This window comes from Sapajus apella, unplaced genomic scaffold (assembly GCF_009761245.1).
Source record: "Sapajus apella isolate SASKATOON/1434 unplaced genomic scaffold, GSC_monkey_1.0 scaffold133, whole genome shotgun sequence".
Classification (NCBI taxonomy): Eukaryota; Metazoa; Chordata; class Mammalia; order Primates; family Cebidae; genus Sapajus; species Sapajus apella.
This window is the reverse complement of record NW_022437073.1, coordinates 1,285,667-1,565,356: the sequence shown is the minus strand read 5'-3', so window position 1 is coordinate 1,565,356 and position 279,690 is coordinate 1,285,667. Positions and strand designations below refer to the sequence as shown.

Genomic DNA, 279,690 nt, shown 5'->3' with positions numbered 1-279,690 from the left:
AAATACTTGGGAGGCTGAGGCAGGAGAGTCACTTGAACCCGGGAGGCAGAGGTTGCAATGAGCCAAGATTGTGCCACTGCACTCCAGCCTTGGGAACACAGCAAGCCTCCATCTCAAAAAAAAAAAAATTCTCTTTTTCCTTGTATCTCCAGTTGTGTTTGTATTTATCCAATTCCCATTCTCCAGTGAGGGCTTGCCTGGGATTAGTCCAGCCTGCAAGAGGCCAAGAAAGAAGATTGGAGTGTCTCTTGCCCACTACTATGTAGTGTGTAGAGCAGGAGGGAAAGCATCAAAGGTTACCTGAAAGAGAGGTAAGAACCTCTCAGAGTCCAAATGCTCATCTAAACAAGGGGAACCTAGGTGGTTAATGAGATCCTTGCTGGGAAACCCAGTGGCCAGAGAATAAAACGCAGGTCCAAATGGCTGGGCCGAATTTTTGCATGTGTCTTAGCATATGTTCTATGAGCAGACCCAATTTATCTAATGAAATCAACAAGGTTGGGACAGATAAAGTTCAAACATCCTCAACATGGGGCTACTAACATTTGCATAACATTTAAAAATTTTACATACAGAATCTCAATGGAACATTGAGTTAACCGTATGACATTGCTATTAATCGTATCTATACTTAACAGATGACAATAGGGCAGAGAAATGTGACACCACTGCAGGAACAGCATCTGGGGCTTGGCTTCCTCTCATCCAGTTACTGAGAAGCACCCATGGCTGTCTTGGGGCAGGGTCCCCTCTCCAGCTGGAGGAGCCAGTTTGTGAATGTGTTGCTTATGGACCACCTGGCGACTGGCTAGTCAGAGAAGCAGCAGTGAAACAAGCTGCATTCAGGCTCAGAGGAGCATGAGGCCTGGGAGTCATGGTGAAACTTTTGAGATCTGTTTCTCACTTAAGAGGTTCTAGAAGAAAGGTAGTAGGAAGCAGTAGCCAAGTGTTTTACCTCATGAAGTTATGCACTGATAGATCTCCAAATTATTTTTTAATAAAAGATTACTGAGTGACTTTGGATATATAACTCGGAAGCAATTCAGGGTTTAAGTAAATTTTCATCCCCAAAATAAACACACAAAAAAGCCTATTTTCAGTGCCATCTACGTAAGTATGTGGGTAAGACTTCTCAGGACATGCATCTATAAAAATAAAAAGTAGGGACTATATCAATGCTGAAACTATCTCATTCCAGCAATAAGTAAGTAATAACTCTTCCTGAATAGACACACACTGTGTGTATCTATTGATTGTCAAGCAAAACAGAAGCCCTAAAACAACAGAAAATAAAAGAAGCAGAATTTAAAAAAACATTTAAAAGCCCAGTCTGGGCGTGGTGGCTCACTCCTGTAATCCCAGCACTCTGGGAGGCCAAGGTGGGTGGATCACAAGGTCAGGAGTTTGAGACCAGCCTGACCAACACGGTGAAACCCCATCTCTACTAAAAATACAAAAATTAGCCAGGTTGTGGTGATGGATGCCTGTAATCCCAGCTACTCAGGAGGCAGAGGGAGGAGAATTGCTTGAACCCAAGAAGTGGAGGTTGTAGTCAGCTGATACCGCCCCACTGCATTCCAGCCTAGGTGACAGAGCAAGACTCCTCAAAAAGACTCCTCAAAAAAAAAAAAAAAAAAAAAATTAAAAAGCCCAATTTCCTTCACATTTATCTCTTTAGCAGATGTATTTCTAGTAAAATTACATTTACTTCTTAAATCTAGTAGTTGTCAAATATTATAACTGTCGATTTTTAAAATCATTTGGATCAATTATATACTGCTAATAATTGTAATATGAGTCCTCTAGAAGTTTGAGTGTCATTACATTAAAGTTTTAAAAAAATTATGTTATATAATTTTTAAAATTACATAAAGTTTTATTTATATAAATGTTTTTGTTGAAATGAAACACAGGGTCATGAATTTGTTCAAGCATAAAATTCCTTGGCAAAGTGGATGGAAACGTGAGTTTAAGGGGGAAAATGATGTAAATATCTATAAAAGAAAGCTTAATAATGTGTTTTCAAATGGATAGTAGGAGTATTGAATTGCCATAATATTTAGATTACATTAGTTATTACTTAAAAAGTGATGCAAGTTATATTTTTAAGTAGAATATTTACAACACCAGGGAAATCACATCCTCTGCGACTGTTTGAACTTATAATAAAAGTTTTCCGCTGTTAACAATGTGCAAGGGGACACACCAAATTTTTCAAATTCTATTAGGCTGTATGTGAGCAGGAAAATTGAAAACCTGCATGCTACAGGAACACATCACTGTCTCTAGTATTTTCATAAGAAATGCAGACATTTCTAAAACTGTCTTCAAAATCTATTGAAGAAAGCAGAAAACAATATCTTAAGAGCACAAAATCACAGCAATTCATCCCCAAAGCCAACATGCCCAATTTAAATATTCCATGCCCAATTTAAATATTCCTATCTCAGCTAAAATCTCCATAGTTGTCTGTCAGATTCTTCTGCTACAACATTTTAAAACCCACTGGTCAGCTCACCATACATATCATTCAAGAGATAAGAATGTGAGAAGTTGATGTAAAGTAATCACACTGTGATAGGCCACAGTATACATGACAAAGGAACGTACAAACATATGATCACATAATCTTTGATCCCAACATAACTCACTGGCTGATACGTGGGACTGTGTCACAATTTCCCAGGAGTTGCTCATAATGACTAGTTAGAAAGTTACTTGCCCTGATGGAATGGCATAGGCCTAAATAAAAAAGACTGCCATTGTACGCAGGAATGAGACGTCAAACAGGAAATGATAATCTCTCTGGGTGTCTTAATTTATCTTTGGGTTAAACTGACAAAGTTGAAATGGAATTAAACCTTAATGAAAATTCGTGGAGAAGTATTAAAAACAACTTTGCTGAGGACATTAGAACATGGAGTTCTGCTACAAAATTGCTCGGAAAAAGTTTTACAATTTAAGCACATTGGAACTCCCCAGTGTAAAACATTCTAAGCTAAATTATGGGAAAAGTCAATGTTGTATCAGCATCAAACAATCACCCTGCATCAGAATGAAAAGAAAGAAATGCTGTTCTGAATAGTTTGCCAAGGCTAAAGAAAAGTAGAACAGTTGTTGCAGACGAAATGGTTGTGAGTAATAGCCCAAAAGGATGTATTCTAATTTGTGTTTGCCACTTAAATTATGAAACATGTCATTATCTTCAAACTTAAGGTAAATAGCACTGAATTATAGCAAAATAGAGACAGGGAAAAAGGGGGAGGAAGGGAAAAGGGTGTAACAGGTAATTGCAAGAAATGCATTTTAATTTTTAAGCCTTTCTCAGTCAGTATATCTTATGACCCATTATGGGTACACAAATGCTATGTTTTTCCTTTTCAATATTTGGTGTGAGATAAAAATTAGATTAAGTGTAAAAACTAGATCTGGGTACCCCTATAGTAAGTATATTGACATTGTATCTCTTATGTAGCATTTAGTAAGCCATTTTAATCTTTGCTTTAACAACTTGATTACTTTCATATTTGTCATCAATTGGGTACCCAGTGCAAGAATTTTTTTTTTTTTTTTTTTTTTTTTTTGAGATGGAGTTTCACTCTTGTTGCCCAGGCTGGAGTGCAATGGTGCATTCTTGGCTCACGGCAACCTCCACCTCCTGGGTTCAAGCTATTTTCCTGTCTCAGCCTCCCAAGTAGCTGGGATTACAGGCATGTGACACCACGCCCGGCTAATTTTTTGTATTTTTAGTAGAGACAGGGTTTCACCATGTTGGCCAGGATGGTCTCTATCTCTTGACCCGTGATCCACCCGGCTCGGCCCCCCAAAGTGCTGGGATTACAGGTGTGAGCCACCGTGCCTGACCCAGTGCAAGAATTTTTAGGCAAAATTACTTAATAGTTAAGTAAAAAAAGCAGTGGTCTCCAATCTTTCTAAGCATAATAATTTTTAAGCTTGTTATTTGGGAAATTTTTTTAAAAAAACTAAGAGACTCTAACAAACCTCCATGTATCCATCACCCAGCTTTAATAATTATCATCTCATGATCCACCTTATTTTATCTGTGCTTCACTTATTCATCCCACTTCAGATTATTCTGAAGCAAATCAAAGATATCATTTATTTTTGTTCTTAATAGAAAATATTTGAGGGTCCTTCCGTATCCCATTACAATGGTTGCATTTTTAATAATACTCTGTTAAAAATCCACATGAACATGAGGATTATTGCCCCTCCTCCCTTCTTAGCTATGATGCTATGACTCTGTGCAGCCTTCCGCATCCCAGAGGTATGTAGCCCATGGTGGGGAATCCCTGGCATAATGAAAAGAGCTGCTAGCATCACTTAGATTTGTGCTTGTTGAATAGCACGTAAACAAGCTCACAACACAAACACTGCTTCTACTGCTTTATTTCTCAGGAATACATTTGTCATTATAGGGTTAGAAGCAGAGTAGAAAACATAGCATTAGAATTCTCAACATAACTTTTCTCTTTAACAGCCAAACTGATGTTTCTCTGCTAAAAATAAGTAACCAACACAGGCTACTGCTTTATAAAAGTTGTTACTCTCCAGTATGTGTTTAGAGAGCTTTATGACATTGACTTTTTTACCTGTGGAAAAAAAATCCAACTCCTGTGGGCTAGAAATCTTTGCACAATACAGCTTGAGAGCTGGCCTGCTTGTTGGCAGTCTCCTGTGAGCTAAGAACAAATGAGCAAAGACTGTGTTCACACACTTGGAAATGACACAGGCCTGAGAAAACTCCTTGTCTTGCTAAAACCCTGTGCATTTCCTTCAGATGAAAGACTAATATTCAATATTATTAAACCAGGACTTCGCTTACATACAGAATTGACTTTTGTATGAAAAAAGGAAAAAAAAAATCCTCTTTTTTTCCATATGAAACTGATAGTTTCTTTAGGTTTTTTTGGTGGGGGCACGAAAAAGAATTCTTTCCTGATTTCTGCTCAGGGCATACGTACAGCACTGATTAATGCTAATGGGATTCAGACATTTTAAAAAGCATGTACTCAATCTCAGGATTATAAATAGCATCCAGAAAGTTGTGATTGGAATTTACTGGTAGGCATTTAATCTGGGTCAATTTTAAACCCTTAAGCTTTTATGTTTAAATGAACAGAGTTATCTCCATTAAATCATATTTGGACTGCTTATGGCTATAGAAAGACAAAAATTATAGTAGTGCTATGTTTGCACTTTATTAAGGAAAAAGCATTTATCCCTAAATGAAATTAGTATTTTTCTAGTTTCATGGAATGTCTTATTTTGTAATTTTAAATTTCTGAAACAAGGTGGTATCATTTCACGATTCCAGGTCTGGATTTATTTTTCTAAACATGTCCATTATGGGTCTGAGTAAAGAGAATATATTTAATGTAATGAAATCTTTCTTACATAATACAATGTTTTGCTAAACCGAATTTCAAACATGAAATTAGACAATCTAGTTTTCCACCAGGGAAATTATTATCTGCTTCATATGTATCGTATTAATTAGATTAGGCCCAAATCCTAGTAGTTTGCATAATTGTATTTAATTTGCCAGAAGGGGTCAAATTGTAGCATTGGGCCTTAACTAAGAAGTAATGCTGTATGGTCAGAAAAAGTATATCACATTCTAAAGATACTCAAAAGCATTTGTAATTTTGGAACAATAAAATGTAGTGTTCTCTTCGGAGGTCCAAATTTTTATATTTGAATAGTAAAAACCCCAGAAACGCACCTGGTTTAGTCTATATAAGCATGAAATGTGGTTAAAAATTAGTTAGGAGCTCATTTTTTTCATCTTCTTTCAATTTACTGTCATTTCCTTAAGTCTGTTTTCTAATCATTTAGCCAGCCTGTCATTAAAATATAAAATTTCAGACACTAAACTTTTGTCATTACTTCTTTCTCAGTATAATTCCTTCTCCTGGAGTTGACATGCTTTCTCTCTCTAATTTTTTTTTTTTTTTTTTTTCTTTTTTGGGCAGGGAGATGGAGTTTTGCTTTCACCCAGGCTGGAGTCTAGTGGTGTGATCTCAGCTCACCTCAACCTCCGCCTTCCAGTTTCAAGCCATTCTCCTGCCTCAGTCTCCCGAGTAGCCAGGATTACAGGCATTTGCCACCACGCCCGGCTAATTTTTGTAGTTTTAGTAGAGACAGCGTTTCAGCATGATGCCTAGGCTGGTCTCGGACTCCTGACCTTGTGATCCGCCCATCTTGGCCTCCCAAAGTGCTGGGATTAGGGATGTGAGCTATCGCTGCTTGCCAGCTTTCTCTCTATTAATCTTTTCACTCCTTATCTCCAACTCTCAGAAATAAGGTACTCTATTAACTTGCCATATAAAAAAATCAACTGAGGAAGAACTTTGGGAACTCACTTACAATGGAGCAAAAGGATCACCAACATTATGCAAAAAGGAAAAAGCTTGCTGTATGGGAATCTCAAGATGTTCTGGTAAAACAATATTCTTCCAGATTTTATTGGACACTGCTTTACTCCAGGGGCGGTGAAAAAAGTGCCCAAGCCAACTCTGCGACGTTTGGTATTCAGTGACTTTGGCCTACTATGAGTCACTCAAGTACTCCATCAGCCACCCTAAAAATCATGCCAGTTATAAAGAGCCAGGTCCATCCAGAAATTCTGGGTTTCAACATGTTTGGTCTAGTCCTGGGTTAATTCCTGGCCAGTCCAACCCATTTCTGGACCAGTAACAGCCAAACATGCATTATCACAAGAATGACTGTGGGCACTTGGTAAAATACAAATTTTCAGAGAATCAGCCCAATTTATTGAATTGGAATCTCAGAAGTAGGAGTTGGGATGGAGGTGTGGGTGGGGTGAGGCAAAGCCAGGAATCGGCATTTTTTAAAAGTTTCCAGATAATTTCTTAAAAAAAATTGTGTTGAGATATAATTCATATCCCATATAACTCACCCATTTAAAGTATATCATTCAATGGTTTTTAGTATATTCCACGTGCCACCATCAGCACTGTCAATTTTAGAACATTTTTATCACCTCAGAAAAAATCCCATTCTCTTTAGCTATTCCTGTATTGTCCCCTGACTTCTAAGCAACCATCTTCCTCTCTATAGGTTTCCCTGTTCTTGACTTTTATATGAATGGAATCATACATTACATGGTATAATGTTTCTTTCATTTGGCATAGTGTTTTCAAGGTCCATCCAAGTTGTAGCATGAATTAGTACTTTATTCCTTTTTATGGCCAAAAATATTCCATTGTGTGGATATGCCACATTCTATTTATTCTCCCATCTGCTGAAGGACATTTGGGTATCCTGAGAATCTAGATCATTAGCCATATTTGGAAACTACTGATAGAACAGGACCAAGTGTTGATCTCCAGGCAGCTCCTGGCTCTCCTCAGAAAGCACCTTGGGTCCTGTACTGCAGGTGAGAAAGCCAAATGTGACTGTCCCAAGGCAGGACTTGGGACAGAATTCTGGCTCTGCAATTCTTAGTCACATGACCTGGGCAGAATCTTTAATCCTCTCTGCCTCCATTTGCTTATTTGTAAAATGGGAATAAGAAGCTTTATTTCATAGAATTGTTGTGAGGATACATGAGATAATCTGAGTAAAGTGTCTAAAATTGCCTGACACATATGTATTTTAAACATGAGAGCTACTATCATTATTTTTTATTGTTGAATTAAACCGAAACAGACCTTTAAATATGGAGTTTTAGAAGTTGAGTAGATTATTTCTATCTATAAAATAAATTCTAATAAAGAAAATAAGTCTTTTTAAGTTATAAGAGAGCAAAGGACAGATAAGAAGATGCAATTCCTTCACTTTTTTGGCCTAAAGTGAAAGCAATAAGTAAAAGTCCATTTTTTCAAGTAAAAGGTAGGGCAGGGGATACTAGAGTCTGGGAAGGTAGGAGAAAGGGAAGAACAGGGAGAGATTTGTTAAAGGATACAAAATTACAGCTAGATAGGAAGAATAAGTCCTAGTTTTCTATATCACTGCAGGATGACTATAATTAACAAGAACGTATAGTTTCAAATAGCTAGAAGGAGGATATTGAATGTTCTCAACGCAAAGAAATGATAAATGTTTAAGATGATGCATATGCTAATTACCCTCATGTGATCACTATTTATTATATGGATCTGAATATCACTATGTATTCCTTGAATACATACAATCATTACTTGTCAATTAAAAAATATTATATTTTCAACAAAAGTCCAGTTTTTCATGTTGGAAACAATTGCTTCTAGTTCAGATTACAAAGAGACATTCCTTGTTTTATTGCGTTTTTGAAGTCTACATATTCTGTGAATCTTTTAAAAATTCTGCCCATGTAGATGTACATAGGTATTATGTGAGCACACACGTAACTATAGTTAGCACTCATTAAGCCCTTGACATATACCAGGAAATGTACTTTATGTGCGTTAACATACTTTTTCCAACAACCTTATATAGTTAACTAGGGTAATTCAAGCATACTGTAGTTAAGAACCTTACTCTGAATCATGGAAAAAGTGAGTAGCAGAACCCAAGCTCTTAATCATGACACTTGTAATAGTTTTTCTTCTACATTTGCAGTTAAGATAGCAGAAAAGATATTGTGATCTACACGATCTACAGAATGATGTTTCTATGGCTTGAGGGAGCTTTTACTGGTCCCTAGTGAAATCCTCTTAATTCATACATGAAAAGATGAGGAACAAGGCACTGAAGTTGCTAGTCCAGTATGTCTCGTTCCAGTCCCCTGTCTTCCAACCTCCTCTCTTTTCACCACACTCCACTGTCCAGGTACCAAGTTTCCATTTTGGTTTTTAAAGGCAATGTGATATGAGAATTCCAGACGTGGTCAGAGTATTTATGCTGCTGTGACTGCCTTGAGTTCACACTTCATTCTCCTGTTGGAAAACCCCTACCCATTCTTAAGACGCAGGTCAAATGTAACCTTCTCTGTGGAAATTACTTTTCTTTTATAAAATTTAGTTCTGGTTCCCCCTTTTGTTTTTAGTTCCCAAAATGCTCTGGCACTGCACACCCTACACTATTTACACTATTGCACTTTGTACGTTGTTCAAAGACAAAATCAAAGAAAGCAGCATTGTGAAGTGCATGGTTTCCAAATTGAGCTCTGTGGTGTCCTGTCAGAGACCCAGGGATGGAGGTAGGCAAGGGTTCTGGGCTTCATATCTGATTAATCAGAGAAGTTCTGCTTTTATCTATTTGGCTTATTTCCATTTCAATAATAAGTTTCTTGACAGGAAAGAAAAATTTTGAAAACCTCTGGTATCATGGAAAAACCAGGAGCTCGGAAGACAGGCCAGGATCTGAATCCCAGTTGTACCAGTGCTATCCCAGCCGTAAGGGGTAAATACATACAACAGCACAGTGCCTGACACATAAAGCTTCAATAAATTAATTCCTTTCTCTATTTGTGATTATTATTTGTTTCTCTGCTGTACTTTGTAGGGTCTTTACCTAGATCAAAATATCCAATCCATGTTTAATGAATGAAAGCAAATGTGATAGGATACTAGAATGAAATCATTAGGGTCAGTTTTGAGGTCAGATGTGGATAATAAAAGAATCTTGAGGCATGAGCAGTGGCTTTGGGAGGCCGAGGCAGGCAGAGCACCTGAGGTCAGCTTGGCCAACATGTCGAAATGCTGTCTTTACTAAAACTAAAAAAATTGGCCAGGCGTGATGGCGCATGCCTGTAATCCCAGCTACTCAGGAGGTTGAGTCAAGAGAATAGCTAGAATTCAGGGCGTAGAGGTTGCAGTGAGGTGAGATTGCGATACTGCACTCCAGGCTGGGCAACAGAGTGAGACTTCATCTCAAAATAAATAAAATAAAAATAAATTAATAAAATCTTTAACAGAAAGGTTTGAAAGTAGAGGTATGCTAATATTTATGTTTTAGCAACTAGATACTTCTGGATTCTTAACAGAAGATGCTGGGTTATAGTTTGGCTTAGTGGTTAAGAGTAAAGCATCTGAGTTTATGTCACAGGTCCCTCACTTATCAACTATACGACTATGGGCAAGTCACTTAACCTCATTTCTCTCATCTGTAACATTGCTTAATAAGAGCACTTACACAGAAGAAAGGAATTAACATAAATAAAGCACCTGGAACAATATCTGGCACATGGTAAGAAGCATGTAAGCGTTATTGTAATGACAATAGAAAGGTTTACTATTATTTTTGTTACCTTGTAAGAGACAGGGTCTTACTCTGTTGTCCAGGCTGGAATGCAGTGGCGTGATTATGGCTCACTGCAGCCTCAAACTCCTGGGCTCAAGTGACCCTCCCGCCTGCCTCCCAAGTCACTGGGATTAAAGACAAAAAGGTTTATTATGATGATGATCCCATGCCCCCTTAAAGCATATGAAAAGGAGGTTACAGAATTATTTGGGGGTGAGTAATGGGGGGGCTCAGAATCATCTGGGATTTTTAAAATAAACTTAACAGACTTTGTGTTGAGAAGTCAAACCATTATGAGGCACTGTTTCTAATGGAAGTGTGGTGGATTCCTCAGGGATATTAAACACTAAAACACTGAGAATTTCCACTGTCCTGATAATATACAGCTAGTACTTGACTTACGACCACGATTGGTTCCGACAGACCGGTGGTAACACGATTTGGTCGTAAGTTGAGTAGGCTATATGTACAGTACTGTGAAATGATGTTATAAAAATCTTTAAGTCATATTTTATCATAATTTTCTTTCATTATTGTTATATATCATAATTTTCTTTGTTCATTTTATGCCATTTGTATCATCTCTACACCATTTTGTTTCTTATTTTTACATTTGTCAGGTTTAAGTTAAACACTGCATTACCAGTACAACTGGTTTAATATTTGCAAAACATACAAAATTACAAAATACAGGTGCATACAAAAATATAAAATACAGGCGTAAAAAATACCATAGGAAACATTTTCCCAATTGCAAAACATATCAAAATATATAAACATGTACGAAACATTTTATTGGCCGCTGGTGCTTGGCTGCGGATCGTTGATGTCGTCATCTGAGGCAGCAGTTGGGGTTACCGGAGTTGGTTTTTTCATAAACATGGTGAGCTTTGTCTGAATTGTATGTTTCTTTTTTTCTTCATAAATTTCACGATACGGACGAAACACATCATGCGCCATCCGTTCAATCCTTGCAATTCGTTCGATGTTTGGGTCCATTGCTTTGAAATGTATAAGAAGTTTATTGGGAGGGGTTTGATGAAAGATATCCAAGACACAAGACACAAATTGCTGTACCGAGTCTGGGATAACAGTTGAAATGGTGCACGTGGAGATGGGAGAGCTGCCAGAAGCTGGTCCGCACTGTCATACGCCCAGCTGGGCAACATTTGCACTGCCAGACGCGGAGCAGTCGTGGCTAGCGATTGTGGTCGTAAAGTCGAATGGTCATAAGTTGCATAGGTCTTAAGTCGATCAATACCTGTAGAGGATAAGATATTGTGGGGAGAGACTGGAAACAGGGAGGTGAGTTAGAAGGTTACTGCAATAGTCTAGTAACTGAAATCGATGGTCTGGTCCACATTAAAAAAATGACCACCAGAAAAGTCTGGTGATCAGACTATAAGAAACAACTGGATTAAATCATATTCTTATTGGAGTCCATCTAAAAGTAACTTTGATCCCCTAGAGAGACCCACAATTAGCCCGTCCTATTGTTTGGAGTAGATTCTCCAAAAAGGCTATATACTTCTGGAGAACTACTGTAGGCCAACTTGAACATTTAGAGCAGTTTGTTAGATCCCGGTATCAGACTATGAGGTCCAAAAGCCAGGTGGCTCTTGATGCTGGTTGGTGTAATACCTAAATAGGGGAGGCCAAAAGACCTTCTAACAAAAGAGAACACTGCCAGTGTGGCATGCTTCATGACGGATGTCTTCTTCAACTGCACTGTAAACCGTTAAGTTACGCGTTGTAAATCAGGAAGTGTGCCATTTCAGGAGTTATAAGCCACTTACTCGGACAATGTTTGGAAGACATGTTGCAGGAAAAAAAAAAAATGCATAAAACATAGTTCTTTCCTGTAGAATTTTTCTTCCCTCCACCACCATGTGCTTCCTCATTTGTGGTACATAGAATAATGGCCCCGAAAGATGTCCATGTCCTAATCTCTGGAATTTGTGAATATGTCCTCTTACATGGCAAAAGGGAATTTGTAGATGCGATTAAGGTTATGGACCTTCAGACTGTGAGATTATCTGTCCTGAATATCCTGGGCAATGCAGGTGAGTCCAATTGAACCACATGCATTTTTAAAAGCAGAAAACTTTTTCTTGTTGTGGTCAGAAAGAGATGCAACAAAGACTCAACCCAACATGGCTGGCTTTTAAGACAGAGAGAGGAAGGGGCCATGAACCAGCAACTACAGTGGCCTCTAAATGGCCACTGTAATGGCCCTCAGTGTACTGTTAGGAAGAAAATGGGCACCTCAGTCCTTCAACCACATGGAACTATATTCTGTTAACACCTGAATGAGTGAGGAAGTGATTTTCTCCTAGAGCCATCAGGAAGCAACCCATACTGGACTTCTGGCCTGTAGAACTGTGAGCTAACAAATTTACATTATTTTAAGACACTAAATTTGTGATAATTTTTATTTATTTATTTTAATGACAGAGTCTGGCTCTGTTGCCCAGGCTGGAGTGCAGCAGCACAATCATAGCTTACTGCAGCTTCTAACTCCTGGGGTCAAATGAAGTTTCTGCCTCAGCCTCCTGAGAAGCTAGGACTACAAGTATGCACCTCCGTATCTGGCTAATTTTTAAATTTTTTATAGAAACGGGGTCTCACTATTGTTAGGCTGCACTCGAATTCTTGGCCTCAAGAAATCCTCTCTTTTTTATCTCCTGAAGCACTGAGATTACAGCTGTGAGCCACTGCACTCAGCCTGAGATACATTTTTTTTTTTTTTTTTTTTTTTTTTTTGAGACAGAGGCTCACTCCACCATCCAGGCTGAAGTGCAGTGGTGCAATCTCAGCTCACTGCGACTTCTACCTCCCAAGTTCAAGCAATTCTCATGCCTCAGCCTCCCGAGTAGCTGGGATTACAGGTGTACACCACCACGCCTCATGAATTTTTGTACTTTTAGTAGAGAAAGGGTTTTGCCATGTTGACCAGGCTGGTCTTGAACTCCTGACCTCAAGTGATCCACCCACCTCAGCCTCCCCAAGGCTAGGATTATAGGCATGAGACTCTGCCCCTGACCCAACTCGTGATAGTTATTTTATAGCAAATTAGAAAAGCTAACATTTTATGTTACTCAAATTTGATATAAAAACGATTTTAATGAACTGTGGAAAACATACAAAAATGTAATTTAAAACTAGTTATTTTAAATTAAGTATTAATCTCCTATTGTTATTAAGCATGACTCTAATTTATTTTAATTAGCTTGTGGGACCATGGGGAGCTTTTAACCATCATGAAATAGGTTTCTCTTGTCTCATGGAAGACAGTCATACAATGCAGCCATGTGATCTTCCCCTGACTGTTTGGTTAACTAAATTTAGCCAAACAAATATCTAAATGTTTGCAAAATAGGATGTAATTAAAAGCATTCATTAGCATGGGGATCCTTATGGTATTGAACAACTACAAGATGCACAGGCTTAGGGAACAGCACTAATAAGTTGCTGACCTTGTTCAAAATGGTGATATGACTAGAAACATCAAACACATAGGGATATGAAACAAAGTGGAAAAAAAATTTTTTTAAATTAATGTATATGATGCTATGGTCTGAATGTTTGTATTCCTCCAAAATTCATATGTTGAAACCTAACCATCAAGGTGATGGCATTAAGAGGCGGGGCCTTGGAGGAGAGGCCTCACGAATTCACCCTCATGAATGGGATTAGCACCCCTATAAAGCACTTGAGGGAGCCTGTTTACTCCTTCTGTCTCCTCTGCCATGTGAGGACACAGCAATAAGGTGTCATCTGCAAAGCCCTCACCAGACACTGAATCTGCTGGTGCCTTGACTTTGAACTTCGCAGTTTCCAGAATTATAAGCAACAAACTTCTGTTGTTTATAAATTACCCCATCCATGGCATTTTGTCATAGTCGTGTAAATAGACTAAGATACATGGGAAATTTTATTTTAAAAGCTATGCTTTGGCATTTCAGAGGGGTGTAATTTTTTACTTCAAATATTGACATTTCCTATTTAACTTCCTCACTAGTATCTCACACACGTATAGGGCATGCCTTATAAAATGAACTCTATAATAGTATCCATTATTGACTGATAAAATATAACAAATATCTTTTTAACTAAATTGACTATCATTCCAAGATTAAGCTTAGAAATGATGTCTTTCTATATTTTCTTGTAATAACATTTGTTGAAACTCAATTTGAACTATAATAGTCATTAAGTTTTGTAATACCCAGCGTCTGATTACAATTCCCCTTGTTTAAAACAGTTGACATTCCAAATAGAATTCTATTTTTTATCAGTGTCCTATCATGGATTACATCTCTGCTTATGTTTATTATCTGATCACTGTTTCCATGATGATTTGTCAAAGCATGGCCCCACAGGACTGCCATGCCCAGCTCTGTCTTGCTTGGTCTCAGATGAAGATGAACTACGAAGAACCATAAATAAATCATATAATTAGCGAGGTCATTTTTCCTGCCTCCAGAATGCTCTGTCCCTTTCAGGACCCAGGGCTTTCTTGCCTTCTAACTTTCCTCCTCCATCAAAACAGGAAAGAGTTTGATAACATCATTTATAGCTAAAACGAAGTCTAATATTTGCTTTTAGAAGCTCCTTATCTCTAATGTGGAATGAGAGGATTTATCTGCAAACTCTATGTTTTTCTTTTTTCCTTTTAGGCAAACAAAGTTAGTGGGAGGGAAATGCTGGGTTACATGCGAACCCTGAAGACAAAACTGTTCAGTTATGTTAGTGTGCAGTGTGTGCTGGAGAAGGGGAATCTTGTGGTGAGAGGTCTGTGTGAGGAGGAATGATCATAAAGAACACCAGGTTACATCAGGATCCCTCCATCTTCCATCTCTTCTCTTCTCTTAAGCCTAATGACTCTCCTTTCATTCTTTGGCTCAACAGTCTCAAATTTTGAAGCTCCAAAGTCTATTCAATTTGGTTATCTTCCTTCACTGCATTTTTAAAAACATCGTCAATAGAGACGGGGTTTCACCATGTTGCCCAGAGGTTGGTCTCGAACTCCTAGACACAAGGGACCAGTCCACTTCAACCTCCCAAAGTGCTAGGATGACAGGCGTGAGCCACCAAGCCCAGTCCCTCATTTCATTTTGCATAACATTTTCAAAGACTAGTAATTATGAGCATTGGCTTTATGGTAAAATTTGAATTCAAACTCTTCTACTAGTAGGCTGTATGACCTGGAGTAAGTTATTTAACTTTGCTATGCTTTGGCTTACTCATATGCAAAATGAGGAAAATCATAATATGTGTGAAGCTCACTAGACAGTGACTGACATTTAGCAAGTAGTAAATATTAACCATTCTTGGTATTAAGGTCCAGCTAAATTAATCTTCTCTTCCTCCTCCAGGTCCCCAAAGTGCTTCTAGTAACTCTATTAGGGAGGTTATCAGAATGTGCCTAATGGTTCTACCCATGTTTTTCTTAGCCTGAGTTCCCTAGGAAACAGACCCTGAGGCATGGGTTAAATGATTAAACTTTGTATGGAAGGTACAATCCCAGGGCAGTGAGAGTGAGGGAAAAGGAAGTGAGCTTGGGAAGGATGAGAAGTAACAGAAGGTTATCATGCTAGCCACAGCTTCAAAATAAGCCATAGAGAGACTGAATCTCTTGCTATGTTTATTGCTCAGCTACACTCGAAACCTAAGGTCTGAAGGGAGAGAGGAGAGAGAGTTACTGCTTGCTTCCTTACTTTGGCTCAAATTGATCCCACAGGGAGTTAATTTTCCTGTACTTCCAGATGTAATATCTGGCTGATCAGGAAGCCAAAAATCATGCCCTGTGGTGAAGTGTTTCATCTGAATACATAAATGGCAGAAGCAGCCAGAGACTCTGAGCATATGGCTGGTTATCTGGTTGCCCAGTGGCAACCAAGGCAGAGGGCTAATATTCTTGGAGAAGCAATTAGTTGTCTCCATTCAGCAGAACTACATGAGTAATAGAGTTAAGTGTACCACAGAGGCTTCCAAGGAGAGGCTAATGGCCTGGGGGGCAGTGAAGGCAAGGCCACTGGGATCTAGGCAGATGTGTAAGTTATGTTTGATATGATAGTTCTGATTTTATAAAGATTTTAAGTTGTTTTAGGACACGACTATTTCTTTTCACCTTTGAATCCTCTGTAACTATAATGATGCATGCCCTGACTTAGGTGAGATCTTAGGCAAAAGTGGGTGATATGCAGCGGCTCACCTAGAAACTGACCAGCAGTTATGGACAAGATCCAGTCCCCTGTAATAAAACAGAGTGCTAAGAATCCAGACAATTGGACTAGAGATCAAAATAGGGCTTCAGATAGGGAACTGAAATTAAAAAAAAATAGTTATAAAAAATAAACCAACATGAAATTCTTCATAGCTGGGCAGTATGAACATGACAGGGAGTTTACCAATGGCTGAAACTATTAATAGTATTTTTATTAATAGTTAATTTATTAATTAACTTATAGCCAATATTTATCAGGTGTGCTAGCCATTTCTTTAAATTACATTATTTAATTTCCCCCAGACTTCTCTTAGATATTTTTATTATTTCCATTTTTACAGATGCAGAAATCAAGAGTCCAGAAAGTTAAACAACTTGCCCATGGTCACACAGCTAATGAATAAATAGGCTAGCACCTAACCCCAGAAAAGTCTATTTCCAGTGCATGCACCTCCAACTACCATTGAAAGTGTTACATGAAATAAGGCTTACAAAATCTCTAGCAATCTTGGCCTTTTGGCTAAGATCAAGTGCAAAATTCTTACCAGAGTTCCATCCATATAGTAAGTACTCAATGCATTTTATCAATTCTCATTGTTAGTAACTGTAACATTATAATAGAACTAGTGCTGTTAACTGTAGCAATAGTAGTTGTAGTAGCAGCAGCATGGAACTTGTAATGAGCATCAATGAGCAAGACCTCTTAACTGTCTTGATTCATAGGAGAGGACTGAGGAAAGGGAAATTGTGTTGGGGAGCACTCTGATCCAGGGGTATGAGGGAAGTCCAGATACAGGAATACATAACGCAGAATCTTGCCCTTTTAACAAATTGAGCGGTAACGTAGGATAGAGGTTAAAAGCTTGGACTTTAGAATTACAACGGCCTATGTTCTGTTATTTATTAGCAATGAGACCTTGGGGGAAATTACTCAACATTTGTGAGCTTTAAGTAACTCACAAATGTACCTAACAGAGTGTCCCACATATAGTAGTCATTCTGTAAATGCTTGTAAAATTGACATACTGCTTCATTTCCATACTTTTCCACCCCTGCTACAAAACAAAATAAACAAACAAAAAAATCTCCAGTACCCAGTTGCCAAGTAAAGTAAATACCAAGGCAAATTCATCCCACTGAGTGTAGCTCCTTTTTCAACCAATATAATTTGTTATACTTATCTACCTACCATTTCAGCAGCTTCCTGAGCTGTACTAAAAAGCTGTGTTGCACAACTAAAGAAAAATATGTGATCTGCTATTTCTGGCATCTTGAATCTATGTGGCTACAGTGAGTATTCTTGTGGTCTTTACTTATCTGAAGCAATTTTGATTTGACAAGAAGGAGGAAATTTTGAAGGGATTGCCTGTATTTTCCCCAAAGCAGGTCAATTTAAAAGGAAAAAGTTCTCATTTTAACCATGGTGCAATATGCATTACAGTAAATAGATATTTAAAAGAACAGGACATCTCTTTCATTGGTAACTTTCACTGTAATATTGAATTCTATTTGCTGGGACTCAAAGAAAATAATGCTTTAATTTACAATTGAGAAAGAAAGAGAGAGAGAGGCAGAGAGAGAGAGAGAGAGAAAGACCATTACTGCCACCTCTCGCTCACTTCTTCAGAACTGAGACTATGACGAAGAAACTTGGCACTTGCTTGCCAAAGGTTCACACAGACAGTCTGACTTTTGTTTTTACTTCCATGACCTTTAATGGCTTTCAGTGCAGCCAGACCAACTTTGCATATATATTGACACTATGAAAACCACACAGATAAGCAGTTTTGGGTTTGCATGCTGTATTTACTTTGGCATTTAACAATGAAACACATATTTCCCTGTTAGAGCTCCCAAAGACTTTGTTCTGATCTTGAATTGCTTTTGTCTGTTACTCAGCATTTGGATTGCTTTGTAATTAGTCTACAAATGCATGTGTTTTAAACATGGTTTTTTTTGGGGGGGGGAGGGGCCTGGGAATAGTTCTATTTTCTTCTTGGGTGCACTGGGTTAATGTTTCCTTTAACAGAAGTAGAAGAGTCCAGTTCAAGCTGAGAAACTCACACTCCACTGCCGAGCATCTGGAGAGATGCAAGCAGACAAGGCAGGTTTTGCTGCAGATCACTCTCACATCTACAGATCCTCTCCATTTCTTTTCACCCAGAGATTTCAAATTGCCCATTGACATCGCTGATTCTGCCAAGAGATCACTCGCTTCAGTTAGTTCCTATCCCCATGTATTATTTAGGACAGAGTAAATTCTCCCCGAACGTTAAAGAAATGAAAGTTTTGAAAAATTTGATAAATACAGTCTAATATTTTTTAATTGTAGGAAAAGGTACGTAACATAAAATTTACCATATTAACAATTTTTATGTGTACAATTCAGCGGTGTTACATACATTCATGTTGTTGTACAAATATCACCACTATTCATCTCCAAGACATTTGTTATAATCCCACATAGCACTCTACTCAGTAAAAAACAGCTCCTTGTTAGCCTTCCCCACTGCTCCTGGAAGCCACTATTATACTTTCTGTTTCTATAAATTTGAGTATTCTAGGTACCTCAGATAAGTGGAACCACATTTGCCCATTTGTGTCTGGCTTATTTCACTTAGCATAATGTCCTCAAGGTTCATCCATGTTATAGTATGTGTCAGAATTTTAATTTTTTGAAAGCCAAAAAATATTGCATTGTATGTGTGTATATATCATGTTTTGCTGATCCATTTATCCACTGATTGTTATTTGGGTCATTTCTACTTTTGGCTATTGTGAATGATACTCTTACAAACAATGGTGTACAAATATCTGTTCTAGTCTTCGCTTTTAATTCTCTTGTGCATAGACATAAAAGTGGAATCACTGAATCATGATAATTGCATGTTAAATTTTTTGAGGAATCACCATTCTGTGTTCCACAATGGCGGCATCATTTTACATTTCCATTGGCAGTGCACAAGAGTTTCTATTTCTCCACATCCTTGCCAACACTGTTATTTTCTTATTTTGTTAAAAAATAATAGCCACCCGAATGGATGTGAAGTGCTATTTCACTGCTATATTCTAACTTTTAATAAAATCAAGTTCTGGCCTAAATTTCCAGATGTTCTTAAAAAGATCTGAAAGTTACTACAAACAGTGTTATGGTAAATAAAGAATATTTTATATGATTCTTAACATGGTGCCATCTTATTTGAGGAAGTGAATAGTTAAAGAACCATTAGCTAAATAGTTAAAGAGCCAGGCAGGACAGACAAGGGAAAGAGTCTTAAAGAGATACTTCAGTGAAATGCACACAACACAATCCTAACTGCATTAGGTATTTAGAAAAGAAGTAGAATCTTTTCCATGTTTCTTCATGGGCACTTGATAGCTGGCAGTGCCAGGTACCAAGCTATGGAAAGCAGGAGTTAGGAGGTAGCTCAGGGGAAAGGGAATTATGCTGCACATCCAGGTGGATATGTTCAGTTTGCAACTAAGTTTAGAAAATGGGAGAATGCTGAGGCTGAGGGAGAGACTTGGGAGTCATTAGCATATGGTGATGTCATTGGACTGGAATTGTCACCTCTGCGCAGGCTGAGAAGGGACTTCAAAGGGGAAAATAGAACGCACAATAGTTGAGGGTAGACAGAGGAAAGGGAGAAGGAACAATTATAGAATTAAGAGAAGTGGTTCCCTGGAAGCCAGGGCAAGAAAGATTTTAAAAGCCAAGATGGCCAAATAGGAACAGCTCTGGAGTGCAGTTCCCAGCGAGAACAATGCAGAGGGTGAGTGATCACCATATTTCCAAATGAGTTATTACTGCCCACAGATCAGGAGATTCTGGAGCTGAAAAGCACCACGAGTTTCCAGCATGGGTGTTTCAGCTGGCGCAGCGGGTCTCCACACAAAAAGTCACACAAATCTGGGCAGCCATTTCAACTGGCGCCTGGAATGCCTGTGAGACAGAGCCACCCATTCAACTGAAAAAAAGGGGGCTGAGACAGGGAGCCAGGTGATCTAGCTTGGTGGGTTACATCCCCACAAAGACCAGCAATCTGAAATGCTCTGGATTAAAAGTTTTGCAGCAAGTGCAACTGGACCCAGGATAGTCCAGTTTGGTGGGGAGAAGGTCGTCAGCCATTACCGAGGCAGTCCACCATTACCGAGGCAGTCCACCATTACTGAGGCAATCCACTTTTACTGAGGCAGTCTGCCATTACCTAGGCAGTCTGCCATTACCAAGGCAGTCCGCCATTACTGAGGCAGACCGCCATTACCAAGGCAATTCTAACTGTACCTCTGTAAACAAAACTGCAAGGAAGTTCAAACAACAGCTAGGCAGAGTTCATGGCAGCTCAGCAATGCCTCTGCTGGCCGACTGACTAGACTACCTCCTTGCTGGGCAGGGAATCTCTGAAAAAAGGCAGCAGCACATCAGGAACTTATAAATAAAGCCCCACCTTCCCAGAACAGAGCACCTGGGAAAAAAGGTGGTCATGAGTTCTGCTGCAGCAGACTTAAACGTACCTGCCCAGCAGCTCTGAATGGAACAATGGAGCTCACAGCTCAGCACTTGTGCTCCTATAAGGGACAAACTGTCTCTGCAAGTAGCTCCATGACCCCTGTACATCCAAAGAGATGCCTCATAAAGGAGAGCTCAGGCTGACATCTGGTGGGTACCATTCTGGGACAAAGATAACAGAAGAAGAAACTGGCAGCAACCATTAATGTTCTGCAGCCACTGCAGATGATCCCGAAGCAAGCAGGGTCTGGAGTGGACCCCCAGCAGTCCAGCAGCAGAGGGGCCTGTTAGAAGGAAAACTAAAAAAACAGAAAGAAATAACTTCAACATCAACAAAAAGGACATCCACCCAGAGATCCCATCTGAAAGTCACCAACTAAAAAGACCACAGGCAGATAAATTCAGGAAGATCGGAAGAAACCAGTGCAAAAAGGATGAAAACATCAAAAATCAGAATGCTTCTCCTCCTCCAAGGGATCACAACTCCTCATCTCACAAGCAAGGGAACAAAGCTGGATGGAGAATGAGTCTGATGAATTGACTGAAACAGGCTTCAGAAGGTTGGTAATAACAAACTTCTTTGAGCTACAAGAACATGTTCTAACTCAATGCAAAGAAACTGAGAAGCTTGAACAAAGGTTAGATGAAATGCTAATGAGAATAAACAGCTTAGAGAACATTAATGACTTGATGGTGCTGAAAAACACAACATGAGAACTTTGCAAAGCATACACAAGTTTCAATAGACAAACTGACGAAACAGAAGAAAGGATGTCAGAGACTGAAGATCAACTCAATTAAATAAAATAAGAAGGCAAGATTAGAGAAAAAACAGTGAAAAGAAATGAACAAAGCCCACAAGAAATACAGGATCATGTGAAAGGACCTAATCTACGTTTGATAGGTGTACCTGAATGTGACGTAGAGAATGAATCCATGCTGGAAAACACTCTTCAGGATATTATCAAGGAGAACTTCCCCAATCTAGCAAGGCAGGCCAACATTCAAGTCCAGGAAATACAGAGAACACCACAAAGATATTCCTCAAGAAGGGCAACCACAGGCACATAATCGTCAGATTTACATGGTTGAAATGAAGGAAAAAAATGCTAAGGGAAGGCAGAGAGAAAGGTTGGGTTACCCACAAAGGGAAGCCCATCAGACTCACAGTGGATTTCTCAGCAGAAACCCTACAAGCCAGAAGAGAGTGGGGGCCAATATTCAACATTCTTAAAGAAAAGTACTTTCAACCTAGAATTTCATATCCAGCCAAACTAAGCTTCATAAGTGAAGGAGAAATAAAATCCTTTACGAACAAGCAGTTGCTGAGAGATTTCATCACCACCGGGTCTGCCTTACAAGAAGGCAGAAGCACTAAACATGGAAAGGAACAACTAGTACCAGCCACTAGTACCAGCCACTCCAAAAATGTACCAAATGGGAAAGACCATCAACACAGTGAAGAAACTACATCAACTAACGGGCAAAACACACAGCTGGCATCAAAATGGCAGGATCAAATTCACACATAACAATATTAACCTTAAATGTAAATGGACTAAATGCCCCAATAAAAGACATAGACTGGCAAATTGGATAAAAAGTCAAAACCCATCAGTGTGCTGTATTCAAGAAACCCATCTCATGTGCAAGGACACACATGGGCTCAAAATAAAGGGCTGGAGGAAGATTTACCAAGCAAATGAAGAGCAAAAAAAAAAAAAAAAAACAAAAAAAAGAAGCAGGAGTTTCAATCCTAGTCTCTGATAAAATAGACTTTAAACCAACAAAGAAAATGTGGCACATATACACCATGGAATACTATGCTGCCATAAAAAACGATGAGTTCATGTCCTTTGTAGGGACATGGCTGAATCTGGAAACTGTCATTCTCAGCAAACTGACACAAGAACAGAAAATAAAACACTGCATATTCTCTCTCATAGGTGGGTGCTGAACAATGAGAACACATGGATAAGGGGAAGGGAGCATCACACACTGGGATCTGTTGTGGGGGACTAGGGGAGGGACAGCAGAGGGTAGGGAGGTTGGGGAGGGATAACATGGAGAGAAATTCCAGATATAGGTGACGGGGGGATGGAGGCAGCAAACCACATTGCCATGTGTGTACCTATGCAACAATCCTGCATGATTTGCACATGTACCCCAGAACCTAAAGTGCAATAAAAAAACACATATATATATATATGAAATAATAAACTTTCCTCCAGGAAAAAAAAAAGGCAACATTGTCAAAACTGCAGACAAATTGGATAAATAAATAATGAAAACTACTTATTGGATTTGGCACCTAAGCAGCCATGGGTAACATTCATAGAGCAGTTTCAATTGAGGGAGGGCAGGAGCCTGTAGGAGTGGAAAGAAAGTGGAGAAAGTGAACAGGCCTCAGTCTTTCAAGAAGTTTAAGAATGATTAGAAGAAGGAGGAATTCAGGATGGTGAGAAAAGTACTGTTTGTTTTGCAAACTGTGAATGACTGGAGCTTGTTTCTAGGTGAGAGGGAAGGAGCTGAAAGAGAGGAAGAAGCTAAAGACACAGGAAAGAAAAGACAGCTGATAGCTGTAGATCTTGGAGAAGGTGGGAGGGAATGAAAGCCAGAGCACAGGTGACTGGATTAGCCTTAGCTAGGAAGTAGGAGTGTAAAACTCTCCTTCTCCTTCTGGAACAGGGAAAGCAGGCAAGGTCACAGCATGCAGAGATGTTTATAGAAGTAGGGGAAGAGTAGGAAGTTAAGAGCACCCATGCTAGATATGACCTTTGTGAAATAGGAAATAATTAGGAAAAGGTTATATTTTGGAAAATCACTATGATTAAATAGTGCAGTATGCATTGAATGAGAAAAGAGTTAAAAGTAGAACACTAATGTAATTGTCTAGGCGTGAGGTTATATGGGACTTAAGTGGAGTGATTAGAAATGAGGATGGAGAAAGAGAGGTGGACATCATGCATTCCTCTCATATTCTTCTGAAAGTCAGAAGCATACTTCTGATAAACAAACCCCAATAGAAAATAACCATGCCATGGGCCTTGCCACATTACATCAATGTTTAAAGCTATCTAAAACTAGGCCAGCCTCAGTGGCTCATGCCTGTAATCCCAGCAATTTATGATCCTTTGGAATATATATACAGTAATGGGATTGCTGGGTCAAATGGAATTTCTATTTCTAGGTCCTTGAGGAATCGCCACACTGTCTCCCACAATGGTTGCACTAATTTACACTCCCACCAACAGTGTAAAAGTGTTCCTATTTCTCCACATCCTCTCCAGCATCTGTTGTCTCCAGATTTTTTAATGATCGCCATTCTAACTGGCCTGAGATGATATCTCAATGTGGTTTTGATTTGCATTTTTCTAACGACCAGTGATGATGAGCATATTTTATATGTTTCTTGGCCTCATAAATGTCTTCTTTTGAAAAATGTTCATATCCTTTGCCTACTTTTGAATGGGGCTGTTATTTTTCTTGTAAATCTGTTTTAGTTCTTTGTAGATTCTGGATATTAGCCCATTGTCAGATGGGCAGATTGCAAAAATTTTTCACATCTGTTGGTTGCCAGTTCACTCTAATGATTGTTTGTTTTGCTGCACAAAAGCTCTGGAGTTTAATTAGGTCCCATTTGTCTATTTTGGCTTTTGTTGCCAGTGCTTTTGGTGTTTTAGTCATGAAGTCCTTGCCTATGCCTATGTCCTGAATGGTTTTGCCTAGGTTTTCTTCTAGGGTTTTTATGATATTAGGTGTTATGTTTAAGTCTTTAATCCATCTGGAGTTAATTTTAGTGTAATGTGTCAGGAAGGGGTCCAGTTTCTGTTTTCTGCACATGGCTAGCCAGTTTTCCCAACACCATTTATTAAACAGTGAATCCTTTCCCCATTGCTTGTTTTTGTCAGGTTTGTCAAAGATCAGATGGTTGTAGATATGTGGCCTTGCCTCTGAGGCCTCTTTTCTGTTCCTTTGGTCTATATCTCTGTTTTGGTACCAGTATCATGCTGTTTTGATTACTGTAGCCTGTAGTATCATTTGAAATCAGGTAGCGTGATATCTCTGGCTTTGTTCTTTTTGCTTAGGATTGTCTTGGCTATGTGGGCTCTCTTTTAGTTCCATATGAAGTTTAAGGTGGTTTTTTCCAATTCTGATAATACACTTCTTTATTGTGGTAAAATATACAGTTTACCATTTTAACCAATTTATTTATTGTTTGTTTGTTTTTGTCCTATTTGCAGTTTCATACATGATCATCAAACTGCTGCTAGGATGTGCACACCTGTTACTGCAAATTCACAGCCTAGGAAAGACTTCTTCTAGGAATTTACTTTAGGTCTTGTACCAGGATTGGGCTGCCTGGTACAAGGCTGCACCCACAACTGAGCAGCTTCAACAACACAGGAGCCTTTCCCAACACAATTTTTTAACCACCTTTAAGTGAACAATTCAGTAGGATTAAGTATATTCACACTTTTGTGCATATAACACTACTATCCATCACTAGACCATTCTCAATGTCCCAAACTGAAACTCTACCCATTAAACAACTCTCCATTACTGACACTCCCACTACCTGGTAATTGCCATTCTATTTCTGTTTCTATAAATATGGTTATTCTAGGTACTTTATGTAAGTGAAATCATACAATATTTGTACTTTTGTGCTTGACTTATTTCACTTAACATAATGTCTTCACTTTATCTGGTAAGGCCCTTGATTATGGAGAATTTTCTCAGAAAAAAAATACTGAACCTTATCTAAAAATTTCTATAAATATAGAACAATATTCATTCATGCATTTAACAAATATTTATTAATCCCATATTGTGCCAGGCTCTTCCTCTAATAAGCCATTGGCAGGAAATAATAAAGGAATTATCCTAATCTTCTTATCAGACCACAGTTATTCTTCAATCAGCATCACTCAAATTATCTGTCTCAGATTACTGACGCCACCAGGCACTCACTTCCTGGATTTTCTTATTTTGGCAGTGACATATCACAGGCTGAAGAGAACAGTGGCAGAGAAACAAAAGAATCAAGCTGGTTTCTTTCATGATCACTCTTGTACATGAAATTTTTGCCATTGTCCCTTCTTTCCGGAAATAGTGACGCTCAGCTAGCACTAAAAATCAGAGACAACTGTCCTATATGTTTTACCCTTGTTAATATCTGACTTAACTACCTGTTAATCTGTTTTATCCCACAGGTGCACTGGGCATGAACCATGGTTCTTCCCACCAAAATATCAAAAGATTCACAGAAAAATCTGAGTGTTCAGTTTTTCTTGAAAAGGTAGTAAATCTGGTATTCCTGGACCCATGTTCTCATGTGTCAAGAAATGACTAGGGCCAAGGGATAGCTGTCTCCTGTAGACAAGGTTTTCACCACAGTTCCCATTACTTCATATATATATATATATATATATATATATAGTTTATATTTGTATACACATATATATAAGTGCACATATACGTCATATATACACACACACATATATATGTATATATTTTAAACATCCATTTCTACGTATATAAAACTGGATACTCATTTGTCCATTCACTCATGTAAAGCATCTATTATGGGAAGTCATTGTGTTAAGCATTATGGATTATTAAACATTGTTACTGTACAATTAGCTCCAGGCTCTTTGGGGAAGAACAAAGCAGAAAACAGACATAGCTGTCCCTGGTCAGAAAAAATATCCTGGCTGTGAGGTCATTCTTCCTTAACATAGCGGAAAACAATTCAGTCTGCAATATTAGGCTCTATCTGGTTGAGTACTGATTTCTCAGGTGGGGTAGGAATACTAAGAGCAGAAAGACAGAATGTTATGATTCCTGCAAAATCCTCTGATTTGGAATAGGCTTCCCAGATGAAGGCTATACAGGTTCAGTTTCTAGAGAGAGAGGGCTGGCAGATAAAGATATGAGAGTTCTGAAAAAAAAAAAAGTTGTTGTTACTGGTGGTTTTGAGAGGGGTGTGGTAAGACACTCACTGGTGGGTCTGAAATCACTCCTGCAATAGCTTCCTTTGTCAGGATTTAGCCAAGGAACTGAGCAGGGCTGAGCCTACAAACTGAAGGCCCTCAGCTCTACACCTGAACAAGGTAAGGGACTGGTATAACTGACACAGTAGATTTGTTTGTGAACTACTGTGTTACAGAGAGTAGCCCCTGACCTTGGGGAGTCGAGAGGTTTTTCAGAAGTGGCATTTTACCTAGATCTTCAAAGAAAGTCTATCTTTCACATATGAAAGTGGGATAGACGAACAACCATCTAACAAATGTGTATTAAGCGTCAACTAAAAACCATATGCTGGGCATAAAAAGATGAATAAATGAGACCTTGTTTTCAAGAAGCATAAAGTCTAGTAAGGAGAAATATACTAAGTTCATTAGAATGAGTAGAAATTAGTGAAACTAATGCTGAATAAAGTGGCAACATGAAAACAAAAGCAATGAATTCTAGGAGGAGTAAGAGGAGTTTTTTTTTAAATATAATATGTTATTTATTATTATTTTTTATTGTACTTTAGGTTCTGGGGTACATATGCAAATCATGCAGGATTGTTACATAGGTACATACATGGCAAGGTGGTTTGCTGTCTCCATCCTCCCATCACCTATATCTGGCATTTCTCCCCATGTTATCACTCCCCAACCTCCCCACCCCCTGCTGTCCCTCCCCTAGCACCCCCAACAGACCCCAGTGTGTGATGCTTCCCTCCCTGTGTCCACGTGTTCTCATTGTTCAACACCCGCCTGTGAGTGCAAACATGCAGTGTTTGATTTTCTGTTCTTGTGTCAGTTTGCTGAGAATGATGGCTTCCAGATTCATCCATGTCCCTACAAAGCAATAGGGAAGTGGGGTTTAAGCTGGGTCTTGGCAGATGTGGAGGAGTTTGCCAGGCAGATTGTAAGAGCATTCCAAGCTGATGATAGCAATGTGACAGAGCATTGAACCTTGAAAATGATTTCAGAGAACTATAAACAACTCATCACTACTGAAGCCTAAGGTAAGAAATAGGAAGTTATGGAGATAATGCTGCAGAAGAATAGGGACCGGAGAACCTCTGGAAGTTGAAAAGAATGCCAAGTAGTCTGCTGTGGCTGGAATGTAAGATGCATGAGAAAAAGTGGTTGTTGCTGAAGTTGTGCAGATAGTATAGAACCAGTTAAAACCAACACGTACTGTGGATCTGTTTTTAACTTTTTAACAGGTATGATCCCCTCAAGAACAGATAATTTCTATAGATCCACTCCCCAGAAACTTACGGAGCATCTCAAATATCTCAATTTCCATACATTGCTCTCCTGGGGGTTCTCAGGTCTCAGTTAAGAACTGTTGCTTTACAGTAGTGCTTTTGGAGCTTTTGCGTAGTGACCTAAATGAAAATGGTAATATTTGGATAATATGCCAGGTTACCGGTAGAAGCTGCTTCAGTTCAGAGGCAATTAACTAGGGTTCTAGCTACTTTCTCCCATCCAGGTCCTTCCGAGGGTAAAGTGATTAAATATCATGTCACTCTTTTAACCTATTCTGTTTTCACTCTTCTGAAGATTCTTAAGAAGAAGAGTGAAACCATCAGTGCTACATTTAAAAGGACAATTCCATCATCAATGTAAAAAGTAGACAGGAGGCCATTAGGTCAATTAGAAGCTTTCCTAGAAGATGATAGGAAAGTGACTACAAAGGCTTGTTATATGTCATTGGTGGTGAGGATAAAAAAGAGGGTATTCTAGAGCTTTTTAAGGTTAGAATCAAAAGACCTGATGCCAGTGGTAGCTTCAGAATTTTTATATACTAGGAGTTTAAGGGTTTCAGTTGGGTTAGAAAAAGGACTTCGGTTTATAGCAGCACAATTCACAATTGTGAATATATGGAATCAGTCTAAAAGCCCATCCAATGAATAGATAAAGAAAGTGTGGTATATATATATACCATGGAATGCTACTCAGCCATAAAAAGGATTGAAATAATGGCATTCACAGCAACCTGCATGGAATTGGAGACCATTATTCTAAGTGAAGTAACTCAGGATTGGAAAACCTAATACCCAACATTGCATGTTCTCACTTATAAGTGGGAGCTAAACTATGAGGATGCAAAGACATAAGAATAATTTAATGGACTTTGGGGGAATGAGGAGGAAGGGCAGGAGAGGGCTGAGGGATAAAAGACTACACATTGGGTACAATGTACACAGCTCAAGTGACGGGTGCACCAAAATCTCAGAAGTCACCACTAAAGAACTTTTCCATGCAACCAAACACCACCACCTGTTCCCCAAAAACTATGGAAATTAAAAAATATATATTAAAAGAAAAGGACTTTGGGCATTTGGAGGACTATTTGGGTATGTTAATGTAGACTGTTCACTGCACAAGTAAAGTCTTATTGGTGTATGCAAAATAATTGTCAAAGTAATTTACCTGAAGAGGCGATGTTTTAAAAACTCAAATGTAAGCATGAATCAATGAAGTCTTTTTTAGCTTAGGTGCTGCAGAAGGTTTTAACCCAATAAAAGGTGACTTGAGAAGCAATATTATTATTTAAAATGTTGCCACAAACTTAATGAAAAATCTAATAAAAAGATTTTCATCTCAAATATCTGATGTCTTATATATTTTTATAAGCACTGGCTAATGAACGTAAGGGTTTTTTTTCCCCTCTCATCATCATATTTTAGTTTTATCTGATCAAAAAGGCGTGGTTCATGATCCACAATAACCACTAAGCCACCTGAGAATGAGGAGCATAGTGTGTGAAATTCTTTTAAGTGTGCAGTAATGAGTCTAAATCAAGTAGATTATGTCCAATGTTCTTGTACTTGATGCTGTGAACATCAATGATCTAATTAAAAACATGTTCACCAAGTTCTTCTCCTGCATTATTTTTGTCAACACGGAGGTGGCATCGATACAATTTTATTATTTTCTAAATAAAACTGTTGAGGGGATTTCCTTCCTGCTTCTATTTTTCTTTAAACTTTCTGAGACAGACATTTAGAGGTTTCTTTTTTTCTGTAAATGATTACACTGATACTTTGAATTTTAAACTGACTTTTTTTTTTTCTCTCTCCTAGAATCAAACCATGATCAGATTTTCTTGAACTCTGGCAGTTGAGAACTGAGGCAACCCTCAAAGAAGCAGACTGCAGCTTAGAAAGGGGCAGCTGATCAACTGGTCTATGACCTGGTGCTTTGCTGCTATCTGTTACAGGCAGCTGCTCTGTTTCATACAAAATTCATTTGAAGACTGTGAAAAACATTGAAGTCAGATGCATGAGAAGGCAAAGCTGAGCGTGTCAAAAAAAGAGAATGAGCTTGATCTATTGCATAGCTCACAGGGCGTTTAAAAACAAGGCAGGGAAATAGAGTGGTTTCAGAGAGATTCCCACCCCACTTTACAGCAGGAAGGAAGCCCAGCCCTCAGAGGCTCAGGGAGGAAAGCAACGCTAGATGGATTCTCCTGCACGAAGTGCCCCCACGCACAGTCATGTGAATTTGCATAGATGCACAATGCATGCAGCACTTCCTCCTCTTTTAAAACCTGTTGTGAAGATGTGCTTCTATGCGAAGCTTATTGTGGCTGTTCTTCATGTGATTCAAGAATCAGAGAAGGTTCCTCAAACAAAAAGTAGTGTGACACTGTGCTTCCCCAACCAAGGTAGATAGGCAAATAGTAATCGCATTCCCCAGAATCCCAAGTCTTGTCAACAAGGGGTTCTGAAAAATCTATCACTTAATATTAACCTAGTTGTCAACCCCACCCCAGGATTTTTCTAGTTTTTCAATATTATGCCCTGGTTGACAACACATTTTTATTAAGTGTATCAAAACTTTTTAGTACTAAAATAATCTCATCCATGTCTCAGGGTGGGATTCATTTCCATCACGAACCCTTCAGATTGCTGATACACATAAATTTCCCATACAGATTCCTTTAGAAGCAGTAAGATATTAGACCTACATTCATAAACTGCGAGGATGTAACTAAAGATGATACATGCTGTCAGTGTATCATAACGAAATCATAATTAGATTACAGTGGAAACTCAGGCTTGATTTCCGCACCATTTTCTGGCTCTATTTGCAGCATGACCTAAAAGCAGATCAGATGATATAACCAGTAGTACAGATAATGATTTGATTTTTTTAAAAGGAGAGGTAAGATTTAATTTTCCTCAGTTGTGTATCTTTAAATTCTTCATATTAGAGCTTCATTTATTAAAATGTTAAAAATGATATCAGAAATGTAATTTTTATTATGAAAATGAAGACCCAGAAGTAGTGTGTGATGTATGCAATTCCAGTGGTAGCTTTTCCCTCAGTAAAAATTATCTATTGTACATTTCACTCAGAAAATGAGTATTCTACTTTTGTTATGATGTAACAAATATGATAATGAGTTAACCTTGAATAAAATTATGATATGTTAGGTAACTCCACAGTATATTACTGTGAGAAGGGTTAAGAAAAAGATGACCCAGAAGGAATCTGAAACCTTAATGCAGACTGGAATAATTCTAATATTTATAATTTACAAATAAACTCAAAACTTCCATTTCAACCAACTTTGACAATCTTCTTTCTCAATATGGCTAAATCCATAGTTAAATATAAATGCAAGTAATGCTAAACTTCAATAGAAACTTTAAAACCTAGGCTAATATGCATACTTTACCATTATATTTGGGAAATAAGGTGTTTTGATTAAATGAATTTTCTAGTTTAGCAAGGATAACAAAACTCTTTTTTTGTTTTGTTTTGACCTACATAGTGAAAAACCTAGCTAAAATATATTCATTTACTATCTTCCCTTCAAAGGAATAATATGACCACCATAAATAAGCAAATGATCCTGGATCTCATTCCTTAATTTATTCATTTATTCACATATTTACTGAACATCTACTATGTGACAGACACTGTTCTGATATAAGCTCTATTTAATGACTATTATACATGCCATAGAAGACAATATATACCATGGAGCTTCATGTGTAGAAATTCCAGGTTATACTTTGGAAACATATCTTAAAAATCCTGTGTGGGCTGGGGGCATGGTTGCTCATGCCTGTAATGCCAGCATTTTTGGGAGGCTGAGGCAGGAAGATGGCTTGAGTCCAGGAGTTTGAGACCAGCCTGGGCAACCAGGCGAGACCCCATATCTACAAAAAATTAAAAAATTAGCCAGGTGTGGTGGTGCATGCCTATAGTCCCAGCTACTCAGGAGACTGAGGCTGCTACTACTCAGGAGGATTGCTTGAGCTTGGAAAGTTGAGCAGTGAGCTGTGTTTGTACCACTGTACTCCAGCCTGTGCAACAGAATGAGACCCTGCCTCAAAAAAAAAGAAAAAAAAATCCTATAAGCTTGTTTTTGGTAATATGGCTATTTTGCCTTAAAGTTTGCAATATCTTTCCTCTGAATGCTCTTAAAACAAACTCTGCTTAATTGAATATTTTAATTACAGTTTTACTGCAGTGCAAGATAATTTTGTAAAGCAATTGCTACAACATTATTGGAATCAGAGATTATTTACTTGTGCATGACTGACAGAAATCCACTATGCAATCAGCAGTCTTTCTTCACTGTCTGCATGGAAAGGCCATCTTTGAATAGAAAAAACAGGCAGTGTGACACAGAAAGGGCACAGCTTCATCAGTCAGACAAATGTTCTTAAAACTCTTTTAGACTGAAAAATGGAATACTGTCCAAACTAAAGTTATTCTGATGATTTGAAAAGATGAAATTTGATAATTCACTCAACAAATATTCGCTAACTGCTCCAACTGCTTTATCCTGAGGGTAATAGGCAATCACTGCAGGTCTTAAGCAGGAGTAGTAACACAATTCAACTTTGGAAATATCATCCTGGCTGCAGTGTGGCAAATGAATGAAGGTGAGGTAAGACTGGAGGGAAACCAGTTAGGACCTGTTATTGCTCAGAGACCAGTGTAGCCTTCACATAAATGTAGAGGCAGTGAGGATAAAGAGAAGTAAATGGATTTGAGCATTATTGAGAAATTGTAAAAGTCACATCAAGAGGAGAGGGTAAAAGGTTGGATGTGGATGGTAAGAACGTAAGGTATAATAAACATCTAGGTTTCTTGCTTGTTGTCTGAGGGGACAGTGGTGCCATAAATAGGCGAGGGAAAAGGTCTTGTGGCAAAGATGACAAATTCTGTTCTAGACAGGTTGTTTTTGAGGTGCCTGTGAGATCCCCCGCAAATAGTACTATACAACACATGACTGGAAATACAGGTCTGGAGATTATGCAGGGAAGCATGACAGAGTAGAAGCTAAGCATCGGGGGCTATTACCGTGCAGACTTCCCAGTTGGTTGAGAATAGCTCTGCTCCTCTAACTGGTCTGCAAACCTCCCCAGCTCAGAGACCAAGCAATTATAGCGTAGTATAAGCAACTCATTATTTGAAATTGTTTTGCAACCACTAGCACTACCTGAAAAACCTGTCTACATTCTGTCTCAGCCCCTTAGTTTCCTCAATGCTACTGAAAAAAGAGTCTCTGTATTGTCTCGTATTGTCTCATCTGTTTACTAGTTCTCCATTACAATTTCTTAGAAGTCTGAATTTTTGAATCTGTTTTCAGGATATGCTTAAAGTATATGTTCTTCCTCATTTCAGTTTTTCCATACAGCTGTTGAGAGTCACATGTTGGGGTCTCATAGATATACTTCATAACTGGGTGGGGGCAGCGGACATTTGAGTCAGAGAAGACACAATTAGCCCTGAGACAGAACACATTTAATGCATTCAGGACCCAGGTGGAGTGATGCTCCAGTAAGGGGACAATGCTATGAGATGACGCTGGGGAGGCAAGAGAGAAATGTCCAAAAACCCAGCGGTAAGAACATCACTTATTCAAGGAATTGCAGTTTTAGTAATTAAGAGGGTAAAGGAGTGAGTCTGGTGAGGTATTTGTTAAGGGAGGTTAAGATCATGGAGGATCTTATAAGCCACATAAGGAAGAATGGACTTTATGACAGACAGCAACTGCAAATTATTGAAGAGTTTTACATGAGGGGGATTTGCAGTTTAGAAAAATTACTTTGCCACAAGGAGAACGGACTGGATGAGGTGAGAGTGGCTGTGGTCAGGAGGCTGTTACAAAATTTCAGGTGAGATGCAAGATGGCCTAATTTATATTTGAGAGGCAGGGGAGACAGAAAAGTAGATACACTTAAGAGATACGGAACAGGCATCATTTGCAGACTGGTGAATATCTGAATGTGGGGAATGAGGGAGAAGAAAAAGGTAAAGGATCACTGTTGTCCATGTTTCAGGTGCAGGTAACAGATGGTGTCAGGGTTCTACTCTGTCCCTTCCTTGATAATGATGGTCCCTGTGTCATCTCATTTTTAGGGAAATAACCCTAAGGGATGAAAACCTTGCTCAATATAAGTTCCCTATTGCTTCTGTCAAAGTATAATGCATAGATTCATACTTTCATTAAAGTTATCAGAAAGTATATTCCTTTCATCACAAACTATAAAATTATATAAATTGAGTTACCATGCATAGAAAAATACCTGTAATCACCAATTCTGAGATTTGATTTCTTGAAACCCTAAGCATTTCAAATTTCTCACACACTGACCGCGGGCATAAGCCACTCTTTCTGTTTAACAGGTATTTTAAAAATGACTGTGGCTTACCACAGCCCTCAAAGGGTTTTTTTTCTATTATTATACTGAAGGCTGTCCTCTGGTATGTTAAGACCTACCATTTAAAATGTAATATATTTCTAATCCAGTTACCCTGAAGTGCTTACTTTAAGTTTGCTAGTAATTCTGTTTCAGACAGGATGTATTTCAAGTGAAAAGAAAAAGACAGTAAACGAACTTTCAAGAGTTTCTCTGAAACCATTTTAAGAAGCAATAAAGCTTTATTACATTTTTCCTAAAGACAAAGAATCATTTTTTAGTAAATGCTACAAAGAAAATGTGCATAATTTAAAGAAAACAGTATTTTAGGATATATTTGCTAATAATTGATTGTATTCAGAATTTTTTGGAAAGGAAGCAAAACACCATAAGGAAATTTTATGGGAGTCCTTAGTTTGCCGATTTAGTTGTGGGAGAGAGACAATGAAAATTCATTCCAGTTCAATGTGCTGTTTATTTATTGTAGGAGGAATGATGTTAAGGATGTTGAAACCAGAAAGTTTTTCTACAGCTTTACCTATGTATGCCATGCTTTTCAGTTTTTACTCAATTGTTTTTATAATGAAAATAGTGTATGTTCCATGCTCTCAGTTAACTGATAGAAGTGGTTGATATATAATAGATTAGCTTGGCCATTATTAATGTTTTGTTACTTTAAGCACTTTAACACATTTTATTTACACTGATAGCAATTATTTTGCTTCCAGAATCTTACTACATTTGATATTTACTGAGTTACAATGGAGTATAAAATGTTACATTTGTTAACTATAACCCATGATTACCCCAAATTTTAAATACCAATATAATCAAAGTTATTTCTTTTTGTGGAAATGAAACTTTCCAAGCATACAGTGGCTAGAAGCAGGTTTACATCTATTATGCTGTTCATATTTTCTATATCACTTGGTATTGCCTCCAGACGGTCTTACATGAGAAAATTCCATGCGCCCTTAGAATATTTTTTATACAGAAATCACTGATAGTCAAGATGATTTTCCTCATTTGAGTCCTTGCCATTAAAGGATATGTTAAAGTGCATATTAATAACCATCATTTTTAAATAGAAGACTTCATGACCCTTGATTTCTGTAATACACAGGAGAGCCCTGCTGTCTATCTACTTGTTAGGAAGACAACAGATGGGATTCTTTGCACTGAAAAGAAGGCTTAACTAGGTGACCTTTCCTAGGATTCATCAACAACAAGGAGATCATAAGGTCTTCATATATTATTTTATTTATTCTTCTTCCTCGGAAGTAGAGGAGCAAGCACTTACTGTACACTTAATCTCCTCTCATAGCTAAAGAAAAGAGTTATAACTTCTTCCAAATCACCTAATAATTCCCTGTAGAATCTGGATCCTAAATCTTGGTTTCTGCACTTTCTCTTCTTACAGAATAACCATAGTAGCTTATAATCAGCTTTCTAAACACTTAGAGTTTCTTTTCCTTAGTAATAGTACTAGTTATATAATATTCTGACAGAGGGATGAAGCTGAGCTAATCTGACTTTAGATGAATCATCAAAGCAAGCCAATGGAAAAATATAAAAACTAAATTTTAATCTTCAACTTAAAATCTGCTTGGTTAACCATGCAAGTAAAGGATTTAACACATTTATTTAGGATCACTGGTGTAAATCCTCATGACAGTTAACACCATATATTCTTTTGGTAAGACAACATTACATTTTGAAGTTCCTTGCCACAAATGTAAAATTGAAATATGTAAAAATAGGTTTCTTAGATCAAAGGAGTGATGGGGCATCAAAACACATTGCAAGATAATGGCTCAATGTCATTTTGGCATCATTTTATAAACTATTTGAAACCTATAAGTTCTCTGTAATTTAATGCTTTATCTTTCAAAACTTAACCATCTTAACAACAAAGGAGCAGGGCTATTTTCTTATAAGTAGAACTTTACTTGTTAGGAATTAGTTGTTTTTCTCTCCCAAGAGATATGCCTAGAACAGGGTTTAGTACACAGTCAGGACCCAATAAATATTTGCTAGAGGGATAATAAAAGATACATGAGTCTCAAGTTCTGGAGAGAAGTCTGGAATGCAAAGTAGATTTGAGGGTCACAGCTAAAAAGAAGAATTCATGACAAATGGAAGAAGAGTGTGTTGGCTGAGAAGTACTCAAGAATGCATATAGATAAGAGATATGAACTTGGAAGGAGGATATATCATGTCATCTATAAGTAGAGTTCAACAAGGCAATTAGTACAAAAGAAATATATAAAAATCAATGACTCTCAGACATAAAATTACTTTGAAAATGTGAAATAAGAGATGTCATTGATAATAGCATACATATATACATAAGTAGAAATAAATTTCATAAAAATATTCAAGATTTACTGGAAAAAACTACAAATCTCCACAATAAGATACAAAGAAGATCTGAGTAATGGAGAACTAACCTCAAATTAGATGATAAACTTTGAAGTCAAGATTTCAATTGCCCATTACACATCTATTAGAACAGCCAAAATCCAAAACATTGACACCACCAATGCTGGCAAGAATGTGGAGTAACAGGAAGTCTCATTCATTGCTGGTAGGAATGCAAAATGGCACAGCTACTTTGGAAGACAGCTTGGCAGTTTCTTACAAAGTTAAACATACTCAACCATTCAATACAGCAATTGTCCTCAAATGAATGAATTGAAAACTTATATCCACACAAAAACCCACACACAGATGTTTATAACAGCTTTATTAATAATTGCAAAGGCTAGCAAGCAACCGAGATGTCCTTTATTAGGTTAATAGATAAATAAATGGTGGTACACCCAGACGATGGAGGAAATTTAAATGCATATTACCAAGTGAAAGAAGTCAGTTTGAAAAGATTTCACAATGTCTGATTCCAACTATATGATATTCTGGAAAAGGCAAAACTGTGGAGACAGGAAAAAGATCAGCAGTTGTCAGGGGTTAGAGGGCAGGGAGAAATGAATAGGCAGAGCACAGAGAATTTTTAGGGCCATGAAACTGTTTCATGTGACAATACAATGCCAGATACATGTCATTATACATTTGTCCAAATCCACAGAATGTACAGCATCAAGAGTGAGCCCTAACATAACATAAACAATGAACACCTGGTGATAATGATGTGTCAGTGTAGGTTAGTAGATTGTAAGAAATGTACCACTATGGTGCTGGCTGTTGATAATGGAGGAAGCTGCACATGTATAGGGCAGGGGATATATGGGAAATCTCTGTACCTTCTGTTCAGTTTTGCTGTGAACCTAAAACTACTCTAAAAAATGAGCTCTATGTAAAAAAAAAAAAGAGCCTTAACAAGGAACTTGAATAAGAGATTATAATATTTATCTTCTATAATAAACATAGAGGAATTTCCAGGAAAATTCTGAAATGGAAAAGTTCTGGGAGTGAAGAATTGAGCAGGGAAACGGGCCCTACAAAATATCAAAGTATGATATAAACCTACATTGCATAAAACCATATGGCGTTGGAATAGGGAGAGGTAGCTGGAACTCTGGGCTAGAACAGAATGTCTAGAGAAAGATTCAAGTGTATATAAGAATGTATCATATGATTAAAAGAGACATTTCAAATAACTGGGTCAAAACAGTTTATCATTTAGACACTGGGGTGATGGGATAGTCAGCTGGTAAAAAAAAAAAAAACAACCAAACAACTGAAAGCTCATTCCTACTGATTAAACCAATTGTAAATGGAGCAAAGATTTTTTATACAGTGTGACTAAATAGACATAACCTATACTTAGCATTTTAAGATATACAATTCACTGTGTTGTATAATCACAGCCAGAACCTTTTCATCACCCCGAAGAGAAACTCCGTTACCATTAAGCAGTCCCTCCCCTCCCAGCAGCCCCTGGTAATCACTTAATCTGCTTTCTGTCTGTATGGATTTACCTACTCTATATATGCCATATAAATGGAATCACATAATATATGCCCTATATATATTTGTATATACACTATACAAATATATAAATGTATGTGTATATACATAAGGGAAGAGGAAAAGATAGCTGTTTTTTTACTGAATAGTGCACAGTACTCTTTGTATTGTTATAACAGACACTCATTACTTTTATGTTTTGTATACCCTTCTTTCATTTAGCATAACATTTTTAATGTTCATCCATGTTACAGTATGTGTCGGTACCTCATTCCTTTTTGTGACTGAATAATATTATTTTGTATGAAGAGACCACATTTATCTTGTTGATCATCAGTTAATGAATCAAAGATTTTCCAAAATGGACTATTACAAGAACTAGAAAAAAACATACCTGAATATTTTTATAATCTAGGAGTAGATAAGGTCTTTGAGGCATGAAATTTACATCTGTGAAATATAACATTTAAATAAGGCACATTCTATGAAAAGGGGGAAGGAAGTTATATTCTTCAAAAATATTAATGTCATAAAAACAAAAGCTGTAGAGAAGCTCTAGATTACAAAAGTCTAAAGAAACATGACAATTAAATATGATTTTGTGACCTTGGGCTGGAATCTGTGCTGGAGAGGAAAAAGTGCTATAAAGAACATTATTGGACCAATTGACAATATTGGAATACAGACCAGGTACAGTGGCTCATGCCTGTAATCCCAGCCCTTTGGGAGGCCAAGGCTGGAGGATCTCTTGAGTCCAGGAGTTCAAGACTAGCTAGGCAACATAGCGAGACCTAGTCTTTACAAAATTAAAAAAAAAAAAATTGGAATACAAATGGTAAAGTATTGCACGAAGATAAAATTTACTGAAGCATGTAACCATTGTGTTCATATAAGAGAACATCCCTATTCCTAAGAAAATATGCATTCAAGAATCTAAGGGCTAGAGGCAACTTACCCTCAAGTAAAATTTATATGTATATTATATAACATACAGAAAGAGAAAAGGAGTGCTGCTAAGAGTTGTGCTGGATGCTTTACGAATTTTATCAGATTTGATCCTCGCAACAATCCTCTAAAGATTTATAAATGAAGAAGCTGAAATAAAGTGACTATAAGTACCTTCCCCAAAGTCACAGTTGATTATCTGACTCTATATTCCATGCTGCTTTTCCTATAATGCCACATTGCATCTCAATAAAATATAGAAATAAAATATTTTAATAAAATACATATCTTATAAGAAAATTTAATTCTAACACTAAGAAATATAGTATATTCAGATAAATACTATTTAATTTTAACCGTAATATACATGGAAAACTAATCTTTATTATGCACTTCTTCCATGGCTGCCCATGTTTCTGATTGAATTTCACCACAACTCTTTCCAGTAATCTGCCCTGCAGGCCAATGTATCAAATAAAGATCTAAAAGCAACATAAAATCACTTTTGCATCAGGAAACGGCTCTCAATTGGGGAGAAAAAAAGAATTATCCTGCGTTGCATGCATATGCAAAGATTACATATTTGCACTCCTCATTCTTCCATAAGAGCTAATTCAAGTTTCATTACTTTATTGTCAAGCTTCTGAACATTTACATAAATGATAGGTTTGTTATCACTTATTGCTGGATTCAGCAGATTATATGCAAAATGTGCAATGACATGATTAAAAAATCTTTGATCTTTTAATCAAAGGAGTAAGCAGTACTAATTTATTTGGCAAGTATAATATATATACCTATTGTAACACTACTGTGCATTTGAGATTACCATAGTACAATAATTACTCTTCATTAAGGAAGGCTCCTTGCTATGTAATTCCACTGTGGCTGTGGGCAATAAAATCCTTTCTAGAGAATTGAATTAAATTTGGTGTGAAGTTATTTTGTAAAATAATCATATTCTTTATAAATAAAATAAAATTTACCATCATGGTGTTTGATTCTATAAAGGTTATAGACAGAAGTATCATTGAGAACTATATAATATAAAAAAAGAATAACCTTTACATGAAATAACATGTAAGCTTCAAATTCAAAGCCCACCATATTTCTGTTAGTACTGATTTTGTGATGTCAAAAAAAACCCTCTCAAACCATTTTCTTGTCCCAATCTATAATGAAGACAGATACATATATAAATAATTATAACACAATGCAGGATGCATATTAATGTTGTAACACAAGAGGTGACATGCGTATCATTCCTAGAAGGATCCTGAAGACTTTATGGAAAAGGTATCATCTTAATTAACCTTTGACAAATGGGCAAGAAATCAGGAAGTAGAGGAGGAATGGAGAGGGCACAATAGGATATAAAAAGCATAGAGTCCCGACTGCCAGTCTAAATGGTGAATTTTTATTCTGCAATAAATAGGTAGCTATAGGATTCTGAGCAAAAAAACCAATTTGACCACATGAAGAATACTCTGAGGGAAGCTAGGCATAGATGCACATGCCTGTAATCCCAGCTACTCAAAAGACTGAGGCAAGAAGATCATGCAAGCCCAGGAGTTTAGGACCAGATTGGCCAACATGGTAAGACCCTTGTCTAAGGGTGTTGTGAAGGAGACATAAGATTAGAAGAAAACTATGGGATGGAAAATCAGTGAAGTTATTTCAATGATAATTGTCTATCTGTCCCCTCAGTGAATTATCATGGGCTTCTTCAGGCCAGGCAACATGTTTCCACAACTTTGCCTCCCCCAAACCACACATATTTGACAAATACCACTGGATGCACGAATAAAAGAGAACAAACTCTTGTGTTATGCTAATAGTGATGGAGATGAAAACAAATAAAAAAGAAATATATAACATAAACTATTGAGGATGTAGCGTTGTAAAGAGATGTTAACTGGCTGGTTATAGCTGCTGAGGAAAATGAAGGAATAAAAACGCTATGCAATTTATCACAATAAAAATTTAAGGAGCACTTACTTTGTGCCAGAAGTGTGGTAGGTGCTAAATATACAAAGGTGAATTAATATCTGATCCTCACTATCAAAGAGCTAGAGGCGACACTTAAGATATATAATAACACAGATATGTAAAATGATATGCAATAATACTGCATATATAGGCAATAGCATGCATACAATGTTCACAAAAAGTAAAGAGATAAGTATTTTATTTTCTCTGGGAAGAGTGAGGGAAGACTTCATTGAAGAAGGAATGGTTGTGTAGGACTTTGAAAAATAAAGAGGAATTTTCCAGATAAGGAGGTACAGGGGCCATCTCACACAGAGAAATTAATATTTGTAAGTATGTAGAGATCTCAAAAAATTTTGTGTGTGTGCCTGTGTGTGTAAGCATTTTGATATTGCAAAAGCATAAAATGCAAGAGAGAACTGGAAACTAATGGGAAATGAAATTGGAGAGCTGAGTAGGGGATAAAAAGTCCTTGTGTTGCAAGCTAAAGAGCATGAATTTTCTTCTGTGGGTGAATGGGAGTCAGTGAAGGTTTTAAAACTGCCTGGCAGCTGGCAAATTTGCCCTTCAGGGCAGATGAGAAACACATTGATGAAAGCTTGGTGAATGGATCGGGGGTCGGGAATGAAAGGAGAATGGTAAAGAGACTACTGCAACAGGTCAGATGAATAATAACGAAATCCCAATTTAAGGCAGTAATAATAGAGTAGATAGAACAAAATCAAGAGATATTAAGGTGACAAAATTGGACACACTTGGGGACATGGAATGTGAAACAGCTGATTCCCAGATTTTTGGCCTGAACTACTAGGATGAGAATGGTGCTACCAAACGAAGGCTTGCTTTGGGAAATGCAGAGCCTGAAGCATCTGTGGCACATCCAAGGGACATTGCTAATACAGAAATTCATGCTCATGACTTAGGGGAAATTTTAGTGCTCATTTTCAAGTTACATACATCAAAGGATAGTGTTATTATTAACTAAAATATGTAATACAGCTGAGAGATGTGCAACAGTTTATTATGAAAATTATAACCTGCAGTTTTGTTTGTTGAGCTTGATTAGCTAGTGGAATAAACATGTGGAGATGTTCATAAAGAATTTAGAAGTATGGTATCATGCAGTCTTTCAAAGAATTAGATGGTTTCATATGCATTGATTAGGAAAGATAGTCATGATTTTCTCTAAAGGAAAAATATAAGCTGTAGAACAGTATTTAGTATGATCCAACTTTTGTATCAAATATACATGGAAACATATGTATGAATACATGATATACATATATGTAAATATAAATATATAAATGTATGTGTGTATACATATGGGAGGAAGGAAAGATAGCTAATTTTTTACTGGATAGTTTACTGTACTCTTTGTATTGTTACAACAGACATTCATTACATTGGAGTTTTTAAGTTCATTTTAGCATTTGAAAAAAAAAAAAGCTGTGCAAGAAAATAAGATTATCAAGTGAGAGAGGAAAGAAAAGGGCCAAAGACACTCAGCACAAATCTAAGAGTTGGAGTGGAAATACAGGACTGAAAGGTATTTGTGAGTTAACAACAGTCAGATGGTGTTGAATACTTTAAAAAGACTGATAAAATGATGACCTGAAAGTGGCTGATGAGACGGGAAGATGGGCAAGATGTGATTAAGCAGTTTGTTGAGAGCAGGGCCAGATTGCATTTGCTAAAGCACGAGATTAAAATGAGGGCATAGAAGCAGCAGTGCAGTTAGTTACCAAGGAAAATGTCTGAGGCAAAGGGAAACAGAGCACACTTGTAATCTAAGTCTGGAGAGCCGGTGTTCTGATAAGGGTTGAAAATACAGAAGGAAAAGGGTGTAACTGTGCTGCTTCATCAGGTATATTTAAATTGCTTTTAAAAAGGAATCAAGACTGTATGCACATTTATATTTGATTTCAAAGACAAATGTGCTTTTGCTTACACTTACATTTGATTACAAAGAATTACATTTGGGGGCTCTTACAACCAATTTTTAATTCCCAACTTTGCCATTTTCAGACAAAAACAGGAACCGGAAAGAAGTGGCTGGGCAGGCTGTCTGTGGTGTGACGCACGCTGCTGGCCCAGACAGCTGTAGTCGATGTTGTCTTGGTTCTCATGAAATGAAGTCTTCTAACGTTGGATCAAACAACCTTGATTGTTCAAAGTGGCAGTAAGTGTTAGAATAAACCACAACTAAATCCGTTGGCAGTAACGTAACTCCACCCAAAGGTGGGTTCTAACATACTACAAGTGAACACTACAGTTGCATGTATTGCATACCTCTTTGGTACAGAAGTTAGACTATTTTTGTGTAAGTTGTTTACACACACATGAGAAAAAAATGTGTCATTTGAACATATATCTGGTTATGAACTTAGGGATAATGCAAGGCAAATTTTAGTTGTTAAAGTTTCCTTCCTCATCATCCATCAGAAACATCAACAGCAGCACGTGGAGAAAATGCATGTTAGTATTAAGTTTTAATTGTTGACATTAGCCTAAAAAGGGGCAAAACTATAGGATATCCTTCCTAGGAGAGAGAGCAGAGCAGGAAAGCAGAAAATACACTGTAATCTATACATAATTTTAGATTATCTGTGAAACTACATTTAGATTGTCATTATACATAATGCTAGTAGAAGGTTGACTATATTTAATACAAAGTCACCCTATGAAAATACCTTCCCAAACTAAATCAACCTTACTTTGCCACCCACCTTGTATTTCAAGACTAGAAATCACAAGCTGTTGCCATCGACTTTTTGGGATTCATGGAATCCCAAACTATAAGAAAATGTACCCCCAAAATAAACTGGCTCAATTTCATAATGAGCATCTTCTACGGCAGTCTCACGTTTGGTTGGAGTTTAGAGTATCTAACTGTATGAGGAAATAAGGTTGGGAAAGATGGGAAAGGGTAGGTTATGGAGAGCCTTGGATGAAGCATTTAACATTCTTGGTTTGTTAGGCACTCGATGTCACCTTTATGACTGCATTTCCCTTTGCTTTGTTACTATTAGGCCTGTGTTCAATTGACATATTTATTACCCTGTAATTAATTATTACTCATGGAACTATCTCTCCTTCCCAGATTATAAACAATTGGAAGAGCAGGGGAAACTTCTTTATTCTAAAATATTTTATTCTAGAGCCTAGCATAGTAATTGGTGATCAGAAAGAGCTGAACAAAGGCCAAAAGAAAGAAATGAAAGGAAGAATGCATGCATGTGTGGACACATATGGTATGTGTATACCAGGCTATGAAAAGTGGCATTAAAACAAAGAGATGCTTTTAGACAAAATTGTCAGGATTGTACTCTGGACTCTCCCATGAATCTTTTTTATTTTTCTTCATGAAATTAGGTTGACATTTATTATGGCACTGCCTTATATATCTCTCCCTACCTTTAGGCCTGACCCCTATAGCAATGTGGACCATGAGAACCAATACTGAAGCATAGTACAGGGGTCAAAGGTGGCTCAGGGTGTAGTCATTTGAGATCAAATGGCAAGAAGAAGAGGGCAGAAACTCTGCGAGGAGGAATACTGAGGCTCACAAGTGAACGGCCCAAATTCACTGTGAGGTGTTTGAGGCAAGTTCTGGGCTAGAAATGGGAGCAGAAGGCAGAGTTTGTATTCTAGGTCAATACAATGAGGTAATAATAATTGGGGAACACAAGGGAGAATATGTTTTAGAATTTGTGACTGATGAGGGCTGCTTTCAAGAAGTTGCTCCATTTTGAGTGCCCCTTGGGTAAAAGGCAGGACCCAGTCAGGGTACAGAGGCACTCCCTCAGCTTGGTTTCTGCAGTCTTCTACAGTCTCATCTTTGTCTAAATGTTCTATTCAATGATGCATGCTTCATTCATTTATTAAAGAAACATGTTTCATTGCCTATGGTGAACCAGGCACTAAACGAATGTGGTAAGGGGAGAAAACACAAGTGTAAATGAGTCAAGTCCTGGCACTCAAGGAGCTCCCAGTCCAAAAGGAAAAACAGACATATAAATAAATAAAGAGTATGGACGTGATCTGGGGAAGTGTGTCCAGGTGCTACAGGAGTTCAGAGGAAATGCCTGAGTCTACTGGGGAAGGTGGTGGTTGATATGGGAAGGTCTTAAGGGAAAATTCGATAAAACTGAGACTGGAAGGTTGGAGTAGAAGTATAGCAAGCAAATAAGAAGGACAGGGGGGATTGAAGCAGGAAGAAAGATTAACTAACTAAAAAGTGGCACATTAAAATCTAAGTTACATGAAAATGCAGGATATATTCAGAATTTAGGTAGTCCAGGTAAAATGGGAAAAAGGCATGGGATATATGGCTGACATTGTAACTAATGGCCTAAACTTGATATCCCGTGCTGAGGCAGTTCAGGATAAGTGAGGATAGAAGTCCATATGGGCCTGTGCCCTTGTGTGAAGCCCAGCGGGCACCTTCCTCAGTGGGTCCTTTTCACTTACACCTTCATGCATCAGCACCTAACTCTTTTGCAGGATAAGTGACCGTACAGCATATGAGCAGATCACCAGATGACTACAAGTTTCTGGTACCCAGCATGGCCCAGGAAAGAGAACAGAAGCCCCATATTCCTGATGTAGCTTCCCCAGTCTCCAACCAATCAGCACCAACAGCCCAAGAAGCTATTAGCTACAAATTCTTGCCTGGAGGTTGAAGGGCAGGGACTTCTCCAGAATCCCGCATATGCAGCTAGTTTCAAGTTTTAGCTTATATTGATAGTAATCTTTTCCTCATTTTGATAGTAAAAAAGACAACCCTAGGTGGAGATTTGCTAATGTTACATGTGATGCCTGTTAAAGCATGTAGATACTGAGCACATGTGCCAGATGCAGGTCTTCCTTTACATACCTGACCTCACCCATATTTTATGAGTATGTATGTACTTCTCCCATAAGAGAAATCCTCCTAACGCACTAACTGCTATCTCTTCCTTGGAGCAGCCCATTCTGCCTCTCAAAGTGCTTTGCAATAAACTTCTTTGCTTTGCAATAAACTTCTTTGGTTACTCTTACTTTAGACTCATTCCGAAATTATTTTGTGAAGCAAAAACAAGAACCTGAACTGGCTTACTGGTAACAATGGGATCTACTAAAATTAAGCTAAACTGCAAGATAAGTTGGGTGGTGAAAAATACAGACACCATGAATTTGAACCAAGATGCTGGCAAAAGGGAAGGGAGGAAGGCACACATTCAGAAAGCAAGATGGAGGAAGAATTAACAGAATGTAGTGGTATGACTGCATGTGTAGGGTGAAATATAGAATGGTCGTCTATGAATCCTGAGTTTCTGGATTGTGTGACCAGATTGGATAGTGGTACATTTATCAATATTGGGAAAACAGGAGAAGTAGCAGGTGTGGAAGAGATGAGTTCAGTTTTATACATGTTGAGTTTGAGCTCAAACTCAGAATGCCCCAAATTAAATGCATGCACGTGGGAAACCACGTGAAGAGGCTAGTTAGGTAACTGAAAATACAGCTGGATCATGACCTGAATGCAACACTCCTCTCTAGTTCTGCAAAGAGTGTGGATGGCAGTCTTACCTTTTGATTTCGACAAGGCTGTTTCGCACATGGCTTATTCACAAAGGTTCATCATATATTAATATTTCACTCTTCAATGACAATACTCACTTTTATTTCTTGTTTAATGCCTAATTCAAAGTAAGGGTTTTGACTAAAGTAAGAGTAAAGTCCCTTGTGATGTTGTGAGCTGTATGCTTGGGTAAAACCCATGCCATTAACAAAATTCAAAATTATTTTTAAAAGATCAAAACATATGTTTCTGTTTTTCCCTATGTAAAAGACCCTTCACCAGTTTATTTTTGGGGAATTAACTGTGTAGTCCTAAAGTGAGAATTAAGACTTGGGCAGCCCAGCACATGAGTGAGGTTAAGTCAGATGATTCTCATGGCATTTCGTATGTATGAGTAATGCCAGCACTGGAGGACTCGCAGCAGTGGTGGTGGCACCTGAGCAGGCCACCCAGCGAGGAGGCAGTAACTCCAGTGCTACTTCATGCTTTTTGGCTCTGGTAACCTTTTGGTTCCTGCCTATTTCCAAGCCATTCATGCTCCAGTCTCCTCTAAGTTCTGTGACCCTGAAACCTTCTCAAGTAATTCCCTTTACTTCAATTAACCAGTTAGTTTCTGCCATGCTTGATAAGAAGCCTAGCTGAACATCAGAATAAAGTCATTCAATCAATAAGAAAATACTGTTTATTTCCTAAGTAAATCTACAGTTGAAATAAAGTAATAATTGCTGCTAAACCCATGGAATGTAGCCCAGAATCAGAATAAGATCTCAACAGTGAGTTTTTAAAAAAAGATAATTTTATTAGCTTATCTTTAATTCACAGCAAGACACATTGCTTCCTGTCTGGTTTATACTCTTTACAGTGAATCAGGCATAGGTAGGATGTTTCTAGTAAAACATGTTAAGCTGATTGATGAGTAATTTTAGTAGTGTTTTTTAAATTTTGTTTTAAATTATAAAAGATTTATTTTTCTTCAGGTGAGTATCTGAATAGGAAAGGGATAACACTCATAAATTCAGTGAACATTTATTGAGTGGTTATTGCATCAGAAATAATGTGCTAGATGTTGAAAAGGTGTTCTCATTCATCATTTTACATTTTAAAGTGTTTAGCATATTGATGCCTGTATATTACATTTCTGTCTTCATGGAACTTATGTTTTAGTGGGGAAGATGGGAAAAAAGATAAAAATAATAATAGTAAGTTGTAGTCCACACTATGAAGGACACAGGCTGAGACAGCGACTAACAGTGGGACCTATCCTGGATATAGTGCTCAGGAAAGGCCTCCCCAGGTACAGGACTAATATGCTGAGACTTGGAGGATGAGAAGAGGCTGCTGTACAAAGAATGTGAAGAAGCTGATTCTGGTTTCACTGATTATAGGTTGTGAGACCTTGGACAACTTATGTAACCTCCCTGTGCCTTTGTTTCCTCATCTGTGAAATGTGGTGAGCAGTATTACCTATTTCATACAACTGTTCTAAAGATAAAATGTGTTAATGTTTGTAGGGTACTTCCAACAGTACATGGCACATAGCATGAGCAAAACAAATACGAGTTATTATTATAATATTATTTTTATTATTCACAAAAAGGGACCAGCGTGTGCAAAAGCCTGAAGCAGGAAAGGTCTTTGGTGTGTTAATTAAACTGAAATAAGATTAACACAGCTGGAGCAGAAGAGCAAAGAGGCAGTGGCACAGAGGAGGCGAGAAACATAGGATCAGATCATGCCCGGCCTTGTGGTTCAGAGTAAAGAGCTGAGACTTTTTAACTAAGTTAAATGGGAACCCATTAAAGAATTTCAGCAGGAGAGGAATGTTATTGAACTTATGTCTTAAGATGATCACTTCATGTGCTGTGGGGAAATTGAGGGAGCAGGACCAGAAATGGAGTGACCAGTTAGAATACTTAGAATGGTGTTATATAGTAGTGAGGATGAAAGATGATGGAGGCCTGAACTAAGTTGGGAACAAAGAATAAAAGAGAGTGGTTTCAAGATATATTTTGGAGATAAGGCTGGCAGTATCTGTGAATTAATTGCATTTGGGGAAAAGAGGAAGATCAAGGCAGAGCATCCATGTACAATTGTGCAGGATGTTCACTGCATAAGAGCACTTAACTGAGAAAGGCAAATAGGAGCTGAAATCCAACTCACACTTGGTTCTCCAAGTCATGTCCCCTGGCATGGGGCTACCCCCAATTACAAGGAGGACCTTTTTCTAATTTGTACAAAGGCAGTACATAGGCTAGAAGCAGTATGAACCTTTAATCCTGGCTTGGGTAACTGGGTAAATGGTGTTGCCACTAACAGAAATGGAAACGTTGGGATGAAGGGGAGAGAGGTTTGTGATGAAAAAAAAAAAAAAAAAAAAACACAAATGATTGGGTCCTCGTTAAATTTTGAGACGACTCTGAGATACCTAAGTTCAGATTTAAGATTGGCAGTTGTTTCCTTAATACTGACCTTCTAGTCACCGGTCTTGCTATTTCTAATAATTTATCTGTAGATGCTTTTGAATTTTCATTCAACACAATCATATTCACCAATAATGACAATTTTATTTATTCCTTTCCAATCTGTGTATTTTTTTCACCCTATTGCACTTGCTGAGGCCTCTAGAACAAGGCTGAACATAAGTGTGATAGCCATTATCCTTGCCTTCCTCTAGATATTGATAAAGCTTTTGGCATATCTCCATTAGGTATTATATTTGCTAATTGTTTCTCTGTAGAGACCCTTATCAGATTAATTAAGTTCCTTTATATTCCTAGTTACAATTTTTCCGTTTATCAAAAAAATGATGTTATATTTTATCAAATGCTTTTCCTGCATCATTGAGATAATAACATGTTTCACTCATAATTTTCTCTTCTCATAGTATCCTTCAATTTTGGTGACAAGGTTATGCTGGTCTTCTGAAACAGAAAGAAAGTTGCTTACTTTCTATTTTATGGAAGAGCTTGTGTTACAGCAGATCCTAATCTATCAGAATAAATTCTAATCGAAGAGTCATCTTTTCTTCAAATTTTTGATACGATTCACTGATAAAGTTATCTGGACCTGGACTTTTCTTTGTGGAAAGGATTTTGAACATGAATTCACTTTCTGTAATAGTTATTAGAATGGTTACTATTCATGCTTTTGTCTTTTTCTTTGCCTTAGTATATTATGTTTTCCTAGGAACTGGTCCATTTGAAATTTCATCTAAGTTTTCCAATTTATTGACAAAGTTGTTTATGATAATATAATGAAAGTATTCTCTTATTAGCTCTTTCAAGTCTGCTTCTGTTATTTGTATTTTTTCTCTTTTTTTTTCCTTGGTCAATCTAGTCAGTGAGTTAACAATTTGGCCAATTACTACAAAGAACTGACTTTGGCAAGTCAGCTTGGAGCTTGTTTCTGGATTGATAAAAATATTCTGAAACTAAATAGTGATGATGGTTGTGTAACTCTGTGAATATACTAAAAACCACTGAATTATACATGTTAAAAGGATGAATTTTATGTATGTGACTAAAACTGTTACTTAAATTTGTATCTATCAACAATGTAACACTGTAACCTACATAGGTAGCCGTAAAGTTTATAATATTTGCCTACATCAAGTCTTTTAGTAACATTGCTTGCCTTTACTTTTGTACATCATAATGTTCTTTATATTACACAGTTCAAACAAATTAACCACATCAATAATATTGCTGAGCAGGCTAGAATAATTAATATGTGACTTATTTAAAAGCTTTAAATTTTGAATAATAACTGTTAGTAGTCTCCAGAGAATACTGCTACATGTTCTATCCATAGACAGCACACTGATCTAAGGAAAGTAGGTCACAGAACACAATTCGATTCAAACTTGGCACTAGATAACCCAATGTTTCTTTCTTCACATAATCATGATGTCCTAATCAGTCTGTGGTTTTGACCTTTGAGTCAGTGGGTAGTCTATTATTACTTAGTGGCTGCTAAATCCAGAGTCAACATTTTGGAAGCTAAAGAATGCCCATCTTCTTTCAAAATCTTTTGGCTTACTAAAAGCTGAGCCCAGCTAAAAGCTTTTGCCAACATTTAGTTACTTCATGCATATGAACTAAACAACAAGCAGGATACAATTAGCGGAGAATGAAAAAAATAGAATATATTTATTTTCTAACATATTAAACATTAAAATACATTAAATGTACTAAATATATTTAAAGATAAATTATACTATGAAGCATGTTACAGTCTTTAGAAAGTATAGACCAGATTTTCCTGTTTCTCAAAGCATGCTATTCTTTCATTTTTTCCTGTAGATACTAAACCAAAAATTTTAACTCAAATTAGAAAATAGCAAATTAAAAAAATTCAAGTGACAGAATGTGTTCTATTTACGGACTATCAATAAGACATGTTCCTTAAAAATTAGCTATGATTTTAATTTAATAACTTTTGAAAAGCATGTTCTTTGCTTGTAAAAATAATGTTAGGCATCGTTTTCTCTATATATAGAGCAATTATTTTTTTATATTAGCAATATATAAAGTGTCCAAGCTATTATTTAATAGATTATCAGTTTTTCTAGGATTTTCTCACCTTTCTATCACAAAGTTTCTTTCACAACAAATTCTAGAAATAAAACAAATACTAGAAACAAACAAAAAAACCTCTAGAAATATACCAAGAGACACGCTAGAGGAACATATAAGAACCTTTGTTAAGGCCGGGCACTGTGGCTCATGCCTGTAACCCCAGCATTTTGGGAGGTCAAGGCAGGTAGATCACCTGAGGTGTTGAGCTGAGACCAGCCTGGCCAACATGGTGAAACCCCATCTCTACTAAAAATTCAAAAAATAAATTAGCCAGTGTGGTGGCACTCGCCTGTAATCCTAGCTACTCGGGAGGCTGAGGCACGAGAATTGTTTGAATCCAGGAAGCGGAGGTTGCAGTGGACCAAGATCGTGCCACTGCACTCCAGCCTGGGTGACAGAGTGAGACTCTGTCAAAAACAACAACAACAACAACAACAACAACAAACAACAACAACAGACACCGTTGTTAAAAAAGGTGATTTGAAGTTTTGAGAATTCATTTAATGCTAAACTAGTGTAATTGCATCTTTACTGAAGAATAGATAGCTTTCCTGTAATGATTCATTTGATATAGATATAAATGCCTCTTTGGAAAACTAGATATACACCTCTAAAATGGTCCCCTAAGACTACAGAGTTCTTAGCAATTTAACACTCTCTGTCCTTGAGAATGAAAAAAATTAAGCACAGATGACTTGATTTATAGATGCATATCCACAAATGGAAACCTAAATGGCAAATGCAATTTTAGATTCAGTAATCCAGCTGCTTTAAATGACGTTTCTGTAAGAGGTTAAAATACTGTGAGGAAACATGTGTGAGATGTAGCTTATTAAATACTAATTATTGAACCTTACAGTATCTGTACCTTCATGCATTCAATGATACATAAAAAACTTTAAAATAATACCAGAAGAAAATTCATGTGACATATAACAGACAAAGGATTTATATATCTGTTTTATAAAGATTTACTATACATTAGTAAGGAATTATAAACAAATCCAATAGTTTCAATGGGTTTTGTATATAAATGGGCAATGTATCAAAGAAATACGAATACATAATAAATACATGAAATTGTGCTAAACTTCAATCAGCTAAGAAATAGAAATTAAAATATTTTTCTATAATCCGATTAGAAAAATTAAAAATACTGAAAACAACTGTTGAATATATGCTGGGTCTGAGGAAACAAACTCTATTATATTGTCGGTAGATATATAAATTTATACAAATTTTTGTAGGATAATTTAGTTTTTCCTGTTCAAATCTGAAAAGTATACATTCTGTGACCTACAAATCTCACTTCTAAGAATCTGTCCTGTAGGCACAGCTACATGATAATGTAAAAGTAAAATAGAGGATGTTCATTACAGCATTATTAGTAACTACAAAATATTAGAAACAACTTAAATATCTAATAAGTGATTGTGAAATGAATTAAGGTACAGACATAAACTGGAACACTATGGTAGCTATTAGATAGGGTTTCTGACATAATGGCAATGTTCTTCTTAACCTGAGTAATGGATGTGTGGATTCACTATATGGCTACATATATAATTGTATATATATTTTTACATGCTTCTCAATTTTCATCAGAACAAGGTGAAGTCTATATATATTAATCAAATAAGATGTATGTGATATGAAAAAAACACAACAGAAGATCATTATGCATGGCAAATCCCAATTTTACGAGAAAAAATATCCTGTGTATGCATATATATGAACACATAGCTGTGCTTACATGGCATATAAAAAACTAGGGGGAATATGTAGCAAACCTCTGGAAAATGGGATTATAAGGATGTTTATAAGAGGAATAGATAGTAGTATTGGAGAGATTTATACTTTTTATAAAACATATTCTTAGTCATATATATGAGACTAAAGAAGATATATATATATTTATATATATATATACATATATAACTTTTGTGTGTATATTTCAATTGACCAAAAAAAAGCCTGCCACTTTTGTCTTTATTGACTTTATTTTAGTTTTTGTACACAAAAAAAAATCATGTTCATATCCATCATGAACAAAAACTGTAAAAGGCAGAACTAGAAGACATGTGTCCTTCACCAAAGCAAATCTGTGCTAAAGGTTCCAAACATTTCAATCTTTAAAATAAATATTTTCATTTTCTGATGTCTAATTTCATGTCTTCAGAGTGTCACAGGAAATCGACGCCTATCTTGAATTACAATTTTTTTTTTTAGAGTCCCAGCTCACTGTGTTTGGTAACTTGCCATACCATATCCAGTTTGGTTAGGAGGAGGTATTACAGGGGGAAGAGCTTGTCCTTGGGGAGGCTGAGCTCCAAATCCACCCATTCAAGCAGCAGAAGGTGATTGATCTACTCCAAATCCTTGTTGATTCCATGGTTGTCCGTACACTCCATAAGGTGGTACTTGCCACCCATTTGCCATATACTGTCCATACTGTTGGGGGTTTCCATACACTTGGCTCCACTGGCCCCACTGACTATAGTCGACCTATTGGAAGTTTTTAGTTATATCAGGAGATTCTTTACCCCAATAGCATTTAACCACGTGTCCTTCAATCATAGTACCGTTCACCGAAGCAATGGCACGGGCTGCACTTTCATGGGTTGAAAATCTGACAAATGAATAACCCTTTTCTGGGAAAACTCTTATTTCCATAATTTGTCCGAATGGTGAGAATGTTTGTCTCATAAGCTGATCTGTTAATCCAGACGAAATTCCTCCACAGTACACAATACAATTTTTTGGACTTGACTGGTTTACTACATCTTCAAATCTCAACTGCTTAGTGTTGTTTTCTTGTGTACTTTTAGGTGCCGGTGGTTTATGTGTGGCCCAATTGGTTCTGATTTGACGACCACCCAACCACTGACCTCCCATATGCACAATGGCATTTTCTGCACCCAGTTTATTATAAAAAGATACAAAACCATAGCCTTTGGATTTTCCAGTTGCCATGCCTTTAATTACCCAGGCATCCCATATTTTACCAAAAGGGGCAAATGCTGATTTGATATCTTCTGTTGTAATTTCTGGACTCAAATCCCCAACAAACACATGGAAGTGATTGGAAGTATCTTTTTTCTGGCTACTTGCTGTGGTTGCCCAGTTTACTTTGACCTCCTTTCCCAAAATTTTTCTCCCATTCATAGGAGCTAATGCAGCAGCTGCATCTCTGTGTTCATAAAATTCCACAAAGCAATCTGGGTCATTGCTTGTATGCTCTGTTATCATTTTACAGCTTTTATAGGGTCCAATCTGACTGAATAACTGAAGTATAAGGACTTCTGTCACATCTCTGGACAGAATAGTTTAAGACACTGTGGTTATATCTTACCTATGTTTCTTGCATCACAGTTAGAGAAATAAAACTACTTTATCAACAACAGTAAATCCATTTCTTATATTATATTTTAGATTATAAATCTGAATATGACAAAAAATCACAATACATTGAAAATTTTCCCCAAATAATAATATAGGCAGAAACTTCTTCCGTGCTAATTAAGTTCCAGGACTGACTTTAAATACATTATAGGTATTAATATATTACGACCAATTACTGTAATCATTCCTGTTTTACAGATGAAGAAAGTGAGACACAGGTTAAGTAACTTGACAAAGGTCACACAGCTTGCAAGTGGTGGGGTCAAGGTTCAAACTTAGGCACTCTGATTCTAATATTTCCACCATGCCTTGTTGTTTCTCAAAGAACTCCAACTAAAACCTAATATTAATTATTGAATGATGTTATAACATGAAAATATATTTTTTTACCTTCAAAAGGCACATAAAAACATTTCAGAAAAATATAGAACACTGTAAAATGTAAAATGTGTTTATTGTAAAACTTTAGTTATTGCTTCCCTTTCTGTAACACAACAATTTTTATGCTTTGATACTACAGTGGATTACGCTGAATGTTATACCTGTCGAAACAAAGTTCTTTTTTTGAAGGAAATAGTGTGTAAGTTTGAGAAACTGATCATTATTAACTGTTTCTTATTTACTTAAGTAGACTAATATGAACTGAGCCTACAGTAATGTTTATACATTCCAATGCAAAAGAACTGCAGAGCAAGCTAAGTCTTGAATAATTTGTTAAGACTTATTCTGCATTACTAGATAAAGCTTTAAGAGTAAATGAGACTATGCAATCTTTTTTTTCAGTAAATTAAAACTCAGTTTAGAAGATGAAGGGCATTTTTTTTAATTATAGAGAATAATAACAACATTGTGTATAAGAAAGTATCAGAATAAATGTCATAAGTTATATGAAATATATAAAGAACAGTTCAGAGATAGAAACTGTTGGGATATGAAATACTTACAGGAGTTTATGCCTAATATGGAAATGAACTTGGACCTACAAGAGAGCGAAAGAATTGAGAAGTCATAAAAGAGAGTACCTTACTTTTTAAGAAAAAAAGAGCATATAATTATAATATATTTTACCTACACTCTTAGTACTGCTGAAAAATTACTATTAATATTGAAGTATATTTTGAAAAAATATCTTACAGTATTCAGCAGGAAGTTCTTTTTAAGCTAATCATGTTATAAAGTTTGAAAAAGCTGTATTTTTCTTTAATTCAAGCCAATTGAATAACAAGAATCCCTTTCTTTGTAATTCTTTTATGCAGTATTTACCCAGTACTGTTTCTCTAAATTTAGTTATACTTACCTGTCCAAGCAAATGTATAGATCAGTTGATTTTTAGTTAGTATACATGTGTTTTACGAATAAGAAGTAAAGAGGTTATCGACTAATCAAAGTCAATCTAGTAACTTCCAGAACTTCTAACTTGCATTTCAAAGCTTCACCATACTGAGAATATTATGGCAAGGGAATATGAAAGTGGAAACTCTAAGAATCAGGATCCTTAAATGAATAGTGGGATGTAGAGAAGAGAGAGGAGACTACTGTGAGTTGCATCTTCCAACTCCCACAAATACAAATGTTTATACCAAGAAAACTCATGTGAATAAAATGCTTTCTGCTGTCAAAGGGAAAAAGGAAGTTGCCTAAGAATTGATTATTAAGGAAAGTTTCAAGACAGAGGCAAATTTAATGATAGAATGGCTCAGAAGTGGCTAAGAATATTTCATTTTTAAAAAATAGTAAAGAAACTAATTTTATTATCCTTAATAAACTCCCTAGGCTTTATCTATGTCTACCCAGAAACTTCCTATAAATACTTAAGTTTATAGAGATTGTCAAAAGAACTCCCACTCTTCCCACTACCTAAAGGAGAAAGAGTAGGTGTATGTCCGTCATACTGAGGGGATGAGAGGGCAGGACGGGGGTGGGAGGTAGGTATTAGTGCCAAGGGACTGAGAACTTGTCCCAAAATAAATGCCTGGAAAAAATCCAAACTTTCAGTCATCAATATTCAGTCCCTTTGCTACACAAGCAAAAAGGAATAAAATACACAAGAAAAGCAGATAAATTAAAAGAGAATCTATCAGAGACCCACTAAAAACGGTTTCTTTTTAAAGTCAGTTGAAGAAGAAGTCAAGATCAGTTCATTACATATCCGATTATCCTTCTGATGATCTCAGGCTACAGTAAAAGCAATAGAGAGCAATAACCTTAAATGCTCATATAGGAAGTGGAGGAAAATATTGTTTATTAAGGTTGTTCATATTTGGGTTCCTCAGGAAACTGAATAATACTGAAATTTGAATGCACTGGAGCATGAACGCAAATGCAAACTGCATACTAAAAATTTCAGCTTGACCTAGCTAGAGCACTCAAAGCAGCCATTGGGATTTTTCTGCATGTGGATTTTTCAATCAGGCTTTATTATTTTAGACTGCTCGATTTTTTGAAGGATGGAAATAATATATTATTTGTTGCCTGTGTCAACAGTATCAGTAACAATTAAAAGGTCTGTTTCCTTGAACTCAGGGAGTGTTTTAAGTTAGATATATTTTTTGTCTTCTTTTCCTTTTGAAATCTCCTCCTTCCCAGATGCGACCATCTCCCTGATTCTCATGCTCTTCTCTTAATTTTACAGATTTAAGTGTGAAAAAGACAGTCTGTAGTCTACAATGGGGGATGGAAATTGGTGAATAAAATATTAAATAATACACTTTATGATGGGTGAGCCTTTAAAAACTGGTGAAGAATATGACACAAATCACAAAAGTCTGGACACCAGGAAGCCAGTGCATTGTCCAGTTTTGTTACCTCGTACAGATGACACTTTCTGGGCCTCAGTTTTGTCATTTAAGGGTGGTTGTGAGTAACTAGATGAGATTATATCTTGAAAAAATACAGAACTATATACAAAAGGCTGACGCTGACTCTGTATTCTAATTTATTACTCATTAGTTAGCATGCAAAACAGTTTCTCATGAAGAACATTAGATGCAGAATCTGAAGGGAAACTTCTCTGGCCTTTATTTTCTTTATCTAAATAAGGGATAATGCTACATATGATTTTTTTAGTACAGTGTTACTGGTAGAGGCCAGTTATTTGCAGCAAGCAGCAGGTTTGCAGGGATTTTTCTGTGAATTTCAAATTCAGTATCTGTATTAGTTAAGATTAGATTTTGCAGCAAGTAACAGAAAATCCTCTCAAATGATAAAGAACATGGAGGTTTATCTTTGTCTCATAGGGATGTCTAGGAAGTAGCTCATGGCAGGCATGATACCCCATGCTGTCAGGCACTCGGACTCCATTCATCTTGATGTTCTTTCCTGAAGGCTTCAACCTTGCAGTCTCACATGGCAGCATCACATTCCAGAGGAGCAGAACAGGGAAAGGGTCAGAAGATGGGGGAACACACCTCACTCTCTCCTGCTATTGACTGTGCCTGGCTGCAAGCTAGACATGCTGTGCCCATTGCAAATGGCTACAAATCTAAGGCCCTACCAGTATGGGAACAGCCACTGGGAGATAACTAGCAGCTTTTACCATTTGTCATTTAATTATTTTAAGGTTAGAAACTTTTTCTTTCTGAATGTCTGAAAGAGAATGGCATGAGAAATATGTTGGAAAAGTTAAAGCTGCTTTGTGACTGTTTATCACTGTCTTTTTAATTTTGAAAAAGTAAGTGCTAAGGCTTCCAGTTTCCAATTTCATATGTAAGGAGCTGGGAAGTTGCCACTCTGTTCTAACAAGTAAGAGTTGAGCAAACTGAAAAATCAACAACTCTTTTTGGATCCATAAGAGAAGTGAGGTCACAGGGCAAACTATTGCCCCCAAAATTAGCAAGATGGACAGGTAGATACAGAGAATCACAACATACTGGAGAAGAAATCTCCATGGGAGCCACTCCTGGGGTAGGAAAACCTAAACAGTAATGGATGAACTGCTGGAGGCCATGTGTAGACAGGTCTGAGAGATAAAAACTCTGGAAGACCTAGTCATAAGGGGGCCGACCACCATGCTTTTCTAAGTTTTACCATCAGCAGCATGACCAGATTATCAAACTAACTACTGAAGAAAATTACACTGTGCTTCTGGCAGTAGGAGGGAAAAAAAATCATTCTGATACATGCCAGAGTGCTCTGTTCTTAACAAGGTCTGTTCTTAAAAAAAACTGTTTAACCAGAGCCTAACCTGTTGGGGTTTTATCAGAGCCTAACTAACCTAAGGGAATTGAAATAACCAACCCCAGCCTACTCTATCTGTCCTATTCCACTGAGAAAGGGAAGGACTAAGAAACAATTGTGATGTTCAGAGTGTAGAGGAATAGGCTCGCTAAACAATGGAGACCTAAACATAGGACTACAGGTTTCCCTCTCCCAATACCTTATCACCATATTAGTAAAGGCCTATTTACAGCAGTTCCTTTTACCCAGTATACCAGGTTCAGCTATCAAGAAAAAATTACAAGGCATACTGTTTCAGCCCATTCTGTATTGCTATAACAGAATACTTGAGACTAGATAATTTACAATGAATAGGTATTTATTCAGCTCACAGTTTTAGGGGCTGGGAAGTCCAAGGTTGATGGGCCAAATATGACAAAGGCCTTCTTGCTGTATCTGCCCATGGAAGAATGGCAGAAATGCAAAACAGCATGCAGGAGTGGGAAGGGGGCCCACCTCATCCTTTTATCAGAAACCCACTCCTGCAATAACAGCATTAATTCACTCGTGAGGGCAGAGCCCTCATAACCTAATCACTTCATAAAGCTCCCAACTCTCAATACTGCTGCAGTGAGGATTCTTTTGTTTTAAAGCACCTGAGACTGGGTGCTTTAAAAGAAAAAGAGGTTGATTTGGCTCATGGTTCTGTAGGCTGAGAAGTTTAAGGGCTTGGCCCTGGCTCTGGTGAGGGCTTTCATGCTGTATCACAACATGGCAGAGAAGGCCAAAGGAGAAATGAACATGTACAAAAAGAATAAACCTGAGGGGCGTCCGGGCTTTACAATGACCCACTCTCTCAGGAACTAACTCCATTCCCATGACAACTCACGACCATGAGAGCAGCATCATGTCATTTCTGAGGAATCCATCTCCATAACCCAACTACCTCCCACTAAGCCCTACTTTCCAACATTATTACACTTGGGGTCAAATTTCAACATAAGCTTTGGTGGGGACTAACAAATCATATCTAAGTTATAGCAAGGATTAAGTTTCCAACACATGAACCTTGGGGAACACATTCAAAGCATAGCACATACTAAAAGGCTAAAGCAAAGTTTGAAGAGACAGCAACTATCAGAGCTTGGAAATTGCCACTCTGTTCTAACAAGTAAAAGACACACACGGCAGGGATGTTAGAATTATCAGACAAATAATTTAAAACAACTGTGATTCACACCAGGGCCTGTTGGGGGGTTTGGGGCTTAGAGGAGGGATAGCATTAGGAGAAATACCTAATGCAGATGACCAGTTGATGAGTACAGCAAACCACCATTGTGTGTACCTGTACATTCTGCACATGTATCCAAGAACTTAAAGCATAATAAAAAAAAGAAAAAAGAAAAAAATCCTGTGACTAAGATGCTAAGGACTCTAAGGGATAAATTACACATGCCAGAGCAGATGGGCAATGTAAGCAGAGAGATGGAAATTCAAAGAAATAGCCAAAAAGAAATGCTAGGATAAAAAATAAGAGAAATTAAGAATACCTTTGATAAGTTTATTAGTAGATTGGACATGGTTGAGGCAAGAATCTCTGAACCTGAGGATATATCAAGAGAAATCTCCAAAACTAGAAAGAAAGGAGAACAGACTAAAAAAAAAAATTAAAGCAAAACGGAATATCTAAGAGCTGTGGAACAATTAAAAAGAGAGAAGATATGTATAATAAAAATACAAGAAGAAGAAAGAATAGACAAAGCTGCTATATACTGAATGTTGATATCTCCCCAAAATTCATATGTTGAAAGCTAATTGCCAGTGTGATGGTATATGGAGGTGGAGCTTTGAGGAGGTGATTAGGTCATAAGGATAAAGCCCTCCTTAATAGCATTAGTGTCCTTAAAAGGAGACGCCAGATAGCTCTCTTGCTCCTTCCTTCATGTGAAGACACAGCAAACAGAAGGCTATTAATGAATCAGTAAGTGGGCCCTCATCAGATACCAGATCTACCCATGCCTTCACTGTGGACATTTTAGCCACCAGAACTGTGAGAAGCAAATGTTTAAAAGCCGCCCAGGCTATGGTACTCTTTTCTAAGCAGCCTGAATGAACTAAAACAGAAATTGGTACCTGGAAGTGGGGTGCTGCCGTAACAAATGCATAAAAACATGGAAGTAACTTTTGAACTGGGGAATGGATAGAGGCTGGAAAAGCTTGAAATGCATGCTAGAAAAAGCCTACATTACTGGGAGCAAGCCTTTAAAGGTGATTCTGGTAAGGTCCTAGGGAAAAAAAAAAAAAAAAAAAAAAGAGGAGAGCTGTAGAGAAAGCCTCAATCTTCTCAGAGCATGGCTAAGGAATTCTGAACATGTTGATAGGAATATGGACTGTGAAAACCATTCTGATGAGGTCTCAAAAAGAAATGAGGAAGATGCTTTTGGAAACTGGAGGAGAGACTATCCTTGTTAGAAAGTGGTAAAAAAAAAAAAAAAAGTTGGCTGAATTGTGTTTTGTGGAAGGTAGAACTTGTGAGCAATAAAATTGAAAACGTTTTGCTGAGAAATTTTCTAAGCAAAGTCTTAAAGGTGCAGCTTGGCTTCTCTTTAGCACTCATAGTAAAATTTAAGAAAGAAAGAAATGACTGACTTAGAATTATTAAGCGAAAAGGAAGCAGAACTCAAAGATTTGGAAAATTCTCAGCATACCTATACTGTAAAAACAGAGAAATCAGGGTCAGAAGAAAACACTAAGCGTGTAGCCAGGCAACTATTTGAAAAGGATGTTAGTATGGATTAGCCATCTCAACAGAAGCTATTCTCTAAAATGATGGAAAAATAACAGTTCAGAGATTATCAGGGCTTTACTTAACGTCACAGACCCAGAGTGTAAGGGTTCTAGGTCAGAGTAGTTTCAAAGGGGTGGGGCCAAGTCCCCAGTCCAGATAGGTCAGGATACCCCTGTCCAGTGCCTCTGGGGTGAGGCCTACCCAGAGGCCTGTGAAATGGGCTGCACCCAGCAAAGCCAGGGGGGCCTTGCTGCCTCCACCTAGATTTCAAAGGCAGGACTTCCCAGCAGAACCACAGGCACAGGACCCCAGCCAGGACAGCCAAGAGGCCCAGGAATAGAGCAGCAGCATGGGTAAGGCCATGACAAAAGGCTCCCACTAAAATGCCCAATGGAGACAGGAAGGTGAGGCTGCCTTCATGATACCAGACCAGCAGAGCCACCAGTGTATGATTCCAGCCTGGGGGAGGTGCAGGCATGGAACCCCAGTGGAGCCAGAATTGCTGCTTGTAATAGTCACAAACATACAACTCTCACCTGTGAGAGATGTGGATTTGGGACAACAACAGCAGTGGGCCTGGAAGGCAAAGCATTGAGCCATAAAGGATTTTTCTCAAGCTTTAATTTTTCACGTTGCTTGCCCCATTAGGATTTGCATTTATCTTAAACCTGCCTCTCCTTTTTTCTTTTCTATTTATCCGTTTTAGAATGAGACTGCCCATCCTATGCTTGTCTCAACATTGTATATAATGCACAGGACATGTCTGGTTTCACAGGTTCACAGCTAGAGAGCAACTTACCTCACGATAAATTATGCCTTATGTGTCACCAAAACCTGAAATATTTAAATGAGACTCTTGACTTACATTTAAAGTTAATACTGGAATGAGTTAAAACTGTAGGGCTATTGAGACGGAATGGTTACATTCTGCATATGAGAAAAACATAAACCTTAAGGGACCATTGAGAGAATGCTATAAATTGAATATTTGTGTCGTCCCAAAATTTTTATGTTGAAACTGAATCCCCAATGTGATGATATTTGGAGGTGGAGGTTTGGGGAAGTAATTACATCTTGAGGGTAGAGCCCTCATGAATCAGATTAGAACTTTATGAAAAAGGTCCCAGAGTGCTCCCTCACCCCTTCTGCCATGTGAGAGCACAGTGAAGAGACAGCCATGTACGAACCAAGAAGCAAGCCCTCTCCAGACTCCAAAACTGCTAGCTTCTTGATCTTAGGCGTCTCAGCCATCACAACTATGGGAGAAAAATGTTTGTTATGTATAGGCCAACTAGTCTATGGTGTTCCGTTAGAGCAGCTCAAATGGACTAAAACTCAGAACAAATATTCAAAACAGTAATGACCAAAAATGTCCTAAAATGAATGCCAGACACCAAAGTTCAGATTCAGAAAGCTCAGAGAACATCAAGCAGGATAAATGCTAAAAAATATACACATATTCGTATCATTTTCAAATTACAGAAAGTCGAAGATAAAGAAAAAAATACTGAAAGAAGCCAGAAGGGGGAAAACATGTTACATGTTACATATAGAGCAGTAGAGGTAAGAATTACATTTGACTTCTCATCATAAAACATGCAGCAAGAAAAGAGTGGAGTGAAATAAAGTGCTAGAGAAACACCACCAACCAAGAATTCTATGTCTTGCAAAATTATCCTTCACGTATGTGCATTATAAATTTGTCCAAACTCATAGTGGGTACAATGCAAAGTGTAAACATTAAAGTAAACTATAGACTTTGGTTGACAATAATGTGTCAATGTTGGTTCATCAGTTGTAACAAATGCAACACTCTTATGGGGGGTGTTGATATTGGGGGAAGCCACACATGTGGAGAGGCAGGGGGTGTATGGGACGTATCTATACCTTGTGCTCAATGTCGCTATGAATCTAAAACTGCTCCATAAGAATAAAGTCTTTAAAAACATTTTAAAATGTAGCACTCTCTGGAGACTTCTACATTATTTTAAAGTCACATTTGAAAATAAAAATATTTGGTATGAATACAAATATTGTGCACTGTGCTATAACAAAAAGTTCATGAAATATTACTTTTTGCCTGCTATAACACTGAGAAATTAAGCATTAGATTAAAAAATAAAATCTTTACCATGTCATATAAACCTTGACAAAATTGATAAGATGTAATAACTTAAAATTTTTAAAATCTGTATTATTTTTGTCATTACAAATTGTACTTCATTTTATTGTGCTTCAGAGATACTGCATTTTTTATAACTTGAAGGTTTGTGGCAACCCTGTGTTGGGCAAGTTCGTTGGCACCATTTTTCCAAGAGCATGTGCTTACTTCTTATCTCTGCATCATATTTTGATAATTTTTGTAATAATTTCTAATTTTTTATTATTGTATCTGTTATGATGCTGTGTGATCAGTGATCTTTGATGTTCTTATTGTAATTAATTTGGGGGCACCATGAATCATGCCCATATAAGACAGTGAATTTAATCCATAATTGTTGTGGGTATTCTGACTGACCCACCGAAACAACTGTTTCCCTGTCTTTCACCCTCTCACTGGACCTCCCTATTCCCTGAGACACAGAAAATTTGAAACTAGGCCAACTAACAACCCTACAATGGCCTCTAGGTGTTCAAATGGAGAGTCACATGTCTTCTCTCTTACTTTAAATTAAAAGCAAGAAATAATTAATTTAGTAAGTAATTCATGTCAAAAGCCAGATAGGTCAAAAGCCAGGCTCCTTGAGCCAGTTAGCCAAATTGTGAATGCAAAGGAAAAATTATTAAAGGAAATTAAAAGTGCTATTCTAGTGAACACATGAATGATAAGAAAGCAAAACAGCCTTATTGCTGATATGAAGAAAGTTTTGTTGGACTGGACAGATGATCAAATCAGCCACAACATTCCCTTAAGCTCAAACCTAATCCAGAGCAAGTTCATAACTCACTTCTATTCTATAAAGGATGAGAGAGGTGGGGAAGCAGCAGAAGAAGAGCTTGCAGCTAGCAGAGCTTGGTTCACGAGATTCAAGAAGCTGTCTCCAAAACTTAAAAGCTCAAGGTGAAGAAGCAAGTATTGATGTAGAAGCCGCAGTGAGTTATCCAGAAGATCTAGGTAAGACTATTGATGAAGGTGGCTGCACTAAACAATGAATTTTCAGCACAGATAAAACAACCTTGTACTGGAAAAAGATACCATCTAGGACTTTCTTAGCTCAAGAGAAGAAGTCAATGGCTGGTTTCAAACCTTCAAAGAATAGCCTGACTCTCATGAGAGGCCAATGCAGCTGGTGACTGAAGTTGAAACCAATGCTAATTTACTATTATGAAAACCCTAGGGACCCCAAGAATTATACTGTCTACTCTGCCTATGCTTTATAAATGAAGCAACAAAGCCTGCATGACAGCACATCTGTTTATAGCATGGTTTACCAAATATTTTTAGCCCACTGTTGAGAACTGCTCTTCAGAAAAAAAAGATTCCTTTAAAAATATTACTGATCATTGACAATGCACCCACTCACCCAGGAGTGCTGATGAGGATGCACAAGTAAATTGGTGTTATTTTCATGCCTGCTAACACAACATCCATTCTGTCCCATGAATCAAAAAATAATTTCGACTTTTGAGTAGGTGATGGGGAGGAAGGCAGCAAATCACACTGCCACGTGTGTTCCTATGCAACAATTTTGCATGTTCTTCACATGTACCCCAAAACCTAAAATGCAATAAAATAAATGGGAAAAAAAAAGAATTACTATAAAATAAATAAATAAAATTAAAATAAAAAAAAAAACAAAAAAAAAAAAAGAAATTTCATAAGGCTATAGCTGCCATAGATAGTGATTAATCTGATGGATCCAGGCAAAGTACATTGAAAACCTTCTGGAAAGGATTCACCATTCTAGGTGCCATTAAGAACATTCATGATTCCTGGGAGGAGGTCAGAATATCCACACTGATAGGAGTTTGGAAGATGTTGATTCAACTCTCACGAATGACTTTGAGGGGTTCAAGGCTTCAGTGGAGGAAGTAACTGTAGATATGGTAGAATTAGCAAGAGAACAAGAATATGAAATGGAGCCTGAATATGGGATTGAATTGTTGCAATCTCATGATAAAACTTGGATGAGAAGTTGCTTCTTATGAATGGGCCAATGAGATGAAGTCTAACCCTGTGAAGATGCTGTGGACATTGTTGAAATGTCAAAGGATTTAGAATATCACATAAACTTAGTTCATAAAGCAAGGACAAGGTTTAAGAGAATTGACTCAAATTTTGAAAGACGTTCTACTGTGGGTAAAATGTTATCATAAAAACTGCATGCTACAGAGAAATCTTTTGTGAAAGAAGAAGTCAACTGATATGGTAAATTTCATTGTCTTATTTTAAGAAATTGCCACAGCCACCCCAGTCTTGATCACTCTGATCAGACAGCAGCCATCAATATGAAGGCAAGACTCCCCATCAGCAAAAAGATTCACTCACTGAAGGCTGAGATGATAGTTAGCAATTTTTAGCAATAAAGTATTTTTTAATTAAGTTATGTATTTTTTTAGAAAATGGTATTGCACATGTAATAGGCCATAGTATAGTGTAAACATAACTTGCAAATGTACTGAGAAACCAAGAAATATGTCTGACTGGCTTTATGGCAACTCACTTTACTGCACTTGTCTGGAACCAAATCCACAATATATTCAAAGTATGTCTGTATATAATCATTATTCCTGTATTTCTGAATTTCTAAATTGTTTAGTTCTCTGTCTTCACAATTGACCTAAATATATGTAATAAAACTCAAAATAATGTAACCATTAATAATGAGATTATGAGAATTCCCATAATATATAAAGGAGCCACTAAGAGGAGAAAGTATGGTGTTGTGGAAAGAGCACAGGCTTTCTAAAGAAAATCCTGGGATGAATACCACTATTTACTCAATCATTCATTCATAGCACCTATTGCCATTATATGTATCTGTTTCATGCAGTATATGTCAGGCATAGAATTTATAATATATTTAGGGATACAGATATAAAACCTACAATTATATAAACAATTTAATTACAAATTTAAATTTGTAAGTAATTGAAAGTAGGAGTAAAGGGTACTATAAACATCTAAATGTAGGCTCTAGCAATTAAACAGAATAAGGTAGATTTATATTTGCTAGTCTTGAAAATCTTTTGCACTTAAAAGTTTAAATTCACTATTAAGTTAAAAAAACTGCAAAATAGTATGTGCAGTATGATTCAATTTCACTTAAATAATTGCATCAACATTCCAACAATATTATTATATTAAATTCATAGAAAAAATTGTAGGAATACACTGAATTATTAACAGAAGTTATCTCTGGTATTCCTGTTAAATATATTTATAACAACTTAATTGTTTACACTAAGCATATATTACTTTTATGCTCAAAAAATAAAAATGCATTTTTTAAATAAAATATAGGAACATACAACTTTAACATCAGTCTGGCCCCTGAACATCTGGAAATGCCCAGGAAAAGCTTTTGTTAAGCTGGTAAAAAATTAACAAAGAAATCCAATATTCTTGAAAAAAAAAGAGAGAATGTTTTAAAATATTTTAAGTTAATAATTTCTTTCTTGTATAGTAAAAATCCAAGATTTGGTATCCATCATTAAAGATAATTACATTTTTCCACTTAGAAAAGAGGGAGAATAAATCCTGCTTTCTCTTAGTTTTCAGAAATATAAAAGAATAAAAAATGATTCAGGCTCTCACAAAATAAAAATACATTCAATATTTATTATAAACAAACACTATACTGTGCTATTGGGAAAATGAGAAATGCAAAAATGCATTTTTATTTATTTTTTGAGCATAAACGTAATATATGCTCAATATAAACAATTAAGTCATTATATATTTAACAGGAATACCAGCGATAACTTCTGTTAATAATTCAATGTATTCCTACAATTTTTTCTATGAATTGAATAAAATATTGTTGGAAATTTTTATGCAATTATTTATTTAAGAAATTTATTTACTTAAGATTTAAATAAATAAAATATTAAAATTCATTTAAGGAATTATGCTAAGAAAGAGTTTATTAACTTGACCAATATGAGTTGGGTACCTACTCTGTATCAGTTCTTGGGGGTTCAGATGCAATGCTCTGAGGATTCAAAAATGAAAAGGACATAGTCCCTGCCTTCAAAATACTTCTGATTTAGCAATAGAGCAGACATATAAATAGCCTTCTAAATATATTACTGGAAAAAAAATCAAATAACCAAGATAATTTTTAGATCTAGACAAATATATCAGGCTAGTACATACACATTCTTCTACGGAGTTGTCAGAGCCATACACTTTACGATCAGGGATACCAAAGAGCTTGAATGGCTTCCCAAGGAAATAGACTGAGCTTTAACAGCAAAACTATGGAAATAGAGAAAAGTCAATTTGGGCTATGGAACAAGAAAAAGGGGAAAGATACATTTTGTTCAAATGACTATCATAAAGTTTGGTAGCTCTTTTGAAATAGTCACTTTCTGGGCTTTATGTAATAATACTGAATCTTGAAACAGTTTAGCTGCTGACAATATAAACCATTCTAAGAAAAGTTCATCTTACATCTCAGAATAGTTCTGCTTTTCTCTCTTTGTCAGTTTTTCTAGTGGTGACTGTGGCAATAAAAAAAAAAAAAGCCTTAGATCCATAGTGATAAGAGAAAGTGGTTTTCTTTCTTGGTAGTCAACATGAGCATTTGCATTAAGAGTCCACTAATAAACATTTTCATTAGCAGTGCAATGAAACTCCTTTGCAACCGTGTTTGGGAACAGAACTAGCTCTCATTGAGACATTCACTCATTCATCCGATCAAGATTTTTCTCTCACCTACAATACACCAAATAATTATTGCACACTGATGGTAAGAAATTAGGAAGGCATAGTCAAGACCTTTGAATTTACACAGACGCCTGTTGTATAGGCAACAAATTTCCCATAATCTGGCATTCTATGGTTGCTAAATAGGATTAATCATATTTCATTGATCATATAATCTTCATTTCTTAATCATTTAATAAATATGTTTTTTTTTTTTTCATTTTTGAGACAGAGTCTCACTCTGTCACCCAAGCTAAAGTGCAGTGGCATGATCTTGGCTCACTGCAACCTCCACCTCCAATAGGTTCAAGCAATTCTCCTGCCTCAGCCTCCAGCTAGCTGGGACTACAGGCATTCGCCATCACACCTGACTAATTTTTGTATTTTTTAGTAGAGATGGTGTTTTGCAGTGTTGGTCAGGCTGGTCTTGAACTCCTAACCTCAAGGGATCCATCCACCTTGGCCTCCCAAAGTGCTGGAATTACAGGCTTGAGCCACCATACCCAGCCTGTGTGTTCCTATGTACCCAGAATTATGCCACACAGAAAGCTGTGTGTTACAACAGACATAGCCTCTCTTCTTAAAGATCATGTAATTTAGCTGAAATAGAGGGAGACAGAAAGTCAGTTTCTGAAATAATTTCCATTCTTCTTTGTTCCCTTCTAAAACACTAGTTCTTGTGTAGGGAGCAATATGTCCAGCCCAGATAATAAACGATGATTAGTCTAAGCCCATGGTTCCCAAACTCTGTACCCAGCCCCCAAGGGTGCTAAAGTAAACTCACTGGGGGGCTATAACATATTCAAATTTTCAAGGGAAATAGGGACTCAACTTCTGTCAGACAGCATGCCCACTATTAGCTTGAGGCGACTCACAGTTTCCACATTAGACCATGCTAGATTCCTTTAGAAATATTATGTCATTGCAAAGCTCAGTTTTCAGTGGTTGCTGTGATAAAAAGCAAGCACTGTCTGGCAATACATAACAGTGGCACCATCCAATCTGAGTCCAAGGTTTGGGAAGTTGTAGAGTGTCCAATAGGTACATATAGCCAAGTGGTAACTGTGGTTATCTAAGAATGAAAAAGGTACTACTTTTCTTTCAATTCATGTATCCTAGTTCAAATGGTTATTAAATTGTACACGAAACTTTTATGTATTTCTTTTGGTGCCATGAAAAAAATTATTAAGACCTCAAGGGAGCTGTGAACCAAGAAAGTCTGGGAAACTTTGGCCAGAGCCAATCACGTCAATCCTGTTTCCTGCCTCCCCAGCTTCCTTAAATCTAGGGATAACTATATGCTCAATTACAGCCTAAGCAGAAATCTGCTGCATAGATTTCATAAGTCTATAGCTGCCACAGACAGTGATTCACTTGATGGAATTACTCAGTGGGGCAGGGGAGGAGGGTCTGAGAGAGGATTTGCTTTCCTGATAACAGAGAACAATGGCAAAGACTGTTATTTGTCTTTCAATAGTCCAATTTCTTTAGAATCTTCAAAGTTTCAGCTAAAGGCCACATACTTCAGCCTCCTTTCCTACTACTTGGGACAAATTGATTAAGCTCTGGCCAAAGGAACATGAGCAGAGAAGATGCATAGAAATTCTGAGTCATATTCTTAAAAGGAGGCATGCCTTTTAAATAATTAGCCTTAAACACACATAGCTAATACTAGCAGAACCGAGATAAGCATGTCAGATTGCCTTATTTCTAATCCACTGCTCTTGTTATATGCTACACTCATTCAGATCTTGGAAATAGCCTTACTATAATTTTATATTCAATATACTAATATAAGTTCTCTTTGATATGATGGCATATTATTGATTCAAAATTATAGTGGTAGAAATGTACATTGTTATGATGCATAGACCATGGTGTTTTTGTTAAGAAACAAGATTTAGTTAGTAGATTAATTGAGTTTCTTAACCTGTATAGCTAAGAACTAACTTGTGACAGGTTTCTTCTTCAAGGTGCAGGTTATGTGAGACTTGGACAGTTCCTCTGACTAGGAATTGCAGAAAGGTAAGAGTGTCAGCCATAACTCTGTGAATGAGGGTTTCCCTTAGGGTAAGAATATGAAAAACATTGCTTTTTATGCTATATGATATAGAGAGTTCTTGTTTTACTTTACATTTAACAGCTCAAATAAACATGACATACAGAGACATAAAAACATATGAACACTTAAGGACAGACATAAATCATAAGATCATAAAATAGCAAAAGATTTTATAAACAGATTAGCAAGGACTGAGAAATCATATCTGAGATAGTTTACTTGGTAACTAAGTTGTTGGCAGCTTTGTAAGAAAAACAGTTAAAGGAATTTCAAAATAGAATGTATTTTTATTTCTTTAAAACTATGTGACAAAATTTCTTCTACCATCTTCCATGCTCAAATTTATATCACATTATAAAATTACTTAATTCCCTAAAGTACAAAAAAGAATGGCTGAATCTCCAAAGAGTTGATAAAGACTGAAGATGTTTATAAGGCATGCTTATGTACTCTACTTCAAGCCATCTACAGGACTTGAGAAAGGAATGTTTAGTGTTTGCAAAGCCATTTTTGTGATGATCCAGAGATCCTTCCATTTCACAGAACTGTCCTTTACGGCTTCTCCCAACAAAGATTTACAACCTTATCTGTTGACTGTGGCAGTATGAGAGGCACCATATTCTTTCAGTACATATACTACAGCTTCATTGGAGTAGCCACATTTAGGAAGCATGTAAGAGAAAAAATAAAGGAAGATGATGATCACTAACATTTTGTAAGAGTTACATTTTAAATATTATTTCCCATTAAAATTGGGTCTCATGTCATATGGATGATTTCTTCATGTAACTAATGTTTTTTTAAACATGAGGTTGAAAGTGAATTTATGCTGAATTTATCTAACAGCTAACTGAAAAAACAGGGGATACCCTGCCTATATCTGTATAAAGTAACATACAAAGAAAATACAAATGAGATTCAATGAACTCAATGTAGTAGAAAAACAAATGTGTGTTTAAAACAGACATTTCAAGGGAAAAGTACATAGTCTCATTTGTTTACATCATAATTTTAGTGATTCCTCTCTGAAAATGGCTTTGTATAAGTACACTCATTCTCATAAGTGTGAAGCAATCCCACTGGAATGAAAGGAGGTTCTGAGTGGAGAACTGAAGAGAAATTCAATAACTGGACTAAATACCAAAGGTACTAAGAAGCTGGAAATCTGACCTACTAAATCCTTCCACTCATTTTCTGCTCTTCCATCCTCATTCTCCATCCAAACCTATGAATGAACCTAGACATACTAACACTTCCTACATTTTTATTTTTAGTCTCACTCTGTTGCCTAGGCTGGAGTGCAGTGGTGCAATCTCAGCGCACTACAACCTCCACCTTCCAGGCTCAAGTAATTTTCCTGCCTCAGCCTTCCGAGTTGCTGGGATTACAGGTGCATGCCACCATGCCTGGCTAACTTTTGTATTTTTTAGTGGAGACAGGGTTTCCCCAGGTTGACCAAACTGGTCTCAAACTCTTGAATTCAGGTCATCCGCCCACCTCTACCTCCCAAAGTGCTGAGATTACAGGCTTGAGCCACCATGTCCAGCCACGCTAACACTTCCTACATTTTGAAAGAAAGAAAGGACTCCAGAAAATTAGCCTCATTAATTCCAAAAACTGTTGTTTTGTAGCATGTAGTTTGCTGTTTGTTTTGGTGCTTTTCTTTATTCTGCTAAAGTGTCATGTACCCTGTGGCATTCAGTATTCAGTGTCTTATCAAGTGATATATAAGATGAATTCATGGGAGGTATCCCAAGATAGCCGAATAAGAGGCAGCTCTGGAAAGCAGCTCCCAGTGAGAGAGATGCAGAAGCTGAGTGGTCTCCACAATTCCAAATGAGGTACCAGGTTCATTTTCTGGGCCTGGTCGGACAGTGGGTATAAACCAAATAGGGCAAGTTGCGGCAAGATGGGGCACTGCCCCACCCAGGAGCAGCATGCAACTGACTGGAGGACTGGGGGATCTCCCCCTCTGCGACTTCGGTTCAGATACAGCGCTCTACCCAAGCCTTCTACAACCCACAGAACAGATCTTCGCCAGGCTGAAAAGCCTCAGTGAGCTGACTGAACAGGGCAGAACAGCACCTTCAGCCCTGGGGCTGTCAGCATAGATATAGGCAGAAACAATGGCTAATGCTGAGAAAGCCAAAAAGCTGGTGGGATGGAGCTACCTGCTCCCCAATAAGAAAGGGAATGGAACGCAGGGAATGAGTTTGGGCTGTTCATTCCCAAATGCGTTTGGGAAAGAACAGCCCAAATGGCAGACAGGTTGCCCCGCCACCGCACAAAGCCCAGCAGGTCAAAAAACTCCCACTCCAGGGTTAGGCACCCAGACCATCAGTTAGAGAGCGACGAGGAATGCTTCAGCTCCACCGGGCGGAAGGGAAGCCGCCATTGCAGAAATCAGCCTAATTTTCCTGAGTAAATAAAAGAGGCAGCAGCTCCACTGAATCTGTGGCAGCCCAGCAGCGCCTCTGCAGGCAGACAAAGGAAAGGCTGCCTCCCCAAGCAGCTACATCAGATCAAAACTATATAAATCCAAGAGATGGGGAGAAACCAGCACAAGAAGAATGAAACCATCAAAACCCAGAATGTCTCTCCCCGACCACGAGTTCACAACTCCTCACCAGCAAGGGAACAAAGCAGGATGTAGAATGAATTTGACAAATTGACAGAAGCAGGCTTCGGGAGGTGGGTAATAACGAACTTCTCTGAGTTAAAGGAACACGTTCTATCCCAATGCAAAGAAACTAAAAACCTTCAAAAAAGGTTAGATGAAATGCTAACTAGAATAACCAGCTTAGAGAAGGACATAAACGACTTGATGGAGTTGAAAAACACAGCAGAAGAACTTCATGTAGCATGCACAAGTTTCACTAGCCAAATAGATCAAGCAGAAGAAAGGATATCAGAGATTGAAGATCAAATCAATGAAATAAAATGAGAAGGCAAGAAAAGAGAACAAAGAGTGAAAAGAAATGATCAAAGCCTTCAAGAAATATGGGATTACGTGAAAAGACCTAATTTATGTCTGATCAGTGTATCAGAAAATGACAGGGAGAATGAATCCAAGCTGGAAAACACTCTTCACGATATGATCCAGGAGAACTTCCCCAACCTAGCAAGGCAGGCCAATATTCAAATATAGGAAATACAGAGAACACCACAAAGATACTCCTCTAGAAGAGCAACTGCAAGGCACATAATCATCAGGTTCACCAGAGTTGAAATGAAGGAAAAAATGCTAAGGGCAGCCAGAGAGAAAGGTTGGGTCACCCACAAAGGGAAGCACGTCAGACTCACAGCAGATCTCTCAGCAGAGCAGAAGAGAGTGGTGGCCAATATTCAACATCCTGAAAGAAAAGAACTTTCAACCTAAAATTTCATATCCAGCCAAACTAAGCTTCATAAGTGAAGGAGAAATGAAATCCTTTGTGGACAAGTAATTGCTGAGGGATTTTGTCACCCAGACCTGCCCTTCAAGAGCTACTGAAGGAAACACTAAACACAGAAAGGAAAAACCAGTACCAGCCACTGCAAAAAAGAACCAAATAGTAAAGACCAATGATGTAATGAAGAAATTACATCAACCAAAGGGCAAAACAATCAACCAGTAATAAAATGGCCAGATCAAATTCACACATAATACTAACATTAAACATAAATGGACTAAATGCCCCAATCAAAAGACACAGACTGGCAAATTGGATAAAAAGCCAAGAACCATCGGTGTGCTATATTCAGGAAACCCATCTCATGTACAAAGACACACATAGGCTCAAAATAAAGGAATGAAAGATGTATCAAGCAAATGGACAGCAAAAAAAGCAGGAGTGGCAATCCTAGTCTCTGATAAAATGGACTTTAAACCAACAAAAATCAAAAGAGACCAAGAAGGGCATTACATAATGGTAAAAGGATCAATAAAACAAGAAGAGCTAACTATACTAAATATACACACACCCAATACAGGAGCACCCAGATATATAATGTAAGTCCTTAATGACCTACAAAGAGACTTAGACTCCTGAACAATAATAATGAGAGACTTTAACACTTCACTCTCAATATTAGACAGATCAACGAGACAGAAAATCAACAAGGAAATCCAGGACTTGAATGCAGATCGGGACCAAGCGAACTTAATAGACATTTACAGTACTCTTAACCCCAAATCCTCAGAATATACGTTCTTCTCAGCACCACATCGCACTTACTCTAAAATCAACCACATAATTGGAAGTAAGTCACTCCTCAGCAAATGCTGAATTTTGGAAATCATAACAAACAGTCTCAGACCACAGTGCAATCAAATTAGAACTGAGGATTAAGAAACTAACTTAAAACCGCACAACTTCATGGAAAATGAACTAATGCCTCCTGACTGCAGACTGGATAAATAATGAAATGAAGGCAGAAATAAAGATCTTCTTTGAATCCAATGAGAACGAAGACACAGCATACTAGAATCTCTGGGACGCATTCAAAGCACTGTCTAGAGGGAAATCCATAGCAATAAATGCCCACATGAGGAGCAACGAAAAGTCTAAAATCGACACCCTATCATCAAAATTGAAAGAGCCAGAGGAGCAAGATCAAAAAAACTCAAAAGCTAGCAGAAGACAAGAAATAACTAAGATCAGAGCAGAACTGAAGGAGATAGAGACACAAAAAAAAACCTTCAAAAAATCAACAAATCCAGGATCTGGTTTTTAAAAGATCAACAAAACAGGTAGACTGCTAGCCAGACTAATAAATAAGAAAAGAGAGAAGAATCAAATAGATGCAATAAAAAATGATAAAGGGGACATCACCACCAATTCCACAGAAATACAAACTACCATCAGAGATTACTACAAACAACTCTATGCACACAAACCAGTAAATCTGGAAGAAATGGATAAATTCCTTGACACATGCACTCTCCCAAGATTAAACCAGGAGGAAGTTCAATCCCTGAAGAGACCAATAACAACGGCTGAAGTTAAGGCAGCAAGAGACCAATAACAACGGCTGAAGTTAAGGCAGCAATTAATAGTCTACCAACTGAAAAAAGCCCAGATCCAGAAGTGTTTACAGCTGAATTCTACCAGACTTACAGAGGAGCTAGTACCATTCCTTCTGAAACTATTCCAAAAAATATAAAAAGAGGGAATCCTCCCCAACTCATTTTATGAGACCAACATCATCCAAATACCAAAATCAGGCAGAGATGCAAAAAAAAAAGAAAACTTCAGGCCAATGTCTGTGATGAACATTGACGCAAAAATCTTCAATAAAATATTGGCAAAAAGAATGCAACAGCACATCAAACAGCTTATTCATCATGATCAAGTAGGCTTCATCCCAGGGATGCAAGGCTAGTTCAACATACGCAAGTCTATAAATGTAATCCATCACACAAACAGAACCAAAGACAAAAACCACATTATTATCTCAACAGAGGCAGAAAGGGCCTTTGACAAAATTCAACAGCCCTTTATGCTAAAAACTCTCCAGAAACTACGTATCGACAGAACGTATCTCAAAGTAATAAAAGATATTTATGACAAACCCACAGCCAATATCATACTGAATGGGCAAAAACTAGAAGCATCCCCTTTGAAATCTGGCACTAGACAAGGATATCCTCTCTCACCACTCCTATTCGATATAGTATTGGAAGTTCTAGCCAGAGCAAACAGGCAAGAAAAAGAAATGAAGGATATTCAATTAGGAAAGGAGGAAGTCAAATTGTCTCTATTTGCAGACAACATGATTGTATATTTAGAAGACCCCATCATCTCAGCCCAAAATCTCCTGAAACTGGTAAGCAACTTCAGCAAAGTCTCAGGATACAAAATCAATGTGCAGAAATCACAAGCATTCCTATACACCAATAACAGACAAACAGAGAGCCAAATCAAAAGTGAACTCTCATTCACAATTGCTACAAAGAGAATAAAATAACTAGGAATACAACTAACAAAGGATGCAAAGGACCTCTTCAAGGAGAACTACAAACCACTGCTGAATGAAATAAGAAAGGATGCAAACAGATGGAAAAACATCCCATGCTCATGGTTGGGAAGAATCAACAATGTGAAAATGGCCATACTCCCCAAAGTAATTTACAGATTCAACGCTATCCCCATCAAGCTACCAATGACCTTCTTCACAGAACTGGAAAAAAACACTTTAAACTTCACATGGAACCAAAAGAGAGCCCGAATAGCCAAAACAATCCTAAGCAAAAATAACAAAGCCAGGGGCATCATACTGCCGGATTCAAACTATGCTACAAGGCTACAGTAATCAAAACAGCATGGTACTGCTACCTAAACAGAGACATAGACAGAGGCATTGGAGGCAACACCACACATTTATAATCATCTGAGCTTTGACAAACCTGACAAAAACAAGCAATGGGGAAAGGATTCCCTGTTTAATAAATGGTGTTAGGAAAACTGGCTAGCCATATGCAGAATGGAGAAACTGGACCCCTCCCTGATGCCTTACACTAAAATTAACTCCAGATGGATTAAAGACTTAACCATAAGACCTAACACCATAAAAACCCTAGAAGAAAACCTAGGCAAAACCATTCAGGACACAGGCATAGGTAAGGACTTCATGGCTAAAACACCAAAAGCAATGGCAACAAAAGCCAAAATAGAAAAATTGGATCTAATTAAACTCCAGAGCTTCTGTACAGCAAAAGAAACAACCATTAGAGTGAACTGGCAACCAAAAGAATGGGAAAAAATTTTTGCAATCTATCCATCTGATAAAGGGCTAATATCCAGAATCTACAAAAAACTAAAACAGATTTACAAGAAAAAAAACAAACAAACCCATTCAAAAGTGGGTAAAGGATATGAACAGACACTTTTCAAAAGAAGACATATATGAGGCCAAAAAACATACGAAAAAATGCTCATCATCACTGGTCAATAGAGAAATGCAAATCAAAACCACACTGAGATACCATCTCACACCAATTAGAATGGCAATCATTAAAAAATCTGGAGACAACAGATGATGGAGAGGATGTGGAGAAATAGGAACATTTTTACACTGTTTGTGGGAGTTCAACCATTGTGGAAGACAGTGTGGCGATTCCTCAAGGATCTAGAAATAGAAATACCATTTGACCCAGCAATTCTATTACTGGGTATATACCCAAAGAAGTATAAATTGTTCTATTATAAAGACACATGCACACGTATGTTCACTGCGGCACTGTTTACAATAGCAAAGACCTGGAACCAACCCAAATTGTCCATCATCGATCGACTGAATAAAGAAAATGTGGCACATACACACCATGGAATACTACACAGCCATAAAAAACAATGAGTTCGTTTCCTTCATAGAGACATGGATGAATCTGGAAATCGTCATTCTGAGCAAACTGACACAAGAACAGAAGACCAAACACTGTATGTTAATCACTCAGGTGGGTATTGAACAATTAGAACACACAGACACAGGGAGGGAAGCATCATATACTGCGGTCAGTGGGGGTGGCTAGGGGAGGGACAGTGGGGGTAGGGAGGGTGGGGAGGGATAATGAGGGGAGAAGTATCAGGTATAGGTGATGGGGGAATGAAGGCAGCAAACCACCCTGCCATGTATGTGCCTATGCAACAATCCTGCGTGATCTGCACATGTACCCCAGAACCTAAATTACAATTAAAAAAAAGAATTCATAAATAACCTCTGCTCAAAGATCAAAGAAATACGAATAGCAACAAAGACTTCTTTCTTTGTAAAGGCTTACCCATATTATTAACAATAATATAATTGTTATCCCATAATAAACATCCAGGGAAATTATAATTTACTATAAAAATAAGATAATTATATAAACAACTATAAAATATGACAGAATATAGGAAGCGAGTCTTACAAGATTTAATGAGCAATGGGATGTAGGGCTCACTGACTAAAAAGGTTCTACCCTTCTAGCTGGTTAGGTCGACTTTATCACCATCATTTTCCTCAAATTTATCAGGGTTTCTAAGCACTCTGTTTCTCTAGTTTCTCCCTCTTTTTATTTATCCTTGTTCCTTACTTTAGTTCCAGTACATCTTCAAGCCTATGAGTCATCAATTCGTCTTTTGCTAAAATCTCAATTTCCCCATCCCATTATTCATGTCACATAGCATCTGGCTTTCCACAGTGGCTTTCTCTCAGTTCTTCAAATATTCTTTGTTCACTCCCACCTCAGGGCCTTTGCCTATGTTGTTCCTTCCACCTAGAACACTCTTTTATGTCCTTGCATTCCTTTAATCCACTCCCACTTCACCTAGCCCATCTCTCTTCATTCTTCAGATCTCTGTGTAAACCTCATATCAGGAAAGCCATTCTTGACCCCCAGTCTAAGATGTAGCCTTCCAAACACCCTGCATGGACCCTTGGAAAATGCATGAAACTTGAAATTAATTATCAATTCTACTTTTGTGTTAGATTATAATCTCCTTTAGAGTGGGTAATAATTCTGTCCTAGTCATTGCTAAATCCCCAGCACTAGTTTATCACTTGATATACATTCAGCATTTGATAAATGAAACAATGAAAGGAGATGGAGACCCCACACATTCAGCTGGGATGATCAAGGAAGAATTTATGGGGGAGGCCTGTGAGATAGGCTTTGGGAAATGTACACAATAGTGATAAGCAGTGGGAATAATTGGTGTTGGGGCCTGGAGACAAGCGAGTCAGTGGGTGCTCAGGGAAGAGTGGAAAGTTCACTCTGGCTGTAAAGGATGAACCATAAAGAAAAGTAAGGGAAAAGATTAGGCTGGAAAAGAAGGTAAGCATAATATGGAAAGGCAGGGCTATTTTACAAATCAACATTTAACTTTGCAGTTGATGCAGAGACAGTGAAGGAATACAGTTCATAGGCTAAACAAAAGAAGAAAGAGAATGTATATAGAAAACTTATTATTGAACTCACAGTGATATTGCAGGTAAGAAAAAAATGGCAAAAGCCTAAAATGGACTGCTGATTGCATGAAATAAACAGAAAAGAAAAGAAGTGATAGAAAGAATTACATGTTTAAGATGGATCGCATAGAGAAAGATTAAAATATTTAACTAAAATATTTGTGGGGAGACAGGAAAAGAGATAAACAAGCATGCCTCTTGAGGTTCCTGTGAGAGTAACTAGAAAGAATGGAATAATCCAGATGTATACACGGTGAGGGGAGGGGAATAATCAGTTTTTTTTTGAAATACTATTAAGCTAGATTTTTAACATTTTATCTAGAATATAGTATTATTGGGGATAAACACTGTAAACCAGTGGCTAAAGATCAATTCAGTATTTTTGCTCTAATGAGATTTTATATTTACATTTCTGGTAATTTCCTTAGTCTGTTCACATGCTTGTATACTATAAAAGTATGTTAAAAAAAAAAAAAAAAAGACTGCTTCAAGCCATGAATAAACAAAGTGTGTTCTCCTGGAGAAATAACTGTACAGAAAATTTGAGGCAATAATTAACAACCCACTTAACCCCCTCATCTAACTTAAAAGTATTTTTACATTAAAATAAACAGAAATGCACTATGGAAGAGAATGCAAGATTCACATGGATTTTTAGATAACACCCTCAAATTCCAAGAAATGTACTTGGCAGACTGCTTTAGCGTCTACCTTCCTTGCTCCAATCTCCTACCCTTCAGTTCAAGTTTATTTTGCTAAGTAAATTATCTAAATAGCCTGTCCACATCTACATTGCTAGCAAGTGGCAGAGCAAAAAATTTAAATCAGATCTCTCTAGAGCCCGTACTCTAAACCTCTATAGTATACACTATCCAAGGCGGGACCCTCCCACATGACCAGAAACATATGAAAAAATGCTCATCATCACTGGTCATTAGATAAATACAAATCAAAACCACATTGAGATACCATCTCATGCCAGTTAGAATGGCAATCATTAAAAAATCTGGACAACAGATGCTGGAGAGGATGTAGAGAAATAGGAACACTCTTACACAGTTGGTAGGAGTGTAAATTAGTTCAGCCATTGTGGAAGATAGTGTGGTGATTTCTCAAGGATCTAGAAATAGAAATTCCATTTGACCCAGCAATTCCATTACTGGGTATATACCCAAAGAACTATAAATCATTCTATTATAAAGACACATGCACACGTATGTTCATTGCAGCCCTGTGTACAATAGCAAAGACCTGGTACCAATCCAAATGCCCATCGATGACAGGCTGGCAAGAAAATGTGGCACATATACATCATGGAATACTATGCAATCATAAAAAATGATGAGTTTGTGTCCTTTGTATGGACTTGGGTGAATCTGGAAACCATCATTCTCAGCAAACAGACACAAGAACAGAAAACCAAACACTGCATGTTCTTACTCAAAGGCGTTGAACAATGAGGTGTTGAACAATGAGAACACGTGGACTCAGGGAAAGGAGCATCACACATTGGGGGCAGATGGGGGGCTAGGGGAGGGACAGTGGAGGTTGGGGAGGGTGGGGAGGGATAAAATGGGGAGAAATGCCGGATATAGTCAAAGGGGGAATAGAGGCAGCAAACCACCTGGTTATGTATGCACCTGTGCAACAACCCTGCATGACCTACATATGTACCCTAGAACCTAAAGTAAAATAAAAAAAAATACACTATTCAATAATTTAATGGTCTTTTAATTTTAGTTAATATTATATTTAGCATTACTTACCAAGTAAATGACAACATAAGGCCAAATGCAGACAGCAGGTGTTCTTCAATAATGAATTTGCAGGGGCTCCAAGAATGCAACCAAAGCAAATGATTTTTCACAGTGCTTGAGAGGGTGAAGATGGGATTATCGCAGAGAGAGAAAAAGGTTAGTGTGGTGTTTCCTTGGCCCACTACTCACAAATTAGATGGTTATGTTTAACTTTCTTTTAAAACGCCACCTATCCTCCAAACTTCTAAAACACAGAGAGCCTACATCATTTTCCTGTTCAAACACTTGAAAGCACAGTCTACAAAGTCCTTCACAATCGGGTTCTAAACTACCCTCCAGCAACTAATCCCCATACAATCTCAGCTCCAAATACATCAGACTATTTATTAATTAATTAGTTAGTTAATACAATTAAAAGTCTTCCTGAAAAGGCAACCTTAAGGTAGAGACTTCAGGATAAGAAAGAGCTGTTCAGATTGAAGGAATGAAACAGGGTTGGGAGGAAGAGAATTCCATGCAAGAACATGCAGAAACAACATCCCATAGGAAGAAAGAGCCAGGCCACTGACGAAAGTTCATTCAGGGAAGATGGCAGAGATTCCTTTTTGGGAAATGGAAAATCAGCAAAGAGTTAAGAAAGGAGCGACATGCTGAGATCAGGTCTGCACTTAAGAAAGGTCACTCTAGATACCACTTGCAAATCATATTAACACATATAGCACCACTACCTCTTCCAGATGCATGCCCTCCACTGACTTTTACAGGTAAATGCAGAAACTGATTAAGGGATTTACCTAAGAAAACTAGTTTTGCACTCTCAGATTTCAAAATACAGCAATGAAAAACACAAAGGCTTTCCTCTTAAAGTCTTGGGGTGCATGTTAGGATATTCTTTAGAGTTTAGTAACCTTAAGAAGCAAATTACTTATAGTACTCCCTTTTAAAAATGTTGCTTAATGCATGAAATGTGATATTACAGCATTACTGAACCACTTTATAATCTTTTAAAAAATGTACTTATTTAAATACAGAAATATGATCAATGAATACAGAATCATCAGAAGAACTTACTAGAGTTTTCATAATGGTCTCTTGGCTCTTCTGCTGATACTGGCACCAAAGAAATTAGGTTATAACTATTGTCTCTTTTTGTAGCTGAAGAGACATTTCCAAGTACAGAATGAATGGAGTTCATTCAGAAGCACTGCAAATGGGCTGTGGCCCCTTTTTTATGCATAATAGGCCCAGCAAGTATATTTAGGACAAAACCAAGTTTTACTTTTAACCAGCTGACAAGGTCTTCACATTTTAAAGGAGATCTACATGCTAGATTTACTTAGGCTTATCTGTTCTTTCATCACAATTTCTATAGAAGAATATTAAGGATGCCAGAAAGTTGCTCATTTAGGGAAGACAGTTTTTTTTAAAATAACAAGATAAATCATATGTTGCTTAAAACCTAAATTACAGAGGACATAGGAATTTCCAGTAGACTAAACTTGTCACAATGACATGAAACAATAATATTTGAGAAAAGGGAAAAAAAGAGCTTAGTGGAGAAGCAAGTCACTGGGAGAGGGAAAAAGCTTAAAAGTCCTGCATATTTAAATAAAACTAATGTTTTATTGTTACAGCCACATCTGAGAACATTAGAGTTTAGCGTACTTTTTAAAAAAAAATTTTTTTAAAGGCAAAACATACAACAGTTGGGAGACGAAGTGGTTGTAACCCACTTCCTCCACACCCTCTTGATACTTAACATTGATACTTTGTGTGGTCTTTGGCTTATGCAGTATCCTGTCTCATTATGACGAGACTATTATGAATCAAGTAACTGTCCCTGGGTGTGGTGGCAGGCGCCTGCAGTCTCAGCTACTCGGGAGGCTGGGACTGGAAAATCCCTTGAGCACAGGGGATCAAATCCAGTCTGGACAACGTAGTGAGAACCCCGTCTCTAGAAAACAAATGACAATGAAAAAACCCAGACACAAACACACAAAAGAATCCAGCACCAAGTAACAGTCATCAACAATACAACATCCAAATGTAGTTCCTCCCTCCTTTTTTTTTTTTTTTTTTTAACACGCAGAACAACCTTCTGAAGGTACCAAATTTATAGAATGGTAAAGTAACAGAGAAGTAAACTGTAACCTAATGCTATGGCTTCAGAATAATACAGTGAAGAGATTGTCAACGTGAAAGGAAAGGAATTTAAATTAGTTGCCCTTGAGTTCAATGTTTAAAGGTTCTGCAGTATTTTTTTCCTACTTTAGCAAAGGAACTAATATATTTCTAGATTGGCTGGAGGGTGTATCTTTCCTTCTCAAAGTAATTTGCAGGTTGGACTACAAAGAAGACAGTAACCCAATGAAAATAGTAGAAGCAAGACAGGTCCTTGGCATCTGCTTATGCAGCAGCCTGTATTTCTGCCCACACTGGCTCAGGCCAAACAGTGCAGCATCCAGTGGATGGCTGAGGGACCTGTGTCCTCGACACTTCGCTCACCAGCAGGGGATCATTAATACTCCTTCACATTGGGTACTTTTGAAGCACTTGATAGAAGCTCTTCTTAATGGAAATACTGAGGATTAAAGAACAATTCTGAGACTGAATCATTCTGTAGGGAAAAAATCACAACTGTCTAAGTCAGGAGAAACCATCTCTGACAGAAGTTCTGCTCAAAAATAAAACAGCTCCTCATTTCTACATGCTTCTCAAGGGCTAAAGGCTGCAGAGAAGCATTACTAATTAATCCTTCATGTTTTAATTAAGCAAATATTTATCAAACATATTGAGAGTCATATTTTATTATATAAGTATTGTATAATTACTGTGCATGTATTCTAAGCCTTTTATTATGTAATAATATATACTGTAGACATAATGGCAGTAGTACCTCACTGGGTTGTGGAAAGTAACTAACTCACTTGAGTCGTGAGATAATAAACATAAAGTGCTCATAAACCATAATCCTGGTGCATTGCAATTGCTCAGTAAATGGTTATTCATATTACTGCTGTTACGGAAGCTGCTCTAAAGCTTTATTTCTTGGTCCACATAGAAAGTGCCTTTAATGGAGATATCAAAGGCTAAGCAGTAATGCTGGCATTTGAATAGGATCTAAAAAAAACAGAGAAATTTTTGACTCAAAGGGATTTATAAGGTTTTGAACCACCCTAAAACTTAATGTTTCTTGTATACTGACAAATTACTGAAATTTGTGAAGAGACTTGCACTTTCAGGAATTTAGGCTTTGATGTTGAATTAGGAAATTTGAATCCTTGCTCCATTCCTTATTCTTTCTATACTTTAGCTCTCTTATGTGTAAAATGAGACTAATAATTCTACCTATAACTCAGAGTTTTTGAGAGAACAACATACATAAATGCCTACAACAGCGCTTGGTACTTAGTAAGTGCTGGACATATCTCAAATCACTACCATCATTATCACCAAGTGGCAGAATTGACAAATGGGATTTGTGTCTTCTTGCCTGAGATTATCTTTGATTTTTCTATACTCTTTGATGTCTAAAATAATTTTGATTCCTATTATTCTATAGCTAAATATTCCAACATGAGGCAATTACTATCCTTTCTGTTTATAAATTGGAAGGATATCTTACAACACAATATTGCAAGGAAAATAACCACACATTGGTAGGTTCAAGGAAAAGAAGAGGAGAAACCATTAGGAAATGAAGCCACCTTGTCCATCTTAGGGGATGCTCACTCCTGTCTTTCATTTTGCCTCTCTCTATCAGCTCTCAGTTTTCCCTGCTTCACCATAGCACCTCCAGTCTTAGTCTACATGACATTTAAGCCAAAAGCCACTCATTACATTTGTTTGTTTGTTTGTTTTGGTCTCTATATTTACATTCTTGAGAGACTCCTGGTGGGTGAGTTTGCTCTCAGATAGAGTCTATGTGAGAGACACTTGTATCCATTTGTCTACCACTCTCCCTGAATCCTCTTAACTCCAATTTTTTATTTAAAAAAAAAAAGGAATCACCTGTTTCCTGAGTGCAGAGTTAGATTATTGAATCAAGTTGGCTTACACAGATTCTTAGAATTTGAGTCTTAAGTGTAGGTGCCTTGGGGTGCTCTGGGTCAAAGGGTTCATGAGTTCTCAATGCTTGAGTCCCCAGAATTGTCCCGGTTTCTAACGTCCTGAAGCTTGCTTGTTCAGTGATACCTTCCATTCTGTGAGCTACTCTAATAATTCTTGTGTTTAAGATGGTCTCTGTTGCATCTGCACTTTTCTGCTTCTTACAACCAAAAAAACCCTAGGTGGCTGAGTTCACTTGGGAAAATGTAATCAGCTATGGTCAACTACAGGCTTATGCAAGACAAATTAATCTGGAGGAGATATCAAGGGTGGTAAGTAATTTGATATATCCATAACAGGGGAAAATGGTGGTTATAAGAAAATAATCAGTCTTGTGTCTACATATACTACAGTCCTAGCAGAATATAACAAACCCCATTTAATTAAATTCCATTTAAGTCAATAGACATTACAATTAGATATTCACTAGGTATGCATTTGGGGAATATTTAGATGGGTAAGGCTAAAATTTGGCTCTCAAGTAACGGCTAGTCGGGGGGAAGACTATATGTAAACATATAAGTGCAATACAAGGCAAGACATACTGACTACTGTGATAAGACAAAATAAAAACTTAAAGGAAAGAACAATTAATTTTGGCTATGGCATTAGCCAAACAGATCAGCCTGTTAAAAGATTCAATAGCATGTTGCAAGCCACTGATACAAAAGAGAGAAGGAGCCCTTTTAAAGAGTTGTGGCATTTTGAGATGCTGAGTAACATTATAAATGAAAAAAGACCCTCAGGGTTCTAGGCACTCGAGAGATATTGCTTTCTCACTTTTTATCTCACTTAAGTACAGTTCTAAGTAAACAGTGGGAAAAATCCTTTCTTATCAATATGAGATAAGGACTTTCTTATCAAAGTGAGTCCTTCCCTAATACTAGTCTTGGGCTGGTAGAAAGTATCCCTATTCAGTGTCCCATTTCCTCACCAAGGCTGTTTCCTATTCTTGAGTTAGTTCAACAGGGGGAAAATCTGGATTAATGGCCCCCATGTATTTGAAGTCAAGGAATGTACGCCGTTTTTCTCAGATCTTAAATCTGGTGACTTAGCACAAATTCTAGCCTTGTATGTATCCCTCAAACAGACTAAGTATCCTCTGCATGAACAATGACCTGCGGACACCAGTATAACCCCTGCCTCTTCACCTCCTGCACTGGCCCTGCAGAACTGAGATTCTGACTTTTATGTAGCCCTTTTGCCTGAGAACTAGTTATCCTAATTCTTGGCAGTCTTCACTCTGGTTATGACAGTGGAGTCTCTACCATGCATTTTAAACCCTAGCTCAATGAGCAATTCTGTTAGAACTCGATTGATACTGTTTTTACAGTGGAGCAGATGTTAGCAAACTTCTTTAAAGTGCCAGATAGTAAATATTCTAGGCTTTGAGGTCCAGAGGGTTTCTGTTACAAGTATTCTGGCACTGTAAGTCCTAAAGCAGAACTAGGCCACACTTAAATGAATGGGTGGAACTGTATTCTAATAAAACTTCACTCGTAAAAAGAGGCAATGATTTGGTCTCTGAGTATAGTTTGAAGGCCTCCTGCTCTTGAGCATCACTGCTCATGCATTGAGAATTCCTTATAACCATGATCCATCTGTTTGCGAAAAGCTCACCTTAATCTTTCCCAATCCTCCAATATTTGCAAAGGTGTAGGCTTGCCTATCTCACAGTTGCAATATTCAAGACGTCCATGAACTTTACTTCAGTTCCTGGTATACTCCAAAGCCCACATGAACATTTATGTGTACCCTGTCATTCCATCTAGAGTCAAAGTGAAAAAAGAGAAGCCAGAAGTAGTGGTATGTATATAGTTATTAGTAGTTTGAGGGGGAAAAAAAAAGAAAATAACTTAGAAGGCCTAAAAGAAGTAACTATTGCTTTTGGAACAAGAGGAAAGGAGAAAAGTTCTAAGACAATAGTCTGCTATATTCTGCAGGGAGCAGAGATACCCTGACCAAAAGTAAAGAAAATTGTTTGGGTAACTCTCTAGACAATGAGAAGAAAACTGAGGCTCATAAAAGTTAAAAGAGAGTTCCACATAGGCCTGTTAAGGAATTCCTACTAATTATATTCAAATTGAAGCAAAGGTAGATGATGTATCACAATATCCCAAACTGGAAATCTAAATCTGTTCTCTGAATAAACTTGTTAGAGTGATTTTTTAAATATAGCAGGTTTAATAGGAATTTGTAAGTGGCAGAAAACACAATAACTGCTATTAAGTGACAGTGGACATTTTTTTCGATTTTACCATCTAACATTCATTCCCCCCCTTTTTTTGGCAACACTATCTACAATTTTCTTTGGGCAACCATGCTTCCTGTGCCTTCTGTCCCTCTGCTTTGGATTGAGCTGAAACTATCCCCAATTCCAGGCACAGGTATTTGATCTACATTTGTGTAATCAAAATACTGAACCCCCATGGATCCACAGTTGTTTTAGGAATAGAAACATGCAAAAGTTTGTCTAATCTAAGTGAGGCCAAACTTCTACAGGTATTTCTGGGGAGAGTTGCTCTGTTTATGTTGTATTAGACACTGACAAGATATAAATTTAAAGTTGCTAAAGGATGCCATTAGGAAATAATGTCTTTGACAATTAAAGCAAATATTAAGAAAAATAGGCTGGAGAAATGCAGAGACCAAGTCCTGAGAATATTATTTGAACTCTTAATATTTAAGTTTAGCCAAGTTTCTTTTCTTATCATTCCCTTCCTCCTTTTGTTATTCCCTCCTTCCATCCCTCCCTTCTTTCCTTCCCTTTTATCCCTCCAACTGAGAGTTATAAAAGAAAGTAACATAATACAACTGATTTTATTTGAGTATATATAGTTTTCCTTTAACTCACAAAACAATCCCATGTGTGGGCATAATTACTCGGTCAACTGAGGAATTGCATAGTATGTCCCTCATCATACTATGCATACTATGTGATTCCTCAGTTGACCTCAAAGGTACGATTCAACCTCAGGCCAGTATGACTCAAAGCAGGTGACCCTCACTATAATCCCTGCCCTCAGGTAAAAAGGCTTCTAAGGGAACAAAATTTTTTAGTCTCAAAAATTCATATCTGCTTCTAATTTAGGGGCCATCTCTATACTAGGGGCATAATGTGATGATAATAGATCGACTTTGGCCAGTGAAGTGAAAATAAATGTACTTTTGAAAGTGCAGTGATTCCTTGACAGGTGCCCCTTTAGAATACTAGTGAATGGTTGTTACAAAAAAGTCATTTCTGAAAGGTATTTTTATAAGGCAAACTGCATTTTCCACTTTTATCCCATACCTAATGTCAGGAATATGTGCTGAGAGAAAACTTTTATTCTCATTCATTCTGCAACAAACATTTAGAGACATTTAGAACTTACCAGGCATTACGCCTGGCAGTGGAGAAATGTACTGGGCTGCCTAGAGCAACAACTTAGACCAATGTTTGCATGTTTCCATCCCAGAAACACTTGTAGGTCCAATGTGGTTCAATATTTTGATTGTCCAAACCTGGATCATCTACCCATCCCTGAAGTCAGGGATGGTATCAGTTCAACCCAAAGGACAGGAAGGTCATCTTAGATTGATACACCATCTTATGTTCCCAGTATCTGTCTAAAGTAATTATCTCCTGAGGGCTCTCATAGTGTGAAGCTTTCTCTTGCATGTAAAATTTCACAGGGAACCATGTTTTTCAAACAAAGGCATAAGAACCTGAGAGGCAGTACAGAATAGTGATTAACAGGGCTGGCACTGGAGTTCAAGTCCCATCTCTTCTCAGCGGCATGAACTTGGGAGGGTTATTTAATGTCTCTGTGCTTCATTTTCCTTGTCTGTAAAATGGGAATGATAATAATAGTACCACTATTGTTAGTTCCTCATTCTCCCCTAAGTTTCTCAACTAAATGAACTACTGACTTGCTATCTAGTTTTTAATTTGAATATTAATAGATTATATTTATTTATGTTGTGAATAAGTGAACATGTTTCACTTATTTTTCTTATATCTGTCACAATCTTTTATGCACACACATGCAAATATGCTACATAAATTAGCTCTAAAAACGAGCAAGTTGCAATACATGCCCAGCATTGTAATGTAAGTTAAGTGACAGTTTATTAGGGAGCAACCAATGATTTTTACCATATAAAATAAATAAGGAAATGTATCAAGATAGTTTTCATCATAAAATATATTTTAAAGTACCTTTCTTCTCAAATTTTCTATTAAATTTGACCTAGCCTTATGACTTACATAAATTATATTAGCAAAACTGAAGCCAATTATCTGGAACCATTTAAAGTATGACTATTTCAGAACAATAATATGAGTATCATTTAAACAACATTATAGTGTGTGCACACATATCTGTCTTTCTATCTAGCTTAGAGGTGGGAGGACAGACTGAGGCAATAGGGAAATCTCTCAAGTTAGTTTAGAAATCAGAGAAATTTCCCTTTACCCTTTCCATCATAATAAATTAGAACAGATCATTGGACTCTATTTCAAACAAATAAAAACTTTCCTAGTGTTTTTGGAATGCAAAGACTAAATTGTCTAAATTGTTACACAGATAACCATCAAATTCAGATTCCTAATATGGTTTTATGAATGAAAAAGTGAATCACTTTGGTATGTACAAAGGTCCAGATAAATGCCAGGGAAATGCTACACTGCTGGGGATTAATTCTTTTATTACTATTTAACTAAGTTGTCCCAATGATTTATCAGTTCAAATGTGATATTAAATACTATATTGTATGTTGCTCCATACTTGATTTTAAGTGACTCAAATGCTTAATTATAGGATTTGGAATACTTTGCTATTTTTAAAGGCTTTTATATACTTGATAGTAAGCTGAACACCTAGGTTAGCTTAAGTTGCACAATTACAAGATTTTTTTATTGTACAATTATTCTTTTAGAATTCAACTGCTTATCAACTTTTGCATGTTTCCATCCCTTAAACAATTGTAGGTCCAGGGGAGGGGCTTTAAATATTTTTATTGTCCAAACCTAGATCACTCTGAAATCAGAGTGCAGACAGCTGATGTTCAGAGTCTAGACAGCTGTCCAAACAATAAGAACTCTATGTATCAGGACAGGTGCTGTTATTATCCTCTGAATCTATAACACAAGTGTTGATTTATAAAAGGTTTGGAAGAAGAAGGTTTAAACATTAAAATAAGCACATATCCCAGCAAAACAAAGCTGCAAATTTCAATCTATTCCTTACACAAGAATCAACTATTCAATGAAAAGTTTCAAGAAAAGTATAGGGGATGTCCACTGCTTTGGAAGTATTTTGATACCATATAATAATATCAAACTTTGGAAATGTATTACAGCTACCTAAGAAGCTCAAGGTTCCACGTCAAAGTGCTACTAAGAATCACCTAGCATATTTCCAAAACCCGAAGAGTCAATTTAATTTATAAATTGTTAGACTATTAATTTCTTCAAGACATGGACCACCTTTCTCTTCATGGTTTGCTGGTACCTTGCACAAATTAGGCACTGAGTGTAAGAAGGAGCATGGCAGACTGAAGTCCTAGACCTACCAGAAGGCCACACCCTTGTAGTCACATTGCTCCATCCTATTGGCTTAAAATCAATGGCCAGATGATCAACCAGGGGTTCCCAACTGGGGATGATTTTACCCCTCAGGGATATTTGGGAATGTCATTTTTGGATGTCAGAACTGAGCAGGGAAGTTGTCATCTAGTAGGTAGAGGCCAGGGATCATACAGCACACAGGATAGCCCCCGTAACAAAGAATTATCTGGCTGGAAAAGTCAGTAGAGCTGAGGTTCAGAAACCCTGATCTAAAAGTTAATTGAATATTTGGCTGGGCACAGTGGCTCATACCTGTAATCCCAGCACTTTAGGAGGTCAAGGTGGGTGGATTGCTTGAGGTCAGGAGTTTGAGACCAGCCTGGCCAACATGGTAAAACCCCATCGACTAAAAATACAAAAATTAGCCAGGCATGGTGGGACATGCCTGTAATCCCACCTACTCAGGAGGCTGAGGCATGAGAATTGCTTGAACTCAGGAGGTAGAGGTTGCAGTGAGCCAAGATCATGCCATGGCACTCCAGCATGGGCAACAGAGTGAGACTCTGTCTCAAAAATAAATAAATGAATGAATGAATGTTAACTGAATATTCATGATGGCATCAGACAGTCATCCAGAGTGGAACTCACTAAAATATACTTTGTTTAAGTTAAAAAAGTTTCATTGCAAGATTCAGTACTCATCTTCCAAAAGAGAAAAGCTGCTGGAATGAAAACGTGGAAGTAGAATGAAAAGCATCCCATTTTCCCTCAATGAACACGATTTTTCATATATCTTTGTGTTTATCACTACATGTGATATTCAGGAACTAAGGAAGAATGTAAGTGATAATGATATGCTGATACATAAGGAGTCTCATGTCACCTAGAAAGTAGATTGACTTTTCTGAGACATGTAAAGAGGTCAAATATGGAAGGACTAGATTTGTATTCAATATCTGCTTAAGAATAGTGAAATAGGAAAGGTAAAGGTGACAATGGTAAAGGAGGTAGTTAACATCTTTCGTGTTCTTTCAATCTGCCAGGTACAATGCTACAACATCTTATGTGTATTCTCATTTAACTGGTAAGATCTCTCAATCTCAGAAGTTAAGTGTTCCAGAAAGAATAAGATTTGATCATTTACATAAAAATTGCACCGCAATTTCCATTTTACAAGTCCCTACCCTCCAGAAGGTCCTGTCTAGTAGAGCGGGACTTGTAAAACAGACTGATAGAGTGGAAGTCCTAATGATGTCTTATTTATCATTAGGACTTATTCATTGTTAGGGCTCCTACTGTACCACCAAATAGGCCTTTCATTAGAGATTTATTAAGTGAATAAGAGTAACACTGTGCAACAAAATAAAAAATCTAGGGGGAACCCTCTAAAGTCCTCCAAATTCTAAGGAGAAGAGAGGTTATTATAAGTCTAGTCTGTGAGTTCTTCCATGAGCAAGATACTTCATTATCTCTGTATTCACAGTTACTAGTGAAGAGTCTAACACAGAGCAGACACTTAATCAGAATATTTTAAACTGAACTGATCTTGAGACTGTAAATATTTTCAAAAGCGTTTCCAAGAAAGGGAAATGTGATCCTCTCCTTTACATGAATCTTGACTCAGCAAATACAGTTTCTCCTTTTTCTCATGTGTACTTGTTTACAACTCTCATGTGGTTCCTGCCGTTTACTGTTCAGCCCTGATAACAACAATGAATGGCATTCAGACAAGGTAAAAAGGAGGCAACATTTCACTTGGGTGATTTCTTCATTCAGCTATATATGTATGTCAGTGTGGATGCAGTGTGGGTTACGTAAGTAATGATAACTACTCCTTTAAGTCTAACCCAGAGATCTACAGCTGCCCGATTAGATTGCTGCCTTATCTTGGGAGCCATCCTGTGGTGCTGCAGTGGATATTGTAGAAAAAGGAGGAAGCAAAGAAGTGAAAACAAGAGAGATGTGCCAAGGCAGAAACTGCATTCCAATTTTGAGTATATTATTCAGACACCACCAACAATCAATCCTCCTGATATTTTACTAATGAAGACAAGACTTACATCTCTTCTCTTTTTTTGCCACTCAAAAAAGATTTCACTAAACTTCAAAAATCAAACATATTGGCATAATAACAGCAACTATTAAGAATTTGCTTGCTGTTTTTGACTTAGAAAAGATGTTTTCTTCACTATCTTCATGAACTAATATTTATGAAGTACTCTCATGTATTATACATGCATATCTATCATATACTGCTCTGAGAAAGTTAGAGAGGTTTCTGCCCAGGAGGTTTCTTGTGTATATTGTAGTGAATGAAGAAGAGTATAAAAAAAAAAAGTCATATTCTCTCCCTGTCAAATGTCATAATCAAAAATATTATAGCTGGGCACAGTGTGGCAAGCGTCTGTAGTCCCAGCTTCTTGGGAGGCTGAGGCTGAGGCTGGAAGATTTTTTGAGCCCAAGAGTTTAAGGCCAGCTGGGCAACACAGTGAGATCCTGTCTCTAAAATATATATATATATATATATGTATTTGTGTGTATATATATGTATATATTACTGTAACTTGACAATAGCATAGATCTGACCAAACCAAATGATGACTATAAACCCTCAGAATATGGAGTGGGTAAGTAAACATAAAACATCACTTCCACAGTTCTTTTAATACAAATGATTTCTAAATTAATTGATTCTAAGATGAGGAAAAAATGTCCCTTAGATAAGCTCTGGTCACCTAGGGTCAGTTCCCAACAACAGATTCCTTCTCAGTATACTATCCAATGGGTAAGAAGACCCCGAAGTGGACAGCCGGAGAGCTGCAACACATGCAAAACACTTGCAACCCTTCTTGTTTTCTTATTTTTCCTGTTTTCATTGGCAGAATTTTATCCCTGCCCAAAGCAGAGCTGCAAATGAAAGCAGCTGCCCAAAGTGGAGGAAGTTCAAAGACCAGAGAAGAAAGAGAAAGGAGGTGGGGGTCAAATGAGGAAAACAACTGAAGACAACAAGAATTCTCTTGGCAACTCTGCCTTATACGAAAGTCGAAGGCAGAAAACACACTTGTGGACAGATGGACTGACGGCAGCTTTGGGCAAAGTGATGTACCAATATGCTTTTAAGTGACTTAACAACTGAGTATTATATTTTTTATTTTCCTCTGAACTTCTGATGGTCACTTTTTTGGTCATATATTCATTCATGTTTCTGAATCATGCTACAGATGAAAATGTATTTTAAATTATTGCATGAGTGTCCTTTGCTTTCATTACTTAAAGATTATCAGGAAAATATAGGTGTAGTTGTTTTGGAATCTGACTTCAATAGGTACACCTAGAAGAATTCGTGTATAGTTAGCATTTATTTTTTAACTACAAGGTTTAGTGCTTCATTAGATACTAAAATTTAATCTTGAAATTCTTATAAAAGGATTATAGTTAAAACGTTCATTGCAGCTAATTATTTTATTTTATTTTTATGGATAAATTAAAGAAGTAAAATAAATACAACTTATGGGACATTTAAAAAAATGTTTAAGAATATATAAATACCCTACTGTATTTTAGGATTTTTAGAAATATTTTATGCAAAATTAATTTACTTATATTTCAATGCTAACATATAAATTCTAGATTGTCTAAATTCCAAAACAGATTGAAAAACTCACTGGAGTACACAGATTCTGGAAGGCAACTTGAATATATTTGCAAGTTCATGTAGCTACACTTTCAGAACAAAAACTTTTCTATTGCCTTAGCTTCTTTAAAAAATATATTTACAAGCAGAATGGCTGTAAATCAGGACCCAAAAATGTTTACTCTATGTAGAAATTTCATAAACGTAACTGTAGAATAGTAAACACTTTTTACAGACTGACCGCCAACTCCAGAAGCCTTTTCTTTCAGTCAACACTTTCCCACCGTGAGAACCATTTCTCATTAACAACCAAATTGTTTTCAGATGCTGTGCTATAAGGGGTTTCCTTAGAAACCATTTGGTAAAAGACTGTGGCTTTCTTCCACAGAAATCTCAAGCAGTGAAAAGGCAGATTTTCTGGCATAAATCAAACCCAATTTCTAGGGTTCACTAAACCCTTTCTCCTCAAAATAATGTTTTGTGACTTGATCTTAGCAGTTAATAGTACACACAGGAGAGGTGGTGTGAACCAGTTCTAAATGAATTTTATTCCATCCCTTTTGTCATTCAATTGAAATCACTTCCAGGGCTTGTTATACCTTGATAAAGGTTTAACTACACAATGAATGGACAAGATAATACATTTTACTATGTGGCAAAAAGTATAATTTTTTTCCCACCAAATGTATTCTGTGAATTAATCTTTGTATTATTAAGACAATGTTACTTGTTCTGATTTCAGAGTTGTTCTTGCTTGTAAATATACTATTTAAAATAAGTTGTGACAACACAAGTTTCTGTGTTAAAAACGCAGATATTTCATCTGGCTAATATGTATACACATATACCAATAGTGCTTTCTAGATGCATATAGATTCATATAAAATACACCAAAAGAAGCATGTGTACCAACGATATGCCTCTAGTGTAGACATGACAGAATATTTTAAATGAAAATCCAAAATTAGTACTGGAATGGAATCACACATTTCCACATCTCTGTGCCTTCTGTGTATATTGTCCCCTTTACCAGCAATGTACACCTGCCTCCCAAATTTTATTCCTCCCTCAGACATTGCTCAGTCATCTGCTCATTCACTCAACCATTTATTCATTCCATACATTTTTTACTGGGTACTGATTATTTACTGGATTCTATGCTAGATGCTGGGGTGAACACGATAATATTCTTTTCCCGTTTTCCCATGGAGCTAATGGTTAAAAGTGATTCCTATCCCCTTCCCTGACTTCCTCAGACAAATATAATCATTTCATTCTCAGTCCTATCATCATTCATCCATTAAACAAGTGTCTAATGAGCAACTACTATACTGTAGGCACTTGTCATATCATCTTGCAATTATTTATTTATGAATCTGTTTTGAGGAAACAGCCTTTATATATTTTTGTATTCTGAGGACCTAGCAAAATTTGGGAATATAGTAAATACAAAGTAAATGTTTGGTGGAATAAATAATTAAGTAAATAAAAATATTCTAGCTAGTAGACTAGATTTTCTGCTATTTGAAAATTATCAATAATATACCATAAATTTACAAAAATATCAGTCCTGCTTCACTAAAAACTTTCACTGAACATGTTAGAAACATGAAAGATGAAAAACCTGAGAAATAGTCAAGCTGTTCTAAGATGTTTTGAAAACTGGAGCCTCTGCCATCTTACCAGGCAAGTCTTTCCCAAGATTGAATTAATATGCATATAGGATGATCCACCTAAGTTTGAAAAATAATTCAAAGTAGAAATGAGTCTTCTTAACTGATTATGCCTGAGGTTGCAATTTTTTGAATTTCTGCATGAAATTCACGTTACCTAGAAAATTCAAGGAACAAGAATTTGAAGAGAAAACAATTTTATTGTGTTCCATTGTTATACGGCAATCAAAACGTGGGAACACTGGACATAAATGGGTTGGTTAAGGCCAGTGTTGTGACAATTTGGTTTGAGGATATTTTAATTAAGAAATGTAACCCTCACCTACAGAATGGGACAAAAATTTTGCAACCTATCCGTCTGACAAAAGTCTAATATCCAGGGTTTACAAGCATCTTAAACAAATTTACAAGAAAAAAACAAACAACCCCATTAAAAAGTAGGCAAAGGACGTGAACAGATACTTTTCAAAAGAAGAAATTCATGTGCCAACAAACATGAAAAACAGCTCAACATCACTGATCATTAGAGAAATGCATCAGTGCATTTTGATTTTTGATTAAATCAAAACGACAATGAGATACCAGCTTCCACCAGTCAGAATGGTGATTACTTAAAAAGTCAAGAAACAACAGATGCTGGTGATGTTGTGGAGAAAAAGGAACACTTACACTGTTGGTGGGAGTGTAAATTAGTTCATCCACTGTGGAAGACAGTGTGGCAATTCCTCAAAGATCTAGAAGCAGAAATACCAGTAGACCCAGCAATTCCATTACTGGGTATACACCTAAAGGAATATAAATCATTCTATTATAAAGATACATGCACACATATGTCCATTACAGCACCATTCACAATAGCAAAGACATGGAATCAACTCAAATGCCCATCAGTGAGTGATAGACTGGATGAAAAACATGTAGTATATAGCCACCATGGAATATTATGCAGCCATGAAAAGGAACGAGATCACATCTTTTGCAGGAAATGGGTGAAACTGGAAGCCATTATCCTCAGCAAACTAACACAGGAGCAGAAAGCCAAACACCACATATTTTCACTTGTAAGTGGGAGATGAACGATGTGAAGACATGGACACACTGAGGGGAACAACACACACTGGAGCCTGTTGGAGGGGTGGAGAGCATCAGGAAGAACAGCTATTAGATCATGGGCTTAATACCGGGGTTATGGGATGATCTGTGCAGCAAACCACCATGGCACACATTTACCTATGTAACAAACCTGCACATCCTGTGTATGTACCCCAGAACTTAAAAGTTGAAGAAAAAAAATGCAACCTTCTACTTCTAAAGGGATCTCCTTGAGATTGAATGCCCAAAATCTCTACTGTAATCTGCAAACCTGAAAAGATCTGCCACCCTGCCCCCACCTCTCTAACCTCATTTCCTGCCACTCTATCCCTTCTCATTCTGCTCCTACCATACTAACCTCCTTGCTATTCCTTGAATATGCCCAGTAATCCTGCCTCAGGATCTTGGCACTTGCTGCTCCCTCATCTTCTCTTCCTCAGATACCTTCATGGCTCAATCCCTCACTCATTCACTACCTTCAGGTCTCTGCTCAAATCACCTTTTCAGAGAGGCCTTCCTTGACACCATATCTCAAGTGGCATACCTGCCCATCCACTCTGGGTCATTCCCTAACCTTCTTAGCCTGCTTTAATTTTTTATAGCATGTATCACCATCTGACATAATATTTACTTTTAGGTTTTTTTGTCTGTCTCCTCTATGAGAATTTAAATTCTACAAGGCTAGAGATTTTTCTAAATTCCACTAGCTATTTTGTAAACTCTACATGGCTAATATTTTGACTATATTCCTGGTGATTAGAAATGTTCCTTATACATAGAAAGTACCTCATAAATATTTGTTGAATGAATGAATTTGATCAATTTATCTGTAACTATATATTCAGTATTAATTGTCTCTATTGTGGTGTCAAGAGCTACAGACCAATATAGTAATAGAAACCCCCTGAATTCATACATTCAGAATTTACTTGTTTGAGTATCCGATATGCACCTTGTTACTGATTTAGAAGCCCAAATTTATTTAGTAAAACTGTAGTCCTGCACTTTTTGTCTCCCCAGATCATCTTACCTCAGAATCATTGCACTGGAAAAGGCAGTTCTGTGAATGCCAACAAATTCCTGAGCATTTAGCAGTCTATAGAAAATGGGGATGGTAGAGGGGACATGATCCTTCCCATAGATAGTTTTATTCTAGGAGAGCCTCAAAGCGAAAGTTTTGTTTCCTCTGTAGAGAAATTCTTGTGAGAAAGTCTTAAGCATAGCTAATTAGTTCTTGAGTTGAAAAAAAAAAGTGCTCTAAGTTAGGAAACTCATTTCATTGACTATTAAGGAAACTTTTTCTAAAACCAGTTATGAAACTAAATCAGTGATTGTAACATGTTTATTAAAGTCATCAAATGCAAGAAAAGACCACTTATAAGATTGTGGAGAAAAATAATATCAAAAATTTCTAAAATATTTTAATCAGAAAATATCAATTGCATAAGTGTTCTAAATAAACCCTTCTACTATCTTTTTTTTTTTTTTTTTTTTTTTTAATAAAGACAGGGTCTCACTATCTTGTACAGATTGGTCTTGAACTCCTGGGGTCAAGTGAGTCTCCTGCCTCACCCTCCCAAGATTCTGGGATTACAATAGAAATAGACAATTACCTGCTTTGGATTTATATCAGATATTATTTATACTAGGTTATCATAGAAATGTAATAAAAGGAACCAAGGGCTTACTTAAATTTATGATAAAAATAAATTTGAGAATAACGTATTAATTAATCAATTTTCCTAGTTAAGTTGCTCTTACCTACTATATCCAGTTACTATCTTATTCTACTGATTTTTCCAAAATTCTTTCATAGTCTTTAACTTTCTCCCTCATACTCGTGTACACACACATGTGCATACCCATCTGCACATGGCCGCGCACACACACACAAACACAAAAGGGATCCTGGTCAAACCTATTTTTCAGCTCTATCTATGATATTATATAAACCTTTCATCCCAGCCATCAGGATGCTGTGTCCAAGTTCTTAATTTTTTTTTGAGCAGCAAGATGTTTTAATTTGCAACCTGGTATTGCTTTCTGTTTTAAACTGGCTTGGCATTCTCACTCAGTACTAACTAATATATTTTGGGAATTCAGCTCTCATATGTATATCATTTGACCTTCAAAATATTAAGAAGTTAGCTGTATACAGAGGTGTGCGCTGTAGTCCTAGCTACTAAGGTGGGTAAAGTGGGAGGATCACTTGAATTCAAGAGTTCAAGACTGGCCTGGGCAACATAGTGAGACCCCATCCCACCTACCCCTCCCCACCAAAAAATTCAGAAGACTGCCAAACTTAGATTAGGTTAAGCATCAGATATGTCGACACTTCAGAAACAAGGGTTATAGGTATAGGGAGGAGATCTGAACCAGGCTGGTGGTAGGATGACTAACTCATCCTGTTTCACCTGGGATTCTCCAAGTTTTAGCCCTGTAATTCCAAAGTTCTAGGAATCTCCTGAGTCCTGGGCAAAAGGAGATAGTCACCTCGTGAGTGACAGGTGGAAGGAAACTGAAATGATAGCACCCTGATATTTTGGAGTAGTCCAATGAGCTACTTTGAAAAGAGTGGTGAGTGTAGATGTGGTTTTGAGAAGCAACAGGGCCAATTAATTTAGCTGGTGAGGCAGGATGGCAATGGCTGTAGACAGACATCAAGAACTGGAGCCCAGTAATCTGGACTGGGTTAATGTAGCCTTGTGGGAGCAATGCGATACAAGGCCTATGGCGGGAGATAGCCCAGCTGGCAGTGAAATTCTCTCTGACATGGTGGGAATGAATTTGCTGATGGAGGGCTTCAGGTTATATCTGTGAAATACAGTAGAAGATAGAAACAGATAAAATTAAACTCAAAAGGGCTCAAGGTTACATAGCTAAGAAAAGTCAGTGCTAAAATTTAAACCCAGATCTTTCTGACTCAAAGTTTGTTGCTCAGGCAACCTTAAAGGTTATGACATAAATTAAATTCACAGAAATCTACCGTCTTGTAGTAGTTGTGTCAATATCATTTCCCATTTCCTAGATGATTAAATTCTTTGAGGGTAAAGACTATTCCATATTTATCTTCGTATGTTTAATTTAAAAAATACTCAGAAGACAATAAGCTTTTGATAAATGTCGTTGAATTAAACAAAATTAAATGACAGTTGCACATGCCTACCTCTCTGCCTTTACTCTTATTAGGTGTTTTTGCTTGCCCTATGGAATGTCCTTCTTCAAATTCTGTTCAACCTTAAAGCCCAGCTTGAGTTCTAGGATCTTTAGGTCACAGAGATCTCTCCCTTCTCTGAAGTTCACCTCAGAGTATTTATCTTTTAATGTATTTAAATCTTACTTTAATAAGATTTAACGTATTTTAATCTTACCGAAAGGTATGACTAGTGACTTTGTATCCATCACTATTATGCTTACAGCAGTCAATCAACACTGATACTTGAAATCAAAGGCAGAAGTCTGTCAATAAATCTCTTCTCTTAATCAACAATTCAACACAGGAATGAACATTCAAAACAGGAAAAGGATTCTAAACTTCGTATCAGCAGCCAGATATGACTATAGACTAGGTGTTGCTATTAAGTGTGCAAAAGAATCACATTTGTCCTTTATGAGGGACTAAGCAGCACCACATCGGAAACTTAAAGACTATTACCATGTTGATAAAGTCATCTTTAAAGAAACAATTGTTTATGAAAAGGGATTCTCAGTATTTTTATAAGAGAAAAAATTAAGATATGGTTGCTATCAAAGCTGTTAAAACTGAAATACTTGCAATAAAAACTAATAAAAGCCCAATTACTTTGGGGGGCTATACTGTAGCAAACCAACTTGTGAAAATCAAGTTTATATCTTCATTATTTCTAAGTGACAGACTGAGGGGACAAATGACACAACAAACAAGTGAGAATGATACCACTTACTAAGTACAAAGGTAAAATGAAACACACACTTTCTACTTTTGAATGAAAATTTTTGCTTATTTTTGTTTTATAATCATTAAGACCTCTAAGCTGCAAAGGGATTTTTTTTTTTTTTTTTTTTTGCCTTAACCCAAATCTCTACGAAACTTAATTTTTTTTTCACAAGGCTGGGGAAACGGTATGTAACTGCGTACTGACCTGGATTTTGTCAGAAGCAGATAGCTGAAGTAAGAATCACAACAAGAGTATGTTTCCTCATTCCTGATTTCAGTGCTGAACAATTTTGTAATATAGCCAAGATTTTACTTGTGAATCGATAATTCCAAAATCTTGAATTGGTACGTGACATAGAATGATCCTGCTTTTAAAACACCATGGTAAAGTCAGAGCAGAATTAGTGTAAAGTGAATGAAGGGTAAGTGACAGGGCTTCTCTGCACAAACCCCTCCCAAGGCCCAGAGAAAAACACAACCATTGTATTTAGTGATCATACACTTTTGTAAAATTTTTAAAAGTAATGAATACCAGTGTCTCTTTTCAATACGGCTTCTCCATTACTTCTCCTCATGGTATGAGGTGTGATATGCTGGAGTGGCTACGTGAATGTTAATGTCCACCTATCTGGGCATGGTGGTTCATGCCTGTAATCCTAGTGCTTTGGGGGGCCCAGGCAGGAGGATTGCTTGAGGCCAGGAGTTTGAGACTAGCCGAGGCAATATAGTGTTACCCCTTCTCTACAAAAAAATTTTAAAAATTAAACAGGTGTGGTGGCACACACTTTTAGTCCTAGATACTTGAGAGACTGGGGCAGGGGGTTTGCTTGAACTGAGGGATTTGGGGTTACAGTAAGGTATTATTGACCTACTGCACTCTGGTCTGAATGACAGAGTGAGACCCCATTTCTAAGAAATAAAAAACAGCTAAATGGGGGTTGAGTTAGGGATATATTTAGCTTGGATTTAATGGGATAGGCTTATGTGGTCTGCAGAGTCTTGTATATGGTTACATTATAACTAGCCAAGCAAATTCAAGACTGGCTTCTAGCAATACTTCTATCATCCTGGGTACTGACTCATCTAGAATCATGCACAAAGATACAGGTCCAGAGGTGATCATGGTAAATGAATGAGTCCTATGGTGCTGGGCACTGAAAGTATGTGGCTAAGTCGAGAAAAAAATGAGAGAAGTTTTCTCAAATTTGACAACAAAATCCTAAAATTTTAGAAGACATTTTTATTAACAAGTTTAATAATGAATTATAAGCTAAGAAAGCCTTCTTCTACCAATAATAACAAAATAAGACTTCTAATTCCACACATGAAATATTACCTGCTGTTATGGTCTGAACGTTCATGTTTCTCCAAAATTAATATGCTGAAACCTCACCATCTTTGTTACGGTATCAGAAAGTGGGTCTTTGGTAGTAGATTAAATCATGAGGGCTCTGCCCTTATGAATGGAACTTGTGTCCTTATAAAAGAGGTCCCGGAGAGCTGCCTCATGCCTTCCACTAGGTGAGGACACAGAGAGAAGGCACCATCTATGAACTAGAATGCAGCCCTCACCAGACACCAAATCTGCTAGCACTTTGATTGTTAACTTCCCAGCCTTCAGAACTGTAGAAATACATTTGTGTTGTTTATAAACCACCCAGTTTATGGCATTTTGTTATAGCAGCACAAACAGACTAAGACATCTGCCATGGGCATTGTACTTTCATTGTAAACAGCTAGTAAACAGAAAAATATATATCAAGCAACAGTTTTCAGATATATCCAAGAATCTCAGTGACTCCAAGCAGAAGAAACAAAGAAAACCACTCTAAGGCAAATGGTAATCAAACTGCTAAAAATCAGTGATAAAGAGAAAATCTTAAATGCCCGGAGGAAAAAAGATACATTATATTCAGGGAGACAAAGACAAATCTGACAGCCAATTTCTTATCAGAAGCCATGCAGGCCATGAAAAGACCTCATTAAAGTGCTGAAAGGAAACAGAAAAAAATAAAACTGTCAACCTACAATTCTAAGCCAGTAACAATTTCTTTCAGGCTGGGTGCGGTGGCTCACGCCTGTAATCCCAGTACTTTGGGAGGCCGAGGTGGGTGGATCATGAGGTCAAGAGATCGAGACCATCCTGGTCAACATGGTGAAACCCCGTCTCTACTAAAAATACAAAAAATAAGCTGGGCATGGTGGCGCATGCCTGTAATCCCAGCTACTCAGGAGGCTGAGGCAGGAGAATTGCCTAAACCCAGGACGTGGAGGTTGCGGTGAGCCGAGATTGCGCCATTGCACTCCAGCCTGGGTAACAAGAGTGAAACTCCGTCTCAAAAAAAAAAAAAAAAAATCTTTCAAATACATAGGGAAAACAGTGAAGTTTTCAGATGAATTCTTTCAAGAGAATTTGTCACCAGTAGACCAGCACACATGTGCCCAAGAACACACACATGAACATACATGTGTGTGTATGCAAACACACACACACACACACACACACACACACACACACACACACACACACACAAACTGTAAAAGGAAGTTCTTCAGCCAGAGAAGAATGATACCAGAAAGAAATATGGACCTACAGCAAAGAATGACAAGCAACAGAAATGTATATAGGTGAACATACATAAAAAAGAATTTTTTTCATTTTAAATTTCTTAAAAAGATATTTATGTCTGTTTAAAGCAAATAATAATGTATTATGAGGTTGATAATACATATAGCCTTAAAATATATGATAATAAGAGCATAAAGGATAAGGAAAAGTATTAATATAATTTAAATGTCAACTATGATAAGTTAAAGATATGTACTAAAAATAAAATCAGCAACCAAAAAAAATCAACTAATAGTAGAAGTTAAATATGCAATTAATAAGTTTTTTAAAAGAGAAAAAGGGGAAAAAAAAACAGACGAGATAAACATAAAACAAAGATGGTAGACATAAAACCAATGGTATCAATAATTACATTAATTGTAAATGCTCTAGACTATAATTTTAAAATATGTCAGATTAGATATCTGAAAAAGCAGAATCCAACTATATGCTGTTTACAAGGAATTCACCTTAAAAACAGAGACAGAGATTGATTAAAAAGAAAAGAATAGAAAAAGATATGCCTTGTAAATATCACTCAAAAGAAAGGCAGAGTAGTTATATTATTACCAGTTAAAATAAACTTCAGAACAAAGGATATATTAGATATAAAGAAAGACATTTCACAATGATAAAGAAATCAATTAATCAAGAAGATGTAACAGTCTTAAAGTAAATGCATCTAATAAGAGCTTAAAAATACATAAAGCTGAAACTAATAGAACTTGAAATATATATATATATATATATATATATATATATATATATATAAACTGACAGTTGTAGTTCGATATTCTAACACTCTTCTCTAGTAAATGAAAAAAAAATCATTAAGCATGTAGATGACCTAAATAACACTACCAACCAACTTGGCCAATTGACTAACATAGAACACTCTACCTAATAGAGAATATCCATTATTTTTAAATACCAATGGAATATTCACCAAGAAAAAAACAGATTCTGGGTCACAAAAGAAAGAAGTCTCAATGAATTTTTTAAAAGTAAATCAAATAGAGTATTTCTCTTACCAAAACTGCATTTAAATAAAAATCAGTAACAGAAAGATATCTGAAAAAAATCTCTAAATATTTAGAAACTTTAAAAAACCCTTCTAAATAATCATGGGCTATAGAAGAAATCATAAATAATTTAAAATATATTTTGAAAATAGCCAAGCATGGTGGCATGCACCTATAGTCCCAGCACTCAGGAGGCTGAGGTGGGAGGATCACCTGAGCCTTTGAAGGTTGAGGCTGCAGTGAGCCATGATTGCCACAGTGCACTCCAGCCTGGGTATTGGAGTGAGACTGTCTCAAAAATTTTTTTTAAACAAATGAAAATGAAAACATCAAAACCACATTAGCTCTAACTAAAGCAGTTCTTAGGGGGAAATTTATAGCATTTAATAATTATATTAAAAAGAAGAAAGCTCTAAAATTAATGACTTAAGCATATACCTAAAGAAATGAGAAAAAGAAGAACAAATAAAACCTCAAGTAAGCAGAAAGAAGGATATGACAACATTTATGGTATTGTTCAATGCATAGAAAAAGAACAAAACAACATATCTTGTTTCAGTCCAAATTTGAAAAGATTAACCAAATAAATTTTGTGATAGACTGAACTGGTCATATAGCTGTTTTGATTTCTCTGTCACTCACAGCAGTCAATCACCAACTCCAATCTTTGCAATGTTTTTCTTATCTGTTCAATGTTTTCCCTTAACAAAATCACTTCACCACTTGAATTTTGTTTTGTATTATCACTCAAAGAGAGATCACTCTCCATCTAACTTGTTTCCTTACCTCTAGACTCACCTTCCTAAAAATCCTTCATGTATAAATTGGCTCAGTATTATGCAGCACCTACTATGTACCAAGTAATGAACTCTTCATTGAGGTAAATACAACATAGTTCCTGCTATTGAAGATATATCAAACATCTCAGTTAAGTGACAGAGATTGGCATTTACATAAATAAGTATAATTCAATAAAATCAGTATATTACGCCTAGCATATATATATGTGTGTCTGTGTGTGTGCGTGTGTGTGAATGTGTAGTAGTAGTCCGTTCTTGCACTGCTATAAAAAAATACCTGAGGCTTAGTAATTTACAAAGGAAAGAGACTTGACTCACAGTTCCACATGGCTAGGGAGGCCTCAGGAAACTTACAATCATGGTGGAAGGCAAAGGGGAAGTAAGGACCTTCCTCAGTTAGTGGCAGAAGAGAGAAGTGCATGAGCAGGGAAAATACCAGATTCTTTAAAACCATCAGATCTCATGAGAACTCATTCACTATCACAAGAACAGCATGAGAGAAACCACTCCCACAATCCAATCACCTCGCACCAAGACCTCTCCCTAGATAAGTGGGGATTATGAGGATTACAATTCAAGATAAGATCTGGGTGGGGACACAGCAAAACCATGTATCATTCCACTTCTGGCTCCTCCAAAATCTCATGTTCTTTATACATTTTAAAACCAATCATGCCTTCCCAATCGTCCCCCAAAGTCTTAAACACATTTGAAAATTAAAAGTCCAATTCCAGATGAGATTTGGGTGGGGACAAAAAGGCAAGCCATATCAGAAGGTTACACAGTTTCAGGGTCTCAACACTGCCGTTTGTAGAAACTGGGAGCAGAGTTAAGTGCACTGACTCTAAGGAAGAATACCTGGGTTGAAATCCCAGGGCCATCACTTACTAGGTGAGGGTTCTTGGGTGACTTCACCTCTGAGTATTTATTTTTTCATCTGTAAAATTGTGAATTTAAGAATTAAAGTAACATATAAAATGTATGGAAAATGTTTAGAACAGAGCTTGGCATAGAGAATCCACTATATAATTCTTCTTGGCTCTGGGTAACCTACTGAACTGCTCTGAACTATTATTTCTTGATCCAAAAAGGGGCACAAATTGATAACCTCTATGGTCCCTTACAACTGTAAATGTCAATGTTTTGAATTTTAATATAAAATCGAGCCATACAGTATCTCAAGAAACATATTCTAGTTTTATTTAAAGCTATTGTTATTTAAGTAAGCCCAACCATGTGAGAACAGCCTATTTTCTCCAGTTTAGAAGGCAGTGTTTAATTATATTCTAGTGATTTAAACGAAGTTGAACAAATCTGTAAAATAAAGTTGGAAAGGAAGGTTTTAAATATACATGTACAATCTGAATATATTGTCTCTACGGATGTATATTTATTCATTGATTTGAATAAACAAATAAAACTAAATCAAGACCCATAGAAACAAAGCCATTTCATTATCAGGAAACTTCACTTATTTAGGCTGTCCTCACCCTCATGAAGATTCTCACAAATGATGATGTCATGATGAATTTTACCATGCTAAGGAAGCTTTGAAAAACATATGATATCACAGAAACACACATTTTGCAATTGACTAGGATTTAATCACTTACGTACTTTGATTAAAAGAACTATTTTTTTGTATGCTTACTTTGAAAGAGTGTGAAATTATAGGCTCTAACTATTCTAGACTAAGTTCCTTGGTAGGCCTAAAATACTTTCTGTAAGAAAATTAACAAATCCACTCTGGATTCCAACATGTAGGCTATAGTCAATTTTGATTATAAGCTTTTAGGATTTGCTTTTGAAAATAAAGGATCTCTTGGATAAATATGTAACTGACATCTACAATTTAAAATCAGACAAATACTAAAGTGGATACTATTTTTAATAATATATAATTAATAGTCATTTGTTTCTTGAACTGTTACTGGAACTGCAGAATATAGTCTGTCCTCTTATCTCAGAGGAATAGGTATCCAGTCTTCTATCCAACTAACCCCCCGACAATTATACTTGATAACCTTCCCTCTTTATCACCCACTTTTGCCTAAAAATATGCTTAGGTTTTATAACTATATAATACCTGTGTTTATATATCTATTTCTGAATCTCTATCTCCATAACAACTTATCACATGTCCAAATAAAATGTTTTTTTCTCCCCACCTCACTCCTTTCTCTCCTTATTTCTAATCCCAATTAATGGCATCTCTACACCTAATCATCCTATGTAGAGATCTCTGAGCTGTTTTTCATTCCTTTTTCTCTTTCATCTTGATTTAATCAGCCTCTAAACTCAGATGGCATTTTCCCCCTTATTAAGCCTTGGATTTAACCCTTTCTCACCACTTCCATTGCCTTAGGTTAGAATCTCCCTATTCATCTCCTGCATGGATTTTATATTTACCTGATTATAATAATTTTTTACCTGATATCTGCATTCAACACAGTACTTTTCTTTCATATTATTCTGCACAGTTCACAAAGATTATTGTTCTTGTCGTAACTGTTAAATCATATTGTAATTTTTGGTATACATGTTTGGTCTTCTCTTCTAGATTTGGAGTCATTCATTACATTTGTGTTAAATGAATGAGCATGATGTTCACTATTTTCTTTTTAATAAAGATCTACTAATTTGCTAAAATAAGTTACACTTTCCTAGAGAACCAAATTGATGAAGAAAATCAGACTATTGAATCTAGCTATGTTTTTCTTATTACTAGTATATTTATTGTGACTCAGATCATTACAAAAAAGATAGGTTTTGTTTAATTTTTGTTTTTCTTTAGAGACAAGGTCTCGCTCTATTGCCCAGGCTGGAGTGCAGTGGTATAATCATAGCTCACTGCAGTCTTGAACTCCTGGTTCAAGTGATCTTCCATTTCAGTCTCCTAAATAGCTAAAACTACTGGCATGTGCTATGACACCCAGCTAATCCAGTACAAGTGTTCTTAACCTGGGATCCATAAGTAGACTTCTAAAATGTAAGAACCTTCTAATATTTCATAGAAAACTTTTTATATTATTTCTGTGGTGAACGACCATAGTTTTCACCAAATTCTCAAAGAGGTCTAGTTTGCCTATGTGCTTAAAACACACTGTTGTGGGTTTGTATCCACTACTTATTGATTGTTGGAACTTTGGCAAGTGATTTTACCATTCAGTGCCTTACACAACTTTCTCATCTTTAAATTGGGGAATATAAAGTTTGGCCTCGTAAGGTTTTTGCAAATATTTAATATGTATGTAAAGTCTTCAGCACCCGGGTTAAGTGGCAATGTGGCTCTTGCTAGAAAAATGCCTATAACATTCTTTAAAATACAGAATTAAAAATTATAGTTACTACTCCCAATATGAAAGGCACCTTTACTATGTCCATAGATTTCCCAGGATCTCTTCCTCTCTGAAAAGCACTCATGATTTTTTGCTTTTGGCTATTTCTTTACTCCCTAGAATATCCACTTAAGAATAGGTCAAAATAGGGAGAGAAAACGAGGCCAAAGTTAATGTTATTGTTACTGCCTTCAGTTAAAGGGTTGAGAGGCATTGCTTGGGGTAGGCAGGCTGGAGGGAAAAGAAGAGATCCAGTTCAACCTGTTAGCTACAGCGATGTGTGGTGCTGGGTGGTCTGTGTTTTTCGCTGTCTCAGATCCCTCAGAAGCTCACCAGAATACTGGATCTGGAACTGGGACTAGCGCTTGCCTAACTGACCAGTCTCATCAGCCATTTTCCAGCCCTGACTGAGTATGTGACAAATATAAATGAAATTCTGTTTGATTTTTAAATAAATGGTCCCAGTGTGTGTTGCAAAAAAAAAAAAATATATATTACAGTTACTGAAAATATAGGATTTACAGGTTAAAAGAGAAGTTAAAGTTGGAAATTCAGGTTTATAAGTTAACATAGAAGTGGTGATTAAAATCACAAGAATGGGAGTGGTCACAATGGGAAAAAGAATGAAGAGAAGGGCAAAGGGTTTTGGATTAAGCCTTCGGTAAAGTGAAAGAGGAGGGAAAAGAGCTCACGAAGATCTTGGTGGACTCTTAAAATTTGATGCAAGAATTTTATTACGAAAGGTACAGGGGATGTGTAGTACCAACGCTTTGGGAGACTGAGGCAGGAGGATTGTTTGAGGCAAAGAGTTCAAGACAAGCTGGCCAATATAGCAAGACCCTGTCTCTAAAATACATAAAAATAAAATTTAAAAGGTATGGTTAAGCCTTCCTTAAACCAAGGAAAATGAGGAACATGAAGGGACTATGAATTTTGTACTAGTTTTCTAGTAACAAATTACCACAAACCAAGTGGCTTAAAACAACAGAAAATTATTCTCTCGCAGTTCCAGGGTACAGAAGCCTGATATCAAGGTGTCTACAGGGCCATGCTCCTTCCAACGGCTCTGGAAGAATCCTTCCTTGCCTCTTCTTGTTTCCAGTGGTCTCGGGCAATCCCTGGCATCCCATGGCTTAGAGCTGGGCATCACTCCAATCTTAGATTCCTTCTTCACATGGCCACTTTCGCCCTGTGTGTCAGTATGTCCAAATTTCCCTCTTCTTTTTATGATACCAGTCATTGGATTTACGGTCCACTCTAATCCAGTGTGACCTCATCTTAATTGGATTACACCTACAAAGACCCTAATTCCAAGTAAGGTCACATTTACAGATTCCTGATGGGCATGAATTTTGGGAGAACAGTTTTCAGCCAAGTACAAAACACTTCAGCTGCATCAGAGCTATAGTGAGGTAGGAAACTACTACAACACAAATGTAATGAATGGCTCCAAATCTAGAAGAAAAGACAAAACATGTAAACAAATAATTACAACATGATGCAACAGTTATGACAAGAGGAATAACCTTTGTTATTCCTGTGCAAAATAATATGAAAGAAAAGGACAATGGTGAACACAGTGATCAAGTAAGAAATTATAATCAGGTAAAATAAAAAATACATGCAAGAAATGAGTAGGAAGATTCCAACCCAAGGCAGTGAAAGTGGTGACAAAGGACTAAATTTAAGGGTTACTAAGGAAGAAAATGCTGTCCAAACTAAGAGACTTATTAAATCAAGATGAAAGAGAGCAAGTAATGAAGAATAGCTCAGAGATCTCTACATAGGATAATTAGGTGTAGAGTTGCCATTAATTGAGATTGGAAATAAGAAGAGAAGGGAGTTGAGGTGGGAATTCTTTTTAAAAATTTTCATTTGGACATGTTGAATTTAAAATGGAATTGGGATATCAATATAGGGAGGTATAATAGTTGAAAATGTTGATTAAGAGTTCAAATAAAAGACTGGGGTAAATATTCTGAAGTAAAAGATCTATATGAACATAGTTGAAGAAGTGAAATAGATGAATTATGAGAATTAGAGAATACATGATGAATAAAGTGATAAAAGGATTTGTAATCAGAGTTCTCCAGGGAAACAGAACCAATAGGATATACAGTTGGTCCTCTGTATCGGTGGGTTCCACATCTGCTGATTCAAAAAACTATGGATTGAAAATATTTGAAAGAAATATTGTATCTGTAATGAACATGTAAAGGCTTTTTTCTCTTGTCATTATTGGCCAAATAACATGGTATATTTACACAGTAATTACATTGTATTGATTATTATAAGTAATCTAGAGATGATTCATACAGGAGGATGTGCATAGGTTATATGCAAATGCTATGTCATTTATATCATGGACTTGAGCTTCCTTGGCTTTCGGTATCAATGGAGGACACAGAACCAATTCCTCGTGGATCCTGAGGCATAACTGTATCTGTATCTGTATATGAGAGTGTGTGTGTTTTTAAAAGAGATTTATTTAAAGGAATTGTCTTGCATGGCCGTAGGGGCTGACATTTTGAAAGCTGTAGGGCAGGGAAGTCTGGAATTTTTAAGGTGGGCTGATCAGCAGCCTGGGAACCCAGAAACTCAGGCAGGAGTTAATGCAGTTTTGAGACAGAATTTCTTCTTATCTAGGAATCCTCAGTTTTTGCTCTTAAACCCTTCCAACTGAGCGCATTCTCATTATCTCCATTAAACTCAACTGATTGTAGATGTTAGCCATATCCATAAAATACTTCCATAGCAGCACCCAGATTGGTGTTTGACTGAATAGCCAAACACTATAGCCTAGACAAGTTGACACATAAAACTAACTTTCACAGGAGTAAAAAACAAATCCAACAATTAACAGGAAAACAAAGATAAACAAATACAGATGCTCCTCAATTTATGATGAGATTTTGTCCCAATAAACCCGTCACAAATTGAAATTGTCTTGAGTTGAAAATGTATTTAATATACCTAACCTACTGAACATCACAGCTTAGCCTATCCTACCTTAAATGTGATCGGAATACTTAAATGAGCTTAAGTTGAGCAAAAAAGCTTATTTTATAAGTGTTGAATAGTTCATGTAATTTATTGAATACTGTACTGAAAGTGAAAAGAAGAATGGATACTCAAAGTACACCTTTACTAAACATGTATCACTTACTCACCATCATAAAGCTAAAAATCATAAGCTGAACTATTGTAAGTCAGGAACTGTCTGTACAGACAAGTAATAGTCAAAGGGTAGAGAACATGAAAAAAGAGATCAGAGAAGCCAAAAGGCAGAGATCATCAAGATGATGAACCGTGTCAAGCCCTATTAAGAGGTCACATAAGTTAAGAGTCTAAATCTCTTCATGCAATTAGACACTTAGTTAACTGTCACCTAGAAAGATCTGCTTCAGTATAGTTTAGAGAAGGAAGCAAGGTAGCACTGAGTTGATAAAGGGAGTTGAGGAAGTAAAGACATTTTTGCAATATGTTTGTAGAAAAAATAAAATGTTCTAAAAACCACTTTCCCTTCCTTCTACTACCAAATTATTTGGGTCTTCCCTTGATCAACCGTGTCAAGTCCTATTAAGAGGTCACATAAGAGCCTAAATCTCTTCATGGAATTTGACACTTAGTTAATTGTGACCTAGCAAGTTCTGCTTCAGTATAGTTTAGAGAAGAAAGCAAAATAGCACTGAGTTGATAAAGGGAGTTGAGGAAGTAAAGAAATTTTTGCAATATGTTTGTAGAAACAATAATTGAAACGTTCTAAACCATTTTCTCTTCCTTCTACTATCAAATTATTTGGGTCTTCCCCAGCACTAAAACCACTCCCTGAGGGGATAGCCCAGCAACAGGTGCAGTCACGGCTGTTTAGATGCCAAGCATTATGAAAATTAGTTTCATGTCACAGATGACAAATTAGACATTATTAGTAATACTTTAAGGTACATTAGAGAATCCCTAGAGAAGTTTTTCATTTTTTTTTGTAGAAAGACATGGAAATATATTCATTATCAAATAATATTATTTTTTAAAGTTGATGGTAATCTGTATATTTTTTCTGGTATCAGGAAAGATTCCAACTGACATCTGTGACATGCCCAGTTCTGTTAAGTGGCCATACTTAAAGTTTGGCTGATTACAAACAAACACACTTCATATAGAGTACACTAAGGACAAATGGGTGCATAGGGTTATTTCATCATGATTAAATAGAACTTACATTGGTTGTTTTATCAAGGCAAATATTCATTTGTCTCTAATGAAGTCAAGAATAAAAACGCCGTCTAAAATACCTAACTTTCACAGTTGGTAGAAAGTTTTATTTGACACATAATATCTATTCAGTAAGATAATAATCTTATGTATGACTCTTCTTAACTAAAAATATATACAGAAATTATTTGGGCCTCCTTAAGGCTAAAACAATTATTTGAGAGGTTTCTTCTAGCATTCATGAGAAAGTCCATCAGCTCTATAAATAAAAATTTACAAAATATTTCTTTTGTGACTTAAGAGTGACCTTTCTGAGCCTCTCCTGGCTCTGAAAGGTGACTCTTAACCTCAAACTTGTGGCTATTAATTATCAGCCCACCACATTAAACAGCTGTTGTGTTTGGATGAAAGCACTGAGTCCAATTTTCTACCAAAAAGAACTGATCATTTTTGAGCCTTTTTCTATTTGTAATCAGTCAAAAATTGCTGAGTGTACATGACACGCAAAATACCATGCTAATCATGGTGGAAAGAGGACCGCATGAGTGGTGGCCACCAGAATGCAATGATAAAATACAATCCTCCTTACAAAGATTATGATTAATGTTTGGTTCCTCTCACTTGAATTCAGCCAGGCCTAAAATGTACTTGGCATTCAAGATAAAGATAAAAGTAAGACAATAATCAATTCCTCTAACTTTCAAGGATTTACATCTAACTTTCATCTGTTTATTGATCTGACTCAAGGAAACAGAATCTCAGCATATTACGGTTGAAGGACCCATAGATAAGCAAAAAAATGCAGTGGTTAAAAGGTTTGGAACTAAATAGAGTCAGGGTCAAATCCCAGATCTAAACTCTCTGAATTTTAGTTTCCTCATTAATAAGATAGGCAATATTACACACACACACACACACACACACACACACACACACACACACATCAAGTGAGAAAACTTAAAGCATCTAGTATGGGTCCTAGTATATAAAAGGTAGTGGTTATTATTATTAGAACATATATAGTCCAAATTTCTCATTTAATAGATGGTAACATTGAGTCTCCAGAAGAATGTCTAAGGCTAGTGAGCAAACAAGTTAGGAATAAATTTGGAATGCTTTAACTGGGGGCAGTCTTCACTCTGAGAACTAAGCATTTCCTCAAAGCATGCTGATGCATGGTTCATACATTCCACATTAATGTAAACATTCAAAACATTTATTTAGTTCTTACTACTTTTCCTAAAATAACAATAAGCCACAATTTCTCTACTTCTTTTCAAGATCTGCACAAATACCAGTATTTGGACTCAGGGTCAGCAACTATTTAAAATCATAATTATTTCCATTGCTTTTCATTAGAACATAGGTTTTTTTCTTTAAAAAGCTACACTTTATAGAAAAATACACCTGTTTCAGTACACCTTCAATTGTCTTTAAGGCTACTTTCTCATTTGTCCTTTGTTTTTCTGCTTTTCTCTTCCACTACTCTTTATCAAAATATAGAAACACAGTATTTTCCTCTCCTTTTGAACAATGTATTGTGCTGATTTACCTTCACTATTCCCCTTGGCTCATCTCTATTTTCAGTATTGATGGATCACATCAGTAGACTTGTAACTGAACTACTGATATATGGGCCAGCTTTTGACTTTCAGAGCACCCAAAGGAAAATGATAAGGTATGTAAATTACTTGGAGGCCTGGGTCTGGCAGTGGAAGAGATATCTGAAGGGGCAGTCAAGTAGTCGAGACCCTTAGGCCTTACTGGAATGTCTATCCATCAGACCCTATTGTATTTCAGGCTGTAAATCCTAAACTGCTTTTCTATCCCTTTCTCATTGCTCTATGGGGTACTGTGGACAGAGCTTAAATTTTGAAGTCCGATTGAACTAGGTTCAAAACTGAGTGTCAGACACTTATTAGCTTTGTGTCTGTGATCAAGTTACTTAACCTTTTTAAACCTCAGTAGACTCATCTGTAAAAGGGAGCTTAAACCTATTTATCAGGGTTATTATGGTTAACTGAGATAATGAACATAAAACATCTAACTTATAGTAAGCTCCTCCCGTTACCCTAATTTTAACTTGACAGTCTAATGCTGATCTTCTGTATTCTTTATTTTTATTACCCATTTATTTATAGGCATTTAATTTATGATGAAGGTAAATTGAAGAGAACATGATTTGATGATAAATTATTTCTAAACAAGCTGCTTTCCATTTGGAAATGATTTTTTTGCCCTATCACATGCCGTTTAAAAAAAATAATGCAATATGTATAATGGTATCCAGAGGTACTAGTAACTAAAGTGTTAAGCAAGATCTTTGCTCTAAATTAGTCCTAGGAATATTTTGATTGTAAGTTATGTGAATGTCAAGTTTTTGTTTTATTTTGCCCAATAAATTTACAAAGTGAAATGCACAGATTTATTTTATTATTTTATTTTAGATTCAGGGGATACATGTGCTTGCGTGTTACATGGCATATTGCATGCTGGCGCAGATTGGGCTTCTAATGCACCCATTACTCAAACAGTGAACATTGTACCTGATAGGCAACTTTTCAATATCTGCCCCCCTTAAAACCTCCCCCTTTTGGAGTCCCCACTGTCTATTATTTCCATCTTTCTGTCCATGTGCATCCATTGTTTAGCTCCCACTTATAAGTGAGAACATGCAGTATTTGTTTTTTTGTGTCTGAGTGAGTTCACCTAGGATTATGGCATCCAGTTCTATGCTGCTGAAAAGGACATGATTTCATTCTTTTTTTGTGGCTGCAGAAATGCACAGATCTTAAGTGGAAAACTGGATAGGTTTTGACAAGTGTATATACACACATAACCAATAACCAATCACGATTATCACCCTGGGGCTTGGCGCAGTGGCTCACGCTTGTAATCCCAACAGTTTGGGAGGCCAAGACAGGAGAATCACTTGAGCCCAGGAGTCTGTGACCAGCCTGGGCAATATAGTGAGATCTCGTCTCTACAAAAAAAAATTTTTATAAAAAGATGAGCCACGTGTGGTGGCTTGTACCTGTAGTCCCAGGTGCTTGGGAGACTGAGATGAAAGGATTGCTTGAACCTAGGAGACTGAGGTTGTAGTCAGCCAGGATTGCACCACTGCACTCCAGCCTGGGTGACAGAGTGTGACCCTGTCTCAGAAAAATAAAAAAGGGATATCACCCTGAAAGTTCCCTAGAGCACCTTTCCAATCAAGCCTCATCCCTGCAAGCAACCACTTACTCCATTACCATAGATTAGTTTTGCCTGTTTTAAAATTTCACATAATTAGAATCAGACAGTATTTATTCCCATGTGTCTGGCCTCTTTTGATCAATATAATGTTTCTGATATTCACTCATCTTTCAGATTGTATCAGTAGATCATTTTTTTGTTCTTTACATAAAACTGGGATTATCCATGCAAGATAAATTCCTAGAAGTGCACGGGTCAAAACATATGCAGATTTTAAGGTTTTCACAGGTATCACTGAATGGTCTCAATAATACTTGAAGGACTTGTAGAGGCTAACATTAGCAAGGTGAGTGCCCATTTATATTCCCTTGTCTTGGCTATCATTGCTATAATTCTTTTTTTTTTTTTTTTTTTTTAGGTTTTGGGGTACATGTGAAGAACATGCAAGATTGTGGCATAGGTACACACATGGCCTATGTTATCATTTTTTAATTGCTTATACTATTCTGTCACATGACCATGTCATATGTAATTTTTAATCCATTCTTCTGATTGATATTTCCATTGCTTTCAGTTTGGGGCTATTATGAATAAAACTGCTACAAATGCTCTTGTGCAAATCTTTTTGTGTGCACATTAATTCTCTTCTCTGGATAAATACTAAGAGTCAAATGAGTTAGGCCATACGCCGAACAGGTTTCCAAAGTCCTTTCACCATTTACACTACATCAGTGATATATGAGATTTAATTTTAGCCTTGTTATATTAATTTACATGTTTCTAACAACTAATGATGCTGCATATCATTTTCCTGTGCTTATATACATAAATATATCTTCTCCGAAGTGTCATTCAAGTCATTTTAAAAATTGGGTTGTCTTATTTTTAAGTAGTAGAACTTACTTATTTGAAGTCCTTTTTCAGATATATATATTTTGAATATTTTATCTCAATCTCTGGCTTGACTTTTCATTTGCCTAGCAATATATTTTGATAAACATCTTTTAATTTGAATGAAGCCCTATTTAAGGATGTATTTCCATTGTAAAGAAAAATTTAGCAACATATTTTGTGCATAAATTTTAGATCAAACACATATTATACGTTAAAGTTTGCACGATTTGTTTTAAAGTTTTAAACACAAAGTGGTCACAAAGAATAGCAGAATTAAAGTAATTTAAATTCTATTTCTTTGCCTTTACAATAACTGTGCTATTGTTTATTTTGAATTTATTACTTAAACAAAGGATTGTGTAGTATTATCACATGAGTTAGAGATTCAAACTATATCTGAAGAAAACTCAAACCATTTCCAACCATTATAAATTCTAAACCAGAGTTTGGTGAATCTTTTATGTAAAAGGCCAGATAGCAAATATTTCAGGCTTTGCAAGCATTATAGTCTCTATACAACTACTCAGCTCAGCTGCTATAGCGTGAAAGCAGCCACAGACAACACATAAATGAATGAGCATGATGACTGTTCTAACAAAACTCCATTTATGGACACTGAAGTTTGAATTTCATAATAATTTTTACATCACTAAATACTGTCAGTTTTATTTTTTAAATCATTTAAAAATATAAAAAACATTCTTAGCTCATGGGTTGTACAAAAACAGGGAGTAGGCAGATCTGGCCCAGGGTCTGTAGTTTACTGTCCTACAGCCTACAGAAAGTTGTTTCTGTCAATGTTCCTTGTTGTTTCCTTTTGTGAGACAGGTTTATTTCTAGTTCATGCCCAAAATGCTGGTAAGCCACTTGGGTATAGATCTCTTTACAACAGAGGTATCATTAGATTATTTGGTAGGCTTTACAATTTGTCACCTGCCTCAATGTGCAAATTGAGCTCAGGGTAAAGAAAGAGGCTTTTGCACAAATCCCTGGAAAAGGCAGCTCGAGTCCTACTTTATCTCTCTGGGTTTCTGTATTCATTTTGCTTTTGACCTGTGAATTTCTTAAATTTCTTCTCAGCTCAGTTATATATTTTATCCAACATCTGTGGCCATTTTCAGTAGCAGAATTATTCAGAGTATTTTTCCATTCTGCTAAATGTGATCCTCTAATCATTAGTGATTTTTACTCACATTACTTAAATAACTGTGTTAGTCTACCCTCTTTTCTTACCTTACATAATTTTTCAAAGTTTGGGAGGTAAATGCCTTAGAGAGACTTTTCAATTCCTTCCCAGGAATTATACTTTACCTTAGGCTTTCTTAATAAGAAAGCATCACTATTGGTACCATGGGTTTAATTGGGCTACTTAGGATGCCTATGAAGTAGGAAGAAACTTTAATTAAGATTTAATTTGTTTAATTATAAACAAAACCTAGATATACTTATCTATTATAAATAATATATTTTAAATTTATTAAATCAGTAATACCAAATAAGAGGAAATAACACTTAATGGATAAAGATTACTCTACTGACTCTGTTTGATGTAGGTAAGATTTCACAGACCAACAGCTTTATAAGGATCATTCAAGTTTTATTCTCTTAATTGTCCACACTAACAATTTCCGAGACATTCACCAAATAAAATATATGTAATCTAATTTAGAAATAGTTCCAAATTCTGATAAATTATTCCCGTATGAACAACCTCTAGCAGACTTTTCCAAACGGAAATTAATGCCATCAACTCAATTTTTATAGTGCCATTCAGGCTTCTAATTTGTACACGAATTCCAAATTCTTTGGTCTTTTCTTAATGATCATATGATTAAAACAGATAAATGAACAAAAATTCTGGATTACCAATATAATTTAGGTTTTGTAATTTTAGTTTTGATGGTCAGATTTGTTTTTTATTTTAGGTAATCAAGGCTGTTATCACAAAGAAGATACTGTAATCCCAGCACTTTGGGAGGCTGAGGCAGGCAGATTGCTTGAGGTACGGAGTTCGAGACCAGACTGGTCAACATGGTGAAACCCTGTCTCTACTAAAAATACAAAAATTAGCCAGGTGTGGTGGCGCATGCCTATAATCCCAGCTCTTCAGGAGGCTGAGGCAGGAGGATCAATTGAACCTGGGAGGTGGGGATTACAGTGAGCAGAGATTGTGCCACTTCACTCTCGCCTGAGCAGCACAGCCAGACTCCATCTCAAAAAAAAAAAAAAAAAAAGAAAGAATGTACTAGTCTTTGGCCTTTGTCTCTAGTCCCTGGGAGGGAGACTCTAAGCCCTTGAAATTTCCCCATGATCAGAGTGTCTTCATTATTTATGGTGGGCTAATGATAGTTTAAACTAATGTGATGACTCAGGATCATTCTAGAATGAGCAACCATGTGATTAGAAGATTGGGACTTTGAGCCATGTGATACCAGCCTGATCTGCAGGGAGGGAAGAAGTATGGAGGTTGAGTTCTGCTACATGGTTATGATTCAGTCAATCATACTTCTTTAATAAAACCCCAATAAAAACTCTTAAGACCAAGGTTCAGGTAAACTCCCCTGGTTAGCAATTGTCACACAACAATCTATCAGAAGATGATGAATTCTAACTCCATGGAGAGAGGACATGGAACCCTCATATTTGGGCCCTCCCAGACCTCATACGTATATCTTCTTTTGGCTAGTTCTGATATGTACTCTTTTGGCTGTTTCTGATATGTACTCTTTTGGTTGTTTTGATATGTACTCTTTCTGCTATAATAAAAATGTAATTATAATTATGGTGCTTTCCTGTATTCTGTAAGTCTAATAATTCTAGTTAATTATTGAAACTGAAGGGTTTATGGGTATCCCCATGTATTTGTAACCAGCTGATCAGAAGTAAGTAGTCCTGGAAGCCCCAAGATTGTCACCGGTGTCTGAAATGAGGGCAATCTTGCGGAGAACCATGTCCTTAACCTAAGAAGTTTAGCTTACCTCTGGGTATTTCATGTCAGAATTGTATTGCAAAGGCTTTAACATATTATTATCATTTGTAGTTACATTTACCCTGAGGCACTTTCTCATATCTCTAAGTTCATATAGGAGTTGTGGCCATTTTAAAAGGGTGAACCTATTTTGCATTATGTAATAAAAAAAGAAACCACTGTAACTGTAGATACTACTTCTGAAATAAATTGAATATTAGACATCATTCATCCAACAAACATTAAGTATGTTCCATAGTTATATTCTACTTGTCAGGATACAAAGATAAAGCACGTAATTCCTGCTATTAGAAAGCTTACAGTTTAGGAAACACTTAAATCATTATAGTTGAATTAATCAGCGCTATAAAAGAAATACGAAATAGGAAGAATAGCAATGCCAGATGAGTAGATGGGGAAGAAAAGCAGAGGCTTGGAAGTATTGACATCAGGCTTCAAGTATGAGAACTGAGCAGAAGGAAGAGGTCAGAAGGGGGAAAGTGGGTAGTATGGAAGGTGGAGAGTAGAGTGCTCCCTGAGACCTGATATAAAGCTGACTAGCACACAGGAGAGGCAAACGTTGTGGTTTCACAGAAGCACTGGAGCCAGATCATAAATTGATTTAAATACACTGTGTATACACTTACATATATTTTAACTAGAATGTAATGGGAAGCACTGAAATATTTCAAGCAGAGAAATAAAACAAAGATGTGTTTCAGAAAAAGAAGCCATTTGGGGAGCAGTGATGATGAAGATTAAATGTCAGATGAGACTGGAATCAGGAAGTGATGAAGCAATTCTGGAGGAAAGAAATAAAGCCTTGGAATTAGGATGGGAGGAAGAAATTAGAATCAAGAAATACTAAAAAGGTAAAACTGGATTAGATTTCATTGAATTTGAGAATGTAAGGACTAAGGAGGTATCGCTGGTTTAGATGGTGCGTCTCTTCACTAAAGGGAAATCAGGAAGAAAAGCTTACACAGTGGGAAGAGGAGAGTTCATTTTGTACACACAATATTGAGTTGCTGTGGAACATGCAGTTGATAATACAGGATGGCAGCTCAGGAAATAAATCCCAAGTGAAAAAAAATATGAAAGACATAGCTTTAGCTGGGCATTCCGTGGTTAAATTGGGAGACTGAGGCAGGAAAATCACTTGAAGCCAGGAGTTTGAGAACGGCCTGGGCAACATAGTGTGAAAACCCATTTCTACAAAAAAAGAAAAAAAAAATTAGCCAGTATGATGGCATGAAAACCTGTAGTCCTAGCTACTGGGGAGGCAGGAGAATCACTTGAGCCCAGGAGTTCGAGTCTGCAGTGAGCTGATCATACTACTGCATTGTGGACCAGGTAACAAAGTGAGGCTATCTCAGAAAAAGGCAGGCAGGCAGAAAAAAGAAAGGAAGGAAGGGAGGGAGGGAGAAGTCATAACTTTAAAAGTGATTTTGGAGCCATGGGAGTAAATAAGATTACCAAACCGAAATTTTGTAGAGTGAAGGAAGAATAAGATCTAGAAAGGAATACTGAGAATACCAGTAGTTGAAGAGTAGACTAACTTAGAACAGATAGAAAGAAATTCAAGAGAAAATGGTGTCAGACAAACCATGGAATGACTGATCAACAGAGTCAAAACCTGCAGAGAGATCTGGTAGGAGACTGACCCCTATTTTAATAATATGCAGATCATTAGAGACCATGGCAAAAACAGTTTCATTGCAGTAGGGATGGAAGTCAGATAAAATGAATTGAGAAAACAGCATAGATGATGAAAAATTGGAGATTATCTCTGAACATTTTTTCAAAACATGGTGAAAATGAAAAGTATAGAGAAATAGCTAGAAGTGGACAATGATTAGAGGGCGATTGTTTTATTTTTAAGATGGGAGTATTCTATCTCATTTATTTATGACCTAAGAATAGAAAAAAATAAAAATAAAAAAAAAGGTGGGCATATTCTAATATGCTGAAGGGGAAAAGTCAGTGGGGTGGAAGTAGTTGAAATGATGGAAAAGGATAATAGGTGTCTGTGAAAGTCGAAGAAGAAAAGGGCTAGAGGGATCTGTGTTTGGCAAGATGTGGAATACTGTATTTGGAATGAAAATAAAACAAAACAATGGTAGGGAAGGGTGCTACAAAGAGAACACTTAAATTATAATTGGAAGATAGAATTCACTGACAATAGAAATATTATCGAGCCCAAGTAACAATTTATATACATTTGCCACAGAGTAATATCATGCATAAATAAACCAAAGATCAATGAAGAGTTCCATGCTATGTTTCCTTTTAACTATTGAAATGACTATGGAGGTTATGAAAAGTTTCATAAAAAGTCCAAGAAAATGGAATAAATTCAACCTGTAATTATAACTTTACAATAGAACTGATATGGTTTGGCTCTGTGTCCCTACCCAAATCTCGTTAAACTGTGATCCCCAGTATTGGAGGTGGGGCCTGGAGGGAGATTAATGGGTCATGGGGTGGTTTCTAATGGTTTAGCACCATTCCCCTAGTGCTGTCTTGTGATAAGCGTTCTCACAAAATCTGGTGTTTAAAAGTGTGTAGCACCTCCCCCTTTTACCTCCTCTCTCCTACTCTGGCCATGTGAAGAATGTGACTGCTTCCTCTTTGCCTTACGCCATGACTGCAAGCTTCCTGAGCCTTCCTCGAAGCAGAAGCCTGCACAGCCTGTGCAACTATGAGCTGATTAAACCTCTTTCTTAATAAATTACAGTCTCAGGTATGTCTTCACAGTGATGTGAGAATAGACTAATACAGGTAATTATTACTGGGAGTAGGGCACTGCTATAAAGATAGCTGAAAATGTGGAAGCAACTTTGGAACTGGGTAACAGGCAGAGTCTGGAACACTTTTGGGGGTTCAGAAGAAGGCAGGAAGATGGGGGAAAGTTTGAAACTTCCTAACGACTTCTTGAATGGTTCTGACCAAAATGGTGATAGTGATATGGACAGTGAAGTCCAAGCTGAGGTAGTCTCAGATGGTGATGAGGAACTTACTGGGAACTAGAGTAAAGGTCACTCTTGATATGTTTTAGCAAAGAGACTGGTGGTATTATGCCTCTGCTCTAGGGATCTGTGAACTTTTATCTTGAGAGAGATGAATTAGGTATCTTGTGGAAGAAATTTCTAAGCAGCAAAGTATTCAAGATACGGCTTGGAGCTTTAAGATTTAATGACTGGCCTGCAGAATTCTGGATTTGCATGGGGCCTGTAGCCCCCTTATTTTTACCAATTTCTCCCTTTTGGAATGCACCCCCACTGTATCTTGGAAGTAACTAAGTTGTTTTTGATGTTACAGGCTCATAGGTGGAAGGGACTTACCTTGTTCCAGATGAGTTTGAACTTGGACTTTTGAGTTAATGCTGGAATGAATTAAGTCTCTGGGGGACTATTAGGAAGCCACATTGTGTGTGAGAACATGAGATTTAGGAAGAGTCAGGGTATAATGATTTGATTTGGCTCTGTGACCCTACTGAATGAAATCTCATGTTGAATTGTGATCAGTATTGGAGGTGGGGCCTGGTGGGAGGTGACTGGATTATGGTAGTGGGGATGGTTTCTAATGGTTTAACACCATTCCCCTAGTGCTGTTGTATGACAGAGTTCTCACAAGATCTGGTTGTTTAAAGGTGTGTGGCATCTCCCCATTCTCCTCACCTACTCTGGCCACATGAAGGCCATGCCTGCTTCCCTTTTGCCTTCCACTATGATTTCCTGAGGCCTCCCCAGAAGCAAAAGCCTGTAACCCTGCAGAACTGTGAGCCAATTAAACCTTTGTTCTTTATAAATTACCTAGTCTCAGGTATGTTTTTATAGCAGTATGAAAACTAATACAAGAACCTTGACAGTTTTCATAAAGAAAAAAGCAAAGTCACTCTTTTGAAAGCAGCTGGCTAGAATTCTCACAAGGTTAGTGACTCACTCCTACATATCAACCCCATGGGCGCTTGAGTCAAAGTTATGCCTCTGCAAATTACTACAAATGATGAATCTTCAAGGTTTCTTGCAAGCTAGGAAATTAAATCCAGAATGCCAAGTGCCTACTCTACTTCATTCATTCAAAAGAAATATTATCACTATGTTCCAGTATTGTCACAGTTACAAAAAGAAAGAGAACACTGTTTCTATCTTTCAGAAGTACCAAGTCCATTGGTGAATCTACAAATAATTAATTACTCTAAGAGGGCATGTGTTATTACACATAGGAATGAAAACAGAAAAGGCATTGTATTATGTCTGGGAGCATAAGAAACATTTCCTGGAGCAAGAAATGTCTAAGATGACTCTTGAAAATAAATAGGAATCTGGTCAGGCACAGTGGCTCATACCTGAAATCCCAGCACTTTGGGAGGTCAAGGTGGGTGGATCATGAGGTCAGGAGTTCGAGGCCAGCCTGGCCAATGTGGTGAAACCCCATCTCTATTAAAGATACAAAAAATTAGCCAGGCGTGGTAGTGCATGCCTGTAATCCTGGCTACTCGGAAGGCTGGGGCAGGAGAATCGCTTGAACCTGGGAGGTGGAGGTCACAGTGAGCTGAGATCATGCCATTGTACTCCAGCCTGGGCAATTTTACCTAGAACTCACAGAAATTGTGTAAAACCAGCTAGCAAGAGAATATTTTTGGTAGTAATACTAGCTAATGTTAATTGTGTACTATATTGCAGGCCTTTTGATATACAGTTTACTTATCACATTTAATCTTCACAAAACCCTAAAGGTACTAATATTTATAAGAATTGCTAACATTTATTGAACACTTAGAAAGTGCTAAACACTGTTCAAAGATGCTGTTTATATGTAGTATTACTTAATGTAATCATCATGATGGTCCCATAAGTGCCTTTATTATCTGTATTTTATAGGCAATCTAACTAAGGGTTCAAGAACTTCTAAGGGCACATTGCTAGCAAGAGAAGACAAAATTCAAATCCTGTAGTCTGACTCTAAAGTCCGTGACATTAAAGCCTAGGCTTTTAACCACTGCTATTCACTGCTTCTACAATTGGTATGCATGGAGAAAACAGTATTTTTGATACTGCTAATACTACTACTAATATTTTGATATGACAGGATTTCATCAAGTATAATTTAATGAACACCAAAAGAGATGCAACAGCCAGAAGCAAAGATAAGATTAAAATAGAGTCTGTATGAGTTTGAGTCTGAATCCCAATAAGGCTTTATCAGAACATGTAATAAGCTCTGAGGGTAAGGTGTAAAAATTGCTGAAGAAAAAATAAAAAGCAATGCTACTCAAAGTATACAATAGAAAATATTATTGCAAAACAAACAGAAAAACCCTAATAAAATAAAGTAAAATGCAAGGAAATAAGATTAGGGTGAATCGTATTCTATGACTACTTAAGATTTAAAAATGCAAACCAAATTCACTCTGAGAAAATTAAAACTGTGAAAATTCTGCAACTTGATATAGACAGCAGTTTAATTTTGGTTGAAAAAGTTTCTAGTTATCATTAAAAAAATCACTCTGTACTTACAGTGAAGTACAGTTATATGACGAATCACTCAAGGTCTACACAGATTAGTGTAAAAAATTTAGCAACAACTTACTTTTTTAAAAAAATTATATTGGTTATGCTAATTTCCAGGCTTAAGGAATTACTGTATTGCTTTCAATTTTATATCAAAATTGATTAAACAGGAAAGGGTAGAGAGGAGGAGGAGGAGAAAGATACTTTTTATTGGGGTTTTGAGTCAGGAAACAAAGCAAAGGCCCACAAGTGTAAATATCTTACATTGGTTATTACTGACCTAGTGTTCTTTCCATTTTAACCCAAATGGAAGCTGCTAAAGCCTACAGTGTGACTTAGAAATCATCTAACTAAAAGCATTCACGTTACTGATAGCAAAAAATGGTCCAAACCCACATAGTTACTGGCAGTAGAGCCAGAATGAGAAGCGGGTATCCTGACAACAGGTATTCTTTCCAGGTAAAACATGTGTGCGTGCGCGTGCACGCGCGTGTGTGTGTGTGTGTGTGTGTGTGTGTGTGTATTTAAATATATTTTAATTATTTAACCAAAACTTTAGTACTTACTACATTTCAGGCACTGTTATAAGTGTTTTTGATACATTAACATATATTTCACATATATTTATTAGTAAATCCTTTAAGGCCCCTTTAAAAGAGCACTTTTTTCACAAATGGATTTATTCATCTACAAGTATAGATTCCACATTTAAATATCACTGTGGTGGGAGAAAGAAATATTTTTGCCTTCAAAAATAAATAAATTGACTTAGAAGATGTTTTAATTAATACTGATTTTAAAAACACTTTCCTCCAATACAAAAAGCAATGTTGATTTTATTCATATTGAATAAAGAAAATAACTGAAAACTTAAATAACTGAAAATTTAAAATAACTGAAAAAATTACATATGAGGCAACTGACACCATTAATCACCAGAGCCACAAATTAAAACCACAATGATATATCATTACACACCCACTAAAATTAAAAGGATTCATAATACCAAGTGTTGGCAAGGATACAGAGCAACTGGACCTTGCATCCATTGCTGGTAGGAATGCAAATTGTACAAACACTTTGGAAAACTATTTGGCACAATCTGTTAAAGTGAAAACATACATCCTATAACCCAGTAATTCCAATTCCTAGGTAATATAACCCAACAGCAATAAATACTTATATCTAACAAAAGACAGATACGACAGTGTTTGTAGCAAATTTATTCATATTAGCCCAAAACTGAAACTTAAACATCCATCAAAAATAAAATAGATAAATCGCAGTATATTCTCTTCTTGGTTCTTTGCCTCAAGAAATTTATTTATAACTTATTACCATATGTAGATGTATATCCATTCATTCAATATATATTTACTGAGCATCAAACACCATTACAGCTGTTTGTTTCACATTAGAGCGTACATGTACAAAAAAATCCTGTCTTTGTAGTGCTTATATTTAATAGGACATGCTGTTTCACATTGGAGCATAACATGGACAAAAAAGTCCTGCCTTTGTGGTGCTTATATTTTAATAGGACATGGACAACAAACATCATAATAAATAAGTATATTACACAGTTATGTTAGAAAGTGAGCAATGCTACAGGGGCAAATGAGTGGATAAAGTGATTAGAAATGTTGGTTGCAGTTTTACATAAGATAGCTCTCAATGAGGAAGGCAACTCTCAACAAGGACTTCCAGGAAGTAGAGCCAGAGCCACACAGACATCTGTAGAAGCTGGGGGTACGGAGATGAGGAGGTGAGGCTGGAGAACTAGGGGAGTGGTATGGAGAGTGGGGGTATGTGTGTGTGGCTAATATACATCCTGGTAGGTCACTTTTATGAATTTTGGTTTTTGAATGAAAGGGCAACCATTCCCCTTCTGCCACCAAATCTTGGCTAGTTTAGCTACGTTTCCCTAAAAAGACTTAAAGGGACACTATAGTTTTTTTAAGCGCAAAGAAAGAGTGAATGATGTATCCCTGATTCTGCCTTTTTAGCAATAGACTTTGGAGGAAGGAACTGCCATATACAAATATGGATTAGAAACAAACAAAGTTTACACATACATGCACATTCACACAGTCACTTAAGGGAACATTCTGGGAGCTACTATACACAAAAACGCAGGGCTCTAGGTGACTTTAGACAGTTCATATTGTTACTCAATCTATTAAGCTAGGATGAATGACAATAAAAATTCCCACATTTTACACAGAATATAGCCCTAGATTTGATTATTATTTATGCATTACATGATTAACATACAATGTGTGGATAAGTACATAAAAGTCACTGTCTTTATAAAAAGTGACTTTTTCTCTAAGTAAACAAATGTACAATAAAGTAACATCAAATCTTTTAACCTTAGTAACTACAGATCCTTATCCTAAAGCAACGCTATCTTTAATTATCACTTACTTGTGATCTGTTAGAAAATAATGACAACCAATCAATTCAGAGTCTGAGCTCTACAAATGTTAATCAAGATTTCATCTAACAAAGGCAATCTCTGAGAACATGTAGGTTAAAAGGTTAGCTTCAGAGTAAAATAATATTCATCATTCACAGTAAGGTCAGATGGAGTTTGGTCAGTCTTGTGATGTCTTCTTTTCAATTGACAACTCAAACAAGACAACTGAAGGATGACTTCTCTTAAATGTAAGGTAATTATAATTTGTCCATAATGTAATGCAGTGACTTGACTATGTTATTACTTCAAAATAAAAGTAGCATATGATGTGTTTATGATAATGGAATGGAAAAGCCATCAGTATTAACTTCTTATGACTACCTGCATCTCTCTCACATTTTATGACTACCGCCTGAAGGTCTCAAATATAAGGAAAAACTTGCCAGTAAAAATGAATTACTGGCAAAGGTTATAAAAACATCTTAAAGATCTTTCAGTAAAAGTGTAAATGTTCACCCTCAGGGATGTTTTGGCATCATCTTGAGGGAATGTGTTTTTTTCCGGGTTTACAACCAGGTGTAGCTTTAAGGGCAAAAATTTCCCTGGCGCCATGTCCCCCTCCCATCTCTTTCTACCCGGGAGATTCAATGGTTTATGTTTAAATTTCGCAGGTGTGGGAAGAAACTAAAAGTCAATCACTCCAGCAGAAGTTCTAAGAAACTCCTTTTATTAGCCCAGGGTCTTGGAAAAGGTGGGGGTTCCTCCCAAGATAAATGTCCGTGCTCACACACCTAGCCGGATTTCCCCTCTGGAATCCCCTCCCACACTCTTCGTGGAAGCGTTTCTCCTCTTCTCCCTTCCTTCTCTTTTCTTTACCTAAATAAAATCACCTTTCTGCAACACGTTTTTTAGGTCCAATATTCACTTTATGAGCACACAGTGCACCTGCAATGGCTCCACTGCTTATTCCTTAAAAGGTTAGAAGCCAAAATCCCACAACAATCACTAGCATCCCAAAAAAAAAACCCTGGTTACAAAACTGGTGCCCAACATGGGGCAAAAGGAGTGAAGTGTAAGAAGGGAAACACTTCAAAGGGGTAAGTGAAAATATTAAACCCTTCTCACTTGTTTTCTGTCCTGTCTCTTTAAAAAGCAGCCATAAAAAACCCAGTTACAATCTGACCCGAAAGCAAGAGTATAAAGTAGAAAATTCTTCTGGCTTAATCTATCTATGTTATTCTTTAAGCTAAAAAAAGCTAAAACTTTTTTTCTTTTGTCCTATAATCGCCCTTCTCGTTAACCATCACTCTCCCTTCTGCTAGACAGGAGACTACAAATTTGCTGACATAAATTTGTCCTCTAAGTGCTTTCACTATCATTATAAAACTACAGTTATTTGTTAAAAACTAATTTGAAACCATTTTACAGTAACGTTTTCCAAACCCAGCCTAAACTAGGTGAAGCAATGGTATCATTTAATCAGCTGTATGCCTAGGTATGTTTTGTAATCTGCCAACTATAAAAGAAATATATCTATTTCAAATATATATATTTCTTTTCTTTATATTTGAAAATTTTCACAATAAATTGTTGGGGAAAATGTAATCACATTTGAAACCTGTTTTAAATGGCAAGGGAGAAACGTCCAAATCCCACAGAAGAATTTTGCAAAAAAAAAAAAAAAAGGCAAGATTTTTGCAGCTTACATCTGCTGAGCTGGGGAGGATTAAAAAAAAAAAAAAAAGATTACCATAATCCCTTTATCTGCCTACCTCCAGAAAAGTACAAAAATTTGCACTCTTAGTGAGAAATGAAGGCAGGTGAAAGGTTTGTTCATTTGTTAAGAATTCCACGTGGTGAAACTAAGTTCCTTTGGCTAAATTTTGATGCTTAAAAGCAAACTATTTCTGTAATTTCAGACAATGTTTCACCTCCTTGATTACTCAGAATAACTTTATTTTCAATACAAATATAGTTCCTAAAAGGATATAAACCATACCTTCTTTGGACTACTTAATCATCCTTTTTGGCACTGTCACTTTACTATTAATCTATCTGAAATTATTATTTTTTTAAATCTGAAAACAAAAAAAACACATAAAAATCAACACACAGGAAAGTTTGTTTACCTATTCAATAGCGTGCATATGAACTTTATGTTTCGTGTGTTGTAAGCCTTTCAATACAAATGCCCTTCTAAAGTATCATGAGACAGGCATATTTATGTTCGATATTCCATTAATGATTTTTTGGTAGTGAGTTAAAACATACCACCCTCCGTATTTAATAAAGATGGAAAAATATATAACCCAGCTACTAGTGGGTAATGATTTATTAAATAATTATTTATTTAATATTTACTATGTGCAAGGAATAGTGCTAAACCTTAGAGATGAGAATATGAGTAAGACGAAGTCCCTGAATTAACAAAATCAATAATTTGGTAAAGAAGAAATACAAATGAACAAATATAAAATCTCATAAATTGGTCAGTAAGTATACATAGAGTAACACTGTAATAAAGAGGGGAAACCTAAATTAGCTTAGAGGGATGAGGGTCTCTGGGACGGGTTCCTCAGCTTGGTCTTAAAGAATGAGTATTAATGATCTAGGCAGGAGAGAATAGGAGACAGTATTCCATGATGAAGCAGCAGCATAGTAGAACAAAGCAGGGTGTTGTGGGCAGAGAATGATAAGCAATTTGGTATTGCTGGAGAGAAAGCCCATGGTATAGAGTGGAGAGAGATGAGGCTATAAAAGTCGGTAGTGGCCACACCACGAATGATTTTGTGGGGTATGTTAGTTAATACACCTGAAATTTCTCTTGGCCTCAGAAAGATTCTAGAAGGGGTGTGATATTTTCAGATTGTGTATTAACTATAACTCCCTGGCCCCCTTGAGTGAAGGATGAATGTAAAGGAGACATGATGATCAGCTACAAGAGTGACAAAATGAGGACCTGAGAACCAAGATGGTGACAGAGGGTATGGTTTCCATTGAGACACACAGGCAGACATGACAGAGAGATTAGATGTGGGGATGACTCCCAAGTGTCTGGCTGGGGTTAATATGTTGATGACGGTACTTTCCTCACCCACTGTCCCCTCCATCCAAGTAAATATGGAAAGAAAAGCAAAGCTGAAAGGGAAGATGATGGATTCAACCTTGGATGTGTTGAATAATGCCGCCATGCACCTAGGTAAAGATTTCCAGCAGAAAGTTAACATGAAGCCAAGAGGGAGAAAGTCTGAATAGGAGGTTGAAATTTGAATCTGCAAAATATTAAAGATACTAGGAATTTTGAGTGAACAGCCAGTTTTTCTGGGGTTTTGTTTGCCTGTTTTACTTAAGCCATTCTAATAGGTGGGTAGTGGTAGCTCATTGTGATTTAAATTTTTATTTCCCTAATGTCCAATGATGTTTAGGATCTTTCTTGTTTTGTTTATCATCTTTTAAAATGCTTACTTATTATTTGTGTGTCTTCTTTGGTGTGTATTCAAATCTTTTGCCCATTTTTAAACACGGAGATGTTTTCTTATTATTTTTTATATATTCTCCATACAAGTCCTTCATCTGATATATGCTTTGCAAATATTTTCTCAGCCTGTGGCTTCAACAGTCTTTTTAAGAGCACAAATTTTTAGTTTGTTGAAGTCCAATTTATCAATTTTTTTTCATCATGCTTTTGGTCTAAGAAATCTTCTAAGAAATGTTTGCCTAAATAAGGTCACAAATAGTTCCTCCTATGTTTGCTTCTGGTATAGGTTTAGGTTTTCCATTTACATCTATGATCCATTTTGAGTTTTTTGGGGGTGTATATGTGGTGTGAGGAACAGATCAATGTAATGAGTGGGGATAAAGTCAGCCACAGAGTGAAGTGTATAGACAGGAAGTGCAAAAATGTGGTTGAAACCTGGGAATAAAAATAATTCAAGGTTCAAGGAAGCGGAGTTGGGCATTGTCGGGGAAGCAACAGGAAAATTCTGAATAATCAACACTGCCTGCTAAGATAAGCAATGGCAGCTGTCTTTTTAATTTGGATGAGGTCACTAGTGACCTTAGGAAGAGCATTTCCAGTCAAAACAAATCTTTGCTATTCATAATTACATGTAACCAACAGCTTTATAGGAATTCCCCCAGCAGAAGCACTTGAGAGGTCTGAAATCCCTGAGCACTATTAAAGGTCACTTCTTTGGGTACAGGAGGGTCTGGGATTCCTGACACTGAGGGTGACCGAAGCATCCCTGGGGCACTTCAGCATAAGGTCTTGGGGACAAACCCGAGGAGTCATTACCTTGTTGGGAAATCAGGACACTCACTGCTGGATTTGCCAATGTGACGCTTCACCAGGGAGACACCTAGTTGAACTACAGGAAGATGAGAAGGCGGGGATTAATATCTGCGCACTCGGGCAAATCAGGGAAATCCCTCCCAGTCCCTGCGTCCCGAGGAGAGGAGGCGTAGGGGGCAGGGCCTCTCCCAACTCTCGCCCACGTGGCTCCTCTCTGGTGAAGAGCTACTGCAGTTACCCAGGCTTAGGAAGCGGATGTTTAAGCCATGGGTTAGGGGGCTCGTGAGCACGCCCGGTCCTTTCCCTGAGACTATGAAAGCGACGCACGACGGACTCCTCTTGGCTGACTGACCTTTCGCCCCCGGGTCTCCGCAGCCCAGGAGTCCGCGAGCCCGTCCTCCTCCCGCTAGTCGTAAAGTGCCGTAAAGGCACCAGCATTTTGCGGCACCGTAGGTGAGGCCGGCGGCGTGGGTCCTCGCTCTGCGCGGAGCCGGCGCTTTGGCGGTTTCTTCTGCGGAAAGGCGGTAAAGTAGTTAGAAGTTTGACGAGGTCAGGGAACTAGATGCGATTGTCTCAGCGGGTAATTGGCTGCACCTAGGTTTGTGTAACAAGCGGCAGAACTGGTAGGGTTGTTTTAAAACCTCTTATCCCAGTTCTTAAGCGTGACATAAGGTTCCCAAACCGCTCCCTGTGACTTGCCGCTTCTCTAGTGCTACTTTGGTTGTGATCTTCGTGTTCATCACTAGATCTTAGGTGTCCTCGGTGTAACTGACTTGTTCTGTCCACTTCGTCCTGCAGTCTCCCTCCTCCTGACGTTTGAAATGCTTTATCTCATCGGCTTGGGCCTGGGAGATGCCAAGGACATCACGGTCAAGGGCCTGGAAGTTGTTAGACGCTGCAGTCGTGTGTATCTGGAAACCTACACCTCAATCCTGACTGTAGGGAAGGAAGCCTTGGTAGGTGCTGAGCGTCCCTCAGCCTCTTGGGAAGAAAGCTCTCTAACATCTGATTTTCATACACTAAGCTGAACAGAATTTTCAGGTCTGCTTGTTTAAACCCATTGAAACGCATTCGCTTGTTCATTAATGATCTGAGGAGTAGAAGAAGGGAAATTACACACCAACCGACTGACTTGGAAAATGAAAGGGTGATTTGTCCTACTTTACAAGTCTAATTTTGTGGCTTTATCCAGTAAATAGGAAAGTTATTTTATACCCTTGGGGGGTAGTTATCAAAACCCCATATTTCATGAGGTAGTCAAGAAATCCTTTCTGAGTTGAGTGCTAATGAGGTGCTGACACAGCCTTAATGAGTTGGTTATATATTCAAGAACCAAGCTGAAAGCTTCCCCCTTTGAAGTATTTCCATAGGGAATGGTGATTGCCTTTTTGTATCATATCCAGAGAGATCTTACTTTAAATACACTATCTCCCAATAAGGATTATACTGATACAGTTGTATATATTGAGTGAGCCTAGACTTAATATATACAAGTGTATGAGTATACACTTATATGTATGAGTATACACTAAGTAGCCAGAGTGTTAGTGTGTTATACATTTAGTTGGCCCTCATAAGGACCCAGTAAATTGTGGGGAAGGGTCAACTTCAGGCTCATTGTCAAACTAAGTAAAAGGTAAATCAAAAGATTAATAGATACGTGATGGGAGGAAGGAGCAGATTTTTAGAATTGTCTTTGTCATGTCTTCCAAACAAAAAATTGACTTAAAATATTTAGGTCTCAGATTACTTTACAATCTTGAAGAGGGAATTAAGAACTGCTACTTGAATTGGCCATGCATTTAAATAAAAGTTGTTTGTAAAGACCAGCTTTGATATATACATATACGTAGAGAGAGAGAGAAAGTAAGTCTTGCTCTGTTGCCCAGGCTGGGGTGCAGTGGTGCAATCACGGCTCACTGCAGCCTCAACCTCCTGGGCTAAAGTATTCTCTCATCTCAACCTCCGGAGTAGCTGAGACTGCAGATGGGTGCCACCATGCCCAGCTAACTTTTTCGTATTTTTTGGTAGAGACAGCATTTTGCCACGTTGCCCAGGCTGATCACGGATTCCTAGACTCTCGTGATCTGCCTGCCTCAGCCTCCTCAAGTGCTGGGATTATAGGCATGAGCAACCACACCCAGCCTAAGACCAGCTTTGATTTGAAAAAACTTTTGTTTCCCCATTTTTGTCACTCTTAGGATAAAACCAAACCTAAGCTCAAAATGATGGAAATATGCTTCACTTATCAGTGCTAAGGAAAAGTAGAAGGAACTTAACACCATCAAGAAAAGTGAAAACAAATAACAAAACAGCAGTTTGATAGAAGGAGATATCAGGGGATGGCATAGAGGAAAGTTTGGATACAATTTTATCTTTGCTTTGTTACATGTTTATGTGACCTTGGACAAGTCTTTTAACTTTAGTGTCTTTTTTAAATGGGGGTAAAAACACCTACTTTATGTGTTTAGCATAGTTCTTAGCATAGATTCTTAGCTATCATATGTGGCACAAAAGTGTTAGGAAATAGAAATTGTCCATGGTTACATTTCCAAGCTTCTCTGAACCTCAGTTTCTTCATTTGTCAAGTGAGAATTACCAGTTGGAGGATGATGTAGTGTTTTATTGAGGTGATGTATGTGAAAGTGCTTTGTGCATTTTAAGTGCTAGCTAAATGTCGATTTTGGTTGCTATAATTTTTTTAAGTATTTTTTTCCAAAGAGAAAACTCCTGGAGTTATTACTTATAGAGTCAAGACCTGAAGCTGGATGCAGCCTTACCTACAGTAAATTATGTATACTTTAAGGTGCTAGAATATCTGTTCCTCCACAATAATAAGTACTGACATTTATAGAACAGTTACTGTGTACTGTTTTAAATGCTTTACATGTAGATTAGGATTATCATTCTAATTTTCTAATTACTGTTCATTTTGCAGGCATAGAGAAGTTAACAAACTTGCCCAAGTTCATACGGACAGTGAGTGAGTGAGTGAGTGAGCGAGGGAGTGAGTGAGTGAGTGATAGAGCCAGGAGATGAACCAAAGCAGTCTTGAGAGTTGAGGTCTGCCACTTTTTATTTTTTTCAGACGGAGTCTTGGTCTGTTGCCTGGGCAGGAGTGCAGTGCCATGATCTCGGGTCACTGCAACTTCTGCCTTCTGGGGTCAAGTGATTCTCCCGTCTCAGCCTCCCGAGTAGCTGGGATTACAAGCGTGTGCTAACACACTCGGCTAATTTTTGTACTTTTAGTAGAGACAAGGTTTCACCATGTTGGCCAGGCTGGTCTTGAACTCCTGACCTCAGGTGATCTACCCGCCTTCACCTCCCAAAGTGCTGGTATTACAAGCATGAGCCACCGTGCCTGGCTGAGGGCTGCCACTCTTGACCTCTACACTGTATTGTGTCTCTGTATTCTTAAAGATAGTTAATAGCTACACAAAGTGAACTTCACAGAACACCTACAGAGAAGGTAGTATTCAAGCAAAATGGTCAATGCTAGATCCTGCCCTGCTTAATAATCTGTTCATTTACTCATTTGTTTGACAGAAATTATTAAGTACCAGATACAGTTGTACTGCAGCAATCCTTGTAACTTTTAATAGCTCACTCAAAGTTCTCAATATGTAAGAAACAGTATTATTTACCTATGTATCTACTTTTACTCCATTTGAATTACTTATTACTCCTTAGGATATCAGTTATAAGATTTACAGTCCTCCTTTCTGTATTGGCTGCTGAGATGAAAAAAAAAGGATTCATGATCTTGCATAGTAGCCTGTAACCACTGTCAGATGACTACTAGCTTACTAGTTCACTCTGCTGGATTTAATTCTCTAGGGAATTAAATCACACAGCAGTTTGTATGCAAACTTCCTACATATTTAGAATTCATTTATTGCTCCTACAACTCTGCCTTTTGAGCAGAGACTAAGGAATATAGTTTTAAATTAGTATCTTCTGCATTAATGTAAGAATGTTCACTGGCTCTGTAAACAGCTAATTTTCTATTGTTTCTCATTGGTGCTGCCTTTTTCTTTTTCTAGCTGGGATGCCATATGTTTTCCCATTGAAAATTTAATAAAACCTAAAGCACCTAAACAAACCATGTTTGTTTAAACTTATTGTTTAATATATTTATTCTGTATTATATCATGTTTCTGAAGTGGGGTATGTATATTCCGTGTTCATCCTGCAGTATTCTGCCTGGCGTTTAGAACCAAATTTAGAAATAAATTTAAAATGCAAATGGCCTCAGATGTTAAGAGGTCTGCCTCCTTTGGGATATTAAGACAGCCCCAAAGACAGAGTTTAATTGCAACATGATATAGAGTACTGGCTCATTGATAAGTTGTATTGAATGATCTGTGTTTGGATGGTTGCCAACATATGCACCAGTCCAAGACAAAGGTATATGTGTGTGTGTGTGTGTATGTGTGTGTGTGTTAAATGGTCACCTGCTGTCTCTCTATCTTGATATTACACTTAAATCTGTAGGAAGAGTTTTATGGAAGAAAATTGATTCTTGCTGATAGAGAAGAAGTGGAACAAGAAGCAGATAACATTTTAAAGGATGCTGATATCAGTGATATTGGGTTCCTTGTGGTCGGTGATCCGTTTGGGTAAGTCGAGGCAGATATTTTGAGTTTTTAACTCATGTACTGTTCTTTTTTAAATCAGAATTATTCTATTGCATTTAAAACTTTTACCTACCAGGTCCTGACAGGGAACACTATTAGATTTCATAGTTTAAACTTTCATGATCTTTGAAACTAGTGAAGAAAAGCTACTTGGTAAATATGTCATCATATGTATGACTACATTATCAAGAATGTCAGCTGTAAAGTTTGTATCATTGTTTCTGCTGTTTTAGAAGGTCATGTAGGGTAACAAATGCCTTAACTGATATATCATTATCAAATAGTTCATAACATTATCAAAAGTCATTTCTGTCATTTGCTGCTGATAATTTCAAGCATCTTTGAATTCTTTTGTCCTAGGTTTTTTTTCCTTTTGTAATCATCTAATATTTGACAGTACTGCTGTCACTTTGCTTGCCTTGAGTTTATTGTTTATCAAGTCTGTGATTTCACTTTCTCATATCCACTGGGAACCTGGCTCTTATCATTACCACAAAAATGGGTGTCTACTGCCTAGTGAAGCATCATCAATCTTTAATGTCAAGCCAAACAGAAGAGTTCTTTATCTACAACTGGTTACCTAAGATTTATATCACAGATTTAAGGATCATAAGGACCATGTAAGAAGTCCTTGGAGGGGACTAGGAATTTTATCTAAAACACAGTGGTAAACTTTTGCAGGGTTCAAAGCAGGAAAACTCAAAATCTCATTAACATTGTGAAAATGTCACGCTAAATCATTAGGTGAATGGATTTTAGGGAGGCAAGAATGTTTTTGGTGGAAAAGAGAAAAAGATGGGAACATATTTAGAAGAAGAATGCCAAGATGGATGCAGTAGATAAGGAAAAGGAAAGGAGTAAATCTAACTCCCAGGATTATAGCTTTATAAATGACTGGTTGATAGTGTCACTTGAAAACTGGTAGAGAACAGGATTTGGAAAAACAAGAATTGGTTCTGAAAATGTGTTAACTTTGAGATATGAAGTAGGCGATTAGTTAGCTGCTGCTAGAGCTTGGGGGTGGGAGGTCATCCTAGATAAATGGCTGTTGAAGTCATCAGTATGTTTATGGTATTTAAAGCTCAAGGAATAGATAGAATCACCTTTGGAGAGAAGATTGGGAAAAGAAGAGGACCTAGGGTAGCCCTGGGAACCTTGGCATTTCATTGTGTATCTAAAGCCAGAGGAGGAGGGAGAAAAAGCAAAAGATATGTTGTCACAGAAGCCAAGAAAACAGACTATTTCAAAATGGAAAGACTGAATAACTTCAATATCACACTAAGAGTTTGTAAGATGAGGGCAGAAAAATGCATATGAATTTAAAGACACGATGTTTGGAGTTGATTAGTGGGGATTTTATGGAGGAGTTGAAACCTGAGCTGGACCTGGATAGGGTTCAACAGGTAGAGATTGTGGGGTGGGCCAGGAGAAAGGTAGAAGGAAGAATGCTCATGTAAGTGAAGAAACTGAGGCACAGAGAAAATATCTTGATGTAATTGCTCCCCTGCTCAAAAATAGTCAGTGACTTTCATGGCCTTAAATCTTGAAGTCATTCTTTTTTCTCTAGCTGCTCTTTTTAACTGCTATGCTAGAGCCAGTTGTACAACTTTGCATTTCAGAAGTGTTTTATAATATTCTTCCCCCATTTTTTGCTCAAGCTTTTTCCTTAAAATTGTTCTTCTCAGTTCCTAATTATACCTAATTGTACTATAAAATTAGTGTACAGCTCACATGCTACCTCTTTGAGTGCCTTTTTTTTTCCATTTTAAACACCTTTAATTTGCCCTTTCTCGGTGATTCATCATATATAGCCTTGTATTTAAATTCAGATTTAAGGAATATTTACTGTACTGCACTTACTTTTTATTTACGGGCAGATTATTGTTAGGATGTAATAATTGGAAATGGGATGGTGAGGATGTAATTTTAATTAGAATTTGAGTGGATTAAATGGAGGAGAAATCAGGTAAGGAATATGAAATGCAGCAAGCCACTGAAATTCTTAGATATGACCAAAAAATGCCGCTTATTTAGAGACCCTTTCTTATTTAAATAAAATGCTCAATCTTACATTCTTTTTGTTTCAATATCTTTAAAATGGTAAATTTTAACCATTTTACTATATAGTTCAGTGACATACTAAGTACATTCACATTGTGCAATTATCAGCACTATCTGTCTCCAACAATATGAAGTTCTTGAAGATAACTAAAAGTCATAGTAAAGTAAGTTCATATTGTTCTTTACCCAGGTTATTGAAAGGAATATGGAAATAGATCACATAAATAAAATAAATGTCTAAAAACACACTATATCGATAGATCTTAATCATTGTGAGAGCTGACAGTCTGAAACATTCTATCCCTAAATCTGAATAAGTAGTCCTTATTAAACACGCCCTTTCTAATGATGGTTCTGTTTTATTATTCCATTCTGTATTTCAGTATGCTCTACTGTAAATGAATACATAATTTTTATCCCTATGTTGTATGCCTTTTCCTTAATGGCATACATATACAGATAATATGTCCTGATGTAGGCTGTTTGACTGCTTCCATTCCATCTAATGCATATGAACAGTGCTTGGCACCTAATAACTATCCAGTCAATGTCAGCATTGTTATTAGTCCATTTTTCTTCAATATAAATAAAGCTGCCATGTATAAATTTATGTATATGATACCTTCCCCCTCCCACTTCTTCATCCCCACATTTTGGATTGTTTCCTTTTGATAGATTCTCCAAAATAGGTTTTTAGGAATAAAATATCAAAAGGTATGGACATGGACATGCTCTAGAATGAACCATATTGTCAATTATTTTTCAGAAGGATAGTGTCAATTGTTCGTGCTTCCATAGTTCATGAGAACATCATTTTCACTATATCATTGCAAACATTCATGGATATCTGGACCACCAGCCATACTTATGTCAAAAAGGGAAGGACTATAAAATTTAAAATAAACATACCAAATTTTGTGTATTCAAATTGGTCACCTTTGTGTACGTTATTTTATTGATTCCATTAATCAAAACATTTTTGATTTCCTTTTTTGTTACTGCCTTTAGAACAATTTCAAGTAACAAGCATATTATTACAAACAGATTTATTACTATTTCTGAGCATATATACATATACACATATATGATTTTAGATAGAGCCAAATATCTAGAAATAGTAAATGTGTGTGTGTATATATATGTAAGTGCCTGCTCATTTTAAATAAATTTGTGATAGGTAATTTTGGACCAGTTTTTCTTTTTCATCTACTTAAATAACTCACCAAGTAACTAATTTAGTTTTCTTTACTATTAAGGTTAAGTAGTGAGATTCTGTTGAAGGTGATATTAAAAACAATTCTTTATAATCGGCATTCATGTTATTTTTTAAAAGCTTACTCAAAATCAAATTAATGATTATTTTTCATATTAGTTTTATTTTATGTGTGTGATTAAAAACAGGCTTCCCTGGTGGGCATTTGTTAATATATATCTGACTGCCTCATGAGGTGAAAGCCCTTGATCTTCCTACTTGGTATGCATTGACCAGTCCAGAGGTTCTGCTTGTTTGTATGTAGTTTCTCTGACATGCTAATGTTGCTTTACCCAGTAGGGCCTGAAATTTTTATCAAGAGGGAAAAGGGCCTTTAAAATGCAGTTCTAAATTGATAAGGGGTTACATTTCACTGTGCCCATATTTATATTTATCTAAATTCTCTCTTTATTCCAATCTATCTACTTATAGTCTTGAGATTTATCTTCAAAAAGGAAAGACAACAGGTCAAATATGCACATACATACATACACACATAAACACATCCTAATTGTACACAGTAACTATATGAAAACAGTTATAAATAAAGTGGCTGCTAGACAGATATAAAATTCAACATTATATGAGATAGAACTCTCATATTAAGACTTAAAGAGTGACAGGCTGTGAAAATTTATGTACAGGCATACCTTGTTTTATTGTGTTTTGCTTTATTTCATTTCACATACATTGCAGCTTTTAAAAATTGAAGGTTTGTGGCAGCTTTGCATTGAGCAATCCTGTTGGTGCCATTTTTTTTTTTGATAGTTCTCATTTCCTGTCTCTGTGTTACATGTTGGAAATTATATTTCAAGCTTTTTCATTATTACATCTGTTATGGTGATTTGTGATCAGTGATCTTTGATATTGCTACTGTACTTTAGGCTGCCACAAACCAAGCACATATAACATGGTGAATTTAATAGATAAATATTGTGTGTGTTCTGACTGCTACCACCAACCAACGATTCCCCCAACTCTCCGTCTCTTATTACCTATTACCGTCCTATTACCAGAGACACAGCAATATTGCAGTTAGGCATTTTAATAACCCTATAATGTCCTCAAAGTGTTCAAGTGAAACAGTCATGTCTCTCACTTTGAATCAAAAGCTAGAAATGATTAAGCTTAGTGAGGAAGGCATATAGAAAGCCAAGAGGCTGGGCGAGGTGGCTCAAGCCTGTAATCCCAGCACTTTGGGAGGCCTGGGTGGGCGGATCACCTCATGTCAGGAGTTTAAGACCAGCCTGGCCAACATGGTGAAACCCTGTCTTTACTAAAAGATAGAAAAATTAGTTGGGCATGATGGTGGGTGTCTGTAATTCCAGCTGCTTGGCAGGCAGGGCGAATTGCTTGAACTCAAGAGGCAGAGGTTGCAGTGAGCTGAGATCATGCCACTGCACTCCGGCCTGGGTGACATAGCAAGACTCCATCTGAAAAAAAAAAAAAGAGAGAGAGAGAAAAGAAAAAGAAAGCCAAGATAGGCTGAAAACTAGGCCTTTTTTTGTCAAACAGCCAAGTTTGGTATGCAAAGGAAAAGTTTTTAAAGGAAATTAAAAGTGCTACTCTTATGAATCCACAAATGATAAGGAAGTAAAACAGACTTATTGCTGATATGGAGAAAATTTCAGTGTTCTGTATAGAAGATCAAACCCGCTGCAATATTTCCTTAAGCTACAGCCTAATCCAGGGTAAGGCCCGGACTCTCTTCAAGTCTCTGAAGGCTGACAGGTATGAGGAAGCTGGAAGAATAGTTTGAAGCTAGCTGAGGTTGGTCCATGAGGTTTAAGGAAAAACGTCTCTGTAACATAAATGTGTGAGCTGTGGATACAAGTTATCCAGAAGGATCTAGCTAAGATAACTGATGAATCACCACACAGTAGATTTTCAATGTAAGTGAAACACCCTTCTATTAAAGAGGATGCGGTGTAGGACTTCCATTGCTAGAGAGGAGAAGTGAATGCCAGGCTTCACAGGATTGGCTAACTCTTGGTAGGGCTAATGCAGCTGGTGACTCTAGGTTGAAGCCAGTGCTCATAGAACCTTGTGAAAATCCTAGGGCTTGTAAGAGTTATGCTAAATGTATTTTCCCTGTGTGCTGTAAGTAGAACAACAAAACCTGAATGACAGCACATCTGTTTATAGCATGGTTCACTGAATATTTTAAACCCACCCTTGAGACCTACTGCTCAAAAACCAGATTTCTTTTAAAATATTATTGCTCGCTGACAGTGTGCTTGGTCATCCAAGAGCTCAGGTGATGTACAAGAAGATCACTCTTGTTTTTATGCCTGCTACCCCAACATCTGTTCTACAGCTCATAGATCAAGGAGTAATTTTGACTTTCTTTTTATTTAAGAAGTACATTTTGTGAGGCTATAGCTGGCCTAGATTGTGATTTCTCTGATGAGTCTAGGCAAAGTAAATTGAAAACCTTCCAGAAAGGATTTACCATTCTAGATGTCATTTAAAATATTCATGATTCACAAGAAGAGGTAAAAATACCCACATTAATAGAAGTTTGGGAGAGGTTGATTCCAACCCTCATGAATACTTTGAGGGCTTCAAGTCTTCATTTCAGGAAGTAACTGTAGGTATAGTAGAAATAGCAAGAGAGCTAGAATTAGAAGTGGAGCCTGAAGATATGACTGAATTACTTCAATCTTAGGGTAAAACTTGAACAGATGAAGAGTTGCTTCTTATGGACGGGCAAAGAAAGTGGTTTCATGAGATAAAATCTATTCTTGGTGAAGATGCTGTGAACATTGTTGAGATGACAATAAAGGATTTAGAATATTACATAAACTTAGTTGATTAGACTACTGGCAGGGTTTGAGAAGATTGGCTCCAATTTTGAAAGAAGTTCCACTGTGGGTAAAATGGTATCATACAACATTGAAGGCTAGAGAGAAATCTTTCATGAAAGGAAAAGTCAGTCAATACAGCAAATTTCATTGTCTTATTTTAAGACATTGCCACAGCCATCTCAGTCTTCAGCAGCCACCACCCTGATGAGTTAGCAGCCATCAACGTGGAGGCAAGACCACCCACCACCAAAAAGATTACAACTCACTGAAGGCTTAGATGATTGTTAACATTTTTTAGCAATAAAGTATTTTTTAATTAAGGTATGTACCTTTTCTAGACATAGTGCTATTACACACTTAACAGACTACAGTATAGCATAAACATCTTTTATATGCACTAAGAAACCCAAAAATTAATGTGGCTGGCTTTATTTTTATATTCACATTATTGTGGTTATTTTGATGCAAACTTGCAGTATCTTCATGGTATACCTGCATATTTTCCCTTAAATTTTAAATACAAAAACAAAGTCTTTAAAATAGAGCAGAACAAAGCCTTCAGTATAGGTCAGTGATTCTAGTTGTGCCCTAATTTGGAACTTTGGAGCAGTAATTTTAAGAATTTAAAAGAGCTCTGAGACTAAAAAGCTTAAGAATTACTTTTCAAAAGTTAAGTTGCTGAGCTTATATTTCATAGGTGTCTTTTTCAGGTATTTATAGGACAAAGGGCAAGTAAAGGTTCCTTTTTTAAGTAGCTGCCAAGGCTGCTTTAGTAGTGTTACGGTAGCAACTCAACATTTTGAAGGACATGTTTAGTTTTGCATTTTCTTGCTAGAAAGCTCAGATGAAAACTTTATGCAGGTGTGTGGAAGAATTTGAAGAAATGCAGTGCTCCTGATTCTTTAATTGACATGAACTCAGGAAACACAGCTTTGCTGTCTTAAAAGTGTTATTTGCTTTAATCCAATCTAATCTTTTCTCACTACAGGGCTACAACACACAGCGATCTTGTTCTAAGAGCAACAAAGCTGGGAATTCCTTATAGAGTTATTCACAATGCCTCCATAATGAATGCTGTAGGCTGCTGTGGTTTACAGGTAATGCTGCAAAGGAAGTTTTTCAGTGAAATTAAGCAAAAATGTTTTATTTTTCCACAAACTGAAAATTCATTTAATTATATTTCATGAATCATAAAACATACTATGATTTGATACTAGACATATATACTAAGTTTTTTAACACTAATTTTTTTTTTATGCTAGGTTTTGCCCCTTATTGGGATAGAACATTTAGGTTTAGCTAGAAAATGATTTTAACCTTATATCCAACTTGTACTTACATAAAAAGGAAAATATAAACTAATCTAAATGACTTAGTGTTGTCGAGGCCCATGATTTTCCATACAGTATTGTTTTGTGTGCTGTTAAAAGCATTATGATGCCGCATTTCTTAATAGAATCGTATAAAAGCTAAAAGCCAGTGATACAGGCTTTTAAACTAGGTTGCTGTTATTGATGTGTAAAGTTAGGTATTTTTGTGTCCGACAGCCTTGGTTCTGAGGGGTTAAAAGAGTGCCCTACAATTGTTTCCAATATTTACTTCTTAGCTACTGACATTCACTTTCCAAGCTTGATGTTTGTGTTCTGATGTTCACACATGGATAATCCATGACAACTATGACTGCTGCTTGGCTAATGGTGGTTTTAAGACTTCATCAATTGTTAAGACACATTCCTATTTTCAGATATATCATAATAGGAAAACAACATGCATCTTTGAAGCTATGAAATAAAGTATTCCCAGTGTGTCTTCCTGAAATGCATAATTTAAAAATAGGTATTTTTAAGAAGATATGTTAGCACCGTGATGTATGAAGATGCTTTAGGGATTCTGCAGACCAAGAAGTAATGACATAACACCAAATAACAAAGATACAGATCCTCAAGGAGCCCAGTCATTATCTTTAATGCTATTGATTTTTTCTTTCTTTGAGACAGTCTCGCTGTGTCACCCAGGCTGGAGTGCAGTGGCTTGATCTCAGCTCACTGCAACCTCCACCTCCCTAGTTCAAGCAATTCCTCTGCCTCAGCTTCCCAAGTAGCTAGGATTACAGGCGTGTGCTAATTATTTTGCATTTTTAGTAGTGATGGAGTTTCACCATGTTGGTCAGGCCAGTCTTGAACTCCTGACCTCGTGATCCACCTGCTTCAGCTTCCCAGAGTGCTGGGATTACAAGGCGTGAGCCACCACGCCCAGCCTCTATTGATGTTTTACTGAAGAGTAGTTCATTTAGAGAAAAAGAACTAAATGAGCACTAAGTGCCAGTAAAATGTGTGAAAAGTACTAAACTAGATAAGCTCTAATATCTTATAGATTTGGAAGTAAAAAATCTGGCCTGTTTAATTAAACATTTGGCAAAGATTATCTTAACCAAGATACATTAGGTACTCAAATTTTCATTCATTAAATTTTAGGATTTTTTACATTAAAATAATAAACACATATAGTTTAAAATCATGCATTTAAATTCCTAACATATTTCTAGCACTTATATTGTTTAACATTTTGCAGATTTTTCTAATGAAAGAAAAGCCTATTTATATGTCTAAAGTCAGGCATGTTGGTTGTGTTTAGATGTCCTGGTAATGAAAATTTGCTTAATAAATTGAGGATCAATCTTAATAAATCAGGGATTTTTCTCTATACACAGAAGATAGGAGAATAAAGTCCTTTTTTTTTTAAATTCTTGAGTTTAACATTTCTGCAGAAGCAGTTAGCAGCTTAGTCATACAGAATCAGAATTGCTTCTATTTAGCATTGTTCCCACTTTAGAAGAACCATTTTCCTTGATAATAATAAATGATTTCTACACTCACAGGAAATTAGGAAGATAATATTGAGTATAAAAAGAAAATTAAAAAGCAGCCATAGTACCACCACCTAAAGGTATCCACAGTTGCCAATTTTGGCTTATTTCTTTCAGTCTTTTTATTCAACACTTAGTGTGTGTATATTTACTTAATATAATAGGCCAAACAAAGATTAGAAGAGATTACAAATTCTGAAATACTTCTTTGTATAGAATTTTATTATCTTTCTTAATTATTTGTGTGATAGGCTATATTAGCTCTCTTGTAGAAAGTTGGTGACTGAAATGGTTTTAAAACATTTTAAGACAGATAAATGAGACAATTCCATGAAACCAGTTAGCAGTGATTTCTGGATAAAAGCTGCATTATCAGTTGTGGCTGACTTCAGAGAAAAAGTTGTATAATTTTCTTATCATTGTGAAATGTTTCCTCTTTCTCTTACTATTGCATGAGTGTCTTCGAGTATTGCCATATGTTCATCTGTTTATATAATGCATTTCTAATTTGGAAAAATGTATATTACTTTCAGAAAGTAACAACTAATTTCCTTCCTTTTTTAAATACCACAACATTCATTGTGATAGCATTGTTGACCTTGGAGTGATTCTTATTGTTAGTTTTCAGAAGCATTAATTGATTTCATTGTTGTCCCAGGACTAATGGAGAAATGAAAATCCCTAGCTTAATACAAAGAACACCTGGTTTTAGTGTTTACTGTATTAAGCTAGGGATTTTCATTTCACCTAGTTTTAGTGTTCTTTGTATTAAGCAAGGTTTTATCATCTAAAGTTCTGCATCCTTCTATGATCTTAGAGGAAACTAATCTAAGCTCTTTCTATTCTTTTAGTCACTTAGGAACAGTTTTTGACTACCTGCTAAATCATAGGCATATTTAATTTTTTTTCTTCTTTTCTGTTTCCGCTTTTTACTGTTTCTAATCATTATTTTAATAGCTGCCTTACCGTCATTTTTTCCTACTTCATAGTTTTCCTTTTAAATTGTAAATCTAATTGTGCCATTCTTCTATTAAAACAATTTTGGTAAATTAATCCCCATCCTATATAGAATGTTCAGTTACTTGTATGTTGTATTAATCCATTCTCATCCTTCAAATAAATACATACCCAAGACTGGGAAATGTATAAAGGAAAGAGGTTTAATTGACTCACAGTTCAGCTTGGCTGGGGATGCCTCAGAAAACTTACAGCTATGACAGAAACAAACACATCCGTCTTCCCATGACAGCAGCAAGGAGAAGCAGAGTAAAGAGTGGGAAGCCCCTTATAAAACCATCAGATCTCATGGTAACTCACTATCAGGAGAACAGCATGGAGGTAATTGCCCCACCCCCTGCCACTGGATCCCTCCCACAGCATGTAGGGAATTTGGAAACTGCAAGATGAGATTTGAGTGAGGTCGCAACCAAGCCATGTTATATATGTTTATGATTTTATCATAGTATAAACTCTTTGATTTACTCATTTTCACATCTTCCATTGCATTCCATCACAGTGCCATGCATATAATCAATATGTAACAAGTACTTGCTAAGTTGGATTTCTTATTTATTTATTTTCTTCCCCAACCCCCTGCCTTCCACCTTGGAGTTGGAGCTTATCTTTGAAATTATATGCTCTGAATTATCATTTTAAAATTTAATTTATACGTGGCTCCCATTTTATGTATGAGAATAAATCTTGTAGCTGTTCTGTCTACATAGTCATTCAACTTTGTGTACCTAGTGTGTGGCCATGTGCATACTCTCTCTTAGTGTCATCAAAAATCAATGTTAAGCAAATTGTATGTGGGGATAAAAACAACAACAAACAAAACCCAACCCAAGACCAGTATTCTATATAGAAGAGAAAACTAGTCATTTTTGATTATGTGGTTTTGTGGTGCTTTTTTTGACAGTTTTACTGGCTTGGCTTTCTTCACCTCATGGACTTAGCTGATTTAATTTAGTATATAAATATATGATACTTGCAGGGCTTAATAGAGTTCCTAGTAAGTTTAATTTTTCTTGATTTAACAGATTTTTTAACTTAATTACCACAGAAAATATTTTTGTTATACAAAATGACAAAAGCATTGAAGTATAAAATGGAGTTTTTCAAAGCATCTTTGCTTCTAAAAGGAAAGAAATATCAATGACTATGAGATGAGTTAGGAGACCATTAAGGTTATTCAAGCAAATGGTATTGGGGGCTCAAGCCATGGTTGTAGGGAAAGAAATGAGTAGTCAGCTACATAAATTACACAGCAGAATTTACAGGAATTGGCACTAGATAAGATGTCAGGAATTAGATATATGTTTAGAGGGAAGTCAAGTACAGTTAGATATTTCTAGATAATTGCTTAATGCCAGTCCAAATATTACCCAAGACTTCCCACCTCTGTTACTTTGTTCATAGGATCTCTTTATTTCTCCATGTTCAACTTCTCTAACCTTAAATCTTATCTGTCTTTCAAGGTATAGCTTATAGCCTATATTTTCAGAAGATGCCTTCAGATGCTCTCTGAGTGGGAGAAATGCTGAATTCTTATAATGCTTAGAGTCTATAGCATATTTAATAATTATTATTACTACTTAATGTCTTTCTTGTGCATCTTCTAACTAGATTGTGCCTTAAGCCTAATGAGTGGATGGTTTTGAGATGAGTTTTTTGTTATTTGTCTTAGTTAAAAAATCCAATATTAAGTTAGGTAAACTGCTTTCTCTATAGTTACTCCAGATTAAAATTTAAAAAGGTCTGTGTTTACCTACTGTTTTCATAGAAAACAGCTGTTTTTGTAGTCTTTAAATCTAGATTTGCAGCAGTAATGTTTTGGAGGAAAAATGATCACAGCACAAAGGCTTATATTAATATTATAGGATGGTTCAATACTTAGGCTTCTGCCATCTCATTTCTCATCACTGTATGATTTTGCTCTAGTTTCTTTTCATAGTTCACTGGTAAGCCCTTGGATTGTGAAACACAAAACACTGATTCTTCTGTTCTTTGAGGTATTGACATCTAAATGGTGAAACTGTTTGCATAACGTTCCAGGATTCACTGAGGAAATTTCTACCACAGCTACAGGAGTGGTTACAGTTTATAAATCAGAGTCCTGGAGAGCAGTGCTTGTGTGAGGTTTGCTTTAATCTCTCAAATTAGACAATTCAAAGACACTGTTACACAGAATGCTTTAGCTAGTGTTTATATGTGTCTTACATCTCAACTCTTTCTTAAATGGCCTATCACTTTCTTTTTGACTGAAGAACTTATTTCCTTCCATGATTGTATTTCCATGACTCTTAAATTATTTAAGACCCATTTAAAGTATATATTATTGCATATATAATTTTTTAACAGTTTTATCTTGAAGTTTTTTTATGGAATAATACTAATGTTTCATGATTTGATCAGAGATGTGAAAAATCCTTTTTAGAATGTAAACAGTTGAACTTGTCAGAATGAAATCCTAAATATAGTTTCAAATATTTAGTAATATTTTTGAGCTTACTCCAATAAGGAAAGCAGTTGGGTTATAGCAGGACACAACATTTTAGAACATCTCCATTGTTAACACATTATCATTATTATATTATCAAATTCCTAACACTTACTGAGACTTTACTATGTGCAAGGCATTACTTAGGCACTCTGCATACTTTGTGTCATTTAACCCTTAAAAAATCACATTTTTATGTTTATAGTTATTATACCCATTTTGTAGAAGGATTTTTCCCAAGGGTTGGGAACGTTGCTTGATTTGTCCATGATTAGTCATAGTAAGAACCAGTGCCGTGACTGCAGAGCCTTTGCCTGCTATATGAGACATGAGTAAGACCGCACAATCTGTGAAACCCAGAGCTGTGTTTTGCCTGTCATTTTAAACCTGTGACTGGCATAATACCTGGTACATAGGTGATCTATAATAATGTTGGTTAAGCTTGCCTCTTGTCATCTAGTAATAACAAAACCCCTCAGCAGGGCAAGAACCGTTTCTGGTAGCTTGGTACAGAGTGAATGTATTCCTGGCATTCCACATTGGAACTGGAAATACATTTTTCACAGAGAAACCTTGTCACATGTGGCAGGAAGTTTCATGATTCAATACTTGGAGTTACATGGGTCTTTGTACACTGACCTGTAAATTTGATTGCTACTGAGTAGCATAACTTCCATGAGAGAATATGGTTTTAGGTAGCTTTCAAATGGACTTTGGAAGTAAAGCCTATTGTAGGTAAGATGTAGGCTGTGGCCTATGAGGGACATGATGAGCCTTCCCTTTAGAACTCAAAGGTACTGTTATGAGTTTTGATTATAGTTTATAGGACCTCAATATGTGAAAACTGAGAAATGTTGAGCTGCTTTAGGGAATTAGGGATGAAGCACCTGAATGCCCACCTTCTCTGTTTCCTTCCTGCCTGTCTTCCCCTCATCTCTTGCTGCAGAGTCTGAAACTGATTTGACAAGCCATAGGCTACTGGAAGCAGAGGATCACTAATCCTTGCTCCAGACCAGTTTCTGCATTTTTAAATGAAGAACCCAAAGCTTGGAAAGTTAAGTGACTTCTGAAGTTACACAGCCATTTCAGGCACACAGTTAATTTGTGGCAGAGGGCTAGATGTAATTTTCAGAGTCTAGTGCTTTCTAGTTCTATTAGATTTATTACAAACACTATTTAAATAGAATAAATTTTTATACAAGTTTAATACTCTGTTTTACATTAAGTCTTTGAAAATAAATGTCCTTTGCTCAGTGCCAAGATAAGAACTAATATTAACCTATTATTTCACACTGTAAATAACTTATTACATGTAATGTGATCCTCACAACCCTAGGAGTAGGAAGAACAGAATTTTACCACTATTCCTTATTTAAAGTGTTAGAGTAATATCACACAGCCAACAAGTTGCAGAGCCAGAATTCAAAAGTGGATTTTCTCAGCATAAGATTTGAAACTGAACTCACTTAAATGAACTAGTTCAGCCAGTCTGGATTAGAGAAGCAAGCCTTTTGACTGCTGTGATGGCGAAGTGGGGTGGGCCACTTGCGGGTTAAAGAGGAGGTTTGGAAAAAGGCCCTCATCCCTGAACTCTATAGTGAGGGAACAAATAGAATCTTGCTAAATTAAGGGATTGCAGATTTGGAGCAATGACTAGAGTGAGTATATACTTTGTTTTATTGAGATAATATGATGAAAAGGAGCATTTTCTCAGACTAGATTTAATTTTTTAAAATTAATTAGCTATATGACTGCTAAGTAAGTTGTTCCTTCTAAGCCTTGTTGGTCTCATCTGTAAAATGAGAACAGTAGTAACCTGTGAACCTTGCTCTGATTGCTCAGAATCCTTTTTTTTTTAATCTGAGTTCTTTGAATTTCAGTATTTTCAGCAACTATATTGCTAAATTATGAAATTGTTATATATGTTCCTATATAAAATGTAGAAATACTGGAAACTTATTACTGAAACTTACTACTGGCATCAGAAAGACACCAGCTATTGTGAACCAAACAAGTTGTGTTACCTTTTTTGGTGACAGATTTGATGCCCCACCCACTTCAAGTCTGATTTTCACTTTTTATTTTGGTTGTAAAATGATTAAATTCTCTATGAGTAGTAGTGAATTGTTCCATCATTAATTAATTTTTCTTTTTCTAGTTATATAAGTTTGGAGAGACAGTTTCTATTGTTTTTTGGACAGACACTTGGAGACCAGAAAGCTTCTTTGACAAAGTGAAGAAGAACAGACAAAATGGCATGCACACATTATGTTTACTAGGTAAGGATTTTGGAATTTCCTTGAAGTCACAATATAGAACTGTCATATTGTTCTCATTTTGATTTTGTGTTAAGGTTCTATGGATAATTAGCCAGAGGTAAGAAAAGACACAGTCTAGCCATTTTATGCAGACCACACTCTTCCCATATTCTTAGAGAGACATGCATCTTCTGCTTCAAATACTGCGTGGCTATTTCTGCATGCACACTATAGTTATGCTGCTCACTCTTAGGCCCTAGTAGATCCTCTCCAGTATTCCATATGTTACCCATTTGTCCATCAAGGATTTACTGCAATTTAATAGACATGCATTGAACAAGTCTTACCAAGGACCCTCCTGCATCTTCCCAGGGAGGTTCTTTGAATACTGCAGTATTGATGCTATCAGATCCACAGTGAAAGATCTAAAAGAGACTCTGGGGATCATCTTATTGAAGCTTGTTTTAGAGATGAAGTTGAGGCCCAGAATATTGAATTATTTCCCCAATGTCACCAGTTAATTGGTGGCAGAACTGGTAAAATCAGATAGCCTTTTGGTAATAGCTCATTTCACTGTACCATCTTAGCCAAATCCTATTTTCTGTTTAGTGTGGAAAGAGCTGGGATCACTGCCTTTGTTAATTAAGATAATAGTACTGAGCTTCAGAAAGGCATGGTATTTTCTTTCTGGCAGAGGCACTGACATTTTACTGATTCAATTTTGCTAATCAGCCTCTATTCTAGTAGCATATGTTGTGGAAAGAAATACTCATATCAAAGCCTTAGTCTGTGACTGAAAGAAACACAGCTAACTGCCATTTTTGATAACTTTGAAATGATAACTTCTTGGAATCAGAAGACAAAAATCCCAGTGCTGCTCCTTACTAGCTAGAGAATACTGTAAACATTCCTTAGCCTTTATATTTATCAAATAGGAGTAATTCCTCCTACCTCATGGAGTTTTATAGAGCAGTACTTCTCAAACTATTTGTGGTAAAGAACTATGTTTGGGTTTTTTAAAATATATGTTTGATTTTTAAATTTTCAGTCCTTTATGTCAGTATCAAGTTACTATAAATGTTTGTACATATTCTACTCCTGTAGTTACTTCATCATTTACTGGTAACACAAAGCTCACATACTGGCATTGGTCCTGAGATCACACTTTGAATTGCACTGTCTTAGTGAAACTGTGTGTGAAGCTACTTACCAAAATGTCGATCACATACAAGATCAGGGAAGGGATTACAGACATGTACCATCATGCTTGGTTACTTTTTGTGTTTTTAGTAGAGACGGGTTTTGCCATGTTAGCCAGACTGGTCTTGAACCCCTGGCCTCAAGTGATCTGCCCACCTCGACCTCCCAAAGTGCTGGAATGACAGGCATGAGCCACCGTGCCTGGCCCCCTTTTTATTCCTGACACCTTAGATCTAGATTAGGCCATAAACGCTTCTGTAATACATTTTATTTTGTCTTATGCCAATATTTGCTATCAGCTAGTATGATGTTTTCTTATTTTAGTTTATTGCCAGTGTGATTGAGTGCTTCATTCATCATTAATTAGTTTTATGATTTCATCCATGGATTTTCCATGTGAAAAGAGACTGGTCTTACTTTTTTATAGTCCTTACTTACAAGGACACTATAAGACTTGCGAGTTGGTGTGGACTATGCCATCAGATATATCCATCTTATTCCAAAGTTAGATCCAGTTAAGGTCAGCTGTGGGTAGAAGGTCAAAGTAGAATGATAGGAGAAGGATAACTTTTAAAAGGACTTTTGCTGAAGCAGTAGATGTATCTGAGGGATGAAAAATGGTGATTCATTGAAGCTCAGACACTAGAATGTATGTTTTATAACAGGACTGAAAGGTTCTAAAACAGAACAGGGAAGGAAGAGTCTGAGAGGCAGGCCACCTGATAATGTCCCCTATATCCTTTAAAAATGACAGGAAGGGGAGCACACAGCACTTATCTTTCCAGAAGCTTTGGAAAGGCAGATAGAAGATCAGTGTACAGGTATTTATTGAGTGCTTATTCTATGCCCCATGTATAGTTAGGTTCTTTTGGAATACTAAGGAAATACAGACTGGGTCCTGCTCTCAGAGCTTTGAAATCTAGTTTGGAACTAATGTGTCATGCATGTGAAAGTTTAAAGAACAATTAAGTTCTATTGTATGGAAAAGGCAGGAAGGACAAACCAAAATTTTGGCTCTTGAGTACTCTTTCTAAGAGCTGCCCCTTTTCTTAGCTTTCCCGGGAAAAGACAAACAAGGTTAAACAATGTATCTTCCTTGCTCCATTAACAAAAGCAGGAACAGGGTGTGAAGTATAGGAGGTCATGATTTCAAATCCTCAAACCATAGTTCTCATCATTTTATCATCTGGCATTCTCATTATTTAAATTAGTATCTATTTATTGAATGATTGCTGTGGGTTAAGTTCTGTAGGGATTAGTGAGGATAAACCATGGTAGGAAAACACAGAGAATTTAAAATTTACTTAGAAAGACAAGGCCAATATATATGATATAATTAGAGGTTAATAAAAGATAGCATTAATTGTATAGATCTTTCCAAGAACAAAAAGCATTTGAGGGAAGTCAACAAAGACTTTATGAAGGAATTAGGACTTGTGTTGCCCAGAGGGTGGATAGTTTAAGATAGCGAGTGATGGAGTGATAGGAGAGCCACATGAGTAAATTTATTCAGTAGACATTTATGGAGTGTCTTCTGGGTACTTCATATTATGCTAGGTCCTGGTACTAAGATGAATCAGAAAAGCTTACGTACTAGCAAGTAGAAATAAAAAGGAAACATTACAGACTATGTGAAGACAAGGGACAAGTAGCACAGGGTCTGGATTGAGACTAAGTCACGAATGCAGTCCATGATTAAAAAGGATTTGCCTGTAAAAATTCTCCTCAACCCTCTTTATTTTAAAAATCAGAATCTATAGAGCATATTTGAAAAGTAAAGAAAACTGAAAATGTGAAAACTCTCCCTATTCACAAACTACATTTCAGAAGCTCAGAGCAAATGAATTAATAAATGGTTAAATTTGTACAAAATCTTACAAACGTCAGTGAAAAGAAATCTAAAAGTTGACTTACACCATTGATTATATTGGAGGCCATATTGTTAATAACAGACATTTTTTTCTCGATAATGTGCCACACAAGTAGAAATACTAAATAAATAATTTAAGATTAATCTCTGCTATAATTTCCAAGCAAACTCTTTGATATCTTTTATAAGAAACACTTCTATAATCACTTAGGAAATCTGCAGAAGTCTATTAAAGACTCCTCAGTTGCACTATGTTTATTTTTGCAAAAACAAACTTTGGCTGAACCATTTGTTTTCGGCATGTAAAGCAGGAAGCAGCTGTTGCTGTTGTATACTGAGTTCCTTTGAGGATGTAGAGTGATTCTGCTTTTTTTTACCTTTTACCAAATAGTTCAGTTGAGCATTAGTCATTAAAAAGTATACCAAATCAAATATTTGTGATGTGCGACTGTTAAGCTTCTTGAGAACAGAGGTTATATATGGTCAGGTCCCTGCTGTATCCCAGTCTCTGGTACAGTGTCTGACACACAGTCGATGCTCAAAGCCTGTTAAAAGCATGAATTCTTGAAATTATTTATTCATAACTATGGCATGTGTTAAAACAAAAGGCTTTTTAAAATGTGGTAAAGATTTTTTTTCAGCTTAGGTTACATCTGTTGAAGGCCTTTCAGTTGGGTCTGTGCAGTGACTAGCTGATAGAAATGAAAACAAAGATTTTGATTAGCTGTTAGTAGTGTATATGCCAATGTTTATCTAATTATTTCCTTCGTCTTCTTTTCCAAAAGGAAAATAGATCTTAGCAGGATGGTCTCAGACCCAAGCTCATGTTTTCTAACTACTGTAGTGGCATAACCACAAGCTTCCGTTCTCTATGTTACTGTAAGAAAGTGGCTAATTAAAGTGCAAGGGAGGAATGTTTCCCCAAAGTTTAGGCTCTTAACTGAAGTTTACACATAGGGTTTGGGATAAAGTTTTTAATTAAATTAAAAGAACTATTTTTACTTCCTACAGACATCAAAGTAAAGGAGCAGTCTTTGGAAAATCTAATGAAGTAAGTTGTTATTCTGAGAATGCATACATTTGTTTTATTTACTTGAACAATTCAATAAATCCTACTTAAATGACCTGAGTTCTAAAGATGGTTGAAAATGAGCTTTCATTAACAGTGTGAACATTAAACATTTTTATTTTTATGAAATCATAAGCAGTATAATAGACATAGCAATAAATTTTGTAGATTGAACACTGAGAGCAGTGGTTGGCATCTAACAAACACTCAGTATTTGTGGAATGAATTAATGCATTGGGATTCTGAAAACGTGGGTTTGAGCCTGGGCGGGGTGGTTCATGCCTGTAGTTCCACACTTTAGGAGGCTAAGGCAATTGGCTTGCTTGAGGCCAGGAGTTTGAGACCAGCCTGGCCAACATGGCAAAACCCCATCTCTACTAAAAATGCAAAAATTAGCTGCACCTGGTGGCACTTTCCTGTAGTCTCAACTACTTGGGAGATTGAGGCACGAGAAGTGCTTCAATCCGGGAGGCAGAGGTTACAGTGAGCCGAGATCACACCACTGCACTCCAGCCTGGGTGACAGAGTGAAACCCTGTTTCAAAAAAAAAGACATGGGTTTGAGTCCCAAGTTTGCCTCTAGTTGAGTGCTTCCATCTGGTAGGCAGAGGTTGCAGTGAACATCACTGCACTCCAGCCTGGGTGACAGAGTGAGACCCTGTCTCAAAAAAAAGACATGGGTTTGAGTCCTGAGTTTGCCTCTAGTTAAGTGCTCTTGGGAAAGTTACTTCCATCTCTGAGCCTTATTTTCTTCATATGTATAATGACAGTACTAACTCTTTTTTTACTTAGAGAGGCAGAGTGTCTAATACAGTACCCACTACCCACATGAGACTAATGACATTTGAAATGGGGTTAATGTGACCGAGGAACTGAATTTTTTATTTAATTTTAATTAAAAACTGATACCCAATTTTGTTATTAGAAAACTTTTAAATACATTTGGAACAAATTTAGCATATAAATCTACTTTTATAACCATAAATTTTATGAAATTTAAATACAGATCAACTATTTCCAATGAAAATTTAACATCAAAATTAAGATGTGCTGTAAGTACATACCAGATTTCAAAAAGACTTAATATAAAACAATCTCTTTAATAATTTTTATATGAGTAGGTGTTAAATTACAACATTTTGGATTAAATAAAATATGTTATTAAAATTTTTGCCTTTTAAAAAACTTTTTTGTTAATATGACTACTAGAAAACTTGATTATATATGTGGATTCATTTATATTTCTGTTAGATAGCATTGACAGAGAATTGTTTTGAGAGTCAAGAAAATAACCTGTATGAACTGCATTGTAAGCTGCAGTAGCTATATTTTTATTAATATGAAAGTTTGGCAAGCCTGGTAGACTTTTGAGACATACAGAAGTAAACATATGTCATTACCTGAGGTTTTTAAGCATCCAAGATGCTTTCGTTTACTTCTTGTAGAGGAAAAAAGTGAAAAGAAGAATATGTGGTTTAAAAATGGTCATAAAAAAGCACTAAATAACCTGATTAAGCTAGGGTATAGACCAAGTTGCTACTTACTTGAATTGTTTTTGCTGAAGCTATCACTTTGAATAAAGGTAACTTTCATTTAGACATCTATCTTTGTGTTCCTACCATCATTTCAGTGAGATCAGGGAAAGTTGAAGTAGAACAGTGAAACAGCTTAAGAAATGAACAATCATCATGCTTTTGTGTATGCTTAAAGTGAGTACATGTAAAAAACATCAAACAGAATGTAGATTGTAGCACTTGAGTATACCTGGGAGAGTAATTGCATTAATAACATTATGTAGTTTTATGGCTAAGAATAGTGACATCTACTTTTCTACCTATAGGGGCAGGAAGATCTATGAACCTCCGCGGTATATGAGCGTAAACCAAGCAGCTCAGCAGCTCATGGAAATTGTTCAAAATCAGAGAATACGAGGAGAAGAACCAGGTACCCAAGACCCTAGAAGGGGTCTCGTATTATTCCTGTATTTAGATGTATATATTATTTCTGCATTTAGATGTGTATATGGCTTAATACCTCACACCACTATGGAAGCAAGAGTCAGTGTTTTTGCATTGTACTATTTCTTGTCATTTTTGTCCAACTTTAACTTAAATCTCATAGACTTCAAGTTGTAGTGAAAGGAAAAAAATGGCATTCTTTTATAGTAAAATTAACACCATTCCAGAAAGTGAGGATTTTTCACAAATTAAACATGTCAGACTTGATATAAATATGTTAGTGTATAAATATTTTTGTAAAATATATCTTTCATGTTATCCCTAATCAATGGTGAGATCTGTTTTGCAAAAATATACTTCTTCTACTTTTATTTTCCCTTTTTTCATTCTTAACACTGAGACTAGGACTAGTTTTCTTCAGGGTAAATATAAAAGAAAATTTGCTCTTATATTCCTAATATGTAGACACAGCATGTATTATATAAGAAAAATGTTTATTGTCAATAAATCTTTATGGGAGGTTTTTTTTTGTTTGTTTGTTTGTTCTTTCTTTTTTTTTGAAACAGGGTATCACTTTGTTGCCCAGGCTGGAGTACAGAGGTGCAATCTTAGCTCACTGCAGCCTCCACCTCCTGGGCTCAAGTGATCTTCCCACCTTAGCTGGACTACAGGTGCATGCCACCATGTCTGGCTGTGTGTTTTTGGCAGAGACAGGGTTTTACCATGTTGCCCAGGCTGGTCTTGAACTCCTCAGCTCAAGCAATCCTTCCGCCTTGGCCTCCCAAAATGCTGAGATTACAGGTCTGAACCACCGTGCCCAGCCTACTGTGAGATTTTTTTTTTTTTTTTTGGTGATGGGTTCTTGCTTTGTTGCCTAGGTTAGAGTGCAGTGGTGCAATCACGGCGCACTGCAGCCTCTGCCTCCCAGGCTCAAGCAATCCTTCCACCTCAGCCACCTGAGTGGCTGGGACAACAGGTGCATGCCATGATACTCAGCTAATTTTTTTGCATTTTTGGTGGAGATGGGTTTCACCATGTTGCCTAGCTAGTCTCGAACTCCTGAGCTCAAGTGATCCACCCGCCTTAGCCTCCCAAAATGCTGGAATTACAGGTGTGAGTCAGTGTGCCCAGCCAAGAGATTCCTGAGTGATTGTTACTATTTTATTCTCATTAGTAAGCCCTGTTACAGTCGTGAAATAGTCTGCAAGGAGGTTCTATATCCATAACTTTGTACAGAGGTTGCTTGCATTCCTGTTTGTCCTTGGATAAATCATTGGCCCCCTTTCGATCATTGTTCAATCAAGATCCCTTTCCCAGCTAAGGAATACAATCATTAAAGGGTAAGCCCTTTAGCTGTAGCACCAGAGTGAATAATAGTAGATTTCATTAAGGCTGGCTGTTTTGAACTTAAAAATGTAAATAATGCCAAATGTTCATTATTTGTTAAGGAGTCTGTAGTCTACTAGTCTCATATCTACTATCTGAGCCCTTATTACCATAATTTAAATGAGAGAGTATTACATTTAAAAAAATGAGAAAACGGAAGCTTGTCACATAGCCAATTGGATGACCAGACAGCAACTCAAATCTGTGCATTTATTTCATAATCATAGTTTCTCCAGTAGATCTAGGTCAATATGAACATATCTCAAACAAGTTATCAAAAACATTGTCTACTCAGAACCTATTTAAAGATAAATTCTGCACAAATGTAGAGTATAAGTATAGCTTATCAAGTTCTGAAAACTCAACGTTAAGTCTCTGGAATTCTGAAAGTGTAAAGTTTGGAAATACTCTTTTATATATTAGGTAATACAAATGATTTAGAAAAGCCTTGGATGAATTGGTAGATAAGTCATTAATTATCTTGAGTGGCTAAAGAGATTTAAGATATTTGGGGCTTCTTGAAATGTACTTGTACTAATGTTAGCTTGACTGTTGGACAGGATGATGCATTTGCTGAATTGAATGGCAGTATCTTTTTTTTTAATAGCAATTACCGAGGAAACACTTTGTGTTGGCTTAGCCAGGGTTGGAGCTGAAGACCAGAAAATTGCGGCAGGCACTTTACAGCAAATGTGTACTGTGGACTTGGGAGAACCACTGCATTCCTTGATCATCACAGGAGGCAGCATACATCCACTGGAGCTGGAGATGTTAAATCTGTTTTCCGTACCAAAAAATAGCTTAGAATCTCAAAGCATTGATGGACTCGGAACATAGACATTTTCTATTGTCTGATGTAAATTTCAGCCATGTATGGATTGATATGGTTTGAATTTTAATCCCCATAATCTCCAGGTGTTGTGGGAAGTACTTGAATCATGTGGGCAGTTTCCCCCATGCTGTTCTCATTATAGTGAGTTCTCATAAGATCTCACGGTTTTATAAGCATCTGGCATTTCCCCTACTGACTCTCATTCTCACTCTTTCCTCCCCGTGAAGAGGTGCCTGCTGCCATGATTGTAAGTTTCCTGAGGCCTTCCCAGCCATGTGGAACTGTGAGTCAATTAATCCTCTTTTATAATTACCCAGTCTTAGGTGTTTCTTTTTAGCAGCATGAGAATGGACTGATACATGATGCATGCATGCTTGTGTAACAAACAGGTCTTTGGCTTGTCTAATGAGTATAAAACAAATGACCAAAAAAAAGCTGACTCAACAATGCTTGGTTTCCTATGGCAGTGAGTTTTTTCCCTGTGATATCATCAGTTGTTCCTGCTATTTTGGCAACTTTTCAGGACGTACACACATAAAGCAGATCAGGCTGGAAAGCTTGTGGATAGACATCCATTGACAGAATCATTTAAGAGCAGTTTTTTAAGAAACCAATTTATACAAGGTGGTTGTTAACAGAATATAACTTAGAGGTAACTGGAATTTGATTCACTTGAATCTCAGTTTTAAAGGGTAAAAGATGTTATGACTGCCAACAAAAGCAAATAAAAGATTAGTAAATGTTCACAAAATATGTTTATAATTTTCTTCTTTTTAAGAAAAGCTAGCTGTCCTGATTGCATGATGAGTTGTCCTGACAGCGGCTGGTATTAGTGTATATAAACAAAGGTAGAAAGATTACATAGCCATCCAGCAGTCCTACTTAAAGCTCAGCTGAGCGCATGCCACAAAATGACACCCTTCTGAATTCACTGTCTTGGTTAGCTGACATCCTAATTATGTGTTCATATTCTGCAGTATTTTGGAGGTTATATAATCGTTTAATTATAAATGTTCAGCCAGCCTTGTACAGTTGCTGTTTGGTTTTAAATAGCATCTTTCACATCCAACCAGACTAATGGAAAACTTGCTGACTACAAAATAAAATTTTTAAAAATGTAAGTTTGAAGGCAACAGTGAATTAGTCAAGATATGCCGTATCACTTAATTAAGTTAATATGCCATTATATATGTGCAAGTAGTCACACTCTTCTTACCAGTTTTAAATAACACTCCATGTATTATATTTCATGACCAAAAAGTTTTATACTTTTTGTCTGTTCTGAATAGAAATAGCTTTCTTGTGTGCTGGTTCAGTTGGTCCAACTCTTAAGTATTTCCATGGCCCAATCAATTTTTCTGAGCTCTTTATTTAGTAAGTTCATTGGAAGTTGAACAAAGATTTCTGTACTCTGTGGGATCATCAATTAGCTTATGATTATTTGACTTATTTTACATCATTTGAGATAAAAGATATATAAACATTTCTTGTTTCTTTTTTTTTTTTTTGAGACAGAGTCTCCGGTCGCCCAGGCTGGAGTACAGTGGTATGATCTTGGCTCACTGCAACCTGTGCCTCCCAGGTTCAAGCGATTCTCCTGCCTCAGCCTCTGAGTAGCTGGGATTACAGTCATGCACCACCACACCTGGCTAATTTTTTTTTTTTTTGTATTTTCAGTAGAGATGGGGTTTTTGCCACGTTGGCCAGGCTGGTCTTGAACTCCTGACCTCGAGTGATCTGGCTGCCTCGGCTTCCCAAAATGCTAGGATTACAGGCATGAGACACCACACCCAGCTTCATTTTCAATCTATTAGACACAGAAGGGGAGCGAGCCAAGTATATTTAAATACTAGTTGTATGTTATTTTCTTCTCATATGTTATACTAAACATTTAAGAACTATAAAATGAGGGAGTTCTGGTTTTGGTAGTGGTGTAATAGCTTATAATGTACAAACCCTCCCGATTATAAACTGTGGATAAAATATAATAAACAATGGTCTACAAACTGTAGGGAGTCATTGAAGACAGCTGTGAACTACATTGGTTTTTCCCCTTAGGTCATTCCCAGACTGTGTGGTAAGAAGTGGCTAGAACTCAAGAGAAAGTTGCAGTCTCACTGGCTTGAGGTGGTAGGATGGAATTGAGGGCTGCTAGAAGCACTGAAAATTAAAGTGGCAGATCCTAGAAATGAAGGTGTCAGAAATGGAGAAGTCTTCCTGTCTGCATATGATCTCTCCTTAAATCCTTGGCTAACTCGTGAACGGGGCATGCCCTGGGAAGACTCCAAGGACCTAGGTGGAAAGCCACAGTTGGAAGGCTGAAGAAACTGAACAGAGATGGCCGCTCTGTATTTCAACAGAAGACGGAGTTTCAAGTTTGAATTCTGACGAGTTAGAATAGCTTGATAGTAAAGACTGTGCATAAGACTAAAGATTTATGCTAAAAGTAGGACAAAACCTTTTATATAATATAAAATCAAAGTGATTAGCCGATAATTTAAATGATATCAAAGCTTAGCACTCTTCAGAGTATAATAAAATGAATCTCGATAACATATTAACAATAACCGGAATACAATAAAATGCTATAGGATGTCCAAAGAACTAAGAAAATATGGCTTATAGCTTATGTTTTGTTTTTCTTTTTGTTTTTGTTTTTTAAAAAGCAGACTATAGAAAAAAAAATCCTAACATAAACTAGATGATAGTGGAATTAGCAGACAAGGATTTTTAAAGCAGTTTTTAGAACTATGTTCATGGATGAAAAAGTAAGGTGGTTGTAATGAATGAATATAGATGCGTACTCTCAACCAGAAAGTGGAAACATGTTTTAAAAAAAAAATGGTTGGGTTTAACCACAGAATACAGATGACACATTAAAGAAATTGTCTAATCTGAGGAAGAGAGAAGAAAAGATTAGAGAGAAGGTAAAAAACACAGAGACTCGATGCCTTTTGGAGCAGTATTGAGCAATTTAACATATGTGATTGAATTTCCAGAATAGAAGCAAAATAGGGCAGAAGAAAATAGAAGTAACTAACAGGCCAGAATTACCTCAAATTTGGTAAATCTGTCAACTCCAGATTGAATAAACTCAGTGAACCCTAAGGGGAATAAATAAAATCATACCTAACACGTAAAACTGATGAAAACCAAGGATAAAAGAAAATCTTAAAACCTACCAAGGGTGGTAGTAGGGAAGCTACCGAATTATTTTAAATTAAACTTAACTAGGTTCCTCTGTTTGCTAAATCTGACAATCCTATTCTGTATGTAACTTAACCTCAATTTAAATGAAATTGTAAAATGAACACTCCATTATTCAGCAGGGAAAGGACGAACAATAGTATTTTCAGTCTACTGTCTGAAATCCCAATGTTAGTTAAAATAGAAATGCCTGAAGGCTGCAGACATTTGTTTGATTGTTTATTTAATAGTGTTTAGCTCTTTAATACTATTCATTTTAATGTTCTTTAAAATTATCATGTAGTGAAACCCCATTCCATAATCTAGATATAGAACAGTTTCATCACCCAAAAGAACTTCTGCTATCCCTTTATATTCATTCCTCTAGTTAATTCCTCTTTATTGCTCAGTAGTGTTCTCTCGTATGGATATTTTGTTTATCCATTCGCTATTTGAGAGATAATTGGTTTGTTTCCACTGTTTAGTGATTATGTATAAAGTTGTTAAAACATTCACATACAGGTTTTTGCCTGAAATTTTATCCAGGAGGCTTGCTGGATCACATGATTAAGTGTGCACCTAATTTTATAAGAAACTGCCAAAACAATTTCTAAAGTGCCTGTACATTTTGTATTCTGGCCAGCATTGTATGTGTCCCCATTGCTCTGTATCTTGCCAGCACTTTATGTTGGCAGTATTTTTGAACTATTCTGATAGGGGTGCAGTGGTGTCTTGGCTGTGGTTTTAATTTGTATTTCCCAATGCCTAGTGATGTGGATCATCTTTTGACGTGCTTATTCACCACTCTGTATCCTATTTGTTGAAGCATTCGTTCATGTCTTTTGCCTACTTTTAAATTGGATTGTTTCCATATGGTTAAATTTTGAGCATTTGTTACATATTCTGGATAAAAGTTTTTGTAAGATATATGACTTGCAAATATTTTCTCCACATCTGTAGTTTGTCCTTTAATTCCCTTAACCATTTTTGGTAAAGCAAAAGTTTTAAACTTTAAGTTCAGTTTATGTTTTTTCTTATATGGATTATGCTTCTGTTGCCATGTTTAAGATCCCATCACCATACTCAACACATAGACTTGGTATTTGTATGAAATGTGAGTTTTAGGTCCACGGTCTTTTTTTTTTTTTTTTGCATGTAGATGTTTAGTTACAACATCTTGATAAGACAGTTCTTCCATTGAATCCTTTCTGCACCATTGTAAAAATCATTAAGCCATATTTATGTAGATCTCTTTCTGAACTCTTCTGTTCTATTGATCTGTGTGTCTCTCCCTTCTATGATACTATGCTGTCTTAATTACTTTAGATTTATGGTAAATCTTAAGAACAGGTGGTGTGATTCCTTTAGCCTTTTTTCTAAATTATTTTAGCTATTCTAGTTCCTTTGCCTTTTCATATAAATGTTAGAATTAACTTGTTGACATATACAAAAGAGCTTCTGAGATTTTGATTGAAATTGTTTGAAATGGTGTGGATATTTTGAGGTTTATTCTGTTTTGGGTTTGCCCAGCTTCTTGACTCTAGGTTTATGTTACCAAACTTGGGAAGTTTACAGCCATTATTTCTTCAGATCTTCTTTCAGCACTATATACTTTATCCTCTCTTTGAGATATTCTGATAAATATAAATGTTAGACATTTCTTATTATCCAACAGGTTCCTGAGCTCTGTTCATTGCTGTTGTTTTTTCAGTATGTTTTCTCTGTTGTCTGGGGCTGATAATTTTTATCCATCTATGAATTCATTGACTCTTTTCTATGTCTTCTCCATGCTGCTGTTGAGTCCATTCTGTATGTTTTTAAAATTTTGGTTACTGTTATAAAAGTTCCATTTGGTTCTTTTTATATCTTCTGCTTTTTATTTTAACATTTGTTGCAAGATTATTTGTGATTTGTCACGTATTTTTCTGTAGGTGTTTGAGCATTTTATATAGCATTTTTGCATTTGTTTGAGCATTTTAAATGCCTGCTTTAAGGTCTTTGTTAGATAATTCCAAGATTGATATCTCAGTTTTAGCATCTATTGATTGTTTTTCTTTTGTAAGTTAAAATTTTTTTATAGCACTTTGTCAAGTTTTTGCATTATAGCTTGGATATTTTGAATATTATGAGTTGCTGGGTCTTGTTCAGATTTAACGGAGAGTATCAATCTTTTTGTTTTAGCTGGCAACCAACCTGTTAGGTTTAGGATACAATTCTAAATTGCTCTTGATGGGCTACGGTTCCAGTATGTTACTTTCAAAGACTGCAGTTCTCTTTGGATCCATCTCAAGTTTGTGGCATGCAGTTTGGGACTTCAGTCTGTTGGATAGTTTAGTTCTCAAGATTCTCAAGGCTAAGTAGAATCAGATCCAAGCATCAGTAATTTGAGGATGATCCTTGGGGTTCATAAACAACTTTATGAGGTTGCTTTCCTGGGTTCCTCCCATTCCATAATCGCTCCACTACTTCCTGATTCCCTGGGCTCCCTTTCTTGGCTGGTCCTTTGGCCAGAAATTTGAGGATCTAGTTACTATACTCCTGCTATTTCATAACTTCGTAACTAGGCCTGCATTCTTACCCATGTGGAGGGAGCACAGAGAGAAAAGAAGTAGCAGGGTTGCTGAACTCTTGAAACCGTAGCTCTACCAAACAGGAATATTCCCCTCTCTCAAGGTTTTAGTTCCTGTGGGCTTCCATAGCTGCTGGCCACTGCCACAGGGTTGTCTGGGGGAAGCTTTTGGAAGCCAGTAGGAAGTCTTCCCTCCAACTAATGTAACTACAAATGTAGTAACCCTGCCTTCTTTTGAAGTCTGTAGAAACTAACACAAACTGTGTACAAATTATGGCTCATGAGGGAAGTAATGTGATACACATCACAGAACAGATAAACCCTGTAAAGTTGAACATTATGATCTAACTTATTGTCTAGGATGGGAAGACCGTGATAGCTAATCAGATGGACCTTATTTTATTTGTAATTTTATAAGTGACTGTGATATACTCAAAAGTCCAAGCCAAATGGCCAAGCCAAGCCTTAATTGCTATGAAAGTGTTCCTGCTTATATGTGAATCTGGGTATCTTGTTTACTTAAAAAATACCACATTTAAAAAATACTATTTGGTGGATACATTCAGGAAATATTTTTTATAATGTCTTTGTGTTGTTTTATTCTTTAGCTTTAGCAGTTGCTCTTTCACAAAAAGTACCGTTCACTTTAACAATTCATACAGAATCACTTTGAACTACATTAAAAAGCAAAATCCATCCATTTTTTTCCAATAAATTGATTGCCTTGCCTACACTGTGCCAGACTATGCATTTCTTACTGTTAACATTAGCAGATAAATGAATTGTGCATTTAAGTGTTGGTAGTATATGCTAAGCCTGAATTTCATGGTAGATTTTTTTGTCTGAAAGTAGAACTGGGTGACCTGACAATGTTTTAATTAACTAGAATCCCATTAAAATGCGGTTTCCCTCTCTTTTTTTGGAAAAAAATAAAAATAAATAGTAAATCACCATTATTCTGTTTACATCTATTGAAACTGTTTACTCCTGTCTCTGCTGCTTTGTGCTGTAGACTAATGAAAAATTTGGTGCCATATCAAGGGTTTGATATAATGAGGGAAAGAAAAGCATATGAGTTTCCAAAGTTGTTCAGGAGAGTTTATATTTGATAAGCATTAGAGAACCACTCAAGATTCCTGAGCTAGAGGACTGAAAGTGGAAACCGGGAAAGCAAGACCAGTGTAACACAGGGTGGCTTCCCTTCCCACAACTGTTTGTACCAAACAACTTCCTAACCCAGTGTGTACACAGGAGAGGTTGCTCTGAGGGAGTGTTGATAGGCCACTGCAGAATTAGGCCAGAGGCTAATTCAAGAGAACACAAGGATAGGTAGGGAGTCTGAATCTAGCAGGTCAAAGTGCACGATGCAGAGGGGCCAGCACGAGGCATTCAGGAAGCCAGGGCAGGACAAATGTTTCAAAAGAGTCCGGACAAAACTTGAATTCAACAAAAATTCCTTCTACTCCCTGCCAAAGCCAGAATTGTTTGGGTCGGGGCTAAAACGGAGATGGCTACATCTGGGCAAGGAAAGTGATTCTGCTTGCAGTCATCAGTGAAATCCTGGAATAGGGGAGTGGGAACGGAAAAGAATTTGAAAGATTTCAAAGGAAGAAAGACATTTTATGATAAGAATTTCAGGAAATGGAGGTAATAAATGCATTGCTTAGTTTTCTAAGAATTCTATGAAGAATTCCGACAAATTGGTAGTTGAGAATTGAATGGAAAAGATTAGTTTTCTCTCAATTTTGAATTTGATATGCTGGTAGTTCTGCCACGAATGTGACAAGTAAGCCACTGATGGCCTTTAAGCAACTTCTACAAAACAGAGGAGTGAAGCCATTCTGCTAGGAGCTATGGAAATAGAAAGGAGGTAGAAGCAGCAAATGTAGACCACAGATAAGGAATCTGACAGCAGACATGCTGAGGATAAGGCCCTTAAAGTATGGCAGAGGCTGCTTTGGTAAGAATACCTTTGAGAAAGAAGGTGGCACGAGTAGTGCCTGGGATATTATGGAAGAAGTTATTTTAAAAAGGAATTGTTTCTAATTAGGGGGTAAAATTTTGGAAGTTATCGTAATGAAGGCTCACATCACATGCTTTGGTCTTTTTGTCATAGAAGATGAAGTCATCCATAGAAACTGTGATAAGAGAACAATTTGGGGCTAATGGGAATATCTGGAAGTAAATAATTTGAGGCATGTTTATGAGGTCAAATGCTGACTAACAGCCACAATGAGGCTGCTCACAGTGTAAAGATACTTCCAACCTCCTAGCTTCTCTTCTCTAATGAGTTCTGCTGTTTCTTGGCTCTGAGAATCATTGTTTGCCTTTCATCCCTTACATTTTCTAGAATCTATTCCAGTAATTGTAAGGTTCACAATGTTCACTTCAGTTCCTCAAACTGATAGACACAATTCAGGTAGAAGTTTTTAAACAGAAATTTTATTGAAAGAATTTTGATACAGTTCATGATTCTTTTTAAATACATATGAAGTTTAACAAAATATTTACATGAATGTGTTCAAGTAGAAAATGTGAAATATACATTATAGATTTGTTGTATTGCACTTAGGCAAATCATAATTGCTCACTTCAGCATATTCAAACCAAATCACAACATAGTCTTTGAAAGTTGACAATATAACCTAGCCTTGTACTCAAACATTTTACGAAATGTTTTGACTCCATAATCTTCACCTAAGGAATCAAACCCAAATACTAACTTGGACATATGTTTAAACCCCACGAAAGGCAGGGAGGTAAAGTGTTGTAGGGGTATTTAAAATATACTAAGAAGGGATTTGGCAACTTTTCATTCACAGTATTTCCAATACAAAAGACTCATTCTGTTTATCAAACTCACAAAAGTGGGGGGAACATATCACTTGGGAAAAAATTTCACTGAATTGCTGTTAAGGGAAGCAATGAAGTTATTTGACAAACTATTGGCATGACAAGATGTGTAGTTCAAAATCTAATCTACACTCAGGCTAACTGATGCACAATGTGTGATACATAAACAAAATTCAAATACTAAAACTCAAAAAAATTTTTCCCCACTAGTATAAAGTTGAAGTTCTATACAGGAAACAACAATGAAAACATGAAAAATCAGTGACGAAATGGAGCGCAACTAAAATTTTGTGTTTGAGGAGACAAAAAAAGGTAAAAAATAATTCTGGGAAAATTTAAATCACTTAATGAATACATGTAGTGTTGTCTTTAAAGCACCTTCAAGAAGTACCTCTGAAAGAGTTTTGGATGACAATACATCAGGGATAAATGAAATCTGCGAATATGGCAATTTTCCATGAAAACAAGATTATGGAGACTGTTTGGCTCCTGATTTGGCCATACTAAATATAGAAAATTCAAGTGACCCAGGTTCGTAGTCCCAGTTCTGTCAAATTCCAATCCAACCATTTGTAAAATGGATAACATCTGCACATTTCCACTGCATATGAAAAAGGAGCAGCTCACAGGGCTACTTAAAAAAAAATGGCCAAGGTGAATAGTCATTTATTTGTGCAAAAATGCCAAAAAAAAAAAAAAAAATGCTGAGATGTCTCCTGTAAAAAACAGCAAATTACTGGTTTTACCTATCCCTAACCCTTACTTTTGACAATACTATCTACAGTGTTTACTAGTTAACCAAATATTCACTAAGCATGTAAATCCATGCTAAGTTTGAGGATAAAAGGATATATAAGATAAAGATATTCTTTATTACAAGCTTTCCAACATCATGATCAAAATTACAAATAATTTTCAAGGCTGTTGTAAGAGTTTCAACATTAAATGTTAAGTTTAGGCATTGATTATTATTACTACTTATGAAACAGATTTCTTCCTTTTGAAAGGTGTATATAAAATGTAATGTAAATCAAATCTACTTATCTCTCTCCTGCAGTGCAAAATATTTGTACTTTTAGGGAAGATAATTTCCTAATAAACGAAATTAAGGTCTCTTGAGTAGATCAGTTTCTTTCCTCATATAGCCACAGAGGATGCTATCTTTTGATTCAGTCCCTTAAGCAACTTACACTGCAGTGGCAACAAAACTTTGTTTTTTAAGTAGTCTTAAAAGTGCTTAAAGGAATTTTGGTTCCTCTTTTTACCCTGCACAGTTTAAGATCAATGGTAAAGGTAGGAAATAAGCATAAGGGCACTGGAAGAAGGAATGAGCCTAAATAATATATAACTACTGTTTCCTCATATCAATTTTGTCATGGTGATTGTTCATTAATTTTATAGGAGAGTCTATTGAGATCTGCTACTACTTCTTGGATCTTTGAAGCACTGCTGAATGACAAACACAAAGCAGAGTAGGTGTCAGCACCTGATTAATCAGTGTTCTACTACTGGCTGTATTCCCTAGGCAAGTCACTTAAATTATCCCCAAACAGCTTCCTCATCTGTAAAATAAGGATAAAAATTCCTTCCTGACAGAGATGTTATGAGAATTAGAGATTTGCAAATGCTCTGTCAATCATAAAATCATGCAAAATTATTCCTTCGTAGAAATTTGAAGATTAAATATAATAATATGAAGGCCACACTAAGCGCCTGGCACATAAATACTTAATAAAAGTTATTCCCTATTCTTGCTTTCTGTGTAATTTGCAGTTAGGAAAAGGTTAAACATAAACAAAAAACACCCTTGTCAGACTCACATCCATTTGGCTTTAAACCAAACTGTCCTTCTCTGCTCCTTTTCTTTAATTTTTTTTGATACATAATCTTTCATTGTATTTGAGGCTGTCTTGAGTCTCTGGTTGAGATCTGGATCACTAAAGCTTCTGGGGAATCATGTCTTCAACAAGCCTTCCAATGAATGTTCAAAGAAAAAAGGAGTATAATTTCCTTTAGTTTTAATCAAAGTTCTTATGAATTGAAAAATTTTTTTTTTCAAAGATGGTGATGAAAAGGAAGAAAAAAAGTTTAACTTTCGCAAGGTAATGCTTTTATGAAGAGTTAGAAACAGCAATTTTAGTATCTGGAATTCTGGTTAAGATATCAACATTTTACCTTACTTAAAAGATTTGTTTTATGCAACATTTAATGCCAAGTTTTGCATGGCTCTAAAATTATTTAAAATGCAAAAGCTTTTCCAATGGCTGAAAACCAACATGACAAGACTAAAATGATATGACCTGTGAATTAGCCTGGTTTATAAAACATACCAGTTCAGAGAACATAAACAAAATAAAGAAACTAAGTAATCCTTAAATTGGATTTAGCCTTAAGCAATTAACAGAAAAATTCACTCATAAAAGGACCACTGTACAGATACCATTTTTTTAAAATGTCAGGAACTGGTTTTATAAAAGTAAAAAGATTAAAATTAATTATAACATCTTCCATAAAGAATATTATGGAAATAATCATATATGAAACATGAGATACTAAAAGTCCATTTATAAAGTGCCTTAATATACCAAAAAAGGAGGTCAGATTTTTTTATTTACAAATCATATTTAATCCCATTTACAGAAAGGCAAATATATTACACTGGAGAGGCAGCATGATAAAGCATAAAGAACTCTCAACTTTGAGTCAGAAAATCTGAATCTTTTTGGCTTTGCTATTAATTATCTCTGTGATTTAATGACAGCTTTTCTGGGCTTCAGTTTTCTCATCTGTAAAATGAGAGGTAGAACTAGACTACTTCTAAGGCTAGTCCTTGCTTAGATGCAAAATTCTATGTTAAGCAATGTAAATATTCTTAACTTTTGGCATTACATATCAGGGTTCTACCATATTAATAATCACTGTAAAAACTGATTATTCCAGGTAGGTAGGTAAAACATTATAGAGAACTGTGATCAAATTTTGAGTTCATGATTTGGCTGCTGTAAAAAGGTGCAAAAAAGCCATAGCATTTTGGTTACTGATATATATGTGTAGGTTTTCGAGAATGATGACGCATTCCAGACACAAGGGAAATGACAGCACAAGGAACACTGACCTACAGATAAACTAGATACTGTCCTTCACAAAGACGCATGGGGAGTTAGCAAACGGAGGAAGCTGTGCATACGTTAAGCCCTTCATCTTGAGGAATATAATATACATTTTAAAATACAAAGCAAGTGGCCAGGCATGGTGACTCATGCCTGTAATCCCAACACTTAGGGAGGCCGAGGCAGGAGGATGGCCTCAAGTCAGGAGTTTGAGACCAGGCTGGCCAACATGGTAAAACCCCATCTCTACTAAAAATACAAAAATTAGCCGGGCAGGGTGGGGGGCGCCTATAATCCCAGCTATTGGGGGCTGAGACAGGAGAATAGCTTGAACCTGGGAGGTGGAAGTTGCAGTGAGCTGAGATTGTGCCATGGTACTCCAGCCTGGGCAACAAGAACGAAACTCAAAACAAAACAAAACAAACTCACAAAACAAAAAACCAAAGCTAGTATAGATATATTTCTGTTTGGGAAAGTTTACTAGGAAAGGTAAACTGTCCATGAGCAATAAAAACTTGTTCTCCAGAGAATATTTTGGCTTTTAAAATATTGGCAAAGTTACACTCAGATATGTTTTTTTGTAAGAGTTAAGCCCAACATTAGGGACATTGTAAATTAATTTTATAACAAGACTCAGGTAGTATTTCTTATTGGAATTATCTACTTTAGTAATACACATATGCCAAGAACACTGATAAGACAAAGTATTTTCTAAGAGTGACAAAAAAGTTGCTTTTTCTAATTTTTTACTGCTGCACACATAGGTATACTGGCATTTAATTAAAGCATAAATGTTAATGCCGACTTGCTAAATGATCTGAGCTGGCAATATCATGTAACAAATGAAAAATTAGAGTTTTACATCAGTCTAACACTATATAAACATACTCAAGCATTTGTGTACTGATAGTACAGTCAAATAGAATGATTCATATTTTGACAAAAACTAAACTTGGAATGGAGGGCTCTATGAAAGGCAGACTTGGGCCTTCAAATATCTCCATATGTGAAATATTAGTAGTTATACATAACCAGATTTTAAAGGCACACATCTAAAATTTCCCTTCATCTAGATCTGTCATTTTCTCTAATATGCCAAAACCCACAAAATATCCCAGAGTTCTCTCAGACTTGGTGGTGGTTGCAAACTTCTAAATGATTACTTACATTTTTAATGAAAAAGCAGTACCATTATAAGGGCACTTCCTTTTGGACTTTCCCTCTTAAAAGACCTCAACAGTTGTTTTAAGCACATACTACTGCAGTAAATCATAGCTTTAGAACCCCCTGGCAGAAAGCAAACGTGTTTAGAAAATACTACTTTGCCTGCAGGAAAGAGACTACTGATAGAGTTCATGGCAATCTGCAGTTTAGAAAAGAATGAAGAAAGTGGTCTAGTTCTTCTAATACAGAATATTTCATAGTTGTAGATCAGAAATAGGAGAAAAGACACTCAAACTTAGAAACAATATGGATTTCTGCCATATCACTAAAAATTACTTATGGATCTACATTCTTAATTATCATTTCCATCCTGCAGAGTTTTTTATCCAACATTTACAATTTTTTAAAGTTAAAAGGGAATACATATTGTAAAATGAGCTTTAATGGAAAAATATTTACCCAGATCATTATCTCTTCATAAAACAGAGAATACTTAAGTAGAGTGCTCAAGCACTTATCACAAATTGCAATTTTATTTTTTCAAATACATAAGAACCTAGAAAATCAACTTAGTACTTACTTCTTAGATATCTGTGTTAGGAAGAGTTCCACATCACCACATTTCCTCTGTACCTTTTATAATTCAAATTCAATAAAATGCTGCTTTAGGATTCCTGCAAACGACTGTGTTTGTGCAAAGCTTAAACAGGAAAACAAAGTGGATGACTTGGCATTTGAAGAATGAAAAAGCTAAACAGCACTGTCTCAACCATTTCTGCCTTCAGTCTCCAATGCCTTTTTTTAATCATAAAATCCATAAAAATGGCAAGGAAAGATATAGGAAAGTTTATCACAAACACAGTTGCTTTTACAGAAATTTGGAATTCAGCAGATGTTTTAAGTCAAAACACAGCTTTCTGTGTAACACATGAATTTGCAAAGTTTTGAAAACACAGCCCACAAAGTAATTTAAAATGTGATAATTAAATTTGTTTTAAAAATCAAATTAACATCTTTTATTTTCCGATGAGATAATAAAAGAAAAATTTTCATATATCCAAACTAGCTATGCTGGAAGTACACAAAAAGACAATCTGTTTACATTACTAGCAATAGTCTTGTTTTATACAGATTACAGAATATCCATTAAAAAAAATACATGACCTTCGAGGGTACATTTCTATGCTGGCAAATACATTTTCTGATACAAAGGCACTTTGAAAACCCAATATGGTTTGGTTCGTAAGTTTGCAAGGTACAAACAATTTTATAAACATATGATTATACTGAAGAATGTCAACAATTGTGACATTACATATAAAACTGATTTCCAATTTCTTTATTTTTTTAAAAAAAGTAATACTGGTTTTGTGGGAATGAAAGCAGTGGTTTCCAGCAGCTTCAGTGAAGACATTCCAGAAGACTGGGGGCCCGCAATCTGAAATTCTTACTGGCTGGGATGAGAGGATGGTGGTGCGGGCATTCAATATGCAAACAAACAAACAAAAAACAAAAACAGAGAGAAAAAAGGACAAACCAACACCCTAAACCAGAAACCTCAGACGTCAAAATGGTTTAGAGGAAAGAGCACAAAAGAAAAGGCTAAAAGTCCAGGAGACATCCTCTTAAATCTAATCCCTTAGCTGTGAACTCCCCACAGAGCATAAACGGCTGACTCTACCCAGTGTACTCGGTGCTTGGGAGTTGTAGTGATAACTTCTCTGTTTTAAAAAGCTGGGTACAATGTTTTGGATTGTACAGTACCAGAGAAATTTGGTCCGTAAAAGGTGCATAATTTCTTTCCATTCACTACATGGCTGCAAAGTCAATCTGTACATAGAGCTGCCTCACTCCAGCCTGGAAAGTTAAAAAAAAAAAAAAAAATTAGAAAATCAAACAAGCCAATAATACACTACACATTTCAGGAAACTAATTCTTTTCTTTTTCAAATCTTTTTTTTTTTTTTTTTTTTAAAAAAAAGGAAAGAAATATATTCATAAGCTACAAAAAAGAATCTCCATTTACCACTATGAAATAATAAATAAATAAGAGCCATGTTGACAGTCTTACTTCTAGGTGATACTAAGAAAAATGCAGTTTCCCTTCTATATTACTCTGTTAGAGGACACCATGGTGCTTGACTGCTTGGCTACTAGTTGAAATCCATACATCAACCCTGTCTAAATCCTCCCGTGATAAATGATTAGTAAACAATTTTAGCAAGTGTAACCAGCTATTAGAATTATTTTGCACTCCAATCCTCTCTTCAGTTTTGGGTATGAACTTGCTACTCAAGGATACTGCTCTCCAAATTGTCCCCAATATCTTCTGTATTAGCAATTGACTCCTTTTCAACTGGATCACTTCTATTAGCGTACAAACACACTGTAGCTGTTTCTATCTTTGAAAAAACCTCATGAGAAATTACCTTTTGGGTACAATGCACACTACTGAGGTGATAGTTGCACTAAAAGCCCAAGCTTCACTACTATGCAATATATCATAACAAAATATATCCTTGTAACAAAATATATCCTTGCACCTGTATCCCTGAAATCTATTTAAAACAAAAACAAAAAAACCTTTACTTAACCCTACATCCTCTTCTGGGCTTCCAATCTCTGCTCTTCTCTACAGCAAAAAGCCTCAAAAGAGTTATTCATATTTGCTATCTACGAACCTTTTTCTCTCTTCTCTCTTGAACTCATTTCAACCAATATTTGCCTCCCAACACTTCCTCAAAACTGTTTGTCCAGGTCACTTCCACACTGCTCACATTAATACCCAATTCTCAGGCCTCTCCTTCCTACTTTACCTGTCAGCAATAATACAGACGGTCACTCCCACCTACTAAACATTTTTTTTTTCCCTTTTGGCTTCCAGAGAATATTCACTGGTTGCCCTTTTACCTCACTTGTCTTTCTCAGTCTCCTTTGCTGGTTCTTCCTCCCATCTGAACACGCAACCCTGAAATACCCAAAGGCTATAGAGAAAAATAAAGCTTGGAACAGGAGCTGGCAAATGCCTGAGCACTCCCAATACACTTATCACCTTGTGATATATTATACAACTTATTCACGGTGTTTATTGTTTATTGTTGACCTCTCACTGTAATAGAATCTCTCCAACATAAAGGATTTGGTCTTCTTTTTTACATTGCTGACTCCTAGGACCTCAAGTGGGAACCAGCACGCAGTTAAGTGATCAATAAATATTTGTTTAATTAAAGGGAATTCTACCAATTTGCTTCTCTCAACCCCAAATAATCTATTTTTAATTAAAGGAACGCATCAGTCACAATAAGCCCTTTCTTCTCTGTACCGCAGAATAAAAAGGTAAATTGGAATATTTAATAGGAAAAAACCAGAGTGGAGAAAGAATTAGCACTACCTTCTTATAGTAATTTCTGGACTCCTGAAAGCATTGTTTCCTAGCTTGGCTTTTTTTCTAGCATTCAGGTAGGAGTGCTCTGTACTAACGAGTGCTTGAAAGGAATCAGAAACCACTCTAATGGATAAAAAGCTTGACAGACTCTAAAAGCTTGCCAGCATAAGGAACATATTTTAATTTTGCTGCTGCTTCTCCTATTTTTTTTTTTAATAAAAGACCTTCCTGTGGAAAGTTAAAGCTCTCCATTATTCAAATTTAAGAAAAGTATATTTAATAGCATACTCTCCTCAGTTAAGATAATTGATTATGAAAAAGGACAGAATTCAGTATCTGATGTTCTTGAGCTACAAATTAAAATCAAACTTCACTTTTTCTCATTTTAAAAGTGTTGATAAAACACCAACCCTACTAATCTGACACAATTGTTACATATTCATCCAATATTTGACAGATATTCAATAAATCCTTGCTATATGCCAGGAACTTATAAAAGGCTATTACAAATTATTATAATTGATTACAATTATATAATCTGACTTACTATCCAGATGACACCTGAAATGACTATACTTAGGAACTCTTTAAACATTCTCATATATCAAACCATAAGAGGAAATAAATATTGTTCAAATAAATTATCTTAACTTCTTTTCTTTTTCAACAACATTGTTAGTGAAAGTAAAATGCGCAAAATAAGCTGGGCTCCTTTTATGGTCTCTGCAATTTCCCTACTCTTAGCCCTAACACAGAGAAGATGGTAATAAAAAATGAAGTAGCCCAAGGCAATAAAAAAGAAAGAGGAAAAGCAAAGAGGCTAGGTAAATTATCTTTGCATAATCGTGAGTTAATTACTCAAGCTGATACCCTTCCCCTGAGGGCTTACAGCTTTCCACAAAAGCTCAGTCTAACAGAAAAAAAGAAAGTCATTTTGCTTCATCCATCTGGCCTGAGAGGACAGCTTCAAGTTTTACAGATTTACATTTTCCTTTTCCAGTTTCCTTCCAAGAGAAAAGTGGAAGAATCCTATGGTAAGTCATCTACTCCCTGAATGCAAACTAAGTTTTCTATAATTTATTCATATCACAAAGACATGACAGATACTCCAGCAGATGAAAACACTGCTCAGGTCCATCATAAATTCTACCCACAGAATGGGACCAGAAGCCAGACACTGGCCGTCAGGTCCTTAAAATGTGAAAACCAGGCCGGGCGCAGTAGCTCACGAGGTCAAGAAATCAAGACCATCCTGGTCAACATGGTGAAACCCTGTCTCTACTAAAAATACAAAAATTAGCTGGGTGTGGTGGCATGTGCCTGTAGTCCCAGCTACTCGGGAGGCTGAAGCAGGAGAATTGCTTGAACCCAGGAGGCGGAGGTTTTGGTGAGCTGAGATTGTGCCATGGCACTCCAGCCTGGATAACAAGAGCGAAACTCTGTCTCAAAAAAAAAAAATGTGAAAACCATACAGTACTCACTGCATATCCTGAGAATAACATACAAACCATACTTCAGTCAGCATTTTATAAATGGGGAAGACACCTAGTTACTTTGAACACTTTTATGCTCCGTAGAAAATAAATGTTAACCTGGTGCCATAGGCTTAGAATATCTTCAATACATATTTATTGTTGTAGAAAGGATAACAAATCAGAAGTAAAAAATTTAGAGAAATACATAGGAATATGACTAAAGACAATTGTTTTGACTGAATTTATATTCATCTTTATCCCTTTAAAATGAAGTCTTGAAAAATTGCCTTACTTTTCCTTGTGAAACCTAAATCATTTCAGAGTTACCAAAATAATGAGTAAATGTGACTAAATTACAAGTCAGGAACAGTAACTTGAGTGTTAGTTTCCTTTCTGTAAATTGTCTTTTGAGGCTCATTTAATGTGTTAGGTACCTATCACAGTACGTGGCACATGAGCTCTCAATAAATGCCAGCTGCTGATGCTGTTATTCCCCCCACTATTCACCAGCCAGTAAACATTTAAATCATGTGGATTACTTCAGAACAATAACCCTGGGGATCTGTCGGCCTCACAACCTGTGGTTGTTCACTCCAACCTCAGGTCAGATTCTGGTGGAGTTCGAGTACAAATGATGAAGAGAGATAATTGGAAGATGGATAAGGAAAAACTGCAGAGCAGGCAAGCAAAATCAATACTGAGGATACATTTAAAGCCCTTGATCCAAAGTTAAAAAAATAAAAAGGCAAGGTAGGAAAACAGCAATCTACCTGAAGAAGGGTAGCAATCCACTTTCTCCAACTCCCTAACCTCTCCCTCAAGCAGACAGAGTAAGGTTGGATGAGCCACAGGAAGGAATTATGATCCCAGGAGAGTTAACGGGGGCAGAAAGTTTCTCAAACTTGAGGCACTCTTATTTGGGCTTGTGAGGAGGCTTTTATGTTCCTTCCTGAGTATCAGTGTTAACTTCTATTTTGAGGCCAGAGAATAGAGCACAAAAAGCTGAAGCAGGAAGCTGGGTGCTTAGGACTTATTAGGCACAAGGGAGAAAGGCAGAAGAGTAGAAAAGATGGAAGGAATAAAGGTAGAAGTTCTATCAAGGAGTAAATATGTATTTGGCAAGACCGTCTTTTGTGTTTTGTGGAACTGAGAATGGTAATAAACTCCAAGCGTATTCTAGACTTTACTTCAAACATATTCTAGATGTTTCTTTAATGTGTTTTCTTCAAACATTATTTCTAACAAAAAAAAAAGCATATTAAAATTTTTAGGATAACAGTTATGATTATGAAGTATGTTATTTAAAAAAATTAACAAATACTATTGGCCAATTTAAAACATAAATGTTAATTGCCATCCTAATCTAGAATCCCATTTTCTTTTCATTTGTACAATAAACACAAAAGATGAAATTTCTATTTTACCAATTCCCACATAATAACTCATCAAAACATAAAATTAGTGCAAGGGTAAAAAGAGGGAGAGGAGTTTTTCCATGCCAGCAGAAAACCTGGTACTTTAAAAACTGTATTGTCACTTAATAATCCCAAAGAAATCTTAGTACTGAAGTGGTTTTCAGCAATGCACCTGCATTAGTCTATATTCACATACAGCAAGCCAACTTCTTGAGAAGCTGAAGATTAATTGGTAACTCTGGAAAATGAGACTAAAAGCATAATGCTTAAGATATAGTCACAGAGCTGTAGTTTTATAAACAAAATAGAAAGTTATAATTTAGATATTGGTCTCCTCAGTTTAAAGTTATCCTCATAAAAGTTTTAACAAAACAATTTTTAACCAAAAACCATCGCTTAAATTCTAATTTAAGATCAGCTGTAGGAAAGACACCTAAAAATGTAATAAACCAAAAGCTATAACTTATTATTGAAAAAAATCTTTTTTTTGGTCCTTTGGAACAAAGGACACCAGTATTTTAAATTTGTCTATAAGAAATATTTTGTGTGCTCAAAAAGGAAGCAGTTTGAGTTTTGTTATTTTTGATAAATAAAAGTTATAAGATGTAATTTAAGATTAAAAGGAAAATTTTTTAAATTTAAATTTCCTTTCATAAAATAAAAATGCTCCCGCAATCCTTGGCATATACTAATTGCATAAGGATATACATTACTAGGATATATGCAGAAAAGGAAAGTAAGTTCATGAAAAATATCAGTTTTGTGTATGTCAGAACTAAAACAGTGATCATAAAACAATTTTAAAATCATTAAATGAAGGAATGAAAGTCATTAGTAGAGTGACTCCCTTCTCCCCTAGGAAAAATGTGTTGAACCCACCTTCACTGCAAGCCTCAAAGAATCCCTGGTCTCTGCAAGGAATGAAATAAAGTGGACTTCACCTTAGCTGATAAAAAGGCTTGAAATATTTTTTCAGGGCTTAAAATATTCAAAGGTCAAATGCAGTTTCCAAAACCAAAGAAACAACTGAATAAACTTCCAATTTCAGCCATTTTAAAAGCCAACATTTCTAAGGCTACAGAAGAACCTCCCTCCGCTTACTTGAATGGCAACTTCAGCAGGTCCTCAGCCTGGACACAGCTGCTTGCACATTTCTAAAACTAGAAATTGCATTCCTTTTCAGAGGGCAAATTGTGCCGAAGTCCTAGGAGAGGATAGGACGTTATCCTAGGGCTCAACAGAAGCTCACACTATGAGGGTGAAAGGACATGGCATACCTAGCAGAAAATTCAGGGTAAAGGAGGGAAAAAATCATCTGGAAATGTCAGTGAAAAGAAACATTACTGCTAGCCCGATTATCTTGTCCCTGAAACATGCAGAAGGTGTGACAAGGATTCAGACACACTGTGAAGGTCTTGCATGCTTCACTATGAAAGTGGTAATGATGTAGACTTACAGTGTCTGTTAAGAAAGACACCTAGTTGTTAGAATTCTGAAATAAATAAGCAGCACCAGCATATTGTTTTGTAGTAGTGTATGTCTTGATTACACATAAGATTAGCATTGGAGTAAATCCTAAGTATACATAAGATTATTTCATTAATTTATTCCCAAAGGGACCTAACCACACATTTCTCTTTATCAGAAACATAGAGTCTAGATCTCATTAAGATCTTTTTGTGGCCGGGCGCGGTGGCTCACGCCTGTAATCCCAGCACTTTGGGAGGCTGAGGTGGGTGGATCATGAGGTCAAGAGATCGAGACCATCCTGGTCAACATGGTGAAACCCCGTCTCTACTAAAAATACAAAAAAAAAAAAAAATTAGCTGGGCATGGTGGCACGTGCCTGTAATCCCAGCTACTCAGGAGGCTGAGGCAGGAGAATTGCCTGAACCCAGAAGGCGGAGGTTGCGGTGAGCCGAGATCGCGCCATTGCACTCCAGCCTGGGTAACAAGAGCGAAACTCCGTCTCAAAACAAAAAAAAAAAACCAAAAAAAAAAGATCTTTTTGTGCTTGTGGTTAAAAAAGACCAATGGGAATCCAACAATATTTTTCCATATTTAGCATATATAAAGATGGCTTTAATCAAATACAGTTTTTAAAATCTATTTATACAACAAAGTCATTATACACATATACTCTTCTAAGTATGGGAAATGCAAAATCATGACAGCTGGTAGGAACTTGCACAGAAGCTGTACAATACATGTATGACATAGGACAAAGTAATTCTGCTTTGTGGGACACTTAAGGTTTCAGACAGCAAGTAACAATTGCATTGGATCTTTAAGTTAAGAGCAGGATTTTGTCCCACACAGAAAAGTAAACAGTCTGATGGGTTTGGAGTATAAAGTACATGGCAATGAAAAGCAGGAGAGAGACTTTAAAAGTCAGTTGGTTCATGCTGGAAAGTCTGGGCTTTACCTGGATGGCAATGAGGAGCCACCGTTTTTATTTTTCAACTTTTTATTTTGGAAAAAAAAAATTTTTTTTTTGAGACAGAGTCTCACTCTGTCACCCAGGCTGGAGTGCAATGGTGTGCTCTCAGCTCACTGCAACCTCCGCCTCCTGAGTTCAAGCGGAATTCTCCTGCCTCGGCCTCCTGAGTAGCTGGGATTACAGGCATGCACCAGGCTAATTTTTTTGATTTTTAGTAGACATGGGGTTTCACCACATTGGCCAGGCTGACCTTGAACTCCTGACTTCAGGTGATCTGCCCACCTTGGCCTCCCAAAGCACTGGGATTACAGGTGTGAGCCACCACACCTGGCCTATTTTGAAAAATTTTAAAGTCAAAATAATAGTAAAATAAATAGCTGTAAGCCCTTCACCTATATTCACCAACTGTTAATATTTTGCCAGTTTGCTTCATCTCTCTACATATTAATATGTAATCTTTTTATTTTTGCCAAAATATTTGAAAATTAAATATCTGGCTACTTTGCCATTAAATCCTTCAACATGTATCTCCTAAGAATTAAGAACATTCTTCTATAAACACAATACCATTATCACATCCAAGAAACTGAACCACCTATACAATTAAATGAATTACTACAGTCTATGTTCAAATTTCTTTGATTATCCAATACTTTCCTTCAGTGGTTGCTTTTTATCCCCTGGTCCAAGATCCAATCAAGAACCACACATTGCGTTTTATTGGGAAGTCTCCTCTCATCTAGAATTATCCCCTACCTTTTTCTCCTTTCATGACACTGGCACTTTTTAAAAGAATCTAAGTTAACAGTCTTAGGGAGGTTCTCACAAGCTGTATTTGTCTGGATGTTTGCCCATGATCAGATTCAAGTCAAACGTTTTTGGTAGGAGTACCACATAGGTCATGTTCAATATTCCCCAAGGTATCACATCAGGAGGCACATAACGTCAGTTTCAACCACAGATTTTTTAACACATGGAACCTGTTTCTTCATTAGATCTATGCATTAGATCAGGGATCCCTAACCCCTGGGCCATGGGCCAGTACTGGTCCATAGCTTGTTGGAAACCAGGCCACTCACAGTGGTGAGTGGTGAGTGAACTGTGACATTCGCTTCTCACAGCAGCACAAACCCTATTGTGAACTGCGCATGTGAGGGATCTAGGCTGTGCACTTTTTATGAGAATCTAATGCTTAATGATCTGAGACAGAACAGTTTAATCCCAAACTATCCCTCCCACCACTACTCCCAACCACTGTTCACGGAAAACTTGTCTTCCACGAAACTGGTCCCTGGTGCCAAAATGGTTGGGGACTACTGTGTTAGATGATTCTGACAGTGGTATCAATGTCTAGGTTTTTTTCCCAATGTTCGAACAAACTATACCGAAAAGAATTTATATTCTCTCTACCTCTTTCTTAGATGTTACTGACATCATCTTATTCTCCTAAAATATACACAATACATACCACAGTAATCAGTTTTTGATTGTCAGTCACACAGCTATGTTAATCATGAACTGAAAGAATTTGGCTGTAGACCATGCACTGACTAATTCACGATTATAAATGCACTATTAAGAAAAACTCAACAGCACATAAAGTTATTAAATCACACAGTAGGTGACCATGGTTTTGCTGTCACAGAAAAAAGTTAATCGTTTACTTTTAGTTAAAGCCACTGACAAGATACTGTTCTTATTCCAAACACTTTTTTAGAATTCTTGGCTTCAAATAGCATCTAACATATAAGAAATGTGCAGTAAAGGAACTGCATATCTTATAAGAAATGTGCAGCAAAAGAACTCCTTTTTTCTTGAAGGAACTCAAACAAGTACAGTGATGAGTAAATAGGAACTATCTTCATATTCCCGAAGCATATTAACTAAAGTGTTTCCGAAACTTGACTCTGTGGTTGGAAAAAAAATGTGGTTTTACGCTTAGCTTATAGTTTAGTAGTATATATATTTGTTACAATAAATAGTAATTATTATTATTACTTTTTGAGGCAGGGTCATGCTCTGTGGCCCAGGCTGGAGTACAACTGGATCATAATTCACTGCAGCTGCAAACTTCTGGGCTCCAGCAACCCACTGGCCTCAGCCTCCCAAGCAGCTGGGACTATAAGTATATGTCAAAATGCCCAGCTAATTTTATGTTTTGTAGAGACAGGGTCTCACTATGTTACCCACAGTTTTCTAGAAATCCTAGCCTCAAGCCAGTCTCTCACCTTGGCCTTGTAAATATTTTTAAAACTACCAGTCACAAAAAATTTTAAGACCCTTAAAAGAGGTTAGTAAAAAAGATATACCTGAGTAAAAATATTATGTGTTTGGCTTAAAATCCACCTGGCATCAGCATCAGGTGCTACTACTAATTTCAAAGTCCCAACGTAAACATCAGAACATAAAGTCCAGAAGTGCTGTTCCTGTAAACTGTAAACTCCTTGCAAATGCTGTACCTGAAATACAAAAAAGAGATATTAACATCATAATCAAGTCAACTAACCCCCTTCCAATTAAATTATTATGCATCATATCAGTAAACATGAATACTATCCTCCAGTTTAAAAGGAGGAAAGGAGGGTATTTGAATAAATAATACATACTTATTGAGTGCTCATTATGTGACAGGCACCACGACAAGTGTTTGGGAAATACAAATGAACATACGTCAAAATTTGCAAAACATACCTAAGAGCATCCCCCACAGGGTAATTTATAGTAACAATCACTTAATAATGTTCAAAACCTACTTATGATTTGGAAAAAAAATTATTAGAAGGACACTTCCTTAACTTATTAAAGTTTAACTACTAAAAATGTAAGAAAAATAAGGATGAAACATTAGATGTATTCCCTAAAGATCAGGAAAAATACAGATACTCAAATCCCTGCTATTGTTCTGCATCCCTACATTGATCTGGAGGAGCTGAACTAAGATCAATAACCAGAATTTAAAAGAAAAAAGCTCAATGTGAAAAGATTTTCATAAAAATTGCAGAAGTTTACAAAGAAAGAGGGAGGCTTCTCTGTGAATGTGTTATCTATCAAAAATATTTATTTTTTATCAGAATTTGATGAATGTAGTCATTATTTTCTATAAACTCCAGGGCAGTTGATGGGAAATTGAGATAATACCTACTGTGCCTTTTTAAAAAGCTGCTTTTACTGGGGGAAAAAGATCAAAGTGTACTTTTTCTTCCTCTTTTTGGACTCTTGACAACATAGCTGTTTTAACCGGATATCCCTCAACATTTTCTACGTGGCATCCTCATGGAATGGTCCACGGTTAATGAAACAACCTGATTTCGATTGAAAAGGTATCTTCTATATCCATATGCAGCAGTACAAGTACATGATTGCAGTTATCTTAAAACACAAACTAAAGAATAATTCCTGTAGAAACTAGCTTAATTTTCCAAATTAAAAAATGGGAGGAAAGTGTAGTTACAGATGAAAAGGCAGTGTGGTATAGTAGAAAGAACATGACTTTTAGAGTCAGAGTGATGTGGATTAGAATCCTGATTCAGCCACTAGCATTTGGACTTAAGGTGAGCCTCAATTTTATCTAGGGAAAGGAAGATGATACTTCCTCTGTAGTTTATTGTGAAGAAGAGAAACTATGTATAACAATTAGTAACAATCATGCTGATTGAGGCTACCTTAAAATAATAACCACAAATCTTGAATGGGCAATATGTATTTTCCCTGTATCAAAAGATTATTTTATACCTTCTCCTTTTTCCTGTATCCTTCTGATGTCTCTGCAGGATTACACTGCCTGATAAATTACAGAGCAAACAGATGTACAAAGAAAATCCCTTATTCTTTACCATTAAATCTGCCAGTGGCCCATTGTCTAGGTCAGCACTTCTGTATTCCCTCTGAAGATACAGCATCCCTGCTGCTATCAACAATTAATCCTTCCGGTGCACTTTGAGTTCTATCCTTTCTCACCTTCTCAAGACGGCATTCCTTTAATAATCTCCTTTAGTACTATAACAATTTCTTCCTCTCAGTTGGACTGTTACCATCAGTTAATGCACACGTTCTAGAACTGTGCTGTGCAATACAAAAGTCACTAGACACATGTGACTATTTAAATGGATGGAAATTAAGTTCAAAAGAATCAGTTACACTAGCCACATGTGGTTTGTGGCTTCCATATTGGACAGTGCAGATTACAGAACATTTCCATTATCGGGGAAAGTTCTATGGGGTAATACTGTTCCAAAACATCCTATTTTGAAAACAAAAGAACACCCTCTCTCCTGATACTACATCCATATCCACTATCAACTTGTTTCTCTGCTCCCTTCAACAACACTTCTTAAAAGAGCTGTCACTTCCCCAGTTCATTTTCTCCTTAATCCACTCAAATCATGCTCCCCTCTCGAACACTCCAATGAATCTGCTCTTATCAAGGTCATTAATGGTGTCCACGAAGCCAGTCAACAATCACTTCTTGTTCCTACCCTCCTTGACCCCACAGAAGGTTCAACACAGTTGAATTCAACACAGTAATTCAACACAGTTAATCACTTCCTCCTTCTTCAACTCTGTGATCCTACACCCTTTTGGTTTTCCAGCGCCCTACTAACCACTATCTTTCCTGGCTTTCTCACCTGTGCTCCAAATTTATAGTTGAAAGCAGAGCTAAAAGAGAAAAACTGGAACCTCTCCTGAGGTAATCACATACAATCTTGACGTTTTAGATGCTATTCATATATTGATGACTTATAACTCTTTCTGGTCCTAATCTGTCCCCAAAACCTCAAGATTTTCATATCCAACTACTTAAGTAACATTTCTCCTAGGAGTTAGTAGCCATTTCCATTTTAACATATCCAGAATAGAACTGTCCGTTTGGGGAGATTTTCCATCCTCAAATGTGTACCAACAAGGCCTAAGTCTCAGTAGGCGGCATTACCATCTACCAAGTAATAAACCAACACTTTCTCTCCCCTCTGCTAACATCCACTTCCAAAAACATATCCCCAAAGTATATTTATCTCATTCTTCACTGCTACAACTATAGTCTAAGCCAACACTGTTTTTCACTTAGAGGACAATAACTTCAGAACTGGTTTTCTTTGCTTTCATCCTTCCTAGAATACGTTCTTTGCATAGAAAACATGATAATCTTTTAAAAACATGGGATTTGTGACACTTTGATTGCCTAAAAGCTTTCCAATGCTTCCTACTGAATTAGAATTAAATCTAAATCTTAGTAGGATCCAAAACCCTAAATCATCTTGCTCCTGCCATTCTCTCCGGCCTTTCAAGCCATTCTTTCCTTTATTTAATATGCTTCAGCCACAATGGCCTTTTTTATTCCAGCCACAGGGGAAATTAGCAATTTCTCTTGTCTGGAACATTCTTCTCCAGGATTTTCATATGACTAGATCTTTTGCCATCAAGGTTTCAACTTCCTTGAATACAACTTCCTTAGTGAATCTAAGGTAGCCATCCATGACTATCACATCACTTTGTTTTATTTCTACTATAGCAATTATCACTGATATGTTCTTATTTATCTACTTATTGTTTAGTACCTGTATTTCCCCACTGGAGTGTAAGTTCCATGAAACAGAGGCATAGTGTGTCTTGTTTACCATTACCTCCCCAGTACTTTAGAAGAGTATCTGGTAGAGTGGGAGCTCAAAAACTCTATGTTGAATAAATGCTTACAACTCTGCTATACGTATTCTATATTTTAAAAACTGCTCAGTTTCTAGACGAGAACAATTTCTACCATATTTTCTTTAGTAAAGTTCAGTATTTTCTGACAATTATATTCTGGCTTGTATAAATTACATTTCATGGTCAGCATTCAATCTTGGAAGAAATACTCAATTATACACACATGTTACCCATATTTGTGAAAGCTGAAAATCAAGAGATTGAAAACAGAATAAAATCCAATGGTTCGGAATATTTGAAACTCACCCTGTGATAGCACTGAGGCAGAGTATTTTCTAATAGGGGAGGAGTTCTCTGCATTAATATTCCAACAGATTCTCTTAAAAGAGGAATAACACTAAGGAAAAGGAATACAACAATTTATTAAAGCCACATTCTGACAATCCCATCCTGCAAGAAAGTAATAATATTCCTCCCTATGGTAGAAAATAATAGGACTTATCAGAATAATATGAGAAAAAAACAATCAACCAGTCATTGTTTTAGATTTTTCCATGTGATCAGTAAATTATCCAAAGTAAAAGAGCCAGAGAAAATGTATTAATGTATGAAAAAGTAAAGCTATACAACTGAAATAATATCATATCATCTAAACCCATCACATGTTCAACTGTTAGTTAAAATATGACTCCACACGGTCAGAACCTTCCAAAGTAATCATAGCCTACCATGCCAACTGCTCTTTTATATTTATCAAATATGTACATGTACTTATCTGAATAGCACTGATCAGAAAAATACAACAGTCGATTTGTCCAATGTCACATTTCATTATTTAAAAAATATAGAAGCCTAGTGATAACCACAGATTAAGTGAAATGAACTCAGATCCTCCAGGGATGGTGCCCAAAAGTCTGCATATGTTGATGTAACTAGTCTTCAATTAGCTTTTGAAACTAGTGCTTTAGGCTATTTGGATGATTAAATGTACACAAAACAATAGTAGAATGGTGAGGGTGACTCTAATGCAATGATTTTCTAATCTAGCACATATTCAATTCACCTTATAGTCTTATTTTGTTTTCATTTCTGACATATTGAATCAGAATCTTGGAGGGAATGTCCAAAAAGCTCTCCATGTGATTCCAATGATTCAGAGTGGTAATGCACAATTCCACTACTTGAAGTAGGCTGAGAGGGGAGGTCAGAAACTGCTTCATTACACTTAATAGCTCCAATCAGTGCTCACTTTTAAACTGATAGAATTTCAAAATTTTCAAAGTAAAATTTCTGATAATAGCTGTAGGTGATGAAGATGAAAAGAACATTCGTCTTTCAAGGAAGGTCTCATAAGAAGAAGGACTAGTGGTATTCTGACAGATGGAAAGGAAAGAGAGATACCAATAAAAACCCAGAAGAATAGAGACAATGCTTATCTGGCTCACTATTATATTCCCAAGGAGGTCTAGCAAAGTGCTGGACATAAAGTGGTCCCAGTTGTTGGTTAAATGAATGACAGAAATATAGATAATCAAATGTTTCAGACTCTGGCCTGAAGAAAGGCAGAGGGCATAGGAAAGAAATGAGGAGACTGTCTTCACACTTGAAGTGTATAGTGATAAGTGCTTGGATAAGGAGGGTAACCATAGGAACAAAGACAAAAAGGAAATTTAAGCAAATAGAAATAACTGGTGTCTAACTGGATCTAATGAAAGACATAATGAAAGCAATGTTAAGGACAGTTTACTAAAAATATGGAGAAGATGGCAGTGATGAGGATAGAAAGCTCAGTGTGGACAGGAGTTTCAGTCACATTCAAGTAAAAATATTCTTTAGTCAATAGTGACTTAAGAACCAATAAAAATTAGATGTCACCCTTAATTCCTTCTTCCCCTTAAATCTCCAAGTTCTCATGATTTAATATCCTAAATATTTCTTGACTCCATTCATTCCCCTTCATTGTACTACACATATCCACAATAATCTCCATATCTTTCATGTGGATTACTATAAATAGTTTCCTAAATGGTCCCTTCAGCTCTAGTCTTATTTCCTCAAGTCCATGTAACAGGCAGCTTCAACGATGGCTCCCAATGACCCTGCCCTACCTGGTATTCATGCCCTGTGTAGAATTTCAGGACCTAGTTACTTGCTGCTAATGAACAGGGTATGGCAAAAGTGATGAGATGTCACTGTCAAGATTAAGTAAAAAGACTCTGGCTTCTGTCTTGCATACCCTCCTTTTTTGTTCTCACTTGCTCCCACATAGCTGCTGTGTTGTGAGCTGTCCCATAGCGAAGACCATGTGGCAAGAAACTGAGGGATGCTTCTGGAGAGATACTAGGCAGACCCTCAGTTCAACAGCCCAAGAGGAACATAATCCTGTCAGTAACCACTTAAGTGAGCTCAGAAGTAGATTTTCCCCCAAATGAACCTTGGAATAACTGCAGTCCCAGATGCTACCTTGATTACTAGCTTGTGAGAGACCTTGAGCCAGGCAACATAGTTACCTATGCTCAGGAAGTATAAGATAATAATGTATATTATTTTAGCTACTAGTTTTTTGGGTACTTTATTATGTATCTACAGATAGCTAATACAACCATATTTTATAGAGATGTTAGACTAACCTATATAAAATAGGTATGTGACCCCTATCCCTTTCTCACTAAGAAATGTGTCAAAAGCTCCCCACTGCATAGGGAGTTAAGTGCTGGCTCTTTAACATGGTGTATTTTTGGATCTGGCCCCTCAAGCTTCAACTCCTATTAATCCTTGCTTCCTATTTTAAGCTCTCCAAATATAACATACTTGTGCTTTACCTTATGGTGTTTCTTTCACAGTTTTGCTCAAACTGTAACCACTGCTTGGAATGTCCCTAAGCTGCTCTACAGTCCGGCTTACATTTCTTCTTTAAAATCCAAGCGTCACCTCTTTTATGGTGTATTTCCTGATCCCTAACTGCCCTCTACACTGTATAAGATGTCTTCTCTGTGCTCCTATTTAAAAAAACAAAAACAAAAACAAAAAACTGTGCTACCTACAGTATTATTACGTTGCATGGTAATTACCAGCTTGTGTTTCCCCCTCCCTCTGAACTGAAAACTGTTTTAAGGTAGGAATTATCTTATTTGTGTTTGTAAACCCAGCATCTCAGATGGTGTTTGGCAAATGAATGTTTATAGAACAGAATTTATAGCTGAATCCATTAAACAAAATTAATTCATAAATTTTGAAAGTATATCTGAGTCTAGGGATCAATACTAAATCTTGCAGCATATATGGAATCATTAGCAGTTAAGAAAAGAAACTAGTAAAGAGAGTAAAGGCACAGTAAGTAAAACATCTGGAATAAAGGGAAACGTATTACCAGCAATAGTAAATAACTCAATAAAAACAGACAAACAAACAGAAAAAGGCCATTAGATTAAACAATGCAAATATTGTTTGGGGCCATCCACTGTAACATTTCAGAAACAGTAAAGAGAAAAAAAAAATGAGTAGAAAACAACTGCAAATGGACTTAAGGATTTTGACAATGAAGAATATTGGTTACTCATTCATCTAAACTAAACAGTAGTATCTGTTTCTACCTAGTGTGTTGCTATTAAATAGGTGAACACTTCCTGTGTTTACAAAAAAGGCAAAGAAAAAAATGGTGACATATTACTTAGGTACAAGTCAACCATCATTTTTCTTTATTCTCTCCATCCTTATTTCTCAGGAAAAAGAGAATCCATCACAGAATATTTTACATACTAAACTTAAAAATTTTTATATTTTCCTAACTGTACTCAGAAAATGAGGCACAAAAATGATTCTCCGTGAATTACTGTTTGAGAATAAAAAAAAAGGATTCTTTCCTACCTGTCCCCTCAGTTTAGTTATTTTGATAAGTTCTTCTCCAATCTTAATCCAGGGAACAACTAACAATGTTTAGATATCTGAGGTGAAAATTACACTCAAATGGAAGTCATGACTCTTGGGTTCTAATTCTGCCATTAAATAGCTTTAAGCAAATTTTTAGAGCATCAGTTTTCTCATCTATAAAATGAAGGAGTAGTTTAAACATCCAGGCAATTTCTTTCATATTTTATATATTTTCCATTCAATAAGAAAAAGTGGCTAAACTATAAAGAATACTAGAGAGAGGATACATTTGGAAATGAGAAAAAATATAAATTGTTTTTATATACTAAGGGAAAAAAGTAGTGTCATCAAATGACACAGAGATATAACTGGCAAAATGATTTACTCCATCACAACAGATAATCCAGCAAATTAATTTTATTAAGCAATCAATATCAAATGATTATTAAAGATCTACTACTATATGTCTGGCATCAGACTTTCTGGAACTAGATGGGACCTTACTTTAGAGTTGTAGAAATGGTGGCCTAGAGCACCAAAGTAACTTGTCTAAGTGAATGAGCAGGAGAACTAGAACAGATCAGGTCGTTAGACTCCAGTTTTGAAAAGTTCAAGTCAACAAATACCTGTAATATGCCTACCAGATAGCAAGCATGTGCTAGACGGAAATACAAAAATAAATAATATAGAATACTTTATTTCAGAGAAGTCCATAACTTTACTTTTAATAAGCCTGCAGAAAAGGCAATGGAAATCAGGCATCAAACTTATTTAGGGTCCACCATTTAAAAGAAGGCACATATGAATTTAAAGCAACTACACAGTATGCTTGTATCCATTTTCACTTTCCATAAACTTCTGGTGAATGGTTTTCTTAATTGGTAAATTGATAACTTATTTTTAAACATACCTTTAAAAATAAAGGGGAAGAGAGAAAGGAATAGAAGAGGCATTGACTCAACTGCAACGAAAGGCATGCAGTATGGGAAATGACATTATTTAAGCAGTAGGTGTGAAATAACTTTTGCGAACAACTTCTAGAATATTTATTGTTTTAGAATACTCAGGTTTAGTCTAATTGTTCCCCCAAGGAGCTAAAACACAGTAAGTAAGAGATGGTGAGTCCCATCTATAATAATCCTTGAGGAGATCAGCCTTCAAACATTAAAGACATTCCCTTAGAGAGTCCAACAGTCTCTTAATAAGTCACCTGGAAAAATCATGTACAGATTTATGCAAATAGTTGTTCAGATTTTTATGTGTATATTCCATGTGTGTCACCTCCCAAAATCTGCTACTCCCTGCCATGACCTTTGTAAAAAAGAATCTAGTACTTCGTTTTCCTCCTAAAATTCGCTTTCACATGAGGCCCTTAGTTTGAGGACTCTAGAGTTGGTAAAGAAGTTACATGATCACAGATAATATCATATTAGAATTAAAAGGGAATTTAGAGATCACTCATTTTAACACAATTCAAGAACCATATGCAGATAAATTTTACTAAAATTGTTAGAAGTAAACATATATTTTTAAATTAACTAAATTATAACTTATAAGACATCATAACTGATAAAAGGAAATAATTTACTTTTTGTATTTTTTTCTTTTTTTCATAAGGCATTCAATTGTAGTTTTTATTGATTTGCCTATACTGAAATTTGGAATGGTTGCCTCTTTAGGTAGAATTTTAATAAAATGTTTACACTCAATAGCAGCAAGCATTTCACCAAAGCAAAGGGATATGTCACACTAACTTTCTCCAATTGCAATTTTAAAATAATGCAAGAATTTCAGCTGTAGGAGCTATAACTAAGTCATAAAACTGTGGTAGGAAAAAAGGCACTTGCTAAAGCACATTAATAATATGCAATTTAGAACAAGGCCAATTTCTATAATAATTTAAAGAGTCATAAAAATGTAAAAGAAACCTGTAGAAACTCTAGTTTTTGCCTTTAAAAATTGTGTTTAGCTCAGGAGTTTGTGTCCATATTTTTCTGATTAACTATTGTAATGGAGAATCATAAACCAGATTTTCGCTTGGATCTAGCTAGCCATAATGAAAGGATATGTAGAAAAAGACAAGCTTAGCAAATTCCTGACTGAGCTAAGACTCAGAGCTGCATCCAAACCTAAAAAGTAAGCATTTGGAAACAATTAGAGGTTCACTTCTGGTTGACTAACCCAATTCTAGTCTTCACAATGAAATACCATTTCCCTATCATAAATAAAAAGAGATGATGAGTCATTAGGTATGAGTTTACCAGTAAAACAGGGCAATGATTTTATTCTTCAAAAGCTGAAGGTAAATCAAATTTATAATCATACAATCATAAACATAAAATTAATTTGAAAGCTTTACCCTTAAATGCTAACAGATTAAATGAGCAGTAGTTACTTATTACTCTTTACTGCCAGTAAGTTTACAAATAATAATATATTCAAATCTTACTTCAGAAACAGCTTTTAGTGAAGGAGCCTCACTACTTCAACAGTAAATAAAATTATCTACCAGTAATCATAAACAAACCAAAAAAAAGTGTATACATTATGAAAACTTCTGAAGAACATTGACAATCATGTTTAACAATAAAAAATTTCAGATAAAATTACTACTTAAATCTGAGAATAAATATCAAGTAATATTAACTAAAACATGATTACTGATTCATGTTCATGAATCAACTTACGAGCTAAGTCCTCCTGTATAGTGCAGGGGGTTTTAAAATCTACAAACATAAAGAAAGAAAACTGTACTTTCAAAAATAAATTTGAAGGTCTGGCATATGTTACATGCCATATTTTGGTGGACAAAAAAGCCAAAAAAAAAAAGGTAAAGCAATTCACATTTAAATTAAATATGCAGTCACATTTGCATAAATATAATTAATTCATAGTGATGGATAATTACCTATTAATCCAGAATTTCATAAGCCTAGTATAGAACAGATAGCCCAAAATCTTATCAGCTGGGATTGTGGTTTACTTTATAATTATATTGAGTTTCTGAAACCTCTGGTTCAAATCAATGCATATTTACAGAAAACCTAGTTTACTCAATAATGGAGATATTAAGATACCCTAAGGTACCCCTAGAACTTACAGCCCAAGTCATGAAAAAGTCATCCTCTTCCATAATCTTCTGGAACTTAGCTGTAACACCTAATACATCTGGTCTTTGGACCAAAAACACCAGTGTATAATGTCAAATTTGTAAATAATCAGTAATGTTGTTGTTTAGATAGCACTTAATCATTTTTAAAATGCTTTCATGAATTTTTTCTAATTTAAACCTCACAACAACTTTAAGTAACCTTTAAGAAAATGTTAGAACCACTCACTCATTTTACACATGAGAAAACCGACTGGGAGAGGTTAGAACAACTTGTTCTTTGTTACACATAGGTAAGAGTAAGTGGCAGAGTTGGGTGTGACACTGCCAAGACAAAAGCTCTGCACACACTGCAGTGTCTCATCACAGTTATGTTAAGGTTAAAAAAATAAAAATAAAATGCCATGTGCCTAGCACATGTGCTATCCTAGTGCCCAGCACAATGTTTAGACCATAATAAGCACCTAACACATCTGCTGAATGTATTAAATATTTTAAAATGTCAAATGCTAGATTACTGGAATTTAAACTAGCTCTTGTTTGACATGACTTTCAACCTTTCACAATAATAACTAAATAGCATAACAATGAAGAGCTTCCCAAAAGCTCCACAAAATATACACAGTTTTGAGAGAAGATCGGGCAGGAAAAAATTCATATTATTCATGTTAAATATGGTAACATTTTTATAGAAATGCAAATAAGACCTGGAGGAACTACCCCATTCCATCTGAAAGCAGCAGCTAGGTTAGGATGGACACAGGCAGGAGAAGAAGCCCTGTAGGCAAATCTGCATTTTAAAAAGCATGGAAGTCAAGAAACAGGACCTTGTTTAGAAAAACCAGATGAGACAAGAAGTATTTGTTAAGACTATCAAAATCAAATTAATTATCATTCAGGTAGCTTCAGAAATGACAAGTATTAGCCCAGAACAAAAAGGTCAACAAGAAAAATCCAAAAGGAATGGGATCAAAATGCCAATTAATCTCCAGTTTCATCTGGATATCAGGAATCTGAGTTAAACTATGTCTACCTAGTTGTATTTGTCCATTTTCATACTGCTATAAAGACCTACCTGAGACTGGGTAATTTATAAAAAGAAAAGGTTTAATTGACTCACAGTTTCACAGGCTCAACAGGAAGCATGAGCAGGTGGCCTGAGGAAACTTAAAATCATGGCGGAAGGTGAAGAGGAAGCCAGGACCTTCTTCACACGGTGGCAAGAAAGAAACAGACAGCGAAGGGGGAAGTGCCACACATTTTTAAATCATCAGATCTGGTGAGAACTCACTCACTATTACAAGCACAGCAAGGAGGAAATCCACCCCCATGATCCAATCATCTTCCACCAGGCCCTTCCTCCAGTGTGACATGGGGTTTGAGCAGGGACACAAATCCAAACCATATCACTAGCTCAAGTTAAAAACGGTAGACTTATATTTGATCCAATCTACATAGTGTTCCAACCCTATCATTTCCTCACAATAGTGTAACAGAGCTTTGACCCTTAAGAGCTGAGTGTGTTGCTGTGAAGAAATCCAGGATCCAGGAAGGACACTGGAGAAAAGGAGAAAAGCACATTATGGAAAGTACAGTGAATCCTTTGTGCTCTTAAATGATGGCGGTAGAAGCCATCCAGGATTTGGTTTGGGACCTGGCCCATCAGATAGCCAAGAACTAGTCATTTTAAAGTAACTAAGGAAGACACAGGTGAACTGTATTTCTTTTTTTTTTTTTTTCCCTTGCCTTGTTTCCTCTTTGTCTTTCCCCATTTGATGATGAGTGAATAAGAGTCACTTACATGAAACAACAGCATGTCACAGCAGTAAGAGAAGACTACCTTTAAGTGAATGATGTCTGCTTCCCAATAGCCTTCCTTTAAGAAAGGCAAGCAAGCAATTAACACACTTTTACTACCAGCATGGCGGGTGCTGTTCAAGACTTTATATACATATTAACCCATTTAAGTCACACACAACAAATTATAAGGTAGATATTTATCACTGTCCCCACTTTAAAGATGAAAAATTGAGTCACAGAGAAGCTAAATGACTTGTCAAGCTCACAAAGCTAGAAGGTTAAAGTAAGATTTGAACCCAGGCAGTCTGTCTATATAGTGAGTGTGTGTGTGTGTGTGTGTGTGTGTGTGTGTGTGTGTGACTTAAAACAGCACAAATTTATTATCTTGCAGTTCTGGAGGTCAGAAGTCCAAAATATGTTCCATTGGGCTAAAATCAAGATGTCACAGGGTCTAGGAAGAATCTGTTTCCTTGACTTTTCTGACATCTAGAGGCCACCTGCATTCCTTGGTCCCTGGCCTCTTCCTCTATCTTCAAACCCAGTAGCATAGCCTCTTCAGATTTCTCTTGGACTCTGACTCTTCTGCCTTCCTTTTCCATGTTTAAGACCCCTGTTTGATTATATTGGGCCCACTTGGATAAATCAAAATAATCTCCCATCTCAAAATCTTTAATTTAATTACATCTGCAAGGTCCCTTTTGTGCAGTATGGTAATATATTCACAAGTTTCAGAGATTAGGACTTGGTCATCTTTGGGGCCACTCTTCTGCCCAGCCATTCTTCTTATCCTTGCCAGGTGGGTAAGGAGGGAGAAATCAGGAGGTTGCTGGCAGGATCTCACTGGGTAAAGGAGGGTCTGAGTTAGGTCTTCCAGGTGGGAAGACTTTTCACAATATGGAGAGGATTCCATCAGCCAGGCTGAGCAGTATGAATCAAAGGCACAGCAGTTACCATGAGGTCTACCTGAAGAAAAGAGGTGCACCTTGGAGCACTATGGAAAGCAATGCTATGGAAAAGTTGGGTTCCATTCTTCTTCAACTAGGAGACTTAAGAGAGTAATGCCTCCTTTTAACAAGTAACATTTTAGTATAATTTGTGGATGTTCTTTGCTGAAAATTAGGAATGGATTAACTAAGATTCTGTAACAAAGCTTCTTTTTCTGATTAGCATTTTTCTCTTTCCTGATTTCTTTAACCTGATTTCCTTTTTTGTTATTTGTTGTTGTTGCTTTGCTTTTTCTAATTGAATTCTAGCTTTGTAGCAGACAAAGGGGTACCCTGTCAGTACCCTGACATACCTCTCCCATGCCTCATATCCCTTTTCCTTCTAACTGCCAGCATTTCGCCTAACATCTTTCTCTGACCTCAAAGCTTGCTTGGCACATCTGCCAAGTGGAAACAATTCTGATTCACCTCTCCCACTTTTCAGCAGCTCTCTTCCAATGACTGACGACTTGTCTATAAATCCCATTTCCGTTCTTCCCCTCCAGGAGGATAACTCTGAAGCACAAGCCCTACACAGGGTCTCTGAGCTACTCACCAACTTAAGCTCCAGTTGCCCATGGTGGTAACTTGATTGACAATGAACCTGATGCTGGCTCCCTCCCTTCCTTGTCTCACTTCTCCACTCCCCTACAGGTGTTAGGATCACCTCTGAGATAAACTACTTGCACTTGAATCCATGTCAGAGGGGGACATGAATCAGAGGCAACCCAAACTAAAGTAGGATTTCATCAACATAGTGAGTGCTCTTAACGAGTATGATACTACCTCTGATGAAGTTATAAAAGTGACATTGCTGGCTCTTTCAGAGAACCTCTGACTACAGTAAAGTCCTGATTTTAGGAGAAGCTGATTTTAACAGTGTATAAAAGGACCAGCCCACAGGAAAAATTCAAAATCTCAGGAAAACATGAACAGTTAACAAAAAAACAACAGCAGACCTTGGCAAGAGGCAGTGATAGCAAACAACGTGAAAGTTTTCTGTCATCAGAGAGCTGACTGGTATAGTCAAATGACACGACCAAAAACAAATCCCTGACACCTAATTTCCATTCTGGGCCCATGCTCCATGCTGACTTCCAAAGTTACATGTTTAAGCAATACTAAAATGTGAAACAAAAACAAAAAGAACTCTTATGTAATTGATTACCTAAAATACAAAATGTTAAATATCACTGGGAGAATATATTTTTTATTGAATACCTCAAAGTAAGTTAATTGCTACATTACATTGGATGCTGATTATATTAAAATATTTAGTTGCTGAGGTATGGCTGGAAATTGTGTTTCCAAAGGATTAATTAAGGAAAAGAACAGATTAACTTAAGGGCAGGCTATACCTAGTGGTGGAGAGTTTGAAATTACACACGGATTACGAGTGACCATTGGGCCGGGCGCGGTGGCTCAAGCCTGTAATCCCAGCACTTTGGGAGGCCGAGGCGGGTGGATCACAAGGTCAAGAGATCGAGACCATCCTGGTCAACATGGTGAAACCCCGTCTCTACTAAAAATACAAAAACTTAGCTGAGCATGGTGGCGCGTGCCTGTAACCCCAGCTACTCAGGAGGCTGAGGCAGGAGAATTGCCTGAACCCAGGAGGCGGAGGTTGCGGTGAGCCGAGATCGCGCCATTGCACTCCAGCCTGGGTATCAAGAGTGAAACTCCGTCTCAAAAAAAAAAAAAAAAAGAGTGACCATTAAAACTAAAGAACCAAAAGAGCCATTTTTTTTCTTTCTGCAGCAAGTAAATTAAGTTAAAAAATCTTAATATGCTTTTCACTTTTTGGATTTACTTTTATTTTTTTGAAGGGCTAAAAATGTGGATGATTCCAAAGTCAAAAGTATATTTAAAAATATATTCTGTTCAGATATGGTGTTTCACACCTGTAATCCTAGCACTTTGGGAGGCTGAGGAGGGTAGATTGCTTGAGTCCAGGAGTTTGAGACCAGCCTGGACAACCTGGCAAAACCCCATCTCTACAAAAAATACAGAAATTAGCCAGGTGTGGTGGTGTGCACCTGTAGTCCTAGCTACTTGGGAGGCTGAAGTGGGAGGATGGCTTGAGCCCAGGAGGTGGAGGTTGCAGTGAGTTGAGATTGTGCCACTGCCCTCACTCTAGCCTGGGTAACAGAGCCAGATCTTGTCTCAAAAAATAAAATAATAAAATAAAATAAAAATTCAAAGTCTCACTTCTAATCCCTTTCCTCTGCCTAGAAGGTAAACTATATTTGCTTTTGGTTTATTCTTCCAGTGTTTCTTTGCAAAATTATATGAAAACATGTAGATTATATGCATGTCTCTTCTTCTTATATAAAAGGTAGCAGTGCTTTTATATAGCTTATGCTATAAACCTATATATCATGTGCTACATATTAAGTGCTATCTTGTTTTCTTAATAATGTTCTTGAAAATCATACATTACCACATAAAGATCATCCTTATTCTCCTTTCTAAGATTGTACAGAACTCCTTTATTGATGATGTAATATTACAAAATATATACTTGGTCTTTGACCCCATTTCCTGACATATAACTCTTAAAATCCTTGGAATCTCTAAAGTGATGTCTTTCTAATGAGTTGACTGATGGCTGGTGGCCTGCAGGTAGCTTCAGGATATGGACTGGTCATACAGAAAGATCAAGGCATGATTAGAAGGATCCAGATAGGGAGAGGGGTTGAAGGTTAAGTTGATCATCAATGGCCAATTAATCAATCATGCCTATGTAATGAAGCCGTCATAAAAACCCAAAAGGACAGGGTTCAGGAAGCTTCCAGACAGCTGAAGACATGAAGGTTCCTGCAGTGTGGCTTGCCTAGAAAGGACATGGAAGGTCTGTCCTTCCCCTATACCTCACCCCACGCATCTCTTCATCTGTATCCTTTGTTATATCTTCTTTTTTTTCTTTTAACATGCCCTCATGTGGGCTTTATTTATTTATTTATTTATTTTTAATTCAGTTGTTTTTACAATCAGGTTGGAGAAAAAGAGTTACATATAAAATAATACCTTATGCTTTTTTTTTTTTTTAAGAGGAAGGAAGAGAGAAAGAAAGAAAAAGAATAAAAAAAGAAAAAGAAAAAGAAAAAAAAAAAGAATGAAGGAGAAAAAAGAGGAAGAGGAAGAGGGAGAGAGAACAGGGGTGTTGCTTTATTGCCCGGGCTAGAATGCAGTCTAAAAATGGGTATGCCTGTAATTGTGTTTAATAATAGAGACATTAAAAAAAAATGAGGGAAGAAAATAATTAACAAGCAGCCAACGAATATTTCATTTAAACCTATAAATAGGTGTGATGTGGTACTGATAAGAGTGTATATTTTGTGTATTTAAAGTGGAGAATTCTATAAATGTTAATTAAGTCTACTTGTTACGGATCTGAGTTCAAGTCCTGGATATGGATGTTAACTTTCTGTCTCACTGATCTGTCTAATATTGATGTTGAAGTCTCCCACTATTATTGTGTGGGAGTCCAAGTCTCTTTATAAGTCTTATATATCTGGGTATTCCTGTATTTGGTGAGTATATATTTAGAATCTTTAGCTCTTCTTGTTACATTGATCCTTTTATTATGTAATATCCTTCTTTGCTTCTTTTGATCTTTGTTGCTTTAAAATCTATTTTATCAGCAAAAATGGCAACTCCTGCTTTCTATTTATTTATTTATTTTTGCTCTCCATTTGGTTGGTAAATTTTTCTCCATCCCTTTGTTTTGAGTCTTTGTGTATCCTTGCATGTGAGATGGATCTGGATGTAGCATACCAATGGGTCTTGGCTTTTTTTGCCTGTCTGTGTCTTTGGAATCGGGGATTTAGTCGATTTAAATTTAGAATTAATAACAATATATGTGAGTTTGATATATCTTTTATATCTTTGTTATATCTTTTATAATAAGCCAGTAAACATGCTTACCTGAGTTCTGTGAGCTGCTTTAGCAAATTAATCGAATCCAAGGATGGGACTGTGGGATCCCCAGTTTATAGGTGGTCAGTCAGAAGCACAGGCAAAATAACCCGGGGCCTGCAAATGGTATCGGAAGTGGGATCCCTCAACCTGTGAGATCTCACACTGTCTCCAGGTAGTGTCAGAATTTCCAGGTAGTGTCAGAATTGAACTGAATTAGAGGATACTCAGCTGGTGTCTGCTGGATAACTGATTGCTTATGTGAAAGTATGTAATTCAAAATCTAAGCTGTTGGAACTTCAAAATATTTTGAGCCTGAAAGGAATGTGATTATAGGACCTCAGTCACATAACATAGCTGTAACCTTTGTTTCTCTTATTAGATTTGCCTTCTCTCTTACCCACATAGTTTTATAAAATGTTGTAAATGATTAAAGGGCACCTAGGAAGACCCATTCCCTCTTCCCTGTAGATTAACTGCCCTCTTACCTTTCTTACACACAGACTATCATGTCTAAGATGAAATGTTAAAAATACCCTTTTAAATTGAAAAGGAAATGTAAACAAGCTGTAATTCATCAGATTGCTGTAATTCATAAACCAGCCTTGTATAGAAAATGCTATAATCCTAATAAATTTGTTTTCTGCCTATATAACCAAGACCTTAACTTTGAATTTGGGAGCACAGACTCCATTTCTCTGGAGTTCATGTTTCCCAGCTTTTCACTTGAATAAAGCTGGATTCTGATCTGTTCGATTATTTCAGGTTAACACTTGCTTGATTTCTGGGGGAAGAAACCCCACACATTTCACAGAAGTCTACTGTGTTGATTGTTGCTGGGTTAGAGAACAGAAAAAGCACTTCGAGTGTGTTTTTTCCATAGAGGCGGCCTTCAGTGGTCATGGTGGCTTTGGTGGTAGCCATGCTACCGTATATAATTCAGCCATGGCTTCTTTTAATACTGGCAAGGTTTCATGTTTTACGTTTTTTATTTTTTGGAGTTTTTATAAATAGTATTTAAGGCTATGAGATCAGAATGAATCTACCAATTGCAGACATTTATTAAATGTCTATCATCTAAAAATTTAAATCTACTTACATCTTCTTTTTCGACACTCTCATTCAACACTCATTCACTTCAGTGTTTTCAAATATAATACATACAGATAATGACCAAATTTATATCTTGCTGCACTGACTTCTAAACTCTGGGACCTTATTTTTGATTGTATAGTTTAAATCTCTTTTTACATCTTTGACATTAAAAATTCAGTGTATCTGAAATTAAATTTGCTCTCCTTCTAACGTTCCTAATGGTATCTCCATTGTTCTGGCTTTTTTTTTTTTTATATACTTTAAGTTCCGGGGTATATGTATAGAATGTATAGGTTTGTTACATAGGTATACACGTGCCATGGTGGTTTGCTGCACCCATCAACCCATCATCTACATTAGGTATTTCTCCTAATGCTATCCCTCCCCTGATCCTCCGTCCCCCAACAGGCTCTGGTATATGATGTTACCCCTCCCTGTGTCTAGGTGTTCTCACTGTTCAACTCTCACTTATGAGTGAGAAAATGTTTGGTTTTCTGTTCCTGTATTAGTTAGCTGAGGATGATGGTTTCCAGCTTCATCCATGACCCTGCAACGGACATGAACTCATCCTTTTTTATGGCTGCATAGTATTTCACGGTGTACGTGTGCCATATTTTCTTTATCCATTCTATCATTGATGGGCATTTGGGTTGGTTCCTATAAATACAACTTACAAGGGATATGAAGGACCCCTTCAAGGATAACTACAAACCACTGCTCAAGGAAATAAGAGATAACACAAACAAATGGAAAAACATTCTATGCTTATGGATAGGAAAAATATCGTGAAAATGGCCATACTGCCCAAAGTAATTTATAGATTCAATGCTATCACCATCAAGCTACCATTGACCTTCTTCATAGAATTAGAAAAAACTACTTTAAATTGCATGTGGAACCAAGAAGGAGCCTTCACAGCCAAGACAATCCTAAGCAAAAAGAACAAACTGGAGGCATCATGCTACCTGACTTCAAACTATACTACAAGGCTACAGTAACCAAAACAGCATGGTACTGGTACCAAAACAGAGATATAGACCAATATAACAGAACAGAGGCCTCAGAAATAACATCACATATCTACAACCATCTGATCTTTGACAAGCCTGACAAAAACCAGCAATGGGGAAAGAATCCCCTATTTAATAAATGGTGTTGGGAAGACTTGCTAGCCATAAGCAGAAAACTGAAACTGGACCCCTTCCTTACTATACAAAAATTAACTCAACATGGATTAAAGACTTAAATGTAAGACCTAAAACCATAAAAAACCCTAGAAGAAAACTTAGCACCATTCAGAACATAGCCATGGGCAAATATTTCATGAGTAAAACACCAAAAACAATGGCAGCAACAGCCAAAATCGACAAATGGGATCTAACTAAACTTAAGAGCTTCTGCACAGCAAAAAAAACTATCATCAGAGTAAACAGGCAACCTATAGAATGGGAGAAAATTTTTACAATCTATCCATCTGACAAAGGGCTAATATCTAGAATCACAAGGAACTTAAACAAATTTACAAGAAAAAAACAACCCCATCCATCATAAACTGGGCAAACGATATGCACAGACACTTCTCAAAAGAAGACATTGAGGTAGCCAACAAACATATGAAAAAAAGCTCATCATTGCTGTCATTAGAGAAATGCAAATCAAAATCATAATAAGGTACCATCTCACACCAGTTAGAAGGGCAATCATTAAAAAGTCAGGAAACAACAGATGCTGGAGAGGATGTGGAGAAATAGGAACACTTTTACACTGTTGGTGGGAGTATAAATCGGTTCAACCATTGTGGAAGACAGTGTGGCGATTCCTCAAGGATCTAGTACCAGAAATAGCATTTGACCCAGCAATCCCATTACTGGGTATATACCCAAAGGATTATAAATCATTCTACTATAAAGACACATACACACACGTTTACTGCAGCACTGTTCACAATAGCAAAGACTTGGAATCTTGTTTACTTTTAAAGCAAAAACCATTTGAAAATTTTCAGGTATATAGTATAAGGTAAAGCTCTAAATTTATCTTTTACGAAATGGCTATTCAGTTTTTAGGAAAGCTATCTTTTTCCCACTGATTTGAGGTGCTGCCTTTATCATTAGCAAACCACTATATATACGTAAACTGGTTTCTGGATTTCCTAATCTGCTCCATTAGTCTTCTTGCTCTTTCAGGTACCTCATCATTTTAATTATAAAGGCTTTACATTTTACATCGTCTTTTCCAGGATTTACTTGGCATCCTGTTTGCTTATTTTTCCTTATAAGCTTTAAAATCAATTTTTACTACCTCTTCCTCAGAATAAAAGGACCTACTGGCATTTTTATTAGAATATTTAAAAACTTTTATAAATAAACATAAAATGCATTGACATCTTCTTGATGCTGATTCTTTAAAAATGTCAGTTGACAAAAAAGTAGTTCAAGTTTACTTTTGTGTTTTTAAAAATTGTTTAAATTCAACATGTAATTTTTACTCATTTAACTTCTACATTATCTTTGTTGTTGCTACTGAAAACGTATCTACTCTTTAATTACATCTTTCAATGGGAATTTGCTTATATATAAAGAACATTGATTTTTGCATATCAATCTTATATCTGTAACTTTGCTTAATTATCTGTCATAGTTTTCCCATCAAGTTTCATGGGCTTTACAGACATATTATATTCTTTGTATCTAAAAAAAGTTCCAATTTTAAGTCTCCAATACTTTCTCTTGTCTAATGCTACCAGCTAATGATCACTAATACTATGTTAAATAGCAGAAGCAACAGAGATAATCCTTGTCTAGTTGCAGATTTTGGTAGTAATGCCTCTAGTGTTACACCTTAACAAAGGGATTTAGGCTTTAGGGCAGTGATGGATATAATTTATCATGTTAAGGAATTATCTATTGATTTACACATGGCCATAAACATGGGAACAACAGACACCATAGACTACTAGAGAGAGGAGGGAGTGGGGGATGGGTTGAAAAACTAACTGTTTGGTACTATACTCTGTACCTGGGTTCAACATACCCACATAACAATCCTGCACATGTACCCCTTGTATCTAAAATAAAAGCTGAAATTACGAGAGAGACACCGAGACAGAAACAGAGACTGAGACATTATCCCAGGTAAGAATTGTATTTTTAGTAGAGACAGGGTTTCACCATGTTGGCCAAGCCGGTCTCAAACTCCTGACCTCAGGTAATCCGCCCGCCTCGGCCTCCCAAAGTGCTGGGATTACAGGCATGAGCCAATGTGCACAGCCATTAAAACTTTTGTGGAAAAAGTATAACACTCTAATTTTTAAACTTCTTCCTTCATTTTAGCTTTTACACTCCAGTAAAGTCAATGAGGATATATAGCATTTCCTTAGAAAATACAGCATTTCCTTAGAAAAACTACAGTTTAAATACAGCAACAAGAAAAGTAGTGGGTTTAGATTAAAAGCAGAAACCGTACACTCTGCTGCTTGTCCTTAGCTCTTCTTATTTGACATTTGGAGGAGGTTTTAGCTTTAAGGTAAAGGAAAAAAGAATACAGTATGCATGATGTTTAAAAAGGAACCAAATACATTTCAATGATGAAGTCTTGAATAACTCTGATTGGAAGATGGTATTTCAGAACACTTTAACTGAAGTCAAAGTGGCTCCTAATTTACAAATTGGTTGTATTTTAGGGTATTTTTGAGTTGGCTGTTAGAAAATCACCAACTTCCCACAGGAAACAATGCAAAAAGCAGTCTGGTTCTACAGTGGATATTTTAATAAGAGCACAGTACTAAATTCTGGTACTAAAGTATGGTAACTGAACAGTTCAAAACCAAACAAAAAAACAGTGAGTTTCAAATAAGAGCATGGAAAATACAACCCAGTATGCGATGCTAGTAATCAAAAAACCTGCTCCCTCTTCATCGGCCAGGAGATAACCTCACCTCTAATACTAGCGGTTACAACCTTTTGGAGGCATTGACACCTAAGGCATATTTATGAATTGTGCATGTGTGTGTTTATATGTGCAGTAATGTAATGGCAGAGAGAGGAAATTAGTGCAGATTTTCCTTGTCAGGAATTTTTTAATATACTTAATGGTGGTTTATGGGTGGTTGTGAGAACTGAATTAATACCTGATACTGTATCTTCAGAACCTAAGGAAGTGTTGAGACCAAGCAGATGGTTTAATAAAAACTACAGAATTTTTGCAAAATGATATTCTTACATAATTCGGTTCTTAAGTTCAAAATTCTGTTTACCATTACTAGGCTCATTGTGTTCCTTTCAGTACTGTAAAACCCTCTGCCAGCCTTTCTTAACTAGGGTTTCTCATCTGAACCAATGAACAAAGAAAATGATATTAGTGACTATTTCTCAATTCCCCCAAGGATAGTACTTAACTATATTTATCTAGATACATAGGTAAGAAGTCAATAATTCCACACAAATTGAGCCTTTATAGTATTAGGGTGTTCTTTCCCAACTGAGAAAGGCTGTTAGATTAGTCAATATTTATAAATGTTCTATGATGGTTTCATATGTGATTAAAGAATAAAATAACTATGCAATAATAGTCCCATATGTTCAATTTTACAATATGGGTACATATACAAGCAGTAAGTTAAAATCTTGGCAAACTGGTTACCTTTATCTTAGTACCGAAAAGTATAGTTCACAAATTATAACCACTTGAAAGGCAAACCACAAAGGAAATTGTTAGGGAACACCCAAAAGCAATTTTGAAAAAAGTAAAATCTCCACAATTTGTCATATGGTAACTTCCTACATATTAAAAAAAAAATGCTTACTTTTTACTTTATACAGGACACAAATTTATTCTATTTTATTCTACTTAAACATGAAATCAACAAGATTTATTAAAAACAGTATAGGGCCCAAATCCTGCATTCATGAACAATGATGATCTCTTATAATTTAGAATTTCAAGTTTATAATTTTGTTTCCATTAATGCATATTCTTTCAATTTCATACCTCTATTTATGACCATTGTCATTTCTAAAGTCTGTACCTTAGTTTGCCTCTTAAAAATCTGTTTCCTTTAAAATTAATATGCTATTTCAAAACGTTTTAGACCTAACAAAAAGACTTTCTTTTGGTTAAACAGCTTTTTTTTTGTACTTATAAATGATTTTATGGTTTAAAAAAAAAAGGAAGAAAAAAAGCACAAAGCACCACAGGATGGTAACTGGTGAGCTGCAAAAAATAAATTAAAAAAAAAAAATCTAGTAAGGCTTCAGAAATATCACACCAGTAACAAAGTATATTCCTGTATCCTGCTTAGTTTTATAATTTTCCATCATACATAGATACCTCTTTTATTTATGCGAATAAAAAAAATCAAGCTACAGATCTATGTAAATGGCCTCATTTCTAAATTGTAGCGAGACTCAAAACTACAACTAATTGCTCAGATTTCTGCATTCTAAGATATGAATTCATTTTCCATCCCAACTCGCCTTAGGGAAAAAAGGAGCAGAACTACTCTGAAAGCTCTTATAGAAACTACATTTTCAGGAAATTAAAAAAAAAAAATCACACTCTTACATTATATTCATTTTCCTGCTTTTCACTAAGAAACAAAAGTCATCACAATACAACTCAGTTATACCCAAAAATTTATTATCACTCTTTGCCTGTGTTAGAAAGTGTTGAGAAAAAAAAAAAAAAAACAAAACTGTCTTTTTCTAAGAAATCACTTTCACTGTGGAAGTGAAAATGGAACACTGGGCAACCTAGAAGGGATAGACATATATTTCCATGGCACGTTTTCAACTGAGCAACAGTAGACCCAGAAAATATATAGATTGCCACTATTTCTTTTGCTATTGATGAACTGTAAATACTGAATATATGAAAATTAATGGTAGGGAAAAATACTTCTTTAAACTCTCTTCAGTTGATTTTTCAAAGAGTTTTCACTATTTCCTAAAATCAGGCAAATTTTTACCAATTTGAAAAACATCTCAGAGTGATCTCCTTGCAAATAGTTCATTATCAGGTGTACATTTAAATAAACTCAGTTTAGGCCGGGCGCGGTGACTCAAGCCTGTAATCCCAGCACTTTAGGAGGCCGAGGCGGGTGGATCACGAGGTCAAGAGATCAAGACCATCCTGGTCAACACGGTGAAACCCCGTCTCTACTAAAACTACAAAAAATTAGCTGGGCATGGTGGCGCGTGCCTGTAATCCCAGCTACTCAGGAGGCTGAGGCAGGAGAATTGCCTGAACCCAGGAGGCGGAGGTTGCGGTGAGCCGAGATCGCGCCATTGCACTCCGGCCTGGGTAACAAGAGCGAAACTCCGTCTCAAAAAAAAATAAAAAATAAAAAAAAAAATAAAAAATAAAAATAAACTCAGTTTGCTTTCATTTTTTAATGAAAAAAAGACTGAACTGGAATTTCTTCACTTTGTACTTTGGAGCTACTTTTTAACTGATTTCCATGAAATAAGTTACACTTTTTTAAGGTCTAAGTCAAAAATATTGACTTACTGTAGCGAAATTAGGCAAGAAACATAATTTTAAGATTACCCAGAAAGAGCCAATTAACATTTGGGGAAATATATTATATATATATATGAATGCTAATTGGGATTTGGTGTGTACACGTGTGCACACACACACACACACACACACTCTCTCTCTCTCTAGTTTCTCCCTCATACATGTAAAGATAAATGTATAGTTTAGACACAGACCTTTTACAAGAATGAATTTTTTTGATGTGTTGGTCTGTATCTTCTTGTCATTTATTACTATTTAATGTAAGCCTCTGCTGACAATCATCCAACACTTGATACTGATTTAAAATAATGACTATATTACTATCTTTCATCTGAAACCTGTGAAAGCTCTCTGATGCTGACCAAGCTTAACAATCTACATACAGAACTTAAAGTGTTTTAAAAATATGCCTAAAAAAGATTGTAAAGAAATACTGCTAACAGTGGCTATGCGACCTCTGCATGTTGTGATCCTAGTTTTTCTTTATATGCTTTCCAGTATTTTCAAAATTTTAGACCATATTTTATAATCAGAAAACTATTAAAATTCTTCTTACCAAAAATCTAACTTCATACGCATAATACGAACAAAAGTATTACTAAAAACAAAATAAAATACAACAAAAGGTTCTCAGAATAAAAGAAAAAATCCAAAAGAAAACCCACAAAAATACTAACATGGGTCTCTTACGGTAATTTTTTCCTTATCTTTTTCTATATTATACCAAGTTTCTTTGTCAAAATAATTATCTCCGTCATTGAAAAAGACTACTTTTAAATATGCAATTTCGTTAAATCCTCAGCCTCTTCACTAAATAGTCATATAGCATGTTCATGTTCTACCTGAAAACTGACCATCAGAGGAGGGCACTGCCTTCCCTAGAGCACTGGTAAGAAGCGCTGTTTTCTCTCCTACACTCCAGCACTGTTGGGGCTTGTGGTGAGGCAGATGTCCTTGCTTGTCACTACCACTATTTATCACAGTGCCTCCTACTTCTTCCCTACAGCACAGTTTCCTTAAGGCTGTGCCAGCAGATTATTCCACACTCTACCTATCTTGATTACCAGGGTTACAATTCTTAATTGTCCCCCTTCAGTCACTGAAAAATTTGGTAATGGACTTATTATTTTTCCACCTCTACTCTTTAATTATTCTTGATTTAAATTAACAATCCACCCAACATCTGGTAAGCTAAGCTTATCTTCTGCCCCTATAATCACACTTTAGGCCATAAGATCTCAATCCGAAGCATTTTATAATCTGAACAACCCTTCCTATTTCTGGATCACTTCCCCTAATACCTCTACTCTTAATACTTCTTCCCAAACAGGGAAGATAGGGTCAGTGGATTAGACTGACCCTATCTTAGACCACTAAGTAGATTAGACCACTGAACCTAACACCTTTTTTTAAAGCATGTATCATTTACCACTAAATCTTAATTTCTCACCACTCTAATCCCTGCCTTACCCCTTTCTCACTGTCAGTACTCACCTGACAAAACCCCAAACCTGTTAAATCCAACTCTCTGACTATTCCATAACTCTTACCAAGTAGCTGAACAAGACTGAAGAAAAACATACAACTATTCTGGTTGTTTTCACTTTAAGTTCATGACCACAAACCTCAAAGTGGGCCCTCTGTGCTGCCAGGCAATCACACTGCTCCCCTTTACAGCAAAAGGCTTTGAAAAGGAGTTGACTTAGTTGCTATCTCCATTTCCTCCCCTCCCATTCTCTCTTGAAGCTACTTTGTCTGATCAGGCTTTCATTCTCATCACCCTTCTTAGTCCCAGTAGCATTTAGCAGCGTTGATTAATCCTTCCTGTTTAGGTTTCTTTACAAGGCTTCTAAAACAACATATGGTTGTATCTTTCTTACTACCTCGCTGGCCACTCCACTTGGTTGCTTCTGCCTCCTGACCACCCCAAGGGCTCAGTTCTCAGGACTCCTATCCTCTGTCAATACTCGGTCTCTGAGCAAACTGTGTATTAAATATGACTTTAAATAACATATATAATCTGATGACACCCAAATTTCTATCTTCCACCCCAACCTGCTACCTGAACTCTAGAGAGATAAGCATGTATCTACCACTCTCTGCCCTGCTCACTGCACTCCAGTTGCACTGTCCTTCTTGTTGTTCCTCGTATTTGGCATATCCTGCCTCAATGTTTATATTTGAAGTTCCCTCACCAGGGATATTCTTCCTCTGAACAGTCTCATGTCCCTCTCCTCCACCATTTAGTCTCTGGTTGGTTATTATCCCATGTGGAAGACTTTCCAAGCCCTTCTAAAATAGCATCTTCTTACCCGACTCTATGGCATCTGTCACCAGCTGACAGTCCATTATTTATTTGCATGTTCATTTGCTTTACTGGCTGTCTCCCTATTAAAATGTAAGATCCATGAGGGCAGGCTATTTACTCATGTTGTTTACTGCCTGGCAAAGTGGGTACTAAAACATTTGTTGAATTTTAAGATATATGAAACTTTTCTGTTATCTCCAAAGGGTGGGATTATGAGAATCTTTCAATAGGTCAGTTATACATGTCAGTATTGTTTGAAATGTTTACAACAAGCATGTTGATATAGTTTAGATATGTGTGCCTGCCCAAATCTCATGTTGGATTGCAATCCCCAATGCTGGAGGTGGGGCCTGGTGGGAGGTGTTTAGATCATGGGGACAGATCCCTCATGGCTTGGTGCTTATGTTTACAATTGCTAGTGAGCTCTTTCAAGATTTAGTCATTTAAAAATGTGTGGCATCTTTCCCCCATATCTATTTCTCTCTCTCACCATGCTACATGCCTGCTCTGCCTTCACCTTCCACCATAACTGTAAGCTTTCTGAGGCCTCCCCAGGAGCTGAACAGATGCCAGCACTATGCTTTCTGTAAAGCCTGAAGAACTGTGAGCCAATGAAAACTCTCTTCTTTATAGATTACCAAGTCGCAGGTATATCTTTATAGCAATGCAAGAACTGACTAATACACATGTATTACTTTGGTTATCAGGGAAAAAAAGAGCAAATAATAAAAATATTAAAGCTCAACAATAACAAAAAGGAATCCAATTATATGATCTGAAACTATGTATTTATGTAAGTTAAAGAGAAGTTTATAAGTAGGTCAGTAGGACCTAGACAAGGATGACAAATAAGTTTTACCTTTGAAGTCAGCTATAGTTGGCTGGCTGTGGTTGCTTGAAGCACTATATCAAAAGGGACACTGAAGCTAAGTCAGTTTTAGCAGGCAGAAGTACCATAACGAGGGATATTTTCCAGGAAAACAGAAGGAGTGGGAATAGTGGCATTCATGCTAGATGAATTCCTATGCCAGATGAATGCCACTCCATGACGTTAAATCCAGATGTGGACTATTTTCAACCCTTTCTTTTCAGTTGGCTGCTCCCAAGAATGCCTATTTGTACACTCTTTATCTACTTGAAATTTACATATAAATGTAAGAGATCTCAAACTTATATCCAAAACAGAACTTCTGATCTATAGTCCCCTTCAAAAACAAAAACATTACCTTTCTCCCAGTGCCCTCTCTTTCAGTAATGACACCTCATTCACTCAGTTGCCCAGATAAAAACTCTAAGGCTACCCTTAATTCCCTTCTTTCACTCAACCCTGACCCATACATTCATATTCTCAAGCAAATCTTGTTAGCTATACCCCAAAGCATTTTCCAACTTTATCTGTGTCTCTCCATATCTAAGGTTAGTACCTAAGACCAAGCCACCATGGCCTCTCATACGGTCCACTTTAATCTAATAGCCTTCTAGCTGGTCTGCCTGTTCTCACTTGCGCCCCCTTATAATCTATTATCTACATGACAGCCAAAATCATTTTTTAAAATGAATATCAAATAATGTCACATCCTTATTGTGTTCCATTGCACTTGTAAAAAATCCAAACTCTTAACCCAGGTAATCTTCCCCAGCCTATTTCTCCAACTTTACCTCAAACCACTCTCCTCTTACTCCCTATGCTTCAGCCTACTGGCCTCCTTTCAGTATCAAAGCTGTTTTCACCATAAGACCTTTCTACCAAATGATCCCTAGACTAGAATGTTCTTCCTCTGACAAGCTTTTCTTACGACAATAAGATCTCAGGTTAAAGGTGCCTTCTTCAGAAGTCTTCCAGATCTACTCAATTTAAAGTAGAGCTCAATCACTATCATATAATCATATCTTAAATCTACACAATACAAATAACTATTTGACATCTGAGCAGTCTAATTTATTAATTTGTTTGCTGTCTCATTCCCCCATCACAATATAGGATCAAGACAGTGAAGATCTTGTCTTTTTAAGATTAAGTAGGTGAGAGGGCCTACTTAATAAATATTTAGTGAAGATAATTTGTGCAGTTTTCTTAATGTGTGTTATATTCAGTACAACAAGTTTCTCTTGTGGTGTCTGTGTGTGTTTATTTAGTTAAATTAGAGAAATAAATGAATGAGAACAGAACTAAGAATTCCCAATTTGGAATTAAAGTAATTCTCTGAGGTTGAAAAAGACCCACAAATTTATTTTGATTCAAATTCAAAGTGTACCAACTTTTTTTTTTTTTTGCCAGTGAGAATTAGTTGCTGACTTTAAAACAATGAAAAACCATTTGCCCTAATGGAGCTCCAGAGTTATATAATAAACAGGCTATAGCAAGTAAATGCCATGAAAAGGGTACTACAGTAGAAGGTGCTATAGGTACACTTAACTCAGCCTGGGAGGTAGAGCATCAGGAAATGCTTCCCAAAGAAGTGCCATTTAAACCGAATCTGATCTAAAGGATGAGTAGTTGTGATACATACACATGTGTTGGTGGGAAGGGGGGGGGGGGGGGCAAGGAAGACATGAAGTATAAGGATATTTTAAACAGAGGAAATATGAGCAAAGCCCAGAATCCAGAGAACTGATAATATACTCAGGGGACTAAAAATAATTTACTGTGGCTGAAGAGCAAAGTATGAACTGAGAAGTACTGAGAAAGACCAAAGAGGTCAACAAGGGTAATATCATGAAGCCCTATTACGGAGTTCGGACTTTATCCTAAGGGTAGGAGTCATTAGAGGATTAAAGTAATTTTTATATGTAACATAACCCTCATTAATAAAAGATAATTTTAGTCAATGTGAAGTGTTTAGAGGGAGACAGAGAGGTTGATGTGGAGATTGCTACAGTTTTCCAGGCAAGACATAATTGTAGCCAGAATTAGCACAGTAAGATTGGAGACATTAGTGAATATTAAGATCTTACTCTGAGAAGTATTTAAGCAATTAGGTGAACACTAAAAGCACAAATAAAGAGGTATAGTTGTAACACTGAATAAATTACCAAAAGTCAGATTTCACAGAATATGGGACATCTAAGCTGAACTTTCAAGGAGTACAGTAAGATTTCCAAAGAAAAGAAGGTATTTCAAACTATATGAAATCCATTTTTTTCCTTTTTATATAGAGGCAGGCTCTCACTCTGTCACCCAGAGCGGCACCATCATAGCTAACTGCAGCCTTAAACTCCTGGGCTCAAGAGATCCTCCTACCTCAGCCTCCCAAGTAGCTGCAACTATAAGTACACAACCACCATGCCCAGCTAATTTTTATTTTTTTGTAGAGACATGATGAGATCATGTTGCCGAGGCTGGTCTTATACTCTCCTGGTCTCAAACAATCCTCTTGTCTCAGCCTCTCAAAGTGCTGGGATTGTACTTGAAAGCCACTGTGCTGAGCCTATAACAGACTTTTATAGAGCAGGGTTATTTCCTTGTTCAAATAATTTGAAAAAATTAAAAAATAATCTGTGTGTTTAAAACATATATCTTATTTTTTTAGGCAGAAACTCTCTAAAAATCTCCATTTATGACTAATTGTACATTACGATTCCATCATACTCTATTAATCAATTCTAATAAACTACCAGCTATAAGAATCATGAGGGTCTGGTCTCTAGCAGCTCTCTGTTATCATTACAAAAAAGTTTTCTTGACAGTAAAATCACAATGAAAAAATAAAAACAGTTAAGACATATGCAGTGTATATGTACATTTCTAAATAACTGAAGACTTTAAAATAATGGAATATATTGTCATATCATTATGATAAAAATTAAACAATAAAATATATCTCAGGGTGAGTTAAACTTAAAAGATAACCACCATATAATCTAATTCAACAAACATTTATTGAGAATTTACACACCTACACAAGTCTATCTTTCCGTATACATTGGCACTAGAGTAGGCAATAGAAAGATAAAGAGCTAGGAGACAGATGCTTCCTCAAAAATTTTGTAAGCCAGATAGGAAGACAGACATAATTCATTTCAGGAAGCATTTTTACAAGACTTCTGCAATGATAATGTGACTTTATAAATAAAAATGGTTCTAGTAGAGACTTTGATATTCTTTTACATTTAATAATGTAAGATGCAGATGTCAAAGGAATAATACACTAACTATAGTGAATATATTTTATATTCCCATAATTTTACTCTATAGATGTAATGTTGGATTCAAGAAAATTACTACTGATGTGAACTATGTCCAAAAAGTTTAACTGCCAAGTATCAAAAAGAAAAGACTGTAGGTAAGAAATACATGGCAAACACAGAAAACATATGAAGATTAAAAGAGAATCTAGCTGAATGCAATGGCTCATGTTTATAATTCCTGCATTTTGGGGGGCTGAGGTGGGTGGATCACCTGAGTTCAGGAGTTCAAGACCATCCTGGCCAACATGGTGAAACCCCATCTCTACTAAAAATACTAAAATTAGCCAGGCAGTAATGTACAGCTGTTGCAGGTGGCTGTAATCCCAGCTAGTAAGGAGGCTGATGCAGGAGAATTAACTGAACCCAGGAGGCGGAGATGGCTGTGAGCTGAGATCATGCCACTGCACTCCAGCCTGGGCAACAGAGCAAGACTCCGTGTCAAAAAAAAAGAAAAGAAAAGAGAATCTATGTAGGAATTTCATAAAAAGCAAAGGAAAACAACATAATTATTTGTATTTTAGATCTGTAATTTAAGTAACATATTTATCTCCTAGTTCTTATTTTAATACTTGAAAGTAACAGTAACACTTACCTTACAACTATAAGAATGGCTATAAGTATTGAACAGATAGGATCTGCTATCATCAGACCAAAATTTTGCATCATGATGGCAGAAGCAATTACACCAATACTTCCAAGTGTATCTGCTAGGATATGTAAAAATACACCTAGAAATAAACCATAATAAAAATCAAAACAGTATCTTTTGATAATTTGAAATACAAATATATCCTAGAACTATACTCTTAATTTTATATATAAAAAGCTAGATATCAATTTTAAAAGTAAGTAAGCATGTACATTCACTGTTTAGTAACCATGTAATATAATAGTACATTTTTGAATTAAAATCATTTTTCTGTTTCAAATCAACAGGCGTTAAAATATCTGACTGGTAAATTATACTTGTTCTTAACGGTATAAATGAAGTAGAGAAGCAAGGTGATTTTAAAAATTGTTTGTGAACATTCACCTCTGGCTAAAAGGAGTCCAAAAGTTAATAATTTTTTAGGGGAAGGAAACTGCATTAGGGTAAAAGAACTGGTCAAGAAAACATTTTAACTATAGATATACGTGCGTACAGCGCCCTCTGCTGGTGATTAGAATTATTACCATTTGGGACTACAATTTCCTATAAACCATAACTCTACTTATCCTGTTATTATCCTAAAAGCTCTACCTAAACTGGTTACACACTACACTCAAAGCTGATGTGAAAGAAGGCAGAGATTTGAATATTTTTAAATAAATATAAAATATATGTTGAACTTTTAATAATTAAATATTAATTTGGTAGAATACTGATGTTATACTGATATTCTAAGAACTTAAACATAGTAACATTTAGTAAGTCAAAGTTACCCAGAAAACCATTTAAAATATCAGGAAGTAAGATTTATGTACAATATTTCCTGAGAAAACTCAACTAAGACAAATTATTTAGATCTTTAATGCGAAATTTCTATATAGCAAAACATTCTCTTAAACTTCAACCATGTCTTGCTAAAAATAGAACATTCTTCAACACCATCATCTGCCCTATCTGAAAAGAAAAAGTTAATGCATAAAAAGCACATATCTATTTGAGAAATAATTTTTCCTTTTTATTATTTGCTGCACAATAAAGGGTAAACTATAATTATTATTATTTGAAACAAAACAATAAGTTTTGCTCTTGTTGCTCAGGCTGGAGTGCAATGGCACAATCTCGGCTCACTGCAACCTCTGCTTCCCAGGTTCAAGCGATTCTCCTGCCTCAGCCTCCAGAATAGCTGGGATTACAGGTGTGCACCACCATGCCCAGCTAATTTTGTATTTTTAGTAGAGACGAGGTTTCTCCATGTTGGTCAGGCTGGTCTCGAACTCCCGACCTCAGCTGATCCCCTGCCTCGGCATCCAAAAATGCTGGGATTACAGGCATGAGCCACCACACCTGGCCCAACTATAATTACTTTTAGGTATAGAAACACAAACTTACTTCAACTCAAGAAATTTTCTCATAATTTAAAAATTGACTGGTAATGAGTCAAATCAAATCTTGTGTTCTGGGAAATTATACTTCATATTTTCTGCCACTGATGGAAATTTGTATGAAATATTGCATTAAATATAAATCATCCCTCACTACCTACATATACTTTTACATTTATATACAGTTTGACTCATTATAACTGTTCTTCAAAAAGAACTGTTCTTTAAGAACAGCTCTCGGCCGGGTGTGGTGGCTCACAACTGTAATCCCAGCACTTTGGGAGGCTGAGGCGGGTGGATCACTTGAAGTCAGGAGTTCGAAACCAGCCTGTCCAACATGGTGAAACTCCGTCTCTACTAAAAATACAAAATTAGCCGGGCATGGTGGTGCACACCTGTAATCCCAGCTACTCGGGAGGCTGAGGCAGGAGAATCGCTTGAACCTGAGAGGCGGAGGTTGTAGTGAGCCAAGATCGTGCCACCGCACTCCAGCCTGGGCAACAAGAGCAAAACTCCATCTCAAAAAAAAAAAAAAAAAAAAAGGACAACTCTCTTAAAAACTCTTCCAAAACAAAAGAATTTAGTCAGATATACTTATAGAATATTCAGTTCCTATCAGCTATTTCAAATAGCAATGATTTATGTACAGTGTTTCCGGAAAAAAAAAAAAAAACTCAACTAAGACAAATTATTCAACATTTAGATCTTTAAAACAAAAGTCCTATATAGCAAAACATTCTTAAACTTCAACCATGCCTTACTAAAAACAGAACATTCTTCAACACCATCATCTGCCTTATCTGAAAAGAAAAAGTTAATGCAAAAAAAGCACATATCTACTGGAGAAATAGGTTAATAATGTTGGGCCACTTTACTTTTAAAACTAAAACTGGAAGAAAAAATACACATCAAAGGAGATTGAATGTCACTAACTACAAACTCCAATATATGATACATGCTTTTAAACATTTATATTCTTTTATCAGTGTTTTAGTAGAATAAAAAACAAAAATAACTCTAAATATAAAAGGAAAAAGAAAATAATAATTTGTTTCTGATTTTTCTTAGACTTGAAAGTCCCCTGTTACAATTTATTTGCTAACCTGAAAACTGATTTTATTAGTAAGTGTCATTAAAACTACCTAAGCCCTTCTTACTATATAAACTATTTAAGAAGAAAAATCACTAAGAAAGAAATATAAACTAGGATGTTTAACTTATCCAAAGTTAAAAGCCTTAGAAGACGTGGTAGGATACCGATAATCTAACTCCCCAAGAACTTAGTAAGCTAAGGATCAAGACGTAGCAAATAATTGAAAAATTTAGTTAATTCAAGTTTTTTATGCATGAGTATCTATCTACCTGGTCGTTTTACAGTAAGTTTAATACCAGGTAGATATCTCTGTTCTTCAGCTATTTACTGGATTCTTCAGCCATTTACTGGACTCTTCAGCCACCATTAACTGATGAATATTCAGAAAATATAAACTTATTTTCAAAATAACTTATATAAAAGAAAATTGGGAAGGCAAATATAACTTCCTTTCCTCCAACCTGTGATGATTTTCAAAATTAAATTCTTATTATCAAGGCTAATTTATAGTACTGGATATAGATGCATCAAATATGCATGATCATAAGCTATTTCAGCAAATGTTATTCTAAAACAATTCCATATATTTTGTAAATGGAAAACTTGTGATTGGAAGACACATTTAAGCCTTCTGAAAATAAATTTCTCAGTATGAAGGAATATATTCACAGTGAAAAAATAAAAAACAAGAGTTATATGAAGAAATAGTGGTGCAGTTGAGATTGAATCAGAAACCAATCAGAAAAGTCAGACTGAAGTCAAAAGTTAATAAAGGTAAGAAGATAACAGAAAATTAGGAAAACCTGACAATAAAGTCTAAATAGAAACCCAGGGCCAGAGATTGTTTCATAACCCAACCACCCCCCCCCAAAAAAAACTACTACAATTCATATACAGGATTGGTTTTCTCTGGCTTGTGTAACTTTGCAATATACAATTTTACACAGCTTATAAGCTCTTACAGGTATTAGTTATGGATGGCCTACAAATATGATGGAGTTCTCACTTTGCATTAGATTTTTAGCTCTAAATTTTCCCACAACATAAAAATATATTAAATATTATTCTTGGAAAAATTATATAATAATCTTATAAAGGCAAACATACGACTACAGACAGTCCTCAACTTAAAACGATCAGTTATGACTTTCAATTTTACGATGGTACGAAAGCAATATGTATTCAGTAGAAACTGAACTTCAGATTTTGAATTTTGGTCTTTTCCTGAGCTAGTAATAATGTGCTATGATCATCTCTCACGATGCTGAGCAGCAACAGCAGGCTCCCAGTCAGCCATGTGATCGCAAGGATAAACAACCGATATACTTCACAGTGAACTGTATTCGATAAAGTACATCCGATATTCAACACTTTATTACAAAATAGGCTTTGTGTTAGATGATTTTGCCCAACTGTAGGCAGATGCCAGGTGTTCTGAGCACATTTAAGGTAGGCAAGGCAAAACTACTATGTTCAGTAGGTTAGGTGTATTAAATGCATTTTCAACCTACAACATCTTTAACTTACCACAGGTTTCTTAGGCCATAACTCCACAGTAAATCAAGAAGATCTATACAATGTTTACAGTCACAGGCGTGGCCATTACTTATATTTAAGCAGAATGGTTTCTGAATCTTTTTCTTTTAAGATGGAAGTCTCACATGTTACCCAAGGTGGTCTCAAACTCTTGGGCGCAAGCAATTCTCCCACCTTAGCCTCCTGAGTAGATAGGATTGTGGGGCACATGCCAACTGTACCCAGCTCAATATTTTGCTTTTCTTATTAAATCACAGAAAACAGTCAAGTGATAATTAAAAGAATGTCTGCTGATATATCTACTAGTATATTTAAAAAGATCACTAGAAAGGCTAACATTCTAAACACAAACACTATGTTATATATTTTTCTTAAAGGAAAACTTCAGACAACTAAAACTTCAAAAACTATAAAAGTGGTTTCAAAAAACTAAGAAATATAAAAATTGCTTGTCATACCTTGTAAAATCTGTCTGCTGGGTCCTGTTGTTTCTTTTAAGGAGGGGCCATCTGTAGAGAATTAAACTATTTTAAAACATGTTTTCAATTCCCCATTCAAATGTTTACAACTCAGAGTCCTTTTCATTCAAAGGCATCATCAGGAATGCATGACTATATAGCCATATCAAAATTACAAATTTTTTAAATTTAATAAAATAATTGAGTGGAGGTAAATTTAGTGGAGGTAATTTTAAAATTCATCAAAGGTATGGAGCATTTCAGGAATTATTATATTAAAAAAGATTAAAAGCACAGGAAACTAAAAACACTGTGAAAATCTTCCACTACTCATAACATATCTTCTAATACTTTTACAATTGCAAAATTCAGAGAAAATCAAATGTACTGCTTGAAGTTATGAGGCCCAAGAAAGGAAGCCAGGATAGAAAGATAACCTGACTACGGTAATAGTTTTTCAACAGCTTCTAGCTTAATGTGGCAAACTCTTCATACAGAAGAGATAAAAATACTACTTTTTTTCATTTTGCCTTTATGATGAAAAAACTGCTATAATTTCTATCCTTAAATATCTGGAAAATTACTAATTGCCTTTAACACTAAAGCAGAAAATACAGGTAAACAGGACAAAAGATTACCAATATTTGTTTAAACAGAGCATTAGGAAGACTGATAAGCTTTGTGATCACAACTAACACAGTATATGCTACGTCATTTGTTCATGGCCCACAGCACCAAAAAGGTCAAAGTACCCTTATCAGTACAGCTTTGGTAGAGCATTGCAATAATATTCTGCAATAATGTAACAAAGAAATACAAAAGCATAATACCACATAATATTTCCTATCTAGATATTATACTGCCATGTGGATAGGAAGAAGTTGCTACCCTAAAAAATCCAGCTGATAGTCAAAAGTGTGAGGGATATGCAGTTTTCAATATTATTTTGACATGTATGTGAGCAAAAATGTTGGACGAGCAAGATTTTAAGGCATACCTGTGTAACTGTTATAAAAATACAGCATATTTTAGAGACTGACACAGGCCACAGGCAAAAATAGACAAATGGGATCACATCAAATTAAAAAGCTTCTGCAAGGCAAAGGAACCAAATAACAAAATGAAAAGGCAACTTACAGAATGACAGAAAATATTAGCAAACTATGTATCTGATAAAATATATACAGAACTCACAATCAACAGCAAAAGTAAATAAGTAACCTAATTTTAAAATGATCAAAGAGTCACAGAAAGACACACAGTGCATGTTCTCACTTACTTGTGTAGTATAAAAAATCAAAACAATTGAACTCATGGATACAGAGAGTAGAAGTATGGTTACCAGAGACTGGGAAGGGTAGTGTGGTGTTGTGGGAGAAATGGGGATGGTTAATGGGTACACACACACACACACACACACACACACACACACACAAAAAATAGAAAGAATGAATAGGACCTACTATTTGATAGCACAACAGGGTGACTACAGTCAATAATAACTTAACTGTACCTTTCAAAATAACTAAGAGTATAACTGGATTGTTTGTAACACAAAAGATAAATGCTTGAGGTAAAGAAACCTCATCTCCATGATATGATTATTTCACACTGCATGCCTATATCAAAACATCTCATGTATCCCTTAAGAATATACACCAGGCCGGACGCAATGGTTCATGCCTGTAATCCCAGCACTTTGGGAGGCGGAGGAGGGTGGATCACGAGGTCAGGAGTTAGAGACCAGTTTGGGCAACCCGGTGAAACTCAGTCTCTATTAAAACACAAAAAATTAGCTGGGCATGGTGGCAGATGCCTGTAATCCCAGCTACTCGGGAGGGTGGGAGAACTGCTTGAACCCGGGAGGCAAAGGTTGCAGTGAGCTGAGATTGTGCCACTGCACTCCGGCCTGGGTGACAGAGCGAGACTCCATCTCAAAAAAAAAATGTGTGTGTATATATACATGTGTGTGTGACATACACACATACATACATATATACCTATTGGCCGGGTACGATGGCTCACGTCTGTAATCCCAGCACTTTGGGAGGCCAAGATAGGCAGAGGAGATTGAGACCATCCTAGCTAACATGGTGAAACCCCATCTCTACTAAAAATACAAAAAATTAGCTAGACATGGTGACACATGTCTGTAATCCCAGCTACTCAGGAGGCTGAAGCAGAAGAATCGCCTGAACCTGTGTAGCAGAGGTTGCAGTGAGCTGAGATTGCATCACTGCATTCCAGCCTTGGTAAAAGAACAAGATTCCATCTCAAAAAAATTTAAAAAATAAAGAATATATGTCTACTATGTACCCACAAAATTAAAAATAAAAAAATTTATAAAAAAATAAATGAAATAAAATTTTTTTAAAAGATTAAATGGCCAAATATTTGAATGGACAGTTCTTTGAAGAAGACATACAAATGGCCGACAGGTATATGAAAAGATGCTCAACATCACTAATCATATGGGAAATGCAAATCAGAATCACAATAATATATCATATCATACCTGTCAGAATGGCTATTACCAAAAAAGCAAAAGACAAGTGTTGGCAAAGCTGTGGAGAAAAGGAAACCCTTGTATACTACTGGTGGCAATGTAAACTGGTACAGACACTATGGAAAACAGTATGGAGGGTCCTCAAAAAAATAATAATGGAACTACCATAAAATCAGCAAGCTGGGTATTATATCCATGAGAATTGAAATCAAGATCTCAAAGAGATATCTGCACTTCCATATTCACTGCAGCATAATATTCACAATAGCGAAGACATGGAAGCAACATAAATGTCCATCAACAGATGAATGGATAAAGAAATGTGGTATATCCATACAATGGAATATAATTCAGCCTTAAAGAAAGAAAGAAAATTTGACAACGTGAATGGTCCTGAAGGACATTATGGTAAGGTGAAATAAGCCAGACACAGACAGACAAATACTACATTTATACTACTTATATGAGGAATCTAAAATAGTCAAATTCATAGAAATAGAGTGTAGAACAGTGGTTGCCAGTGGTTGGAGGAAGTTGGAAATGGAAAAATATTAGTCAAAGGCCACAAACTTTCAGTTGTGCAAAATAAATAGGTCCTAGAGATTTGTATGGCATAGTGCCCATAGTTAATACTGTTTTGTATACTTAAAAATCTGTCAAAAGTGTAGATCTTATGTTAAGTGCTCTTACTGCAAAAGAGAAAGGAAGAAAGGAAGAAAAGAAAAGAAAAAAATAGGAAGACAAAAGGAAGAAAAGGAAGACAAAAGGAAGAAAAGGGAGGAAGGAAGGAAGGAGAAAGAAAGGAAGGAAGAAAGAATTGAGTGTAGAGGAAACTTTCAGTGGGAATGGACAGGTTTATTGGAGAAATCATGGTGATGGTTTCAGGCCTGCATATTTACCTCCAAACTCATCAAGTTGTATACATATTTACCTCTTTTCATATGTCAATCATATCTCAATAGATTAGTTAGACATTTTTTTTTTTAGACAGAGTCTAGCTCTGTCGTCCAGGTTGGAGTCCTGGGTTCAAGCTATTCTCCTGCTTCATGGAAAAATTTCAAAGACTGAGGAATGAAGGGCTTAGAAGGCTCACTCTCCACGGTCCCTTTCATATTTTCAAATCTAAAGCTTTAGGGTTCTGTCTATGTTGCAAATACGAGATAATATTTAAGCATACACTCTATTGAGACTAATCAAATTGTGTCACCTAAGTAGCTTCTATTAAGCTATATTTTATAAACTATATAAAATATACTTCAAAATAAAATACTGAGTTGATAAACACCTCATAACTTAGTACCTAATGCTATATAAGTTAGCATCTAAATATTTCTGAAGAAACATAAATATCAGGTGACAGACATCAAAAATTATAATACAAGTGGGAAAACTGAAAACCTCTACCATATTTTTAGAAGCCTATATAGCACAAAAGGCCTCGTGATGCTTAAAAAATTGTAATTTTCATTTCCTAAAATGCAATTGTTCCTCATGCACTAACACTCATTTAATATAGTGGCATTTGGGAGGATGGGAGAGGGAATAGTTAATGGGTACAAAAAAATAGTTGAAAGAATGAATAAGACCTAGTATTTGCTGGCACAACAGGGTAACTATTATCAAATATAATTTCACTGTACATTTTAAAATAACTAAGAGAATAATTGGATTGTTTACAGCACAGGACAAATGCTTGAGGGGATGGAAACCCCGTTTACCCTTATGTGATTACTATGTGTTACATGCCTATACCAAAATGTCTCATGTAACCCATGAATATATACAACTACGATGTACCCACAAAAATTAAAAATTAAAAATAAATACATAAAAGAGTGGCATTTTATTATGATATACGCCCTAGGAAAAAGCTAATATCCACTGCCTTATACCGAATTAATTTCATGCTATACTAAAAATAAACTAGCCCTGGGAACCATTTAGACTGATTCATTAGAAAAGAAGTTGATTGCGTATCTTTCTAATAAACTATTTCAACTAGGAAAAGTAATCCATAAAAGTTTCATTTATTTGAAGGCTGTCCATTTTGTCTTCAGGCTGTACTCACCATGAGAATGAAAGTGTCCATGTCCATGAGCATGATCATGGCTATGTGCGGCACCATGTTTCACATCATGGCTATGGCAATGATCGACATGGCCATGTGGCTGATCTAGAGCACCATTAAAAAGGGAATGACTGTGTCCATGGCCTAGAAAACAAAGTGTTAGCACAGAATGTATACAAAAATATGTAAATGGTTACAACTACACTGATACTAGTGCAAAGAAGCAGCTCTAAACTCAGATCAATTCAAGAAACACTTACTTGTAAAAAGTGTTACAGATTTATTAAAACGATCCTAAGTTCCTGCTATGGAGTACGAGAAGGTAATAAAGCATAGAGGAAAGTGATAGACCTTACTGGAAATGAAAATAAGTACTACCTGGAAGTATACAGAAATATCCAAAGATAACATTATCGAATGTTATTCATTCATTTGAGAAACACATATTTATAATGTTTTGTGTTATAGGAATCATTCTGGCATGTGAGATGAGGCAGTAAACAACAAAGACAAAATTCTTGGCCCCAAATTTTCAAAGTACTATTATATACACTAACACAGATTAACAAGACATATGCAAATGCTCACATTAAGGAAGACACAAGAAAGCTTCTGCATTTGGTAACAGAATCAGTAAAATTACATTAAAGCAGGTAGAAAGAGCTAAATGCAAAAGAATGCAGAATTGTCTCTCCACAGCATACCTAAAAACAACTAAGCCATCAAGAAACGTCTTATACAAGCTACTCTAAAGTACAGAAAAAGAGTGGATGCTATCCAAGTCAAAAATGCCACTTACATTTACAGAAATTCTAAATACCAGTAAATTAAATCCAGCACTGCATCATATGAAAAAATCATGACAATGAGGATCTCCAAGACATATTTACACAGTACATTTCATACATACACACACACACACACACACACACACACACACACACCCCACTGCTTTTTTTTTTAGACAGGGTCTTGCTCTGTCATCCAGGTTGGAGTACAGTGGCGTGATCTCAGCTCCCTGCAACCTCCACCTCCCAGACTCAAGCGATTCTTCCATCTCAGCCTCCTGAGTGGCTAGGGCTATAGGCATGCACCACCATGCCTGGCTAATTTTGTATTTTTTTGTAGATGGAGTTTCACCATAAGTGATCCACCTGACCTGGCCTCCCAAAGTGTTAGGATTATAGGTGTGAGCCACTCTGCCTGGCCCACACAAAACTTTTTGATAAGTAGATTTGTTCTGTGGCTTTCTGATATTTATTTTATATAAATGGTATCATACCAAACAGATAAGCTACTGAGGTCTGGCAGGATCCATGATAATACGCACCACTCTGAGAAGGCACTGAGATGGAGGGTCATACAGAAGTGGGAGGGATAGTTCAGAAAGACATTCATATAGTCTGTTGACATATTACTTTTGTTATCAGAAATCAATATGGTTTAAATTTAAAAATTAACAATTCTCTCAAGTAAATAATTATGACAGAAAACTAACAGAAAATGAAGAAACAAAGTGTTCTAACCATCATACCAGAGCCATGAGAATGTCCATGACCTCCATGTTTGAAAACAAATATTCCTATTAGGTTTACCACAAACCCAAGAATGGAAACAAGTAGCAGTCTCTCATGGTGGACATCTGGAGGGGCTAATGCTCTCTAGAAAACACATAATCCAAACAAATAGCATTGATATTCCTTCTGATTGATTAAGAAAATCATAAGGCAATATTAAACACTTTCAGTAATTTTCAGAATTAAAAGCACTAATAAAATCTGCCAAAACAGTTCATAGAAATAAAAGTAGTGCTCACACACTGTAGAAAAAGTAACAATTACTATTTTAAAATAAATATGAACATTTAAAAGCATAAATATTTGGTCCAAAACTTGCTCTTATTTGGTATCTTAAAATACTATCTTTCATGGCTCACGCCTGTAATCCCAGCACTTTGGGAGGCCAACGCGGGTGGATCACTTGAGGTCAGGAGTTCAAGACCAGCCTGGCCAACATGATGATACGCCGTCTCTACTAAAAATACAAATAAATTAGCCGGGTGTGGTGACATGCACCTGTAATCCAAGCTACTCAGAAGGCTGAGGCAGGAGAATCGCCTGAACTCAGGAGGCGGAGGTTGCACTGAGCCGAGATTGCGCCACTGCACTCCAGTCTGGGCAACAGAGCAAGACGTCATCTCCAAAAAAAAAAAAACAACTTCTTTTCATTCTAAATTCACTAATCTTTCGTTTTTCTTCCTTTTTAAAAAATATGCCAAATGTTAAAGATTCCCTGGAAAAACTCTCAGGCTCTAATTTCTTATTGACCTCACTATCCAGATTGTGCCTCTACATTTCATCATGTTAACACTTCACTCATAACTTGAAAGCACGATCATTTAACTGTTTCAATTCCAAGAAGATTCATACATATTTAATTTTTTGACTATTTTGTAAGCTCCTCTTGTACACACATAATATCTTCTCTAATTCAAGATTGTCCACAATATTTAATGATAGTTGAAAACAGATGTTATATATCTTTAATTAATAAACATTTTCATTACAGAAATGTAATTTACTGGCTTTAAATCATTATCTACTATACCTCAACTCCTTCTGAGAAAATGAAAAAAGCAGTGAAGATCAAAAATAGGCCATTGACAAAGCCAGCCAGAACTTCTGCTCTAACATACCTACAGAGGAACAAAATAAATAACTGAATTATTACATTATTTCTTAAAAATTAAATCATAAAATTACATAAATTCAGAGATTCTAAACTGTATGATATGGTTATAAGTGGCCAGCAAAGTCCTAGTATTTACAGTACAGTGTATTTTATTTTATACACATAGTAAAAATGAGGAAATGAATTATTATAAATTATGTTTAAAAGCAGAATGCCACAAAACACAGATTTTCACAAGCCAATCAAAAGACCTTCTTAGAGTAAGTAGTTTTAGAAAGACCTTTCACAGAAATTTAAATCTCAAGTTGCCACTGGAGAAGGAAAAACAGAACCAGGCAAGTGGAGAAAGAAAGAAGGATTCAGAGATAAAAAGTAGAAAAGGGGATCGGGAAAAGGGGGCTTTTTAAACTTATTAATTTCTCCTTTTCTAAGAACTCCTTATGCTTTCTGCTTCATACCTTCTAGCTTTCAAGTCTTTGGAAAGTAGAGCTTTGCTTTTGAAGTAAAATGAAATTATTTCTGACTTGTCCCAGAGACAACTTGAGATTTATATTTCTAATACTTTTTCTAAGATTAATAGGTTTAGCATAAACCTTCAATTACCTATTTTTAGAATCTATGTTTAGCTTCACATAATTCTAATTAAACTATTTTAAAAATACCTGTCTTTTGTTCCATGGACTTCTGAAGCTTTCTGTTTCCTACCTGTGTGAAGCATTGGGGAAAGATTTTACTTTTCTATATGGTATATTTGGCTTAGTTAAAGTCATCAGAAAGAACTTTAACTTAGCAGTTTCAACTTAAATTAAGCATTTAACTTAGCAACATGTTCAAACACCATTCAAAGGGTGCTAACAGCAGTTAACCACTCTGGTCCTTAAACGGTATAATGTGATCATCAAAACTTGTGCTTTTCCTAGGTTTCTATGTTAACTTCTAGGTAATATGATTTTTACTGTAAAAATATTTTTAAAGAGAATTCTTGAAAATGTATTCTATAAAGTTATGTTGGAGTTTATGCTGTCAAGTGCAATCCAACATAGCGTATTTTTCTATGCCAGAAATAATGCCTATTTCTATCTTCTAACACATCCAAATAACATATTACTTGTCAAAACATCATATTTTGTTTTTCTGGTGAAAAGTTCATTAAATTCAAATAATTTGCAACCAATTTTCCATAACCTACACTTAGAAATTTACCTAATAAATCAGCAGGTTACTATCAAAAAATAAAAAGTATTTTCGTTTAATCCACCCTGGTAGTCCCATTAACTTATGCTTGACTGAAAGCCTTTTGTGCCTGAGTTCTACCAGATTTCAAGATCAAAGGCAAGAATGCTTTTTCAGGCATCTTTTTGTTTCTAATTCCTAGCTTAGTAGGTGTGCTCCCTAAGTTCAGATAAACTGTTGGAGTGATTTAATTAGCTTGAGTTTAACACACATTTGTTAAACTTGGTTGTAGGTTCAAAACTAAGAACACATAAAAACTAAACACACTTGCCTTTACACATAACTGTGTTTACTTAACAGATTGGATATGTCTTAGAATTAGAACATGTAATTCATGAATGTGTTGTTACCTAATTAAGTATGACTGGTATTTAGATTCTTGAGCCAGGAAGAAAAATAGAAAAGATTTAAGTGTAAGTACACATGTATATACACATGTATGTATGTATCTATCTACCTACTGGAGATATATTACTTTTATGTTAGCTTTGCTCTTTAAAAAATAGGAGTGTGGCAAGATACAAAGATGACTTTTATATAAAGAAATGCTTAAAAGTCCTTCCTTACTCTCATATTCCACAACTCTTTCTTCTATTGCAGAGTCAGTCTGCTACTGCAGTCATCCTGAATTGGTAGGGGGTTGGGGAGGGTTATGTGAATTCATCCCTATGTTTAACATGAATTAATCAGTGTCATTTTGATGTCCTGACACCAGTAGTTTACAAATGATGCTACTTATTACTACAGCAATTATTCATAGTGTTAAATATTGTACCAGCTTTTATTCTTTAATCTTTCCCACAAGAAAACACACGCACATAAGGAGGGAACAGGATTAAATTAAAAGTGGAAAGAATATTATTCTCTCGTATCAACTAGCTAAAGCTGAATATTAAAATCTGCTGTGGTAGTGAAGGTATTCAAAGCTATTTCTAAAAACCATTTTAGAGCAGGAGACAGTACATTCTAAATTGGAAACAATAGAAACTCTAAGCATTAAAGAACTGAGAATTTTTAATAGTCAGCTACAGTTTATTCAGAAAGACTGTTGTATTCAATTAGATTTCTGATATATAATATAAATAAGTTTCCAACAAAATTATAACTTTGGATATAATCTTTCTTTAATAATCTAAAATATACTTAATCTTTTAGTAACTATTGTTTAAATTATTTGCATATCACCGATATCATGCCATAAAAAGTGTTTTTATCTGAACTGTCAAGCTGTTTGAGTTTATAGATATACAAGATCTACTGCTCTACACTATAAAAGGTAAAATTAGTATTTTTTGGCTCACTTTTTATAATTTCACAAATAACTATATCCCTTGGTTATAACTAAAATCAGCAAGTTCTGCCACAGAACTTCATATCTCCTTTTTAGCAGTCGTCACAATATATAGCTATTACTGTATTTTTACAGAGCTGTTTCCCCATGAGACCACAAGTTCCTACAAGCCAGGAGGCATGTCTTATTCATCTTTATATCATTAGAACTAGAAAAGTATTTGACTTATATGGACCCTCAATAAATATCTAAAGAGAACAAGGGCATGTGAAAGAAAGAGTGTGTGCTTGCTAAAGGAAGGAAGCAAAGCCAGAGAGAAAGAGGGAGTAGCGAAGGGACAAGAGTAAACGACAGAACAAGAGGCATAAGAGATAGTGCATGTAAGAAGGTGGTTGTAAAAAGGATAGAGAGAGAAGAGAGAGAGAGAGAGAGAGAGAGAAACTGCACAGGAAAGGGAGAGCTCAGGGAAGGAGCATCAGTGAAGGAAGGAAAGGAAGACTTGGAAAGGGAGACAAAAAGAAGTAGAGTTAAAGAGGTTAACAGAAGGGGAGGAGGAGAGACAGAGCCTGAGAGATAAAGGGTTACAAGGTAGAAGAAAAGAGCAGGAGGAAAGAAATAATAAAACAGGAAAAATATAGGGGGATAGAAGAAGAAAGAGAGAGGAAAAAAGATCATGAGCACAAGCCCAAGTGACAAGCAGCAAAGAATAAGAGAAGGAAAAGGGAGCTCAGGAGAAGATAAGAGAAAGTAAGAGCAGGAAGGTGGGAACAAGGGCATGAGATAGAAAATACAGATGATATATTTCTGAGACGGAAAATATGAGAGATAGATGAAGAAGGATGAGAATGTAAAAGAGCACTCACAGGGGAAAGGAAGAGGAGGAAAAGGACAGAGGGAAAGAATCAGTAAAAACAGTAGAAGAGAGAGGGAATAGGAAAGACAAAGGGGTGGGGAAGAGAAAGAAACAGAGTGTGCGTCCTGAGCTCTGCTTACACATATGTAATTACACTTTAAAATATTCTGTCAACTCAAAAAAAGAAACACTCAGGCAGTGTAATCAAATAATGAAAAATCCATTGCTTCCTCCAATCAGAGGTGGCAAAAATCAAATTATGCCTCTAAGATGATCCAATGTACTCCCTTCAGCATAAAGTTACTCTACAAATATTTGATTAATTGTCCAGCAAGCATATGAGAAGAAATATGTTACATACAAGCGGATTTTTCTTCTTACCCATAAGAGAAAGCATCATTATCTCTCCATTTTGAAATAACAGAAGCTGCCAGTCCAGCCAAAATGGCAGTGCTATCAAAAAACATGTGAAAAGAGTCGGAAATCAAGCCTAAGCTGAAAAAGAACAAACACATTGACAAATTATAATAAAAGCCAAATAGCAGGCATCCTTCTCTGAAAATCTAAGATTCAATCTTGGTTCATCAGGAATTAACCTTCTAAAATAATTTAAATATGCCATATAGATAGCTATCAAGGATATCTTAAATATCTAAAAAGTAAACGCTTACACTCCTGCACAAGGAAAAGCCCAGCTGCTGTGAGAGAGGTAGAAATAAAAACATCTGCTGCCAGGTATGGGGTAGGAATTTGACCACCTTGGTCACTTGCAAAGGTCAGATGCCACTGAAAGAGAGGTAGGAAAAAAATGCCATCTGCTACTGGGACGAGGCTGATACCTACTTGCACCTAGGATCTTACAAAGCAAAGGTTTGCTATTGTTGAGTGTCCTGCTCCTCCCTTTTGAGAACAAGCTGAGGACAGTGGGGACAGGCTGGGAGAGAGGGAGAGCTGCAGGATCATTATTATTTACCCTGACACTCAGGTGCACAGGCTTGCCTGACTAGGGATACAACAAGATAACCTGGTTCCACCCTTCCCACCAAGCCTTGAATAAAGTATAGGGAACGGCAAACTACCAGTGAGAGCACAGAGATATGTGCAGAACTTGCTGAAAGCTGAAAGTAGAGCAAGAACCCTTAAAAAAATCCTCCAATACTCCAAATCCAATACTATTCACAAAGTAGTAGAAACCACTGGAAAAATTTAAAGACTGTGGTTTATCAGCAACAACCAGACACAAAACCCAGCTCAACTTCAGTTCAACTATTGACCAGATAGTTTCAAAAGTCCCACACTAAAGCTAGACAGAAAAATAGGTGGGCCTATTTCTGGACATATACAGTCTCTGTTATTCTTTTAAACATAATGGCCAGCACTCAATGACAAAATCATGAAAGAAAAAAAGAAAGACTCATTGTTAAGAGCTACAACAGTCAACAGAATCAGAACCAGAAATGGCCCAGATGTTGGAACTATTAGATAAGACTTTAAAACAAATGTAATTAATATGTAAAAGGATATGGTATGAAGTTAGAGAAAATTCATTAACAAATGAAGAATTTCTGCAGATAAAAACTATAAAAGAATATAATGGAAATGATAAATTTGTTTTAATTACAATATGGAGGAATAACATTCATGGGCTTCTGAGCAGATTGACAAAGAGAGAAAGAATCAGTTAGGTCAAAAGAAGTTATATAAAGTTCAACACACAGAGAAAAGGGAGTAGAAACAAACAAAGAAAACTGAGCATCCCAAACCTGTCTGAAAGTACTGAACATACTAAAATACATGTATTTAGAGTCTCAGGAGCTGAGAAGAAAAAAAAGGGGTAGGAAAAGTATTTAAAGAGAAAATGTTTCAGAATTTTCCAAAATTCATAAAAGAAAAGAAATCACACAGATCCAAGAAGCTTAATGAGCCTCAAGTGAGGAAAAAACCCTATACACTTCACAAACCACTAAAAACCAAAGAGAAAGAAAAAAAGTTTAGAAAACCAGAGGGGAAAAAATAGAAAATTAAAAAAATAAAGATATAATTTATAGCATGTTTCTCATCAGAAACTATTCAAGCCAGAATGCAATGGAGCAACATCTTTAAAGTATTGGAAGAGAAAAAAACTACTGTCAACAACCTAATGTATGACAGTAATAGCATACAGGATGGAATAAGAAAATCAAAACGTATCATTGTAAGGTTCTTATCAAATAGATACATGAAATGACGTATTATTCGTGATAACTTAAAGATTAATACTATACATACTAAAGCACCCACTAAGAAAAGCCACCAAAAGGAGGACAGGAAATCCTCTACCAACACAAAGTAGACGTTCTGCTATCACTGGGGATGGAGCAGGAAAGCTGTCTCCATCCAGGACCATACACATACACACAGTAGAGTTTGGCTGTCACAGAAGGAGTAAAAATGTTGACAAAAATCATACCCCTGAGGTTTAGGCTTACAGAATCTACCAAAGATGAAGACTAGGTCAAGTTAACAAGTAAATCACCATAAACTGGGTACTGAATAACAAGCAACAGCAGTCTACAGCTTGGGTAGGGGCAAGAGCATGAAGAAATGCGCTTCTGTGGCACAGGCACCATACAGGGTCTACTAAAAGCACAAGGTCTAATCAACTAATGGTCTGACGAGACAAGGCATAGCTATTTCTGATCATAAATGCTATTACCTCAGTATATACTGTTTTTTACTCATAATGTCCAGTATTTGATAAAAAATTTCAAGATACACAAAAAAAGCCAAAAAAAAAAGTCACTGTGGAGAAAGCAGTTAACAGAACCAGACCAAGATATTGACTGAAACACGGGAACTATTATAAACTGTAATTAATATATTAAAGGATCTATAGAAAAAATGGACAAAATATATGAGCCAATGGGGACATCAGTAGAGAACTGGGAAATATAAAAAACAATCAAATGAAAATGCTAGAAACAAAAAACAAGGTATTAGAGATAAATAATTCTTCCAATTGGCTTATCAAAGACTGGACACAGTTGAGGAAAGAAATCAGTGAACTTGAAGAGAAGTTAATAAAAATTTTCTGAAAGCAATCATCAGTTCAGTCTTTAAAAACAAGCTTCTGAAGTCCAAATACCTAGGTTCAAATCTCACCGCCATATTTACTAGTTCTGTGACTACTAAGCAGCTTAACTTCTTTATGCCTCAATTTAGCCATCACTTAAACAGAGTAATAGTATAAAAGTGCCATAATTGTTATAATAATTGAGTTAATATATGTGAAACATTTACCACAATGCTTGTCACAATAAAGACATATAAATATTCCTATTACTACTAATTATTAATAAATTACTATTAATTATTAACTATTACTAATGCTTATAATGTTCCCAAGCATGACCCACACCTCTTAATATTTGGCTAGATGCTAGAGCTTTCTAGCTGGAAGTGCTACAAACTAAAAGTCAAAAACATTCTACATAGTTTTAAAGTACAGTTTTAAATTTTTCTCATAATTTGGAACTATAGAATTCAAAACTAAGTCAAAGCACATTATTTACCCACAAGAAAAAGCACAGTAATTTATAGATCTCTGCCAAATCTTTACAAAAGAGTTTAGAAAATGTCTTAAACTTTTATCATGAACCTTATTTATTCCATTGAAACACAGATAGATGTATTAGAAAGTTTAAGTGCAGATAGTACTTTAACCATCTCATCTGATACCTAACTCAAAGCAGAATTAGAATCTGTGAATACATAAAAAAGCAAAATGATAGAACTGATACATGAGGACAAGGTAAGGGGCATGTTATTCATGCAATTCTCTTAGATTTAATACTTTAAGATTTGTTCTTGGTTACTGAAAATTATACACTTCAACCATAACATCTGTGTAACATGAAAAATGATTTATTTTGAAGTATGAAAGACTCATGTGAAGAATATTTCTATGCTATGATAAAACAGCTAATAAAGACATTGTCTATGATTTTGTTTTCTACCCCCAAGAAAATATTAACATGACAAAATACTGTTAAAATTTGATTTCAGAAAACTATCTTTCTATTCTGATAATTTGGCATAATTGTGTTCACTTTATGGAATTTCGTAACTAAATTTAAAAGTTAATTTTGGGAACTAAATTAGACTACATATTTAACAGGTTTATTTTTTCCTCCTTAGGTATGGTTTTTAAATGTTTTAATTTCTTAATGTGTTTTATTAGTATATATGACTTTTATTTTAAATGACTGTAATCAGTTTTAGAAGGCAGGGCATTCATTCTAAATAAACATATACTAATTTATTGATCTATTCTACTATCTATTTCACTATATATTTAGTAAGACATTTTCATGGGTTGAATTGTGTTCCTGCTCCCAGATTCATATGTTGAAGTCCTAACCTCTAGTATCTGAGAATATGACCTTATTTAGAAACAGGTTCAATGCAGATGTAATTAGTTAAGATTAGATCATTAAGGTGAGCTCTAATCCAGTGTCTTTATAAAAAAGAGAAATTTGGAAGAGGACACATAAATCAGCATGCAATGATAAGGCAGAGATCAGGTGATGCTCCTACAAGCCAAAGGTTGTCCAAGATTACCAGCAAACCAAGTGAAGCTACAGAAAGATCATGGAACAGATTCTTCCTCAGAGCCCTGAGAAAAAAATCAACCCTGATGACATCTTGATCTCAGACTTCTAATTTCTAGAACTGTGAGACAATAAATTGCTGTGGTTTAACCCACCTAGTTTGTGGTGTTTTGTTACATCAACCTAGGAAACTAATACATGCTACTTTTTTCTTTTAACAAATTTATTTTATATACATACAATATACACCAAACATTACCTTAATGCAAAAAAATAAATTCCTTTTGCATACAATAGTAGTCAAGTTCCTTTTAAAGAGGTGTGGCTATAGCATGATAATTTTAATACTTATCAAAATGAAATTTTATTTATATTTTAAGTAAATTTAATTAGCCTTAAAATATTATTTGTAGTACTTAATAAAATGTGACTACCTGAAAAACTACTCCCTCTTCTGAGATGGAAGAACATTATGCTCTCTTAAAACATTGCAATATGAGATACTTTCCCTTAAACCTGATGTCATGATTTAAAATTACCTAGCTGCAAATACACACAAACTCATGTGAAAAAGTCTACTTTTAGTTCTCTGCTCACCTATCACATGTAAAAGTACTGCATATGAGGAATGTCAATTTTACTGCTCACATTCAATCTTAGCATATGTTTCTGATTATGAATTATATTTAAACTATACGGCATAAATTTCCTTAAAAAATAAAGGCAGCATAGAAAATACCTAAGGTTGTATGATTGAAACACCAAAGGCAACTTCAGTAAACCATGATAAAGAAAAACTGGTTGTGAAAATCTATATATTGTTGTACACTCCTCTTTAAACAACGCTAGTTTCTCTAAAATGTATTTGCAAACTTTTTTAAATGACTACCTTCTAAAGAGATTTTAACATGGAAAACCGGCCAGGTGCAGTGGCTCATGCCTGTAATCCCAGCACTTTGGAAGGCCAAGGTGGGTGGATCATCTGAAGTCAGGAGTTCAAGACCAGCCTGTCCAGCATGGCAAAACCCCCTCTCTCCTTAAAATACAAAAGTTAGCAGGGCTTGGTGGCATGCACCTGTACTCCCAGCTACTTGGGAGGCTCAGGTGGAACAATTGCTTAAAGTCAGGAGGCGGAGGTTACAGTGAGCCAAGATCACACTACTGCACTCCAGCCTGGGCAACACATTAAAACTCTGTCTCAAAAAGAAAAAAAAAAAAAAGAAAACTTCTTAGTGTATAAAGGAGAAACCTGAATATGGAAGCAAAAACAGCATAAATGTCAACAGAACATATAGCAAAAGAAACTTTTGAAAAGAATTTTATTTATGGTCTATTGGAGGTAAAAACAAAGAAAGGGAGAAGAGAAGCTATAAATTAAGAGAGACTTAAGAGACATATAAGCTAAATACTACGTATGGATCTTGTTTGATTTCTAATCTGTAAAACCAAATGTGAAAAGAATTATGAGACAATGAGGAACACCTGAATACTCACTGCCTGCTATTAAGGAGTCATTAGCTTCACAGGTGATAATGGTTTTGGGTTATGTTAAAGGAGAGTGGATTTTATCTTTCAGAGACGTATGATGAAATAGTTATGGAAGAAATTACATCTTCTGTCTGTTTTAAATCAATCCAGTGGTGGGACAGGGACAACAGATGAAATAAGATAGACCATGTACTGATAAATGTTAAGGCTGGGTGATGGGTACATGAGATCCATTAAACTCTCTACCTTTATATATGTTTAAAATATCACATGATAAAAAATTTTTTTTAAAGGTCTATTGGTAACTAAGCTAACAGTATATGTATATTGTTTGTTAAACATGTGTTCAAAATTGAAAATAAGGAATCATCATAATTCACAAATCCTTTACCAGCTAGTTTCCATGATGGGGAAAGATTGGGGGGGGAATATTAATAATAACTACCAATTTATTATCAGGAAATTAGAAAATTCTTAGAATCCTGACATTGGCAAAGTCAATAAACTAAATGAGTTACAGTAAAATAACTCACAACTCCACTACATTCCATTATACAGACCCTTATTTTAAAAAAATTCTCAGCAGCATGGAATACTTATCTATGTTTTTAAGGTGGAAAATAAAACTATAGGAAAGCAAAAGGCATCACCGTAAGCTAGTAAGTAATGCTGCCTTTTGAGAGGAAAAGTTGATTTTAAAAGACTAAGATATATGAAATTTGAATAGAAAAGCATGTGATTGATATTAGTATTTTTCTTCACTAAGGAGTTACTTTACAAACATCTGCTGTGAAATAATATATTGAAGAAAATGAAATAAATGTCTCCTATTGTGTTAAACATTTCTCGAACAAATATTTACTTTGTTAACACAAAGACATTAACCTTTAGAGTTACCTAAGTGTCCTCTATGTCTAAGGGAAAAATGGTTCTAACAGCTTTGGTAAGAAATACTACTGAAATTAAATCTGCTAATAATGAGGTAAAAATGAAAGAAAACCATAAAAACACAAACTATATTGAGATACTAGAAAAAAACAGCATGATGGGATTGACAACTTGGACAATAGGTGCTGTAGGCTCTGCTGCTCACTTGGGAAGTAAAAAACTCTAGGCCTCAATTTTCCACCAATAGAAGATCATAGGTTAGTTTCTCTCTCTCATAAAGACTACATTTGCAAGTAGGCATGACCATGTGATAAAGTTTTAGTGAATGCACTGTGTGTTAGCATCCAGATAAATCTTAAAAAAATAACATGCACACCTTTTGCCTCTTTTTCTCTGCATTCTAGACATTATGCTGCCAGGGATGGCTAGAACACTAGCAGCCATCTTGGAAATGAAGTTTTATCTTGTTTAAGCAACCGTTATTTTAGGTTTTTGTTTTGTTTTGTTTTGAAATAGAGTATTACTCTGTTGCCCAGGCTGGAGGGTGGTGGTGCAATCTCAGCTCACTGCAACCTGTCTCCCAGGTTCAAGCAATGTTTGTGCCTCAGCCTCCCACGTAGCTGGGATTATAGGTGTGCAGTTTTTCTGTAACTTGAAAACAAACTTAACCCTAGATGGTACAAAACTACTTTCTTACACTATGTTACCTTGAAATTAGTCAGTTACTCAATAATCAATTAGTAAATGAAAAATAAAATACTAGAAGGAAAGCATCCTAGAAGAAAGGGAAAAATCACATACAGTATTTTTACCATTTTCTTCACAAATTCTAAGAGTGAGAGAAAGGGATTTAATGTTTTGTCATTGTTGTTTTCCCTTAACAGGGATAGTTGCCATGTTTAGTATAGGTAGTGTCATTCTATACATTAATTATTCCCTCATTCTTTCATTTAGCAAATATGTATTAAGCATCCACTATGTGCTATGTACTAAAGTAACTGCATAAGATAGAAAAGATCCCTACATTAATAAAGTTTACATTCTATCGGAAAGGTGAAAGGTAGCAGATATTTAATGAGGGGGAGAAATATACAATAACCACCAATTCTTCCACTGAAGATACCTACTCATCATCAAAAATATAAATCAACTATAATTAAGTTCTTTCATTAAAATGAAGGCTCTGAACAAGAACTAGAACAATATAACATTTGTTAAAATTAGGTACACTGTTTCTATGAACCTTTATTTGTGAAGTGTTTTATTCATGTTTTAGTCCTCTATGGGAAAAAATTCCTGATATTTCATGTTCCCAACAAGTTGAACTTTATTTTTACAGACTGAAACTCAACACAGAATTGACAATGATACACAAAATGAGTTTTGAAAGAAATATAATCAAGGAACCCTAAAGCTAATCAAACCTACAGGAACAGAGATAATCTGGTCTTATAAAGAAATTATTGGTCAGTCAACAAAAGGAATTAAAAATTTGGGTGTCTAAATAAAACACAGAAACTCAGATTATAAAAAGTCCAGAGAAATTTCTAAATCTGCCCAAATATCAATGAGCTCTGTACTCAAAATTAATATTTAAGAATAATTTGTTGTAAATATGGAGATTAAAGTAAATGGGCATGAGATGACGGACACGTGCTAAATGATCTAGGTACAACACACACTGCAGCTAGATTTCAAATCTAGCTAGAAGACATAACACAATGACAAACAGCATAAGCTGGACTGGTAAAGAAGAACATGTCACCTAAGGGTAAAAGAACAAGTCACCTACAACTGATGTTTTTGTTATGTACTGCTGCATATTAATTTAAAAAACAATGTTTTAGTAATTTTTCCAATAGATCTCTACAGATCAGAAGTTACTACAGATGCAACTTTCCATGAAAGGTGGTTTAGCAACTTCAAGTATGAATCTCTTGAACCAGATATTTCACAGGGTGACATGCAAAGAAAGGAAAGCCATAGTGAAATATTGCAATATAAACTATCTGTAGCAAAATATGCATATATAAGCTATGATACACTCTTGATACAATCAGTACATATGCCAAAATTATAGCATAATTTAGGAAAAGAAAAATGTAAAATATATTGTAAATATATATTTATGATAAAGTGTGATTGCAAGAAAAAGTGTTTCCAACATCTACAACATATTACAGTGTGTTAATATTACAGGATTAAAAAATTAATCTATGATGGGGTATCCTTCAGATAAACATATCTGATTCCCAAAGGATTCAAAATGGTTATTACAAATATTAAGACTTCATTGTGTCAATATGCCTTTATACCCAAGTGTTGACTAAACCAGTAACCTTCATAATCTGCTGTTTATTATTTTTTGTAAAACTGAATTGATGGTTGAATTGAAAGAAGTCCACGTATTACAAAAAAGTATACATGTCACAAACCTGGTGATATTACCTGTCAATGCTTGATCTCAACAGAAGTAAAGATCAAGGACAGCAATATTCCCTGAAAATGGGTCTTAAAGAACAGAGACTAAGTCTATTTAATAAATAGAAAATAGGTTCCTAATCTAGAGTCCAAGATTTAGTACAGGGAACCCAACAACATCCTGAAGATTTATGTACAGTTCTGAGTGTTGGCTTTTATCAGATTTTTGAATGAGTATGCGATCTAAAGAAAGAATTAGTACACCTAGGAGTGTGATGGTCTTACTGTTAGCAGAACAACTTCATAAGACCTTAAGTTACTCAACAGCAAATACCTGAATAATAGTAACTTCACTACCAGAGAGTTATACCCTAGATTTTCCTACTCCTAAAGATGTTTCAAAAACAAAAACAAAAACCTCCAAAGGTGCCACCAAAAGCCAAGAAATGTTAAAGTTTTAGAAAACTATATGGGATTTTTCCATCGCAGTTAAGACTACAGGAAAATCATGAGTCAGTTTCAGCATTAAAGAGAGAAGACAATGACACTTATTTCTCCAGATATCCCTTTATAAAACCTCTTCCCCATTCCAAGCCCAAATAGCAAACTAAGTAGAACATCTCACATATACCCTCTCAGAACCTTAAGAGTGAAATCCAAATGCCACTCCCCCGAGAGAGGCAGCAAACAGGTTTCTCCCAATTACAACAAAGTGAGTAAAGCTAAGGCCTGCAATTAGAAATGAAGGATTCTGTTCCTCTGCTAAAATAATAAGGGGGCTTTGTCAGTCTTGTCTGATGGAGCTGGAGGGAAGGGTGACAAGAGAGGTTGCACAGGATAGGCCTCAGATCTTCCTCAAGAAATGCAGCCCTACCAGATCGGTGCGGGTATGAGAAAGGAACTCAGCAGCAGAGGTAGGTGCCAAAGGTATGACCTGAACCTCCTGGTGAGGAGCGACGTGGCATTAAGCAAACAGTGCTTCGTCCCCCCCACACACACCCTGCTTCCGCCCAAACCATTTTCCCCTTTGGTTACCAGTTACTCCAGATGCCGTAGAGTAGTTCCACAAAAGCGAAAGAGAGGTTCAGGCACAGGAAGAAAAACAGGTTCCGGGACGTCTTGTCGGACAGGATAGACCTGGGCATGGTACACGTGGAAAAGAGCCGGGAGAGTTAAGGAGGTGCCAGGACCCCGAGACTGGGTACCTTTTTCAAGACCCTCCCAATTGACACGCTCCTTTGCTCACATCCAGGGGTTTGAAGGGGAGTTTCTGATGCTCCCTCCCTGGACCTCAGGCCACCCTGAGGTCTGGGCCTTCTCCCTTTCTGCCGGACACCCCCTCCCCGCAAACACAGCACCCCGCACCTAAACCAGCCCGAGATCTTGCCGAACAAATTGAACTTGGGTGGTTTGTATTCATCGTCCTTGATGGACAGGGGCAACATCTTCTCTGCCCGGCGAAGGGCCGGGTCTACTCCCTTCTAGAAGAGCTTCTGTGGGGTGATGGCAGTGATAGTTGAGACGCCTCAGACGGGAATCCCCAGCGCTAGTCCCGGCCCGCGCGCCGCTGCTAGACACAGACAGACCCAGACACACTCCTGGGAACTCGCTTACTTCCGGCCCGGGCCGCGCAACGCGTCCTGGGACTGGAAAGGAGGGAGGCCGGTCGCGGGCGGGGCCTGCGCGGCGGAGGGCGGGGTTTGGGCCGGAGGGCGGGGCTTGCGGCGGGGGCGGGGTGGGAGCGGTGTTGGAGCTGTTGAGGGACGCTGGATGGCAATTACCAGAGGGTGTGAGGTGGTGACCTGGGGTGGAGTACTGCCACCCGGACTCGGGAAGAAAATCCTGAGGTGGCGACCCGCAGACTGCGCTGGCGGGAGATGGAGAGCCCGCTCACGCCCACCCGACCGCCTACCACTAGTGTTCCCGGATGCATGTGCTCCAGCGCCTGCCCTTTCGCCATTTCCCCCCATTGGCATTAAATCCTGGTGTGGTAGATTATCAGTGATTAAAAGTCTAGACAGCCACGTGTTCTATTGCCGCCAGTCTGCAGGAAACACAAGTGATCGTTTTGCTGCGTTAACTCTATGGGCGCCCAAATCTTAGGAATCCATTACACGCCACCACCAAAACAGAGCTTGACCTCCTGGACTGCCACGCAGGAGGCGATCAACGTTTTTCTTTCTTTCCTTATTTTTTAAAGAGACAGGGTCTCGTTTTGTCACCCAGGCTGGAGCGCAATGACAGGACCAAGGCTCACTGCAGCCTGGAACTCCCGGGCGCAAGTCATCCTCCCTCCTCAGCCTGGGAGTAGCTGGGACCCAGGGCGCTCGCCACCACGCCTGGCATCAATCAACGTCTTTTAAAATAAAGGCTGTTAAACGTATTATATAAAAGAAGCTTTTTACTGGTCGGTCCTACAAGACGTGCGTGATTTTTAGGTTTGGTTAATGCATTGTTTCCCCTACAATCTCAACCCGCGGAAACCCCGAAACTCTAGAATTTGTGCAGGTCCCTTTTGCTTCCAGGTCACCCCCGGGGCAGCAGCCGCCGCTCTAATTCTTGTCAGAACCTCCGGGCCAGTTTCAGGAACGTGAAGGCAGAAGCTGGCGCCTCTGTGGGATGTGAGGGCGTGCAGAGCGCGGGGAGGGGAGCCCCACTGGCCTTTCCCGGGCACTCGTGGTCGATGGGAACACTCCTTCGGGCACCTTTCCGGGAAGTTGTTTGGCTGAGGGCGGGTGGTCCGTCACGTGAGTGATTAAAAGTTGTTACCTTGGAGAAGAAATGGGGGAAAAGATGGGCGTTCGGAGTTGGGCTGGAAACTACAAAACAGAGCTTCTTGGGAATGCCTTTTAGGCTAACAGGAAGTGGAGCGTCACCGAAAGGGAGGGGCGGCCACTCGGGGACTGTCCCCTGCTCCAGGCGCTCACTTTGCAGGCGGCGCTTTTTCCAGGTTGTTAATCCAGCGAATAGGGAAGGGTAGATGCAAGCTGCTTGATTTAGAAAAAAAACAAAAATGAGCAAACGAGACGCCCCTTCCGTTTTATGATAACCAAGCTGCATGGAAACAAATCGGCTGGCCCTATTGCAACCTACTGCACTCGAGGTAAGAAGACAGCAAAATTCTCCAGTGTTTATATATACATATATATATATATATATATTTTTTTTTTTTTTCAATGAGGATATATACATGGTTTGCTCTCGTTCTTGGAACTTTGTGTGCCTGTGTGGGGTAGTAATTAAGTGGTTTTATTTTTGAAAATACTTATTCTACAATTTTGAAAAATGTTCATGTTAATTAAAACTGCTGTGTAAAAACAGCTAGGTTTCAGAAGTAAGTTCTGAGAAGAGTATTTTGTCTTTGCCTTTGTTAGCGTATATTTCATTATTTTAATTTAAATGTAGAAATATTTAAAATTAGTAGCATTTACTCTTTTTTTGGAAGGAAGTTTTTGTGTTAGCAGTAGACCTAGAATCTTAACTCTGCTGCAATGCTGAGGAAAAAATAATTGGGTGCAAACTAGATAGTTTAAAGATAAATAATTCTATGGTAATTGCATTTTTCTCCCAAACGCCTTTATTCGATATGATTTAACCTGAGGGAAAGAAGGAGAAGTACATAGAAATAAATTTCAGCAACTGATTTCCAGCATAATCCTAACTCATCAAGGTCAGCTGCATTTTGAACTTAGGTTTTTGTATTCTGCCTTTAAAAATAAATCCTATATTTTATATCGTATTGCTACAAATCAGAAATTGCTTAACTGGTTTATGGAGAAACCTAAATTGCCCTTTTTCAAATAGTTTTGAAACAGGTACAAGAAATTGAAGTTTAATTTCAGTTACAGCAGTTTCCAGAGACTCCCAAATTCCCCCACTTCCCACCCCCAAAGATATATGATAGAAGTGATGTCTTCACATCTTTCAGTCTTGAAGAGCATAATGACCAAATTTAAAACTAAAGACAGTTTATTTGCAATGTAAAAGTGTAGGTGGACACTATTTAAATCAGGAAAAGTTCTATGAGTGAAAAACGTTAGGCTGTGCCTCACTTCTTTTGTCATTGTGAAATACTGTTTGTCCCATATATGTTAACTTATCTTTGTTGTCAAATCAAAGCTTGTTTCATTCATTCAACAGTCATTTAATGAATGTCTACTATGTACCAGGCTACATGCTGGGCACTGGGGATACAAAGCCAGATAAGTCAAAGTTCTTTCCCTGGAGGAATTTTATGGAGGTGAGAAGCTGTGAAGAGAGGGGTGTTGTGACAGGAAAATCAGCCCATTATTTTAAACCTGTGTGATGTTTAAAATTTACTCAAGGGATGCCCTTGGAGCAGTGTGGAGGGACAGCTATCAGTCAATAAGTCTTCCTATATTTATTAAGCCTTTCCTTTTGCCCTTTCAATATGTTGTGTTGGAAAATCAAAAATGATTCTTCAACTCTGTTCAAATGGTCAGTATCTTGCAAGTTGCCAATCAGAATTCTTAATTCCTTTGTATGTTACAAGATTGAATACATTTGTAGGATCATAAAATAGATATACTAATGAACATTTTAAAACTAAAAAATGGATTTCTACCCTGAACTTTTAAATATGTTTTTATATCCTCTCCTACCAACTAATTACATTAGGTTAGCTATGCAGACTCTATGGGTGGAAAAGCCCCAGCTGCTCAGACATGTGATTGAGGGTTCTGAGAAATGAAAGCAGGGAGAATTAAGGGGCAGAAGCTCATCTCAGTCATGGTTCCAGCTCCTTTTGGGCAATGGTCAGCAAGGAATAGGAAAAGTGCTATCTGTCATTCCTCAGTAATCAGCTTTGGCATTTATCTGCAACCCTGTTTGCCCCTTTTAGATACTTCAAATTGAGTGCCCTGGGAACTGTTGGTGAAAAAAGGAGTTGTAAAGGTACATAAGACTACAAATTCTTATGAATCTAGAAATTGGATACAAATACAAGTTGCTAACATGTTCAGATGTTTTGCTTATGCCATATATCCTCTGGTTTCACATGTGGTGTAACATTAGGTAGTTGGGATCATGTGCATTTATTTTGCTTCTGGACCCTTGAATTAGGATTCTCTAGAGGGACAGAACTGATAGCATAGATATATGCATGAAAGGGAGTTTATTAAGGAGAACTGACTCAAAGAATCACAACTTCAAGTTCCACAACAGACCATCTGCAAGTTGAGGAGTAAGCCAGTAGTGTCTCCGTTGGAGTCCCAAAACCTCAAAGGTAGAGAAACCGACAGTGGAGCCTTCAGTCTGTGGCCAAAGGCCTGAAAGCACCTGAAAATCCACTGGCGTAAGTCCAAGAATCCAACAGTCAAATAACTTGGAGTCTGATGTTGAAGGGCAAGAAGCATCCAGCACAGAGGAAGATGAAGCCAGAGGACTCAGCAAGTCAGCTTCTCCCACCTTCTTCTGCCTGCTTTTCCTTTTCGTGCTGGCAGCCGATTGGATGGTGGCCACTGGGTCTTCCTCTCATAGCCCACTGACTCAAATGTTAATCTCTGCTGGCAACACTCAGTAACACCTAGATATACCTAGAAACAATACTTTGCATCTTTTAATTCAATCAAGTGGACACTTAATATTAACCATCACAAGTCTACCCCTTGTCAACTTAAACCCATACACATTTCTTGAAATCATACCTAATCTCCAAGTAAATGAAACTGCCTTTGCAAAAAATATAACTGAGGAAATTATGAGAGTGAAAGATATCAGACCTAACCAACTCCATCTTTCTTCTATACCTCTAAACTGTCCTTGTTCATTCCTTTGGAAGGAATTTAGTTTATAGTTTAAATAATAGTCCTTCCCAAAAGCTAAACTGTTCTTGTAAAATGATTGAAAGGCCAGCAGCCACCAAGTTAGGATAAGAGGGGTTGGAATTCTAAATATTACTAGCAATTATTCCAGAGGTCATAAAATTTGCAACTTCTCTAATTACTCTTGAACATAACATCACTATTGTGAACCTAAGATTGCCCTTTTGAGATACCTTTTCAGGTTTTTCATTTCTCATATCTGAACGGCCCCACCTGGACCTGCCAACCAGTTCTGTAGCCCCAACCCTGCAGCAAGCATAAAAGGATGGCTTCGACTCCCTAAGATTTCATCCACAAGCTAAATCAGTACCCCCAATTCACTGGCCCACCACCCACCAGATTATGCTTAAAAACTCTGATCCCTGAGTTTTACAGGAGATTGATTTGAGTAGCAATAAAAACTCTGTTCTTCTGCACAGCCAGCTCTGTGTAGATTACTCTTTCTCTATTGCAATTCTCCTGTCTTGATAAATCCGTTCTGTCTAGGCAGCAGGCAAGGTGAACCCATTGCATGGTTACATAAAAGCAATAATACAGTCATAATTATGCCTAACAATGCAGCTATCCTTTATACAACCAGAAGCACACTAATCCTTAACTTAAATGCTATTACATAAAGCTAACAACACTTAAATGTTGGTATGATGTCAATAAATGTCACATGATACAGGAAAAAGAGGGGAAATAAAATTAAGATATTTTCCTAGTACAAGTGTACACACGCATAAACATATTCTTAATAAAATAAGGAGGAAAACTCATGACAATTAGAGTCCTTTTTCTGCAACTGATCACGTGCTCATAGCAGATACTGATCACTGCCTTCTTCTACTACCCATTCTTTATTACCTTTGCTTTCAGCAAGAACCTCAGCAGGTCATAGTTTTTTACTTGGTAGAGTAAACTGGTACTTCAGAGAGTGGGGCATTGCTACAAAAATACCCCCAAATGTGGAAGAGACTTTTGAATTGGGTAGCAGGCAGAGGTTAGAGAAGTTTGGAGGGCTCAAAAGACAGGAAGATGTGAGGAAGTTTGGAACTTTCTAGAGACTTGTCAAATGGTTTTGACCAAAATGCTGATAGTGATGTGGACAATGAAGTCCAGGGTGATGTGGTCTCAGAAGGAGATGATGAACTTATTGGGAACTGGAGTAAAGGTCACTCTTGCTATGCTTTAGCAAAGAGGGTGGTGGCATTTTGCCCCTGCCCCAGAGATCTGTGTGTCTTTAAACTTGAGAGAGATTATCTGAATTTGGAACTTATGTTTGAAAGGGAAGCAGAGCATAAAAGTTTGGAAAATTTGCAGCCTGGCTATAATGGTAGAAAAGAAAAACCCATTTCTGGGGTGGAATTCAAGCCAGCTGCAAAAATTTGGTTAAGTAACAAGGAGCCTAATGTTAATCACCAAGACAATGGGAAAATTTCTCCAGGGCAGGTCAGAGACCTTCACGGCAGCCTCTCCCATCACAGGCGCAGAGGTGTGGGAAGGAAAAACGGTTTCATGGTTTGGGTCCAGGGTCCCACTCCTGCTCTGTGCAGCCTTGGGACTTGGTGCCCTGTGTCTCAGTCACGGCTAAAAGGGAACAAAAGCTCAGAACACTGCTTCAGAGGGTGCAAGCCCCAAGCCTTGGCAGCTTGTACATTGTATTGAGCCTATGGATGCACAGAAGTCAAGAATTAAGGTTTGGGAGCCTCTGCTTACATTTCAGAGGATGTATGAAAATGCCTGGATGTCCAGGCAGAAAATTGCTACAGGGGTGGAGCCCTCATGGAGAATCTCTGCTAGGGCAGCGTGGAAGGGAAATGTGGGGTTGGAGCCGCCACAAAAGTTCCCGCTGGGGCACTGCTTAGTGGAGCTGTGAGCTATGGTAAAACAACAGACAGCTTGTACCATGTGCTTGGAAAAGCCACAGACACTCGAATGCCATCCCGTGAAAGCAACCAGAAGTGGGGCTGTACCCTGAAAAGCCACAGGGGTAGAGCTTCCCAAGGCCCTAAGGGCCCACCTCTCGCATCTGCATGATATAGGTGTGAGACACAAAATCAAAGATTATTTACGGACCTTAAGATTTAATGACTCCCCTGCTGGAATTCGGACTTGCATGGGCCTGTAGCCCCTTTGTTTTGGCCAGTTTCTCCCATTTGGAATGGGAGCATTTTTCCAGTGCCTGTACCCCCATTGTATCTTTGAAGGAACTAGCTTTTGATTTTACAGCCTCCTAAGCAGAAGGGACTTGCCTTGTCTCAGATAAGACTTTGAACTTGTACTTTTGGGTTAATGTTGGAATGAGTTAAGACTTTGGAGGACAATTGGGAAGGCATGATTGTGTTTTGAAATGAAATTTGGGAGGGGCTAGGGTGGAATAATATGGTTTGGCTGTATCTCCACCCAAATCTCATTTTGAATTATAATCCCGATAATCCCCGCATGTTGTGGGAGGGACCCAGTGGGAGGTGATTAGATCATGGGGGAAGTTTCTCCCATGCTGTTCTCATGATGGTGAGTGAGTTCTCACAAGATCTGATGGTTATAAAAGTGGCAGTATTTTTCCTGTGCTTACTGACTCCTTCCTGCTGCCTTGTAAAAAAGGTGCCTGGTTCGCCTCCCACCACAATTGTAAGAGGTCTCCCTAGTCATGTGGAATGATGAGTCAATTAAATCTCTTTCCTTTATAAATTACCCAGTCTCAGGTATTTCTTACAGCAGTGTGAAAACAGACTAATACAACCCTCAATAGAAAGATGAATACCAAAATATAGCACCAACCTTACTGGAAGCCATCATCTACCTGATTGTCTAAATCTAATTTTTAGAAGACAAAATAACAAACTTTAATTTCTAAAATAACTCAAGGCTTCTGGACAATGACATTGAAAGCACTTTTTTTTTATAAAAATTTCCTGCTGACTGACAGAAACATCACAGAAAATTCTTTGATTTCTCTTAATAGTGACAAGAGAGCCTGCTTCTGTCAATCACTGAAGACATAAGGAAATTTTTTTTTAAATTTAAACTTCAACACAATGAGGTAAGTACAATATTTTTTGGCTTTTGTTTAATTGTTGTAAAGTACATATATATAAAATTTATCATCTTAATGGTTTTAAGTATATAGTTCAGTAATGTTAACTATTTTCACATTATCGTGCAACTGATCTCTGGAACTTTTTCATCTTGCAAAACTGAAACTTTATACCCACTGAACAACAACTGTCCATTTCTCCCTACTCCCAGTCCCTGGCAACTGCCATTCTTCTTTCCGTTTCTATGAATTTGACTTCCCCAGGTACCTCATAATAAATGGAATCATCCAGTATTTGTCTTTTTATGACTGCTTATTTCAATTAGCATAATGTCTTCAAGATTCATCGATATTGTGGCATGTATCAGAATTCCCTAATTTGTAAAAATGGAATAATAATATTCTTTTGTACCTATGTATCACATTTTCTAAACGTGTTATCCATTTCTCTGTCAATTGACCTTTGGGTTGCTTCTGCCTTTTGGTGCTTGCAAATAAGGCCACAGTGAACATGGGTGAAGTACCAGTACTTTTGTCTGAGAAAAATTATTTCTTACAGAGTTGGTTTTATTTCCTTGGAAACAATAGTTCTTACTTAAGCCAAAATCTTGGACAATACTGAGATCTCTCTTAGGTCTATTGAAATAGTAGTCCAGAATATAGAATGAAGTCAATACGTATAGAGTTTAATATTTTTGTAGACCAGAACAAAGCTGGAAATAGAGACTAGTCAGAAGACCTAGAAAAGAAAAAGTGGCTCAAGTGAGAGAGTTTTGAGAGTTTTATTTGGACTTGCCACTCTTTCTATGGCTAAGGAAAAATCATTTAATACTATATTCTCAATCTCAGATGTCTCGTCTACAAAATGGGGTGGATATACTTTATTTTCTTTCTTTCTAAAAATTTGAAACATTATCAATATGAGGTACTCCATAACATTAAGTGGGGAGAGCTCTGACAACTTTCATTAGTAATGCTCAGCTCTATGAGAGCAGGAATTGGATCTGCTTGCTTACTGCCATCCCTAGCACCTACCGTGCTGGGCACATGGTAAATATCTATAAATATTTGCTGACTGAAGGACCACCCTGGATATTTTGACCTTCCCCTAATAAAGTAAGAAAGCTCACATGAAATGGGATTGTGTCCATCTTAGGTTCAATACCTAAAAATATTCATAAGCCGTAATTCATCTGTGTGAAATCCATTTCTCTTACAGAGTGATTTTGGAAATGAGTTTATTGCTGAAAACCAATATTGGATAAAAAAGAAAGGGTTCTATAGAACAGAACAGGGATCTGTTGCCTGACAAAGCAGATTCAAATGAAAAGCTCCAGTATCCTGGAATGGTAAAATACAATATTTGCAGATGTACTTTGTTTCCTTTTGACCCATTTCTAGAACTAATTTTGCATGGCACTGTACTGAGCTAAAAATGCTTTTCTATTTCTAGGCTTTCCTCTTAGGATGCGTTGACTCCTTGGATCCTATGAGTCATGGATATGTTCCTCTTAGGAACAGGGCCACTCTTCTGCTCTAATATGTGTCCATAGGATTGGTCATCTCCAAACATCATCATCATCATTATCATCATCAGTAGCTACAATTAATTGACTCTTCTAGGAGATGGGTGCAAAGCTAGAAAGAACTTTTATCTAGCATAATTCAGACCTGCACAGTTTGAAAGTAGAAAGGACCTTATTGTCTACCTCAATAGCAGATAGCTGGATTGAAGGAAGCAAGTGTTGCTTTAAAACGACTTTTGCATAATATTTATGTTACTTCCCTGTATATCCGTGATAATAAAGCAAACTCTAGTTAATTGATAGTAGCTGCCTGAAGCATTGTTCAGAAGGAATAAGATACTTTGTATAGGAAAGAGGAAGAGGAAAACTAGAAAATACCGGGACTGATGAGCAGCTTTTGCAATGCATAGGTTAGGATTAAGGAGGGAAATAGAAACACAGGCACTTGGTGTCTGATATCCTGTTTTCAGTGCTGCCCTTGTTCATTCTAACCTGATTTACCTGTTAAGAAATGGCTCATTGCCGGGCGCGGTGGCTCAAGCCTGTAATCCCAGCACTTTGGGAGGCCGAGGCAGGTGGATCACGGGGTCAAGAGATGGAGACCATCCTGGTGAACATGGTGAAACCCCGTCTCTACTAAAAATACAAAACATTAGCTGGGCATGGTGGCGCGTGCCTGTAATCCCAGCTACTCAGGAGGTCGAGGCAGGAGAATTGCCTGAACCCAGGAGGCAGAGGTTGCGGTGATCCGAGATCGCACCACTGCACTCCAGCCTGGGTAACAAGAGTGAAACTCCATCTCAAAAAAAAAAAAAAAAAAAAGAAAAGAAAGAAATGGCTCATTCAACCTGGCTGCCAGAAAGAAGACTTGATATTTAATGTAATCAGCACACAGATGCTTTCTTTACAGCTTGCAGTGCTATATGACCTATTGCAGCAGCAGCAATCTATTCAAATGTGATGTTGAAGTCCATGTAGCTACTTCTCAGTGTTTTAGGAATTGATTAAGAACTGTAGTCTAAAAAGTATAATAAGGGCAGGACTAGGCCTTCTAAATAACAAGGTTTAAATTGGCTATCAATAATCATATATACGTGTAGCCAGTTCTATGTCAATAGAAAAGATGGATCACTTCTATCCTAATAACTAGCTCGTAACACAGTTGATCCAGATTGTAGTCATCTAAATGATCCATTCATATCACTGTAATTGGCCATAAACACAAGATGAATCTGTGATACTGGTTGGACTCTTTTATTATTATATATTACTATTCCTGTCTTTACTGTTCTATTTGTTATTAATACAAAATAATTTAAATTATTTTGTTTTAGACTTGTGAAAAAAGTAACAAGAATTAAGAAGAACTTCATAAAAGTAGAAGAGCTCCTTAGGAAAAAGGGGGGGGAATCATTTAGGAAGGAGAGCCTAAAATTGGTAGAAAATGAGAAGAGCTATATGGCATTTCTAAAACAACAGTGAAAAGAATGACTTTCCTGAATGTGGGTAAAACCCTAAAGTCAAAAACTCTTCCCAGAAGCTTGTATAGCACCTGGAAAAGACTTGTGAAAAGTCTTTTCATATACCATTTCTGGCATTTTGTATTTTACAATGAAATAAATTCTAGTTTATGCTGCTTGTAATTTTAATGGAGGAAGCTTGCCACGGGCAATACTGAATTGAGTTGTGTGATGTTCTGACTTAGTTTTCTTTTTCCACCAATTGTCATGAAGTCTATAGTTTTTGTCACCTTCTGAACCCAAACTAAGTTTTCTTTTCTCAACCAAGTTAGACTTTTTTGTCTGCTTAAATCATGTATGCCGCCTGCTGGATTAGTAATATAGGTTCTGGTTATTATAACCTGCGAAACTTCCTTGGGGAAATTCATAAGGATGATATTATCCAACAAATGATGTTTTTCCCCCAAGGCAAATCAGCTCATTCACCAAGAGCTTTCATAGAAACAGGGATGTTCAAATATATTTTAATGCAGAATGTCTTTGAAAAGATGTGAAAAAAAATCAGAGATCTGAGACATCTTTTATTTATCAAGTGGCTTGGCCACAGAACTGAACGTGGCAAGGGGGCCTGTGGTCTGTGTTTGAGGTCACATTTCATGACATATTCTCGTCACCAGATGGGTGATGACCCAGGTCTTCTGTGTAGGGGATGGTGGTTTCTGTACTGTCTAGTCTTAATTGGGCCTTAATTTGCATTTAGTCTGAGTTTATTCTGTTAATGTTTCTGGCATCCATTGATGTTTAGGATAATTTAGACATAAATTTCCTCATTTCATTCAACTACAGTGTTGCGAGCACTTAGTCAAAAAATGGGCCAGGCACTGTTCTGGATTATAAGGAATGACACAAAAATACATTAAGACTGAAAAAACAGCTAGAGGAGAGTTGATAGTTGAAATACCAGAAAACAAGGTCTAGAAACACGGTATTCAGAGTTCACTGGAACATTCAGGATGGAGAGTGGTGAGGGAAACATTTACAGGAGAGGTGATATTTGAAAGTGATTTGAGGGCCAGGGAATAGGAGTTTGTCAGATAGAAAGAGAGAAAGGTTTTATAAATAGAGAAAAGAGCATGTACCAATACATGGAGTCATGGATTAGCTCACTACATGTGGGTACCATTGAGGGGAAATATCTTTTTGGAATTTGGCACCACATGTCCCTTTGCCTCAGTTTGAACAGTGTTGGTCATCTGCATGCCATAAACCTGGTCAGAAACTGCTCATTGGTCGTACAGCTGTCCCTTCCAACTTTGTTTTTGCACGTTCTTACGTGTATCAGCCTAGGTTCTGCATTGGCCTCTGTATTCCACCTTGGAATGACTTTATCTCTTGACAGCTGAGGCCCCTTTTCTAAGCATTCACAATTCTATATTCATCAGTTTATAGGCAAGTACATATTCTGGAAGATGAGCCAGAGGAGAAACAATCTGTATAGTATGAGGCAAATCTTGTAGTGAAAAGCGGAATAGTTATCATTCTTCTACCATCTGTGGCATCAAAATAAAAATGACAGCTTCTCATTGTACAACACCATGTTGCTCATTGCTTTTCTACCTTATGAGTCAGAGAACATAATCTTCGCTCATGCTCTGCACTGGCATATTCGTTTTCAGCTTCTCTCTGGATAGTTATTGCTTTCCAGTCTGAAGGAACTAGCCTTGAGAAAAGAATCCTTCAACAGCATTTCTTCTAGGGAATCTTGATAGATTATGTAGTAAATAACTGAATAGCAGATCTCTGGAAATTCAAATTGCCTGGTACTTTTTAAAATGTCTGTGACAGAATTTGTACTGTTGTTTAGTAGACTATGTATTAATTTACTTTCTTATACTATATCCACATTTAAGGAAATTAATTATAATTTCAAATAATGCTCTTTCAAAAGCTACTTCAGTTCTCAGATATTTAAATATTACTGACATAATGACCCAGCAATTCTACTCCTAGGTAAATACCTAAGGTGAATGAAACCATATGTTCACATAAAAACTTGTACACGAATGTTCATGGCAGCATTATTAATAATGGCCAAAATTTGGAAACATTTATTAACTGATTAAGAAAATGTGCTATATAATATAATGGAATGTTACTTGGCAACAAATAAATGAGGTACTGATGTATACAGCATGGATGAACCTCAAAAACATTATGCTAAGTAAAAGAAGCCAGATACAATGGTCCTATGTTTTATGATTCCATTCATAGGAAGTGTCCAGAATAGGTAAATCCATTGAGACTGAAAATAAATTATTGGTTTCCTGGGACTGGGATGGAGGTCAGGGGTTAAGGGAAGTGAAAATGGGGAGTGACTGCTAATGAGTCTAGGGTTTCTTTTTGGGATGTTGAAAATGTTTTAAAATTAAATTGTGGTGATGGTTGCAAAACTCTGTGATTATATTAAAACTTACTGAACTGTATACTTTAAATGGGTAAATTTTATGGTATGTGATCTCTCCTTAAAGCTACTAAAAATAAACTTCAATATAACCAGTATACATTTTTATATTATCTTAACGGTACCTTAGTAACAGTCTTGTGTATTAATTTTTTGACACATCCAGGCAGAATTTACCATAACATATAGTGGAAAGAGTTGTGGACCGTGCCATCAGGAGGTTTAGAGTCTTGCCCTGGTTCTCTTGCTGATTAGCCACGTATAGCTGCAGGACCTTAGGCAAGTTCCTCATCCCTGGACCTTGAGTTCTTTATCTGTGAAACAATGAAGTTGGCTAAGGAGGGCTCTGAAGTCACTTTCAGTTCTCTGAGTGTCTGTGTTTGTGCAATAAGTCATGTAATTATGTTTGTTGGGGCAGTATTTTTTAGTTGGTTTGTTGTGTTTTTTTGTTTGTTTGTTTTTGGAGATGGGGTCCCACTCTGTCCCCAGGCAGGATTGCAGTGATAACAACCACAACTCACTGCAGCAGCCTCGACCTCCTGGGCTCCAGCTATCCTGCCTCAACTTCCTGAGTAGCTGGGACTACAGGCATGCACCACTACAGACAGCTGATTTTTTAATTTATTTGTAGAGATGGAGTCTCATGACATTGCACAGAGACAATGGTCTCAAGCTCTGGGGCTCAAGCAGTCTCCTGCTTTGGCCCCCTTAAGTGCTGGGATTACAGATGTGAGCCACTATGCTTGGCCTCCTGGGGCAGTTGTAGAGACAGGGCTTTGTCTCTTACTGTTTGAGTCTAACTAATAGGATTTTCAGAAGCCCCATCTCTAGTAGTCCTCCCCATGATTTTTAAGTGTGTCTTATTAGGCAAATTATAGGTAGATGGGGTTTCTCAACCTTGGCATTATTGGCATGTTAGGTCAGGTAATTTTTTGCCATGGGGGGCTGTCCTATGCATCATAGGATATTTAGCAGCATCCCTAACATCTACCCACTAGATAGCAATAGTATCTCCCCTCCAGTTGTGACAATCAGAGATATCACCAGACTTTGCCGAATGTCCCCTGGAAAGCAAAATCATACCCAACAGCAGTCCCGAACCTTTTTGGCACCAGGGACTTGTTTTGTGGAAGACAGCTGTTCCATGGATAGGTAGTAGGGGATGGTTTGGGGATAAAACTGTTCCACCTCAGATCATCAAGCATTAAATTCTCATAAGGAGCACGCAACCTAGATCCCTCACGTGCAGGTCACAGTTCACGATAGGGTTTGCACTCCTGTGAGAATCTGATGCCACAGCTGATCTGACAGGAGGTGGAGCTCAGGTGGTAATGCTCGCTTACCCTCGCTCACCTCCTGCTGTGCAGCCCAGTTCCTAACAGGCTGTGGACGAGTACTGGTGTGTAGCCTGAGCATTCGGGACCTCTGGCGTAGAAGATGCTAAGTAACCGTGTATTAAAATAACTAAAAGGATGTGCTCTCTATCTATAAAGAACTAATACAAAAAATATCGCTGGGGGAGTCTTTGCTTTTTTAGATAATAAGGAGAAGAGGAAGGATTTTTGTTTTGTTTTGCTGACATTTACTCTATTTATCAAAGTTATATTTACTGTAGTCACAGGGATGGGAGGAGGACAGAAAGGGAATAGACTAAGTGCTGTCAGATCCTTTGTGAAATGAGGCAGGATGTCAGCAAATATATACAGACATAACTTTAAAAGGAAAAACCAAAACCTAAAGGGAAAATTTAGGAGTTGGGGGCAAGAGCACTGAGAGGTGCTTATGTTTACTTCTTACTTCTTCCCAAGTAAGACATAGGTCATCCAGATGTGCTTTTCTCATATCTTTCATTGAAAGCTCAGAGCTGCAAATTAGATGATAGGTTCTTTCTCTAAAAGAAGAACAGAAGAGCACTAAAAACTGTGAAATCGGCTTAGCCATAAAGTCATCATTATTCTCCAAATTGTACTCAAGCTGCTTCTCATGGGCCTATGATGGAGTTATAGACCTCGGCTCTTCTCAAAGTGCAGTGTGCCACTTGCACTACAGTCTGTAAAGTACTTGCTCTTCATATTTTGCTATGCAAACTAAAAAATTTACATAATTTTATTGGACTGCATTATTTAATAAATGCCACATGAAATATTTACACTATGTTTCTAAAGACATAAATGATTCATATCTCCTGACACCTTTCTGATACAGGTAAAATTGGGGAATTAGAAGCTATCCGAAAGGAAATTTCTGTGATGGTACAGGGGATAAACTCCTACTTAAAAGAATACATGAGAGGGAAGCAGTCACTCAAGAGCGTCTTCAACAGTGTATATTTATAGAAAGCTATAGTAATTAATCTTCATTACTTTTTCTGGATTGAAACTGCGAGACAGTAAGTTTTTAGTGTTTAGAGATCAGAAACACTTCTTTGTAAGTTTTAAAATATGCTATTCCTACTCTGCTTCAGAAAATGAATATAAAGATCTTAATCGTGGTATACTGCAATGCAGTTAGTCAAAATGATCCTTTACTCTCAGTACTTATAACTGGTCATTTTTCTATAGAACTGAAAATATGTGTTATAGGACCTACTTTTCATTTGTATTAAAAGGATTTTCAAGGACTTTGAACCAAGATTATTAATTCATAATGATTTGTCTTTGACCACATTAATGGTATATGTTGTTTTAGCAAGAAGGTACATAAAATGAAAACATGGTACACTAAAGCTTTAAATTGCCATCCTCGTAAAATAAACATGGAAAAGCCAAGGTTACCTTGAAAATAGTTTATTTTATTTATACCTTAAGATTGAGGCTATGACAGAAGCAGAAACACACAATTGCTCTTTTTAATAGAACAAGCCGCAGAGAAAGTCCAAGAGAGATACCCTTGAAAGCACTCTGAAAAGCTTACTTTAAAGGTGATATTACTTTTCATCTGAACTGTTGAAAAGTGAGACTGCTGAATGGCAGTTATCTTCTCCTTGTCCTTGTGAACAAACACTTCCTTTGCTTGCACATGTCTGAGCATACTGTCCTGTCATATGGAGAGTATGCCCCGTCCTTGGATTCTCTATTCCCCATTCTCATAAACTTCAAAGGAAGATGTTAAAGACTGGTATGTATGATCTCTCTGCATCCTTGAACTATAGAGAGGAAACTTTCTACAATTATAAACACACCTCACAACATGAAACAAGGTTACAGAAGTATGATGGTCACCAACCCAACCACTGCCAAGTCTCTTCAGTGAAAAACAAAATGTTGAGTAGGTATCACTTGGAAAGTACAGTGAGATTTCATTTGAAATAGAATATTCCAAAACTATTCTATTCAATTCCAAACTAAATTTAGACTACAGTCTTAGGATTGCCTATAGAATGATGGCCTAGCTTCAATTGCCTAACTTTATCCCAAGACATAAAATCAATAGCTTAGATATTACTGTGTAAGCATACATACAGTGCACTTTTCCAAGAAAAGGGGAAGTACCAAAACTGAAATATACAGGAGCAGTGTTATACCAAGAAGAGTAACAGTAGCTATTTACAGTTAGTATACTTCAGCTGTGGTTAGCAGTGAGAAGTCTTTTCCAGCTGTATTACATCTGTCTGTATTAAGCAATAGATGGTAGTAACTATTTATCATATAGCCTAAGAAGAGAAATTGTATCAGAAGTGGGGATGAGAAGGGATAGACTATGGATTAATTAAGGTCATCAAGAGTAATATCCCGCCTATTCTTTCTAAGAGATCTATTTTTTTCTTAAAGGTATTTTAAATATGTTGTTTAGAAACTTCTGATTGGTTTTTGTTTTCAGTCTTTTTTTTGTAAGTAGATTTCTTTGAATAGTTCATTTTCCTCACTTCTGGCTTTGTACTTGAATAGAGTAGCAAAACAGATCCAAGATATGGTGAAATGGCTATGAAGACTCAGTTGCCAAAGTACAAAACAAGGACCATACCCAAAATGCTTCTAGTGGCTTGTGGAAGAGTAAGTAGCGTGGAATCAGAAGCAGAAATAGCAGAAGGCTGAAAAACAGATAATTGAAAGCCAGCAGTGCTACATTAGGAGTCAGCCAGCATGGAAATGAAATGTTATTGGAATCCAAGAAATCAGAGTTTTAAGCATCTGTAAACTGTGAGGCTGGGCGTAGTGGCTCAGGCCTGTAACCCCAGCACTTTTTGGGGCCAAGGTGGGTGGATCACCTGAGGTCAGGAGTTCGAGATCAGCCTGACCAATATGGGGAAACCCCATCTCTACTAAAAATATGAAATTAGCTGGGTGTGGTGGTGCATGCTTATAATCCCAGCTACTCGGGAGGCTGAGGCAGGAGAATGGCTTGAAACCGGGAGGCAGAGATTGCAGTGAGCCGAGATTACGCCATTGCGCTCCAGCCTGGGCAACAAGAGAGAAACTCCATCTAAAACAAAACAAAACAAAAATCTGTCTGTGAGATTTAACCTTTTCTCATACAAGCAAGGATCTGATTACACAAAAATTTTTGACCACTGGATAGCTAGACTATAATTATCAATTTGCTCACTACTGTTCTATGACTATCTCTGGAAGATGCTTTAGGTACACTAAGGAAGATGAGAGGGTACATAGCTGATAATAATACCTTGTGATTTGTACTGTGAGAAAGGGAGCTGCAGAAGCTCAAGGGCTGTGCCTCAGTTCAACCTGGATTTAGCACCAGGCATTACATGCCCAAGACCGTGAAGAGTCTGGGCTCTGGGGGCAGATTTTCCTGATGGAAATCCTAGTACCATTACTTAAATTACTTAGTAATCTTGGGAAGGTTAATCATTCTCTGTAAGCATCTAAACTATTAAATGGGAATAATAATAATAATAAATAATAAATTACATGCAGTGGCTTCCTATCTGGCATATAGTAAAAGCCAGACTCTTTAATGAGGATTAGAGGTCCCACATGATCTGGCCCTTGCTTATCATTCTGATTTATTCTCTTTATAAAAATATTCTTTTCATCCCCATTACCCCAGATTATCTTTTGAATTTGTTTATTGTGCTATCTATTTCTCCCTATCATCTCCTCTGCTACTAACAGCAGACACCTTTTCTATCTCGTTAATTGCTGTATCCACAGAACCTGGAACAGTGTGGGCACAAAGTAAGTGCTCAGTAACTATCTGTTGAATGAATAAGTACATACTGTGGCATATGAAGCACGTAGTACAGGGTCTGATAAGTAATAAACCTACCATAATTGTTTGCTGCCTCATGTATTATGGCTCTCTATATGATTTTATTTGGGAAAAAGTCTGCTACTACAGAAGTGTAAATTTAAAATTAATATGTTATTAAGGGAAATATAATCCCAGTTGAAAAATAATCTCACTGCTGGAGATTTTGTGATAAAGTGAGGGCAAACTTTTAAATGCTTAACTCTTCCACTTTGGGGTGTATAACATCTCTTGTCTGCAACTGCATAACAAGCAGGGTGAGAAAGGAGGAGTATTAAACTCTAGTTTTTAAAAATCTCTTAGGCCAAAGTGCCTTATTGAGGAGGAAGGGAGAACTGAATTTGAATCAACGAAAATAAGGTCGCTATCTCTCCTCATTGAAAAAAAAACAAAAAACAAAAAACATGAAAACACAGGGACTAGTAAGAATGCTAACATTCTGTATGTTGTTTCCATTTCTCCTCTAGGTGTTGCCACATCTGCAAACTTCCTGGGAGAGTAATGGGGATTCGAGTGCTTCGATTCTCTTTGGTGGTCATCCTCGTATTATTACTGGTAGCTGGCGCTCTGACAACTTTACTTCCCACCGTCAAAGAAGACAAGATGCTCATGTTGCGTAGGGAAATAAAATCCCAGGGCAAGTCCACCCTGGACTCCTTTACTCTCATAATGCAGACGTACAACAGAACAGATCTCTTACTAAAACTTTTAAATCATTATCAGGCTGTACCAAATCTGCACAAAGTGATTGTGGTATGGAACAATATTGGAGAGAAGACACCAGATGAGTTATGGAATTCTCTAGGACCCCACCCTATCCCTGTGATCTTCAAGCAACAGACAGCAAACAGGATGAGAAATCGACTCCAGGTCTTTCCTGAGCTGGAAACCAATGGTGAGTTGAGTTCTCAGCCTGGAAGGGCTGCTGCTGTACAGAGCTGGGGCGGGCGTGCGGGGCTGGCCTTCTGGTTGTCTTATAACTGTCTGCAGAAAAATGAAGGAAGATAGTCCTAAGAAAGCACTTTGCACAGCTTGGGGACAATTTCCAAGATGTCAAGAAGCAGTTTCCTGGTAAAGATGTTATTACTGTCATAAACGATGTTATAATTCCAAATTATTGCATTACAGCTGATAGTAAGATGTCATTTAGATTATGCTTTATATAATTTTTTTGCCACTTCTCTTTTGCTCCCATTCCTGACAGTTTCATGAGGTTGCAATTTGCTTAAAAGAATCTTGGCTTTATTTATATATAGGCTCAATAGTTTCTAGGATGATGGAGGATAACTACTTGATTATTTTCCCGTCAGGCAGTGATATAACCAGTTATGATACCAAAAAAAAATTATTTTTCTACTGGACAAATCTCCCCAAGAATACATTGCTTATTTACTTAGTGTGTCAGAAAATACTTCATTTGAATGATCTATGTAGACACTATTGTATTTTACTACTTTTGTTTTCATTTCCAAACTATTCAACTTAAATTTTTGTCCTTTAATTTAGCAGTGTTGATGGTAGATGACGACACACTCATCAGCACCCCAGACCTTGTTTTTGCTTTCTCAGTTTGGCAGGTAACGTTGCTTTCTCCTTTATGAAACCGTCTTTTTAAGATCTTGACTAGTACTTAATCAGGGCAACATGGTTCATATAAAGGTTACCTAAAATATCATAGATAATATTGGTCTAAAAGATGGATGAATTTGTTTTAGGCTAATCAGGATTCCCTGAGCTTAGTTCAGCCAACCTGAAAGTCATGGTATGTTTTATCTAGATTTAATTTATACTTTGGTATATTTTGGGAAAAGAGCTAGAACTACCTTGCAGAGAACAATGAGGAAATGATGTGGTTTAGCAAAAACTAGAATGAGGAGATATTTTACACAGACATGTGTCTCAAACGGTAAGGGATTTCTATATTAATATTGTATATGACTTTTTGTAAAAGGAAGTTATTTATTATCTCCACAAAATTTAATCCTGGTTCTGAGACCGTTGTTTAGAAATTTTACAGTAATGATTCTACATATACCATTGTGGTAGGAGGGATTTGTTTTATTTTGTGGTTTCCTAAATCCCAGCTTGAATGAGCAGGCATAAATAGCTCAGTGTCCTATAAAAGCAGCTCTCTCCTATTGAGTATGCATTAGCAATAGCTAACTTTTACAAGTTGCACTACCGTTACCCGAAACCAGAACGTCATAGAAGTACTCGGAAGCCGTGTCAAATAATTAAACACTGTGCTGCCAATAAATGATCTAATTGGCACCATGGCAACTTTTTAAATTAGCTTTTTGGGATATAACAGCATTAGATATTAATGGCAAGTGGTCACAATACTCTGTAGATATCAGCATTTTTAAAACTCCAGTTTTTAACTTCATGCCTAGTGTGCTGATCAACAAATTGAAATTTTTCCGTATCAGCAGTTTTTTCCAGCCCTGTAAACAAAAGCTTCTTGGGCAAAAAGTTCTAATGTAGTACTTCTATTGAAGCTTAAAAATCAATTTGTCCAAAATGTAAAAATGGAGGCGGAACGTGGGGACTGTGGTTAATTGGAACCATCTGAGTAAACTATAAATAAAAGATGCAAAAATATGATTTCAGGGTTTATTTCTAAAAATATCAAAAACAATTTCAATCCATTGACCAACTTGAATTCAGTCCAACCCAAACACCATATAGCATAATGATCTGAGGTTTGTATGTAAGCAAGCAAGATTAGAGTAGACATTCATCTGTGTCTTTGTATTTGCCCATTACCTCCACTTTTGGTATTTTCCCTTTTCCCCCTCTAGCCAACTGTGAAATTTCTTTCATTCTTCTAGATGGTGTAAATAGCTCATCTTCTCTGAAGCCTCCTAGCCTTTATCCCCGATTCCCTGACCTTCCCCTTTGGGTCCCAGCAACACAGTTGTCGTTCTACCCTCAAGGTTCCCATCAGATTTACCCAGCTGCGCTTAACAACTTTCTCACAGTATTGTAATTCCTTGTTTGCATATCCATGTCATACCCCCTCTACCCTCTCTAGACTATAAGTGCTTTGAAACAGGATTTAACTCTGGCTAATTCGCATGTGTGTGTGTCCCTAGTCTGTGTCTGTTCAAGAAATGAATGAAACTCAAATTATTTATGAGAGTGAATGAAACCTTTCCACCCTGTAAGTTTTTACCTCTTTCCCATGCTTCAGTGTTTTTCTTTTGTTTGTTGATTGTTGTTTTATTTTTAGTCCCTCTCATCTACCATCTATCCTTTCATCAAAGATTCTGATGTATCTTTCTTACACATATATAATATAAACATTTATTTTATATAGATTAATATAAACATTTATTTATATTATCCCTTTTTTTAAAAACAAACACCCAAGCTGAAATGGGATAAAATATAACATTGTTTAAAATCAGCTGTAACTTTTATGAACATTGAGATCAACATGAAAAAGAGATAATCACACACGTAGGTCCATAAATTTATATACTCCTAAGAGATTAGAACGAATTTTCAAAATGATCCCATTATCTCTTATCTCCTACAATAAATAGCATTCAGGCAGTCAACTTTTCTCACAGCAGATTTTGAAGGACTGGACTCTTTGGTGACTGGAATTTGTTAATGTCAGATAATGTGTGAATTAGGAGAACATTTGTAAGGGTAGAATATTTATTTTCAGAGAAATTTGGGTTGTGATGTAATTTGACCTGTAAATGTGTCAGAACATAGATTTATGAAGTTGCCTGGAGTTAGATGAACAGAAACGTTGACAAATCAGTTTCATTCTCCTGTAATAATAAATCATTGCCTTTTTCACTATGTCTTCTGTAAAAATATGTGACACTTGGTTGTTATTTTTCCTCTTTTCAGCAATTTCCTGATCAAATTGTAGGATTTGTTCCTAGAAAGCACGTCCCTACTTCATCAGGTATCTACAATTATGGAAGTTTTGAAATGCAAGCACCAGGGTCTGGAAATGGTGACCAGTACTCTATGGTGCTGATTGGAGCCTCATTCTTCAATAGCAAATATCTTGAACTCTTTCAGAGGCAACCTGCAGCTGTCCATGCTTTGATAGATGATACTCAAAACTGTGATGATATTGCCATGAATTTTATCATTGCCAAGCATATTGGGAAGACTTCAGGGATATTTGTGAAGCCTGTAAACATGGACAATTTGGAAAAAGAAACCAACAGTGGCTATTCTGGAATGTGGCATCGAGCTGAGCATGCTCTGCAGAGGTCTTACTGTATAAATAAGCTTGTTAATATCTATGATAGCATGCCCTTAAAATACTCCAACATTATGATTTCCCAGTTTGGTTTTCCATATGCCAACTACAAAAGAAAAATGTAAAAGTGAAACAAACAAAAACAAACCTGAAAACTGCTTGGTATTTGAGTAGCTTCTCCATGCTATGTATTTTTCTAACCAACATCATGAACTTTTATCTACTCCAGAAGTCTCTACAATAGAAAAAAAGTACCGCGCTTCTAGGATATAAAATTCACATTACTTTCGAAAGCCAAGAAGTTTGGGCTTATCCAGTTAGGTCTTCTTATGAAGAGTTTTCATCCAAGGATATAACTCCTTGGTCAGTGATTTTATTGTTTACATCCTGAGACTGTCCTACAGTGTCTTTGACTCCTGGCATTTGCCTTAAGGACCTATAGCAAGCTGTTTCTAGGATCAGAAACTCAAGAGAGGCATTTCTCTGCTTTTTCACTAACGGTCAATTGTTTTAATTTGAAGCCTGAAATGCCTCTTTAGCAAAAGCCTGTAGTATGGGGTAAAGCCATGTGAGAAGAGAATAGTCTCAGTCACATATGAAGAGGAAAATTTGCGGCTATCAGTGCTTCCTTGTGTCCCTGCTAACCAGCTCTTCCAGGACTAACTCAGTGCAGCATGTTTTTGATGTAACCGCCAGTGCTTTTATTTTTGTTAAGTCTTTTGTGACTGGGACAGCTAATTTTAGTAGCGAAGAACGTCTAGTTGTTTGTGTGACTTTTGTGAACATTTACTGCACGGATCACAAAACAATATAGCGTATGTTTCTTATATGCATCAAAGAGTAAATGTGTTACTAGATTCGGGTAGTGCATTTTGTCACTGAATCAGACCTCGCGAATGAACATTAATTCTTATGTTTTATGTAATGTATGTGTTGTTTAAGAAATGTACAGAAAAAACCTTCTGAAAAATTGAGTAAGAACTGGCAGAAGTTAAAACCTTTGTATTAAAAGATCTTTATTGTTCAAGCATTGGTTATCTTCCAGATACTAATAAGTTGTATTGCAAAGCCAAACACTTGCATTCACAACTTTAAAAAAAAAAAAAAAAAAGATCCAAGGTACTATTCATCATGATGAAATTTCAACTACATGCAAAGAGGAGAAAATAAGAACTGAGCAATAACAGAGGAATTCTATAAGTAGTCTACATCAGTTCATTGTTGACTGCCCACTCTCTGTCATGTGAATTAGTATCTGTGTTCCACTCATTGTCTGTGTTTAATTCTTGTTCACAACTGGGGCCAGGAATTCTTAAGTAGGCCTCTGTTTACCACCTTTTCTTTCTCCTCCTTTCCCTCTTCTTCCTCCTTCTCCTCTTCTTATATAATGCCAGTATATTCTCAAAATTGCGAAGCTGTGAGAATATTAAAATAATCATGGCTAATGTTCCAATAATGAGGTCTTTGTGCATTTAGTTCAGTGTATGATGGTTTGTTTTTTTTTACATTGAAGAGTGTATGTGTCTTAATGCAATCAGATTTAAAAAGAAACAAAAAGAAAGTTAGAAACTTACTAAAAATTGATAATGTCAATTATCTGTTTTGTCCAATATTGGTAGTACTTTTTTGCCTCTTATGATTTCTCTAGCAGATAAATAAAATAAACTTTTGCCATCCATGTGTTCTATGTTAACTAAGCAGACTCATGTTTTTGTGCTTGGTGTTCTTACACATTTCTATATATGATTCTCTAATATGTTGCTGAGAATAAGGTAGAGATATTTGTCACATTACCCGTGAAAAAATATTCCCAGATTTTATTTGCCATCTTGTGTTTTTAAACTTGTCTTAAGCATCACATAGGTTAATCATATCATGGTTTCAGCTATTATAGAGCAAATAATATGAAACCAAAATGCAGTTCAGTCTATATTACAAAGACTCTTGCATTGTACCTAGACTCCTACTAAAGCTATTTTTCCCTGAACACCTCTTTTTCTTGCCCCAAATGATCCAGAGAAGAGATGCCCAGGTTTAAAATTTTGTAAGAGAAGCAATGCAGCATACGGGGTCAATTGTGCACACTCTGCCATTAGAATACTTGGGCCCAAATCCTTGCTAGACCTCTTAACTACTCAGTTTCCTCATCTGCAAAATAAGAAGAATATCTGACTGGGGTCTGTTTTAAGTAATAAAGGAGATAACTTGCATAAATATAACACAGTGCCCTGCTCATTTTATATGTTCAATAAATGAAAGCTGTTGGGATGAAAATGTCATTGATGCAAAGCCAGAGTTAATCCTTCCACTCACCAGCTAGATGTTAGGAAAGCCCCTAGGTCCAACAGGTGAGACATTCAGGAAATTATTTACATTTAACTATGGGCAAGAAACCACGGCAATTTCGCCTTTTTTTCATTATTTCAAATACTATCTTTTTTTTTTTTTGGAGACAGAGTCTTTTTTTTATCATTAGAGCAGTATATATTCATTCTAGCAATTTTGGCATATTCGGGAAAGCATTAAGAAATAATTAAAAGCCCACTACCCCAATTAACAATGGCATTTTCATATGTACTCTCACAGACTTTTTTAGGCATATATTTTACTAGCATAGTTTATCTGGTATTTTATGATATGAATAAACCATAATTTATGTACTCAATCATGCTACCATTTTATTTTATACTTTTTTACGATTATAATATTTGGATAAGTATCTTTGCCTCGAAAAGACATCTTTGAGCATATCTATAATTACTTCTTTAAAATGAAGTCCCACAAAGTTCAATACTTGGGTCTATCTAGTAACACGTGTGCTTTTAGGATTTTTGCTACATACTGCTAAATGCTTCCAGAGGTATGGACATGGCTACCATATTAATACCACATCTGAGAGCATCTGTTTCTCATAAGTTTTCCCAACATAAATATTATTTGAAAAGTTCTTTTATATATTTTTTCTGTGTATAAAATATTCCAGTGGTGCTGGATTTGAGAGACTGCTCATTCATAGAATTCTGTATTGAGAAGGCTGAAAAGGTAAACAACTGTCAAAACATTGGAGGGCAATGTTTGACATGCTTCCAAAGCATTTGACGTGCTTCCAAAAACTTGACTCCAAGGTTGACAGTATAAACTGAAAATTTTCTAATACCAGCAATAAACCATTTGGAAGCAACAGAAATGGCCACATTTGTTTTCCCTGGGGAAGCCCTAGGGCTTTGAACCTGAGGTCAGGAAAGGATATCTGTGTGTGCTAGAATGCATGCGCTTGAGGGGGTAGGAGGGACAGGGCGTGGAGTGTGGGAGAGGCAGTAGAGGATGTTGCAGTTATGGAGGAGGAATATGGAGATACTGAATCTCAGGGGTTGCTAGGAAGACTTAAATGGTGAGATTAGATCATCCTCTACCCCACGCCAGTTTTTACTGCGTATTGTTTTACTAGGGTGCTTTCAACCTTGTTCACTTTCTCCTTTTCTTCCTTCTTCCCCTCCCCCATTCTTCTTTCCTTTTTTCCATTCCTTGAAAGCCCTCTTAATTACAACTCAAACATTTTCAAAGATACAGTTACCATAGATGAAATGAAAAGACCATTTGATAAGCTAGAAACATGCACTGAGTCCTGGCTTGACTTAATATCTCAAAATGGGGATGAAAATACCTGCCCTAAGATTCACAGGTTGTTTTTGCTTTCGCAGGCCATAATGTGTAGAGAGAACTTTGCAATATCGGGAAAATTAAAGAATATGGTAAAAGCCATCACTGATAAAGAGCAGCGTGGCCAACAGTTAAAAAGAAAGCTTGGTTGTGAAGTAGGAACTGTGTCATAATTATACCTTAGAGTATAAAAAGAAGTGAGAGTAAATACGCAAATACTGAAAACAATTTAAGGAGCCCGCTTTAGCTCCGGTGCGGAAGGAATATGTAAATGAAGTATTTATTTATTTTAGAGATGCCTCGAGCCTCTTTTCCTTTTCATATGTCAATTTTTTTATCTGAAAAGAAAAAGAATCAAATTCTTGATTGGAATATTTTGAGTAGTTAAAAAATACATATGTATCTGAAGAAATCAGTCTTACCTTATAGCAGTAGGTCCTAACCTGGACTGATTTGGCCCCGAGTGGACATCTGGCAATGACTGGAGACATTTTTGGTTGTTACAGTGGAGGGCTCGCCCCTGGCATCTAGAGGGTAGAGACCAGGGATGCTGCTAAGCATCCTACAGTGTACGAGACAGGCCCTCACCACACGGAACTAAGTGTCCCAAATGTCAGTAGCACTACAGTTGAGAAAAAATATATTTGACATATTATATCACACACTTATGAAAGTTGCATTTTTACAGTTTTATCCTGTATAACAATGCCTATTGGAACAGAACATTAAGGAAAAATGTGCTTATATTCCTGATAAGACATCTGATACATGATTGTATGGCCCTCAGCCTGATCAAAGAGCCAGAAATTTCCCTGGTTAAGGTTTATTTTTGATTCATTTTCTTTTTCTGATCCACATACCTCTTTCCATTTTCACATATTTAAGAAATGGATAATGAAGCTTGATTTTTCTGGGAGGGAACATATGAATGGATATTTATTTCTGAAGCACCACAGAGAAATACTATATAATAGGTTGTGTCTTTTAATAATGTCTCTAGTTAAAGTCAGCATGGTTAACATAAGCTAAATATAAATTCTCAAGTAAGCATAGTTATGTATGAATATTTATGTGTGTCCAAATATTTTTGGTTTAAGCAATAAATAATATACATCTAGTGAAGACAATTTATATAGGAAAGAATCTTGTAATGAGAGAATCAGGGAACTTTTTTTCTAGTATCAGCTAGGTGACCAAGTTATTTAAATTTATCTAGGTCTCAATTTCCACATCTACAAAAGAGAGGGACGAACTAAATGATCAGTAAATTTATTTCCCGTTGTAAAATTCTGTAACCCTAAATGTGAGTATTGAATTAGTAGGTTTTAAAGTAGGCATTTTTTATTTCCCAGCAAGAAAAAATTATCCCATAGAGTTCAGCTAACCCTATCTCCTCAGGAGCACTGTCTCCAAGTGAATTCTAACTTAATAAACATCGCTAATTGTTTGCAGTGTTTTAGGACCAAAATATGTGATGATGATGATGTCATCACTCAGTGGTAAACACCGACTGGAAGAGGTTGTGATTTCACAGACATTTTACTTCTTAATGAAGCTATTCAACAGTTATCATTGGCCATTATGAAGAACTCCAAGAGAGTTACAGAGGCTAACAAACCACTTGAGTCAAACTGAACTATAAATCATAAATTACCACATACAGCAGCTAATTTGTTAAATTAGCTAATTTTACAACTCCAATGAAAATAGGAGTTGTAAAAACAGTCAAATTATTTGATTTCATTTAAACTAGTGAAACACGATTTTTATGGAATTTACTGTCTGACCAGCAGGTGTCAGTGCAACCTAATTTACCGACTAACATTTTAGTGCTGTAGTTTAAATACCTGCTAGTAAACTAAGTGAGCTAGTCTCAAAATAGCAAAGTTAAAAACCTGCTGCCATTGTTTTTGATTAAGAATATCTTTCTAAGTAGAGCTATAGAAAATATCAATCTTTCAAAAGTTAAGTTACATGGGTCCTTGCCTAGGAAAATCATATTACATAAGTTATAACACCTGGTTATCATAATTTATCTGACAATAGCATTTCTCAGTGACATATGGAAGATGTGACCTTAATTAAATACAAAATGCTAATCTGTGGTGAAGTGTTACAACAGCACGTTATTTTAAAAACTCACATATCATGGACATTTGAGCCAAATGTAACTTAATTGTCTCTGGGTGACATATACAAAGACTTGGAAGAACACATTAATTCCCAAAGAACACTAAACATCAGTAGTGTGATATCATTTGTTTTCTATACTGCAGCCTTTTGCTTTTGGCAAAAACCGTAACTATAATGACAACAGCGGCACTTATTATGTGCTGAACGCTTAGCTTATGCTGTCCCATATAATCTTTGCAACAACCCTGCAGCATAGAAGCTTGTGTCATCCACATATTGAGGATAAAGCAACTAACATTCAAAGAGCTTAGGTAATTTTTCTAATAAAAGTTACGCAGCAGCCAAAACGACAAACTTCAGATAGTTCCAAGGCGGTACTCTTCCCTTTATGCAATACTATATTCCTTTAAAGACGCTCTTTTATGGCCGGGCGCGGTGGCTCACGCCTGTAATCCCAGCACTTTGGGAGGCCGAGGCGGGTGGATCACGAGGTCAAGAGATCGAGACCATCCTGGTCAACATGGTGAAACCCCGTCTCTACTAAAACTAAAAAAAATCAGCTGGGCATGGTGGTGCGTGCCTGTAATCCCAGCTACTCAGGAGGCTGAGGCAGGAGAATTGCCTGAACCCAGGAGGCGGAGGTTGCGGTGAGCCGAGATCGCGCCATTGCACTCCAGCCTGGGTAACAAGAGCGAAACTCCGTCTCAAAAATAAATAAATAAATAAATAAATGCTCTTTTATGACCTTGCATTGAAAAAGCCTTGCATCACTTGTTTATCATACTTAATGCTAAAGCTACATTTTATACAAAATATTTCTACAGCACTGATATGGCACATAACTAGAAGTACATCAAGAATAAAATAAAGCAGTGTGTGTACAATTACTTTTAAAAAGCAAAAGCCATAATTTCTCATAAAGTAAAACATTTACTCACCATATAATAGCAATCCCATGCCTAGGTATTTACCTACGACATATGAAATGTATATCCACACAAAGACCTATACTCAAATATTTATCAAAATTTTGTCCGTAATCATCAAAACCTGAAAACAACCCAAATTTCCATCCACTAGTTAGAGGATAAACGTATTGTGGGTTTATCCATACAGTAGCATGCTACTCAGCAATAAAAACAAACTACCTTTCATGCAATAGCATGGCTGAATCTCCAAAGCATTAAGCCAAGTGAAAGAAGACAGACACTAAAAGTCGTATACCATATGATTCCATGTATATGGCATTCTGGAAAAGGCAATACTTTAGGGACAGAAAAGAGGTCAGTGATTGCCAGGGCCTGGAGGTAGAAGTAGGGGATTGGCTATGAAAGAGTAGGAGGAAATCTCTAGGGATGATAGATATATTCTAGATCTGATGTGGTGAGTGGTGATGAGACTATATACATTTGTCAAAACTCCTAGAACTGTACACTTAAAATTGGTGAATTTAATTTATGTAAATTTTACTTTAATAAATCAGACTTTTTTTAAAAGTGAAAGACATTAGACATATAGAAAATATTAGTGATGTCACCTCTAATAAAATTTCTGAAGAGTTGAGTCAAACAATAAGAGATAGAAGAAAAGTTAACAAACAACCCAAACCTTTGCCCAGTCTGGAAGGTAGGAGAACAGAAACCAGGGCTCTAGTGTTAGCTTGCCAATCCACTTGTGTGATCTTGAGTGAGGCATTACTTCTCTCCAAGTCTCAGTTAACTTACTATTAAATAAATTGCATTAAATATGTAAATTCTTTAAGCTCCTTGTACTTTTCAAGCTAGAAAAACAAACCCCAAAAAGGATGAGGTTGAGTGTTCCAAAAATTATCCTTCTTGCTGGTCATGAGAGAAAAGCCCACGTACCACACGTAATTGCTTTAGTAGGGAAATGGGGTTTACAGCATTCACTCACTATCAGCACTATTCCTTTAAAGAGGGTAATTACATAGTGTGGCCAGCAGGTGTCATTCACTCATTTACAAAAAACTGATCATTCTTCATGTCCAAATGCTTTTTTAAATGAATGTTTGCCTAATATTTTCATTTGAGGCGCTGATGAACATTGTTTCTCTGCATAAATGCCTAGAGGAAGGAAGATATCCTGAAAATTCAATCAGGTTATCAGTTTTTTTCTTAGTCCTCATCAGGTATGCGAATCAAACCTATGTAATCAAGACGGGAAAAAAGTATCTTTCACTCCATGATGTTTAATGTTTCAAAGGCTTTTAGGAAGCAAAGCAATGGTTTTATGAACATTGCTTACCCAATCTTGGCACGCTCAGTCCTTAAACAGCATTCTTATCATTGTCAGCGTCGCTCCCTGCATGAAGCCTTCCCCTGGAGTCTTCGTTACCATAAAACTGTATGTATCCTAAGTAAAGCAACTTCTACACTGTCTTATAACTATTTATGTATAAATCTACCTCTCATCTCTTTCAACTACTCCCCAAACCATAAATTCCTGGGTTATACCAGTGCTGTGTAGCCAAGTGTGCAGCATAGGATCTTGTGCTCAATAATGTTGGTTGATGGTGAATAAACAAGGAAATGAATGTTTGAAACACTTTTACCATCTCAAACAGGTGGTGTCTCTACAACCAGGTGAAATCAATTGAAAAACACATAGCAACACATGCCGCTTTTCCCTGGAAAAACATATGGGATAATTGTGACTTACAGAAAGAAGTAAGGGCAGCAGCACATGGAATCCAAAAATTTGAGATAATGGGGCAGATAGATGGCGTATGGAATGAACTAGCAGGAAGGCTTAATGTTTTTGTGCCACAGACATCTGAGGATGCCTGTCAACCCTTTCTCCAAATAATGTTTTTTTAAAACATAAAACACACAAGATTACAAAGAAAACTAATTGAACTTAAATATAGTTATCAAACTATTTAAAACTATTTATAAGATCTAGCAGCAGACTTAAAATAACTATTATAATTTCATAAAAGTGAAGAGTGTAAATGATATTTTGAGAAATCTGCGACAACTGTAACATGATATCAAAAAATATTTTTGACAGTCAGAGGTACTGCTGATCTTCTGTAGTTTTTGCCTAAATTCACAATTGGTGAAAATGCTAGATTTCAGTCAAATGAAATTAAAACGGTAATTTTTTTCTGAAATTACATAAACCCCTTAAATTCTATTTGTGAACCACTTGAGGTGGGGGCTCTATGAACTCAAGGCTAAGAACCCCTGGGCTGAATAGAAGTTAGGATGGTGGAAAACAAGGATTTATGAAAGATGAGAGAAGAAAAGGATTTTTCTTCTATAGACAGAGTCCTCTCTCTCTCTCTCTCTCTCTCTCTCTCTCTCTCAAGCTCACAATATTGGCCACGTGTGGTGGCTCATGCCAACAATCCCAGCACTTTGGGGGGCCGAGGCAGGAGGATCACTGGAGTCCAAGAGGATCACTGGAGTCCAAGAGTTCAAGACCAGGCCGGGCAACATAGTGAGACCCTATCTCTAAAAAAAATAAACTAAAATAAACTTAGAAAAATAAGCTCACAAGAGTCATTTTCTCACCTCTCATTTATTCTTTGCCTCATTGCCATAGGGATTATATCCCTGTCATTCCCTAAAACCATCCTTTCCCAAGTGTTGCCTGATGTCTAGGCATTACACAGTCCACTGGGTATAGCTTTGTTCTTACCTTATTTGATTTCAATTTGCCTTTTTCACTGTTAACTACTCTCTTTTTAAAATGTCTTTCCTCCTTTGGCTTAACTTTTCCTTTTCCTCCTTTTTCTTTGAAGGCTCCCTTTCAGCCTCCTATCCCATCTCCTCTTGTTCTGACTGTGGGTGTGTCCCTGGACTTTTTCTATTCTGCTTATCTTCTCACTCTGCACACGTTCTCTGAAACGCTCTATCAATGTAGTCTCTAGTCCAAGCCTCTTTTCCGAATCTAGATCTCTATATTCAATTATCTATGACATATTATTCTGAAATGTACCAAGAATCCCTCAGACTCAACATATCCAAAATTAAACTCATCCTCTTCCCCTCCCTGCTTCTTCGTTTCCATTTCCTACTTCGGTAAATGACATTACAATCCCAAATCTGGTGGAATCAAAAGTCTAGATGTTATTTTTTTTGCTTCATTGCTTCTCACACCACCAAACATCAAATCAATGGCCAAGTTGTAAAGATTATCCATCTTTAAGATGTCTCAAGCTTGTCCCTTTCTCCCAGCTCTACTGTGCCGTCTTGGACATTTTAATAGCTACTGGAAATCATCGTTTCTAATTTGTCAGGTATTATGCCAAGTATTTTACACATGCTGTCTTACTTGATCCTCATATTATCCCCTGAGGTAAGAATCCTACCTATCATTACAAATGAGGAAATGGAAGCCAAAGAAGGGTAAGAAGTTGTCCAAGGTCACAGGGATTTTAAATGGCAGAGCCTGAATGGGAACCTTGGTCTGTTGGACTGCAAAGCCACATGCTTCCTCGTTGCTCTCGGGATCTCTGGTGTTCTTTGTTTACATGCTATTTATCATGTTACCACTAAAATTCTTCTTCTCTGCGGCGCATCTGATCCCCGTGCTGTGCTGCCTGTGATTTTTCAGTGTTCTTGAGAATCTTCACTCTATCCTGGCCTCCATGAGCTCAGCCCTGCCAACTTCTCCAGCCTCCCCTCTTACCACCATACAGCTTGTGCTCCACACCTAGGGGCTTCCCAGCCCATCCACACGTCTCACTTTCCCACCCTGCTGTATTCATTTGCTAGAGCTGCCGTAACCAAGGACCATAGACTGGGTGGCTTAAACAACAGACATTGATTTTCTCACAGTTCTGGAGATGGGAAGTCCAAGATCAAGATGTCAGCAGGGGCGATTTCGTCCGAGGGCCACGAGGGAAGATCTGTTTCAGTTCTCTCCCCTTGGCTTATACGTGGCTGCCTTCTTGCTGTGCCTCACACGGTCTTCCCTTCGTGTATACAACCCTGGTGTCTCTCTGAGTATCCACATTTCTTCTTATAATGAAGAAATCAGTCAGATTAGAGCCCAATCTAACAGCCTCATTTCAAGTTAATTACCCCTTTAAATGTCCCATCTCCAAATACAGTAACATTCTGAAGTACTAGGGGTTAGAGCTTCAACATATGAACTTGGGAGGGGTCACAGTTCAGACCCTAGCACCCACTAACCCAGCAAACTGTCGCTCAAATCCTCTGGATGCATTCGCTCATGTCAACCTCTCTGGGAAGTCTCTGAAGGCCTAGATCCGAGTTAAGCTTCCCTCTATTATAGCACTTCATGTTCTGTATTGTAATTTAATTTCCTTTTCACTTCTCTGAAACTTCCGTTGGACCTAACTCCTCGAGAGCAGGAACCGTGTCTCATTATTCATTGTTCCAGCCACAGCCCTCAAGCCCCATACCTGAATCACATAGGTGTTTAATCAGCGAATTAATCAGACAAAAATATATTAGTTCATATTTTCCAGATCCTTAATTTGCTCAGGCACTTTTCAGGAAATTAAGGTTAAGGTGCCAAGTGGCAAACAAGAGCAAATAAAGCCCCTCCTCTCATGGAGTAAGCATTTTAGCAGGAAGGCAATACGCAGGTAAAAATAAGTGATATAATTTCTGGCCCTGATAAAGAAAATAGAATCATGTGATGGAGAGTAGCTACAGGAGATTTCTTTGGCTGGGGGTTCAGGGAAACCTGGAGGAGGATGTGAGGTGTGGTTTGAATGATGAGTTGTTAAGGCATGCCCTGCGGGAAGAGAATTTCAGGCAGAGAGAACATCAGAGGCAAAGGCCCCAAGATGGGAATACACTTGGCGAGTTTGGGAGATGACAAGAATGCCAGAGTGACAGTAGAGCAGTGACTGAAGGTGAGACTAGAGGGAAATAACGTCGGAGTCTTGAGCTGTGCACTAAGCACAAAGGAAGCCCTTGAAATGTTTACACGAGAGTGAGATATGATGATTTATGTTCTTAATAAGATCACTCTGGGTGCTGTATAGGATGTAGATTTTAGAAGAGCAAGAGTGGGACAGGGGGGCAAATTAAGAGATTGCTGGTGCTAATTCAGAGAAGCGGCTCTCCACTGGGAGTGATTTCAACACCCCTCCCCCAACCTCCATAGGGGACATTTGGCCATCTCTGGATAGAGTTCTGGTTTTCACAACTGCAGAGTGGGAGTGTGACTAGCATCTGGTGGGTCTACCCACTATCTATCAGGGAGGCTGCTAAACAGCCTGCGGTGCACAGGACGGCCTCAGAACAAAAAATTATGTGGTCAAAATGTCAGTAATGCCAAGGTTGAGAAACCCTGGTCTAGAGAGAAATGATGGTAGTTTGGACCAAGGTGTAGTAATGATACTTGTCAGAAGTAGTTAGACTTGTATGTTTGGAGTTAGCCAGAAAGACACACAAGACTCGTTGACAGATTAGATGTGGGCTGCTGGGTTTTTGGCTGGAGACTTCAGGTAGATGTTGGTAATATTTACTGAAATGAAGAAGACTGGAGATCAATCATTAAAGCATAGATGGTATTTAGAGCCGTGAGAGCTGGTCGAATCACTTAGGGGGATAGTGTAAATAGAGAAAGAGAAAAGGCTGGACAGAGCCTGGGACACTCCAGAACTGAAGTTCTACTGGAGCAGAAGAAGCCTCTACATGAGTACAGAAGTGAGGCCTCTGAGAAGGCAGAGAGGATGTGCTCCAGGCAGAGGGGAGGGTGGCTTAAGGGGCAGGAACTCTGTTTTCCTGGAAAAGGAGGGAAGACAAAGTTCATAAACAGGGATATAGGCAGGAGAGTGGGTTTTGTGACGGGAAAGAGTTGACATTTATTGTCTGTGATGAAGTTCTGAGCATGAGTGTCAGCTGAGTACGAGGATCAGTTGAGTGTGAGTGTGTGTATGTGGGAGGTATGGGGATTTGAGAGGAGAGAACGTTGTGAAATAGCTTCTTTGGAAAGGAAGGAAATGAAGTTACCAGGGCAATGAGATAGGATCATCTAGGACTGTTTTGACTCTTTTGAGGTTTGTAGTTACAAATTTAAAGCGAGTCTGCTCAGCACTATTTCTGGATTCATAATAAATCAATAACCTCCATTGAATGAATAAAATATTATAATAATAGCAATATTAACATCTATCACGTTGAGTATTTGCAATGTAGCATGCACCATGCCTTATACAATGTTCTTAACATTCTCAAAAAAATCTTATGAAATAGGTATTATTGCCTTATTTAACTGATTTTAAAAACTAAGAATTAGAATGGTTAAGTAGTTTGTTCAAGGCCACAAAGTAAAAGGTCAGGATTCAAACCTGAGTCAGTCCGTTATAAAGCTTATATCCTTAACTATTAATAATATAACCTACTCAGGCTACTGTTAATAAAAACCACTGCCCTGACCGGGGCTTTGTAATTTCCCTAACTCTTCAGGAAGGCAAAGATACTAGTAATTCTAGGAGTAGTAGTGGAAATAAATGAATAGTGCTTAAAAGAAATCACCCAAGTTTCATTAAAAATGCATATAATTAATTGCTACAATTGACTGTTTTGTGATTCTTCTGTTGCAAGATTCTCCTTGAGGCTCACTTAAATTGAGTGTTACCTGTTTATTGAAATGGGCTAGGGAAGGGCAAGTGGAGTTGGGAAAATGTACTGAGGAAGGAAAAAGGTGCAGAGTGCGATTTGCCCTCAGCTTCCAAACGCCAGTGGGACAGTCTCGAGCTCAGATAAAGGACTAAAACGGCTTGTACTGAAAAAATATTCTGCTCCTCCTTTGATCTCCTTTGGTCGAAATGGAGATGTGAGGGTTGAGAAGAGGTTATGTAAGACCTCAAGAGAGTACCTGAAGACAATGGAGATTTTCCTTTGTCATTTGACTCCTACAATGCATTCAACTCACTACACATTATTGGTAGCCATGTGATTCCTGACATGATGCAGAGTTACAGATTAAATGCAAAATGTAATAGGGCCTTCTAGTCAGAACACCTGATGCAGTTTGGGGTTTGATTCTCCGCCCAAATCTCATGTCAAATTGAAGGAGGAGCCCAGTGGGAGGTGGTTGGATCTTGGGGGCAGATTTCTCCCTTACTGCTCTCATAACAGTGAGTGAGCTCTCATGAGATCTGATGGTTTAAAAGTTTGTGGTACTTTCCTCTTTTCTCTCCCCCAGCGCCATCATGGGAGGAAGGTGCTTGCATCTCCTTTGCTTTCCAACATGATTGTAAGTTTCTTGAGGCCTCCCAGTCATGCTTCCTGTTAAGCCTGTGGAGTCAATTAAACCTCTTTTCTTCATAAATTACCTAGTCTCAGGTAGTTCTTTATAGCAGTGAAACTAATACAGTGTCCAAAGCAAAGTTCTCCGTGCTCCATTGAGTTTCCCTCATTTTAAATAGCTCTCAGCCATAGTCTTTAAGAGGGAAAGAAGTCTTTCCCTTTTCACAACAATTTTAAAAGTTTAGAACTGCTTGGGTTTTTTTTTTTTTTCCTTTTTTTTTCAGGGATGGTGGATGAAAAAGGGATGAGGACAGAACCAGAAAATTTCTAGCTCTGATGAGTTTGCATATAGCATTATTGATATAGTTGTATATTACATCAAAAGTCAGATTGAGTTTGTATCTCTTTGTTTCAGTAATATTTACCTACCACTTGCCATTAATCACTGTGTTATTAAAAAGCTGTTTTTTAAAAAATAACTTCTAAGTTTTTTGATATATTTATCTCAATACTTATCAAAAATCAATTAAAGCTCAGCAGTTTTGATCCATTTATTTTACTTTGTTTTGAGCAATGTATATAATTTAACAATTTATTTTGCCATCTTATTTGTTATGATGAAAAATAAACTGACTAGGCTGGGGTACCCTGCTTGACACTGGTTGTGTTAAGATCTCTCTTTTTCATGCACTAGGTTAAGTCCCTATGAATCTGGGTCTTCCTCTCTAGGAAAGAGGCTAAATAATCTTTTAGCATTCCACAAGTACTTATTAAGCACCTACTTCCTAGCAATGTCTTAGGTGCTCAAGATACAAAGAAGGACAAGAAATGGCCAATGTTCTCAGGGAATGGAAGGAAACAAGCACGTCAATTGTTACACAGAGTAAAATAGTTCTATCTGAAAGGTAGAATGGAGCAAAAAGAGAAAATACATGGCCTACGGAGTAGTTTGGTCATTCTCTTCTAAGATGATGTTGCCTACCCTCTCTCACTCTGACCTCTCCTGTCCAACAGGATTTGCAGAGAGACTATCAGCTGGTACCATCTACCATCAGGAACTCAGGCTCAGGAGTCAGATTTTAAGGAAAAGATTATTCTAATCTTTTGCAAACTCCCTCGGAAAATAGAAAAAGAGGAAATATTTTCTGCCACATTCTGTGAGTTCAGTATAACCTTGATAGCAACCAGACAAAGAATGTAGAAGAAAGAAAAATAACAGGCCAATTTTACTAATGAATGTAGAT

The 279,690-nt window shown here is 36.7% G+C and overlaps 3 protein-coding genes, 1 non-coding gene and 1 pseudogene across 13 annotated transcripts; 2 read left to right on the top strand and 3 right to left on the bottom strand.

Annotated features, from left to right (window-relative positions):
• Nucleotides 1–25,180: 25,180 nt before the first annotated feature.
• Nucleotides 25,181–25,374, bottom strand: LOC116539811. The gene has a single exon (XR_004264205.1).
• A 13,952-nt stretch (nucleotides 25,375–39,326) lies between these two features.
• On the bottom strand, nucleotides 39,327–133,258 carry LOC116539799 (annotated as a pseudogene). 3 transcript variants are annotated; one of them, XR_004264196.1, is made up of 5 exons: nucleotides 133,182–133,258; nucleotides 132,833–132,905; nucleotides 55,974–56,008; nucleotides 47,059–51,664; nucleotides 39,327–43,646 (listed from the first exon to the last, which is right to left on the bottom strand). The product of XR_004264196.1 is annotated as a nucleolysin TIAR pseudogene, transcript variant X2 (transcript). The 3 variants fall into 3 exon arrangements; XR_004264195.1 differs by lacking the exons at nucleotides 39,327–43,646; nucleotides 47,059–51,664 and having other exon boundaries at nucleotides 53,609–56,008; nucleotides 133,182–133,236; XR_004264197.1 differs by lacking the exons at nucleotides 39,327–43,646; nucleotides 47,059–51,664; nucleotides 55,974–56,008 and adding an exon at nucleotides 127,333–130,616 and having other exon boundaries at nucleotides 133,182–133,257.
• Nucleotides 133,027–161,644, top strand: DPH5 (diphthamide biosynthesis 5). Of its 4 annotated transcripts, none has more exons than XM_032262971.1 (8): nucleotides 133,027–133,099; nucleotides 133,628–133,785; nucleotides 137,324–137,448; nucleotides 144,575–144,683; nucleotides 152,110–152,230; nucleotides 156,291–156,330; nucleotides 158,188–158,291; nucleotides 160,299–161,644. In XM_032262971.1, exons 1-8 carry the CDS (start codon nucleotides 133,096–133,098, stop codon nucleotides 160,526–160,528), a joined length of 891 nt encoding a protein of 296 aa, XP_032118862.1. In that variant the 5' UTR covers nucleotides 133,027–133,095; the 3' UTR covers nucleotides 160,529–161,644. The 4 variants fall into 4 exon arrangements, with proteins under 4 accessions (XP_032118862.1, XP_032118865.1, XP_032118864.1 ...); XM_032262974.1 differs by lacking the exon at nucleotides 133,027–133,099 and adding an exon at nucleotides 133,112–133,282; XM_032262973.1 differs by lacking the exon at nucleotides 133,027–133,099 and adding an exon at nucleotides 133,289–133,427.
• An 8,338-nt stretch (nucleotides 161,645–169,982) lies between these two features.
• Nucleotides 169,983–242,346, bottom strand: SLC30A7 (solute carrier family 30 member 7). Of its 2 annotated transcripts, XM_032262955.1 has the most exons (11): nucleotides 242,064–242,345; nucleotides 241,734–241,835; nucleotides 231,694–231,807; nucleotides 227,852–227,939; nucleotides 226,779–226,905; nucleotides 225,245–225,388; nucleotides 220,671–220,721; nucleotides 216,145–216,280; nucleotides 188,069–188,159; nucleotides 184,429–184,578; nucleotides 169,983–175,262 (listed from the first exon to the last, which is right to left on the bottom strand). In XM_032262955.1, exons 1-11 carry the CDS (start codon nucleotides 242,141–242,143, stop codon nucleotides 175,215–175,217), a joined length of 1,131 nt encoding a protein of 376 aa, XP_032118846.1. In that variant the 5' UTR covers nucleotides 242,144–242,345; the 3' UTR covers nucleotides 169,983–175,214. The 2 variants fall into 2 exon arrangements, 1 of the variants encoding a protein (XP_032118846.1); XR_004264190.1 differs by lacking the exon at nucleotides 188,069–188,159 and having other exon boundaries at nucleotides 242,064–242,346.
• An 82-nt stretch (nucleotides 242,347–242,428) lies between these two features.
• On the top strand, nucleotides 242,429–266,132 carry EXTL2 (exostosin like glycosyltransferase 2). Of its 3 annotated transcripts, XM_032262968.1 has the most exons (6): nucleotides 242,429–243,445; nucleotides 243,649–243,801; nucleotides 249,492–249,569; nucleotides 260,689–261,116; nucleotides 261,728–261,798; nucleotides 264,089–266,132. In XM_032262968.1, the coding sequence occupies exons 3-6, from the start codon at nucleotides 249,565–249,567 to the stop codon at nucleotides 264,575–264,577; spliced, it is 993 nt and encodes a 330-aa protein (XP_032118859.1). In that variant the 5' UTR covers nucleotides 242,429–243,445; nucleotides 243,649–243,801; nucleotides 249,492–249,564; the 3' UTR covers nucleotides 264,578–266,132. The 3 variants fall into 3 exon arrangements, with proteins under 3 accessions (XP_032118859.1, XP_032118860.1, XP_032118861.1); XM_032262969.1 differs by having other exon boundaries at nucleotides 243,256–243,801; nucleotides 261,731–261,798; nucleotides 264,089–266,130; XM_032262970.1 differs by lacking the exons at nucleotides 242,429–243,445; nucleotides 249,492–249,569 and having other exon boundaries at nucleotides 243,457–243,801.
• The last annotated feature ends 13,558 nt before the right edge of the window (nucleotides 266,133–279,690 follow it).

Bases quoted from the DNA above. Each gene is read 5' to 3' on its own strand.
- DPH5 (XM_032262971.1), top strand. The intron at 144,684-152,109 runs GTAATGCTGCAA...TTCTTTTTCTAG, and splicing joins TAGGCTGCTGTGGTTTACAG to TTATATAAGTTTGGAGAGAC. The intron at 158,292-160,298 runs GTACCCAAGACC...TTTTTTTAATAG, and splicing joins AATACGAGGAGAAGAACCAG to CAATTACCGAGGAAACACTT.
- SLC30A7 (XM_032262955.1), bottom strand. From the start codon at position 242,143: ATGTTGCCCCTGTCCATCAAGGACGATGAATACAAACCACCCAAGTTC. The intron at 231,808-241,733 runs GTAACCAAAGGG...GTTCTTTTTCAG, and splicing joins TACGGCATCTGGAGTAACTG to CTTAGGCTTGATTTCCGACT. The intron at 184,579-188,068 runs GTGAGTTTCAAA...TTTGTATTTCAG, and splicing joins TGCCTCAGTGCTATCACAGG to GTACAGCATTTGCAAGGAGT.
- EXTL2 (XM_032262968.1), top strand. The intron at 261,117-261,727 runs GTGAGTTGAGTT...CCTTTAATTTAG, and splicing joins TCCTGAGCTGGAAACCAATG to CAGTGTTGATGGTAGATGAC. The intron at 261,799-264,088 runs GTAACGTTGCTT...TCCTCTTTTCAG, and splicing joins TTGCTTTCTCAGTTTGGCAG to CAATTTCCTGATCAAATTGT.